The 224,578-nt window shown below is 40.6% G+C and overlaps 16 protein-coding genes and 1 long non-coding RNA gene across 22 annotated transcripts; 10 read left to right on the top strand and 7 right to left on the bottom strand.

Annotated features, from left to right (window-relative positions):
* Positions 1-3,114: 3,114 nt before the first annotated feature.
* Positions 3,115-16,565, top strand: slc12a9 (solute carrier family 12 member 9). The gene is made up of 14 exons (XM_049591689.1): positions 3,115-3,375; positions 6,960-7,193; positions 7,332-7,466; positions 7,571-7,708; positions 8,596-8,898; positions 9,035-9,142; positions 9,373-9,484; positions 9,574-9,731; positions 9,810-9,892; positions 9,983-10,107; positions 12,012-12,204; positions 12,299-12,473; positions 13,760-13,906; positions 13,988-16,565. The coding sequence occupies exons 2-14, from the start codon at positions 6,989-6,991 to the stop codon at positions 14,827-14,829; spliced, it is 2,724 nt and encodes a 907-aa protein (XP_049447646.1). The 5' UTR covers positions 3,115-3,375; positions 6,960-6,988; the 3' UTR covers positions 14,830-16,565.
* On the bottom strand, positions 16,402-27,226 carry hsd20b2 (hydroxysteroid (20-beta) dehydrogenase 2). The gene is made up of 12 exons (XM_049591690.1): positions 27,104-27,226; positions 22,851-23,034; positions 21,293-21,339; positions 21,038-21,113; positions 20,815-20,925; positions 20,144-20,211; positions 19,967-20,011; positions 19,787-19,821; positions 19,611-19,692; positions 19,425-19,490; positions 16,969-17,118; positions 16,402-16,878 (listed from the first exon to the last, which is right to left on the bottom strand). Exons 2-12 carry the CDS (start codon positions 22,999-23,001, stop codon positions 16,735-16,737), a joined length of 975 nt encoding a protein of 324 aa, XP_049447647.1. The 5' UTR covers positions 23,002-23,034; positions 27,104-27,226; the 3' UTR covers positions 16,402-16,734.
* Positions 20,219-45,744, top strand: gucy2d (guanylate cyclase 2D, retinal). The gene is made up of 22 exons (XM_049591688.1): positions 20,219-20,390; positions 28,056-28,215; positions 29,231-29,361; positions 32,430-32,555; positions 34,583-35,594; positions 35,716-36,017; positions 36,165-36,537; positions 36,648-36,732; positions 36,838-36,946; positions 37,113-37,232; positions 37,352-37,432; positions 37,571-37,747; positions 37,836-37,992; positions 38,077-38,226; positions 38,792-38,940; positions 39,056-39,219; positions 40,373-40,565; positions 41,010-41,184; positions 41,768-41,866; positions 44,632-44,726; positions 44,840-44,922; positions 45,054-45,744. The coding sequence occupies exons 5-22, from the start codon at positions 34,748-34,750 to the stop codon at positions 45,136-45,138; spliced, it is 3,444 nt and encodes a 1,147-aa protein (XP_049447645.1). The 5' UTR covers positions 20,219-20,390; positions 28,056-28,215; positions 29,231-29,361; positions 32,430-32,555; positions 34,583-34,747; the 3' UTR covers positions 45,139-45,744.
* A 5,887-nt stretch (positions 45,745-51,631) lies between these two features.
* si:ch211-284e13.4 (insulin receptor substrate 1-B) lies at positions 51,632-62,365 on the top strand. Its single transcript, XM_049592975.1, has 3 exons — positions 51,632-52,337; positions 53,749-56,901; positions 62,150-62,365. Exons 1-3 carry the CDS (start codon positions 51,989-51,991, stop codon positions 62,155-62,157), a joined length of 3,510 nt encoding a protein of 1,169 aa, XP_049448932.1. The 5' UTR covers positions 51,632-51,988; the 3' UTR covers positions 62,158-62,365.
* Positions 62,366-73,045: 10,680 nt separating this feature from the next.
* On the top strand, positions 73,046-82,181 carry slc25a15b (solute carrier family 25 member 15b). The gene is made up of 7 exons (XM_049592303.1): positions 73,046-73,320; positions 75,610-75,710; positions 76,004-76,262; positions 76,364-76,501; positions 78,822-78,997; positions 79,111-79,269; positions 79,355-82,181. The coding sequence occupies exons 2-7, from the start codon at positions 75,656-75,658 to the stop codon at positions 79,474-79,476; spliced, it is 909 nt and encodes a 302-aa protein (XP_049448260.1). The 5' UTR covers positions 73,046-73,320; positions 75,610-75,655; the 3' UTR covers positions 79,477-82,181.
* Positions 82,182-82,329: 148 nt separating this feature from the next.
* On the bottom strand, positions 82,330-84,683 carry tm4sf21a (transmembrane 4 L six family member 21a). The gene is made up of 5 exons (XM_049592304.1): positions 84,312-84,683; positions 83,971-84,036; positions 82,994-83,127; positions 82,728-82,911; positions 82,330-82,587 (listed from the first exon to the last, which is right to left on the bottom strand). Exons 1-5 carry the CDS (start codon positions 84,486-84,488, stop codon positions 82,579-82,581), a joined length of 570 nt encoding a protein of 189 aa, XP_049448261.1. The 5' UTR covers positions 84,489-84,683; the 3' UTR covers positions 82,330-82,578.
* Positions 84,684-87,520: 2,837 nt separating this feature from the next.
* On the top strand, positions 87,521-99,141 carry LOC125898901 (mannose-P-dolichol utilization defect 1 protein-like). Of its 2 annotated transcripts, XM_049592948.1 has the most exons (9): positions 87,521-87,551; positions 88,964-89,006; positions 89,563-89,834; positions 90,133-90,198; positions 92,528-92,660; positions 93,105-93,190; positions 95,892-96,007; positions 96,096-96,206; positions 98,618-99,141. In XM_049592948.1, exons 3-9 carry the CDS (start codon positions 89,744-89,746, stop codon positions 98,735-98,737), a joined length of 723 nt encoding a protein of 240 aa, XP_049448905.1. In that variant the 5' UTR covers positions 87,521-87,551; positions 88,964-89,006; positions 89,563-89,743; the 3' UTR covers positions 98,738-99,141. The 2 variants fall into 2 exon arrangements, with proteins under 2 accessions (XP_049448905.1, XP_049448904.1); XM_049592947.1 differs by lacking the exons at positions 87,521-87,551; positions 88,964-89,006 and having other exon boundaries at positions 89,420-89,834.
* Positions 99,142-103,535: 4,394 nt separating this feature from the next.
* Positions 103,536-114,355, bottom strand: slc25a35 (solute carrier family 25 member 35). The gene is made up of 5 exons (XM_049591378.1): positions 112,112-114,355; positions 111,956-112,021; positions 111,718-111,870; positions 110,384-110,518; positions 103,536-107,452 (listed from the first exon to the last, which is right to left on the bottom strand). The coding sequence occupies exons 1-5, from the start codon at positions 112,481-112,483 to the stop codon at positions 107,282-107,284; spliced, it is 897 nt and encodes a 298-aa protein (XP_049447335.1). The 5' UTR covers positions 112,484-114,355; the 3' UTR covers positions 103,536-107,281.
* A 3-nt stretch (positions 114,356-114,358) lies between these two features.
* On the bottom strand, positions 114,359-120,844 carry LOC125897911 (uncharacterized). The gene is made up of 3 exons (XR_007450534.1): positions 119,804-120,844; positions 115,622-115,677; positions 114,359-115,465 (listed from the first exon to the last, which is right to left on the bottom strand). It is a non-coding gene; the product is annotated as an uncharacterized LOC125897911 (long non-coding RNA).
* On the top strand, positions 116,146-126,961 carry grk1b (G protein-coupled receptor kinase 1 b). The gene is made up of 8 exons (XM_049591371.1): positions 116,146-118,548; positions 120,857-121,569; positions 123,447-123,574; positions 123,894-124,051; positions 125,388-125,471; positions 125,642-125,766; positions 125,867-126,068; positions 126,202-126,961. Exons 2-8 carry the CDS (start codon positions 120,871-120,873, stop codon positions 126,483-126,485), a joined length of 1,680 nt encoding a protein of 559 aa, XP_049447328.1. The 5' UTR covers positions 116,146-118,548; positions 120,857-120,870; the 3' UTR covers positions 126,486-126,961.
* Positions 126,962-135,338: 8,377 nt separating this feature from the next.
* LOC125897905 (claudin-15-like) lies at positions 135,339-141,411 on the top strand. 2 transcript variants are annotated; one of them, XM_049591380.1, is made up of 5 exons: positions 135,339-135,709; positions 138,725-138,889; positions 139,630-139,711; positions 139,837-139,947; positions 140,054-141,382. In XM_049591380.1, the coding sequence occupies exons 1-5, from the start codon at positions 135,493-135,495 to the stop codon at positions 140,151-140,153; spliced, it is 675 nt and encodes a 224-aa protein (XP_049447337.1). In that variant the 5' UTR covers positions 135,339-135,492; the 3' UTR covers positions 140,154-141,382. The 2 variants fall into 2 exon arrangements, with proteins under 2 accessions (XP_049447337.1, XP_049447338.1); XM_049591381.1 differs by lacking the exon at positions 135,339-135,709 and adding an exon at positions 137,084-137,615 and having other exon boundaries at positions 140,054-141,411.
* A 100-nt stretch (positions 141,412-141,511) lies between these two features.
* On the bottom strand, positions 141,512-144,374 carry LOC125897910 (thialysine N-epsilon-acetyltransferase-like). 3 transcript variants are annotated; one of them, XM_049591385.1, is made up of 5 exons: positions 144,193-144,374; positions 143,966-144,017; positions 143,013-143,096; positions 142,272-142,312; positions 141,512-142,172 (listed from the first exon to the last, which is right to left on the bottom strand). In XM_049591385.1, exons 1-5 carry the CDS (start codon positions 144,253-144,255, stop codon positions 141,993-141,995), a joined length of 420 nt encoding a protein of 139 aa, XP_049447342.1. In that variant the 5' UTR covers positions 144,256-144,374; the 3' UTR covers positions 141,512-141,992. The 3 variants fall into 3 exon arrangements, 1 of the variants encoding a protein (XP_049447342.1); XR_007450532.1 differs by lacking the exon at positions 141,512-142,172 and adding an exon at positions 143,380-143,576 and having other exon boundaries at positions 142,265-142,312; positions 144,193-144,277; XR_007450533.1 differs by lacking the exons at positions 141,512-142,172; positions 142,272-142,312 and adding exons at positions 142,634-142,655; positions 143,380-143,576 and having other exon boundaries at positions 144,193-144,277.
* A 1,014-nt stretch (positions 144,375-145,388) lies between these two features.
* Positions 145,389-150,556, bottom strand: sat2b (spermidine/spermine N1-acetyltransferase family member 2b). The gene is made up of 6 exons (XM_049591384.1): positions 150,253-150,556; positions 150,120-150,171; positions 147,592-147,675; positions 147,133-147,234; positions 146,635-146,675; positions 145,389-146,532 (listed from the first exon to the last, which is right to left on the bottom strand). The coding sequence occupies exons 1-6, from the start codon at positions 150,313-150,315 to the stop codon at positions 146,353-146,355; spliced, it is 522 nt and encodes a 173-aa protein (XP_049447341.1). The 5' UTR covers positions 150,316-150,556; the 3' UTR covers positions 145,389-146,352.
* A 1,093-nt stretch (positions 150,557-151,649) lies between these two features.
* taf6 (TAF6 RNA polymerase II, TATA box binding protein (TBP)-associated factor) lies at positions 151,650-157,623 on the bottom strand. Its single transcript, XM_049591366.1, has 15 exons — positions 157,426-157,623; positions 156,201-156,358; positions 155,964-156,050; positions 155,721-155,874; positions 155,572-155,628; positions 155,363-155,482; positions 154,613-154,734; positions 154,384-154,461; positions 154,173-154,274; positions 153,894-154,076; positions 153,523-153,597; positions 153,313-153,438; positions 152,984-153,157; positions 152,586-152,777; positions 151,650-152,208 (listed from the first exon to the last, which is right to left on the bottom strand). The coding sequence occupies exons 2-15, from the start codon at positions 156,354-156,356 to the stop codon at positions 151,918-151,920; spliced, it is 1,917 nt and encodes a 638-aa protein (XP_049447323.1). The 5' UTR covers positions 156,357-156,358; positions 157,426-157,623; the 3' UTR covers positions 151,650-151,917.
* Positions 157,624-157,826: 203 nt separating this feature from the next.
* On the top strand, positions 157,827-161,913 carry mrps31 (mitochondrial ribosomal protein S31). The gene is made up of 7 exons (XM_049591373.1): positions 157,827-158,041; positions 159,548-160,042; positions 160,249-160,401; positions 160,491-160,634; positions 160,708-160,784; positions 160,936-161,076; positions 161,160-161,913. Exons 1-7 carry the CDS (start codon positions 157,842-157,844, stop codon positions 161,393-161,395), a joined length of 1,446 nt encoding a protein of 481 aa, XP_049447330.1. The 5' UTR covers positions 157,827-157,841; the 3' UTR covers positions 161,396-161,913.
* Positions 161,914-164,265: 2,352 nt separating this feature from the next.
* uimc1 (ubiquitin interaction motif containing 1) lies at positions 164,266-183,786 on the top strand. Of its 2 annotated transcripts, none has more exons than XM_049591363.1 (22): positions 164,266-164,307; positions 164,636-164,736; positions 167,032-167,163; positions 167,543-167,621; positions 167,920-168,038; positions 169,064-169,232; positions 169,449-170,356; positions 171,383-171,437; positions 171,616-171,722; positions 172,082-172,194; positions 173,010-173,127; positions 173,477-173,581; positions 174,249-174,304; positions 175,262-175,455; positions 175,818-175,888; positions 176,185-176,308; positions 177,324-177,632; positions 178,562-178,643; positions 178,745-178,847; positions 178,969-179,017; positions 180,368-180,401; positions 180,927-183,786. In XM_049591363.1, the coding sequence occupies exons 2-22, from the start codon at positions 164,689-164,691 to the stop codon at positions 181,114-181,116; spliced, it is 3,165 nt and encodes a 1,054-aa protein (XP_049447320.1). In that variant the 5' UTR covers positions 164,266-164,307; positions 164,636-164,688; the 3' UTR covers positions 181,117-183,786. The 2 variants fall into 2 exon arrangements, with proteins under 2 accessions (XP_049447320.1, XP_049447319.1); XM_049591362.1 differs by having other exon boundaries at positions 164,636-164,740; positions 167,033-167,163.
* A 1,165-nt stretch (positions 183,787-184,951) lies between these two features.
* Positions 184,952-221,341, top strand: LOC125897900 (hexokinase-4-like). Its single transcript, XM_049591372.1, has 12 exons — positions 184,952-185,210; positions 185,868-185,924; positions 191,028-191,141; positions 200,374-200,536; positions 200,933-201,081; positions 204,049-204,168; positions 204,364-204,459; positions 206,513-206,612; positions 212,024-212,207; positions 214,032-214,187; positions 214,533-214,766; positions 218,328-221,341. The coding sequence occupies exons 3-12, from the start codon at positions 191,028-191,030 to the stop codon at positions 218,515-218,517; spliced, it is 1,506 nt and encodes a 501-aa protein (XP_049447329.1). The 5' UTR covers positions 184,952-185,210; positions 185,868-185,924; the 3' UTR covers positions 218,518-221,341.
* The last annotated feature ends 3,237 nt before the right edge of the window (positions 221,342-224,578 follow it).

Below are 224,578 nucleotides of genomic sequence, written 5' to 3'. Positions count from 1 at the left end.
GCTGCTGCCCATACCTGCAGCCCCTTGATGCTGTGTGTCATAGTTCTCTACAGGTGACAGTTTTAGAACCCACTGTTGGTGGTGTGACCATCACTGACCACTCAGGGGGAACGACACTGTGTTTATATTGACAAAGCTATCTTTAATAAGTTGCCACTTTATGAATCTTTGGTTTTAAAACTTAATAATATGGGGCACCATACTCGTCCACAAGTTTTGCATTTCCTTGGAAATCACATATGTGAATACAGAACTGGGGAAAAATTGCAAGCACCTATTTATGCTCCACATAGTGGAATAAGCTTCAGGGACCGGTTGCATGGACATCACATTTGGCTTTACTTCATTCTACCTGACTTTGACCTGTCCCTTGTTCGTGGACACTTTTATGCCATCTAGTGTAGTAAGAGCACAATACACTAATCCATGTAAAAACAAGATGGCAGCCATCCCTGCCAAGTCAGTCTGCAGCCGATCCAAACACAACAGAGGATGAGGTTTGAAACCTGATCACATTTGATGTTTAAAACTCGTTTATTTATGATTAATAAAGTTCAAAATTCGATATGGCAACAAATTTGACCAACCTTAGCAACAGTAACAAGCTAAGACATTGTTAATTAGTAAGTACTTATTTGAAGATGTTGGGACTTTATTGTTGGTTATTTGAGGACATTCCGTCTCTATTATGATTGACAGTTTCTATACTTATTGTGTCCTACTGATTCCAAATAGCTAGGAGAAATTAAAAATGCATACCAAACAAACCTTTTGGGTCTCAAAAGGTTAGTTATGACACTTAAGGCTTAATTTATCTTAGCTTAGGGACTTACACAATTGCACAGAATCCCTTAAAAGGTTTCCTTTGATAAGGAAAAAGTAATTTACTGCGCTGGGAGAGATTTTACAGTGGTTCAAGTTTCCACGGAGACAGTTTGTTTGCTTGGATTCAGGCTTGAAACTCCTGTTATCGTCTCACAAAGCAGGCTTACAGTTAGATAGTGGAAAAAATGAAAACTACATTGGTCAGAAGAGGAAAAGATTTTACTTCTGGAGGAATACAATCATAGAAAGCACAAACTACAAAGTGAACTTAATCCCCAAACTAGAAAACAAAAAACGGTTGTAGGAAGAAATTGCAATGAAAATCAGTTTAATCAAATCTAGAGCGTAAAATCCAAAGCGTATCCACTGTGTCCTCCTGGTCGCAGAACACTGTTCTCAGGGTGTTTTTTCCACCATAAACCCGGTCATGTTGCAGTTAAGATAGAGTCAGATGAGGGGTTTTTTTACCTTGCTTTGGTGCTAAGGTCTTTTGTGGCCCACGGATTCCTTAAGTATAAGATCAAGACAGGGAGAAAACCATAAATACTTAAGCAAACATTTAAGGGTGTTTTGTGCAACCAATTTTATTTTGAGGAAGCCCTAACTAGGACTTTAAGTAAAATCTTAAGGTGTGTTGTACAACTGGCCCCAGCACTTCTTAAACTGGACAAATTTCTGAGCCCACAACAGATGAAGCTTCTGTTGAGCGATGCTTTATATCATGAACGCTCCTGTTTCTCTTTCTGTGCCAGATTTTTCCCTGTGAAGTGTACTTGTTTTACTGTTCCTTTTGTTTGTCTTGCAGTCATGTTTTGTATAGGAGTGTTGATTACACACTTCTTAAAATAACTTATCATGATGGAGTGTTTGCAGGGCACTGTTGCAAAAGAGAGCTTTTCTGTCATTTGGTTTCCCCTGATTAAACAAATAAAGGTTGTAAAGATAATAATGATTTAACAGTCCAGCAGGGTTCATGAAAAAAAAGGCATATCATGCACTAGACCCTCTGTGTTTCTCTATGGGTGGCTGTTTGTGGAGAGAACATTACAATTTTGCATGTTTGTGTAGTGTTGTAATAAGACATGGACAAAGTCTTGGAACCCATTGGTGAAGGAGCATGTTAAGAAAGATTGTGGAGATGCTGCATGTCCAACAATTAACCCTTTGAAACCTGAGCAATTGACTTGGTTTCTTAAAAAACATGGGGGAAAGGCAGTGAGAGAGGAAAGAAGAAATGGCCCCAAAAAATTAGCAAGAAATTAGTAAAAAGAGAAAATTAAAAATAGGATAAAAAAGGAAATAAAGTTAAAAACAAACAAGGAAATGACCTGGAAAAAGAGCTTTAAAATTATAATAATTCTGTAACATAATTTTAAATAAATAGTAATGATAATTATAAAGCTTTTCCACAATTTTTTTTTAAAATAAAATAATAATGTGTTTTTTGCAATTTGTAGAACATTTCTTACAAAGTTGCTCATTGCCTTTTCCCCCATGTTTTTGAAGAAATTGCACCAATTTTCTCAGGGTTCAAAGGTTTTAACATTCAGGTTAGTCCTTCCCATAGACTTCCTTTTTTTTATTTCAAAACTTTATTTAACATATAGGAATTTTACAGAATGCAAAACTTCAACATTACACATTTATGTCATATATCAGATATGCCACGGGGGGTAAGAGTTTACAAGAAAATATTAAAATGATCACAAATATTAATGGTTTTGATTACCTTTTGATTAAGGGAAAATTTAATGGAATCAATGCACTGCTTGACCTCACTGTAGAAAGCAACAAAAGAAGGTTTTCTATGTGTAAACTTACATTTGTGAATGTGAAATCTTGCTAAAAGTATTATGAGATTAATGATAAATGTTTCCTTGGGATTCCTGTTAAAGTCAAAGAGTCCAAACAGCACATCCTTCCAGTTTAAATTTCCCATACACTTCCGCATAAGATCCCCTCTGTGTGTATGGGCGTCATCTCTGTCACAACAGTGACCCCTGGTGGTGAAGACTGGTATTACAGTCCAACTTTACATCCGCGCCTCGTGCCCGTACAGTACAGTATGTTTATGTTTTCTTAGTGCACAGGCAACAACAGATAAACAATTTAAAGCACCACCTCATGCACACTTAGTGTCAGCTCATACATCATTGGGGATGACGTCACGTCTGTTCGCAAATAAGGGGCGTGGTTATTTGAGCCTGGCAGTACCTTTGCTCATATTTGAGTTATGTCTGCCCTCCCCTCCCAGCAGTCACATGGGCGGTTTCTGCTCTCCCGTGACACTTTTGAACAAATAATAAGGGGCCGAGGCGTGCCATGGCTGCTGTGTTGTTATTGGGCAGCACATTTTACACAGCATCCAACTCTCGGGACAGCTCAGTGCCGTCCGCCGGCCTGTGCCGTCATATCTCACTGTCCACTGCGCATCTGACCCGGGACACATCTAGCAGACACACACGGCTGAGACAAGCAGAGGAGACAGCCTCAGTGAGCATCTGGAAGAAGCAGGAAGTGTGTGAAACTGTCTCGGGGAGCTTCGGCGAGGTAAGAGTGTGTGTCCTCGGTGTTTCAGGGGGGGTAGTGAACATCACAGGGTGTGTATAGCCGTAAATATCCTGGATGTTGCTGTGTGAATGGAGCACTTTACACCGGGTGTGTTGCTTTGTGACAGCCGGACCCGGCGAGGACACTTCCTGAATGAGAGCCTCAAAATGTCAACAAACATTTACCCAAGATGCAGCTGCAGATGTGGCGTATTGTTCAACCATGATGTTTTACCTTGTTTGCCCCCAAAAAGACGTAAAGTTTTAATGCCGCAGTTGCTCCACCCTCATGCTACGTATATGTGACGGAAACGGTGATTTATTTTGGTAACCGGCTTGTTTCTGAAGTGAGGTCCGCGGACCCTGAGAGGGCCTCTGTACATAGGCTTAAGCGGTCTGCAGAAACATCACATGTCAGCTGAGTGCGTCACTATCAGCATCCTGCAGAAGATGAACATGGGGCTTCATGCCACCTGCAACACAATAAAGGAACCAACAGAGTAAACCTTACCGATATTGATCAGTGCATGTAGGATGCATACAGTTCTCACTGCATATTATACTTCCCTGTTTAAACCGCTGACAAGTCATCCCCCCATGATGGGGCTGTCAGATGGATTTTACTCAACACTTACAAATGTTGTGCAACTAATTAAAAAATAAGTGTTTTAACAGACTTCCATTCAGCCAGTGGTGAAAAGAAATGCCCATAATTACAGTAGCTCAAACAAATCTGTCAATTCTGGATCAATCGTCAGTCTAAAACTCAAATATATTCAGCTAATCTTCAGGCAGGACAAACAAAAGCAGCAAAGCCACATCCTTTCTGCAAGGATCTGTCAGTGTTTGAGATTTTGCTTGAAAAATGGCTGATACTGATCTGTTATCAAAACACATTCATTTTTTAACAGCTAACTGATTATAATACACTCATTATCTCAGCCCTATAATATCATGTTAAAGTCCTACTGTAGGTAGACAAGAGTGAGTAACTGGGTGTGACCCTGATGATAATTAGGACTTAATGTCTCGTCATGTCCCATCATGTTTTGTTGTGTAAGACATCTGTCCTAGAACAGTCATGTGACTCCTGCAGCTGATTTAATATCTTACAGAGAGGAGTATTGTTGAGGCAACAATGGCAATAGCTTCAGTGATGAAAGCCGCCTCCTCGAGAAAGAATGGGAAAGTTACGCTGGCGTCTGAGAGACAGAAAATACCCAAGGTCACCTGTGCACACAGAGGCACGCTCAGGCTGCTCAGCTGAGGTTTGCACTCTTCTTTGAGCTGCGTGTAAAATCAGACAAGTAGCTGTGAATCAGCTGACTGCAAATACCCGCCTGAGGTGTGAAGCAGCAGCTGTCATTAAGAAAAGTGAAACATAAACTTCTTGTAGGCTCTCTCTGGTGGGATTTCCCTGCTTGATCTCTGTATTGTTTATTTAAGGGATGTTAGGAGGGGAAGTGGCTGACTGGGGGAAAAGGAACAGAACAGGTACTACACTGTAGTATCAGGTGACTTTGTGGCACCTGGGTGCTGGCAAACTTGTTTGACTTCAACTGCATGCTGGTGTTGAGCCACTGAATCTGACTTGTGAATGTTGAGGTTTATCTCGTCAAATCCCAATTTCTTATCAGCTGCTCAAAAGCCTCAAAACTTCTTCTTAAAGGAATATGTCGCCCACAAAACGCCCCATTTGTACTTCAGTTAGCCATGTTACCTTGGATTTGTGAAGACAACAGTTTTTCTTGCAGGCCTCCACAGAAAACTGCAAAAATATTCTCTCAGATGACTCGTGCAGTAAAATTCAAGTCTCATTGATCTAGGCCTATGCTCAGTACTTCCTAAACACGTGCATTTTCACTAAAACAATACTATTTATAACTGAACAGAAAATGAAACTCATCTATACTCTCTTCAAAGCCAGACTCAAATACTTAGTTTTTGTAGTGAACGTACATGTGTGTGGGAAGTACTGAGCATACAGCTGGATAAATGACACTTAGATTACATTACATGAGTTGTTTTAGAGTTTGTGAACGGATGTTTGCTATAGTTTTTGTTAAAGACGGTCCCCAATCAATCAATCAATAAATCAATATGTTGGCCTTTTTTCCATGGAGGATTGTGAGAAAAACAGTTTTCTTTGTGAATGGCACGACTAAATGTTTCGTAAATGGTCATTTTGTTTTTTAAAGTAAACACTGTTTGTATGAGACTGGAAGCATTCACGAGGCAGTGCGTGACATGTTACTGTTCAGTGCACATGACGATCTTCATTAATAGGAAGTGCTAGAAAGGGTAGAAACGTCCCTGTGTGTTTTTGTGGCTTGTTACAACACAATGTAAAACAGAGTTAACAAAAGCCGCTATGTACATCATGACATATTACTGACATAATATTCTGCATTACTAATAAATGCTCTCACTTTGTCCCTCAACATGATTTTTTTTTTTAACAAGACCATATATTGCGTGTAAAAACACAGATAAATGTGGACCCTGTGCAGGACATGTTACATCCTTTACCTCGAAGGCTTTCTCGCAATATTTCAGGGGGAAAAGGAGAACTAGTCATGGGACATACTTAAAGATATCTGTTTGCCTGCTGGCCTAATGATGACAAAGCTGAAAGAAAAAAGAGACTGTGATCTTCATAGTCAATCGCATTCCTCTTTACTGTACTAGCACAGTGCTGTATAACCAGGCAATTAACAATATTTTAAAGGTCCAGTGTGTAGGATTTATGAGGATATATCGACAAAAATAGAAAAAAATATTCATTACTATTTTAGTTTAAGTTAAAGCTTAAGTTAGTTTAGTTTATACTCATCTGAAACTGCTGCTGCCAGAGTTAAAAGATGTGCCAAATCAATTCTAGCCATGTTAGAAAACACATCAACATTGGGCATGACAGCCCTCCGAGATGGAGTCTGGGCTTTTCCGAGGTGCGTTCATAAGCTGTTTATTTCATTGCAGATATTTATAATGATTCCCTGAAAGAACAAAGCAGACACGCCTTATTGCAAGATCCAAATCTTTGTCAAAACTTGCCGTGATTTTTCGGTGTGTAAGTTGTTGGCTCAGAGGTTGGTGTTGTTGTTTCCTGTGGTGAAGGAGATGTGGACACGGCACACACAGATAGCGGAAGGAAGGGATAATGCTGGCCTAAATCAGCAACCCAACGGCAGGTTTATAGCCACAGCGTGCATCCAGTTTCCCCAGAATGAGCCGTTTATATCCACAAACGGAGCAGGTCCTCCTCCACGTAGTCCACCATGTTGTTTCTACAGTAGCCCAGCACGGACAAACAAACACTTGCTCAAACAGGGCTACTTGCGTTTTCACAATTTCACTCTTTTACATCGGCCACTACAAGTCTACTACGTGCTTAGCACCCAGGAGAAGTTACAGAGGGTTGCAATCCGCAACCTCACCGCTAAATGCTGCCAAATGCTACACACTAGACCGTTAAAGATGAGCGGTTAATAAGCATGTTAGATTTCCCTTTAGCAGCTGATTAAATTCTTCAGTTACGTTTATTTCCATTTGAAACCTGCCCTCATTTATTTCTTTTTCTCACAGGGTGAGCAGACTAATCCCTCTCACCAGCCATGTCAAACGAACGCACCCCTCTGATCACCTCGGGGGTATGTGGTCTGGCTGTGACTGCAGCAGCATGCGGCACAGAACCAGACGCCACCCCCGAATCCGGCTCCGAGACCCGAAGTAAAGACCCTCGACAACTGAACACTTTTTTCGGGGTGATGGTGCCGACCATCCTCTCCATGTTCAGCATCATACTGTTCCTGAGAACAGGTGAGCGATGTGTGTATGAAGAGATCAGAGAAGCTGTTTGGGGTTGTAGTCAGTGGGTGTTTGTATGAGTCACTTACAGTATAACTGAGTCATTGTGCTGTACAGTAGAGACTAACAGTGACGCGATCTCTCTTGCAGGGTTCGTGGTTGGTCACGCAGGACTGTTACAGGGTCTTCTAATGGTGATTGTAGCCTACACCATTATATCTCTCACAATACTGTCCATCTGTGCCATTTCAACCAACGGTGCTATACAAGGAGGTGGAGCCTACTGTATCCTTACGGACCAAACCGTTAGGTTCCTTGAGTGTTGTTTGATAATGCTTAAAGTTTCACTCATTTCAGCTGAAACATCAACCTTAATAAAGTGTAAACAGACATGATAAGCAGGTCTCTGGGCCCGGAGTTTGGAGGAAGCATTGGTTTGATGTTCTTCCTGGCCAAAGTCTTTGCGTGTGGAGAGTATGTTCTTGGTCTTGTGGAGGCGATACTTGACGTATTCGGTGCGGATCCTGGTAAGTTTTTGCTTATGTTCTGTTCCAAGCTCTGTCATCGTCTTATTTAGCAAAGGACTCAAGTTACATGACTTCAGTTTAAGCCAGACTTAAGACACAAATTTGGTTACTTTAAACTCGACCTGACAAAATCTAAAAAGACTTGCCACTCGACTTGGAGTCGGCAATGAACTGATTAGGTGTTGGTCAAGGTCACTGTGACCTCATCTGTCTCATTCTTTTGAATGTGATATCTCAAGAAGGCCTTGAGGGCCTTCAAGTGTGGCACAAACATCCACTTAGACTCAACAATGAACTGATTTCAGTTTGGTGGTCAAAGGTCAAGGTCACTGTGACCTTGCCTCTGTGTCATTCTCACAAAAGCTCACAATCTCAAGGATACCTTAAAGACATGTCCTCTAATTTGGCACAAACGGCCACTTGGACATTGATTACAGTTTGGTAGTAGAAGGTATAAAAAGGTCAAACATGTTTTTGCCATACCTCAAGAATTCACATGCTAATTGTGACAGCATTTCACACAAATGTCTGAAAGGATAAAAGGATAAAGGGATGACATTATATATATCCAAAAGGTCAAAGTTCACCTTCACCGTGACATCATAATGTTCTGCAAAAGCACTTGATGTATGAAGATGTGTGTGAAGCATCCATGTTTTCACAGACGTGGATGTAAACTCTAAGTGCAACTTGACTGGTTTGTGGATTTGACTTGTTTAGGACTTTAAACTCAAAGTTTAGGACTTGGAAATTGACTTGCGACTTGACTCAGGACTTGCCTTTCTTGACTTGGGACTTGCAAAGCAATGACTTGTTCCCTTCTGTCATTGAGTACACACTTATTCTTGAAAAGTCTCAGTTTTCTGTTTCCTCTTTCTCTCTTATAGAGTCATCTGTGTCCCAGGGGATACGGGTGCTTCCTCAGAGTTACTGGTACACAGTGCTGTACTCCACTGTCGTCCTTCTGCTGTGTCTGCTCGTGTGTCTGGTCGGCGCCCACATCTACTGCCGTACCGCCTTCGCCATCCTGCTGGTGGTCACTGTATCCTTGCTGTCCATCTTTGTCAGTTCTGTGGCGGTCAAGCCTCGTGATTTCGTCATCACCCACAAGGGATCTGGCAACGAGACCCTCCGTTACAATGCCAGCTACACGGGCTTCAATGCCACCACGCTGAGGAACAACCTGGGCCGTGAGTGTTGGGGCAAGATGTTGGTGTTTGTGAGGATATGAAAGTACATCCACAAGAAAAGCTACATGGCGCTTGTAAATTTAGGGGCATCTATTACAGGTCTCACTGTTGTTCCTCTTTTGTGTCCTCGTTGCAGCTGGTTACTCTTTGGACTACAGCACCAACTCTGTCATGTCTTTTGCCACCGTGTTTGCCGTCATGTTCACCAGCTGCACTGGCATCATGGCCGGAGCCAACATGTCAGGTTAAAGCTTATTGTCTTACTTGTATAATCACATAGCAGTGAAGAGTGTCATTGGAATGTGACTCATTGTGTCATTACTACTTTTACTTCTGAATTATGTTCATGCAATCACACAGAGCAATATCAAACAATAGATATGTTTATACACATATTGCAATTAAAGTAAATCTGCATTATACACACACATATGCACATGCTTATGTTTGCTCTCACTCCACATCTCTCTGAAGGGGAGCTGAAGACTCCGAGTATTTCCATCCCTAAAGGCACCATTGTAGCTGTCTGTTACACTTTCACGGTCTACGTCCTCCTCTTTATCTTGATCAGCGCCACCTGCGACAGGTCTGAAATGCTTCATAATAGTGTTGTAATAAGCAAATAAGCAGTTGAGGTCATGACACAAATTATAAGTAATTTGCTTCTGTTTTTAGGACTCTGTTAATTCAGGATTATGGGTTCCTCCAGAGAATAAACATCTGGTCGCCGTTCATCACCATCGGGATATACTGTGGTGCTCTGTCAGCTGCGATGTGCTCTCTGATCGGAGCGTCGCGTATCCTCCATGCTCTTGCTCTGGATCAGCTCTTTGGTAAGGCTTGATGTTTTTGTTCATCACATCAGTGTCTTCCTCAAAAGTTTTCTAAGAGACTTTTGTTTTCCACCACAGGTTTGCCGTTAGCCCCAGCTGCCATCACATCAAGCTCGGGGAATCCGTGGGTGGCAGTGCTGTACACCTGGGGTCTGGCACAGGTGAGCAGAGTTTCTGCAGTGTGCACTCGCATATTTTTAGAAATACAACTGGTGGCCTGAGCTGTGGTTTGTGGTGTGTTTGTGTTTCAGTGTGTAGTGTTCGCAGGCCAGCTTAATGCCATAGCAAGTTTGGTGACTGTTTTCTACTTGCTTGCCTACGCTGCGGTCGACCTGGCCTGTTTGGCTCTTGAGTGGGCGTCAGCACCAAATTTCAGGTAATAAAAGATCAATTACTATTAAAGGAAGAATAAAAAAAATCAGTAGGCATTGCAGTCATATTTTTCAACAATCTGTAATTCAGTCCAACAGTAAAGTAAAATCAGAATTCAGAATAAAGGTAAAATATTACAATTTAAAGACACACCATGCAAGATTTTTCTTAAAAAGAATGAAATGAAATAAATAAAATGTATAGACTCATACAGAATCAATCCCTCTCAGTCATCGCTTCTGACTCCCTTGGAGTATGTGGCAGTGTACTTATCTGCAGGGACCTTGCCCTCTGCCTGTGTTTGCTTTTCTTATTTTGCTGCTGTCGTGACGTTTATGGACTGCAACCTGCTGCAAATGGGAAGTTTTACAAAAAGGTAGCGACCAGGTGCAGACAAAGAAAATCGCAGACACTGTGCCAAAGAAACACAAAATATAGGGAGCTGAAATCACCAAGCAGACAAAGCTCACTCCAAAACAAGAGTGAATCTGGGGTTGGTTTTTATCCACTGACGAGCGCTGAAGGAACGTATGGGGATGAAGAGCTATCTAGAGTTCACCTGCTTTTTGTTGGACACGTAGATGTCGGCCTTTAGCTTAGTTAGCTTGCTAAAGTACTGGCTTTTCAATCACAACAAATGTCACATTGCTAATAGGGTTGTAAATCAGTTTAAGAGTTTACGATATGATGCATCAATTCGGACAACACTATGTTATTTGATATTACAAAGTCCGCCACAGTTTGACTTCAGGTCAGTTCAGGGGCCTGTGATTGATATGAGATGACATTAGTAAATATCCTCGTCTTGTTTTTTTGGCTGCTAGGTGCTAGCACTTTTTGAATGTTTAGGAAGGAGGTGCACTTGGACGGACATGCCATGTGAATGTTATGTGGAAGGCGATTCCTGAATCAAGCTGGTACAACTCGGAAACCCTTTTGCTCTGAGGTGACAGTGCTAACCGGTGCTGCTCTATGCTGCCCCTAAATATCCTAAATATGACAATATGTATTGATGTTTTCACTTTGCATCAATAAAATCTGCCCCCCTATTGCCCCCGAATTATAAGCTGGAGATGCGTCTCACCTCAGATTCTTCAAGTTGAGCAGTATGTTTTGTGTGTTTTGTTTTTTGTATATATTTTTTGTCAGTCAGTGTGCAGTGTACTTCAGATGATGTTTCGATCCCCAGATGTAGCTGTAGAGTGAGCGCTCCTTGCTTTCACTCTGCTCTCCAGAGTGTTACAGATAGTTGCAGACCCAGAGCCAGGGTGAGTCTGAGCGAGATGGAAGCAGCTACCAGGAGGAAGAGAGGCTTTTCATAACATTTTAATCTGCACTCTGCTTAGAAGTGGTGAATTTACAGCTCACAGCAACTTAATACGATGCAGCTTCTGGCTTTTGTTTGATATCTAGTTTCGGAGAAAAATACTGTTGCACATTTATGACCTGTGGTTAGCATGTATTAGCATGGAGGGCTAACTTGCCTTGAGCCTGTTTGACCTGACAAACCCTGTTCAGACTCTCAAACTATTTGAAAAAAAATAGCTGATAATATAATATAATATAATAAGGTTTAAATGTTTGAACATGTTGCATCATAAGGCCATACGTGTGGCCATAGATTATGGCCCATGATGTAGGAACAAAACTAAAACTGCTCAGGGGCACTAGTAAATAAATATAAAGTGGCTTTTTTTTTAGAGAGTACAGGCTCATAAAGTGAGGTTTGAAAGCCAGAAGTTTTAGCCTCAGGCCTCAACATCACAAAGGTTAACAACCCAATCAGCCTCGCTTGGATTTATTACCGTCATATATTTAATGGGACAATAAAATAATATTTATTGTCTCTCTCTGCTTCTGTTTTTCATGTGACCGTCAGCCACAGTTTTTTGTCTCTGTGTTTCACAGACCGACCTTCCAGCTCTTCTCCTGGCACACCTGCCTGCTGGGCATCCTGAGCTGTTTAGTGATGATGTTCGTCATTAACCCCGTGTACTCCTCAGGCAGCATCGTCCTCCTGTTACTGCTGCTGCTTTTCCTCCACTACAGATCGCCCACCAGCAGCTGGGGCTACATCAGCCAGGCTCTCATTTTCCATCAGGTATCTTGACTCATCCAGACACACACACACACACACACACACACACAGACATGTGCCACAGTTTGTCAACAGTGCTGTTTGTCTTTTGGTTTAGGTGCGCAAGTATCTGTTGATGCTTGATGTGAGGAAGGACCACGTGAAGTTCTGGAGGCCGCAGGTGTTGTTAATGGTGGCCAACCCTCGCTCTTCCTGTCAGCTCATCCTGTTTGTCAACCAGCTGAAGAAGGGAGGACTTTATGTGTTGGGCCACGTGCAGCTGGGAGATCTGGGTAATTCTCTGCGGATGGTCTGTGATGGCCATCTGCACCTAACAGTATTAAATTACTCTTATCTTTGGATCATTGTGGAGGTTAGGTAGTCAAGTGAAAGTAACCTTCTCATGTGCCTGGAAGCCTTTCACTTGTGTGTCAAATCAACATGGCATCATGTGATGCTTTTTTTAGTTCATTCAAAAAGCACATGAACAGGCTGAGCAGGAATTATAACAGAAGGTTACATATCAGTAAAGCTGTGTAACAGCTCTGACCGGCCTACCTGAAGTCCACCGGCACCATCATGGAAGACTACCTCGTGGGCTTTCACTTTCCATCTGCTGCTTCTCTTGCATTATTAATAATAGAATAAATTTCCTCTGTATCACTGTTGTATCACACCTGAGAGTTTAAACCGGCTGTCTTTGAATTCAGCCACATGTCTAGCTCTTTGTTTATTTTGCTAAACAGATATATCCTTTCAAACTGTAAGAAAATGTGTTGCGTGTGCAGCACAAGGGTTCAGAGAGCAATGTGCTGACACTTTCTCTCATTCATTCACTCACTCACAGTTTGCTTGTCTGCCCCCTGGTGACCATTAGGATACACTGCAAAGTGTACAAACAAGACATAACTTGCTTGCAGTGTTGTTAACAAGCAACTGAGCTCAAGTACTGAACTTAAGTGAAAATTTGAGCTACCTTTGTTCCATCCAGTATTTTTTTCCTTCTACTTTATACTCCAGCACATTTTACTGGTTAATATTGCACCTTTTACTTCACCACATTTGTTTGACAGCTGGAGTTAGTAGTTAATTTTCAGACTTTGGGCTCTGGGCTGCTTACAAAGAGGTCAAATTATACAATATTTGGTATAAAAATTTGTTAAGAATAGTCAACCACTGGATCCACTCGACAAAACTTAGTATATATAAAGTCTGCCACAACCAGCTACCACAGTTAAATGCTATTTATGCATTGATGCATCACTGTTAACAATCTAATAATGTTATAAATAATAAATCAGGCCCAGGGGACATTTGACTGCAGAACAAGTACTTTTACTTTCAGTACATTTAACTCATAGCACATACGTTCTTCTACTTAGGTAAGATTTTAGATTCAGGACTTTCACTTGTAATGGAATCACATTATTTTGTGATTACTTAAGTTAAAGACCTGAGTACTTCTTTCACCCCTCCTCTGAAATTCTGCTGAGATCTGCATCTATTAAATAAAGCCCTGTATTGTATTACATTATTCAGTTTTATGCAGTGAATTCATTTCTGCCTTTCCTGTGTTTAGACTCCCTGCCATCAGACCCAGTCCAGCAGCAGTACAACTTCTGGTTGAGCCTAGTTGATAAACTCGATGTGAAGGCCTTTGTAGACCTGACGCTGTCTCCCTCTGTCAGACAGGGAACACAGCATCTCCTGCGCATCACAGGCCTAGGTAAGTTCTGATTTCTCTTATCCCTCTACATTCAGTAGATTTTGATGTTACTTTATCTGAACTTCTGTCTCCTTCTACAAGGTGGCATGAAGCCCAACATGCTGGTTTTGGGTTTCTATGACAGCTGCACTCCCGAGGACTTCTTCTTACAAGATTCTGCATTCTGTAATTCTTCTGTGGGACAAGGGAGTGACGGCGAATATAATTTTGGAGTTGACTTGCCTTCATTACAGGCCCATTTCCCCCCAGTGCGACATGTTGAGAGCCCACGCTGGCTATCACCAGAGGAGTACATAGGGATCATTTCTGACGCCATTAAAATGAACAAGAACGTGTGCCTCGCCCGCTATTTCTTCCAGTTAGAGGGAGAGGATAAAGACAGCAAGGTGGATGGGTCTGAGCGGACAATAGATGTGTGGCCTCTCAACCTGCTCCAGCCAGGCAGCCGTGATTATGAGGACGTTTGCAGCCTCTTTCTGCTGCAGATGGCCTGCGTGCTCAACATGTCCAACAAGTGGCGCCATGCAAGAATGAGAATCTTTCTGAATGTGGAGACTGAGTCCAGCGACCAGGGTTGGGTGGTAAATGAAGAGACGTTCAGAGAGCTGCTGAGGAAGCTGAGGATCAGGGCGTCAATAAAGATTGTGCCGTGGGACTCTGTGGTGCAGCACCACACTCAGCCAGACGGGGAGCCCCCTGCAGGGCCGACACAAGCTCTGTCCGAGGACTTCCTGTCCGCTGTGAACAGTATGTTGATGGAGCACAGCTCGCAAGCTGCTGTTCGCTTCCTGTATTTACCTCGACCCACCGCCCAGCGCAGCCTGGCGCAGCAGTACTTGGCTCAGTTGGAAGCAGTGACCAATAATTTAGGGCCAACGCTGCTGATTCACGGTGTCACCCCAGTCACATACACTGACCTGTGAGCATGTGCAGTCGTGAGTTTTGTCCATTGATCCTGTAGGTGCAGCAAAGTCTCATCTGTATAAATATAAACTCTGGTTACATGTACAAAGTTACACCGTGGATGCTAAGGACAGTGTGCAGCACCGCTTATTATATGTTTACCTAATACAGCTTTTGTCTTGTTTTACTCTTGCTTACATAAGGACTACAGTCAGTGTGAGTGCATTTTTAAAATACGCCACTTGAGGACATTCAAATAGGATATTTTCCTATTGACGTATACTTGAACTGTCTTGGTGAATGAGCCAAGAAATGGGGGAATACTAACTAACTTTGTGGGTATGAGTTACTTTGATATATAACCTCTTGTTTGCATTAGCTTTAGGCACGTATGAGACAGAAATTAGGAATGCGTCAAAACACATATTGTTTGGAACAATACGGGTTGTTTGAGACAATAGAAATGTCTAGATACAGTTTCAGGGATAATATGATGAATTTGTGATACCAACTGACCATAGTAAAAACAAATTATGATAATATGTTACAGGGATAGTTCAGTTTTTTTAAGTCGGTATTTATGGGGTACTCGTCTGGTGGCTAAAATACATTTTGTTGCTAACTCCTATCCACTGTAGTGCATCACTTAGCATCCATGTCGGACCCCAGCCTGCTTCTTCAAACTGGGGGCATGCTGCCTGACGTCTCTTGTATGTAATAAACTAACTATGGATAAGTACCCTGTACAGCCTGACTTCAGAAAGTCTGAACTATCCCTTTAATGCATAGTAATTGGTTTTTTTAACTCCTGTTTTTTCTTCTGTCTTTATCCTACGTTGCCACATCTCTGATGGACCAAATGATCCAAAGACTTTATGTCTCTGAGCTGAATTGAACTCTGACTTCTGTTTTCCATGTTCCTCTGTTGCTCTTGAACATGCATCTCTAGTCTTCACAAAGGGAACTGTTTTATACATTTGACCTCAGAATGATGAACAGCATGTGTTGCTGTTGTATGTGCTAACTTGAAACGTATGTTGGAATCGTGTGCTTCATAATGGCGACTGTCAAAAATACACACCAAAAAAAAAGGGTTATACTGATGGTTACTCTGGAGCTCCATTCTTATCCAGTCTTCATTAGGACCGGGACTAACGATTAATTGGACCAAATCAAGATTGAAACCATAGAAAGTTGTCACTTTTTTAACACAATTAATTTACCTTAATGTAAATGTAACTGTTTTCTTGTCATGTGTTTTTTTGTAGTGCCACAACACTCACACGAAACTTTTCACAAAACACAAATGGCAAGATGCTGAAAAAAGTCATTTGCACATAGTGATGGTTATAAAATAACAGTGTCTTGTAATGGGCCAAAAATGGCATGGCACTTACATAAAAATGCATTTATGAATGAATGCACAACTTTTTGGCATCTTCCATCTCGAGTTGTAGTTAATGGACTGACGCTTGTGTACTAATATCTGTTACTGCGGATGTACTAAACTGCTCATAGGAGTAAATATATGCCAAATGTACTATGTATTTGTATCTTTGTAAATGTAATACTGCAAGATATTAACAGAAAAAAATATTTAAAAGATTTCTTTAATGCAACACAAACACACTGTCTGTACATCGATTCAAATAGTATAAATATTAATGAAACAATGGAGACTTAGTTATACTTGGCTCCATAAAGAAAAACCTCATGCAATAATAAAGGGTGAATAAATGTACAAAATATAACAAAATATACATGTATATTGCAGCCTATTTATTACAGTAACCTTGCTATGATATTACACACATTGTCTGGGAAGCGGACCTAGAGTGGAGATATTAAAAAGCCTCTATACAGCAGTAAAAGTCGTAGTTCATGTCTGTAAGAACTTCAGCTTCTGTGCAGATGCAGGAACATGACTACTCCTCCTTTTCACCAAGCCTCTCCTTCTCCCTGCACACTTTTAGATCATGTTTGCTGTCATTATTGAGGTTTCGTAGCTTTCTTATGAAGAATGATGACATACGTAACCAGTTGGGCACGAGCATTGTTATAGCAGCGTTCTGTAGGATGATGGAAGAGAGAAGGAGAGACAGTAAGACATCATAGCAGCCGAATGTTTTTAAGTGATCACAGTCTCTTAGCCATCTGACCTGGAGTGCATGGGACAGGCAGCCGTTGGTGTAGCAGGTGTGACCCACAGTGTTCAAGGCCTCACGGGCGAAACTGGGAGCACTCTTCACAAAGCAGTTGGTTTTTAGGTTTTGTGTCATGTTGGTGGACACCATGAATGGGGCCACACACTGTGGAAAAATTGACATATTGAACTTTACATCATAGGCCAACATATTACTGACGGACTCTCAACAAAAACACCTCTGACACTGAACAATGCTTAATCCAGTGTAGGGTATTTCCTTCAGTGAGCAGCAGGGGGCGAAGGTTCATTTCTTAAACTGCATGCTTTCCCAGCCAATAAAAGCACACTGATGATTGTAGAAACCTTAAATGTATATCTTTTATACAAGGACACTGCCTTTGTATATGCTCTACCCACTAAGCCACAAACTGCCCAAATTTATTTACTTTTTTTGCATTTTTACAATTTCAGATCAGTGACTGGATACAACAGTTTTAAAACTGTGTTATAATTGCACATGGCTTGAAATGTCACTATGCTTACTATGTCAAGTGCTCAGAGTGTGGAAAGCTCTTTACTTGCAGTTTCCTGCTTGAAAGGAATTCCCTGGTAAAAGCTCGTCGAAGAGTTGCGGTTTGGATTTGCCCTTCAGGCAAGTTTGTAATTTGTACTAAAAGGAATATGTTGGCATGTCATAGTAGGAAAAGCTCAGGTGAAACTGATAACATTAACAATGGCTGAGTAGAAATTAATACACTTGTGCTTTTCCTACTATGACAAGTCAAAATGTCTGCCTTTATAAAAAGTGTATGTATTTTAAAGGCTTGGCTGTTTGAAGTAGTAACATATTTCTTGTAAAGAAGATAGCTGACAAACTTTGGTCACTGAAAGTGGTTTTCCAGGACAACATGGCTAACTGCTAGCTTGTTGAAGAAGACGCTTTTTTTTGTTTTTTTTGTGTGTTACTATCCAGAGGTGATGTACTTGGTCAAGAACAGGCTTTCAGGGTCGAAATAATTTTTCTGAGAGGATTATGAAACATGAAAGCAGTCAGACAACACAGTAAAAGTGAGCTTCTTTGAGTTAGCAGCTAACAGTTAGCAAACAGCTAACAGTTAGCCAACAGCTAACAGTTAGCCAAACTGACAGCGCACACAAATGGGAAATTGAGCAGTTTAAAGGCACATTAAAGAGACCAGGTATGTAACCACTCCGATTATCACCTGTGTTTAACTGTGTGTGACTTATCACATTATGTTCAGTTGTAACATTGTGTTAGCTTATGGTTTTAAATCTGTGTTAAAGTGTTTCCCCACCATTTTCTACCTGGTAACACTGACCCAGGCAAAAAAAACCTCGCAATATCAGGCCACTTGAGTCTGTTATTGAGTCTTTCTTCCTGCATAACAAGCCAGTGCAGTTTGATAAATCCAACATCTTTCCAGTCATTTTCAATCAAGAGTCAATTTGTCTTAATTCCAGAGTGCTCTGCATTGTTTTTATTAAATAGATATAATAGATATATGTAGACTTATCTTGTAGTAAGTTTAGTTTTGGTTGAGATCATATCTTTTTGAAGAAAATAAGACTTTTGAGGCTAAATAATAGATGATTGTAGTATTAACTTAGTAATAACTACATGTGAATGACCTAAGGGACTGTTCTTGACTTAAAAGTGGAGTTTTTTTTTAAGCAGAGTTAATTTTTTTAATGGAAAATATGACGAAAACATGTTTGTCAATTACCTGTGTTTTCACGTCAAAGACAAAACATCCACAGGCTGAAAATAGATCTTTCGTGATAAAAAACTATGAGGAAATGTATAATTTGTTTTCACTGATGAGCTGAGATGGGACCAAAATGTTAGTGAAGAGCAATATGACATTCAAAATGAGAGGCGAGGAGCACAGAATGATAAATTATTCTATGAAATGTATGAGAAAAATGTCTTAAACTGGAAGCTGAGAATGGCTGTGCGCCTAATGACGTACAGTATGAGCAGTATGACATCGCAGCACCAGTTGTAGATGCCAAGGTGTTTTGCTTGACTTCAAAACAGTCACACCAGAGCATCAGTGTTTTGATTGTAATTATGTAGTTAATAAGCAGCGAAGGTGTCTGACTGGGGACAGTGAAGTTGTTGAATGGATTTGTATAGTTTGTTAACTGGTGGAAATTTTAAAATCTGACGATAATTTCTGTTTTTACAGTTCCTGGCTGTGATAGGAGGTGTAGTTTTGGTGATTTTAGAAGAAAGCATGTCTTTTAAACCCACCTGCAGGTTTTGATGTTCAGATAGTATTTAGAATAAATACAAAATACAGCAGTTTAAAGTTGTAGTCCCTCCCTTAAGCCAAAATAAAAACATTCACTTCTCCCTGGTGCTCAAAAGATTGTTTAACATGCCTCCACTGTTTTGCACCACCCCCTCATGAATAACAAACAGCCCCTAAGTGTAACATACTTCACCTGAACAGTGATTCCCTTTGACTTGTACTCAGCGTGCAGACACTGGGAGAAATACGTCACAAAGATCTGAAAAAGAAGAAAGGTAAAGTCAAGAAAAACAAGCTGAGCAGTGATTGTTATGAAATTGTGTGCTTATTAGTGAATATGTCAGTGTATAAGTATAAGAATATCTAGGCAAGATGCTACCTTAGAGGAAGAATAAAGGGTCAGTAAAGGCTGTGGACGGACAGCCACTTGAGAGGAGATGTTGATGATCAGCCCTGTCCCTCTGGGAAAGAGATGGAAAACAAAAATTCACAAATTGATCCTATGTTCTCACTACATTTTATTAAATATCACCTTCTAGATTTTTATGACAATACCTTTCAACCATGGCCGGAAGAATCAGTCTGGTCATCTGAGTGAGGAAAATACAAATCACCATTATCTTTTTTTAATCCAGCGATGGGCATTGACAAAAACCAAAGCTGTGTGTAGATACAGTGGAGAAGTGACTGCATAAACATATAGCAATACAGTAACTAATCAAATAGATGTCCTACCTGAGGGACTGACAGCATGTTACAGTTGATGAGCTGAGTGATTTTCTAGTCAGAATAAACACAGAAGGGAAACAACGTAAGTTATAAAGTAGAGACAAACATGACCTCTAATAGCCTGAATTAGTATTTGATTGTCTTTAAAAAAAAAAAAAAGGACACGCAGGGTGCAAAAGTTACCTGTTCAGCATTTGGTGTTTCCAGGAAATAGGCAAAATTATCAGAGTAGATCATTCCTACATTATTAACTGTGTGGGTGACAGAAACACAAACAACCTTGGTTATTAAGCATTTGTCCTGTCAGTCTATAACTACTGAATCTGTTTCTTTCCCTTTGACTATTTGGCCTGACAGAATGAACACAGTTTGCATCACTCATTCTGGTCCAGCAATGCAGCTCTCAGGCAGCTAAATCAAACTTCGACAGGTAAGAAAAAAAATAATGGATGAGGTGGATCAGCCACAAAAGGAATAGTTGAAATTATACTCTTATTCACTTTCTTTAGTTGGCCAGATGAGAAGATTGATATCACTCTCATGTCTGTATGATAATTATGACAGACTGGAGTGGTTTTCCAAAGGTAACAAATCAACCTCCCAGCTCCTCTAATGCTCATGAGGGTATGCAGGTCTATTTCAGAGCCAGCAGCAAATATGTGAGCTTGCCAGGCGCAGGCGGTCAAGTCAAGGTCAACTTTATTGTCATTTCCACATACAGAGTACATGGGAATGAAATTGTGCTTTTTCAGGGGGTGGGGGTGAACCCATAGGATGTGTGTGTGTGTGCAATATTTATGAATTTATAAAGCATCTGAAAAACTGTCTTGTGCTGTAACTGGTTGTGCTATTACCCAGAATCCCAATCTCCAGTCCTTGTAGTTCTTTGGCTATAGCAGGGTAAATACTTGGGCCGTCTGTGAAGTCCACTTTGATGGTGCGAGTCTTTCGTCCATACCTATCCTCTATTGGAGACAAAGAATATTTTGGATTATTAGTAGCAGATGGACATACAAATGTGTTTAGTGTGGCAGGGAAAGAGCAGTCAGACCACAAGTTTGTTTTCATTTCACTCACCTATCTCCTTGGCAGTCATTCGTAGCTTATCATCAGATCTGCTTACCAAAATAACGTCTAGGCCTCTTCTTGCAAGCTAGAAAGAGACATGCAAGACAGACAGGTTTGGTGGCTCTTTCAACCAGCAACACTATGCACAGGTGAGATCTGAAACACAAGATCTAAAACAGCTCAACCAACTGTTGCAAGCTCCTAACTTGACATTTGGATCCAAAAAGAGTAAGACATTGTTGTAGAAAGGAGTTGGAGACTCACCTCGTTGGCATAAGCTTTACCAATGCCAGATGTGGCACCAGTGACAACTGCATAAAGGAAAAAGCACAGAGATGTAAGAGGAATTAAGTTTACAGTCATTTAAGAATTATTAAAACCTTTGTCCATTTGTTTCACACTGTTACAAAGTCATGGCAGAAGATGTGGGTCTGACTACCAAGACAGTACAATCCACTTTACCCTGAGATTGTGAAAAATGAAGGTTGAAAATTGAATATTACACCAGTGTTGCAATGGTATGAGATTTTCACCAGTCAGAATGACCCTTAAAGGAATGACAACAGAAGGTTTATTGTTGGTTGAACTAACATTTTATCATGGACCTGTATTTGTAAAGCGCCTTCGAGTCATCCGACCACTCAAAACACTGTTTATATCACAAGTCACATTCACACACTGGTGGCCGAGGCTACCATACAAGGTGCCACCTGCTACTCAGTGTTTAACACACTCACACGCCGATGGAAGCATCATCGAAAGCAGTTTGGGGTTCAGTATCTTGCTCAAGGATATTTGACATGCAGACTGGAGGAGCTGGGGATCAAACCGCTGAAACCACTTGTAGTTATTACTGGAAGTACGTGTATCAGAAAACAACTTTTGTTGCATTTTTAAAATATCGTAGATAAGCAAATGTACCCAGTATGATAACTGACAACTTTTACATCACGGCATACCTTGAAACCGTTATATCGCTGCAACCCTATATGACACCTCCCACAAGTAGCTACCTCCCTGTCTGTCTGAAGTATGTTGTTCTTATATCAGGCGATAAAACATAACCATTTGAACTTTTGACACAGTTACCACAGTCAAGTCAGCTTAGTTACTCTTAAACCAGCTCTGTAAAAATTCAAACATATTTTCTGGACCCTGAGATCAAAGCAGCTAAATGAAAACAATTAGTTTAATTATTTACACCAGTGCCTATCCAACCATGACAAGTGAAAATGTCTCTGTGAAAAAGGCTTGCTGTGGACTCCACATGTCAGTGGTAGGATTTTAGAGTGAGGCAATAGGGAGAGGAAGTGGTGGAAAGTGTCCTTAAATACCCCCTGTTGCTTTGCCAGAGAAAACGCTCCCTGCCACTGTTATGTGGGCAAGATTCAGGTCACACAGAAACCCAAGACATAAAGCCCTGTTTCTTTTCATCCTCTTGTGTGTATACTGTTTGGACCCCAGATTATTGTTCTTGTCACCAGAAAAGGTGTCATAAGTGAGAAAAAACTGCACAAACTTTTAAGAAAGATGGAAAATTTACTTGAAGTCATTGCGGGTCTGCAGAGGATTGAAATGTTTGCCCACAGAAAGACGGAAATGAGTTGTTTACAGTATGTAATATGACCTACACCATTCACCTGTTTCACAACTGAACTGATTTAGTCAGTGAAAGGTACATTAGTTATAATTTCCTTTATACATGACCAAGAAAGGACAAAAAAAATGAACCTTAAATGAACCTTAAACCTGACTGTCAGCATTTTGTTCAGACATAAAAAAGATTAGTAGAGAACACAGAGTACATTTTCTTTGACCTTACCTGCCCATTGCCCGTATGTCCTTAAATCCACTTGCCAAAGCTCTGACAGAAAAAACTGTCTGAATCCACACCAACATCCCCAGGCTAGTTTGAGCATGTAGAAAATTACAGTAAATCCTCCAAAGATGGCCAGCACCTCAGTGAATGACATTTTGTCGCAGAGCTCTGGACTGAACAGGATTCCCTTGATGGACAGAGGTTTGAAAGGCTGTTAATCCAAATTTAATATTATAGGAAATGAGAACTTTTTTTATGTACTGTACTCCTCCCTGTTCCCACAGTGCTCCACCCCTCATTGTGTGCTGCTGGTAGACACTATGTGCTTGGCAGACAAATACCCTGGAGCCACACGTTGCGTTCCAACTCCCCGCAGACTGAACTGAAGAACTGTTTCAATTTTTTTAAATTGCCATTCAAAGATGCAACATAATTTTCTGTCCACAAGTCTTGTAACAACAGCCACCTCAGCTGCTCCCAGTGTCTGAATATTATCCCCAGCATCCTGAAGATCATCAGGATCATCTAAGAACTTTGTACTTTATGTATTTTGTTTTCAAGCCTTTAGGTCAGCACAGGTACAGTGTTTGAGTACGTTAGTAGATTGGCTAATAATTGTGCTTTTCTGGTTGCAGGCTATTTCACAACTGGGAGAATATTGAGTAATAAATCAACTAAAACTTCCAGTCATAATGTAAATTTGGATGATACAAGAACAAGCGCGATTTCGCAACAATTGCAACGGCACACGCAAGCAACCGCATGTTCATGCATTCACACATACACAATCGCACACACTTGTCATTAGTCCAATGATGCCTCCCTATGATAACCGGTTCATGAGCTATGAAAGACGTGGCAACAATGGTGTGTGTATTTCTTTGTGTGTGAGAGTGCGTGTTTGTGTGTGTGTCTCTACAAAGTTTGGTCATCTTACATGAATCCATTTTGAGCCAATTGGCATGACCACAAACAAACATCCTCACACACACAAAAGAAAATCAGATAAGGGCATAAGTCTGTTAAAAACCTTTGTGTAGAGTTGGAGTTTGAGAGCTTTTTCTCAGGTGTTCTGAACAGTAGTTGTAACATTCACGACCTGCTTGTCTCCTTCAGCGTATCCTACAAACTTAAAGCAGTGTTATTGAAATTAAATGAGCAGATAAGAGCTTTTTACTGGCATGATGAGCTCCTCCAATATTCTTGAATGCAAACAAGACATTTACTGTGAAGGGATACTCCAGCAATTTATTTCACTTCAGTAAAGTTGGGCAACTCAAAAGATCTCAAAAGAGTTTAAAACAAAAAAGAATGTTGCATTTCATGTTTTAGCTCCTACTCTGGGTTGAACCCCCAAATCACTGGATCCTCCTACACTCCCCATCATGCAACCTGACAGTATCTTTTGTTAAACCTGTCATGCCTGATAAATTCCCCCATCTGTCAAACTGTATGCCCTCACTTTGTCACACAGACCTCTTGTTATACTATACTAATCTCCAAGCCCAAGCTGATACAACTCGGATGACATCACCATGACATCAATATTATTTTCTCAGATTTTGGAGAGCTCCTTCAAGAACCATGGAAGACATTGTAAAACTGTTTCCACATCCTGAGAGAGTGCCGTGGGGCCATTATTTTAGCAGAGCTATTTGCAAATGTGTGTGGAAGGTTGTAACTGCATCTCAGTCCGTGTGTGCATTATCAGATTTGTATGTGTGTAAAAGAAAATCTCTAAATGCTACTGAGATCTGCATCGTCAAATCTGTAAATTTACATGGATATTAATCTCTGAAAATTGTGAGTGTTTTGCTCCAAGAGCTGGAAATACAAACAAGTCATCAGTTACAACTCAGACAGGCCTTCCTACATGTGACTTTTGCTACCCGTGACAGAGATCCACAAATGACACTGCTGGGCTGGGTAGTGGTTATGGCCAGAGACATAAAGGAGGCAAAGTCCAGCCCGGGGGCCAATTTATTGTTCAAAATATACTCTATGTGGGCCGCCCAACACACATTATTGGTTCATCACGCAAGATCACTTTGCATTTTTCTGTTCACCTCATGACGATTACACAGTTTGTAGACATGCACCAAGCAGGAACTACAAGGGCGGAACCAATGTGGTCTCATAAACAGAGCAAACAAGCAAACGCACGGCTACCTAACAGCAGACGTGTCCTGCTAGGTAGCAGACATGGCCGCAGCAGTGTGTTTGTAGTTTATCAGGCCTTTCTTATTGCAGTGACAAACAGATGGTGAGATGATGGTGAAGAAAAAGACTCCGCTGATACAGACTTGTTTCTGATCAAGAGAACTTTATTAGCAAGCCAGTATCAGATCAGGCTTCTGCAGTAGCCTGGGAGAGATTCAGCCAGTCATCGAAACTCTCCGCCGTTGTCCACACATACTCCACGTTTTATAGCCTGCCAGACATCCTCATTCATATTCACAGGGCTGTGCAATATGACAATATATATCGTGTGACGAGAGAAAAATGTCTATCGTTTCATATTTTGCTCTATCATTTATATCATTGTGACACAAATTAAACTTTTTACGGCAATATTTTTCGTCATTTGGAGTCTGTCCATCTTTTGCACGGATCACATTGATAAATTACTCTTCTTGGCTTTTTAATTCGCAAAGCTTTTACGGCACTTACAGTCACATAATGAGTTTATATAACTCCGCTGTCTGTCTCTGCTGCGCTGCACAGGGCAGCCCCGCAGCACTGAGAAAGAGCAGACAAGCGAGACGGCGTCAATAAATGACAATTAAAATGTGCTATATCGTGATATGTATTGTTATCGGGATATGAAATGACCTATATCGTGATATGAGATTTTGGTCATATCGCCCAGCCCTACATATTCATAATATCAGCTCATTCCTGATAGCATAATGAGATACATCCTCCTAACCAAAAGTGGTCATTCCTTTCTCCAGTTTCAGAAGGTTCTTTGTCCGTGCAAAACAGACTGATGTATACATTCCTTTAGTTTCTCCACGTAGCTTTCTAGACATAAATTCTACATACATAAACACAACATGACAGTGGCGCCTTACTGCTTCTTGGCAAGCCACCCATGAATCTATACAACATGAGGCACAAACCCCTCAATGTGCCATGCAGTTACCATATATTTATGTATCCTGTGGATGACCCCTTGTATCCTGACAGACTCATGGATTCCTGTTTGCATCTGTAGAGCTGTAGACTCTACAGCACAGCTAGAATGATGGATTCATCCTTACAGTAAAAACAACGGGAGTCTGGGTGGACAGCAGTCTCTAAAAGCATCCAAAAACAATCAGCGTTAATGTACATCTGATGAGCAGACACCTCATGTTTATTATCTGTGTAAAGTCAGCAGTGAGGGCTGCTGCTTTCAGGAGTGGTGGAAAGTTGAGTACTTTTTCACTGATGCATCAGACAGTTGAGGTTGTCTCATTTGTTTGCCTTTTTTTTAATCAACCCACATGATGTGAGAAGCATCTGCCCCCATATTCTGCATTATCTGATCTGGCTCCCATTCATAAAAGTCTGAACACCCCTGACATAGAGAACATAGTCTACATAGATGTCCCATTGATTGCTTCGGCCCATTGATGCGATACATCAGCATCACCACCATATCGGACCGGAAAAGCCTGGCCTGTGAACAAATACCAGCAAACAGGGTAGCTAGGGCTGTTCTGGATAAAAAGCACTATAAAGTTTGCTTTAATATCTATGTTTGATTACAGGTTTGTTTACGCATTCACAGATCATGTATGCCCTTAAAGATTTGTCCTCTTTTTTACAAATCTCAATACATTTACAAATCTGATTACACCTACACGGATTGAGATGCAGTTGCACAACTCTCCACATGCATTTGCAAATAGTTCTGCTACAGTAATGGCCCCATAGAGTACTTTCTATGCAAAGTACACTGAACTTGGTATGTAAAATAGGTGGAGAGTACATTTTTACACACTATTGGGATATAGCATGAGGTCACTAATCAAAATAATATGACGCAGCACTTGCATCTAATCACAGGAGCGCAAAACAAAGCTATGACTCCTCCTGTGACTGCAGCAGAGATAAAAACAATAACGTACAGCCTGTGACATCAGCAGAAACAGTCCTACCCATCCATGTAAAACCAGTGTCTGTACATAGATAAACTTCAAACACTCTTTGATTACATGTCTGAGTGATAATGTTTCTGGTGATAGTCCACGAATTCCAGTCGTACTTACATGTACAGCTCTGTGATCCAAATGATGAGAAATGAAAAACTGCTTATCAGTTAAGAGACAGATGCTTTATTATGTTTCTCTGACAATCATTGTGGGTCGGTGTTGGTGGAAGGTCAAAAAAAGCTGCACTCAAAAACTCAGAACACTCAGTCCTACCACTCAAGTTAAATATTTATTTTGAAGGTGACATTTTAATTTTTAGTTGTTAACCATGATCTGTGCACAGGGTGAATAAAACAAGAGACACAAGACAATCATCACCTTAGTGAACCCTGTCCCACTTACACAATGACTCCATTAGACGGCACAATATGGTGTTTCAAACATTTTTTAAAAGGACTGGCAGAGAGTCCGTATGACTGAGTGACTCACAGGGCAAAGTCTACAACCTAGGTCTACAAAATATGTGTGATTCATCAAGTTACCACAAAGTATTTAATCATTACCGACGTTTTGTTTTTTTTGTTGTTTTTTTTTCATTTTAGGCCCTGGGGCCTAGTAGAAGGTTAATCCAGGTCCCCAATAAGCCGCTGGCCTTTTTTCTGATTCAGATACAACAGGAAAAAACTAAAGTATCTCATGAGTGTCACTTAAGGTCAGAAGTTAGATATTTAGATGTGCCATACCACAGCCAGCTCCACCCACAAGCTTAGTAGATGGATAAGTGAATATTAAAGGCTGTAAAACTGACACAAACATCTTTCAACCATTTTACACAGTATGCTCTTATGGTCTATTTTCTTATTCACAGTGAAAACAAATTGATTCACACACGTTTTTTCCCACACATTTTTTTTTACTTTGAATGTAAATAAGGTGCCAGAGTGCATAAAAAGAATACAAATTGAGGTTTTTTATAAAACAAAAAGTGCCAGAGAAGGATCCCCTGAACACCCCCTTCTTTATATATTAATTTTAATGATTCTAATTATTTATGTTTGTCATTTTGCAGAAGTGGCCCCCAGTCAAAGCAAGGCGAGTATCCCTGGTGTAACGTCAAAGAGATCCACCAGAGGGTGCTGCAGCTCCCTAACAGGCCACAGCTGGACCAGGATTTGACAGAGAGATACCATCATCTAAAATGGGATACCTGAGTAGACTACCTGACCTCAGTTGAGTTAATGTGCACATATAATTCTTCATCGTTGAAATTCTGTTTGACATTTTCCTTTATCCATATTTTAATTCAAAGAAAAAATACAAAACATATAGTAAAAGGATGTGCATACAGTAGACAATAATAAGTGCAACTTAAATAACTTAAATTCACACGAGATACTATAGATCACCCGCTGCAATAAATCAGAAGTTGCAGTTTATTATCTTCTTTGTTCGATCAGTGTCTCTGATAGTAACATACTTCTGTAAAGGGGTGTGGACTTGAGTAACATGACCTGGACTCAAGCCAGACTCCAGTCACAAATTAAATTACTTTTAGACAAAATCCAAAAAAGACTTGCAACGTGACTTGGACACCAATGACTCTCAGCCCAAAAATTAGACAGTGTGTTGTTGAAAAAGTGCGCCACAAATCAATTCATTTCCTGAATCAACTAACATTAACGTTAATCTTTCTATTTCATTTAGACATACAACATGCCACAACATGAAACATCACTTTAAAGTTACAACAGTCTGAGAATAAATGTCTTACAAATTTGGGAAGAGGAAGTTATAGGTCTTTTTTTTATATGAGACAAGTTAAATACAACAAAACACGACAGAAACATGCAGAAGTTAAAAGTGCAGTGTCAGCACTGCTGTTTTGTAGATTTAATTCAGTCACATTTGTTTTAACAAATAAATACAAATTTTAGGAATTTATGATTTTTTAATATTTAACATATTATTACTCTGACTCTTTTGAGGACTTGAATGCAAAGACTTGAGCCTAAACAGTGACTTGGCCCCGATTCACCTCTCCTTCTGTATGATGGCACTGCTGTTATTTCTCTGGTCAGGTTGGGCATTCATTATAATACGATGTATCAAACTGTTCTGGGTAATTACTTGGTTTAGAAATTGTACAGACATCACTGTCAGCTAATATCTATAATGCCCCAGTTTACAGTTTCATCTTTTAAAACATTTCAAAGCTGTTATTTGTCTTTATTTTGCTCTTCATAGATCGTTCTGGGGGAAACCATCCTTCATTCCCTGCATGCATTTCTCTGAACTCTACGGTGGCAGTGTGCAGCCACGGCTCTGCAGCGACCCACTCTAGTTCCAGTGATGGCAGTGTCCAAGAAGAGTGAAAGGTCTCTCGTTACCTAACGCACATTTTAAATAACATTTGATGTCTTTTCAAGGAAACTCCTGCTCTGAACCTGTGATCCTGCAAAGACTGAGTGATGTCACTGTGGGAGACGGCCAAATGAATTCACCTGATCAATTAAGTGAGGTCACAGAGGAGGCAAATGTCTAAGCTTCCCGATCGCTCCTCCCACAGGTTTTTTTTAAGTATTTGACTAATGAACTTCGACGAAAAGCTTCTCTGGAGAAAAAAGAGTCTTCCAAGAGAGATGTACTCATATATCGGCATTTCACATGACAGCTTTGAGAGTCATGTGACAAAGCACATGCCAGTGTCCCACTATGTGTCATAATAAAATGTAGATAAGAGTGGATAGATCATTTGACAGATCTAGATTTAAAACATAGACACGGGAGACTAATTAACTTTTGATGTTTTGCCAACATGACCGTGGTTGTTGTTCTGGTTTGAGCTACATGTTAATCATATTTATGGCTAAAATAAACGTCAGAAGTGCTGGTGTCCTGCTGTTGGCACTGTGCAGTGCTGCTGTCTCTGCAGTAGGCCAAGTTGGTTTTTTGCTCAGCTGGGATGGCTGTGTGTCTGACCTTGCTTTGAAGTGATCTCTGTCACTGCCGTCAGCCATGTCACTAAGAGGCTTGCGGGCAGCAGATCAGTTTAGCACAGCCTCACCTAACTAATCTGATTACTTCAACAAGGCTGCTATCAATGTGCAAAACAGGACAAACAAGAACAAACACATGGTCACACTTTCATACGCAGGGGGACCAGCTTTATACACATAAAGCTCAGCAGAGGTCACTGAAGCTGTGCTGGATGTGTTCGCCTTATCATTTAGGAGAATCTATGTACCTAAATGGGTTTTTGCCCCTTCCCCCCAAAGGCTTACATTCCAGCTGTAGTGAACTGTAATGGTGCCAGGTCAAAAGAGCAACAGCAGGCTTTCAGTAGCTTACCACAAGATATTTTCAGCTCTCAGCTCCTGCTCACACAGATTTCTTATGCCTTTATTAGCATTGCTCCCCGTATGTAAGATACTCCATTTGACCTTTGCACTGTGGCTGTTATCTTGTCCAGAATGTGAAGCCAAACGTCAGGAAGGGAGGGAGGCTACGAAGATGCCAGCAGGAGCATGAAGGACATCCCTCACATTGAGGACACCCTGCCGAGGGAAGTCCCTATTGGTTGATTTTGCTTTTGATAGCCTGACACCCATTAACCGGTATCTAACTGGTGAATTTTTATGACAAAACAAAAAGCAAAATGACACAAAATAGAAGAGGCACGTCTTCGTAATACGATGCTCCATTGAATCAGTGAAGTTTAGCGCCATATTTCGATGGTATTTTGTGATGTAATTGTCTCGGCTTTTATTTTATTTTCTGTTGGCTTTGCTGACAAACAGCTTTGCTGCGTTGAAGGGGAACAGCACCTAAATTAAGAATTCCAATATATTGTTTCCAAGGCTTAGTAAAGTTCAATCAGTATCTGTGAACATGAGCTTCTCTCTCAAAGGCAGAAACCAGAGAAGTAAACTTGGGATTATTTTGGTTTGCACAATTTCTGGCCATGATAAATGGTGTAAGTTTGACAGTTTTTAAAGAAACATGCCTTCCACACTCGCAGTTTTGTAACTGGTCAAAAATATCCTTGGTAGTTAACGGGTTGATGGTTAACTGCTGACATCCCTGACCATGACGTAGGCTAATTGACCAATCTAACAAAATCCTTTTTTTTAAACATTCTCTGGTATTTTACCCATGGTGAGATCCACATTATTGAGAAAAAACAATCCAAGCTTTAATTCCTAAATTATGAGATCCATCACTGGTGTCTGCGGAGAGATTGACCCAAGCACAATTTTCTGTCGTCCGTTAGCATCTTAAGCTACAGCAGTAAGACGAGGTGAGCAGCAGTGCATGAGCAGAGGTCTCAGAGGGATTTGAAATGGAGCAGCAGGGTTATGTGAGGCTACAGCTACAGGTGCCTTAATCACTGCACCAGTTTCAAGCCCAGGTGATTACATGCGATTCTGTAATTTAAGGCAGCCATCGGTGATACGTTTGCAATTATTATATTAGCATTGCAAAGGTTTTCCTTTTTTTTGTTGCTTTTTTTATTTTCTTTGCTTTAAGAGTTAAAGTATGGAGTTCCTCACAGTGCATTGTACATGATGAACAGTGAGAGAACAACAGTAATAAGGGCTGAAAGTGAACATTTCTTTCCTTCAAGGTAAAGTTCATGGATTTTGATGAGTGTCTCTATTCTGGCACAAAAAGTCCCATAAACTTCGACCCTCACAAAAGCAAGTGAACGACAAGTTCCTCTAGGTCATATCCTTTTTTTATGGTTATACCAACAAATAAGACAGCAGGTTTGTGATCTGAAGAACTTATTTTTTCATTTAATAACAATGTGCCTCATCCCCTTGATTTCAGACAAGTGGAGGTAGAAGGTGGGACAATAAATCAGAACCACTAGCCGCCATTTTCAGCACAGTTCTTCCAAGTTGTGATTGTAGCCATTAAATCCATCAATCAAATCAGTGATACGATGCCCAAGGTTTGAGGATATTTTAAAGCCACATCAGAACCTATGTTTACACACTGTGTAAATGACAGAGAGTGAATATACCTCTACTTTCACCTTCTTTCTCTTGTCCTCCAGCCCTCCCCCCACACACACTCTTCCCACACTTCTGTGGATTAAAGGCTAAAGAGGGCTGAGAAGTCAAAGCTCGCCAGTCCTTCCCACTCTTCCCTTTCTTTTACCTGTTACCACTCCACATCTCTCTGCCAATCTATTTTTTACCAATCCAGACGCTGGATCAGGGTTGCGTCTCTTCTCACGCACCGGCCTTTGCTATGTGGTTTGTGGTGGGTCCTAGTCCCAAACAGGGAGAGCAAGAGACAACGCTAACGACTGGAAATGAGGAGATTTTTCATTTTCAGTACTGTCTTTAAGGAACATGGATACAAGAGGAGATAATTAAGTTTATTTTGTATTTTTCACGCTATTTGGATTACATATGATATTTTTTCCCAATAAAAGGACAAAGATAACTGCTCCTGCTGTCTACTTCTGTGTACCTAATCCCCCTGGAGTCTGGATGGTGCCATTCAACGACAGCCACCAACACCGACATGGCTCCTACAGTATGTAGACGAACTGCTCCAGGTCAGAACTGTCTCTCATTTAAACTTTAATTTAATCGTCTTGTGCTATCAAGGGTGATATAGGTGTAGTTTTTAATGTAAATAATTCATCCATCATACAGTGTCGTTGTAGCCTTGTTCAAATCTGTTTGCAGCAGAGCTCGTCCTGTAAAGGTGCGACTGTTGGAGAACCACAGCTCGTCCACTTTCTTAATAAATTTGTTTTAAAAGTTGCTTCATACCTAAGATGTAAACAGCATTTTGAATTTTGGATTAACATAATTTGACCTATTTTTTATTTAAAGCAGCACTTTAGAACAGGGCTAGCATATTAGTCAGTGCGCCTCTTAACCTATTAAGAACTGATAAGCCAGTGTCAGCATTAGCCCCTTTAGAAGGCTTGCTGGTCACTGCTTGCTTGCTGCATTTCAGCTTGAAGGCAAAGAATCAAATGAGGCCATGTGGCGTTTTGTGCTTTTTAAAAGGAACTGAGTTTGGGATCATTTAGAGAAAGTGTCGCCACTGGAATGATGGATGCTAGTTACAGTAAGGTGTGCAAAATGATGTGAGTGTGAGTTAAATGCACAGTAGATGTGCTGCACTTTGCCAGAGTTACAAAGAGTGTAAATTGTGAATCCAGTTAGAGTAATTGAGTCCAGAGGGACTCAGCACACTCACAGTCATCTGATGTCCGTACTGCGACAGAGTGGGGATGAATTGAAAAGTTTGATGCCCACTGTCAGATAATATCTCCTCTGCTGCTTGGTAAACCTTGGGGGTGCAAGTCTTTGGCTCAAGACATGGTTTGTCCACCGAAGAGCACTGACAAGTTCATCTTTACTGTTTGTTTTCACTACTTATGTGTTCATTAAAAAAATATCCCTTCCGTCAAATTCACAAATATGGATATCGGCCTATAAAATCCAGCATCAGTCAGGCTACAAAAGATTGTCAAAAAATTTTGTCCTCCTCTTTTGCTTCACTAGAGGTAATTCTTTCAGTATTTTAAAAGTACACATATATTTTTAATTGCCTCCATTAACCAGAATTATATAGGTGAAAGATTTTTATGTTTGTTTTTTTTTACTTAAGAAACAGGAAGCTGTAAGTTCCCCATTGGTAGGTTGGTCAGGCCTTTGGCTCAATGCTTTTGTCATGGGCAGCCATTTTTAGTTTCTGAGCACAGAGTACAGTATTGGCTGGGTTTCTTTATCAGTTAAAAACAGTACTTAACAGTAGGATTTCAAAACATTATTGCTAGGGTTACAGTCGATCATGACGATGTCCAATCATGGAGTTGTGTGGTGACAGTACGCAAAGCAAATCCTCTGCTTTGCTTAGTTACAGCAGCCTGGTCTTAATCATTTTTAAAGTCAGTCCAGCTCAGAGTACAGAGTAGTTAGCATTTATTAGCATGCAATAAATACAATGTGAATTTACTCTCAGCAATAAAGTCTCTAAATTTAGTTAATGTTTGATAATTAATAATTAATGTAACCTGAAATGGCAGTGTAAGCTCCATCACACTGTCATTTTAATCCTGAGCTCCTGAGCAAGTACAGATTTAGACGCTGGTTTCAAGAATCTTAGGGGTGACTGGAGTTTAAGACAAACTGTCCTGAAATGGAAGGCAAACTCAGAAGACTGACCTTAAGGGGAAAGGAGATACCAAGACCAAATGGAGACATCGAGGCCAGATTTAGCTCCACGTTACCTGGCACTTGATTTTTTAAACTCTGTAGCCCCCGCTGAGCTAATCAGCTTGCCACACACATGGCATTAATTCTTCGAAGAACAGTGCTGGCACTTCAGGCACCATGTCCTCAGTGAGACAGATGGATGCTGATAAGATTCAACATCACATTCTGTTAAACAAAACAGCTCAACAAGATGCATGTTCAGGTCAGGGATCCTGTCCGTAACCTGGTGAGCCCTCAGCTATCCTTGCTTGTATCCTAGAACTTAGGAAGCAAAAACAGATCACACTGAACTATCAAGCTATACATTTACTAATTGCAGTTTGTTTTTCTTCTTATTCTTCGGAGGCAGTGATGGCTTGGGGTCTTCTCACCGCCTGTCCATTTTTGGACTAAAGGCCTGCTGAGTGCCAAGGGAGACGGTCCTATCCACAGAGACAGTCACTGTCACACTACTCATCATAAACTCCCCACTCTCCTTCTGTGTCTAAAGCATCAGAATAGCTGTGTGAGGAAAATGGCAAGTCACAGAGACCCTCGCTTTCTGCACAACCTGTCCTACCACCCGCGATGGCAGCACGACTCAATAAAAGTGAAGAGGAAAGGACACGTGCGGACAGTGGTTGCAAATAGTTGCAGTGGATATAGTCTGTTTAAATCATTAGCAGCTTCATCATCAAAACCACAGTTGCCATCATTCCCTGTGCAACGCTCCAGGAGCTGTGGGAACTGGCTACTTCTGCCCTTACTCATGCTCTCAATTCTGCCCTGTCAGGCCTGGGCGACCACTTTTAAGGTGGCCCTGGTTGGACCCTGGACGTGTGACCTATTATACTCCAAAGCCCTCCCTGATTTGGCAGCCCGCCTGGCCACTGCTCGCATAAACAAGAACCCCTACCTCAACAAAGGCTACTGGTATGACTACACGCTGATCAATGAGGACTGCAAGTCATCCCGTGCCCTAGCTCGCTTTGCTGAGCTGGAAGGTTATGGTGCTGCTTTCCTGGGCCCCGCCAACCCAGGCTACTGTTCCTCAGCTGCTTTGTATGCAAAAGAGTGGGATGCTGGGATCCTTTCCTGGGGCTGCCTCAAACCCAACATGGATAAAGGAGGGATGTATTCCACCTTCCTGCGACCGCTGCCACTGTCCTCCCGTGTACTCTTCACCGTGTTGCAGTACTTTAGTTGGGCCCATGTGGCCATAATCTCAGAGGAGACAGATGTGTGGGAAGCCACAGGACAGGAACTGGCCTCATCACTGAGGGCCCTCGGCCTGCCTGTCAACCCTGTGGTCACTATGGAGTCGGACAAGGACGGACCTAACAGAGCACTGACAAAAGTGCGGGAAGCAGACCGTGTCAGAGGTGAGTTGTAGATGTAAAGATGACTGAAATAAGACCAATTCATGTATTATAACCTCCACACAGTTTTCTTTCACACGAATCATGTAAATAAACCCGTTTTTAATCCCTCCTCTCTCCATAGTGGTCATCATGTGCATGCCCTCTGTCCTGATTGGTGGCGAAGCCCAGTACCGGCTTCTGACAACAGCCTTGGCCATGCGAATGATCGACCGTGGCTATGTATTCATCCCCTACGACGCCCTCCTCTATGCGCTGCCCTACAAAGATGCGCCATACTATATGCTAGGCAATGACACCAAGCTGCGGAAAGCCTATGATGGGGTCCTCACCATCACTATGGACTCTGGAGAACGCAATTTCTATGAGGCCTTCAGAGACGCTCAAGACAGCTATGAAATCCGCAGCAGCACCCCACCAGAGCAGGTGAGTGTCTTAATTGTATATTGTAGTATTAGAAAATGATAATAGTCAACAGGAAAATGAGACACATCTAAAGGACGGGGAAACAAAAGCACTTAGACAAACATTTTAATTAAATCAAAATGACCACATCACTGTCTTCTCTGCTAGGTTTCCCCATTTTTTGGCTCCATCTACAACATGATATACTACATAGCTATGGCTGCTGAGCAGGCCCGTGCCAAAGGAGGCCGCTGGGTAACTGGTCAGATCCTGGGTAACAGCAAGGGCAGCTTTGATTTCGAAGGCTTCAATCAGCACCTGAGGTCTGGCAGGAACGGTGAAGGCATGCTAGCTCGCTATGTAGTGCTGGACTACAGTGGCATGGGCAGCTCTCTCTACTCCACCCATGTTCTGGAAGCTGCTCATATATATGGCGGGATCGGGGGTTTAAAATACCTCGGTCGTTCGATCCATTTCGCAGGCAGCACGCCCTACACCGACTCAGGCTGCTGGTTTAACCCAAACTTTGCCTGTAGTGGAGGTGAGTGCACCAGTAGTGTCATTACAAGAAATTAATACAAGCTGGTGCGTTGCTGAGTGATTCAGTGTATTCAAACTATCTGTCTTTGTGTTTTTCTTCTCTTCCCAAAGGCCTGGATACAGTCACTCTCTTCTTTCTCTTCCTTCTGTTCGTTGCAATCTTTGCATGTGGACTCTACCTTTTTGTCAATTTCAAGTATGTACAGCAGGATATCAAAGAAAGATTTCATATGCTGGGGTCTTGTGTGATCTTTTGAGAACATTTTGGTTGTTTTTTGATCGTCTTCTTTGTTTCATCAAGGAGAACGGGCAGGGTTGGGTTCAGCCTTGGAGGTGGTAACGGTGGATCAACGAAGGTAATCCTGACCCTTGACGACCTGGTCTTCATCAACACTCAAATCAGCAAACGGGTCAGTTCTGTGCTCAGTCTCTGACAATACTGACCTACCTCACCTTTGCAAGTATGTGATGTATGAAAGCTGTTTACCTCTGAAAGACTCCAACTAACCTGTCCTCTTTGAACTGTGTGTGTGTGTGTGTGTGTGTGTGTGTGTGTGTGTGTGTGTGTGTGAGCAGAAGCTCAATGATGAAAGTATCCTGAAAAGCCAGCTGGATATGAAGACACCTCACCACTCGGTATCTGGTCGCAGCTACTTGGCCTCCTCACCAGACAGCTCCAATGTTGCTGTGTTTGAGGTCAGCCTGGCACAATACCTCAATACTCCTGTTATATAGTCCTGTTTGTCATTTTGCTGCTCACGCCTCTGGGTGTTTTTGGTTTCAGAAAGACTGTTGTTTTTTCTATACATTCGCAGGGTGACTGGGTTTGGCTGAAGAAATCCCCCACTGGATCTGTGTCAAGTATCAGCAGCAATGCTGAGTATATCTTTATCAGGGTAAGTGAATCTGTGAGTCATTAAATCGACTGATATTCCAGTGTTGCCAAAAAACACAAAATACAGAATGCATCAAACGGAGTGACGTTCCTCTTGCAGCATGAAGTTACCTGACATCTCCATTGTCTTCTCAATCAGCTCAGAGACATGAGGCACGAGAACGTCAATCTGTTCCTGGGGCTGTTCTACGACTCTGGGATCTTTGGTGTTGTGACCGAGCACTGCTCCCGTGGCAGCTTGGAGGACCTGCTCAGCAATGAGGACGTGCGTCTTGACTGGATGTTCAAGTCTTCCCTTTTAATGGATCTGATTCGGGTAAGAGAGACAGAATGACCAACGTGTTTCATTTCCCATCTTGCCACGTTTCCTCATCGCTCACAAGTTTTCGTCAAACTGTTCTCAGGGAATGAAGTACCTGCACAATCGCGACATCGTCCACGGACGGCTGAAATCCCGTAACTGTGTGGTAGACGGGCGCTTTGTGTTGAAGGTGACAGATTATGGGTTCAATGAAATTTTGATTGCCCAGAGCATTGACTCCGACGGGGAAAAGCCAGAGGGTGAGTTATATGCATTAGTGACTTTTCTCTCACATATCAATACTCACTGTTTATTTATCATCGTGCATTTTCTTTTTATTGAAGACCTACTTTGGACAGCACCTGAGCTGCTGAGAAGCGCCAGTCTGAGAAGGAGGGGAACTTTCGCCGGAGATGTCTACAGTTTCTCCATCGTAGGGCAGGAAGTCATCGCTCGCTCTGCACCTTTCTGCATGCTGGACATGCCTCCCAAGGGTGAGTGATATGGAATTAGTGACCCCAAAGGATGGTCACATGAAAAAAAACGTAAAGTAGTAGGAGGTGATGGGGAAATGTGCAAAAGATTTACTCGTATTTTAAATATTTTTGGCAAATTTGTGAAGGTGCTACGTAAAATGTCCGTCCTGTCCTTTGTGCTCCCACCCTGTGGAGATAACTTATCGTTGCCCTCTGCTCTCGTTATACATAATCGTGCCCACTGAGCTAAAAAGAAAATGACAAGTGTTAGTATTGTTGTTGAAAATGCTGCCCAATCCCAAAAAAGATTTTCTGGGGGCGTTTTGCCTTTAATTGAAAGGACAGTTAAGTGTGAAGAGGGAGAGTAAGAGGGAACGACATGCAGCAAAGGGCTGCAGGCTGGAGTCGAGTCGAGTCGAGTCGACGCCTCTGCTTTGTTTAATCACCAACGACATTAATATTTCTTTGACAAAATTGTTTGTGCAAAAACCACATTGGAGGCAATTGCACTGCATTTACCTTGTCTGTTTTTGTTCATATCTGTGTGTGCCTAACATCTGTGTGTTCTTCACTGTGTTGACAGAGATTATCAGCAAGGTCAAAGAGCCTCCTCCCTTGTGTCGGCCTGTCGTGTCAGTCGATGAGGCCCCGCTGGAGGTGATACAGGTGTTGAAACAGGCCTGGAGCGAAGAGCCAGAGAAGAGGCCGACCTTTGAGGAGGTCTTCAAACAAGTAAATACACTGAAAACACACGTTGATTCACATCTACTCCTCCTTAAATGTTGTTGTTTTAGTGAAAGTAGCAAGTTGGAGATGACATTCCTTTTCCCTCCTTTTCATGTGACAGTTCAAGAACATCACCAAGGGGAAGAAGACCAACATCATCGACTCTATGCTTCGCATGTTGGAACAGTACTCCTCCAACTTGGAGGATCTGATCAGAGAGAGGACGGAGGAGCTGGAGGTGGAGAGACAGAAGACTGACAGGCTGGTGGCTCAGATGTTGCCCAAGTGAGTGTCCAGAAACTGGGATGTCATGCTCTAAGTCATAGCCACTGGAGGCCTGTAGAGCATCAGTCTGAGTATTATGCTTGAATGACGCTCCTTTTACTTCCTTAGTGAGGTCAAAGGTCAGAGACAGCCTCGCTGAAGCTGGCAGGGATTCAGTGCTCATCCAGCAGGATAGCTGCTCATTGACACACTGGTGTGAGGTTATCTGCAGAGATTGAAGTTGATATTTCTCACGAACTTTGGAGACCAAAAATGCAGCTGAATCAAGATAAAACAGAAAACATTGTGAGATTCTGATCATTTGTTGTTGTTGTCTCATTAGCTGGAAAACAAAGTTAAAAAGTCAAATTATTATAAAAAAAATGACACACATTTGTTTATTTTTTATTAACATCTTTCTTTCTTTTGTTTGTCATGTCTCAAAAAATTTTTGCCAAAATATGGCTTTAGTTTTGATGCATTTAACAACTGTGGGAATATTTGGTGCGACAACCAGTGATGTGGATGTGATCAGACAATCAATCCTCATCATTGAAGCCTGCTTTTGGGTTTTTCTTGTAACCATGTTCTATCACTGAAATTAGTCACGGTCTGTTTCCATCAGAGGGTGTTTAAAAACAAGATATCAGTAATGGGTCAATTTGTCACCCGGCGTCCAAAGAATATAAATGTACAGTGTTGCATGATATGTCTCAGTATGTGTAACACGACAGCCTCCTCAGTTTTGTTTCCTTTTATGATTTATAGTGCATCTGATCACCAAAAATGCTTCTGTCTCAGAGCTTTTCATAGTGTTGACATCACTTTAATCATATCTTTCTGAATCAAATTTGATCAGATAGAAATAAATGCATTTTAAATCACTGATCTGCCAAGTAGAGGGAGTTTTCCTTTATCAACCACCTGCCTGTTGAGAGGAGAGAGTCACACCGTGCTGCCATTGTGTTTCTTCAGTTGTGATTTTAGACATGTCCCTGTGCCTGTTTGCAATCAATAATAATCAATAATAATTTGGGAGGAAATCCTGAAATCATCTAATTCATGGGATTAGAAATTGACTGTGGTTGAATGTCTGTAAAAGTTAAAAAGTTGAATCTAAGAAACATGTAAGACAGCAGTCTCAGATTGTCCTCTCATCATCTTCCCCCTTCAGGTCTGTGGCCCAGGCACTGAAGACGGGCAAGCCTGTCAAACCCGAGCATTTCAACGAGGCCACGCTGTACTTCAGTGACATCGTGGGCTTCACCACCATCTCAGCTCTCAGCGAACCCATCGAGGTGGTCGATTTACTCAACGACCTCTACACACTCTTTGATGCTATCATTGGACTGCATGATGTCTACAAGGTGAGCGTTGCAGGCGCACACAGTGATGAGCACCTCGTTTTTGTATTATTTATTAGTTTTCAGTATTTAAAGTAAAGCAACAGACACTCAATCTTTTGTAGGCTTTATAAATCAGCTTTGGTAGTAATACACCAAGGAGATTTTTCAAATATTATAAATAACTTTTTGTTTTATTCTTAATGAAACTTTGTTTTCTGTATTTTCTGTGAAATTTTTTACAAGAATTAGATCTGTGATTTTCTGTATTGTTAATGTTGCTCAAACATTTCCATTTATTCTAGCAAAGCATTTCCCGCCTCATTTTAACATGTTAAATCTGCTGTTTATCAAGAGAACTCTTTATTTTGGTGGTGGCCAGTTCTTTCAAAGTTAGCAGTGTTGAACTAGTGAGAGAAACACTGTGTATGTGCGTGTGTGCCGAACTCCTATTTTTACATAATTTAGGTGGAAACTATCGGAGATGCCTACATGGTAGCCTCGGGAGTCCCCTCTAGGAACGGCAACCGCCATGCAGCTGAGATGGCCAACATGTCTCTTGACATCCTCCACTGCATCGGTACCTTCAAGATGAGGCACATGCCTGAACTGAAGGTCAGGATCCGTATCGGCCTGCACTCTGGTGAGCAATATGTTCGTGCTTTCTGTGCTGTGCTGCTCTAATCATTATAATGTCCAGTAGTAACGTTGCATGTGGAAAGTTCTTTACCATGAGAGATTACCTTAAGAGTCACATACATGTGTAATGAGTAATACGGCATGAAATGAACCCAAACTCCAGAGTGAGTAATAGTCAATGTGTTGCAGTGGAATACAGGAGCCCAAGCTGCTAAGGCAAGGAGGTATTTTTACCTCCTTTATCCTCGTCTGGAACTTATTCCTGGAACAGTGAAACGCTATCCACTTAGAGCGCTGTCATCCAATTAACACACTGCATACTTTGGATTTCTATTCTATTAATTTCTTTATATACACAGAAGTGCTTCGATGTCATAGTTTTGGGAGACAAAAATCATTTTGAAAACTTCTTCAAAGTCACATCCTACAATGTTTCATTTGACACATGATGTAAGAGATTGCTTGTGAAGGAGAAGCGACATTGTCAACCCAACTTGTGTGTGTGTGTGTGTGTGTGTGTGTGTGTGTGTGTGTGTGTGTGTGTGTGTGTGTGTGTGTGTGTGTGTTCTTTCATGCTATGTTTGCAGGCCCAGTGGTAGCGGGAGTAGTGGGTCTCACAATGCCTCGGTACTGTCTGTTTGGAGACACTGTCAACACAGCATCTCGAATGGAGTCCACGGGGTTGCGTGAGTGTCTCATACATCATTGAATAGGCCAGACAGATCTCCTCTTTCTTAGCTTTTAAATATTTTTTTTTTAAATGGACATGATGGATGAGAGAACAGGTGTAGCTAGTGTGCCTGCTGCCTGAGGCTAAACAGGGCTTTAAGTGAGCAGTCCTTACTAATCCTTTAAGACTATCAACAGATTTAGAGGCCAATTTGAAGTTTCAGTTTAAATGTCAACATCAATGATAAGTTTGCTTCAGCTGCCCTCTGCATGCGTATAAATGAAGTATGAAATATGAAATGCTAAGTCCACTTTACTGATGTCCAGAGGATCACACTATCATAAATGAAACTATTAACACTTAAACTGTTTAGAGGAAGTACAGTGAAATACAGTGGTGGAATATAACTAAACACATTTACTCAAGTACTGTATTTAAGTACACATTTGAGATACTCGTACTTTACTGAAGTATTTCCATTTTATGCAGCTCTATACTTCTGCTCCACTTCATCTAACATACAAATCATGTTTTCATACTCTCCCTGTGAAAACACATCACATTTTGTGATTTTAAAAGTGATTTTTGTTCTGATAAATTGAAGGATGAAGTGTTCCTTTATTAATTGAGAAATTTCCCCTCCTTCTTAAGCTAAATAAAATCTTTAAAAACCCTCTTGGATCAGCTGGAAAATGCTTCATCACAAAGCTGAAATCAGGACTGGTTTTCTGACATCACGAAAAGTGGACTTTTTTAGATAAATGGTTCTTACAAGACAGCAATGCTGGAAACTTGTGATGATCTTAAAGGATATGTTCATTGCTGCAGTTTAAACCATCCAACAATGATAATAAAAATCTTTGTTTATAGAGCGCTTTTCAGAAAACAGCATTACAAAGTGCTTCACAGGCATCAAAATAAAACATACAGGTCATAAAATCATCAGGTTTAGAAAGAAATTCAGTGTGTAGAAAATGAGTAAATAGACAGTTCAAAGTAAAGTAGAGCTCAAGAAGAATCAGGAAAGGCTCTCCAGTAAAAGTATGTTTTAAGAGATCCCTGACTCGGCTGACCTGATTTCTTCGGGCAGATTGTTCCAGAGCCTTCAGGCCCTAACGTCAAACGCTCTGTCCCCTTATAGGTAGCATTTAAAGGGCTTAAAATTAGTACAGCCTACATATCTGCAGCAGTAACGTGCAACGTACATATCGATGCAGCAGCAATGTTAATTCAAAAACATCATATATGATAATAAAACACATTTTACTGCACAGGGAATACTTTTAGTACAATGTGCTGATAATACTCACTTTTGTTCAAGTTTTAAATGTAAGACTTAAAACTTAAATGTTTTTAAGTAGAGGATCTGAATGTTTCTTCCACCACTGCTAGAATTAAAATTATGCATTCATGCTTGACTATATTGTGTTTTTGCAATGAGCAGCAAAGCATAAATGTGTAGTCTACTGCCACCAAGTGGCCTAATAACAAAACAACAGTCTGACTTTGTAAATTTCTGAGATGCAATCTGAGGGCATAGGTTCAATTTCAACATTGGTGGGGATATATATTACATGGGGGAAATTTTGGGTGGCAGACACTTCATTTCCTACATTCTGGTGAATGTTTATGCACCGATTTATGGTGGAAATGTCTTTTTACATGTGAAGTAAATCGGAAAGTCAGAGCAATAAGTGATAATTCCAAATATAAATAGGTTATGATATCTAATGTAAATAAAAATCACGTTTATTCTCGTGTAGATCAGTTTTTTTTTTAAAGATATTTTTTGGGGGGCATTTTTTGCCTTTAATGGACAGGACAGTTAAGTGTGAAAGAGGGGGGGGGGAGAGAGAGGGGATGACATGCAGCAAAGGGCCACAGGCTGGACTCGAACCCGGACCGCTGCGGCAACAGCCTTGTACATGGGGCGCCTGCTCTACCACTAAACCACCGACGCCCCGTGTAGATCAGCTTATGTCATTTAATGTTGTCCCTGCTGAGTCGGCACACATGTAGGCATAGTTTACCTTTCAATCCTCCTTTGTGTCTATTGTTTGGAGAAGTAGCATCTTTAGATGTGCATCTATTCACATCAATGACGCATAAATTCATTGTGATCAATTTATAAACCCCTGGACTTTAGCTCATGCGTGTTTCAGCAATATTTCTGTTCATGTTCAAAACTTTACACACATTCAGTACATATCCTACATATCTTTGGTCTCTGAGAGGTCCAGAATAAAGTTATAATATTTTGAGAAAGGAGTTGTGATGATAATAAAGAATTAAGAAAGTAAACTGTTAATTTAACGGGAATAAAGTCCTAATGTTTAAAAAAAAATCGACCCGCTCCTGAAGTCTGCTGTGCATTAAGATGTTGCTCTGCTGATATGGTCGTTTCCCCTTCAGACCATCTGACAGACACTGAATCCCGTGTGACTCTCTCTGGATGAGGCAGATGTGTCCTGCTCGTCATCGAAAGTAGAAAACCAATCTAACTGAAAACACTTCTCATCAAGCACCATATGTGATCGGCCTGTATTGGAAATAAAAGCACTGTCCCTTACTGAATCAATACGGGACACAGTTTGTCCTGTGTTTTCGTGCACAGAACTTATAGAATAAAGATAATTCAAACAAGTTTGCTCAAATATTTGTAGGGAAAATTCTGTACTCTTAAAAAGTTCCAGGGGGATTGGAGATTTTACATGTAGCTACTGACATTAAAGAAGTTGCAGTGTGCAAATATTTTAGATTTCTCTGTGTTTTCTATCATAGCTTACAGAATCCATGTCAACCAAAGCACAGTTGATGTCCTGAACAGCTTGAAGCTGGGATACAAAATTGATGTCCGAGGCATGACAGAGTTAAAGGTAAAATAAATGTAAAACACGTTCATAATATACACAGAAGATATGCAGTGTAGCCACTGCAGCACTGACCTGGTGGTGATAGCTAATGAACGCTGATGATGATTTATTTTTAGGGAAAAGGGATTGAGAACACATACTGGTTGGTAGGAAGAGAGGATTTCAGCAAGGCACTGCCTATTCCTCCAGACCTTCAAGGGTAAGAGAACATTTTGGTTACTCCACATACGTGTGATTTAATCTTTGCACTACTTTTTAACCGTAGCACAGCACGGTATGAATGTGATGTGTCCGAGTCACACTGCATAATAACTGTATTTCCTACTACAGGGGGAGCAATCATGGTATCTCTTTAGAGGAGATTCCTCCTGATAGAAGACAAAAATTCCTGGATCGTCAGAAGAAGATGGGCTAGGCTGATTTTTCTTTCTTTTTTTTTTTTTTTTTTACTGATGTCCCAGAATGGAAAGTGATATTTTCTCGCTCAACGTTTGTCAGAGAATACCCTACACATACAGAGATGTGTAGGGGAAAAGCTGAACATGCAACATCCAACCACCATCATTCGTGCCACGCTCAGTATGAAATCCAGCACCAGCGACAAGGGGATTCACACTTTCTGGAAATCATTTCTATACTAAAATAATCTTTACTGTAGATGAGGCAACTGTCCGTATTGTATTTGTTCAGCAGAAAGCAAAACATGCATACCGAGGTGTAGAGGACAGCAATCGCCTGACAAGAGGGACTGTGGATGTGTGTACAGAAACGATCACAGTATCATGTGTGATACCGCTGTACTTCATGTACTGTATGTATTTGTACTGATCTTTGTGCTTTGTAGAAACATGGGAGAGATTCTGTCATGAGCATCCCAAGGGTGGAAGCTATTACCGCTCGACTATTCATCTCGGGTATAATGGAGCACTCACTTTAGGAGCAGTAGCCTTTTACAACAATTTAGAATTAATACATTAAAACGTTTTCACAGTAATTTAAGCTTGAAAGCAGCGCAGAGGTCAGTCAGGGTTGAGAGCTCAGGTCACGGAGGGCTCTGATTTTGCTTTTGTGGTAGCGTTACTGTGCTTAGTCATTTGATGAATGAAGCCATACAATCCAAAAATGGTCCAAATACGTCAAACAAAGCGTCCAGTTTGTTTGTTTAGTATTAGAGTTATAGAAATGTAAAAAGCACAATATCCTTTTGACTACTGGCTCTGCCAACATTTTATCCCATTACTGCGATAGGCCTGTTTGAGGTGATTTAACTGATATTCCTGTTTTCATTCCAACTTATCACTCCCTTTAAGTATATCTAAAGACAATAATGTGCTTTAAGTTTTATTTCAGATGATTTGTTCCAATGGTAATGACAAAGGTACACACTGGGAATGATCTTGGGGCCAAAACATCTGCAGAGCTGGAAATAATGAATAAATTCCAACATGTAATGACACACAATTTTCAGAAACATGCGACGGGACCCACATGATATTGTTCTTTGAAAGACTGACTTATGATGTGCATCTACAGTACGTTTCTCTCCCTAATAACCTCATGATACTACACACAGTTTGTACTGCTTTTAATGATGTGTGTATTGCTTTTAACATTATGTCGACATTTTCCACCAAATCATAGAAGACGTACACAACATGCAAACAAGACCCAAACTATCGCTCACTCTGGGTTTCACTGTAGCTTTACCTACAGTACATGTAGCCCATTACTGAAACACGCTGGCTGATTGTATTGTACAACTGTGTGTTTAATAGGACAGCAATAGGAAGACCTGATTTCTGTGACATACAGTATATCTGCTCCGCACTGATATGCACAATGTCTGAGTCAATTGACTGAAATTATTATCTCTTATAATGTGCTTCAGCAGATTGAGCCTTTTCATGTGTATCGCAGTCTTCTAGAGGAAGCCATTATTTTCTTTTTGGGCTCTCCAGGACCCCAAACTGTGGCTGTATCTGAAGGTCCTCTGAGAACAAATGTTCACTAAGTCGCTCCCGTACCCAACCCCAGGGGATTTAACAGAACATATGGGGGAAGCATGCATGGGAAAAAAGGGGAAGACAGAATCCTCTGAGTCATTTCTCCATGTATATACTGTAAATTTGTACATAGATAGTTTGTCTTTGTGTCCTGCAGGGTTAGGGGCTTTTTAGTGGAGTGTTTCTTTCTGCTTGGGTTCCCTAAACCTCTGATACAAAAGGAGATATCAACAAAACATAAGGGTTTAATCACAGTGCATTCAAGAAGCAAGTAACCGCATTGTTCGCTCACTCTCTGTCGGGCTGCTAATTGTCTGCTGCAGCACTGATACTGAAGCAACAATAGGCAGGCAATGTCAGGATGTGATTTTTCCTCCAACAGCTGTTTCAGTCTGCGGACATTTCTTCCTTCAGAGCTCCCTGGCTGACCATTTCCAACATGCTGTCACAGTGGCTCAGCATATGGACCAAAAAATGGACATCTGACGACTTGATTATCAGGTGGCTCGTGGTGTGGGTCTTTGACACCAGTGTTTAGCACTGGCTCTTCAGGCACGATTAAACCCTGGACAAAGAGGAAACGCAGAATTCTGAATCAAGACGAAGATCGCAAAAAAGAAAGCTGTCTGAATGTTTCTTTGATGGATGTCTAAAGAACAAAATGAAGTTATTCTGTTGAGTAGGTAGGACCTACTTTTGCTAGATTTTTAATCAATTTGCCAAATAGATTGATCTCATCAAAACTGAATGGACTGTATTGTTCATTCTGAAAGTGTTCTCAATGTGTTTCTGTAAATAAATTATGGTTTTAGTGAAGATTGTGTCATCATATGTGTGCTTCATTGCCAACTCTTGGGTCAAGTCTTGATGTGTTGACATGGATGGATTACTGAACGGGCCTACCAGGCATAGGCCCCTGAGTTTCACCTGCAAAATGTCACTCAATTTAACACACACCAGCCAGGAAGAGACTCAAAAAGACCACAAAGAGACACGAAGGAACTACTAAGACACACAGAATTGCTTTGAAGAGACACAAAATGACTGCAAAAAGGAGGGAAACACCCACAGAGAGGAGCAAAGCTGTCAAAAAGGACACAAAATTACACAAAATAACTATAAATGAGGCCAAACGATCACAAAGACACAAAAAAAATGACTTTAAATAGGCACAAAATGACCTCAAAGAGACAAAGAATGACCACAACACATTAAAAAAAAAGAAATGAAAACCATCACAAAGTCTGTGTGTTTTGCTCCTACGTAGGAGCGGTGGTGGGGCCCTTTGCACGTCTGTGCTCAGGGGCCCATTGTCTCATAATCCGCCCATGTGTTAAGACTGTTTTCCCAAATGGTGCCCTGACAGTACATTAAGTTATAATTCCAAACAAGTACAACAGTAAATCATAAGTTCAATTACGGCCAGTAAATCACGCTTTAAATGTCAGGCATGTTATTTACAGCCTGATTTTTTTGTGAGTTAGTGTGTTTTATCTGTCAAAACTGATTCATATTTTTACAATTATAACAAGCTTTAAGCTTTGAAATAGCAGTGTTGTGAATTGGCTAAGGATTTGGGAAAAAAAGGGGGTGACGTTTAAAGTATCGGCAACACTGAAGCGCCACATACTCATGAAGAAGAGACAGTAACTCAGTGGAAGTCTGACCATTTCACTGTAAATCACCAGGCAAGTTACAGTGATGCTAACAAGCTTTGGACTGCTTTTACTCTGTTTTCTTCTGTAGTGGAATAATCCTATAAAAATGTAAGGATGGCTTTACATAATGTAACATCTGTGCAATACACTGCACACCATAAACACACTGTGTGCTTTTGTCATAAATTTCATTCTGAATATTGCAAATATTAAATGATTCATGATGCTGACTGAGTGTCTGCTGAAGCACAAAACCCATGGAGCACATGTTAAGTTACACCGTGCATCCTACAACAGACAACAGCTTAAATTAATCATGGATCAAATCACAAGTTTAAAAATAAAGAAAAACAGAACCCTTTTGTGAAAGACAACATTTGCGTCTTTAGGTCTTGAGATCTTAAAATAATCCTTAAATGCTATCATGGAATAACACAAGACAATACATTTAAAGGTGATTTTGTGAAAGGATTAAAATGTTATTGTCCAGATCCTACACATCATGTCTGCACTGCTAGCAGGAATATCTAAAAGTGATAACAGTGCCCTGAGGACAATGTCTGCTCAGAAGCAATTCGTATTTCTGCCACTAACAGGGGTTGCTATGAGGACAATTTGATCAGTTTGACAGGTTGCTATGCCAAACCTTTTTTGGCACTTTGGTGGCGTAATCACACCCCTGGGATTTAACCACAGACTGTGCTGTCGACAGTATGAGACACTTTCCTTCTAGACTCATATGTTGTGTGGCTTTTTCTTGCGTAGGGTATAAATGAGTTTATGTTATAGACATGTGCATTATTCAGTAATATTCTTGGTCCTTTAAGTGCCACTGATGCTCCAAACCCTCCAGGTGAGCCTATAAACTACAAGAGGCCAATTAACTCAATGTATATTAGAATATAGCCGACTGCTGTGTAAGTTTTACTCATGTTTTTTTTTTTCACAAATTTAATTGGATTAATGCCACACTGTATGTTATCTTCAGCTCAGACTGGAATTTCTTTCAAGGGATGGTCAAGACAATCAATTTGCAGCTGCCCAAGGGGTTGCTGAAATATCTTTACATTAATTTAAACACCTGGAACTGAGTAGGAATAATCAGCTAAGTGGACACTGATAAACCCAAACACAGCAACACAATTTCCTGTCACTATAACAGGCCTATTAGACTAAATCTCTCTAATAGTGTCTCTGTAGGGAGTTACTTTATCATCATGTGCCCCTTGTGTCTTCTGTACAGGCTTGAGTTCTGCAATATATGCATGCATTTAATGTTTGCATGACATTCAACAGTGCTACATCGAGGCCTATAGCTGCATAAGCCCTGACCTCTCAAACAGTTCTGCAGATGTTTTCCTCCTCCTCAGTCAGTGGGCTAAAATCCCCCCCAAAAAATAAATGCCGAATCAAACAACATAAATTATCCGATCGTCCACGTGATCATGCACGAAGCCTTCCCCGGCTGAACACCGTGTTCCTCCGTGCACCCCATCAGTCCCGAAGCCCCCCTGGCATTTGACTGGCACCGGCTTGGAGGTGCCAGTCTAGCAGAGGCTGAGTAAAGACAGCCAGCGAGAGCCAGGCGGGACCGGAAGTAGGATAGATTGGCTTTCACAATTAAAGCATATTGGGTTGTAGGACCCACTTCCACTGATGTGACAACAACATGAGAAATCACCTAAATACTGCAGTGACCCAGTGTGTGTGTGAATTGTATCAGAGCTCATTTATAGCCAATGTACAGAGTTAAGTGCAGCATATTTATTATCATAACTCTCAGCTGACCAATGGAAAGGTGACATAAAATTGTGTTTTTATCTCAGGACTGCTGACTTTTACTCACTGTCTGAGGTGAGCTACAGAGGAAGCTGCAGGTGAGGGAACAGTATGCCTGCACCTGTGTTGTGCTTGTCCCACACGCATGGGTGGATTATGAGATGATGGGCCCCCTTGCAAAGACACACAGAGGGCTCCACCACGTCTTCTCCAGAGGAGCAAGACACACAGATTTAACAGCTGTTTATCCTCTTTTTGTTGTTGTTTTGCACCTTATCATAGTGGTAATGCATCTCTTTGTGGTTTGGGTTGTTTTACGAGTTACGAGTCTTTTTTTTTGTCTCTTTTTGCAGCTGTTTTGCATCTCTCTGTGGTCACTTTTGTGGTCATTTTTAGCTGTTAGATTTTAAAAACCTACCCTTTGATGTTTGAACGTTAAAAGTTGAAGATAAAATCTTTGTGCATGGTTAATGCAAACAGTTTATATATGGCAAAATTTTAAATGAGACATGTAGAATGAAGTGATTTTGATGAGATATCGCTATTTTAAGCTTAGATTTAGTTGTGTTTTTCTCCTAATGGAAGCATTTGTCCCACATAATGTGTTCAAGGACCATCGGAAATTTGAAAACCCAACAATAATTTCTGTTTTTACAGTTTCTAGCTGTGATAAATGGTGATTTTTAAAGAAAACACTTCTTTCAAACCAGGTTTGGAACGCATGTTTTCCTCTAAAAATTGATGGTAAAATAAATACAATTTTTTAAATTTAATATACTTTATTAATCCCTGAGAGGAAATTCAATTTTTTCACTCTATTGTCAATTACACACAGGTCTGAAAGACACACACGTGCACAAACAGGACCTATACATGCACTAAGTTCAGTGCCTTGCTCAAGGGCACCTCGGCAGTGCCCAGGAGGTGAACTGGCACCGCTCCAGCTACCAGTCCACGCTCCATATTTTGGTCTGGACGGGGACTTGAACAGACGACCCTCTGGTTCCCAACCCAAGTCCCTATGGACTGAGCTACTGCCGCCCTAATACAGCCATTTAAATTTGTATGCCTGTTTACTAAAACAGACACACACACACACACACACACACACACACACACGCAACAACAACAACACAAGTCCCTTCCCAGTGCTTAAAAAATTATTTGACATGCCTCACCCTTTTTGCACCCCTCCCCTCCCCTCTCATAAATAACGAACAGTCCCTAAGTGTTCATTCTAGTGATTCTGGACTCCACTTTGGACCCCTGGGCCTGGGAGGCATGTTCAGTACACCATCCATGCCTACATGCCATTTCGACCTTTGACCCTGACCAGGGTAAGTGATGAAAAAACTGATAAGCAGATGGTTAGTAGGCCTTAATGAATTCGGTGCTGATTTTATTTTGAAAATCTCCACCGGAAGTTCAATTTCTATTCCTCGTATCTTGACGGTGTAGGGTATCGACAGACTGTGGGCAACCTCAGACAGGTGGAGGAGATGTCCTTAAGCAGCTGAACTGCACCGTGGTTGGACCTGATCGGGCAGGACTGGGCTGGGCTGCAGGACGAGCAGCGGCGGACGCTGCTGTGCACGCTCGCTGCGCGGATCCTCCTGCAGCTGCTGGATTCACACTATGATGCCACATCCAAAACATGCTTTGGCTGATTCTCCCATCCTGAGCCTTCGCACACATGCTGGACACTTCAATGTGGACGCGGGGAGGACGAGTGATGTAGTTGCAATGGATTAATGAGGAGTACACATGGGCTTCGGTTTTTTCCCTGAGATTATTGGCGTCTAGTATTCATCACCCTGCCTTGGCCATGGAGAACCAAGCAGCCGAGCCGCAGAACTATGAAGATGTACAGAAAAGCGGCTATCTCCGCAAGCATAAATCAATGCACCGGCGATTCTTCGTGCTGAGAGCGGCCTCGGAGCATGGTCCTGCTCGACTTGAGTATTACGAGAACGAGAAGAAATTCCGCAGTAAATCACCTGTGCCCAAAAAAGTCCTGAACCTGGAGACTTGCTTCAACATCAACAAGCGGGCAGATTCCAAGAACAAGCACATGATAGTCCTTTATACCCGCAGCGAGAGCTTTGCCATCGCTGCAGACAGCGAGGAGGTCCAAAACGAGTGGTACCAAGCGATGCTGGACCTCCAGTGCAACTGTAAGATATGAAAAGTGTGATGTGATTCCTCCTGTCTGTTTCTGCATCAGGCCCTATCCTGCCCTAGGCTGTTTGTTCTCCATACACTATTTGGCTCGGCCATTCCTGATTGTTCACTGCATATCACTGGCTCGGGTGGTGTGAATATTTTTGCTGCGGCTCCAGTTTGGCCATTTAATCAGAATAAATCAGTCCAAGTTATGCAGTTTGGACGGTGTGTTTTCAACCAAGAGGCAGGTGGATCCGACTGAACTGAACGGGGTAGACCAACACGCTATGGGCGGCATGTGCTGTGTTTGTGCTGCACAATCTCAATACGCGTTAATACAGTTGTAACCTGCGGATCATTTTCTGTCAGCAAAATGATGCATTTCAATAGCATCTGCATGTAATATGGAGATAGGGTCGCCTTTGCTGACTGAAATACAGCCCGTTTTTCCACGACGGTGTATTTTTGCATGGCGCAGTGGGCATATAGCAACCATCCAAGGGATGCATCATATAGTAGTAGCCTATCGTGGTGCACTCCGCTGGAGCCTGTGTTTTTGTTTTTCTGCACAGCTCTGACTGCCGCTCGCCTAACCTACATTTGTGTTACACGGTGCTGCTGGTAGGGAGGAGATGGCATCGTCAGTGCGCTCTCACTGGAAAATGTGTTTCTGTTGGTTATCCTCGTGTTTACGTTGCTATCCTTATGCTGGAGCCGAACACCACCACCACCCTCACCCTCCCTGTTATCCTTTGCATTTCAGGCAGTTTGAGACTGATGGGCTTGCCCAGCTTTAATTTTGTCATGCTGTGGAACCCTGAATGGATAGACCCCCATTTTGTTGGGATTATGTCTCAGTGACAGACACAATAAAACACTGTCTTTAATTAATTTAATTTTACTGTATGCTTGTTTGTTATGTGCAGAGGGCTGCACAGAGGGAGCCTGAAACACCTAAACATATCAGGTTGTAATTCTCGGGGTGACCATGTCTAATCAATTATTTTCCTTGAGGAGGAGAGAACACCAGGTGTCATTTGTTCAGTGACAAAAAAAGGCAAAATTATATTGCTGTGATTTGTCATGTGATTGGCAATGAACTGAGCTGGGATGCATTATTTCACAATGGAGCACACAGCATTTCAGTAGATGTATTCTATACCTCCAAAGACTTAATTAATTAATTAATTATGAAGCTGTAGCTTAAAAGTGATTGTGACAAAATTAGCTGCAGCACTGTTGCTTGGCAGATGCAGTAGAGATTCTTGTATGTAGCAATTTAATTATCATAAATATTACTTTTTAGTGTCACCACACTGGTTTGTCATTTTTGCTTTGATCAGTATTTCAACAGGTCATGTTTTATGTAAATTTAGGTTGTTTCAAGATTGTTCATTTATTTATTTTTTATTGTTTCCCTAGGTAAAACTCCTGAAGACTATGGCAGTAGTGGAGAGTGTAGCTCTCCGTCTCCTATTCCAACCTTCAAGGAAGTATGGCAGGTCAAGGTTTGGCCTAAAGGTCTTGGACATGCCAGGAACTTGGTGGGCATCTACCGGCTGTGCCTCACTGACAAGACAGTCAACTTTGTCAAACTCAATTCTGATGTGGCAGCTGTGGTGTTGCAGCTGATGAATGTTCGCAGGTGTGGCCATTCAGAGAATTTTTTCTTCATTGAGGTGGGTCGCTCGGCGATCACCGGCCCCGGAGAGTTCTGGATGCAGGTGGATGACTCTGTGGTGGCTCAGAACATGCACGAGACCCTGCTGGAGGCCATGAAGGCCCTGAGTGAGGAGTTCCGTCAGCGCAGTAAATCTCAGTCTGTGGGGACGTCGTGCGGAGGCGGTACCGCTTCAAACCCCATCAGCGTCCCGAGCCGTCGGCATCATCCAAATCTGCCACCAAGTCAGGTGGGCTTCTCCAGACGAGCCCGTACGGAGACACCTGGAACTGGAGGCAGCAGCACTAGCACTTCACCTACATCGCGCCATGGATTCCCAAGGGCACGGACTGCCAGCATTGGAGCCAGGTCGGAGGAGGGCGGAGCAAGTGCCAAAGGGACATGGGCCAGCTCCAGCCCGAGTCTTAATGGTTCCTGCTCAACTACGCCAACGCTGAGACCCAAGCCCACCAGGGCCCCAACCCCTGCTAAGATTACCCTCAGCCTTGCACGTTACACGCCTAACCCTGCTCCCTCTCCTGCACCGAGTCTATCCTCCAGCTCTGGTCATGGCTCAGAGTGTGGCCTGGTGGGGGCAGCAGTGGGAGGCATGACGATCTGCTCCTACCCTCGTGTTTCTCAGAGAGTCTCTGTTTCAGGTTCACCGAGCGACTACGGCTCCTCAGATGAATATGGCTCCAGTCCTGGGGAGCACTCTCTCCTTGTACCCAGTCTGTCTGGACATCACGTGCATGGAGAGGGCTCCTCCAGCTATATAGTGATGGGACAGCGAGAGGGTCTCCTTGGTTCTCATCATCGCTCAAAAGGCCGACGGATTTTGCGGCGTTCATCTAGTAGGGAATCTGAGGCGGAACGGCGACTACTGAGTAAGAGGGCTTCCCTGCCTTTGGCAGCCCATGAACGGCTGACCCCGCATAGAAAAGATGAAGACGATGAAGATGATGAAGAATATGCCATCATGTCGCAGAGTGCTAACAGAGAGAGAGCTGATTTGCACCATGGCTCAGAGGGCCTGGCAGCTGGGGGCGGGCAGCTTGATGCAGTCGGGAAAAATAGGAAGAGGGCTGACAAAAGCAGGCGAGAAGTGGAAGGTGGAGCAGCTGTGGATAGCGGCTATATGTCAATGTTGCCTGGAGTGACGTCTCCTCCTGTTTCACTCTCTCTCTCAATAGGTATGTCTGACACCAGTGCTAAACCTGGGGCAGATGACGAGTATATGGCCATGACCCCCAACAACAGTGTGTCCCCCCCTCAGCACATCCGCCAGCCCAGCACAGAAGGCTACATGGTCATGTCTCCTAACAGCAGCAGCTCCACAGACCTGCACGGATTGGGCATGTGGGATAGCAGGGCCAGCATGGAGAGCCGGGCTGCCAGTGACTACATGAACATCTCACCTGTCTGCAGCCGCTCTGCCTGCAGCACACCGCCTTCCCACCCAGAACAGCACCAACTGCAACCAAAAATGTTCAATTCCTACTTCTCTCTGCCAAGAGCTTATCAACATACTCTCTACACTCGCTTTGAGGAGGACTTAAACAAAGGGGAAGGAAAAAAGGACAGCAGTGGGCATGATAGTGCAGGAAGGGGAGGGGGAGTGGGATACAGCAAGAGAAACAAAATTGCAGCGGGCTCTGCAGGAGGCTGTCAGCTCTCCATGTCTTCCTCTTCCTTCTCCTCCAGCTCAGCCAGCAGCGAGAGCCTGGAAGACAAGTCCATATCGGCAGGGAGAGGGTTAAGTTTATTAAGAACTGGAGGAGAGTATAAGTTTGCGGGGACATGTGCAAAGGATGGGCGTCATCATCAAAAACGTGGATCAAGTAGTAAGAGCCCGAAACAACAAAGGAGGGGTCGTCCCCTCAGCGTGTCTTCAGACATCACTAAGGCAAACACCCTGCCCAGGGTGAAGGAGAATCTGCAGCCATCAGTTTCTCAAAACGTCGGTGAGTATGTCAGTATTGTGTACAAGGAGGACAATAAGTATGGTGGAGGAAGACGTTTGGGGTCTGAACGTGGACAGCCTGTGATCCACGGAACCCTTCGGCCTGTGAATCAACCATTTCTCTGCCATGATAATCCCGCTAACCTTCCCCGCAGCTTCTCTGCTCCATTGTCCACCTCTGCAGAATACGTCAGCATGGATTTAGGGAAGTCCTCAACGCCCCTGACTCCTGTTAGATCCACATTCAGCACCCCACAGGGCCCACCAGCTGTTGCCCCCAAGGCCCGACATGAACACAGCACGTCCTCTCCTCTGGCAGCAGAGGGCAACACCGGGTACAGAACAAAGGTAAAGTCGGCAGCAATGCCAACAGACGCCTCCACTCCATTTATGGACAGCAAAGGTTCCGATCCCAGCATTTCAGCAAGACCTGCCATCCACTCTGGTCAGCCCTTATCCATTGAGCAGGAGACAGGCTTGGGCTTTTCCCCAGTCAAGTCCTTCCAGTCTCCTGAGCGGAGCAGCAGGTCGGTCCGAGGTGACCCACAGGGACGGCCGAGCCACCGTTCAGAGACATTTAACTCACCTCCCTCCCTGCCACGCCACACATCCTCTTCTACCTCCATCTTCCCGGAGGGCAGCCAGGCGGCGAGCCATCGGCATGGTTTGGATTGCTCACTGTGGGAAAACAGGCAGGCAGCTAGTTTATCTGCCACACCTCCACCACAAGCCTCCACCTCATCTGCTGAACAAGGCCTTAACTATATTGACCTTGACCTGGCCATTAAGGAGAGCCCTCAAGCCGGAGTGGAGCGTACCTCTGCCGCCTACAACATCGGAGGAAGCGCTATGGGCAGCAGCACTGGCTCCAGCCTCAACACTTATGCCAGTATTGATTTCTATAAGTCAGAAGAACTGAGAGCACACCAGAGCAGTAGAAAGGATGGTCAAGGTAAGTGCTGCTTGGAGCAAACCCATCTCATCCTAAAATATCTATTTCACCAAACAGAAGTTGAAGATTTTGTGTTCAGGAAATGTTCAGACATCCTACAACATTCTTAAATATCGCCTTTTATAATATTGTAGTTTGTGTCCTCTTAGATAAGGTTACAGTGCCCTAAGTGACACCTTCATTCTTCTTGTAGACCATCATGTTATCGGTGTCAGTTCTGGCCTACAGCAAACAATGGAGGGGGCACGTTTGATCAGCCCAGCTATTAATGCAATAATTAAATTCATATGGAAAATATTTCAAAACTATAAAAGAATGGTCTCTATTCTGAGATCTAAATTTGAACGGTTATATCAGGAGGAAAACAACCAAATGCGATTCAGGTGTCTTATATTCCTCCTCTTCGTTCGGTACAATAAAGGGTTGATTAACTCTTGAATGTTCGACTCTTTATAACCTTAAAACGAGTTGTTTGCATCTTTATTTTGTATGGAAGGAGCACATTTTGGTAGAGCTGCAGCGATTAGTCAATAGGGAGGAAACTGATCTCTAACAGTTTTTAAGCGTGTAAGTTTTAGGGACATCTGTTGGCAGATATTGTATGCAATAATTGTTGTGTTTTTGTTACCTTTGAATAAGCAGTTTATATCTTTATACAGAGCAGGTCGTCTTTCACGGAGTCCGCCATGTTGTTCTACAGTAGCCTAGAATGAACAAACCAAACACTGGCTCTAGTTAAGGCCATTCATGTTTTCCCATTGGCCACCGTGATTCTCCTACACGCTTGCCACAAGAGAGAAGTTTCAGTTTTGCAACCTCAGTGCTAAATATGATCATATTTTGAATATAAATCAATATACATATTCAATATATTTGTATTGAAGATAAATATAAATCTTCTCCAATGCTTGAAATTATTAGTTGATTAATGGATCAGTCAATGGACAGTAAATCAGTTTGAGTAATCAATCCAAAACTAACTGGTCCCAGATTTTCATTTCCAAATATTTGCTGCTTTTCTGAGTCCTATGTGATAGTGACAGTATGTGTGATGGTGTGCTGAGTATCTCTGGGTTATAGGCTGTTGCTCCGACAAAACAAGCTGCTTGATTTTCTTAACTTTAATAGACATTTTTACTATTTTCTGGCTTTTTAAAGATCAATACAATTAAAAGCAGAATTAATAATATAATAGTCTGATGGATTGAGACTGGAAATGTTTCGTAGTTGCCGCCCTAATTGTCGGTAACTTTCAAAAACAATTGGATGTGAAAAAAATATTTGAAAATAGGTGAAAGGGGAAAAAACCCGACATAATTCCTGGTAATGTTTGTCTAGCTGGATGTAAGCGTTTTATGTGATGTGCATAATCCACAGACAAAACTCATGTCTGGGTCTTAGTCACTCCTTCCCCTTTCATCCCTTCCTGATGTGTACCTTTGCTTCAAGCTGGAGGGCAGCACTGCGTTTCCCGGCCGTGGGTTGCCTGTAGAGTCTCTTATTATCACAAGTGGGTGTTCAGAGAGCAAAGCCAATTGATTTGTCTGCTGGTAATGAGCCATTTCACATAAATGGAGGTAGAGGGGAGAGAACACGGGCCAGGTGTTTATGTTTATGTGTGGGTGTGTTATCGGCTGCAGGGTTTCATATGGCTGCTGTGAGGTTTCCCTCACTGCACACATGACAAATGCTTAATGTAAAGTGCCTGATTGAGGGATGAATGAGAAAGTTCATAAGAGATTCATTGTTTTAACCATGAACAGATTATAAAGACAATGGGCCCCAGGGCACAGACATGTAGAAGGCCCCCTACACGTCTTTTTGTAGTTGTTTTGAGTCTTTTATGGTACTTTTGTGTCTCTTTGTAGTTCTTTTGAATCTTTTTGTGGTTGTTTTGTGTCTTTTTGTGGTTGTTTTGTGTGTATTTGTAGTCATTTTGACTCACTTTGTGGTTTTTTGATGTCTCTTTGAAGTCTTTTTGAGTCTTTTTATGGTTGTTTTTTGTCTGTAGTTATTTTGACTCTCTTTGTGGTCATTTTGTGTCTCCTTGTAGTATTTTTGAATCTTTTTGTGGACATTATGTGTCTCTCTTTGTAGTCTTTTTGCTGCCACTCATTTTGTTTCTCTTTGTAGTCGTTTTGTGTATCATTGTGGTTGTTATGCAACACTTTGTAATACTCTGTAGTTTTTTGCACCCCTTTTTGGCCATTGTGAGTCTCTTTGTAGATGTTGTGTTTCTTTGCGCCTCTTTTGCGTCTCTTTGTGGGTTTTTTTTTTGCTATTTGTGTCTCTTTGTGGTCTTTTTGAGTCATTTTATGATTGTGTTTTGTCTGTAGTCTTTTTGACTCTCTTTGTGGTCATCTTGTGTCTTTTTGAGTCTTTTTGTGGTTGTTTTGTGTGTCTTTGTAGTCATTTTGACTCTCTTTGTAGTTGTTTTTTGTCTCTTTGTAGTCTTTTTGAGTCATTTTATGATTGTGTTTTTGTCTGTAGTCTTTTTGACTCTCCTTGTGGTCATTTTGTGTCTCTTTGTAGTTGTTTTGTGTCTCTTTGTAGTTGTTTTGTGTATCTTTGTGGTTGTTGTGCAACATTTTGTAATGCTTTGTAGTTTTTTGCACCCCTTTTTGCCCATTGTGAGTGTCTTTGTAGCTTCTTTGTGCCTCTTTTGCGTGTCTTTGTGGTCGTTTTGTGTCTCCTTGTAGTCATTTTGTGTCTCTTTGTAGTCATTTGATTGACTTTCTGACAAGGAATTTTAAAAATGGAGGCTGGCCTTTTACATGTCAAGAAATAAAACCTGCAAGAGGCAGTATGTTAACATGTACTGTAACTATACAGGTAAATATAAATACTAATCAGAGGACTAAATGGAACAAACAACGTGTGCAGCTTATTTATTTGGAGCAGCTACGACATTTGCATGATTGATTCATCTAATGCTATTCAGTCTCTACGTGTACATGTATAATCATAATAATTGCCTAATTATTTAAATTGTGGATAGTTTATTTATGCATTTAACATGCATAGCAAGGAAAAGAAGGCCCTGTTAATATTCTGTAAATGACTCTTTCATGTAATTTTTCACACTGCGATTAATGATTGGATGTGCCTCCCCTTCTATAAGCTTCAAACCGTGCATTTTCATTAACTGCAGCCATATTCTAATAATGGAATTCAATATAAGAAGGCTGTACATGTGGAGGATGGCTGCTGTGCTGCAGCATATAAACCCCCAAATAAACAGGCTTCTCAACACTCAAATCATTTTGCTAATATCACATTACTCCACCTGTTTTAATTACATTTTAATTAGACGCCCAAATAAAAATGTTTATTAAAATACCAGATTTAGATTAAGATGTTTATTTGTGCCCTGTGTTTTAATTTCTGTATTGTCACATCTGCATTATGAGCGAAGTGTTCATGTGAACGCGGCTCTGGGCTCTACTGACGCAGTTTATTGTCTGGGCAAGATGCAAACTCTGATTCAGTGATGTAACTTAAATCCTCCAGGCTCTCTGGTGTTTGTGAATAGTTAATTATCTTTATTTGATCCACTTACAGCAATATGAGTAGTTATTAGTGAACAACACCGCAGCCTAGCCATGTTCCAACACTGATGAGCTTCATACAGTCCAAATATGAACCAGACTGCCTGAATCTTTGCGTCCTTTAAAACAGCGTGCAGCTCTAATCAGGCGATTCTTAAACTTGACAGAAATAAGAAAAAAATTATGTATAAATTTCTTAAATTTTTATTTTTGTCACACTTACCTGATACCAAAAGGAGCATACAAGAGTTAAATGATGGAGCAGCCATTATTTATATTACATAAAAAGTGGCCCTTTATGTGTTTTTTTTTCCTTTGTCGCCAGATTGTAGACGTTCAGCCCTGCTTCATTTTGAATTTAATACTGATCTAATATTAACTTCAAGTACAAATGACAGATAAATACCCATTTTAATAAAATTTATCATATTTTATGTCTTTTTCATAAAAAATAACACCTGTCCTTTGGTATTACATTTCCATCACACTGCACAGAGTGTACGCTCAGGGAGGTTTCTTTTTTGGTGAAATTGGTGACCACAGCAATAGTCATGTGACAGGGCAGCACATGGAGGGAACATAAATAAGAAAATCAAGGTCAATTTTTGTGAAATCAAGAATATGTTTATAGCGTGCTGCAGGATGACGTGTTTTTGTAGGCCGACGCGGAAGTGAGAATCGCCCTGGTTCCCTCGTCAAAAAGATTTTTGGAATTTTTCTATTGGGTTTTGGAGTATTGCAAAAAAAAAAAAACGCAAACAAAATCCATGATGCATATTTCTTTTAAATGTTCAAATAATTAGAAACACAACATTTTGTTTTGTTTAGTTTGTGTATATTTAATGTCAATGCTATAACAGACATTAGCGAGCTTAAATATCATTAGATTCTTTTTTTGAAATGTGACAAAATGCCATTTCCACAACCTTCTCTCCATCACTTTGCTTACTGCGATGGAAAGGATATATGGTAATGGAAATGACAAGGCCACATTAGTGAGAAAATTCTATCAATATATTTCTCCAGACTAAATATGGACTGCACTCAAAAACAAAGAAAACAAATGCAGTGAAATGCTGAGATTGCAAACAATCATTTGACTGTGATGGATGGAGTAACTGGTTAGATCAAACCACAGGTAGATTTACAAGCACTTGTGTCTGCGCTTCTCTTGATGTGCAAACTATACTTTAATAAAGTTATTTTATATGGCAACTGTAGACCTCGAGAGAGAGAAAGAATCATTTGATTCCAAGCTGATAATCATAACCCGATGTTTGTTTGCTGCCTCTGACTTTTTTTCTGCTGACATGATCAGAAACCAGAGGACTTGTTTGTTTAGGTGGCTCATTAAAAAGAAGAAACAGTTGAAAATACCTGGAACAGATAAGTCTGATGCAAAGACACATAATATTGACATCTGCAACAGTGTGCGTGAGACTCCAATCAGAAAATCCCTTTTGAAAGATATCACGCGTCATGTGATATTTACCCAAGCAGCCAGCAGGAGCTCAAAAGCAATATGCTTCGGAGAATATATAATCTGGTCTAAACTGCCTCAGCTCCTGTAATTCACTGTGAATCATTATGTAAACCATGATAAAGGATAAAACACAAATGAATGTAACCAGTGGAAAACCCTTTTGTTTCTGAAAATGTGTGGCTTTAATTCCTCCCTGCTTTTGATTCTTTTCTTCCAGATTGTTGATCTCCATCTTGGATGTGAGCGTGACGCCGGTGTGACAGCTCCACAGTCAGTCTGTGAGGGGACGACCTGTTGCCACAACAGAACTGTACACTGGAGTCTGAACACTTAAAAACCTGGAAAACTCATCCCCATCCCGTCGGCTGTTTTATGTCAACCAAATGTGTGCCAAACACACACACACACACACTCTCACACACACACACACACACACACACAAACAGGGTAAAGAAAACAAAGGTTTGTCTTGTTTTGAACGAAAATGATATTTGATCATCATTTAACTTCAGGAAAATGTGACGTGTGATGGTGTGTGTGTTCTCAGGTGGCCACTATGACAAAAAAGTCCATCTGAGCATCTTAATTTAAAACACATTGTGATTGATGTATCAGCCAATCACAGCTCAGACCTTATTATTGGGTCAAACTTAAATCCTCAAAGTTTATGTTTCTACGTATCACCCTTTATCCAAAAGTTAAATGATCGTCATGTGTCATTTCTGACTCAAAATAAGAGGGAAATACAGTTTGGCAGAGGTTTCATACACTCATACACGCTGTCACTGTAAACATATTTAATTTATAATATACAGTTGCCCAACAAAGCGTTTATACTTCCTCACCACTTTTCTTGTGCTACGGTCAGACTTCAAAATGTGCTTAATCTCTGAGGTATAATGAAGTACAGTTCACTGAGTTACACAAATGAAATTTAGATCTCATCGTTATATTTTCTGTCAGTTTTTCACACAAGAATAAAATGGCTGTGTGAAAATCCCACACATCTTATGCAACGTTTATGAAATTCACAGGAGTGTAAAAGTGTATTAAATGGATATGATTCCATTTTCACACTGCAGTCAACATCACATTGTTGCACTCGTGCTCAGAGTTGATCTTTAAGTTGTAGTCGAGCAACGAGAACAATCGCTTTCTTTTTTGTGCTCTCCAAACTGTCAAAGTGTAACTCTGTGTTTTTCCACACAGAGTTGAGCATTATCCCTGAAGCTTTAGCTGTGTACTCACACAGTATACATGTTTATACAGCCCCGGCTTTGATTACGCACAAACCAAACATGTCCTGTCATGTCCTGTGACTGATAATCAAATGGTGCCAGTATGAAAGTCCACTCAGTGCATCTCAGTGCTTTGAATGGAAAGTTAAGTGGTCACTTGTCTGCCCAGTATGCAAACACCCAGTGTGTATTTAAAATCATTTCTTTATTGTGGTGCATCGTGACAAAGAGAAAACTGTAATTACTTTTTATCCCAAAATACAAGTGAGCATATTTACACATACGACACTTAAACCTTCAGTAACTGCAACTAACAAAGAAAAAAATCACTGGACTCACATGTGCTTTATTTGTGCTGCAGCTAAAACGCTGCAGGAAAAGTCGCAACATGACGGCACTTTAAGGGAGTGATGGATGTCACAGAGATCCTGCAGAAAGGCAGGTGCGTAGATAAACAACAATGCATTTATTCGATAATCACAGTACGCAGCATTGCATAAAAATGGCCAAATTAACATAACATTCTTCTGCTGTGCATGTAAACAGCTTAATCAAATTGGCTTCAAACACGCAGTAGAGACAATAATGAGATTGTATGTATGTAAATGTCCTCAGTGAGATGTGTTGAGAGGGCCTGATGACAGACTTGTTAGTGAGGGAAGCTGAATAGTTTTGAAATCAATGGGATGAGGAAAAAATTAAAGGAGGCTCCCCCCGCCAAAAAGAAAAAAAAATGATAATAATAATCACACAACCCTCCCTCTTTTCTGACCCTTTCTACCCCACGTCCCAAGACCAATTGAAGCTAATTCTATATAGTGGCCAAACATGGAATTACAGCGTCTGGGTCCGACACATGATGCCATGGCACCCAAAACCACTTTTTTCCATAGACTTACAGTCAGTACGTTTACATGGACAGTTTAATTCCACTTTCATTCGGAAGGAAAGGCCATTCTGATTAAAAGTGGTCATGTAAACGGTCATTCCGATTGAAAATTAAATCCGATTAAAGGGGGTGGTTTATTCCGTTTGTCATTCCCAATGAAAGAATTTCTCGCACTTGTATACACTCATTCCTCTTTAAGTTCATTCCGGTCTTTCTGCACATGCTTGTTTCCTTGCCCTTCTGGCGCACATAGCAACGGGCTGAGATAGAGCAGTCGGACTCGTTGCACTCACCGGTTTCCATATGCCAAAGCACGGTCTTCTATCTCCCTTCTTCGACCTTCTACCTCCCTTCTCCTCCTCAACAGACGAAGCATTAGCAGAACAAGGTTGTTGTCGTACTGCTGCTTCAAGAATATAAGCAAAACAAGCCTGAAAAAGGCACTAAGACCGGCGTCGTCAAGCATCTTGTTATCCGGAACGAGGACTACGTAAACACGTAACATCCGCCCCGCCCACTATCCAATCAGAAACCTTCCCTGCCCCAAACCTTGCGCAGACCCGAATAAAGGTGATTAAACTGATCTCCTGTGTAAACCCTCATTCAGAATGAATATTTCTCATGTAAAGACTTTAATTCCGAATGATTTCATTCAGATTTATTTCATTCTGAATGAGAAGCCATCATGTAACCGCACCCAGTGTGAAAGAGATGTTTGTTAATCAGTGGACACATTTTCTTGAGTGTCACAACCCCAGCAAAATGACTCGTTGCACTGTTGGGATCCATTTCATCTGATAACATTTTGAAAGTTTAGAAGACACGCACAATTAAATCATTTTTATCCTGATTGAAGTTAGTGGAGGGCTAAACCGGAAGTTAGCCATTAGGCTGCAGTAAGCTAGCCGCTCAGCTTGCACTATGGGCCCCACGGTGCGGCACATCCAAGGAATTTCACATTACGGGAATGGAGTCTTTTTGGCTTCATGTGCTATTGAGTAGCTGTTTCTGAACATGGCCCCGCCTCCAGAGCTGTATCCAGTTCTCTTTATACATCCTTGCTCTACCCCACCTAGCAATTTTCATACAATCCCTAACTACAGCTCACATAGGAAGCCATACGTATTTGTTAGTAAGATTATACGATACAAATGAGACTGGACTACAAATAATAATATTTATGAAAACTGTACAAACAACAGTATAAAATTATTTAGCACTTTTAGTCGATTATTACCAAATAAGACCTCATGTTAATGCGTTTTGAGCCTCTGTAGCACAAAAAAGTGAAAAAAGTCAAAGTGCAAATACTTTTTTTGGCAACTGTGCTTTTCTATGATAACTGTATATTATACTATAGTATATACTACAGTATACAAGTAGAATGACAGAAACTATAGTACATACTGTAGTCTGTTTTCTTCATTTGCATAACAGTTAACACAATTCTAATATAAAGTGACACATTACAATGGTATATAAAATATACAGTATACATATAATGATTAATACTATATAGCCTAGATATCTATATACTCTTTTATAAAGTGCCTCATTTTTGATTGTAGCTGTTTTTACACAGGTAATCTTAAAATGGGTTGTGAAAATGGACATAAAACAGTGTTGTTTCTCTCCTGAGTCTAAATTGTGAATATGCCGAACTTTACAGACGACAGACCGGACACTTATATCACTATCAGTCAGCCATAATCAAATTGCCTTACTGTGTTTTATCAGAAACATGAAAAAAAAAATCTCATTTTATGTGTTTTTTTGCAGTGCCTAACACTTCAGCCACAATGTAAGCACTCCCTCGCTCTTTTGTTTGGCTTCGTCAAGCTGAGGTTTGGCCAAAAAAGAAAAGAAAAGACCATCTCTTTCTCTCGTAGTTTCACACCCTGGGACGCATCCACTTCAGGCCCCCCCTCCCTCTTTTTCTGTTTGTCCGCAAAACTGACGGCCTGTTGCAGATGGGACGTCCTCCATCTGAAGATTATTAGCGGACACTGCTGCTAATAGCTTGCAGAAAAAATAAATTAAGAATCACATCTTGTACATGATAATTCTACACTGTATAGACTGTATTGTCAGATCAGATTTTTAATCTTACCCTGTTTTACACCAAGAAGATGAACACAGTTGACAGTGTCTTGTATATAAAATAAGTTGTCCACTGATAAAGCAGGCTCGTACTCAGTATTTGAAGGAAAATGAAATATGTATATTTTGAACCCCTAAACAGTCATGAAAGGAGTTGATTTTACCTCCACAGAGCAGCCAGTAGTGGCGTGTGACCGCTTATCTGGGCTCAAAACAGTGTTAACATGCTTGTGTGTTGCTCTTATTATTTGGACGTGGATTATCTGGACGTGGATTCAGTTCCCAGAAGGTGTGAATAGTACTACTTCTCTCTCTTTTCCTCTCTACACTCAAACGCAGGACTTGGTCGAATACCATGAGACCATGAGCCGTTCCTCATTTACTTTCTCATTTATTCCATTCATGACATTCTGCTGCTGTCAAACCAATTGCCAAAAAAGAGTCTGACAACAATTCAAATGTCTACCATGAAGATAATTTGCAAAGAGTAGACACGCATAATCAGTGGCAGAGCTGATTCACATGGACAGCCACTGGGCCAAAAAATAAGTCGTTAAAATTTCAATGGAGTCAAACTTTTTTTAAGCAGTGTTTTTCTTAAGGTAGTGTGACTTATAGTTTATGACAGGTTGCGTACTGTATCCAGAGCCGCTGACGGAGAGTTTGGCCATGTTGTGACATTAGTGATACTGTATATTCAATCAGGGTGTGTAGGTATACAAAAAATAGTCTGCTGGGTATGGCGTTGCAGTTTCAAACACTAATTGCAGTGACCAAACTCTTTGGATCCAGGGCTCTGGCTGTGTGTATACAGGGTACAAACGAAGAAGGCTTTCTTGATGTATTTTTGACACTGGTAGCTTTTCCCACATTTAGATTGAGTTTTTATTTCACTTACCAAATTAATTTTGACCCTGTGGCAGATATTAAATGCTTAAAGGGATAGTTCGGATTTTTTTGAAGTGGGGCTGTATGGGGTACTTACCGATAGTCAGTGTATTAAATACAGTAGATGTCATTCGACAAGCCCCCAGTTTGGAGAAGCAGGCTGGAGTCGGACACAGAAGCTAAGCAATGTACTGCTGTGGGTGGGAGTCAGCAACAAAATGTATTTTAACCACCTAAAGGAAGCCCCACCCAAAAAAGCAATATCAGTTTAAGTGTGTAATGCAAGCTCATAATGACGGGAAAGCCGTTAACATCTTCAATTCCCCATCTATGCTCTCGCCAGAGCTACCAGACTCCATTGACAAAAACAGCAATTTAAAAATCGCTGAACACGGGAGCTGCTGGTGTACAGCTGCCTCAGTCAGTTTGTTAGTTTGTCTTATTGTGTGACTGTCATTAATCCAAACCAACCCTTTTAAACACCGAAGTCACACAATAACACAAACAAACAAACTGTGTGAGGCAGCAGTAGACCAGCAGCTCCTGTGTTCAGCAATCTTAAATTGCTGTTTTTCTCAATGGAGTCTGGCTTTGAAGAGAGCGATATCACAGCTTTATTTTCCAGTTGGAAATCGCTCTCTGACAGCAAGGTAAAGCAGTGAAAATATTCTAAATATACACCCACTTATAGTGACATTGATTTTTTTCAGGTTGACCACTTTTTTTTTAGGTTTTTTTTGGGGGGGGCATTTTTTGCCTTTAATGGACAGGGCAGTTAAGTGTGAAAGGGGGAGAGAGAGGGGGGATGACATGCAGCAAAGGGCCACAGGCTGGACTCGTACATGGGGCACCTGCTCTACCACTAAGCCACTGATGCCCCAGGTTGACCTTTTTTTTAGGTGGCTAAAATATATTTTGTCGCGGACCCCTCCACAGCAGTACATTGCTTAGCTTCCATGTCAGACTCAAACCTGCTTCTCCTAACTGGCGGCATGCTGACTAACATCTACTGTATTGTATACTGTCTATGGAAAAGTACCCCGTACAACCCCGCCTAAAAATATCTGAACTATCCCTTTAACTGCACACGCACGCTGATACACATAAAAAACCAAATCTGAGTGTTTTCATCCTGGAGGAGAAAAGGTTTAGATATTTACTCTGACCCAGCCCTCAGCCCACATCTGAGAGGACACTCAAGTGCCTGGCTGTGGTGTCTGGTCTTTAATCACTTATGTTTAAGTTAATCTCAGTGCAAAGACAGAAATTCAAACCAGCTTCAGGAAGTCTTCCACGCATTTCTTAAGTATTCAGTTGGAGATGTGCGCAACAACTGGCCCACATTTCCTTTGCAAATGACGCGTTCCTCGTGCCAAAGTTTTACGGTGATCTCTGAGCACTTGAGACCTGTGACACCACACTAACACAAAGTTTGATTTGGGTTTTTACAAATTTGTCAGGCACTTGTCGGTCACTGTTTTTAATCCTATGAAGTGAAAAATGTATGATTGAGCACAGCCCACTACTGCCAACAGTTTGTGCTCACTGCTGAGAACTTTATTGCCAAACTCTTGGATAACAAATCCATACAACTACATGGACTAGTTCCACTTTTATAACTTGTGTTACTCTTTCGTTGAAGTGATCTTTTATAATCTCTTTGTTATTCCTTCAGTGTAACTCTTCTAATTGGGGATTACCAAGATTCTCTGACTGTACCTCATAATCTCAAGTTCGGGCAGACGTAACAGTTGGTAGTAAAGCCCCTTGGAGAGTCTGAGAAGGGTTCAGAATATTACTGACGTCAAATACAAGGAACGCATGGATTTGGGTAAATATCATTTAATGTATTGTGCATTCAAAACTTCTTAAACAGCGTGAAGCGCTCTGCAGTGTTTCCATTCTCATGACATGCGGCTGTCATACGGAAACGCCTCTCATCTGCCAATCATCAGAATTCTGCCAAGTGTTTGGGTTTAATCAAACGCAGAGACTCGTGTCGTCTCTTGAGAACATCTCGTGATGATGCGTTGAATACGAGGCACATAAGTTGCTCATCAGACTCTAACTGTGGGAAATGATACTGTATGTACAATCAGGAAAGCGATTATAATTACAATGGAAAGAGCATTGTATGTATTTTAAAGCTATTGATACTACTTTGATAATGATGTAAAATGCAAAAAGACTGAACAGGAACTATAGGTATGTAAAGTATACTGTGTATAGAGGAGTTTGCTCCAGGGGAGGGATGGGCATGGGGTTCATTCTGTTCATGGCAAAATTGTTTAAAACAGAATATTGATGATTCTTGTCTGTGATGTAGACAACGTCAATGTTTGTTTTGGTTTTTTTGATAAAAGGCAAAGTGATATGAAAATGGAAAACTGTGTCCTTTTTTTTTTTTTTTTTTTGACCGCATGCCTGTTGAACTCAAAAGTCTACACTGAGGACGTGTTGAAATATGTAGTCAGGTGAGTCTTGACCAGGGATACTTAGCCTGCTTTGCCCAGGGGCCACTTTGGCTAAATGACAGCTTTCAGCCTTTCAGCATTTGCTCTTCTTACTCATCTTTGCCAAGAGGGAACTCCAGTTGCAGCAGCAACACACTGGTCAGGTGTTAGTGTGCAGCAGCTGCTCTTCTAGGATTTGGGGACAGTCAGGGCTTAGACGGGACCTCTGTCGGGGTGTCGTACCTTCAGTCAGTTAACAAGCTCTTTTATGATGCTGTGTTAAACACTCTGGCACCTTATTTACATTCAAGGTAAGAAAAAATTGGGGGGTTTGGGGACCTTCAGGCATCCTTGAAGGAGTTTCAGAGGGTCCCTAGAAATATGGGGAGCAGTTTATTTTCATAGATAAATTAATTTAAAAAGTTAGCACAACTGGAGCAAGAGCCACAAAAGTGACTACTCTGATCATACGTTTAACTTTATCTACAGTTATCTCCTCAACTGTGGACTATAGAATTTAACACCCAGAATTCTTTCAGATGGAGATACCTAAAGCAAAATCTTATCAGATGGAGCTGTGTGACCTAATGTGTATCAATTTAGGGGTCCTTGGCGAGCCACCTGGCACCCAATCACAGGCCACATTTAGCCCGCGCGCTCTAAGTTGACCATCACTGGTCTAGACTGCTGTAAGCCATCGCTGGAGTTTTTAAGGATTAGCCTGTGAACAGAGGGAACATGTATTTAATCCCAGGCTACTTTGTTTAAACAGATGGTATTTTGGCAGCATTTAAGTTCAGAGGTGAAAAACAACAATGTGACTTTGTGGTTATTTGGTTGTTTGACCAGCATATTTTTCCATTAAATCACCAATCTATAAGAAAACACTACACCAGGAGGTAAACTCGCCATCACTCATCAAGTCATTGCAATTAGTCATATTCAAAACATATATACTGAATTAAAATGTGAGGGAATGAGTACTGGTTTTGTAAAGCTCAACACCTCTAGTGACTTTTGCTACAAGCACAGAAACAAAAGACTCAGTTTAATTTCCTTCCAACTTATTTAATACTGATACTGAGCCAGATAAAGAAAATTACATTCAAACATTTTAGGTGTCTTGTGGGAATTAATAGAGCAAATTAAATAAGGTGTGAAAAGCCATAAAAGTCGGCAAAGTGCAACTTCTTAAACCCTCTTACACTGACTCATACTGTACAGTTAACAAGACAAATATATTTCGGTTGCACTGGAGTTTCCATCAGGACTCTGAGAGTTGTTCATGTCAATATTGTGGGAGTTAAACAACCAGCTGAGAAAAAGAGCTTGAATTGATCGGCTGTCTTGACCTTTGTCAGCAACATCGTTCACATTGCACACGTTCAGCTGTTTTGTTTTTTAATTCTGCGTTGGACAATTCTCTCTCTAAATTTAGAGCATCATTAAACTGTCGACATGTTAAAATACAGACAGATAAGACAAAGAATCATTTTCCTATTACGACAAGTCAAAATGTCAAATGCGGTGAAGCTTATCGCCAACACTTTTGAGTAACCTGGCTCATGGTTTTCGACCCCATCTTCGATAACCTCTGATAGTAGGCTGACAGCATCCATATTGGATTATCAGCGAATGCACACGGATAGATAGTTTTTATCTACTGGCTTGGAAAACATGACACACACACAGAAAGTCTGTACCTTACATGTAACATTGCAAAAAGTGCAGGGGGTGTTGTGTCCACCTTTAAAGCACTGAGCTTTTAATAAATGTTTTCCATGAGAACCGTGATTCATTTGAGAAAATACATTTGTAAGGTAAACTATTTAACTTTATGAAAACAATCACTCATTTCTTTTTTGCTAAGAACAAAAAGGCAAAGATAAAAAACAATGAGTGGCACATACTGTGAGCAGAAAATAATTCTTCTAGTTAAAAAAACTATAATACCTGTATTCACATGTGCAGCTGTAACTTGTGTTTTCTATAAGTATTAAACAGGGCTTTGTGACCTTTTGGCCTTTTTGTGAAAGAAAAACTGCATCACATCTGCACAGTGACCTTTAGTCAGCGCGTATGAGTTGGAACAGACTGACCTGAAGGAACTGAATTAACCAAGATTAGGGTTTTGTTTTGAGGTTTATGGGGTGCCGTTTGTAAAGTGGCTCACGCTGAAAATAACATCAACATTTTGCAACATTTAGCTTCAAACAATGTTTAAGAAAGTGTTGTGAATTTTTTAACGTCACCTTTTACCACATTTACAGCAATATTTGTTAACTTAGAAATATATTAAATAGTTAAATCTAAATATTAAATGTGGCACCTAAATGTTAAATGTTAAATCTAAAGATTAAATCTAAATCTAAATGTTAAATGTGGCACCTAAATATTAAATGTTAAATCTAAATATTAAATCTAATCTAAATGTTAAATTTTAACATTTTAAATGTTAAATTTTAACATTTAGATTTAGCATTTAGATTTAGATTTAACATTTAGATTTAGATTTAGCATTTAGATTTAGATTTAACATTTAGATTTAGATTTCATATTTTGATTTAACATTTAGATTTAGATTTAGCACTTAGATTTAGATTTAACATTTAGATTTAGATTTAATGTTTAGATTTAGATTTAATATTTAGATTTAATATTTATATTTATATTTATAGTTAGCATTTAGATTTAGATTTAGATTTAATACTTAGATTTAACATTTAACATTTAGGTGCCACATTTAATATTTAGATTTAACTATTTAATATATTTCTAAGTTAACAAATATTGCTGTAAATGTGGTAAAAGGTGACATTAAAAAATTCACAACAAAAAAATGTGTCATTTTAGTAAGAGAAACTGGGTTAAACTTTTCACCTTTGTGTGAATCTACAACACATGAATGATAGACAATCATGCTAACCCAGATAGCCTGTAGTTATGTATGTACCACAGATTGGATTGATAAAGATTGTTGTAGCAGGCAACATTAAAATTCACAAAAACCAAAAAGCAACAAACCAACATACATTGACTGAGAGGGACGAATGGAGGTTGGAAACAAACCCAACCAGCAGGGGGCATGGTAACACCGTCTGAGGAGTTTATTTTGAAAAGCAAAAAAGAATGTGAGCCGGAAGCTTTTACGTTTACGCTCCATATCAAAGATCGTAAATTAGGATCATCACTCAGTGGCTATATCTCTATATTACTGTATCTGAACATCCTGTAACGTTACATTTAACGAATCACACACTATTATTTTACTAATCAGTATAAAACGGGGATAAAAAAGATATTGACTGCGACGGTTTCCGAATTCTTTCTAATGTTGTACACATTTTTGTAAGTGTGTAGCTTCATGTGAAAACTTATGAATTCGAGATTTTTATTTGTGTTCACTGGCAGTATTGTTATTAATAACACTGGGCACACATTATAAAAGTTAACACTCACAGCAGAGTGACTCAAAGCAGATTCGGTTTTGGTACCTGAAATTCGGATCAGAGTGGGACCTCCTCATCCGGGCATCATGATGAAACAACCTCTAGCTTCTCCTCCTCTCCATTATCACTGATGGACGACCCATTCATACTCTGCGCTGAGTGACCACGGGGCTGCACATATGAAATAACAAGAATAACTCGAGTGTTTGATCTGGTGGCGAGAGTTAGTGGGTAATATGCTGTCACCCGTGGACGATGCTAGTGTCGGACAGCAGCTCACTCGGTCAGCGTTTCTCATATGTTACACACAGACTCTAACGTTAACCTCACCACTTTGATGCCCCGAGTTCAACACGTCGCTCTCCTGTAAGGTTTGTATTTTGACACTATTCACCCACAACCTGTTTATCTGTGTAGCTTTTTACACTCACCGTCACAAAGTTAACAGCACCATGTAGGAAACATTTAACCCTAATCCTGCTGTAACTTTCGCCCGGCTTTTGATGCTAAACGTGTTAGCAACGTGTGTTAGCATTGCCTCTCAAAGGGAAACGTTGCTCGACATTTTACTCTGTTTTTTGTTCTCTAAGCGGCGGTGAACGCCTGCACGTGTCCTCTAACCGGTTTGGTATTTTAAAGATGTTTAAGTTCTGTACGAAGAGTAGCATTTTGTCACCCACTGGTGGTCACCTTGTGTGACGCACCTCGAAAGTAGCAAAGTAGCTACACGATGTTACAGCAGCAGTGGACGGATCGCTGCTCACTGTCACTGAAAGTGGAAACACTGATATTTGAGTTTATAGACGAGAAGACACTTTAAATTATCATAATTGTTCATACATTGCCAACTTAAAGAGCCCCCGGTTTAAGCCCTGAGAGAATTGTGTCATATTTACCACCTCAAATAGCTCAGAGGACACAGTTAAGCCAAGGGCGTAGGTTCATTTTAGGTTAACTTTTTTTGGGAGACTGTGGGGGGATGGGGTGGCCTTCACCAAAAAAATCTGAGCATTAAACACTTAATATTCTCCATTCTGGTGATTTCTGCATCTATTTATGTTGCAAATTTCCTCACATTTGTCAAAAGTAAAGTCCTCCATTAGTTAAAGTTCTAAATATTGAGGGTGACATGTCTCCTGTGTCTCCCCAAAATCTATAGCCAAGCTTAAAGGGATAGTTTGCATCTCTTGAAGTGGTTGCATGAGGTTATTTTCCATAGCTAGTAGGGGTGTAACGATACATCGATCCACATCGATTCATTGATTAACGATCCGATGCAAAATGAAAACATCGATCCATATCGTCATCTTAAAGATACACCTTTATTTTGAAATTCACATAGCACGTCTGTGTCACCATTTCTGGGCAAGCACGCCTCCGCTCAAACAACAAACAGAGCTCAGAAATAAAATGGTCAAATCATATTCTAGTTGTTTTTGTGAGTTGATGTAAATGATTGTGTTAGATGGGCATATGATATCGCGTCATATCGATCGCAGGCTCCTGAATCGAATCAAAATCGTATCGTGACAAACTTTGTGATATCGGCAAACATCGTATCGTCATCTAAAGAAATCGATATAACATTGTATCGTGATGAAGCTGGTGATTTACACCCCTAATAGCTAATAGCTATGTTCCATCAGCCTGTTTAGATGCGCATCTAGAAGTATTACATCGGAAAATTATGATGGAAATGCCAAAATTCGAATTAAAATCCCCTGATTCGCACAAACTAAAATACGGCTCACTTTAGCCGGGTTTTGGTTGATCTGAAAAAATGTGTGTTAAAACAGTTAGTCTGTATTCACCAGAGTCAGTCAATATCACAACTAACTGAACGATGCAGCAGTTAAGTAGCAGCTCCTGTGCTCAGCAAGTTAAAAATTACAGGTTTGGTCAATGCAGTCTGGTAGCTTTGGTGATAGCTGGGGAGCTGAAGCAGTAAACCGCTTACTAGTCAGAAAGGGCTGTCTGCGGCAAGGTAAAGCAGTGATGATAGTCCTACTACAGCATACACTCATACATATATTTTTGTTATGGGACATTTTTAGGTGGCTAAAATATGTTTTGCTGCTGCCCCCCTTCCACCGCAGTATATTGGCTAGCTTTCATGACGATAATCCTGTCGCTTCTCCAAACTGTGGGTGTGCCGACTGACATCTACTCCAGGTTATACACTGCCAATGGCCCATACAATCCGACTTTAAAAAATCTGAGCTATCTTTTTAAGACTGTTTAAGTTTAGAAAAAAGTTGAAATGACCAAATAAATTGCAAGAAAATATGATTTTAATTAAAAAAAACTCCACTGTCAGTTTCAGTAAATGCAAACTTTTCATTTGGTTGGGGTGAAGTCATGCACATGATAGGTATTCTATTACCACTCCTATACTTAGCTTGCTGTAAATAATTACCGTTGCCACAAATGAGGGTGGTTTTATTGTAGTGAACTTTAAAACCCAGCTGCTGTTGTTGCCTGTTATGGGCCTTGAGCCCTGTGGTGAAACACGCACCACTGCCTCAGAGAGTGTTTAAAGAAAGAAATGGCTGATTATGTTCAGTTTGTGTTTCTAGTTAGTATATGCTCAAATAAGATGTCGCAGTGTTTGTGTCAAGCGGAGTTTGGAGGTAAGGTTTCATCCATGTGATCTGTACCAGGTAGCTGAGAGAAAGAGACATCTCTTCTTACAACTGCTTGGACGTCATGGCTCCACACCCGGTGGTCCAGGCCGTCATTGACCTCTCTGCGGGAGCCATAGGTAACTACAGTGCTGTGTCTCACAGTTTGTTTTCACCTGCTTCACCAAACCACTCCCTTGCTCTGTCTGACGTTGCAGGAGATTCTGATGACTCCTGTGTTTTTCCGGCTCGTTTCTCTCTGTTTCCATTGACTCTTTTAATGCTCAGTGGAGTGTACCCTTGTCAAGCCCTGTCCCTCTTCACAGCATGCTGTGCACAAACTTTTGACTTTCCTGTAGTTTATACGCAGCCATTCTCTGTTCTTGTTGGACGACTTCTGTTGTTGACAGTTGTCTCACTGTCTTCCTCTAAGGGGGAGCAGCATGTGTCTTCAGTGGGCAGCCTCTAGACACCGCAAAGGTCAAGATGCAGACCTTTCCTACGATGTACCGGGGTTTCATCCACTGCATAACGTCCACCTACAAACAAGTGGGCATGCGTGGTCTCTACCAGGGCACCACGCCGGCGCTGATGGCCAATATTGCAGAGAACTCCGTGCTCTTCATGAGCTACGGCTTCTGCCAGCAGCTCATCCGCATCACGGCTGGACTGCACAGTGAGGCTGTGCTGAGGTAGGGGGATGTTAACCAGCCTGTCCATCTTGCTAATAAGAAGCCAACTTTATCCTGAGAATACATGTAAGATCTCCTGTTAATCTTTCCCTCTGTGTTAGTGACATGCAGAAAGCCTGTGCTGGCTCTGTAGCATCCATCTTCTCCTCGCTAGTACTCTGTCCGACTGAGCTTGTCAAGTGTCGGCTGCAAGCCATGTACGAAATGGAGGCATCAGGCAAGATTACGAAGAGCCAGAAGTAAGTGGCCATCTTTACTTGTTTCTTTATTTATTTTATTAGTGAAATAAATGGGAACAAAAGTATGTGGTACTTAAAATAGTCACACGTTTTGGATAATAATGTATGTGCCGTTTAGTCTGACAATACTCAGACTTTTTGATTGTATATTGGCTAATATGTAGTTGATTAAGTTTATGAAAGTTGCTGAAAAATTGCCTTCTCTCACAGTTAATTGATAAAGTTAAACTACCATTATGGACATTCAAGGATTTAAATAAAAACAGTACCTTATATGTTCGTTTTCAAACACAAATTAAAGGATAACTTTGGTATTTTTCAACCTGGGCCCTATTTCCCCATGTGTATGTGTGCGTATGATTCATAGGTACAACTCGTTTTAAAATTGGTTCAGTATTGAGGGAGGCGGATGCAGCCGGGAGCCGCGAAACGAGCTAAAACGGTAATGGGGGCAAATGCATCCCGTATATATATTTGTGCATTAAAAGTGCTTTTTTTCACCACTGACCGGTTCAGATCGCCAGTGCTATCTCTGTAAATAGCATAGTATATGTTTCCCTTACCTCTGGGCTGTGACGTCATCTCCCGAGAGCTTTGCTCCACTGTGTCTGTAGCTCTCTCTACTCGTGTGACAGCCGTTTTCTTGAGGAAGAGGTGTTTCGGGATTGGATGTCTTCTCTTCTTCGGCTGGCAGTAGTCATCTTGGGAGAAGTGAGCACTGCAGACCCGATGGTCTGCAAGGCGCAGTGTCTGGACAGGAGTGTTAGCATCCATTTGTAGCACAACTAGCCACAACTTCAGCATCTCGCCGTCCGACAAAGGCAGCCTATGAAAGCTGTACGGGGTGTTGCGCCACATCCTGTTCTTGCAATTCAGATAAGCACAAACACAAACCATTGTTTTCAATCGATGCAGTAAAACTCTCAGCTGTACTCCGGGACAACCAGCGCCACTCTGAGCGGCGCTCTGCATGGCTCCTCTGTTTTCTTCCGGCAACAAGCAAAGCTCTCGCGAGATGACGTCACAGCCCAGAGCAAGTGAAGGGTCAGGGAAACACTTAGTATGCTATTTACAGAGATAGCACTGGCGATCTGAACCGGTCAGTGGCGAAAAAAAGCACTTTTAATGCGCAAACTTATACGGGACGCATTTGCCCCCGTTACCGTTTTAGCTCGTTTCGCGGCTCCCGGCTGCATCCACCTCCCTCAATACTGAACCAATTTTAAAACGAGTTGTACCTATGAACCATACGCACACATACACATGGGGAAATAGGGCCCAGGTTGAAAAATACCAAAGTTATCCTTTAATGACAAATATATTGTTTAAAGGAGAAATATGTAGAATTTAATGACACCCATCTAATAGTGAGGATTGTGGATTGCAAACAGCTAAATCTTCTCCCACTAATCGTGAACTCCTGGTTAGAATTCCTCAGAAGGAGAATAGAATATATCTTTATTGTCCATCAGGGGGTGAACATTTGTTCTCAGCTCTACCAGTCACAAAAGACAACATTGTAAAAAGCAGACAAATGGTCAGTAAAAAAAAGCATACAACGTCATTACAGAACACTTGAACATATTAAATCAGCTCCTTCAGTGGTCATTGTTCAGGAAGTTTTTACAGGGAGCCGCATTATCTGCAGAGGTCTCGTCCTCTCCAAACAATCAGACCAGGTGATTAAAATCAGTAAAAACACTCAGTAAAGCAGTCTCATGTTAAAGATTCATGTTTTTCCAACCATGATTGGCCTATTCTGGAACGGGTAACTACAGCAGCCGACGTGAAAATATAAATGGCCTTCTCTAGCGCATTCCATTCTGGGCTGATGTAGAAACATGGCGGACTCTGTGGACATGGACCCACTAACATGTAGATATAAACAGCTCATTCTAGGGTAATGAAAACACAATGATTCTTATTTTCAGGTGATTGCATACAAAAGAAAACACACTTCTGTTTCATTTCTGCCAATATATTTCCCTACAGTTACCCCCTGGTTAACACTGTTAGCTTTGTCAGCACTGTTGTTTAATACTGTTTATAGAGTTAGCATCATTAGCTGCTAAGGGCTGGCTCAGCCACCTCCATGTTGAGAACCATGTCCTCAGCCATGCTCTGAATTATGCATAGAGTCCCTTAAATGTAGCTGTGCATGAAAAGATTTTATTCTGGACATATTATCTACTATTATGGATTGATAGATCGAGTTCTTCTTTTCATCCCAGCTTCAAGTTGTACCAGTGCAGCAGTTTAGCAAAATAGATAGTATTATGTGTGTGCAACCAAGTCATATGTCCCTCTGCTCTGTCTGAAGCACAGTGTGGTCTGTGGTGAAATCCATCATGAGGAACGAGGGACCGCAGGGCTTCTTCCAGGGCCTCACCACCACCATAGCCAGAGAAGTCCCCGGATACTTCTGCTTCTTCGGCGCCTACGAGCTCTCCCGCACCACCTTTGCAAACTACATGAAGTGTGACAAAGACGACATAGGTACTGGCAAAACGTTCTGCCTGCACCACCTACATTCTAATGTTACGATTATCAGACTTTAACTTTGAAATATGGCTCAGCAGTTATGAATGAAGATTTTTATTTTGTTAAAGGTGTTGCTCCAATCGTGTTCAGCGGTGGTTTCGGGGGGGCATGCCTGTGGCTGGTGGTCTATCCCATGGACTGCGTCAAGTCTCGTATCCAAGTCATGTCTATGCTGGGCAAACAGGCCGGGTTTTTCAAAACCTTCATGGCCATCGCTCGTGCTGAAGGTAGGTATCAGCGGAGTTTGATGTTTGCTTTATCATTTTACCAGAGATGTTTGTGTCAGAGTGTAACCTTTGCTGTTTCTTTCAGGTGTGAGGGCACTCTACTCTGGCCTTACCCCCACCATGGTGCGCACCTTCCCTGCTAACGGAGCGCTGTTCCTGGGTTATGAAGCCAGCCGGAAGCTCATGATGAAGCAGTTTGACAGCTAAAATATGCATAGCAGATGCATACAAAATATGCAAAGTACAAATGAAGGAACGGTGAACAGGAAATGAAGTATGACAGCCATATAACCTCATCAAGACTCCAGTTGAAACGTTGAAGCTCATTATGTGCAGGACCTGGTTTTTGCCACTTCCTGCTTTTGTTTAGATAACCTAAAAACTGCTACACTCCATCTCTTTTAAACGTAAAAAAACACCTCTGACATAGTGTTTCATAGTTTAAATCCTTACATTATTTTATTCATTAGATTTAGATACAGTTTATTTATAACTCTTTAAAAAAGCTATTGCCAACATACATACGTATATGAGAGAAATATACAGTATGTGCAGCACAGTATTGACCAACCTAAACTAACCTCTTCATGAGGAATTGTGAACACTCCAGTTTATTATTTTGTGTCTACCTCAGCAAAGACGTATCTGCACAGAAACAGTCATTTCAAATCATTCTTTACTTGCTCTGTATGAAGGTACAGGGGTAAGAAAAACACTCCATTATCTTTAATGCACAAAATTTTAAAACTTTACTTGAGCTCATTGCATGAAGATTTTATTTAGACTTGTGAAGTGGCATATACTAATTCATTCAAAGGTCCAGTGTGTAGGACGTAGGGTAGGAAGGGTATTAATAATCATGTTTTCATTACTGAACACTTCCTGAAACTAAGAATCGTTGTTTTCGTTGCTTTAGAATGAGCCGTTTGATTTGAAGTTCTTTATTGTCAGTCGACACAATCAGGCATTTGGCGGTAGAAACGTACCTCTTCGTGTTTCCCTCTTTTATATACACATGCATTAAACATGTTCATATCCACACAGATGTTGTTCTACAGTAACCCAGAAAGGACAAACCAAACACAGTTTTTAGATTTGTGGGTTTTTTGTTGGGTTTTTGGCATTGGCCACCATGGTTTTTCCACACGCTTTTGGGAAAAGTTTCAGTTGGTTGCCATCTGCAGCCCTTATCACTAGATGCTGCTAAATCCTACACCAGCAACATTAAGTGGCGGCCTGCGGGTCACATCTGAGGAGGAAAAGAAATGCGTTACAGTATTTAGGATAACAAGTATTTTTTCCTCCTATATTGAAGCAGCTCGTATCAACAATAATTTTAATATTTTGGGCAACTGACAAAAACAAGTAGGCCTAATGATAATAATATTGAGAATACATTTTTGGATGATCCTGATCGATGGAGCAGAGCAGACTGACAGAGCTCCTCACAGCGCCAAAGTGCCTGAATGTACAAAAAGAGTCAGCAAGTGAAAAGAGACTTTCAGTTTTATTCAAACTTTGGATGGAATTATTAATAGAAAGGAGGATGCACTGCTCCGTGTCTGCGCTGTGCACTCATCATTATTGTTATTATTATTATTAACAGGAGCACATTCCCTGTTATGGGGGCCTGGGGCCCCGGGCAAACATACCTGCTTTATTTCACCTTTTCTCTTACGGGAATGTTGGCAGGCTTCATTCTTAAGTAAAACCACTAATAGCACACAGTGAAAGTTAAAGTCCTGACATCAGGACAGGTATTATTAGCACAATGTATTTAAATTTACTTAAAGTTTGTTCCAGATGGAGCTTTTAATTCTTATATAACGCTGAATGGTTTGTTAATAATAATGCATTGTATTTTAATTGTTATAATTTGTGAGTGAAAATGCAGCATAACCAGTAACATTTATCTGTCAGGGACAGTGTTTGCCTCTGAAGTACAAGTATGTAGTTGCTTTATTTTTTGTTTTATTTTTAAAGGGAGCTTTAGGGGCCTTTTGTAAAATATTCCGGGGTAAAATCAAGCTAGAACAGTAACATAATTCAGTATTTTTAATATCTAAACATCATAATGGATCTTTTTCTGTTTGGGCCTTGTAGGTGAGGGCCTTAATAATGAAGTCCACCGCTGATCATTAATATTGTTTTTTAATTTTCCTCATACAGGATCCACCCAGTTGTACAGTTCTTGGTGTATTCTTGTTTTTCATAACACCCTCAGTTTGACTGGTGCGGATGGTGTAGAACAGCAGGTGTCCATGTATGGATGTATGTAATTCGACAGTCCGGCCCCACAGTGTTGGCTTAGAAACATCCCGGCCCTCGGACAAATCTAGTTCATGACCTCTGTCCTACACACTAGACTTTTAAGTTTCTAAAACATGTTGTGATGACTTTTGTTCTTAATTATGGAATCATTGTCAGTTTAATTTAATAACTTTTGATAACAGTTTTACTTTGCAAACAGCTCTGACTGAAGTCGTACAGGTTTCATCAGTCTCAGTAGAAACAAACGCGGCCAGCAGGTGTTCGAAACTTGAGCCGAACCTTTTTGTCATCATACTGACTGTTTATGTATTCTCGTGTTATATTCCACTCCTGCTGCGATTAAGTTTCCACTCATATGGGACCCAGAGTTTGCCTTTTAAATCACTACATTTTGCCTTTTTTTGTTTGTTTGTTGAGGGGGCAAGTTGTGTAACCTTTTATAGTTGTATACAAGTCGATGAGAAGATATCAACTGCCACATCAAATGTGCCATTTGCGCACTGCATTCCATATGCAGGGTTTTTCCAGTAATAAGTTGTTAGCAGTTCAGAAATCTCAGTCATATTCCTTTAATGTAAATTAAAAAATGTAGGTATTTTAAAATGCTAACTGTGAGATGACACTAAAATGTTTGTATAAATATCTATTGCAGTAAAACAACTTGCATTAAAGGTGTCATTGAAGCTTTACTTTGTCCTGTATTTTATTTTACCGGTATTTCAAGCAAAATGTTAATATTACTGTGTCATGCAGAATATAATGTAAACGACATAGAACTGGTTGAGCGGCTTATTTTAAAATCCATTTTATTTCAAATGAACCATTTAATTAGCATGAATTATTTCTAATACTGTACCATGTCTACATCATACATTGCAAACATTTCAGATTTCTGTTTCATTATTATACAGCATTAAGCGTCATGAGAGACACAGAAAGTATAAAAATCTACAATGTTCTAGAGAGTACTCTATGCAGGTGCAGCTGGAACTTTACTCTCAGTCTTCCAGCAGAGGGCGTCAGTCAACAGTCAAGAACTCACAGCGGCTGTAAGTGGAAAAAAAAAAACAGGTAAGGAAAGATGAAGTTAAGATTCTCTAAAATAACACACCTTATCTGAGAAGTGTCTGAGTTAGTATATCCTGACTACGCAAGAAACTACTAAATCTTTTTATGACTGCTCTCACCCCTTTGTTGCAGGTTCCACACAGGCAGCCAACGAGCCCGTTGATCATCTGAATGGCACAGAGAATCAGCTGCAGACTGCTTGTGACCAGCAGAGTAGCAAACAAACCAATGTTGAACTGTACAATGTCCTTTGGCTCCGTGCACATTCCCCACCGTGTGTCGTCAGTCAGGTAACTGTGGTCACTGTGCAAAAGAATTGGTTTGTGAGTAATCGGGACCTTAAAAGGTTAACAAATGCCATTAGAAAGTTACTCCATCATGTCACCTGTCTTTAAAAGGTGTCCGCCAAATCAGAATAACTTTGCAGAGGGGCCCATTCTGCAAACCCAGCACTGCCACAATGAAACTGTACAGGGCACCAGCCACACCCACTGCAGCAAATGCAATTGATAAGAACATCTGCAGGAGGTAAATGATAAGCAGAGGTCAGAGACATTCATACTGAGTTCCTTCCCCATGCTCACCCTCCTCCTCCTCCACATTTTTATCTTGCTGTTGATAAATGAAATACTTATGAGTTTAAGAAGGAACAGGCTCAATGTTTGTGTCGCCCCACATTCCTCACATTTCATCCATCCCTCTGTTTTTCCCAACACTAACAAGATAAACTACAGACTAAACCAAACCTGCTGGGGCATGTTTCTCATCAGCCTGCCTGGTGATATTGTTTATACGCAGATCCACACTTTATTTACCGCACTATTGATACACTGCACCCACTTGCATCATAGGATAATGTCACTGTCAACAACCTTAGAAAAACTCATTAACAGGAAACAGAATTTTTATCAGTAAATATTGACAGTTTAACACATTTCAATAAGCTCTTTGCACGTCTTGAACGTTTCAATATTCTCTTTGGCTCAAGGTGAGAGATAGGATGTTCTTATGGTTTCATAATGTGCATCTTATCTGTCTAAAGATGAACTGGGTGTTGTGCAATGGTTTAGTGATGCACAATGCGGCATAATAAGCTTTTTTATTTAGTAATTCATTAACTCAGTTAAAAGCTTGAGTGACATTTTTTTCAGTCTTCATTTAATGTGTTACTAACTATGAGACTGTTGTGGCTTTACCATCAGTTTTTTTTTTTAATGATTTCTACTGATTTATCAAGTGTTTAACTGTTGCAACTGGATAATTTAGACATGGATAATTTAGCGTGTAAATGTTATTGTTAAGCCAGCCCTTATCTTCCACTGAGCACCGGAAACATTTCATTTGTAATCATGACTGACTCACCCCACAGCGATTCCCACAGCACCCCTGTTTTCCAGTCATGTGGATATAGAGTGCTGGGACCAACACCTGTGTCGGGCAACATGAGTTGACATTCTTCAATATTCAGGTCAATTTAATTAAAAGAATTCCACATTTTCACGTAACCTTGATAACTCAAAGCTTGTAGAATATGTTAAAAGACAGGAAACACTTCAGGGGTCAGTCTTAAGTCAGAAAAGCTCTACCTAACATATCTAACTTACATTTCTCTGAGGCTACACACATTTTTAGAAAGGAATTTACAGCAGTGTGTAGTTCAGAGTCACACCCTTCTGTAACAGGCTAGAGGAAAAACTACTCACCATTAAACCCCCTCCAACAAGTCCCCCCATGTATTTCACCTCCTCGGTAATGTGTCCATCTTTGGCATACTTGATGTCCCCACCAGGAAAGAACAGCACTATGTTACAGATGATGGATATGAGCGCTAACGGGTACAGAGTAACGGCAATGCAACGGGAGCATTTTCCAGTACACATGTTGTCAGAGTCAAAACTAACTGCTACACAGCCTCTTGTTCAGAAAGCTCAAGCTCAAGTGCTTCCTGTTCTCGTCGAGACGTTCTTTCTGAAACTAACCCTCAGAGGGAAATGTATTTGGACTGGTGGCAGAAACTAAACAGTCAGTGATGTTAAGGTGTGGGAGGTGTAGTAACAAGCCGATAGCTTGGACAAACAGAGGCTGGGATAGGCCGTAGACCTTTATATGACTCATTCCATGGTTACTTTGAGAGACAACGCTGGTTTTTATTGAGTTAGGTAATTAGTAGATGCACATATTTTAGTTGAGGATGTGAAAGCATTCAGGTCATCTGAGTCAGAGGAAGTATTGATGGTCACACCACTGTTGCGTACTATAAGTGGTGAAAGACGTACTGAGATCCTTTACTTAAGTAAAAGCAAAAATATCATACCATTGCAAGTACAAGTCCTGAATTCAACATTTTTACTTAAGTAAAAGAGACTAAATGTACTTAAGTATCAAAAGTAAAAGTAGTCATTATGCAGACTGGCTCCTGTCACAGTGTGGTATTATAATAGAATATTATATTACACTAAAGAATCCTGAAAAAGGTGGTACAATGATTAGCTCTGAGACATATTTCTGTTCACAATCAGGCCTTCTAAATGTTTATTGTAGCTAAATCTTAATTTCTTGTTTGTTGCTGTAATATTTTTAAAGCTTCTGGGGTTTCCTGTGAGGGTTGTGAGCGAGCAGAGGTCTACTGCGAGAGACATGCTTCAGCTCCACTATTTGCATGCAGCATTTAGGTGATGTATTGACATTGTGCCTTCAGGATCGCAGCGCGGTTGGACTTTAGACCTGTAGCGGCATGCTTAGCAAAGTAAGAACAATATGTCATTGACATCGCCTGCAAAACACTGATAAATGACCACACTGTGGGCGGTTAAACACAGGCAGGACAGGCGACATTTTACAGTTCCTCTAGTGAGCTGCTGACTGCGGTTGTTTCCACATTTTATCAGTGTATTGAAAGAAAATGTGAAATTATGACGAGAGAGACAGAGAGAAGAGGAGGCCATGTTTTCCAAAACACGCTGTCTCCGAGCAACAGTCATGTGAGGCAGTGCTCCTCCTTAATGATAACGGTTGTAAATGTTGATCAGAGTTTCCCTCCTCACAGGAAGTACTGTTTACATCTGTTATTTAATATAGTACGCAACTGCCATCACTTACAGTGATGCAATGCTTGGAAAAGGTCTCATCTGGGAGTGGATTTCCTTTTATTCACAAGCAAATAAATGAGTAACAGATAAATAGATACTGAGTTCTGCATCGACCTGTGTGGGGATTAAACAAAGACGTAAATGACATTACACTTTTATTAATAAAAGGAGGAACTAGCAGAGTAAATGATTGCTGTTTATGAATATATGACCACGCTTGCTTTTCTCACATACTTCCACAGAGACAAACAGAGGCTGGCGGATCTCTGGGTGCTGCATCATGAGAGAAAGTCTGTTATACGCTGTAGCGTCTGCACTTTCTTAATGCCAGGGCATTCTGTAGCAGTAAGCATCCTACAATTGTCCCCATTGTTAAAGGGTAACTGAGGTATTTTTCAACCTGGACCCTATTTTCCTATGTGTTTTGTGTCTAAGTGACTCATAGGAACAACATTTTTTTAAACTGATCCAATATTGAGTGAGACTGCAGCAGACAGCAGCGGCAAAAAGGGCTGCAATGTCACCATTTGGGGCAATTGAGCATTGTCAATGTTCGTCCATTAAAAGTGTTTTTGCCACTGACAGGCTCAGATTGTTATTATAAGTGTCTGACAACATTTTAGAAAGGATTTCTACAGAGACTGGAACCAGAAACAGCCATGAAATTGATATCACCAAACCAACCAGAGTTTGTTTAAATGAACATTACTTTAATCATTATAAAACACACCTCATGCAAAGGCAAGAGAAGCAAAATAAAACTCACAGAAGCCCTCCTGCTCCATCTGTTCACTGTTCAAACAATCACCAACTTTGGTTCGGTGAAAATAAACCTTTAATTCACTCAGATTTAAAAATATGCTGGCTCTGTACACACTGAAATTACAGTGTATTTAAATGGAGTCTGGTGGGTTTGGTGAATGCGATGTCGGGGCTGTTTCTGGTTAAACAAAAAGTCTTTAGCCCCTTTTACACTGCCAGATTTTCAGTGAATATTGGGCTGTTTTGCCGGCAAGCTATGAGCGTTTAGACACACAGAGCCGGATTGGCGAGTGAATCTGAGGTGCCCAATTTTCCGCACTTGCAGGGTAGACATATTGGTGGAGCCTTTTTGGTTTAAAGAGAACAAGGCGCCCTTCCACAACAGGAGGGGCTGTTGATGACGCTGCACGTGCAACCCACTGGCGGTGGATAAACAGGAAACAGCTGATGGCAGGAATTAGCGAGCAGCTAGTAGCAAGAGGGAAACACAAACCTGACAGACACTGTAAAGATGAGCAACTGGGGAGACAAGGAATTGTGCGCCCTCCTTGTCCTCGCAAACGCAGAGCCCATTAACCGTCAGATGACAGGGACGGTGAAGAACGGGCCGACTTATGAGAGAATCGCCGAAGGACTGACCAGCCGCGGCTTCCCTCCCACGTCACTGTTTACGTCACACGCTGAGCTACACATTTTGTTACTTGCTCACGCCCCCCGTTGCCCCGAAAAAGGCGCATTCTGTATAAATAAAAGTAGGCAGGCGGCATTTTGCTGCACTCCCTGATTTTGTTTTTATACTGCCAATGCTGAAAAAAGACTGACTGGGGTTTCCTGCAAATTTGCACAATTCCTGTTTAAAAAGGGCTTCAGTCACCTCCTCAGTGATGTGTCCATCTCTGGCATACTGACGTCCCATCCAGGAAAGAGCAACACTACGTCACAGATGATAGATACAAGCACCAATTTGTACAGAGTAACAGCAGTACAACGGGAGTGTTTTCCAGTACACATGTTGTCAGAGTGATAACTACTGTACAACCTCTTATTTCTGCTCAAATCCTTCCTGTTTTCAGTGAAGACCCATCAGTAGAGGTGAAGTGGTGTGGGAGGTGTAATTAAAGGGCCAGTGTGTAAAATGGGTTGAAAACAGTGACATCAGTGGTCAAATTCTAGATTGCAGGGCTCACTCGCTCACCCCTCCCGTCGGGTAAATGACGGTGGCCTCGTAGGGACAAAAAGCCTTGCGCAGACATGAGTTTTTCAGGAGTAGGTCTATCTAGCGACGAGGTGAATGTTTATTTAGAAATCTAAACCATGTTACGATATTGTAATGAATCCCTCACGAGCAGGAGACCAGAGGAGCGTTCGGGAAAAAGGCCAGTTTATTTGAGCACTCCAAAAACTCCAGTAACACTCCACTCCGTCCCAAACTCTGACTCTTCTAGCGTAACAGACACACTTCATACACACATACTCGTTTACCATGCTGAGTGGGGACCCCTCTCCCCTCTCTGCTCCACCAATCTGCAGCCCGCACACTGACTGACAGCGTAGCCTGTAAACAGAGCTCAGCTGTTTATTTAGCCTAGCAATATCTCCGGACTATAGGAGCTGCAATGGACGACTTTGAATGCGATTTTGAAGAGTTTCTTGTAGCGGACACAGACCCAGAGCCATACCTGTTTGAGCCGGAGCATACAGATGAGGAACTCCATGTGTTTGATGCTTAACGGGCGAGAAGAGAGGCTGAATGCACAGAATGGGATTCGGTGCTACTGCTACCATCGTTGGGGAGATATATCATCAGGAGGAAAAGCGCCGCAGAGAGTGCATCACAAGGAGTGAAGTTGCGTCTTCTTTTCCTCGCAGATGACGGTTCGGGTTCATTCTCTCCTGTTGCGTGGTAAGTGTGGTCCATTCGCAAACTTTATAACTAAAAAACTTTTCACTACTCTCTATCGATGAACTACTAACACTCTCTGCTGTTTCCTCCTCCTTCTTCCTTCCTTCCGCTGTCTTCGTTGGTTCACTTATACACGCAAAACGCGTTCTCTGGCTGGCTGAATTGTCTGCTCGGTCTGCCGTACATACGTGACGGTGCAAGATGGCGACCTCTCTAAAGCAAGGCCCTCTCTCTCTCTCTCTCTCTATATATATATATATATATATATATATATATATATATATATATATATAAAAGCATAATTATAAGGCTACGAAAACCAAACGAATTTTATTTTATAGCGATTATACACTTATAAACACATATTAATGGGTAGAATATTCAGATTCAGATTCAGACTGACAATAAACCATGTCAAATATTACACACTGGCCCTTTAATAAGACTTACATGTGCTTGGTCACATGTACTTAAAGTCTTGCTTTTGTGTAAATTGCAGCTGTTGAAGTAGTTTTAATCCGGCTTTATTTGAGTAGGAAGAAAAATCTGTAGACTGTAGTCCTGTACCTTATTAACCATGCATTTTCTGTTTGCGTTACAGAGACAGCAGCTTCACCATTTAACAGCAGACACATGTAACTATAGTAAGTATTACATTTTGAACACACTGACTTAAAAGAGCACCGAGGTAAACAGAGAGACATCAAAACTGTTCCAACCATCCCCGGTCTCCCCTACTATTAATCTGTATGCTGTATACTGCAGGCCTATGCCTCATTTAACTCACTGTAAGTGTCTAAATATTTTAACACATCTCTTCTGAATTTAGATATTACTTTTAGAGGTGATCAAGGACTAAAAAAAACTTTTTATTTAACTTGTCTCCACACCTGTCAAGATAAAACCTCATGACAACATGGAAACCTCGACCTCTGTGTGTGTGTGTGTGTGTGTGTGTGTGTGTGTGTGTGTGTGTATTTCTCATTTTCTCCTATAAAGAGTCCCTGTTTGCTTAATCAATGCCAGATAAAAATGTTAGTCATCAACTTAACTTAACGCATGGTGAGAGAACAGTAGAACTACTGAGAAGTTTGAGTGTCAAAATAGTTGGGAAATATCTCCAGATGTAGAGGCTGCGGGTGTTATGTAATGGAAGATGTTAAAAAAACAGAGCGAAATAGTTTTGTTTTTTAATAACAGAACTCAAGAGGCTAGGTTGTCTCCTTCTGTGATGAAACCGTGGACTTCCGGCCCACATGTATCCACGGTGACCCGAGATAACAGCGTCCGGGCTCCGTGTCCTCTCCGGCTGCAAGTATCGGGGCACCTTTGAACCACTCCCCCTGTAACTGAGTTGCACTCCGGCTGCAGCTGACCCACCATGGCCACGTCTCCCGTCAAAGACTTCCTGGTTACCTATTTAATGCCAGAGAAATGTTACGAGAGAATTTTCGTCAGCTTCCAGTTTAACGGTGAGGCCCGTCGTGGTGACGTTTCTGGTGAAGTTAGCGCGTCAGATGTTTTCGGTAAATCCTTCCAGATGTGGAGGAGGAGGGGGCGTTGTGTTGCCTCTCCCACGTATTGCTCAACGTTGTTAACTTTTTTACTTTGTAACCTAGATCTATGATATTATATGTTACATTCGGGTTATTCTTTCTGTTCACAAAATCATGTTTTAAATACGCAAATGTCCTCTCACTGTGTTATCAGCCGGCAGCCCGGAGCATCTGCTCTATCTGCTTGTTTTAATGTGTGTCTCCTCTGTCGCAGCACCTTGCCTAAAGTTTATACTGAACAGAATTGCTGGATTTTGGATCATACTGGACACTTTCCTGGGTAAGACTTCTCCTCTGCATAAACCTGGTGAATCTGATTTAATCACGTGACAAACAGCTGATTGGATCTCAGTACAACACAATGATCAAATTGATCACATTAGGATTCAGATTCCCTTGACAAGCTTCAAGAGCTCTGGTAAACTGCTGTAGCACTCACTGTTGTACCAGTGTAGATAACCATGACATCAGGCCTTGAGATGATGTCACAAAACTGCCAACATACACTGAAGAAGACAGTGCAGTTTTATGGATATTAAAGGTCCCATATTGTGCTTATTTTCAGGTTCATATTTGTATTTTGGTTTTCTACTACAACATGTTTACATGCTTAAATGTTTAAAAAACACTTTATTTTTCCCATACCGTCTGGAATGCTCTGTTTTATCGCCTGTCTCTTTGAGCCCCACTCCTGAAAAAGCCCAGTCTGCTCTGATTGGCCAGTGTTTCCGGGTCTTTTAAGCCTAGTTCACATTACACGATATTCACCCTGATTTTGCATCACGGAGACTACCATAATCTTTTGAGCGTTCATACCTGGTGACGTGCGTTTCTGTCAGCGGGAGTCTCGTCAACTGTGTTACGACCTGTGTGTGCACACCACAAGATTTCTCCACCGAGCCCTCGCCAACAGAGCCCCAGGTAATGCGGTGACGTCACCAAACTACGTTTTTTAACTTGGAGACGACACATCATAAAGGGATGGATATTCTTTATTATCCTGGGTCCAAACACAACTCGCTCCCCGTGATCCTGTGGACGCCGCCATTGTTGTTGTTGCTTGCCGGCTTGTCAGTGTTGCCAGATCTTGGGAGAGAAACAAGCAACCAGGGCTATGGAAACAAGCCCAGAAGAAGCGACTATCATGCGTTTAAATAACTTATTAGTCGGATATGTATAGAGGAAGGTGACGTTTAGAGAGCAAGCCCACATAAGCAACTCCACTTTAGAAACAAGCCCAAAGTCGCAGCTAATAAGCGGACCTGGCAACCCTGCAGCTTGTCCTCCTCACATTTGTTCCGTCCTCCTGCGTGCTGACGTGGGACGTATCCCGCCTCTCATTGGCTGATGCTCTTTGTCAGTCGTGTCACACTTCTCCAGTTTTCTAGCATGCCAGATATCCAGTCCCAGTCACAGACGAGGGGGCGACTTGCTCGTAGACTTGTTCACACATGAGGACTCGTCGTGGCAGACTACCTGCCGACTCAGCTCCGACTCAAGGTGGCTCTCTAGATCCTCTGCGACGTCAAAATCACGGTGAAAATCGTGTAATGTGAACTAGGCTTTACATCTGTTGCATCCGGGGACATGACGCTGTAGCAACACTTCTTATCTTCATAAACTGAATCACAATGTTTTTTACAATAACTTGTGGGCAGAAAACCTGCACGTCGTGTACATTAAAGCAAACTGCTGCCTCAGTTAGCCAGTTTATAGCCACCTAAAAAAAAAAGCCCCACTAAAAATTATATATTAGTTTAAGTATACGCTATATTTAGAATATTTTCTGCCTTATCTTGTTGTTAGACAGAAGCAGAGCAAATATTCAAATAAATCGTACACTTACACAGATTAATAGGTGGCTAAAATACATTTTTCTGCAGTCCTCTCCACAGCAGTACATTGTTAAGTTTCCATGCTTTTAGATTTGGTTTATCAACGATTATAGCAAAGCAACAAGGTAGATAAAATAAGCACAGCAGACATGTCACACAGGTCGGACCAACATGTTTAACTATATGTCTTTGAACGTTACAGTTACACCTGAAAATGACAGCAGAAATCAACAAGTTTGGCAATTTCACATATCTCTACAATTGCCAGTCATCTAACCCAGAAGTGACTGTTGCAGTTAGCACAACGTCACAGGGGTTCAGTCTGTACACAGTTTCACTGGAATTGCATTGCTAGGAAACAGCTTGGGTCCATGCTTACTTCCTGTCAGCTGATGTCATTCACTTACACTGCAAAACAGACCAACAGGAAATACAAAGGGATCCATGTAGAGTGTTTATCAAGTTTTAAACAATCTATACAGTAAAGTTGTGACATCACAACTTCACATAAGTCCTGACGACTTGTTTAAAGACAGTTTTTGAATATGGACTGTGTGCATTTCTCTGTATTTTGATACTCACACAGTTTTTATGTAGCACCTATACCTGCTTTATATAAAAAAGACATGGGAATCTGGCCTTGTATAAAATGGGACCTTTAAGAAGTTTTGTTTCCTCAGTGTTTAACTCTTTATTGTGCAGGCTACATATTGATTGCTAATCTGTTCAAACCACCAAAACACATTACTTGTATTTCTTCAATCCTCCCTGCAGCACAGCTCCCTCAGCTGTTGAAGATCCTATGGAGAGGAAGTGCAGAAGGCCTGAGTCTGACCTCCGCTCTCCTGCAGCTTTATGCCTTTTCATGTCCTGTTGTGTACGCTGTGGCCAACCACTTCCCACCCTTGTACGTATTGAATGACGACAAATAAGTTCCCTAATCATGTTGCAAACCTCCCAGCACTTCTTGATGTGTGATATAGAAAATGACTGCCTTGTTTATACACCAGTCTGAACTCTAGACACCCCAGTGTCCTGAACAGAAGTTGTTGGAAACCAATACCGCTCCTGATAACATGTTCAAGCTTACAACACATTTTTCCCAGGGAATGTGTGACTCATTGGCTGTTTGGTCGAGCCCCTGGGTGTGCACTGGTGACATCAACTCAATCAACGTCTAAAAATGTAACCCACACACCTCAGAGCAAGTTCTGTCAAGTTTAACTGTGGTCATTGATGGGCATACTCTGCACAGAATTATGTCTCTCTGAGTAGAGAGTATTTTTCAGTTTTGCAGCCCAGTATATGTTTCTGTTATCACAGATGTGTGCTATGTTTTCCTGCTCCACAGTGCCTGGGGTGAGAGGCTCATCACGTTGGTCCAGACCGCAGCCATCGTCTTCCTCATCCTGCATTATCGTGGTGAAACCCTCAAAGGTCAGCACACATACCTGCATATTTTCCAAAGTCACATTCCAAGTTATATACATACTTTAGGGATAATCCTGGCGTTATTTTATACTTTTCTTATTGTTAGCGAGACCCAAAGAATCAATGTGTTAATCTAGCTCTAATGATTTTGACATTCATCCTCCTTTCTGTGGCTCTCAGAACCAAGCCCTTTCATTCCTGCTGAGGATGTAAATCATTAAAAACAGTTACAATGCACCAGCGTTTAAGTGAACACTTCACCTGCCAAAAAAATGTCTGGTGCATGTCAGTACTGTAATTATATTTAGAAAGCATTAAAGGTCCAGTGTGCAGGATTTAATGGGATATGTTGGCAGAAATGGAATATGATAAGTATGTGTTCTTTAGTGTGTAAGAATTTTTGTGTTTTCGTTACCTAAAAAGGAGCCATTTATATCTACAGAGGGAGCAGGTCCTTGTCCATGGAGTCCACCATGTTGCACCACAGTGTTTCTACAGTAGCCTAGAACAGACAAACCAACACTGGCTTATGTTCTACTAGAACTCTAGCTGCATGTCTGAATCGGCCACCCCTCCGTGACAAGCCAAACAGCATTGGAAAAACACAGATATCTTCCAAAGCTGCTCCTAAAACTTCTATCTTACTATATAATGACGAAAACTGTCTGTGTGTGTGTGTGTGTCTGTTCCTCGTTTTTCTCCTCACTGACTTGGTCAATCCATGTGAAATTTGGCACAGTGGTAGAGGGTCATGGGAGGATGCCAATGAAGCAATATTACATCAATTGGCCAAAGGGGGGCGCTATAGCAACCGACTGAAATGTCAAACTTTGAATGGGCATATCTCATGCCCCGTATGTGGTAGAGACATGAAGCTTTGCACAGAGATGCCTCTCCTCATGAGGAACACATTTGCCTCAAGAACCCATAACTTCAGCTTATATAGATTTTCCACCATTTTGAATGTTTTGAAAAACACTTCAAATGGATCTCTTCCCAGGAAGTTTGAGCGATCTGCATGAAACTGGGTGAACATAATCTAGGGACCAATATCTAAAGTTCCCTCTTGGCAAAAGTTGGAAAACTTCCTAAAACTGAGCTTCTATAAGGCAATGAATATTGCGGAGGGCGTGGCTCATCACATAAAGGTGTAGAACATCTCAAGGGTTTCACCCATCACCACGCAACTTTGTAGGCATATGACCACACATAATCTGAGGGGACCCCTCCATTATTGAGCCCATCAAACAAAATGGGGGCGCTAGAGAGCTCATTTCTTATCTAGGCCTAACCGCCATATGGATTTTTACTAAACTTGGTAGATATGTAGAACAGGACGCCTCAAGGTGACTGGAGAAATTTAACTCTAATTGGCAACTGGGTGGCGCTATAACAACAGAAAAATGCTTCAAAATGGCTAAAATGCGACCGATCGCTGTGGCTCCCCCTGTAAGCCGAATGTTTCTACCTCAACTACTAATGTACAGTTTTAGCCCACTAACTATCCCACTATTGGCAATGGTACTACTGTACTTTCAATAAAGCAGTCGTACTATCAAATTCACAAACGCTCTGTCTGAATACATTGCTCTTCTTAATGGGTTCAGTTGACTATTTAATCTGCAATTTCCTATGACCTGTATCCCAAACACACACCATGTGAAACTGTGTACGTGGGCAACTGTGCACTCAATGGGTATGGACTAGTTTTCAGTGATTTTACAATTTAGATCACCAGGTTTGTTTGTTTCGGAGGAGGAGACCTCTGTGGATAATTCAGCTCCCAGTAGAAACCACCTGAATGTCTGGATCTTAAGTTATCAGAGAAAAAGTGAGCTCACATTAGCAGGTGCTGGGCTAATGGCTGGTCTGCGACAAGTGGAACAGCATCAGAGAAACACTGATTTGCAACATGAAACTGCTTTTTTCAGTGTTTTTACCAGTTTGAATCACGAGGTCCGTTTGTAATGGAGAGGAAGACACCTCTGTGGGGTAAAAACCTCCTGAGCAATGAATGCTGAAGAAATCCTAACCAGGAGTTCACACCTGGCACATAAGGAGAAATTCAGCTGGTTGCAGTCTGCAATCCTCACTGCAGGGTGCCACTAAATCCTACACACTGCTCCTTTATGTTTTGAAGTAGGTTTTGATATCTAGATAAAGCTACAAAAGGTTTCAACCTGTTTTGTTCAAAATAAACAGATGTACAAAGCACAAATGAAGAAACAGTGTAGTAATTAAATAAGAATTAACATTGCAAATTTATGACATCAGCTTTTGCACACCAGCCTTTTGAGGTCTGAGTATGACTAATCACCTTCTTAACATTCGAGAAGTACTTTGGAAAGACCCAGAATATCCTGTATGGAGCAAATCATATCTGAGTAACCAAAAAACATCACAGATAATTCAGAGGTCTGCAAACAGACCAATTTAAAGCTTGTGTGTGGCTCTGGTATTAAAACCCTCTCACAGAGACCTTACGTTGGAACATCCCTACTGAAACACATTGATGGAGAGCTGTTAACATTTGCAATGTTACATCTTTTTTAAATAGTCAGTTATGAATTTTGTTACATAACTATTAAATTAATGAATGACATCAGCATGAAAATTCTTGGTAACAATTGTTTTCTCATGAGGTGTTTTTCCTTGTGCAGTAAGTCTCTCCCATCCTATATCACACTGTTTTATGTGTATGTGGCAGGAGCGCTGTTCCTCTTGGCTTATGGGGCCGTCATGTTCCTTTTGGGCTCCTACGCAGCTGCAGCAGTTGCCTCAGTGATGCAGGCCTCCAGTCTGGCAGCTTTAATTGCAAGCAAGGTAGAATCTCAGTGGCTAATCTTGTCTTATGCACAGTGCAGATTTATCAGAAGAGAGTGGATTTATTTGCTGGATTTGTTGTTTCCAGGGTCTCCAGGCTGGAACCAACTACAAAAACGGCCACACAGGACAGCTGTCCACTCTGTCTGTGTTACTGTCGTTGGCAGGATCGCTGGGAGTTTTCTTTGTGTCTCTACAGGTACGCAGTTTCATACATATCTTATCAATGTTTCTAAAGTGATGTAGTATATGAGCTGACTTTGTCATCGGGAGGGGTAGGGGATAGTGGATGGTGTGACACCAAGGCGAGACGCCTGCCAAGCTGCAGACCACTGTTCGAGACCAACAAATGACAAAACTGGTTGTGATTTAGCAAGTCATTGCTGTGTTTCTAGCAGCTTTTTAGGCAACAAACATGGGTGTTTTGTAGTGACCCATTGTTGTTTTTCCAGCAGGGATAGTGCCATGTAAAGCGGTTGTTTTATAGTGAGACATTTCTGTGTTTCCAGTGGGGATCGTGCCCCCAAATCAGGGTATGTAAGCCAAAAAAATGACTGTTTCCAACCATAACCAAGTGGTGTTTGTACCCAAATGTAACATGTTAACCACAGCAATGTTGAAACATAACAAATCCTCTACATAATAACATGCAAATATAGTGTTTAAAGAGGCAACAGATAGGTTTTGTTTTTTCAGTTTGGCGCCATCTAGCGTCAGTGGTGTTGCATCGCACTGTTGCAACGACCAAATTGAGTGTGGGGATCAGAGATAATCAATAAAATGTAGGCTGTAAAGCCACCAGTATACCTCTATGTATATGTAGAATGAGAAGGTGTGTGCACACTCTACTAAATAAATGAGTCAAGAGACTGAGCAACGATTATCAGATTTATCTGAAGAAAAAACAAATAGTAATGCAAATAATTATAGCAGAATGCACAGTACCAGTACAAACAGCTCACAGTAAATGATACCAATATGTACAGTATCAGTACAAACAGCTCACAGTAAATGATACCAATATGTACAGTACCAGTACAAACAGCTCACAGTAAATGACACCAATATGTACAGTACCAGTACAAACAGCTCACAGTAAATGATACCAATATGTACAGTACCAGTACAAACAGCTCACAGTAAATGATACCAATATGTACAGTACCAGTACAAACAGCTCACAGTAAATGACACCAATATGTACAGTACCAGTACAAACAGCTCACAGTAAATGATACCAATATGTACAGTACCAGTACAAACAGCTCACAGTAAATGACACCAATATGTACAGTACCAGTACAAACAGCTCACAGTAAATGATACCAATATGTACAGTACCAGTACAAACAGCTCACAGTAAATGATACCAATATGTACAGTATCAGTACAAACAACAGTAGACACAGTGGAATTATACCAATATGCACATGTAAACAGTCCCCATTCTAGAATAAATGCTACCGTATGGAAACCATGCGGCCGGTTGAGCTCAAATTGAATGGGAAACAAAGTCCAGTGTTCACTTAGCTGGGCGTAACTTAGCTGGGCGATGTCCGTGGATAGCTGCCTCCGTGAGAAGAGAACAGAAGGAAGGGAGGGGGGTATCACTGTCCGAGGGCTGCCGTAGAATGGCAACCAGGATGTCAGCCGACCAACACTCGCTACCCGCTCCCTGGTTGCAGCTAGGAATGAACTAGCAGCCAGTACAGTCCAGTCCTCTCTGGTCTAGCTAACATTTAGCCGTGTTACTTACTGATCCATTAGAAAGAAAGCTAGCTGGACATGGGTTTTGAAGCCTCTTTGGTCACGGAGCTCCCTCCATCTCTTGAACGCCTGACTGAGGTTTACTCTTGTTTTTCCTCTTCTTTTATCACTCTCCTTTTTGCTCTTCTTTGCCTCCTCACACAGAGGAGCTCCTTTTCTTTTGCTAGGCCGTTTTTCACTTGTCTCCAAACTTTGTCCGTCTGCCATTGTGCTCGTGACTCAACTATCTCATGCCCAACTCCTCATAAGGACCAGCTCCAGTCCCTGATTGGCTGACCGACCAGTTTCACAATACATGACGTGTTTCCTGCCGTAAAGCAGATTTTTCTGCGAAATTTCGGCACCGTTGGCAGAAGCTCATTACAAAGATTGCAAAGCCTCTAAGTAACCTATGTAAACACTGATAGTCTGATTTTACTGTGGCCACTACCCTGTGCAACCCACATTATTTTCATCATGATATATTTAGGAAACGATGCGCTCTGTTGCCTCTTTAAGTGGTTTGCAGAAATGTACAGTGCCAATATTGTTTTATGTGTTTATTTTACATTATTTAGGGTTCTTAAACTAAACATAAAGTAAAATTATGGTATTCTGGAACTTTTGTGGTTTAGTATTATCTCTTTGATAAATTTAAGTCATATATGTGCACACATACTAGACATAGGTCAAAACATGGCTTAATTTGGCTGAACTATAAGAGCCAAAAGTGCTATTAAATGAAGAGACATTATTTCTGAGCTGAGCTAAATGATAAGGCTCACTAAAAGAGTCATAATCCCCATCACTTACTCTTATCTGTCATTGTTGCCTTTACTAACTGCTTGAAACTTTGTCTTGTAGGAGGCAGGAAGCTCATTTGACACTCTGTCACACACACTGTCAACCGGTCTCAGCTGCGTCCTTCTGGCCCAGGTCCTCTGTTACAGGAGCAGCGCCACCACTAAGAAGAAGAGTGAGTAGGGGTGGAGGACAATGACAAATTAAGACTCATATCAGACGTGAACCCTTCCTGTCATTCAGGAAATGTTTGTGACTCAAGAACTCAAATACAGCACAGAAGTAGCAGTAAATGTTTACAATGTCCTTTTGTATAAAGACGCCCATGTGCGACACTCAGATCTACTTTAAAAGGAGTCATGAGAACTCTCATTGTCATGCTATGTAATCATTTTATACAATAAAAATGTATTTCTGCAGTACGTTTCCTCAGTTATTATTATTAAAGAGTCCATTCTTAGGTGTTGCAAATTTGGGTTCACTAAAATGTTCAGTTGCAGCTCTTAATCAAAAAGGTTCAAACTGACTGGCCATCTATGTCTAGGTTCAGAGTAAGGCAAGTAAGTCTTCACACATTATCACAAGAACTTCATTGTAACGTTTTGAACTTTATAATCTGACTGTTGCTGCCCCCAAGTGGCCAAAGAATCAGTTCTTGCAGGTTTCAAATCTGCTCAATGTACATACTAATACTTTGAGTTTTTGCACTATCCAAGCAAACATCTTAGCAATGTGCTGCGTATCTTTTTTGTTTTCAGGGAAATCTGCTCTACAGGGTTATGAGTTAATGCTGTATTAAATTATGATCCAGCTATTTCTATAATACTGCTCATATTGTATATATTATCGAGAGGATCATGTGTTTCGTATGCTGAGTCTTGAGACTATGGTGTCTTAAATCAAAAGGTATGCATAACCTGACAAACTGTATTAATCCCACAAAATTACACTAAATAAAAAACATAAAAAGGTTCAAAAATTGCTACAAATTGTTCACTGGTTGGGTCACGGTCACACTCAAAGCCCACACTTCATAAGGCTTGAGGAGTCAGTGTACAGCTTGTATAGTAGTATAGATTTACCTTCCTCTGAAAATTACTCAAAACACAGCCATCAACATCTAAACAGCTGGCAACATAAGTGAGTACACCCCACAGTGAACGTGTCCAAATTGTGCCTGAAGTGTCAATATGTTGTGTGCCAGCCATTATTATCTAGCACTGCCTTAACCCTTTTGGGCATGGAATTCACCAGAGCTCACAGGTTGCTTCAGGAATCCTCTCCCACTCCTCCATGATGACGTCATGGAGCAGATGGATGTGAAGACACCCTGTGCTCCTCCACCTTCAGCTTGAGGATGCCCCACAGGTGCACAGGTGAGTTTAGGGCTGGATACATACTTGGCCAGTCCATCACCTTCACCTTCAGCTTCCTCAGCAAGGCAGTTGCCATCTACTAGGTGTGTTTTGGGTCATTATATAATTACTCCCAGAGCTCCTGTTATGTATCAAATATATGAATGGACTTTAATCTGTGTGTTGTTCTTACAGTCTAACTTTTGCTGTCCCCAAGGAATCAATTCTTGCTGAGTCTACAGACTTTCAGCATACTTAACTGCAGAGACGCTTGGGTTATAACACACACACACACACACACACACACACACAGAGGAAGCTTGACGCCAGTGTCTGCTCTGGATGACGTTACTCCACTGTATCTTTACACAGCAAATATTGGTTTTCTGCTCTATTAATGCTGTGAGTGTCACATCTAAGAGACCATCTAGTAAGATCAGATTTGGCCCCAACTTTGGAGTCTAGCCAAAGATTACTTACACCTGTCCCAGATGGTAACAGACGCTGTGGGTCTTGTGCTCAGTGCAATTATACTTACCGCTGTAGTACTTATAGACATCCACATTCTGGTAAATCTATCCCCATTAGAGGGGTCATCACTTGGTCATCACAAAATCTGTGATGTATCTGATTACCTGTCCTTGTGGTAAGGCCTACATAGGCAAAACAAGCAGGGAATTAAAAACCCGCATCGCGGAGCATCGTAGTACCATCAGATGCAAAAATCTTAATTATCCCGTGGCTGCTCATTTTGTGGAAGCGAATCATCCTATTGCTTCATTGAAATACACAGGTACTGAGGAGGTTCCTCCCCAGAAGAGCTGGTCATTTAGAAAATCTCTCATCTAGGAGGGAACATTTCTACATACATTATTTGAACACTCTGGCACCAAATGGTCTGAATGTTGATGACGATTTGAAATGTTTTCTTTAACTTTTTGCTCTAGATAAATAGTGTCAGCTCTAGTGACAGAGACCAGGTGCAGCTTACGTTGCTAACGATGCCTTTTTAGAGGTTGATGTGCAGCTGATCTGTTCTTCTTCTTTTCTGTAAATATTGTGTATTGTGATGTTTGATCTCTGATGTGAATTTTGCAATCAGCTGATTTATTCACTTCTCTGCTGTCAAACATGCAGGTGATTAGTGTCAAATGCAGACCAGGTGTGTACACCAGGTGAGCAGATTGCTCACAGAAGGCTTTATCAGCCACTCCTTTTGGTGTCTCGTGTGTGTTAAGACTTGGCAAAGGCCCTGTGCCAAAATGTTGTCCTAAAGAAAATTCCTTTTTTACTTGGAGCTAAGTGTGCAGTGTTCCCTCCTTTTTCAAGTTTTCTACTCCATCGCCAGCACCTCAACAAGACAATGTGCGGTGTGCGTTACTCTTCTCCTACCAGTGTCACATACTGAACCTTTAAACTGGGGAAGAGTTGCAGTTGTGCAGCACATGTGCAAATCTCGATTCTGCCAGATGACTATTTTAATGATTAGTTTCTCTTCCTTGGTTAAAGGAACACCCCGATGATGTCAGATTTAAGTGTTTGCACTGCTGGCTGGGAACATTTTGTGTCAGCCCCTGAATGGTAATGATTATTGGTTAACTGGAATTTTTGTGGTGGTGGAGAGTTTTTCTTTTAGGCATCATGTGGTTCATTGCATAAGACTGAAAAATATTTGTGACAACATTTTGTAAGAAAAACAATCACTGTTGAGTTTTAAAAACTTTCTTTCTTCACTTTCAGTTACCACTCTGCCACTTTTTCATTTTAAACATTATTTATCAAGGCTCATGGAGCATCTTTCTTACTCACCCAGTACTGGTAATGGTTGTACTGTCAGCTGCTGAGCTGAAAGACAAGTGTTTTGCTTGGCGCTCCAGTAAATAATGTCAAAGACAATGACCTACATATAAGACTGAAAATATACTGGAACATGTTGTTTCCTTAGCACTAGTTTTGTTTGTAAGAACCCTTTCATGAAAGCCTCTGACTGGCCTCCGAGCTTCAAGTAATGACACCTGCTATGAACAAAAGGTTCACTGTTACTCAGCAACACTTCAGATATTTGCAGGAGTTCAGCCAAGACACACTGAAGTGACTGTGGCAGCACATGTTCACCAGTGACACATTAACCTTGTTTGTTTCCTTCTGACTTAACAAAAAGTACAGTGACTGCTCACATGAATTATCAGTTTCTTTACGGATTTTCTTACTTTCATAACTGTTGACCTGTACTGTGGACTGAATTTAATGATTCTTTGTCTCTGAACATCCAGTAATGAATAATTAACAGAGCTGTCACCTTCAGTTAAACATCTGTGCCAGATTAAAAACCTGCTCTCCTAGATTTCCCTCTGGAAGTGGTGTGACAACTTCAGGCTATTATGCTGGCATGTTTGCATCTCCCCACTGCTGACCTTCTGAAAGACACGCTTAATTTTCCAAAGCACAGCTCTGGCTATGACCTCACTGCAGTGGCTACTGTGAGATGCATGTGCCATCCCATAATGGCCCAGGTAGGAGACATGCCTGCTGTCATGTAGAAAAGGCTGTAAGTGATTCTTTGAGAATAGATGATGGAATGCTTTCACATATTTTGTACCTTCTCTATTTAGGTTCTTTCAAGTCACTGTGTACGCTGAACACAATGTGCCCTGTTTAAAGATCTGTAACACATGGTCTGAAGCGCATGACGCAAATGCAATCTGGGTGCAAAGTAAGGCGCAAGGGACAAAGAGATTGTATTTAGTCCCTCAGTTAATCATAGGTGTGTTTTTGGAGTAACATAAATTCAACCAATTAGAGTACTGTCTCCCATTCCCTTTCAAAACAAGGTGCGCCTGCTGCTCTCACTGCTTTTTGGCGGATTTGGCAAATTGGAGAAGCGAGCAGGTTTCTGCTGGGATCAATGCAGCAAGAGCAGTAATGTCACTGCAGCAAATATTGTGGGACATTTAAGCAGCGAAACTAGAAATTGTAATAAATTTGAAAGAGTTACCGGAGCTAAACTTTTAGTGTCTGAGATCATCAGTGAAGTTACGCTGCTCCTCGTGCGTAATAAGAATGAGATAATGTAATTCATATTTTCCTCATTAATGATGTATAAGTTCACCCACCCGCGGCCCATCCATGTGATTGAGGCGCACCGTACTATATAAATAATACGCCCTTTGAATAGCAGGAAAATACTACACTGTTTACACTAGACCAGGTTTTTATTGGTCAATGGCGCAGTTGCTTTCTCCTGTCTCAAAATAGCAGTACGCCAACAATGCACCTGATCACACAATGCGTGCCAGAGAGAACACCTGTGACCCGCTTTGAACCGGGTATAAAGCAGGGCCCAATCTGTCTGTGGTAATGGTGCACATGGTAAAGGCATTAGACATGTGAAGTGTTGCACTTTCGGTTCTCTTATAAGTCAGTCAGTGGGAAAATTCATCAGTTGGTCAAGATTGAATGCAGTGGTCAGAACATTACTCCAGTTGAGGAAATAAACCTCAAATTTGAGGAAATGAACCTCAAGTCAACATACCAAAAAGATGGAAGTGTTGGTTATAGTATGACAGAAGATCAACATTTTTTTTGTCTCATATTCAACTCGCATATGAAAGCAGGTAACGCCACAATGTCTGCCAATAAAAAATCTTTTATTTGCACTTCAAGTCCATGGCACAGAAATATTGGCTGCCCATATCAGGAAGTCTATTCTGTAACACATTCATAAAAAATTCTCAAGCTGCTGCAGGCAACATTCATTAATGTGACTCAGAACAGCTGTCGTGAAGTTTCATGACACACAAGTACTCAGAGACTTAACATTGGAACCATCTGCAAATAAAGTGACCAATTTTCAAATAAAAAGTATCAAAAATACATTTAGCATTTTGCATGTTTTTGACATCATCATCATCATGTCTTTCACAAACCTCCCTTTAATTTCAGAATGTTTACTTCCTCAGGCTCCTTCATCATATAAACTAACTAACCAGTAACATTTCTGTTTGTAGTCACAGCACCATTTACCTTAACAAAAATGGAGTTATCATAATGGCATGGCTATGGAAATGGCAGTATACCATGTTAAGAATCAGGTGTAATTGTTAATGTTTTTCACGCCTGGTTAAAACCTGACTGAGGGGTCCTTCTGGCCAGTAAACGTTCTCACAGTCTGGTTTCTAATCTGGTTTTTCTTTTAAGGAGTCATCAGCCAGTTTGGTACTTTCAGTACTTTTTGGTGTCTGAAACATCAGAAGTTGTGGCTGGCTTGATGTGAACGAAACAAATGGCACAGGATTTGGCACAAAGTTGATTTGACAGGAATCATTTCTGGTTCGACGTGCGTGAACTATCATTTCAAGGATTTTATAAAGGTATTGGAAAGACTATTAAAGTCTGCTTGATCCATCTTACTTATGATACTTGTTCTGAAAGTGTATAAAATATACTGTACAGCTAATACTGCTGCTAAGTACCATGTCCTAGCCCACTGGACTACTCATGATATATCGCACGCATTGTTCACGGTACAAACAAGCGTCATTGCAAGTTGCTTGTCAAGTATAAAAATGGCAGCGGCAGGAGAGAAAAAACTTCACTATCATAATACAAAATAAACTCCAGTAACATTTGTCTCCTGTGTTATCCTACGCAAGTTAAGAGGACGAATCTGTGTTCTTAAAGCTACTGTACATTTATCACAAGTGTCATGACAAGCACTGCTCGCATGTTGAAAGCTGTTCAGTCATTACTGAAATCACTAACTAATAATGTATTATTAAAGTCTCACCAGTCTGCAGAGTGTCCTGCACTTTATGAAGAAAGCATCAAATCTGGCTCACACCTTAGAGAGCAGCGTATTCTAAAGTGTCTTTGCAGAGCTCTGCTGTCTGCATCTGTACAACCAGATTGAACTAAATTTGTGGCTTCAACAAGTGTGTTCAACATGCAGCCAGAACAAAAAGCAATTGTTCCTGTAACCTGAGGTTCAGTTGACCTGAGACATAATAAAAGCAGTATTGTATTAGAAGCTGCAGAAGAGGCTGACAACTGGGATGACAGGTCTGTAACTCAACATCAGTACATGATGTTCCTGAATTTCCCCGTCTGACTGCATTCTCAAGCTACATTGGAAAATTTCCTGTTATAAAAAATGAACCCAGCAGCACACCTTGAATTGTGTGTTCACATCAGTCATCCAGGCTGAGAACGTGTCACTGATTTTCCATACTTATGTCATATCATATAACTACTACTAATACTTTATATAACTGCTGTCTGCTACTAAATTCAACATCATGTCTCACTCAGTAAAACTCCAATAAAAATGTTTAAGGCAGACAAGCGGAGCATCAGCTGGGAAACATCATGACTTTAAATGAAGCTAAAATTACAAGAGAATTATGTTAAATGTTTGCTGAATGTGTTACTGCCTGTTTACGAGTCATCATAAATCATAAATCATCTTTTAAAGGGAGTAAATGTTTACTGCACACTGGCTCAGGCACTGTTAAACTAACAATATGTAAATGGAGCAAGACAAGCTAATCTCTAACACGCTTGGTTAAAAAGGAACACACAGACGCTTTGAGAGGTATGATCACATTATCCAGTCTGAGGTGAGGTGTTTTGGTTCTCAATCGCTCGAGGAAAACAGGTACGTGTACTGTTAGTTAACTGTTACCACTGGAAAACGTTGCCTGTAGCTACACCCATAATTCACCCAAGTTATCATATCAATAACATGGATGACTTTAAAGCTTAAAATGTTCATTTCATGGTGCTATTCAGCTAAACTGTACAGTCTTCAAAGAACCATGACTCATCATTTACTACTACAACTAGGTAAAACACTGAGGAAGCTCATGCTGGCCTGGAGAATGTAAAATTACAATATGTACATGATGTTAATGTGAACTCCTCTGCTCCCAGCCCCAATAACCTGCTGGACATCATATCATCACTTACATCAATGACTTCATACTTTAAGATTTTTTTTTTTAATTTATTTTAAAAAAAAAACAAAACCCTTTATCTTGGATTTAAGTACTTTTCAAAGGCCATGAAAACACACTGATATATGATCAATAAGGGGTTAAAGTTAGTGTCAATAAAAGAACAATCAATACTAATAACGTAATTGTTAGAAAATATATTACTACTCAGACAGGAAGGACGTTTCTCAAAACACACACTGTAAGAATTTATATTACACACAGATGGTAATAATGAACTTAAAGTCAACTAACTTTACTTTTTCAGTTTAAAAAGGTTTATACTTCAATCATAATATATAATATAGACAGAGAAAGATTAGCAGAAACAGGTCAATTAACCACCACCTATATGAAAGACATTTTTTTTGTACCTATGTGATGCAAACATGTAACTTATCTCCTTAAGGTGCTCAGAGAGGTGAATCCTCCTCAGTGTTTCTGGCTCTATTATCGAGGTGCATTCACAGGTAGATGTAAAACTCAGTTTTATTACAGTTCAGGTCGTTCCTTATCTTAATAATAATATGCAGAAAAAAATAAAGAACATGGAGGTAGTCTTATCAAGTGGACACGGAGAGTTATTTTACTGTCACCATGTTAAAATGACATGTTCTCATTTTTGCCATAGAGAAGAAGACCAGATTACCTATGCTGCATTATTTATTAGTCATCAAGGACTTAACGTAAAAAGGTAAGACAGGTTCATATTGTGTTGCCATTTCTCTCCCTGTCATGGGAGTAGTCTCACTTTATGCTCATCACTGCAATAACTCATTTTGTTGGTCATTACTACACCCCACGGGTGTAACACAGTAAACATTCATGAAAACGTTGCCTATAACTCCTGTTTTGACACTTTGACTGGACAAACTTTATGCTTTGTTCCCCTACCTCATCACATACGTGTTAACCTGTGTTAACTACACGGAGCAGCTGCCACAATTTGCACCAATCATTTCACATTGGAGTTCCTCATTTTCTAAAACTGTGAGCCACACTTGATGCTTTCTCCGGAGAGTTCATAGTTGTGTCGAGTGCAGTTTTTAAAAATCTTTTGGAATGACATAACTGAGGTGTTTAAGAGCTATATAAGAGCCATGATGTTTGACATATACTATACGGTATATGAGGTCTATTGTGTAATCTGTTAAGTTCCTATGTGGGTTTTCATATATGCAGTGTTGACATTTTTGCCTTCTTCCTGACACATTTTGACTGCAATGATGAGTTCTCTTATTGGATTGTAAAATGCTACCTTTGCCCCTTCTGTTCCCACCATCCTTTAACCTCATATCAGTATCCTCATTGGATGAGGATTAATTTCACCTGCGCACTCAGAGCTTAATGAGTTACCCATTCCAGATTCCTTGTCCCTGGTGTTATCTGATCTTCTGGTACACTTTGCGTAGTTCATCCCAGAAGAACAGAGACAGAATGGTGTGTGGGCCCAGCCGGAAATAAGAGGCTCCCAAGCCTTTGTAAAGTCCCAACAGGCCCTCCTTCCTCAGCGTCTTTGTAAAGCAGTCGGGGAATCCTTTGTAAAGCTGACCCTAAATGAGACATGAAAGTCACATGAATGTCTCAGCCGGATGTGATGAGTGTTTGAGCTCTAAAAATCAATTGAACAGATACCAGAGATATGACGAAATCTGGCAACTACATTACCCACAATTCTACTCGACTGCCAACAGTTCGTTCAGAGATTCAGGTGTGTTATGCTAGTAGCAGCTAGCCTTACGAACGTAGCAATGAGGAGTGAGATTTAGAGGTCTGTAAGCTTCTGTCTTCAAAGCCCCAGAGATTTTCCTTTTAAACTTGTAGTCTTCAGCGCCAACTGAGGGTGACTCAAGTGACATCACTCGAGGCAACCTGAACCCCTTCTGGAGCCAACAAGCTTTTATGCAACTTTTTGTCACATATTTCAGTCCTGACTGAGTGACACCGCTGGTTACCGGTGGTAACCGCAAGTAGGGCTGAGTGATAAAACGATAAAACAAAACACACAATATAATTACTCATTCTTATTTCATTTATAACGTTCATTTATACAACCATTTCATTGTATATTGTATATATTTCAGATTGTCTACTTTACTATTTTATTATTTATTTTATTCTATTGTCTACTTTAATATTTTATTTTATTTTATTTTAATGTCTACTTTAATATTTTATTTTATTTTATTTTATTTTAATGTCTACTTTAATATTTCATTTTATTTTATTTTAATGTCTACTTTAATATTTTATTTTATTTTATTTTATTTTATTTTAATGTCTACTTTAATATTTTATTTTATTTATTTCATTGTCTATATTGGTATTTTATTTATATCTTCATCTTTATCTCTTGTTTCCATTCATGCTGTATTTCTATTTCTACTTTGCACGGAGCATTGGAACAAAAACAATTTCCCCCCGGGGATTAATAAAGTATTCTGAATATGAATCTGAATCTGAATGGATAACGATAATTATCACGATTATAATTTTCCTACAGATGTTTGATAAATGTTCAAAATAACAAACCACGCAAACACCAGATGAGAAGGGCGCAAATGCAGCTTAAACACTGGTTGCCAGCTGCAGTTAAACAGCAGAAGAAGACGAGACCAGCCACCAAGGCTTACTGTCACCAAGGGAATTTGGACAGTGATGTAATAACGTTACAACATCACTCACCTGTTGAATTAAGGGTGTATTATGACCAAACCAGAGCTGGTGATTGTTGGAACAGCGGGCCAACGATTTGGGTGAGTTTTATTTTGCCTCTGCTGAGTTTGAATGAAGTGTATTTTACAGTGAGTTCACGAGGCAATCAAGCAAACATTCTTAGCTCAGTTAAACAGAGAAACTTGAAAACAGGTGTAAGAATCATACCTTTCTTGACATTTTGTGACTCTACATTGATATCTGTTTGGACATAAAAAGCCAAGAGAACTTGTGGAATGTCGCAAACTCACAGGTTTTTGGGGGAAGGGGTGGGGGAGGGTTAGCACTGCATACAAATACCATCATATCGTAAACCTCGCTGACATTTCAGGAAGGTGTAAAGGTATGAAAAAGTACATACTGCCCAAGTGCTGGTCCTCTGTTTGACAAGTGTTTGTCATGTTCTAACAATAAAGATAAGTTCAAACCACAGTTAAAGGTATGGTTTATTGAACTTTCACTCAGGAGCAAAAAACAGCCTTTTAACTTGAAAGAAATAATGATTTGACTTTGTTCAGATTAATTATCAGAATTGTCTGATAACAAAATTCTTAACGTGATAATATTTCTGGCCTTATCACCCAACCCTAACAGAAGGTACGTTTTAACATCACAGGTTAGAGATTTGTTTGACATTACTGGTGTATCAACCTCTGAGGAAAGCAAACACACCATGAGCGACCACTGTTTCAGAAATCCAACACAATAGGCCCGTTTCCACTGAAGAAGTTCCTGGTACTATTTGGGGGCAGGAACTACTACAGGAACGTCCTCTCACTCGGCCCTCTCAACCGCCGTGTCTCCACTGAGAGAGCGGAGTAGGAGGAAGGTTCCTGTAAAGTTACCGGGCTCTGGATGTGACGTAATCATTGCGCAACCATTTTGACCGGGGCGACGTAGGGACGTAGTTAGCTGTTAGCCGTTAGCGGTGTCTGTATTAACTCAATAACTCAATAAACGGTCCGTGATAAAATATTTTTTCCAGCGGATGTCTTAGTTACAACATGATTGAGCTAACTGGAGTAGTTTCATGTCGTATCCGACAATGGGAGGCTTTTAATAGATGACGTCCTGATGTTAGCTTTGCTAAGTGTCCCTGTCAGCTGATGCTTTCTAGACATCGTGATTTCCCAAAACTGAATAAATACCACACATAGCAACACAAAACTGCGTTGCTAGCTCAATCATGTTGTAACTAAGATACCCGCTGGAAAAAATATTTTTTTTACGGACCGTATATTGAGTTAATGAGTTAATACAGACACCGCCAACGGCTAACAGCTAACGGTTAGCCCAGCTAATCTACGATAACCATAGTAATTACAAAACGTCACATCCCTTCTTGAGTATATCCAATCAGTACCAAGTAATCCCCAAGCCCCAGCCAGGAGTCTTTCGGGGCCGTTCTGAGTACCTACCCCGAGGCAGGGACTTGTTTAGCCCCCGTAAAAGTTCCGTAACTCTGTCCTTCGGGGGTGGCTCCTGCGGTGGAGACACGCACCAACGGCCCCGGCCCCGTAAAATTACCCTGAAGTTCCTGCGGTGGAAACGGGCCTAAGTGCAACTTGTGAATTTGTTTTTAGTGCAGCCAGGAATCTCGGGCAGGAGTGGCGGACCCCGCCAGTTACAATAAACTACCATACAGAGAGACAATTTCAGAATACGAGTACACTGAAAAACTACTGCTGGGAAAAAAAGTCAACTGTACAGAGTATCAAAAAATGGGATTTGATAAGATGAAACTTATAGGAATGAAACTCTCTCCTCACCTTGCCCAAATGATCCACAGGCTGGTTGTAGAGCCGCGTGCTCACGACATCAAAAGGTGTCATAGCCGCCACCACCACCACGCTGCTGATCATGCCGGCACTCAAAGCCACCAACCAGCTGTCCTTTGGGAACACCTTGGGAAGAAGAAAATAATGTGGTGAGGTTATCAGACCATAAGGATGTGTGAGGCGCAGTACGACAGAAGTGAAAAATGACTGAATGTAGCACACTCTCGACACCAGCACAGGGACATTAGATAAGTATGCTCTATCATCATCAGGGTACCACCATGTGCGCTGCCACTCCTAATTTTACCTGATCTCCTGAGGAACAGAAGCTCTAATATTAGAAGTTACACACACACACACTCTCCAGCAGCTACAGTTAAGGCTGTTTTCTATGGGAACGTGATGTTTTACAGCATTAAAGTATCTATAAAACACAACTTCATTACATGTCAAGCTTCATACAGATGGCCAAAAAATACTACACACAACACAGTGTCAGTTAAACACTTTTTCCCTCTTTGGAGGACTTATACTTGCACCCTGACTCACCCACCAACCAACCAATGTATCACAGCTCAAGGAAGTGATACGAGGAAACTATAAACCAGAACATCTGGATTGTTTTCTTAACTGGAAATGAAATGAATACTGCTCAGTGACTGTCATCGCTCTGGCTTTTAGTATGAAAGAGCTTCAGACTGAAGCAGCAACTGACACCCAGTTAACTGGTGCTCCGGTTGTGTAAGCTCCACAGCCAGTGGGGCCAGTAAAAGGTGTCAGATTTCTATTCCAGAGGGGGGCTATGCCTGGAGCTTTGTCCCTGCCTCAATGACTGCTTATGTAATGTGTGCATAGCTACTGACTACAAATTATCTCCTCTCACGCTTGTGACTAATGCTTGTTTTCAAGATCAGTGAATCTGCTATTTTCTCAATTAAGTCAAGACTCTAGATAACAACAGCCAATAGTTCCCATGACAGGTTTCCAGAGCCTGATGTGACGTCTTTGCGCTGCTTGTTCTATCCGTCCAACAGTCCTCAACCCAAAGATGGAATTTACTATCATTTGACTCAAAGAAAAGCAGTAAATCTCAACATTTAGAAGCAGGAACCAGCTAATGATAGCAGCTCTGCGTGAGTTATGCCAGACCCCACAAAGAGATGTTCATTCTTGAACTGTACGGTCACAAGAAGGAGACGCAAACATGCTGATAGAATGAGGAAACAACACCCCCCCCTCGTCAGCCTGTTTCCCCTCACCACCTCTGATGTTTACATGATTTCAATGTTGAGATTTCTCCTCAGCGAGCGGCAAAATATTCTAACCTGTAGGTCAATCACAAGCTCCTTGGAGGAGGAGAAGGTGGAGAGTTGTGCAGCGGACCCCACGCTGACCCTCGGCACAGCAGCACTGGAGCCCCTCCACAGTCCCAGAATGCCATGCTGTCTGTAGATGGCTGACAGAGCGTGCACCATCCCCTGACAGGAAGAGGAAGAACACGTGAGGACAATGTTGATGCCTGTGACTCACACTGAACACCACCTGTTTGGGCTGTCTGGGTACCTCATGTTGATACTGATGCCCAACTGCAATAGAGGAGGTAGCCTGGCTCTGCAGATGAGTCTTCACCTGTCAGTGGAGACAATTTGTGTTTACTTCAGGTGACAGCTCGCCTTGAAACGTCACAGTACACATTACATGAAGTGTGCAGCTACTGACCAAGTACACAGGACTTCCCATCACGGCTCCCACCACTCCAGCCAGGGCCCCTGCTATGGTGGTTTTGGCCGCGCTGACCCTTCCATTAGTGTGGATGTAACCAGAGGACTCAATGATGGCGTACGAGCCGAGCCTGACTCCATTCATACAAAACTGATAGACCAGCCCGGGTACCAGTCCCTTCTGTAAGCCGGCCAGTCCGTCCACTTTCCCGATGGTGTAGAAAGCGTGGAACACGTTGCGGTAGTAAACCTGGTAGGAGCCCCGGCTCTTGAGCTCTCCCTGAAGCTGCATCCGCGTCTTGACCACCTCCAGCGGGTTGGTGAACAGACAGGCTCCGCAGGCCGCCGCTCCGCTCAGCACGAAATCCATGGTGACCGTCCAGACGGAGGGAGGGAGGATGTGTTCAGGCCGGCTGCTGACAGTCCGACCTGTCCTTCATGGCAGAGGAGGTTTCAGCGGCGTTTCCTCCTCCCCCACGAACACACACTCACACACTCACACACTCACCACACACCAGCTGAGTCGCCCACGCGCAGACATTGGAGTAGTTCAAGAGCTCCTCGTAAAGTCGTAATTCCCAATTCCAGTAGTAAACATTACTTTTTTTTAATCTTTATTAAGAAATACAAAAATGCAATGACACCCGCCGGTACATTCAGAGGCAACATTTCAGAATATCATATTACACAAATACATTAAAAAGAGCAAATAAATCCAAAGTCTTAACGGCTTCCATATTAGTGGTGGTTTTTGATAAGTGTATTGACATTTGTGGATATGCCATTTGGCTAACAGTATAATAAGATCAATGATATGAAATTGTTTGTTTTTTTCCGCAGATGGATAGTCAGTGGAGCCAAACAATATATGTTCAAAGCAAAAAGAAAAATGTGGTTCAGTACAAGTAGAAATCAAGTTGCAAATATCTTCCCATAATTTGGTAGAGAAAGGGCAAGAGCAAAATAAATGAAAAACATCTTCAGAGTCTCCTTCACAGAAAGAGCAACTGACACCTATAAAAAACTTTTAGATGGGTAAAATCTGTGAATCATTTTAAAAGATACTTCTTTTACTTTATTATTTCCTCTCTGCACCTTATGTACGTACCCTTTTCAATCTGTGCTTTTTGGACTGTGCCTACTTATTGTCATTTTATCTTGTCTTTTTGTGTTTTTATTTTCACAAAGTTTTATATATTTGCTTTGGTTTTTTTTTTTGCACTGAAATGGCCTGCACCTTACCTTTCGTTGCACTTGTTGCAATGACAATAAAGAAACTCTGAATCTGAATCTGATCTGATTTATCATATATCTATTCCAAATCTTTTTCCAGTCAAGGTTATTAACAAAGTTGTTCCAATAAGCTACCACATATGGAACTGATACGACTTCTTTCTGAAATAATGAACGTATATGAAGATTACTACTGCGTGTTGAAGATAAACAAATTTGACTCATTTCAAGTTTGGTTGGATCAATGGATAATACTGTTGGATTCTGTCCTGCTGTACTTTTAAATAACATAATTACTCTAGCAGGGATTGCACTTATAACAATATTAAATTCACTAATAGGAATTACGATACTATATTTTAACATGAAGTCTTGATGTGTCATTAGTGATCCATTTGAATTAAACAACTGATGAACCAAAAGTATGTTGTGAGTAAACCAATAAGGGTAAAATAAGGATTTGTTTCTATATGTGATGTCTTTAGTCAGCATTACTTGTCTGTGAGTCAGTCAGTTTCTTTATGTAGCCTATAAATTTATTTTAATTTCTAATTCTGTCATTTTACTGTAACTTTACTGTAACTTTGCGTTGTGGGTATTATTGTCTTTAGAAATCAAAATACATCTCCCTTTAAATTTCAATTAGTCTTTGAGGAGGAAAAAATCGAATTAATTAGTTGACTATATTTATATGCACACACCGAGAAAAATACAAGCACTAGACATTTTTTAAGTCACAGAGGACAATCCTCATCTTCATGTTTAGAGATCAGAGTGTCTAATTTTATCAGTGACACTGTATCACCATTTTAACTATTTTATCCTGACTCTGTTTCCACTCAGTTTTGGACACGAGAAGAAAAGTTACACTGACCAACAACGGTTGCTTTTAAACCTCCCAGAAACCAACACTGCATGTTCTTTAAGTGTGGCATGCTTATTGAATTTAGCTAAAAACCTACCACACACACACACACATATAAACCTACTATAGATAGATAGATAGATAGATAGATAGATAGATAGATAGATAGATAGATATGTTTTTAAATTAAAAAATCATGTCTCCCCACAGGTAGCACACAAATAGGCACATATCATATCATAGGCCATTGGTCGTACATTCTGTGCGTTCCCTAAACGTCTCATCGTTGAGACTGGTACCACGGTGCATAGACGTACATGTCTATGCCACGGCGTATTGCGTATGTTTCACGCCCGTCTCTTCAGCCAATGAAAAGTAGCCTGTGAAGGAATGGGCGACCCTGATTGGCGCAACATGACCAGTTGTCCTTGTCGGGACCAGTAGATCTGTGAGAGAATTTGTTATCATGCTCAGATAACCTCAGGCTGCTGCTGTATCCGTCACACCCACATGAGATCAGTCTGATCAACACTATAATTAGATAATGAATAAAATGATAAATTGCGTTTGGAATAAAAAGCAAAGCAATAAAAAGCCATGAGACTTGGTGAAGTGAGTTAATAGTAGGTCAGCAGGGAAGCACCATCACTCTCAATTAGAGATTATAGTTGAAGGAGAACAGTGAATTCTTGCTCTGTTTTAATCAGCTGAAGAGCACTTTCAGCTCAGCTGCACGAGGATCACAGGTATTTTAACAGCTCCAATGAGTGTGTGCAAATGTAATGGGATTTTGACTTTACGCTGAATGAATTAAGCCCAGACAATGTTTATACTGATGTCTTTTGAGATGGTTAACGGAGCGGTGCTCTCACCTGTGATTTGAAGGGTTGATCTATGCAGGTATCAGTGTCTTGACCTGCAGGTGGAACTCCCTGTCTGGGTGGGTGGGTTTGTTCTTCGTCACTGAGCTGGATTAGACCTGAACTTAAAATCTGTTTCACCTCTACCCCTTTTTAAATAGGATTTGGGCTCAGGGTCTTTTGAGCCCCACCCTGATGCACAGCTCAGGAAGTGGGTTTATACTGGATAATAGAATATATTTTATGTTTTATGACAAGTGTTTCTTCTAATAAGCCCTCTATTTGTTTGTTTTTCTCCCCAAAAATCTGCCTTCATTTGCATAAAATAGCACACAGTCCTGTCTGGCCAAAAATACCAGTTTGCTGACAGTCTGGGATGGTGGCACCACAGCAGCTGTAAACAGATTAGCACTTTAAGGTTAATTCAGCCACACATTGTGGATGTAGGTCAGATCATGAACTGTAACATTCCTTAAAGTGTCAAAACAAAATGACAAATGTAAGTGGGATTTTAAATGAAATTATATTCTTACTTTACCAAAAAACTAACCTCTTGTCGGACGTGTCAGTCAGAATAGTCCATTACTTTCTTTGCCTTTGTAAAACCTGCACACATCAACACATTTTATGACTTGAGTTTTATTATTTTATAATAGGCCTATACAAATCAGTGGCATCACATACAATACAAAATGCATTCTGTTGCAACACAGAACACTCCCACCCCCCCATAACAAGGAGGGGTCATCTGAGCAATATGGTGACTATGTATATCTCAAGCAAAAATAAATAAGTAAATAAATAAATAATAATTAAAACATATATAAATATTACAGAAGCGTATTGCATTCACTTGACAAATAAAATCAGGGTATTTTTTTTCTGGGTTTTTTTTTTTTTTTTCGTGGTAATTTTTTTTTCCTGAACGAGGAGACGAGATACTTCAAAATCTCGCGAGAAGCTCCCACCTGGCACCTGCACGTGAGCGGTGCCTGCGTAAAGTCGACAAACTAATGATAACACCATCTATATGACTTAAAGACAGGAGTATCTCCCAGTGTCTCAAACCCAGAACAAAGTGATACTGGATTAAACTAAACAAGCGGGTCATGTTTGCTTCCATTACATCGAGCTCTCAAGAAAGGAATGAAAGCGTCTGTTGTTCTGTTGCTCTCTTAACTCAGAAAATACTCAGAAAAAATTACTCAATAAAACAGATTTTTTTTAAAAATTTGTCAAGTGAATGCAATACGCGTCCATAAAAATATATATACATATAAATAAATTAAAAAATAAAAAATAAAAATAAATAAATAAAAATTTTAAAAAAGTAGTAAATAAATAATAATCACTTCTATTCATGACAAATATTGAGCGTTCAGTTATTCTTTACTTTGGTACGAATATAGTGTCAAGGTACATGCCCCACCTCAGGAAATACTTTTCCGCTCTGTCCTGCATCCTATATGACATCCTTTCATATGCAGCTACTTTACCTAATTCAGTAACCCTGCAGTCCTGGAAAGGAGGTTCTCCATGTTTCTTCCAGTTCCTGAGAATGATATGTTGCCCAATCATAATAGCAGTTTGTGTCCAGGATTTTAGTGGATAGGGAAAAGCAAACAGCACTTTACAGTCTCCTAACATATATATAACTTGGAGCAGAGGACAAACTGTCCTTTTACGACACTGACAATATAACAGTGAATCTTCATCTTAGGGCATGACCACATCACATGCATCATTGTACCTTCATCCACACAACACTTCCAACAAGTAGCTGAATCTTTTAAACCAAGTCTGAAGAGTCTACTCGGGGTCCAATAAAATCGATGTAGAATCTTAAATTGAGTAAGTCTAACCCTCAAGTCCCTTGACATTGTTCGGGCGTTACCACAAACCTTAGCCCATTCCTGTTCATCAGTCTCCTTCCCAGGAAAGTCCCAGGGCTGAGATCCCTTTCTCCCCCTCACATTCCATCAGCATCCTATAATATTTAGCTGCTTCCTGGCCTTTACCCAGTGTCTGGAGGATTTTATCTAACTTTTCTGCTGGCTTTGGGGGGTGCAACCTCGGCCCATAAGTCACATCAACACACTTTAGTGTTTTCTGATTGCTTTGCCTCAGTGCAATGTGCAAATCTCCATGCAAAGAGTCAAACTGACTTTCCATATTCTTACCTTTAAATACAAAATGCTAAACTTGCATACAAAAGTCCAAACATGCTCAGTCCTCAGAACACAGACACCTCATATTAGCAAATGTTTCAATGTGCTGAGTTTGTGGTCGCTACAGAACAGAAAAGGTAAACTGATGCAGTGAAGTACTGTCGCAATCATCTTTTTACCTGCAGTGTATTTAGATTTTGATGGCAGTACTAACATTATACCATTCTGTGTCAAGTGTTACGCAAAGCTGGCTCACTATGTGTCAATCTGCCTGTGCAAACCATAATGTGACTGCGCAGCTGCTTCTGTGCATTTCCTCTCCCTTCCAGCCATTGCTTTGCATTTGCAATCATGAATAACCAGTTATTTAATCTTCAACAGGTGCTCTGATCTGCTGTTTGACACGTCTTTCCTCTTTGGCTTCATGATCTAAATCCCTCTTCTCCATTTCCTCAACCATCCACTTAATCCTCTTACCTGAAACATACCCACATCTTTTCTTTCACACCCACTCGTGCATGTATGAACGCTTTTGTAAACGTCTGGAGTCATGTGCAGCATCTACAGTTAACAGAAACTCTCATGCAGTGCAGCTCACACAGACGTAGAGTAGTTCAAAGATTATGTTATGTTGGTTGAAAGATTACAGACTTGCAGCAGTTGTGCTCTTAGACACCAGCAGGAGACAATCCACTTTCAATCTGCAGGCTGCGTCTGAGCCGGGCTGTCACTCAACATATTATTTGGCAAAATGAAGTCAAAATTGAGGTGATTTGACTTTATTTATCAATAAACATAGATTGGACAAGGATAGCAGGACAATTACCAATCAATTATAGCAACAAATTGATGCTTTTTGCCATATTTTATAAGAAAACTCATTGAAACGGAGCATGAACACTGTACTGAACAGCTGAAAGACGCGCACTGAGTTAGCACCTCATCAATAATCACCCCTGCAGAGTTACACTAATAGCTTGTGCAGAGTCGCTCCCTCCAATAATGTCAGGGTGTAATCCTCACCAGCTAATGAACAACCAAGTAGGATTTCAGGTGCAGGGTAAACCTCGACCTGTTGCCCCACCACACTACACTGTAGCAACAAGAACCAGGAGGGGAGAGTCGGACACTTTGAAGAAAGGAAGTGTCTTCAAGACCCTGATAGGACAGAAATGATCTCTGTTTGTTCTGGTTGATGGACGAACACAGAGCAAAGAAGAGAGAAAGATACATGCTGGATGCTGGATGTTGGATTTAATTTACAGTTCTCAAGTCCTCATTTGATTCCCGTCTACAGCAAGAAAGAGCGGTGAGTGCTATACCTGTATGATATCTATATATGCTGTTAAGATTTTCTTCCCATGATCATTATGTCATAATTCAAAATTAAAACCTAAATCCTGACATCAACTGGTTTGGCAAAATTTCCTTTGACCCAGAGTCTAATCAGTGTTGGAGTGTAACTAAATACATTAACTCAAAAACTGCTATGTGCAAATTCAACGTACTTGTCACTTCACATACTTTTCACAGGCAAGTATTGTTCTTTTTGTTACTTGTCTGTTTATAATTTTTGACACCCTTCCTGTCCAGTGACAATTATGTGTCTCTTGATTAGGTGAATTTGAATGTTTGTGATAAACTGAAGGATATGAGGTTGCTTTAAGCTATGTGTTTGTTAAATTCTCCTACTTATTAAAGAAAATATATATTTAAAACCTGCTTGGATAAGCTGGAGAATGCATTGTGAAAACAGCTGTGTTTCTAAGCGCTTTTTGAGATATGTAATCCTAACAGGACAGCAATGCAAACCATAATCTTATAGAAAATGATGCGTTGCTGCAGATATAAACTACACACCAGTATATAAAGGAGTTAAAGTTGACACAATCTTGAATGTCTACAGCAGTAAAATACAGCATACACATAAACTCTGTGATGAGAGCCTCACTTTTGTTTAAATCTTCCAACCCTTTAAACGCATTTAGACACCAGTCTAAAAATGTGGGTTAATTAACAAGGAGGTCAATTATCTATATTGTAAATCCCTGGTGTCAACAGTCAGTGTTAATTGGATTACATAGAGTCAGGAAAGCACCTACCCAGCCAAGAGAATCACTTTCGGTACTACATGTACCAGGTCAAGACAGAGCGGCTTATTCATATGAAATATACACCAAGAAAGACTTAACACAGCGATCCAGTGATGCATCTCCTGTCTCTTTTTGTTGCAGGGAGATGTAATTTTGCACATGTTGCAGAGCACATAAAGGGCCCAGCATGCAGTATGATATTAGCAGAGATTAAATAATGTTTAATTGCAGATAGGGTCTTTTGGACAATGTAACACATGCATGATGAGTGTTCTTGGTAACTGTCCTCAGGGTTAACAGGCAAAAAGTCCTTTCTTGATTTGTCTTTTTGCACCAAAGCTCAATAACACAGGAAGAAATCTAATGCAAAAGATGCAGAGAATATCTCAAATTATGCGTTAAATAAAAGGATCCAAAGCAGGCCGAGGAAAGAATATTTCCTCTGTTTTATGATATATATAATGAAATTACCTTAATGATGTTGTAGTGCAAACATAAGGGAAGTAATCAGCAGCATGAGCTAATGCTTTTCTTCCTCACAGCTTCACAAATCCCTTGCACTGCGTGATTGTGTGCACAAACTGGTGCACGCAAGCTTTTAATTTCCTGTCCTGGCATCTGTAATCAAATGCACCCTTTAGTGACTGTTGTCTTTTGAACAGCAGGGGGCAGCATATAACTACATTTTCCCTCTGCGCCTCCAAAATGAAACAGACCCCAAAGAAATGAGTGTACTGAAAAAGTACCATGGCATGCACCCAATATTGATGATTGATTTCATACATTATAATAATGCCATATAAAGTTATATTCAACTGTCACAAGAGGAAAAAACCCCTCTCTCTCATATATAACATTTTGTACAAAAATGTGTTTGAATGGCTATATAAAAATGGAATCAGATCAGACCAATGTGCTGGTGCAATAGAAGCACAGATGGACTGCTGAACTGGCTTACAGGGCACAGGCCCAGGAGCCCAAAGTGTCAGGGGGCCCCCTGGCCTTCACCTGCCAAATGTCACACAAATTAACACACACTGACCAAGAAGAGACTCAAAATGACCACAAAGAGATGAAAAATAACTACAAAGAGACACAAAATAAATTAAAAAACAGCCAAATCAACCTCAAGGAGACACCAGCTGAATACAAAGTGACACTAAACAACCAAAAAACACAAAGTCATCTCAAAGAGACACAAAACCACGACAAAGTCTGAGACATGGTGCATATGCTTTTGCATATGAAACCATTGTTTCATAATCCGCCCATGAATAAAAGTCATAACTGTTACTTAAAATAATGGAAACAGGACAAAAAGCTTTTATCTTTAAATGGGAGATAATGTAAAAGCAAAGCAGTAACATTAAGAATAGAATATGACAGCAGATTTAATCAAAATGCATCCCCCATTTAACTCTGCTGCCATCACAGTACCCAGGGTCATACTGATTTTCAAAGGCTCATTAAGTAGATATTTCTCAGCGCTCTCATTAACTTCCTTAATGGTGTTTTGTGTGTTAGACCAAGGTGCAGCCATGGACATCGGTGGCTTGGAGACAGTGGTGGCAAACTCTGCCTACGTTTCAGCCCGTGGCAGCGTGGATGGAGCTGCAGCAGCTGCCATGCGCGACAAGAAGATGCGTGCCAGGCTGAAGCTCCCACACATCAGAGACTGTGAACACATGAAAACATCCATAGACTCGACCTTTGACAGCATGTGTGTCAAACAGCCCATCGGCAAGCGCCTGTTCCAACAGTTTCTGGTGGGTGACGCCACCCATAAAAATGCTGGAGAGCTGTGGAAAGACATTGAAGACTACACCGTCAGCCAAGAGAAGGACAGAGTGCAGAAGGCCCAGAAAATTGTCAATAAATACTACAAGTCAGCTTCAAAGAATTTTTGCAGCTTCCTGGAGGAGAAGGCCGTCACCCGGGTTGTCGAAGACTTCAAGAACGTCCGTGGTGACCTGTTTAAAGAGAGCGAGCAGCAGCTGCTCAAACACCTGGAGAAGAATGCCATAGATGGCTTCAAGAACAGCATGTACTTCCTGCGCTTTGTTCAGTTTAAATGGATGGAGAGCCAACCTTATGATGAGGAGTGGTTCATGGACTTCAGGGTCCTGGGTAAAGGAGGTTTTGGGGAAGTGTTTGCTTGTCATGCTAAAGCAACAGGCAAAATGTATGCCAACAAGAAGCTGGACAAGAAGAGGCTGAAGAAACGCAAAGGCTACGAGGTAAAGCACCTGATGCCAGCATCTGATGCCCCGCCCACGGCCATTCATGACGTGTCTATCAAAGAGTAACACGCACAGTGATATCAGTGTAATGGTGACCTCATGCTGACGTACAGCAGCCATAAGATAGAACAGGTGGCGAGAGAACATAACCCAGTGAGCGCGGAGGTTTAGTTTTTACCACAACGGCTCAATGCAAAGAAGCTTGTGTCTCTAATCTTAAAGACCTCACAAAGCAGCTCAGAGACAGTACACTGAAGCCCACTGCTTCTAAAAGCATCTGTGGATAATGAACTTTTCACTTTGTTGTCTGCTGTTAGAGCAGCACTGTGACAACAAGGCGTCACTTTCGTTGTTGACTGATAAAGACTGGTAAAGCCAGGTGGGCCTTACCACAAGAGAAATAAAAACTTAACCATGCCACACCCACAAGATCCATGTACAGCATTTGCTTATATGCATAACGTCTTTCTACATCATTATGTACAAACACGATATTCACCAAATATAAGACTGATTTGTGGAGGTAAGTATTAGGTTCAGTGGTAGCTTTAAATATTTGTAACAGAACAATCAGAAATGTGGACTTTGACACAGAAGAGTTTGACCCAGTTTGACAAAAGAAATTCAGAGATGGATAAATTAAATTAGAAAAAATGTTTGTACCAATTGAAACCCCTCAAATTCAAATTTGAGACTATTTAATTCATTTAAAGCCTAACATTTAGAAAATTTAAATTAAGACATTTTAAGACTTTTTAGGGACCTGCAGACACCCTGGCAGGACCTGGCTGTTCTTTATAAGCACACTTAAAGTTCTTCAAGTTAAATTTAACATGTCACATTTGTGTATACAGTATGATAAAGTCCACCCAATCAGGTGTTTTTAGTCATGGCTGATTAGACTTCTGCTCAGGTTGCACTTGCACATACCTCTATGCAGCTAACAATGTAACTAACAGCATTAATCATGGCTCTATTTCCTTTAGATGCATCAGTAAGACTGCATGTGCAACTATTATTTAAAAAGAAAAAGACATTTTGACAAAATAAACCTTAGTTGTAACCAATAACATTAACAACTCATCTCCATCTTACCAGCAAGGGTTTTCATGTATCGTGGGAAGTCAACAGTCTGCAGGTTTCAACTAATCTGCAGACTGATGGTTTATAATGGCACACGGGTAGTCAGCCCTTGAGCAGCCTAATCCCATAGATGTATAAAGGGAACTGGATATGACGTTGGAAGCCAGGCCTCATTCATTCCTATGACAGTTGCTGAGTGGCGCATGTTTGAAGCCAAAAAAGTTCGACTTCCTGGGTATAAGATTACAAAGAAAGAGCAGGCACACTACAGAGTTTTGCGAGCCAAGCGCTTAACTCCTGGTTTGGCGTTCAGCCACCTTGAATTGAACGATTCAGTCTTGCAGCTCCTCTAGACTTTCCAAATGTTACTGGACCAAATGGATCAAATCCTGATAGGGAAATTAATAATTATGTAGGGGCTGTGACACTAAAACAAATGTTTCCACTGATTTAAAGAAGTCTATTTACAATGTAAGTATATGGGAAAAAGTCTTTTGACTGCAAAGGCATCACTTGATGGACCTGGAAATTGTAACACCACTGTGTGGCCACTACAAAATTTGGTGTCAAAGCCTAGTGCACTTCCTGACTAACTGCTGATAGACAGCATTCAAAATACCAGGCCCCAAGAACTTTAACCCTAGACATGTCACACCTAACTTGAACACAACTATAATGAATGCTAATATCCTCATAACTTGTTTATTCAGGCATTTATTTTCTAATAGCTGATGTTGTACACTCTTGCTTTAGCTGCATTAATCATGTTCTGATGTTTGATTTGTTTTCAGGGAGCAATTGTGGAGAAGCGCATCCTTGCAAAAGTTCACAGCCGCTTCATTGTGACGCTGGCTTACGCCTTCCAGACCAAGACTGACCTCTGCCTAGTTATGACCATCATGAATGGTGGAGACCTCAGGTGCTCTATAAACATCAAATACTGCCACACACACACTCTGATATCCATAGACTGACCGAAGCACTATGCCTTTTAAACACGTTTCAAGCTGGTATCTGTACTTAACATCATGAGAACAGTGTTTCACAGCTCTCACATCTACTTATCAGCCTACGTAAAGTAGTTAAACCTCACGGCTGACGTACAGACTTGGCCCACAGGTGCATCATGCTTTAAGTCACAGACTAACAAAAGGAGTCTGGCGTATCTTCTCCTCTCTCCTCTACACTTCTTGATTTCACAGAGGCTTCAGAAAATAACATCCCGCCCTCTCTTGCAGGTTTCATATGTATAATGTGAATGAAAAGAATCCTGGCTTTGATGAAAAGAGAGCGTGTTTCTATACAGCTCAGATCATCTGTGGGTTGGAGCACCTTCACCAGCACAGAATCATCTACAGAGACCTCAAACCAGAGAACGTACTGCTGGATGATGCAGGTCAGCCATTTTCTTTGTAGCATTTCACGTCCCTGCATGTATGTACTGATACCAAAGCTCCAAAGACACTCCGTCCGTCCCAACCAAACCATCTCTACTCTACAACCATTTGAATGTGGCTTTCATTTTTGAGCCAACCACTAAAGCAGTATAAACACTGATTTAGTCTGTCTCTCAGGGCTTAGTCTACAAAGCAATATTGGTGGGCTAAGCAGTTAACTAGCTTGAGCCAAGACAGGGTCAGGGTTAACTAGAGTAAATCCCCACAGTAACCTATGTCTCGCCACTAATAAGCTCTGGTACAGGTTCAGTTCAGAGTTATGGATTAAAACAGGCATCAGCCCACACACCTAAGAGACAAATCACTAGACAAAATTTACACAATCTAAGGCCGCATTCACACCAGGATAGTCCGGGGGACTCAGTTCGATTGGGCGGGGAATGCCAAAAAATGTCACACCTTCATTTGGTTCGGTTCACTTTCACACTGCACTTTTTAAAGCGGACTAAACAGTCTTGACAACATCACGCAGTTACAACAGCTGCTAGTTTGGGGGCGGTATTGCCCGAAGCGACCACTGACCAGGAAGAAAAAAAGCATGATAAAGAAGAAAACCCAGATCACTGATTGGCCAGGACCGAAAACAGAAATTCATCCCCTTCAGCCGGCTTGGTCACCACAAAAACACCAAACACCAAAATGCAATGCGCTTTACGTCACTTCCTCTCTTTAGTTCGCTGGATAGTCCGTTTGCATTTCCCACTGTAAGTGAACCGCACCACTTGCAAGTGAACTGAGACCTCCAGTTTCCAAGCGGAGCAGGGTTCACTCATTTGGGCCACACCAGAGTTCGAATGAGCGTTCACACCACTCCAAACGAAACAAACTATCCGTGGAAGTGGACCAGGGTTCGTTTAAAGTGGACCAAACAGCGCCAATATGAATGCGTCTTAAATCTAATAATGTGAAAAAGAATTTAAAAAATACTTCTTTACACTGAAGTAAGATGCTGTAAAGAGCACAGAGTGACAAGATCACAGATCAGAAAACCTAGCTGAGAGTAGTTTTCAGCAATAAATAGCACTCACCGTTATTACTGTGCTGACACACTACCAAAAGGATTCTCCTCAAGGCAACAAATGCAGAAAATGAATAAATAACGAATGTCTTTCTGTAATATCTGAACATGAGCTCCCAAGATAATATACAGTAATTTCAGCCAGACTTCATGATGCATTAATCAATCATTCTTTTAGTGTTAGTTTGGAGTGAATACTGGCTGTACATAACAGTTTGTTGTCATGAAACTGTTGTAATCAAAGCCTTTTCATTCAGGACACGTCCGCCTGTCAGATTTGGGTCTGGCTGTTGAACTTCCACCAGGAAAAGACACAACTACTGGATATGCAGGAACTCCAGGTGAGTGAACGAATACAGTATTTTTAAGTGAAGTTTAACGACACTGGCCCAGTGGAGAGGAAACGCTATCACCCACATTAATGTTACTGTGTTAACAAAATCTGTACCATCACATAGACCATGTCTCTCAAAGCAGTCTATTCTATGGGAAATGTTGTCTATGAATATAGGTTTCATGGCTCCAGAGCTGCTCCAGAAGAAGCAATACGATTACTCTGTGGATTATTTTACGCTGGGAGTCACCCTGTTTGAGATGATTGCCGCCAAAGGGCCCTTTAGAGTACGAGGAGAGAAGGTACTGAACATGCATAAACGCATCAGGGGACTTTTCCGCTCTTGTCCAGCGCCAATTCTTTGTTGCCAAATCATACCTACATGATTTTCTCTCTCTTCAGGTGGAGAATGACGAGGTAGCTCGCAGAATCTTAAATGATCCTGCTTCATATACACCAGCTTTCAGCAAAGACTGCAAGGACTTCTGTGAAGGCCTGCTGATGAAGGATCCAGCAAAGCGCCTCGGGTTTAAAGATAATAATTGCGATGAGCTTAGGAATCAGCCCTTCTTCAAAGAGATTAACTGGGGCCGAATGGAGGCAGGTGGGTGACGTCTACAAAATCAGGCACATTCTCAAGATGTGGATGGCACAAGCAGGAGTAAAAATACAAAATGAAAGGTAGCTGCCATATGCCATGCTTACATTTCTGTATGTCCTCTGTGTTCCATATAAAGGTATGCTACCTCCACCATTTGTACCGAGTGCTACGATGGTCTATGCCAAAGATATTGACGATGTGGGCGCCTTCAGCACGATCAAAGGTGTGGTCCTGGATAACAAGGACACTGAGTTCTACAATGACTTTGCTTCTGGCAACATCCCAATCCCCTGGCAGGAGGAGATGATCGACACAGGTGTGTTTGGAGAGTTGAACATCTGGGGAGAAAACGGCAAGCTGCCCAATGACCTCGACCCAAACTTTGTGGAAGCCAAAGGTGGAGGCTGTGTGCTGCTTTAAGTTGCAACAGATGGAATATTTATTGAAATCATACACATTTAGGTTCAGTATGTATTCAATTGGTGCCACTTCATTCTAATCTGTATTATCTGTAATTTGTACAATACACTGTTATTGTTGTAATGATTGAAGATAATTTGTGTATTTCTATACCAAGATATAATTATTATGTTCCCCTATTGTGCTATTTATAGTGTTAATGTTAAAGTGGCAGCATGGTAAAACATATTTGAAATATTATGTAATAAAAAATGTAAATATGGTTAAGTTATTAAGTTATATAAGTTATTTTGTATAGAAACTCCATGCAATATTTATATAAATTATTTTGACTAAAGAAAAGCAACTGTATTATCTTTATTATTTATTTATGTACATATTTATTTATTCATCATATAAGAAATGGCATTTTAGTTATTATTAAGGCAAACATTGTAGGCAGAGGACTTGAAAGCAATCAATAAAATCTTCCAAAGCGGAAATATATGAGTTGGGTTTCCTTTCGACTGTACACATCAGTGTGTTTATATGAGGCTGTCGACAAATGAAGAAAAGACAAGAAAACAGAAGAGAGGACAAAAATGGAAACGGTAAATTTGTATGACTCACAAAAAATGCTGAAATTAAAATAACAATATTTGAACATGTTTGGTGCGGCTTCTGCAGCGATGCGGCGCCGCGCTGGTCCATCATGGTGAAGAGGGAGCTGAGCCTGAAGGCGAAGCTTTCGATGTACTGGTCCATCTACGTCCCAACCCTCACCTATGGTCATGAGCTCTGGGTAGTGACTGAAAGAATGAGATCGCAGATACAAGCGGCCGAAATGAGTTTCCTTCATTGGGTGGCTGGGCTCAGCCTTAGAGATAGCGTAAGGAGCATCCGGAGGGAGCTCGGAGTAGAGCCGCTGCTCCTTGGTGTTGAAAGCGGTCAGTTGAGGTGGTTTGGGCATCTGATCAGGATCCTCCTGGGCGCCTCCTGTTGGAGGTGTTGCGGGCACGTCCCACTGGTAGGAGGCCCCGGGGCAGACCCAGAACACACTGGAGGGATTATATATCTCATCTGGCCTGGGAACGCCTTGGGGTCCCTCAGGAGGAGCTGGAAGGCGTTGCTGGGGAGAGGGACGTCTGGGGTGCTTTGCTCGGCCTGCTGCCCCACAAACCAGCCCCGGATAAGCGGATGAAAATGGATGGATGTTTGAACATTTGACTACAACATTAGAAGCAGTAGTCATAGTAGTAGTACTAGTATATAACAATTGTAAATGTTACTTCTCTTTGACTTCTCTGATTTTGCAAGGCCAATATTTCGTCCATCAACAAGTATTTGTTTGGCACTTATTCGTCTTGAGTTTGCAATGTTTTCTTGTGTCCAGCTCCTTCTTGAAAAATAGATTCTGATCTCAGTGAGACTGATCTGTTTATCAAATATAAACCCATAACCTGCTCTTACAATAGGAAGAATCTGACTAAACATAATACAGTGGAGTTTCCAGAACAGGAAGAACGGTGACACCATTGATGTGGTTATGACCCCTGCCGACTTACTCTCTAGTTCTTTTCTTCTTTTCTAAACAAAATCAACCATGTCACAGACTGTCTCCTCTTTCTTGTCCACACAGGTCATTTGAGGTCTATCAAGAATCAGGTTTTCATCTTCATTTAAGTTGATCAAACTAATCCAGTGTTAGACAATGATAGTGGACTGTCCATCACATCCAGTCTTCCATCCAACTTTCAATGAACTCCCATTGATATAATTAACTGTTCAAGTAAAAGTAATTTTCTGTTTGAGGAAGTGATCAGTAATGGTTTTAAGGGAGTGGTGATACACTGTACCAGTGGGTTTCAAAGGGCGTTACGCATTTCCAGTGAACAATTCTGCCTCATTTGGAGCTTATGACACCACACAGGAAAATGTCCCATAGTTTCCAGTAACTACGTTATCACTTATGTACGAGGAATCTTTGAAGTGGGAAATATGCAGTTAAAAATGCAAACAGAGAGTGGTACTAACCTATATATCAAGATCAAGATTAACTTTATTGTCCCACTGAGTTAGAAATTTGTCTTGAGCCCTACTTATATAGTGTACAAAAACAACAATAGGTAACATGAGTGCAAATGAAACCTCTTAAAGACGACAGCAAGGATCTTAAACACATCATGTCTTGTTACAGTTGTTTTATTGTTTCCAAATCTCTCAGTTAGGGCTGGGCAATATATTATTGCATCGTTAACGTGATATGACACTATATAATTTAAGATTTGGGATATTGTATATTGGTAAGTGTCTTTTCCTGGTTTTAAAGGCTGCTTTACAGTAAATTGATGTCATTTTCTGGCTGTTCAATTATTTGCCTTCACCCACTCAGTCTTTATATCCACATCACTGCTGGTTTCTTTTTTAATCTCATTGTGTAAATCTTTTGTGAAAGCGCCAACAGTTTTCTCCGTATCACCTAGCTCTACTCTTACTCTGACTTGAGAGTGCTATGCAAATAAAGTTACGTTTAAAAAGCTGTCATGAATCTTGTTGAGATCTTGCTGAATACCACCTTAGATACACCTTAGGTTCTATAAATAATTGGATAGCAGTGGGAGGAAATTTTATGTGATTAAAAAGTTATCCTACATTGAAAATGACAAAAATGTGAATAGGACATTTTTTGTTCTTAATATCAACCATCATCGTCACTATCATGTTAGTTTGACCACTGCAAACTATTGAGCAAACCACAGTGATGACTTTTGCAAACAGTATAACTTACTGCACACCACAACTTTTTACATCATACTGTATATAAAAGGTGATAGGATGATTTTGTTTATGATGCTCTATGTCAGATAACAATACAACAAAGTTTCTCTTTTGGTCAAACAATAACTGAAATCACCAGCAGACTGGTTTATGTAAATTGGCTCAGTCTTTGGGGTTACCGCTGGGGTAAATGATTAAACGTCAGACCATTTCAGGTCTAACTTTAAAAGTTAACCTTAAATTAACACCGAGAGCAATTCAGCAGTAAAAGTGGATGACACTGTGGGATTGTATTTTATTACATACCATTGTGAGGTATACTGTCTCACTGCCAAATGATGTAGTGAATCCAAAAATCATCAGTCATTTTACTTCAAGGCCATTTGAACTGACTTCACAAAATGTTGTGCTCCAGTTACTGCTGGAAGTTATTTTTCACCTCATAGTTTACCGGTAAAAAAATAAATAAATAAATAAATAAAAATAAAAAATCATTCATCACATTATTATTAACTGTGACTTCAGACTTTATGCATCAAAACAGCTGCAAAAAGAAATAGCTGTTGAACAAGACTAAACCTTTTGGTTGAATTTTGGTTGTGGCGTCAGGTGACCAACATTCAATGACAGGACAGAGTCTAATGCCAACGTCAATTTAACATTTAACGACTACTGACGGCAGATGACACTGATATTTTGCTGGTTTTAAACCAGGTATTAAAGGGCCAGTGTGTAATATTTGGCATGGTTTATTGTCAAATCTGAATCTGAATCTGAATATTCTACCCATTAATATGTTTATATAAGTGTATAATCGCTGTAAAATAAAATTCATTTGGTTTTCGTAACCCTATAATTATGCTTTTATATATATATATATATATATATATATATATATATATATATATATATAGCAAGGGCCTTGCTTTAGAGAGGTCGCCATCTTGTGCCGCCATGTATGTACGGCAGACCGAGTGGACAATCCAGCCAGCCAGAGAACGCGTTTCGCGTGTATAAATGAACCAACGAAGACAGCGGAAGGAAGGAAGAAGGAGGAGGAAACAGCAGAGAGTGTTAGTAGTTCGTCAATAGAGAGTAGTGAAAAGTTTTTTTAGTTATAAAGTTTGCGAATGGACCACACTTACCACGCAACAGGAGAGAATGAACCCGAACCGTCATCTGCGAGGAAAAGAAGACGTAACTTCACTCCTTGTGATGCACTCTCTGTGGCGCTTTTCTCCTGATGATATATCTCCCCAACGATGGTAGCACCAAATCCCATTCTGTGCAGCCAAATGGGAGCGAAGGATTCAGCCTCTCTTCTCGCCCGCTCAATTCAATTCAATTCAATTCAGTTTTATTTATAAAGCCCAATATCACAAATCACAATTTGCCTCACAAGGCTTTACAGCATACGACATCCCTCTGTCCTTATGACCCTCACAGCTGATCAGGAAAAACTCCACAAAAAAACCCTTTAACGGGGAAAAAAAACGGTAGAAACCTCAGGAAGAGCAACTGAGGAGGGATCCCTCTTCCAGGACGGACAGACGTGCAATAGATGTCGTACAGAACAGATCAGCATAATAAATTAACAGTAATCCACATGACACAATGAGACAGAGAAAGAGAGAGAGAGAGAGAGAGAGAGAGAGAGAGAGAGATGCAGGTAATGACAGTAGCTTACAACAACATTATTGAAAGTAATAATATTATCAGACAGCTCAGCATCAAACACATGGAGTTCCTCATCTGTGTGCTCCGGCTCAAACAGGTATGGCTCTGGGTCTGTGTCCGCTACAAGAAACTCTTCAAAATCGCGTTCAAAGTCGTCCATTGCAGCTACTATAGTCCGGAGATATTGCTAGGCTAAATAAACAGCTGAGCTCTGTTTACAGGCTACGCTGTCAGTCAGTGTGCGGGCTGGAGATTGGTGGAGCAGAGAGGGGAGGGGGGTCCCCACTCGGAATGGTAAACGAGTATGTGTGTATGAAGTGTGTCTGTTACGCTAGAAGAGTCAGAGTTTGGGACGGAGTGGAGTGTTACTGGAGTTTTTGGAGTGCTCAAATAAACGGGCCTTTTTCCCGAACGCTCCTCTGGTCTCCTGCTCGTGAGGGATTCATTACAATATTGTAACATGGTTTAGATTTCTAAATAAACATTCACCTCGTCGCTAGATAGACCTACTCCTGAAAAACTTGTGTCTGCGCAAGGCTTTTTGTCCCTATGAGGCCACCGTCATTTACCCGACGGGAGGGGTGAGCGAGTGAGCCCTGCAATCTAGAATTTGACCACTGATGCCACTGTTTTCAACCCATTTTACACACTGGCCCTTTAAGAAACCAAATTCCAACGTCCTCCAAATGTCTTATGCCAACGTCACCTTGGTGTAGAATAATAACATTTAGTCGTAAGGTACGGAGAACAAACCCCATCATCTGCATTGTCTAATATTATTAGACATCTAAAATATTAATACCCAATTTTAATTCCAACCAGAATTTAACATCTGCCCAGGTGCAATGTCTTTCTGACATTATATTGATGTCTGGTGCGGAGAGTCTTAAGCCAGTGCTTTGAGCTAAATGCTAACGTCAGCATGCTGACATGCTCACAATGACAATGCTAACATGCTAATGCAAGTATATTGTTTTTTGTTTGCTGCGTGGTCACCACATTAGTTGAGCATGCTAACACTTGCATTAAACACAGAGCAAAGCTGAGGCTGTTTGTTCTTAAGGCCCTGACACACCAAGCCGACGGTCGGCTGTCGACCAAAGTCGAGCTGTCGGTGAGCGTCTGTCGGCCTAGTTTTTGCGGTGTGTCCTGCACCGTCGGCAGCTTTTCGGCCAATTGAGCATGTTGAATCGGCGGCTAAGCTTGTCGGTGAGAGAGATCACTCTGATTGGCTGTTCAGGTTTTATTTCCTCGCCCCTGTCGCGAGTGAATCTGCCTGTAGTGAAACCGGGGCTAACCGGTGCTTCCTCCTCAGGCTCCACTTCACTCAGCTGCCTGACAGACCCGCTGCCTCTCCCACTTTAACCTGAATAACAAACCGGAGCTAGCTGGGAGCAGCTAGCGGAGCGTTAGCCGCAGCATGACCGGAGGGAAGCACAGCCAGTTAGCCTCCGCTAGTCTCTGAGCTAGCCCCGGCTCTCCATTTGGATCCAACCAGAGCACCGAGCCCTGGTTTGTTATTCAGGTTAAAGTGGGAAGAAGCAGCAGGTTTATCAGGCAGCTGAGTGAAGTGGAGCCTGCGGAGGAAACACCGGGACCGTCTGGATGTAATAGTCCGTGGAGGTGCTGCAGTGCTCGGCTGCACAGATAGGAAACCCCTCGGCTGACAGGATGTACCACTCTCTCACTCCGCTCTCTCTCACGCAGGCGCAGAACGTACGTGCTACTTGGCCGTCGGATGTAGTCCGTGCAGTGTGTTCAAATGCAACTGACACAGGGCGACGTGAGGCAACATAGACGACGCAACAGTTGGCTTTCGTCGCCGCTAGTTCTTTGGTGTCGGTTTGGTGTGTCTGCACCTTTAAACACACAAAAACCAAATGTAAACCTCATGGTGGTGCTCGGGAAAAAGTCAGGGGATCATGACAATCACTTGGATTCACCCTCTGGGCACTATGAATGTCTGTTCACAATTTCATGTCAATCCTTTCAAAAGCTGTTGAAATATTTCAATCTGAATTAAAGTGGACTGACCAACAGGCCGCCATTCACAGTGTCAAGGTGTGGCTAAAAACTGTTCTTGTAAATCAGATTAAATGTTGCGTTTCACAAGCCCAGCAACTTTGTAGTTTGTCATCCAAATCAATAGTTTTTCAAGCTTCTGGGTGTGTGTGTGTGTGTGTGTGTGTGTGTACGTGCGAGTTTGAGAGAGAGAGAGAGCCGCAGAGAGTTGCGATCTTAGCTTAGCTATCGATCACATTAATTAATAAGACCAGGTATTGAAACAGTGTGACTTAACCGAAACTCTTTTACATTGTGTACACAAATTCTGACTGTGCAAAGTTATGCAAACGGAACATTATTTAAACAGCTTTTACTGAGAAAACATTACCGAAGCCACACATGACTCATAATCTAAATTTAGCTCAATGGAGAAGTGCATTTTTTTTTAGTTACATTATATTCTGAGCCATTAAAGTCATCTCGATAGCCACAGAGATCACCCCACCCACTGATCAATATCATTTCGAATCAGACTGCAGATATTGTTGCTGTCACTTCTTCCGTATGAGATTTGATATGAATGTATTTAAAAAGAATTCAAGTAATTCAAGTAAAAACGTAAGATTTAAAATGTTTAATTATAGCACAAGTGTTTCTTTGCTTGAATGAGTCTCTCTTCCTGCATCACACACACGCCATATTTTTTAAAAGTAACGAAACATAATTTTACTTGACTATTTTGTGGGAACTCACCTTTAAACACTGATCTCTCAAACCACACTGAAATGTCAATAGAATTAAATAAATAAATTAATAAATAAATAAATAAATAAAGAGTATACATCACAGTTTCCTGTTCAATGGGACAGAATGAAACTCTCAAGACCAAACACCTCTGTGAGAATACAGCTGATATTTACGCCCAGGAAAAAGCAAGTAAAGATAATTAAAGTTAAAAAATGTCATTACAAATAATACTTTGAGGCATCTTTCCACTGAACAGTCTGTAACAATTACTGTCTGCTGGAGTATATGGTCACAAATCAGCTTAATGTTTAAAATCAAATCACTGAAAGATTAGAAATCGTCCTAACTAGATAGATAGAAACTAGATAGAAACACGTTTTTGCTCTTGGTTGAGCAGTTAATGTGACCGTAACGCACGTGCTGACTCCTGGTCGCAACCGAAAACCTCCACGTTTGAGCGAACTTTCCCTTTAAGCAGGGAGGTCAATGCGGACACAACTAAATAAATCTTCCAGCTGACTGAGGGAAGGGCAGGGAAATAAAATATTAACAGGCAAAAGATTATGAGTTAAAGCCTGAATGTCTATTCAATACTGTAAGTATATGACAGTACTTTGAACTGTGCTTCTGATTACTGGTCAGCAGAAGAGAATTCACGTTTGATAAGATACAGACTGTGAACGGTGAAGTTTCTCATAAACAAAGAATAGCTTAACTCAAACAAAAGAAAACATCTGTTTTCTTTCAATAGTCATCTATAGTTATTAGTGCAGGTGTGAAGACTGAATAAAAATGAGTTCTGTGTATGCATCAGTACTGAGAGATCTTGCACGTTTGCATACTCCAATATGTTTAATGTATGGAGACAACCAATATATAAAGGTGTGTTAAACCAGGTGTGTTGTCTTTTACATGACAGCACTGCACTATGTCAACACAGCATTTCATCACGTTTAAATCTATATGCTGCAGTACTAAAAAGTGTACCTACAAAGAGCAAGAATTTCATCTTTTGTCTGGCTGCAGACTCGTTAATGCTTAACCAGTGCTAAAATAGCCACTTTCTGCCTTCAATAAATCACCCACCATGCCCAGCTTTCAGTGTTTGCTCTGCCCTCTATTCAGTGTTTCAGTATTCAGTATTTGCTTATGGAACTTTAAATGACCTCCCTGAAATTACAAGCTACCAATTCCTCAAAAGGGGATACAGACACGAGGACAAGATGATGTGAGCAACCAAAAAAAGAAGAGCGATACCCTCTGAGAAATCCTACAGCACAATAAGAACATCACTTGATAAGATCACACCTTTTAACCGTCTTTCTTTGACTCATTTTATCCTGCATATAATACATTTTTGACTACACTGCCTGTTAAAACACTTCTCCTGAATAAAACAATGAACTGTTCTGTCCTGAAGAAGCTTCAAAAGCACATCAAAGCAATCAGTGTTAAATGATTCCAGCCTTTTGGCTCGGGAGTTTAAAGCCGTGATAACTCTTTTACAGGATTATCTCAACCTCCCCTGCCAATCAAAAGGGAGGAAAAAAAGCTCATTGTATAGTACTTACATTTCTATGGTAACGTGCCAGGCACGTGAAATGTCATCAATTTTGGGCGGGAATAGCAGACTTATAATGTAGCTACAGCCGACAAATCAATGTTCAAATTAGTCCAGGTTTGAGTGCATGAGGAAAAAAAAATCCTGAGCCAGCTCTCACACTCCCAAAATGTATATCAGATACAGGAGTTGCGTATAGAGCTCCTCACAGAGGTATTATCTATCACTGCTGCTAATTATTAATCAAAAATTAGGTTCAAGATGAAAGAGATCATCGAGGTTATAGCACTTTTCCTTGGATTCTCGAGCTGGATATTGATTTTCATATCACTACATGATCAGTATTGGAAAGAATCCACGACCGAAGGCAGCGTAATTACAACCTCCACAATCTACGAGAACCTCTGGATGTCTTGTGCAAGTGACTCAACAGGGATCTATAACTGTCGAGACTTTCCATCCCTTTTTGCTCTCCCAGGTAAGTTAAAGAAGTATTTATTGTCTAACAGCTGGATCTTAAAGTTTTACATTACAAGATGTTAGAAAAGTCACTAAATTTGTATCTGCTGTTAAAACAATTCAAAATATGACTGTTACTGGTGATTACAACAATTTGCTTTGGCCTCTTTAAGTAATTTTCACATTTTCACACATGCTTTCAGTTTTTTTTTTTCTGTTGATCCAGCTTTGTGTAATAGCTGACTATGCATTTTCTAATCTACGTCACTCTGACAGAAACACGGCTTTATATTCTTTGATTGATTGAGACACGTAGAGTCTAAATTATTATGAACAATACACACAGAATCAGCTTAAAAAGACAGAAATAATTAACATATATTAGTGTATTGCTTGAACTGTCATCTACAACACTAACTGAGCAATCTAACAGAGTAGCTCAGTAAAGGTTGTGAAGCTTATAAGTTTATTTTTGATGAGGTTTTATGAGAGGGATTTATATCCACTTCACTTCTAAAGACATAGATTTTACTGGATAACATTATGTTGGAGCTGAATACACAATATTCTGTTTTATATTGCTATAAGATAAGGTAAGGTACGGTAAGGTAGGGTAAGGTAAACTTATTGTGAAATGCATCTTGGGCACAGTGCTACATTTCATTGCTTCACAGGACAAGATAAAAAACATCATCACAGGGACAGTTCTAACATTGTACAGGTGCTTCTCTGTATCTTTAATTATATCCATTGTATTCAATACAATGCATAGGTCAGACATTTGACATGTGTTAACTCCAAACTGTATCTAATAACTCGAGCTGTTCTAAGATCTTGTGAAACAGCAGCTTACTTCGTCCTTGTTGAGAATGTGAACTCCTATAAATATGATGTAATCCAGTAGAAGTCCACTAAAACCATGTCTTATGAAATGTCCATAAGTCCAACGTTGACCTAAAGCACTTAAGTCAAAAGGTTTTTAGTTCTTGTGTTAAGGGTTTGAAACATTTGGAATAGAGTCAAATAAAAGTAAAATGGTTTTCGTGTGTGTGGCCAGAAGGCTGCTTTGGTACTTCATCACCGTGATGATAAAGGCCTGATAACAAACAACGCTACATTGGTCAAACCAGTGAAGAGAAGTCATTCAGGCTCAGTTGTCAGACAAGCAAACGGGTTTATCTGCGGGGCAACAAACGTGGCTATCTGCGCGTCAGTATGTGGTGATGCACCCTCACCCCTCAATGCCACTACCCATCATCCCTCGGACACAGGGTTTAAGTGAGGAGTCAAAATGTGACTTGAGTCCCATCAATAACGGTTAGATATTATTGACACAGTGTTCAAAGCAAACGTCAAAAGGTGACAAATAGCTTCAGGTCTATAGACGTTAGTGAGCAGGCTTGAAGGTTGGACTTCACCTCCCTGTTGACCCTTGAGTTGGGTCAACATTTGGCGTCTTTGAAAAGGTTCAATGGAGTCGAGAATAATAGGGATAATCATAAGTGGGCTATTTGGAATGAATCATTGATTTGTGGTTTTCTGGGGCATCTTAGTGCTGGGGTTGTTGGGAACTGGTCTGGCACACAAACACTTTGGGGTCGACAAATCCACACGTTTGCGCAGCAAGATAGCGCGGAGAGTCAACGTTTGTAAAGTGTTTCTCTCTCTGGATAATTTTACATTGGTTGGATAGAGGAAACAAGGGAGTATGAATGCGATAGTGGAAGCTTTGGCCTTCTTCCTGGGGTTTCTGGCCTGGCTGATGGTTGGGATCGCCCTTCCAAATCGATACTGGAGGGTCTCTACGGTGGACGGTAACGTTATCACCACATCGACCATCTATGAAAACCTGTGGATGTCCTGCGCAACCGACTCTACGGGAGTACACAACTGTCGGGATTTTCCATCTTTGCTCGCACTTAGTGGTATGTTGCCAACGCAGCAATAGTTTTATCAGTGTTGATGACTACTTTATCTGGTCTAATTTTTAATCCACCCACTCAAGGAATCAGCATTTGGAAGATTGTGACATACCAAACGAGACTTTAAGCAGTATAAAAGTTTGGGAGCTTTTCTAACAGAGCGCTTACCAAAAAAACAAACTTTTATCCATCCATGTGTAAAGGGGTGAGAATGTTTCACTGAATTCAGTTTTAAACTACTGGATCGAACCCAACAGTACAGAAATTGCTGCTCTTTTTGGGCATCGTTTTCAGGATGTTAGTGTACCTTTAAAAGCCTTTAAGGAGCAATCTACTGTACGGGTTATAAGCTGTAGTAAAGGAAGGTAATATAAGATACGATAAGATGTTAGAAGATAAGCAAGCACAAACACACTCAGCTCAGACAAACAGATACTCCCAGAATAATAAAAACATTAAGGACTAATATCAACGTCAATTTGTTGGAGGCTGCTAATTACTTTGGCCAAAGCTACCCATTTCAGTATCAATTCAAATATGTAAATGTAAACATGTACTATATACATTTGATAAAGTGCACTTGGATGCCCAGCCCTAGTCTTGAGCTCTGAGGTAACATTTTTGTCAGACCCTTATCTCGCCACGGAAAGAAACATACTTTCCAGTTCACACTTGCAATTCTAATTTGTTGAGGTGGAGGACAGATAAGGTTGTCATATGAATCAAGTTTGTGGGTTCCCTTTGGAAAGTGGTTATTGTTTGGATAGACTGACGAAAATATTTTTTGGCTTCGTGTCGTGGCTGAAGTTGTATTTTGTACAGGCTTTGCTCTCTATGTCAACAGAGCCTCGCAGAGGGCGCCGCCTGTGTCACAGAACTAGGGTTACGATCAGTGACCCTCTAGAGGGCTCATACTTGCATCAACAATAGTTTTGTCCTGTTGTAACAGTGAACGCCATCTCTGTGGCAAAAATGTTATGCTTGCTTTTACTAATGCAGCTATGCTTGTTTCTGTGCTTATATAAGACACACAGTATATTGACTAATGTGTATATGGAACACAGATTATTACAAGTACATATGAAACTGTATTATCTTATGTCTGTACACAGGGTACATTCAGGCCTCTCGGGCCCTTATGATCGCTTCCATTGTGTTTGGGACGTTCGGGCTCGTGGCCACTCTCGTTGGAATGAAGTGCTCAAAAATAGGAGGAGAAAACTACGTCCTGAAGGGGAGGATCGCTGCCATTGGAGGAGTGTTCTTTCTGCTACAGGGTAAGGGGATGTATGAGGCGTTCATGTAACAAACAAAAGCGTGACAAAATGTTTGGTCAGAAGTCCCTTCAAATGAAGACAGGCCTCCGTGTTTACAGCACTTTAAAATGACTGGGGGAAATGTCCAGTCACAGGGAGGACACACACAATCACAGTACACAAAACACCTAGAAAGGTAAATCATGTCTGGCACTCCAGTCTCTGTGTACAGAAGACAAGTTATCAGAAAATGGGTCAGCAGTTCAAAAGGTTATCACTACTCTAACAGACCTGCTGATGCACAAAGGCCTACCAATACCAAAGGTATTTGGATTGCGAGAAGAGGTCACACTGTGTTAAATAGGAAAAGTGACGCAGTGAGCAGACGCTGGTAATCTCAGGGACCCAACAAAATACTCTCAGTATAATTTATGTTTAATCCAAATGACTTCTATATGTAAGAACAGTAATAATACTCATAAGACATAACTTGTAGAGCAGACTTAAAGGAGAAGTTAGTCTTTGCAACATGCAGATATCTCTGCTTCATATGACTGGCCTCATAAATAATCTTATAATGTTGCATTAAATGGTTTTAGGTCCATAAGGGCTGACATTCCAAACATGGCTGACATCACTTTATTATCTAAAAACTCTATTTATGACCTTGTTCGTGTTATCTTTGGTTGTAGCTGTGTGTGCTGTTTGCATTGACAAAACATCCCACTTGTCTAAAGTCAACAATATTCTGTGTTTTGCAGGGCTTTGCACCATGATTGCTATATCTTGGTATGCAGCCAACATCACCCAGGAGTTCTTTGACCAGTTTTATCCAGGGACAAAGTGAGTCAATACAATGTGCATCAGTGTGTACATGAGCTGAAAAGAAGCAGAACAATAGCTGTTGTTTACAGTGGATTCAATAATGGTACACAGAAAACTGTATGTTCAATGTGATTGTGTCACAGGTATGAGATCGGAGAGGGCTTGTACATTGGCTGGTCTTCAGCCACGCTTGCCCTTTGTGGAGGTTCGTGCCTTTTGTGTGCTTGCAAAGTCAACAAAACCGATGAAAAAATGTGAGTACGCATTGCTGAAACATTTGATATAAATTCAATGGGTAAAACACAAATTGTGCTTATTCCAACTCAACTGAAACGGGGTGGGTTGTGTTTTATGCTTTAGACCGTATCCATACCAGCCATCCTCCAGAGGACATGTGCTGTCGACTGCGGGAACGTCTCAGTCTGTCCCAAGCCATTATGGGAGAAATGCTTATGTCTGAGAGGTAACTGTGTCGATGGAAAAGCCTGCTAGGCTGAAGCCAAGTGAATCCTCAGGGAGAGGGCCGCATTTATAATGGGAAACACCACTGTAAAGCCGTATGATCACTGTATAGTTCAAGATCAGTATCCTTGATTTGGAGATTTATTGGCTTTATCCAATCTCAACCTTTTAGTGATACATATTTGCTGTATATTAATCATGTTAATGTATTGTGAAAATGACATGCACCCATACCCTCCTTGCTTGGTGTAGGCTCACCAAGAGAAACTGCAACAAAAGCTGTGGCAGTGCAAATAGAAAGCACTTGTAACAGAACAGGATACAATAAACATATAACATACTCACATTTAACACATCCGGAATATGGTGGTAATCGCAGTATAGGACCATTTCTATCCCGGCAGCCTTCAATAATCACACATTTACCACCTCTTTCCTTATTTTAATGATTGCTGCAGGATGACTTGATCATAAGAAAAATATGATCCTCTCTCCTTAGAGGACGACCTACTTAAAAGGTTTTAAGATAAAAAAACAACAAACCTCCTGTTTATCACTTTTACAAGGACTAGGAATACACGACAATCAGAAACATTTAATCCTCACATTACTGTTAAACTGTTTTACAATTTTGTTCAAGTCTATGACTTTTGTGTCAGTATATACAGTGTTGTAATCCTTTGTTATATATATATCCTCAAACCTGCCTCAGGTTTCCTGGTCAAGAAAGATGAGAGTCGCACCCCTTCTATAAAACCTAGGTTGTGTGGCTGTGCTACATATTCGGATTAATTTGCCTGCAAACATTTTAAAAGCTCAACAAGCTCTCCTCTCTGGGAAATTGTTAGTTCCAGAAAAACTGCAACGCATGATAAATGATCTGGCTGGTTTTAAAGTAAATGAAGCTCTTCAGAAGAATGATCTACAATCTATCAACATAGATCTCTAACAGGAAGTTAATCTGATTCTGTGCAAACGTCATGGACATGCGTAACTTCAACCTGCAACTGTAGTTAATCAGCTGGTGTACTTTATTATATCAATTTTAATCGCAGGGGTTTCACACAGTGTGATTTTGACTCCCACCTCTGAACCAGAACACTTGAGTAACAGGGTTGAAACAAACGTAAAAAAAAAAAAAAGTCTTTGTAACTTTTGTGCATGTTAATCATTTTATAGCACCCGTGTTTATTTCAGATGTATTGTCACACTGTTTATTGTCCTTTTGGGTGATTTTACATGTGTTCCTGTAGATTTCAGTTTGTTTTGTACACAAATAAATATCATTTTCAGTGACTGATTGCACAAAACCAAGGAGACATTATGATTTCCAACAAAGAGGGATGAAGAGAGCAGTTGAGCAGTGGCACTTTATTTTAGAAATTACAAAAAATTCCAGCTCACATGTTCAGATGAAAGAAGTTTTGGGGTTACAGAGCTTGTTTGCAGATTATAATCTCCTTCGATTCCTTTAACCAAAGCAAAAAATGCTCACAGCTGGGCCTGTTGTCATGACGTATAAGTGGAGGTATGGTCCATGTAGCTACAGCATTACCTGAATGTCCACTGAGAGAGTGACAAATCATATAATTTTCAGTTGCCTTAGTACGCCACCTAGTGAGATCATATGGTATCACAGCTGGGATTGCCTTTATTCAAGTCCTATCACATTGCGCTGCTGGGACACTGGCCAAAATCTTCCCCCCTGTTTTTTATTTATACAGACACAAATATATGATGACACACAGCTCAGGGCTGCAGGCCAGAATCAAACCCAGGCCGCTGCAAAAGACTCAGCCCACCAGGTGAGCTAGAGGTCGCCCCAAGTTGCAGACTTTTAATCTTTTGCGGCTTCATTTGCTAAATTGTCCATGCTTTGTTTGTCAAAGCGTAAAAAGTGCCAGCCTTCGCTTTCGGTAAGGTCCTGAGCTCCTTTAGCAGCATAGAATTTTCTAGAGGGTGTATTCCAGTCGAACACAGTCAACTCTAGTCGGGCACACTGCTTATTCTTCCCCACCTAAGAGAAAAATGCACTGTTATATCTTCATCACACAGGACACATGAACAATTCCTTCTAGAAAACTGAGCTTTTGTGGTCAACGAAAAACATTCTTACCTCTGCAACTTTGCACAGTAAACCCTTGCCTATGCCTCTTCCTGTTGAGGAAATCAATCAAAATAAAATATTTTTTTCTACTTGTGGAAAAAACATTTACAGACTAGAAAAACTGTAATTTCCCATTAGACATTTACGTGATATTTTGAGGTTGGTCCAAAAGATGTTTTGTGAGGTCACAGTGACCTTTGACCACCAAAATCTGATCAGTTCATCTTGAGTCCAAGTGGACGTTTGTGCCAAATTTGAGGAAACTCCCTCAAGGCTTTCTTCAGATATCTAATTCCCGAGAATAGGACCTATTTGGATCCTCCAAATATATGGTCCGCCCCTTCCATGTACTGTACGTGTAAAAGTAAAAGGCGTATCCAACAATTGTGAATCCTACATGGACAAAAACAAACAAGCAATCAAAAAGACAAACAGGAAGAAAAACCTACAAATAAAGTGGAATAAATCCTTGTGTCTTGCATTAAAAAAAAACAGTGAACTGATATCAAGTCTGTGGATGCTCAGTCACTGTGCAACACCGCTGCCTTCAGTTTTATCTCCGAACAAAACATTAGATGAACATCTGACACTGTTGATTTATGAGGCGGCACTTGAGTAATCAGCATGATTTGTTGGACACTAGATAGAAATATCTAAACAGCAAAGGCACAGGTCTTTCGTTATCTGAGCGAGATGCTGACAAGTTCAAAGGAGAGACTACAACAGAAAAGGCCTTGATCCAAACTTTACCTTCTTTAGATTTATGCTCCTCGGGCACTTCTGCGACGAGGCATTCAAAGAAGGGATTCTGACAGAAGCCGTCCCGCTCCAGCTCTAAACTCCAACAACACAGATCATTTAAATTTGCCCAAACACAAACAGACACAGCAAATACATCAATGCTCAAAACATTAGAAGATTAATTACTTTTGTTTACAACTCTGTTAGTATTTAATGATAACAGCTGAGATCCAAACACACGGTGACATTGCTACAAAACAGTCCATTAAGCAGGAAACAAGTTGTAGACATTAATCATTTCAGCTGTGGATCACAACCTGTCACATCTAAATCTGCAGGTTTGTTTACTCATAAATATGTTGAAAGCATTTCCTACCTCATAAAACATTTGCAAAGTGAATGTTTCAATCCTGCATGCAGTCTTCTTCTATTCCTCTTTTATTGGTGCATGATTCCCGTACGGAGTATATTACCACCACCACATGTTGATATGTGTTATCTTCAGTCAGCAGAGATGTCAATCACGACATCCATGTGCTCGTGGTGTGTGGCGTACTCGTGCTGGTACAACACCTGATACAAACAATTCAAAAACGTAACCAGGTACCTTTAAAAGTACTTGAAAGTAAAAGTATTGTACACATCATTATCATAATGTCTGGCTTTTGAATTTATGTTCATGTTCGTTTATGTAAACCTATGATACAGTTATAAGGGAGACAGCATGCATTAAGAGTAACTCATACATACAAGAGAGCAGAAATAACTTCCATGGACCAAACACATACATTCAGCCACAATTATTTCCAAGACATCAGCACCAACCCAATAAGTGACCAGTTTTTGTGCATGCTGGCTCACAGGTTTGGCTTCCTGTGACACATAACATGTAACTACAACATTGGTAAGTTTAACCTGAGCTTGTTCTCAGCATTGTTTCTATAGTTTGAGTGCAGAATTACCTTCAGGAGATGTCTTCACTTGCTCAGGCATTTTTACATAAACCGCCAGGTCCTGTGAAAAGAGGGATTTCATAACATTTCAGTGTGAATGCACTCTCGACCATTTGGCAATTTACCAAATGTAACAAACGCAACATAACGTTAAAGTCAGGTGTATTAAATTCAGCATTGTGAAGCAAAGCACTATTTTTAGGTTAGCTTGGTTACAACCCTGTACTGAGCCTCACCAGTATCAGTCTCGATATGTCTTTGCAGTCTTCTTTAGTTGCAGCCCGGAATTTAAAGTTCATGTTTGTTTAATCTATCACTATCCACATTCACCCTGTCAAACTGTCTTCTTCCTCAGAGAAGTAAAAAAGACTACAAATCCGACCAGCGGAAACCGCCGGAATCACTTCCGGTGTTGATTTCGTCTTCAAAATTAAAGACAAACGAGTTAAAACGTTCACATTTAAAAAAAAAAAAAAAAAAGAAAGAAAGAAAGAAAGAAAAAGAGATGGCCTACGTCGCACTGTTATTCATTTGAGAATTCGTTATTCTAGTCAATATTAGGAAATGACTTTTTTCATAGAAATACAAACTCCAACAAACAAATGTACAAGAGAAGCTTTTGATATTGGTGTTTCTGACCTTAGGGCTCAGTGGGATCCTGGTTGGTATTAGTTTGTATCAAATCACCCCTAGTCTCTATATTTATACCTGCATATGCATATATATATATATATATATATATATATATATATATAAATAGATATAGATAACACTGTGACTCTTTACACAAGACAGTTGTCAGTTTCTTAAAGCACTTTCACTTAAATGTTCATTGCATGTAATATGTAATCTCAGTTTCAATCATAGAAATAAAATTATTTGAAAAAAGATATCTAGGTTTAAATAGTAAAAACAAGTAGGCCTATGCATCAATAACTATCTCTATCACTCAAAATGTGATTGGTCCCATTAAAGGAACATAATTCCTGTAATACTGGAGACTATATGTCTCTAATTATGATGAGCAGGATTGCGGTGCAGCTGCAAAATGAAACTGAGTCTTTTTTTAATAGGCTGCGGAAGTCTAAACTGATATTAACAGCTTTCATTGTCTGCTTTTAAATTTACATGTGTTAAAGTAGCTGACGTAAAGCCACTAAACACTGTTGGGCCAAAGATTCAAAGAGATGTCTCCAATTCAAAATCTGCTGTATTCAAACCCATTATTACTGGATCAGATTGTGAGCTTACAATCACGTCTCTGACTTTGATATAAATACATCTATTTTAAATCTGCGACTGTATCTTTCATCTTCATTTACTAGCCCGTGTGTTTTGTCCCTCTCAGATTAAAGCTGTACAAATATATTTAAAATGTAAAGCAGGCTATGACCTAATGATGAATTAATGGGTAACACTGAATAACACTTTATTATATTAATTTATTGACACTTTGCCCGCTCAGATTCAGAGTCTTTGTTTTTTTAGATAAATGTTTGCAGTCAGCATATTCATGCAGATATCACCGGATTGAAAATGGAGGTTTTGCCTTTTATTTACCTATTGTCATGGTGAATTGTAATACTGGCACTCCATTGATGACCGCTTTTTTCATTCCCCGTGCATGACCTTAACTCAGAGAGAACATACTCAGAGTTGAGTGAACTGACTCAGATCAGCTGTGCTGAAACTGAAAACTCAAAGAGTTTTCCATCTCAGGGGAAGTTATCTCAGAGCTCAAGGATAGACTCAGAGTTTGTTAACTCTGCTTTCTGAAATAGGCCCCTGGTCTGATACAATCATCCAAACTAAGAAACAGTAACTGTTGCTTTGATACATGTATTTAACCACAGCATTCACTGACTGTACACTAAGAGAGTTGACAAATTATATCATTTTCAGTTGGTTAAGTTCGCCGCCCACTGGAATGATATGGTGTCACAGCTGAGATTAGATTTACTTGTGTCAAGTCACATTGTGCTGCTGGGACACCAGCCAGCATCACCAGATCCTTCAAAGATTTAAATCATCTCAACCAATGTATTTTATATACATTCACAAATATATGATATGCAACATGCAAACACTTTTAGGAAATCATGTCTGCAAACTAAATTTACACTCTGCACTTGAAAGGCAACAACACATAACCATATACAACCTTGTCTGTAAAATGAAGGAAGGTCAAAGGTAGAGTATTTAAAATCGTATTTATAAATCACAGGTAGGTCCTTGTAAATATGAAAAGTTTAAATCAGGACATGATTTTTATAAAAACAGGAGAAAGACAAGGTAGTGAGAAACCAGGTACAGTACAGCTTATTTTGTCTCATGCAGGGTGAATGTTTACCAGCCACAGTCTTTCACAGAAAGTTACACAGTTAATTTGCAGAGTTTTAATCTTTTGGAGCTTCACTTGCTAAATTGTCCATGCTTTGTTTGTCAAAACGTATAAAGTGCCAGCCTTCGCTGTCGGTTAGGTCCTGAGCTCCTTTAGCAGCGTAGAAGTCCCGAGAGGGCATATTCCAGTCCAACACAGACAACTGCAGCCGCACACACTGCTTATTCTTCCCCACCTGAGAACACAGCACAGTCATGTGCTGTTACCTCTTCATCACACATGAACAATTCTTTGTAGAAAACTGCGCTTTAACAGTCTAGAAAAAAAACATTCTTACCTCAGCGACTTTGCACAGTAAACCCTTGCCTATGCCTCTTCCTGTTGAGGAAATGAATAAAAATAAAAACAGGAAAACATTTACAAACTAGAGTAACTCTCATCACTTCATCATTTTATCCTAAAAGACGTTTGTGTAAACTCTTGTCATAATTAGCGTATGAATTCTTGAGTTATCCTAAAAGATGTTTTGTGAGGTCACAGTGACCTCTGACCACCAAAATCGGATCGATTCATCATGAGTCCAAGTGGACGTTTGTGCCAAATTTGAGGAAACTCCCTCAAGGCTTTCTTCAGATATCTAATTCCCGAGAACAGGACAGACAGACAGACAACTCAAGAACATAATGTCACGGCTATCACTGGCATGGAGACATAAAAAGATGTAACAGACACATGAATAAATTATGATTCACACAACTAATCAAGTAAACACAACACATTTTACACAGTACTTTTCTTCCAGGCTTTGTTGGCAACAATTCAACACAGACATTACCTCTGAATTCTGGCATCACGTACAGATCCTCCAAATATATGGTCCGCCCCTTCCATGTACTGTACGTGTAAAAGTAAAAGGCGTATCCAACAATTGTGAATCCTACATGGACAAAAACAAACAAGCAATCAAAAAGACAAACAGGAAGAAAAACCTACAAATAAAGTGGAATAAATCCTTGTGTCTTGCATTAAAAAAAAACAGTGAACTGATATCAAGTCTGTGGATGCTCAGTCACTGTGCAACACCGCTGCCTTCAGTTTTATCTCCGAACAAAACATTAGATGAACATCTGACACTGTTGATTTATGAGGCGGCACTTGAGTAATCAGCATGATTTGTTGGACACTAGATAGAAATATCTAAACAGCAAAGGCACAGGTCTTTTGTTATCTGAGCGAGATGCTGACAAGCTCAAAGGAGAGACTACAACAGAAAAGGCCTTGATCCAAACTTTACCTTCTTTAGATTTATGCTCCTCGGGCACTTCTGCGACGAGGCATTCAAAGAAGGGATTCTGACAGAAGCCGTCCCGCTCCAGCTCTAAACTCCAACACAGATCATTTGCCCAGATAGAAACATTTCATATTTACATTTAAAAGTCATTTTAGCATTCATCAGCACAGAAGTGAGAAGAAACAGCAAAGCAGTCAAGCAGTCAGTTAAACTTCAGCATTATCAATCTGTCCATTTAGGAAGCACAAGTGATTGTGAATCAGTTTCACCTCCTTTGGTGCAAATAAAGGTGACAACAGGTGCAATGGAGAGGCAAAAGCAAGACAAAAAGGGAATGGTTTCACATGTGGTGTCCACAGACCGTTGCTCTCTCCTTATCCTTCCTGACTGAGTCTTCTCTAGGTTTGTGTTCTGCTAGTGTCCTTGGCACTGCTGATAGCATGAGGCCGTACCTGCAGCTAAATCAGGGTGCACAGGTAGTCCAGCTCCTCCAGAATGGCACATTCACATGTGCAGTCACAAGAAGGTTTGCTGTCTTCCAGCACAGTCTCAAGAGCATGGAGGAGATACCAGGAGACCAGCTGTTACACGAGGAGAGCTGGACAGGGTCGTAGAAGGGCATCAACCCAGCAGCAGCAGGACCAGTATCTGCTCCTTTGTGTGAGGAGGAACAGGAGGAGCACTGCCAGAGCCCTACAAAATGACCTCCAGCAGGCAACTGGTGTGCATGTTTCTGACCACACTGTCAGAAACAGAGTCCATGAGGGTGGCATGAGGGCCTGATGTCCTGTGGTGGAGCCTGTGCTCACAGCCCAGCACCGTGCAGCTTGATTGGCCAGAGAACACTGGAATTGGCAGATTTGCCATTGGCACTCCGTTCTCTTCACAGATAAGAGCAGGTTGGCACTGAGCACATGTGTAAGGCGTGAAAGAGTCTGGAGACGCCGTGGTGAACGTTATGCTGCCTGTAATATCATCAGCATGACGAGTTTGGTGGTGGGTCAGTGATAGTCTGGGGAGGCAGATCCTTCGAGGGTCACACAGACCTCCATGTCATCCATGTAAACCTCCATGGATTGTCAGACCTTATGTTGGTACAGTGGACCCTGGGTTCCTCCTGGTGCAGGACAATGCACGGCCTCATGTGGCCAGAGTGTGTAGGCAGTTCCTGGATGATGAAGGCACTGATGCCATTGACTGCCCCCCTCGTTCCCCTGACCTAGTCTGAGTGGGCGGAAGTTCGCTGCATAGATCAGCCTCTCATTGGGCGGAACGAGCCACCCAGTTGTGTAGCAGTTTTCAACCGTTTTCAACACGTCCTTTACTAACTTTTGCAGTGTTTGATCTTGCAGGGATGTAGCCATTTTTCTGCCATGGTTCGTGTCCTGTAGGCGATATTTTTGTGGGCGTGTTACACCAAAACCTGTTTCCCCCCGGCAATATTTTTGCAAGCGCATCATTGCTGTGGCACCGCCCAGAACGATTGTGATTGGTTGAAAGAAATACAAGCAGCCGGGCGTTTTTTTCTCCAATCTTAAAGTGAGAGTCGGCCCAGCCAGACCTTTCTTTTCTTGAGAAAGGTCTGGTGAGCGAGACTACTCCTGACCTAAATCCAATCAAGCACCTATAGGACATTGTGTATCGGTGCATCCGACGTCACCAAGTGCTGCCACAGACTGTCCCAGATCTCCCTGGTGCCTTAATCCAGGTCTGGGAGGAGATCCCCCTGGACACCACTCTCTGACTCATCAGGAGCAAGCCCAGAAATTGTGGGTTGATGAATTTAGTTTCCATAGACCATTTGTTCTCAACAAGTTTTCCAATGTACACATCAGCAAAGATTTTCAACTTGAAGAACTTGTTCACCAAGATCTGATGTGTGATTTAAGTCTTCCTTAATTTTTTTTGTTCACTGCTGCTTTCTAAATGGACAACTTTGAACCTGTGATACAGACATAAGGGAGACAGCATGCATTAAGAGTAACTTGTACAGAAATTCATAATGCACGACAAGTTACAAAGAAAAGAGCAGAAATAACTGAAGTGGACTGTGCACACACACACACACATACAACCACATTTTGTCCCAAGAGATCTGGTCCTATCTAATATTCAAACTGACTGCAGTCTCATTATAGTTAATGATAAGTGCACAGCATTTATCATTTATTTGTGAGTGGTTGCAAAGTCTTGCACTGCTCACTACATAATAACTAACACACACTGCACATGCACATGCAGTCAGAACGTTAGGTTAAAGTGTGGACAGAGATGCAAATCCACAACCACTTCTAGTGTTATGGTGGCACTGAAGGTATTTTAATGGCAGACGTTCATCTGCCATGACAGGAAGAACATAGGTGTAATTACTTGCATTAATGTTGGCACCAACCCAATAAGTTGAACTAGTTTCTGTGCATGTTGTCTCACAGGTATGGCTTCCTGTGACACATACAATGTAACAACGACACTGATACGTTTAACCTGGGTTTGCTCTCAGCATTGTTTCTATAGTTTAAGTGCACAATTACCTTCATGAGATATCTTCACTTGGTCAGGCATTTTTTCATACACCGCCAGCTCCTGTGAAGAGGGGAGCATAAAGTCAGGTGTGAAAGAGAGCACAGTTTGTGGCTTGGTTACAACCCTGTACTGTAGCCTCACCATTATCAGTCTCGATATGTCTTTGCAGTCTTCTTTAGTTGCAGCCCGGACTTTAAAATTCATGTTTGTCAAGTGTCTCAGTCCACACTTCACCCTGTACTACTGTCTTCTTCTTCAGGTCAATGCAATGACTACAAATCACAACAGCGGAAAACCCATCGTACACAGGAAGTCATTCCGAGTTCTGGTGTTGTAATTTTGCCTTCAAAATAAAAGACAAATCACTTAAATTGTGTACATTTTAAAAAAAGAGACATGACTCTACTTCGCCCTGTTATTATTATTTTTTTTGATAATTGTTTATTCACATCAATATCAGGGAAGGACTTCTGTCATGAAAATACAAACTACAACGAATAAATCTACAAAAGACGCTTTTAAACTTGGTCTACCATCACGTTAATGTTTCGAACCGCAATGCTCAGTGGGAGTTGTAGTTGACTTAAGTGTTAAACGTGGTCTTACACTTTTGCATTGCTTTCATGTGCATTAGGGCGTGTCTGCGAGACTGTTGTCTGGGGTGAATAAAACTTAGAGTGTAATTTAAATGTGTATGTGTAAATACATGTTTTCAGGTCACTTTTGCAAAGAGGTCTTGATCTGAATGAGACATCCTAATTAAATAAATAAAGAAAGTAAGTAAGTTTTGGGACTCTGGGCTCCCAAGTGACACAAGTACTTGTGAAATGTAATCACTTACACTTACTCAAATACTTGTACACCTTGTTCTTTACTTAAGTCTTTCCATTTTAACTTACTTTATACTTTATACTCCACTACATCAGTCTAAAAGCCATTGCTACTGATCACTCTGTTCACAGGTCCACACATATGCTTGTACGAATGAAGGACTGCAACTAACAATTATTTTCATTGTCATTTAATCTGTAGATTATTTTCTGGATTAATCAGTTGTTAGGTTTATAAAATGTCAGAAAATTGTGAAAAACATTGATCAGTGTTTCCTGAAGATATTCAGTTTACAGAGAAACCAAAAGTTACTCACATTTAAGAAGCTGGAGTCAAAGAATATTGACCTTTTCTATAAGGAAAAAAAGACTGCAACTGATTAATCGATTCTCAATTTAGCTGGAAATTAACAGACAGCAAATTATTAATGATCAAAATAATGTTTTAAATGCAGGACTTATACCTGAATTGAAGTATTTTTACAATCAAGTATTTGCTGCTTTAACTCAAGTAAAAGTCGTGTGTACTCCTTCCACCAATTATAGGAAGTTAGTAGGAGGGTTTTTTCTGTTTCCCTTTTTGCAGGCTTGAACACACCTGCTGGTCTTGTGATCAGTGCTGACAGTGATACTTAAACAGCAAAATGTGCCGATGGCAAGCTGTACAGAGTAAATAAAAATGTATAAAAAACACATCCAGATAAAGGATTTCATACAAAATCTGATTTATTTTAGAGTAAAAAAAAAGAACATGAAATCAATTAGAATATAAGCTGAAACATTACAGATCTCACAGCTGGACCTCAGTTTTCATTGGGCATTAACATATTTACAATGTCTAGTCATATTTGCTCTTCATCAGTTAAGAGTTCAGATATTCCCCTTCATACCACTCCAAGGTGTACCCCTTTAAGTTCAGCCTAAACAGCCCTCCTTGTGTTCAGCTGCACCAGCATCTCCACTACCCATACAAGTCTCAGTGTGGCGACTGTGTGCTTGCTCCCGGAGACTCGGACCGGTCTAGCTTCATCCCCGCTTCTAGCTGGGTTGAGGAAATTGAGGTTGGTAGCACAGAACTCTTAGTCTCCAGAGAGGAAGAGGCCGACGAGGGCAGAGATACAACTATGTACTTCTGCAGAGGTCGTGAACCTGTCAGTCCGGGGCCACTGCCAGACTCCAGTTTTACCAAAGGCTGCAAGGTCGAAGTGGCACTGGGAACAGTGCTGGTGACTGGTGAGGCCGACTGAGAAGAGCTGAGGGTGATTACCTACAGGGGAGACAGAAAGATGGATGTAAACTCATAAACAGAGGAGTTGTGGGACTTGTTTAGTTTCACACCAATCACATTATTAACTAATAAAAATATAAATGTTTCACATCTGAATTCAATCATGTTTATATCCGTTAGTGCTTTTTTGTTTCTTTTCATATTGTCATACATTAGATATATATAATTCAATTCAAAAAAGTCATCACTTATTATGCTTACATTGTTTTTGCAGCTGCAACTAAAATGTATATTTTATAAAATAATATATTATTGATCATATCATCTTATCAATATAGCCATGAGAACATTACCTTTGAAGCTTGGTGGTAGAGCAACACTGCGATGAGTGTGCGACTGAATCAAAATCAAAGTACCTGCTGAGTTGAGGCAGCTCCCGCACTGGTTGCCATGACGATGTACTTTGTTGCCGGGGGAGATGGCTGTGATGGGGTCCCTGGTCGAGGGGACATCAGGGTGAGGGAGCTTGGAACCTTAATAATGCTGGGAGTGCGCGGCCCTGTCGATCCACTTAACCCGCTCTGCGAGACGGTGAGGGTCGGACGAGGCTGCGAGAAAAGGATCCATCGTTAATTAAACAGCTTTGTGATAGTTTGCTTACACGTCATTCTGCGTTAACTCTGGACTCTGGAGTGATACAAACTATGTCCGTGTTTTCATGGCATCTTTTTTACCCCAAAACCTTCCTTCCGGCTTTTTCACGTTGATTTATACTTCACTGAAAACATTACATGAATATAAGTATGAAACATACCTGTGTGATTGTTAATGTGGTTCTGTTGACCTGCTGAGCTTGCAGTGCTGCTTGAGTCCTGGCCTTCATTACATGGGAGCAGAGCATGGGTCCGAGGTAACCGTAGTCTATCCGATACTGCTCCACATTGTCGGGCTGTGGTCGGATCTTGGCGATAACACTTGCACAGTGTTTCTTTGAAAACAAATCACATTGTGTGAATATGAAACATACATACTGTGCTGATACAATAACTGATGTGAAGTGCTTTGACAATTATCATATACAAAACGAATCAATCTGTCAGAAGTCGTCTACCTTTAAATGTAAAATAATCACAAACTTATTACCAGTAAGAGGCTTTGAACGTGGTCTGCTCCTATCTTATCAATATTAGACACCACTGGTCCTTCCATCACTGCTTTGATGCGAGCACCCTCTACAGTAAGCCGAGGAAGGATCAACGTCTTTATCACCTGCAGGGGACAAAATCAGGAGGTTGGTACCTTTCAAAAAGAGTGGAAATGATAAAGACAGGAGGAAAACAGAATCGCACTCACATCAGGTCCGAGTTCAGCAAGTCCAGCAATGCAGCCGTAACGTGTCGTCCACTGGGTTTTGTCATCCAACCAACTCTGAGGAAACATGTCAGTCTGGTTTAGTTTGTGAAGTGTTTTAACAGTGGTGAAAACGTGTAATTTAAGGAGCTTAGCTTATATCTATAACAAGGGATCACTCCAAACATACTGTATCTGTGGCTAGATTTTTTTAAACTGTCTGTCAGGGTTCCCACAAACGTGTTTTCCAATGAAATTTCAAAACTTTACCATAACTTTTCCATAATATTTTACCCTGTTTCCATGACTCTATTTAAGTAGTTTAAAAAAGGCAGACTTAAACAGCGATACAGCCATATATTATTAACACCCACCTTGGTAAAAGTCTTGGTAATACGGGACTGGATGTTGTTGGTCGTAGTACTGAAGGTCTTACAACTTTGGGCCATGAGGCGAGCGGCAAAGTCTCGTAAAGCCCAGTGGTTGTCGACATCTGGCCGCAAACACAGCTGCTTACTCACAATGCATGTCACCACAGCTGGAATGAGCTCATGCAGCTGCAAATACAGATAGAAATAACATAACATTAGAATTAAAGTATTTGTTAAGATTATACCCTTCTAGAAATAACATAATTTGTGTTTTTCACTCACGTATTTCTCCAAATACAGGGTGGGGTTGTCCATTAGAGCTTTGACCATCCGCATTAGATAAATCAGGAGAGCCAAGTTGTTTTGCACCACGTTCACACGAACCTTAAAGGAGAGCGTACGGTCAGTACTTTCAGCATAGTTAATGCTTGGGGATTTTACAAGAGGGGAGTAACATTTTAGAACATCAAGAGAAGCTGAAAAAGATGCTTACTCCTTCAGAAATAAATGTGCTGAATCTTGGAAGCATCTGATACAGTCCAGGATCTGTAGCAATACTCTGCAGAGCTTCCTGAATGAGACAAAAGGAAACAGTTATCAAACAAATGTGACATGACAACCCATACAAGTAATTTCTTGTTTGAAAAAACATCAACAAGGAAATGCAATGACATGTATAAAATACACCTCTATATAAACAGGGGCAGACAAGCAGGACTTACAGCTCTCTTAGCTTCACAGGAGCCAACACACGCTTCTGTGATTTCCTTGTAGTAGAGCTGCTGTTCCACAGACAGCTCATGAGTGCTACGTGGCTTCAACTTTATTGGACCCTTTTCCTTTCCTGAAAGAGACAGATATAAACATGGGATGAAGGAGAAAAACGTAACCATAAAGGATCAGGGAAGGAAGAGGGAAGCATGGTAGTGGAACAAGAGAAGACAATGGAGAAAGGTTTAATTTTAAAGGCCCCATATTGTTTTCTTTTATTTCTTATCATACAGCAAGTATAGGTGCTATAAAAATACAGATAAAGTATCAAAACACTCAATCCACAGAGAAATTCACACGGTCCATATTGAGGAACTGTGCCTTTAAATGAGCTGTGAGGACTTCAGTGAAGTTGTGATGTCACAACTATAATACATAAAGCTAGAAAGTGCCGCTGCAGTGCCTTACAGTCATTCCCCCAGCTGCAATGATGATACATAAATGCCTAGAGGGCATATATGGAAGACCGGGAAACACTGACCAATCAGAGCAGACTGGGCTCTTTTAGGAGGGGGCCTTAAAGAGACAGGCGCTAAAACGAAGCTTTGCAGACAGAGTGAATACACGTATATTTAGGCAGACAGTGTGAGAAAAATAAAATACTTTTCAACATTACAACATGTCACCATGTCAACGATGTCACTATGTCAACCTGAAAATCAGCACAACAGGGGAACTTTATTATAACACAAGATACTGACCTTTGCCATCAGCAGCCGTTGCCCCCTGACCCTTGCCTTGAATCGCACCTTCCTCCTCCTGACCAGGTTTGACCACTTTGAGGGGCTCTGTCGATTCAATCTTTTGTTGCTCTTTTGGTGCTAAAATGCAGTAAACAAAACCCCAAATTAATGTTTCCTTCAGACATATTTTTTGTCTTTCAAGAGAAGAGATTCTGGACAGGGCTCACCTGGGGGTGGATTTTCTGGAATAGAAGGCTGCACTCCCTCAATGCTTAACCAGTGGGCTGTGGGTTAACAAATAAGCATGGTGAATGAGCTGTCAAAACTAGACTGTGTCCAAGAATATAACAGCATGCATGACTGGTTATTTGGGTACCTTTGAGAGACACATCTAGTGGAACTCTGGGAAGCGGTGTGTTGATAATGTCGCTGAGGTCGACTTCCTTTTCCTCATAGAAATGAAGCTCTCTTCCACCGCCACTTGCAAAGCGAAAAGGGATAAACTCTTGCGACTGGAACCCATACAGGGGCTGTAATGACAAGAATTTACTTACAATACAGAAATTCAAAAGAAACCACAGCAAAGGACCAAAGTTAAAGTATGCAAGTTCTCCCTTACCTCCACATTTTTTAGTTTGAGAGCATTGTCTATGTCGCTGGTGGTCAATTTACGTCTCTTCCCGTGATGCATGAATTTGAGAGCATCCTATGTAAAAGGGAGAAAAGAAAGAGACAAAACAGCATTAAAATACAAAGCTCATACTTCAGATATGACAGAAAGACATTCAAAAATGTGGTTTAAGAGAAACGGAGAGACCCACAAACAAAAAACCTGCTCTGATCATATGAACTTTACCTGTGCTATTTCTTTTATTCTGTAGCTGACTTCTTCACTTAGGGCTGCACAGCTTTCCTCCTGTAACTGCCCCACTCCCACAGACTCTGCCATGGCCTTCATGGACTCTGTGGGCAGGGAGACTGAGCACGGCTTCTGCCGACGTTCCTCCGCCATAGCTAAAAAAGCATACAGGACTGTGAATAACACCACATACAGCCTGCAATGTACTTCCATCGACAAAATTCTGATAGAAGTACATTAGCTGCGTGTATTTAGTCCCATTCCCCATATGTAAATATAAGAAATGTCATATTGCAACTGGTCATTAAATATTTTTCAACAATACAACAGCCTTGTATCATTAAAAACACTGTTCATGTGTGGGGGCACTACTGAGGGAACATCATTAAATAGGATGATCACAGATGTGCATGTAACTGAGTGCTTCACTGCAGCTTCATGGGATGTTGACAGAAAAAGTGAAGTCAAAGTCGAAAAGGCCTTATAACACGTCACAGCTCAGCTAGTGTTTGACAGAGTGCATGTGGGAAAAGCAATGCACACAGTGCAATAAGGATCTATGGTCTAATGAGCCCAAAATTAAAATTTTAAAAACAAATGTTACATTTGCTAAAAGCCAGACAACTCTCTATCACGCCCTGAGTCAAGACCTTTATGTAATTGGTTTTGACAGTCTAGTTGTATTTGTGGCAGACACTGCAAAGTCATGCATGCACATATCTGACACGGTCCCATCCTCACAGACAGAAAGCAGTAATTTCCACAAGCTGATGCCTTTAATGAATATAGACCTGACAGATTTATACTTCACATAGAGCTCGGTAATAATAAGTATTTTCCGCCATGTGTGCCAGAAACCCCGATAACTTCCACATCGATTTAATGTTGTATCTTGTTTATAATGCAACATGAAAAAGCCCAAGCGCCTAATGCTTGTTTACAGCTTGTAAATACACTATACGTGTAAACAAACACTGAACTCCACAGAAAGCGGGTTAACCACTTTGACGGAATAACAACCAACTTGAAACACAAAACACACAAGCCACATCTACATTCACGTAAATGCAGCAACTTCATATCAACATAATAACTTCGTATCAAACAGAGTTAATTTTAAGTCATTTAACGACTGTGTGTTTCTTTAATATTAACTTACAGTGAGCTAAATATAATCTGTTAGCTTGTATGCTACTAACTTAGCTTCCGTTGACATTTTTACCTGTATGAAGTTGTCTTCTCCTTTCCGAGTTAAAGCAGGAACCTACACGGGTAAAAACGGTCAATGTTGAGATTTGCAAAAATAATTATTTCGCAAAGCTAATTCCTCTCTATGAATATCCATCTCTTGATATAAATAACAAACTAATTCACGGATTGCAGCTGGGACCTCCGCGCTTATGTTCCATCGCCATTTTGAGTCGAGTTCCGGTTGTGATATCGCGAGACTATAATCGAGCGTCTTACAGATAGAGCGGCAGTTTATTAAAAAGTCACTTATTATAAATCAATCTGGGGAATTTATTTTCAAAAGTTAAAATAAAAATACCATTATTAAATACCATCACAATACGACTGAATTAAAGGCCCTATCGCTTTCTTACACACGGATTCTAGCTACCCTGCTGCCCGGAACCAATGTTCCCGAATTTTCGAGGGGTGACTTTATGTTGTTGCAACGGAGACAAACGTCAGGAGCGTGGAAGGACATTGCAAGCAGCAGTCATGTATAGATTATTATTCCGGACTGTGTTAACGGCTCGAAAGTCTTCAGTCAGTGTGTGTGAGTCGTGTGTGTTTCCAGCAAGATGTGACAGAGCTGCAGCTCCAGTGTTCAGGTGAGTGTGGGTGTGAGTGACCGTGACATGTGATGAAACACAGAGTGACTAACCTCAGCTACTAACGACTAACAATCAGCTAATTGCTGTGATGTTAGGGATGTCTTTTTTATTATTATTAATTATTAGTTTTGCTATATTTTCCCATAAAGCAGTGAAGGGAACAGCTGATATTAGCTATCACCTTACTTAACCTGCACTCATGGGGGCGGGACATGTTTGATTGACTCTTTTTCGAGAGGATCTCTTGCATGATTGACAGGTCGTTTCCTTGGTAACGTGCATATGATGTTACTACTATAAAATAATATGAATGTAGAGAAGATGATCTCATCCACCACTGTGTTACAGGAGAACTTAACATCTCACTGACAGACAGTGTCACAGTTTCATTCATATAAAAACACAATATTATATTATATATACATAATAATATAATGTTTGAGATGCTGCTTTATCCTGGAGTACACATATAGACTATATCTGTAGCAAGGTACAACAATGCATTTACCTTTCTTAGGAGACTGAGGTCATACGAAGCAAATGAAAAGATAGTTTTACGGTTTTCCAGTCCATATAAGCATGCAGTATGAAGTCAGTGCCAGGGTGCAGTTGTCTCTTTTTCACCTTGAAGCTAGACTGGCAAGACTACCACATATCTGCTCAAAGACTGTGGGTGATAGCTTGAGTCAAGCTTTCAAACTACATATACTGAAATAATTCTGTTTCTAGCTGATAATATTACATCTAATCCCTCTCACATTATTTAAAGAATATCAACTTTTGCCATCACACAGAAAGATTTAGGCTCCCACAGGCTCGATTGAACAGGTTTAGGGACTCTTTTATTCCCCAATCTGTCAAACTACTGAATCAGAGCTTAGAGTCTAAGTAGGCTTCAGTGTACCAGGGACGAACACTGAATGTAAACGGGAGTGATTAAATTGTTTGCACTGGATCCACTTTGTTGTTTGGTGAAGCGTTTTGTATTTTTGTGTTTATACGAAACACTGCATCCTATGACACGACAAATTTCTGAGAATATTCTGATCATAAATCGAATATCAAATTAAAAAGCCACCGTGGTCTCATCTGTATACACTGTCTGTTTGCTCAGTATTTCACTGGGTAAGAACATACAGTGTAAACATCACAGTTAGAAGCAACATTTCTACTGTAGTTGCACAAGAGATCAGTATATTGACCTTCTCAGCTGTTTTTACCACTGTCATTATGTGACGTGAGGACCAAAGAGCCGAACAATGCCGTTTATGTTGCTGCAGTCAGCAGTGAAGTGTTTTTCAGTGTTTCCCTGCATCATTGAGAATAGCATATTGCAAAAGTCTCTGCTGCATTATGTTATTATTTTAAGACAGTGTCACCCACCCTAAAAATAATTGTAATGTTTTAATATTGAATTTTGTTAAAATGTCATATTATTCAGACTTTGAGTTTCCTCACGATCATGACCTCTATGATGATGAATTTTGTTTGCTCCTAACACAGGGTTGCAAATGGAGGTGGAGTCAAAGCCCTAAGCACAAGTTCGGTCAGGCTCTGTGAGAAGAAAAGTGATGTTGCCCCCTCTAATCAAGATGAGAAAACACATGCAGATGAAGAGGCTGACCCCACAGAAACTCCAACTTTGGTTACACAGAAAGCTGAAGATGACAGCCAAGTCATTAAGATGGCCGAACAAAAGGAGGAGGAGCCAGTGGTGTTAAAGACAGATGATGGAGGCACCACGCAGCAGCAGGTGGATGTTAAAATTGAGCAGGTCGTGGCACCGCCAGAAGAAATGAAGACTGCTGCAGTTAAGAGCGGGAAAGAGGCTCTCCTCGACCTCCTTGGAGGCATGAAGGTGGAAGTAACTACTAAGAGGAAGCTCAAAAACGTGAAAGCAAAGCCAAGTTACGAGTCCACACCCAAGTCAAAGCCAGCAGCCATGGAGAGCACCATCAGCATGTTTCAGAAGGCCACAGAGGACGCTTCATCACAGAGGTGAGAGTGGGTTTGAAGGTTTTCATCATGGTCTTGTTAAGGTTCTTTCAGTTTTCTGCTTTGTCACATCTCAAGTCTGATTGTTTCACCTGCAGTTTGTGCCTCTACACTTGTTACTTACTTTGCGCCCTAGTCTTGGGAGGGCATCTGAAGCCCTGGTCGCTCTTCATTCGCTGATTCCAACGTCTCCACATTGTGTTTTTTAGTGAGACACTAGATCCCAAACTGGTTGCAGCTGCGTCTGCTGCTGCCTCCACTCTGCCTGACAGCAGCCAGGCTGAGTCTGAGCTGCTCAGGCAGCTGAGGCAGCACGAGACCATCGCTGAGGCCCAGAAGAAAGGGGACATGAACAACCTCGGGTACGTCTCCAGGATAGGAATGTTGCTAACGTGAGTAGTCAAATGAGATTTTTCAGCTAATAATCATGAATCTAACAATATTTTCTCAGACAAATCATTGCTGAAATGAAAGTGGGGAGGAATCCCAACAGACAGGGCACTAACCCGGCCAATCAGATCCGGTTTGATGAAGACGGGTGGGGATACACAAGCGACAGAGGAATCACTGCTGAGCTGGATGGTGTTCGGAGAAGGTGAACAATGTCACACCTTTACTCAGATTGGTTTGGAGATGGACTGTGTGTTGAACCTGTGTTTTATTTTTAGGAAGAACTTGTTCTCAGGGAAAAGGCTCAACATCTTCTCCCCCTTTCCTGATGAAGATAAAGTTGAATCAGCAATTGGTAATAAGGATTTTTGTATTAAGGCTACTGTTATTGAATGACTGTTTTTGCATACAGTGGATGAGTCAGTCTAGATTATTTTTAGTCCTTAGAAATAACTTGTACTGAGAAGAGAGCTTCATTAATGCCTGTGCTGCGGTCATATTTTCAGTACGACCAACTCTATGGGACATGGACTTTGCTCATCAGTTGTCTCTTTCGGCCGACCAAACGCACCGCAATGGGTTTGAGGAAATGATCCAGTGGACCAAAGAGGGAAAAATGTGGCAGTACCCAATCAGCAATGAAGCTGGTGAGTAATAAATGGCTGTATTCTAGCTAGATGCACAGAGGAGGAGAACATGACACACTGACTGTCTTATTGCTCTACTTTAGGCCTGGAGGAGGAAGCCTGTGTCCCATTCCATGAGCACATCTTCTTAGAGAAACACCTGGAGGAGGGTTTTCCCCGTCAGGGACCAGTGCGTCACTTCATGGAGCTCGTGGTGGCCGGTCTGTCCAGAAACCCTTACCTGACAGTCCAACAGAAGAAAGAACACATTTCATGGTTCAGAGACTACTTCCACCAAAAACAGGAAGTCCTCGAGGAGGCCGATGTTCACCTCAACTGAGCTTTAGACAACTGCATACGTTTTCAACATTTGTTGAATGTGGACACATAAAAGTAAGACCTGTTTACTCAGCAGGGCTTTGCAACTATCATCGTCTTCACTGACGCAGTTTGGATTTGCTCCAGGATGCCTGTTAGAGTGAACTGTCATCGAGTCTGTGTCGTGGTATTTAACATTGTACAGTTTCTAAAGTGCTGATCAGACTGTGGAACCACTGTTAAAATGTTGCTCATACAAGCACTTGCACAAAGTGTACAAACGATATAAAGCAGCAAATGTACAGTCATGGTTTTTTGTTTATTTAATTTTCTACCAGTTATCCAGATCTGCTGTTCCTCTGATCATTTTCACTCTTTGTTTCCGTAATCCAGAGCCAGTGCTGCTAATTAACTGACTGTAATGTGTCAGTGGTGATGACACAGTTCATGAAAAGACATTTGGATTTTCAGTGTCTGGGTCGTCAAATTAATTGTCCTTATTAAAAGACCTTCATGTTAAAAGAAAACAGGTTTGACGAATATTTATATATATTTTCGCGTGTAAGTGTGTGTGTGTTTGTGTGTCAGGGGCCATACAAACACAGTGATTGTGAGGTTTGCCGTGTGGTAAGACCTTGAACCTTTTGTCCTTTGTAAGGGAAGGGCTTTTAAAATTAAAAAAACAAGTTAATGAACCACACAGATTCCATCTGGCCTAAAAACATCCTCAGCAATCTATTGTCTGAGAAAGTGTGGAAGATGAGAGCTTGACACTTTAGAGCACCTCATTTCCACATTTTGTTCACACTTCCTTAAACACGTGATGGGCACGATAAGATTTTGGCAATACTTCCTTTTTTCTTCATGTATAAAGCTTAGAAAAGTGTTCCTGTGGAAGGACCTGGTTCTGCTCAGAAATGTCTTGTATGCAGCCAGCCCACTAGATGGCAGTACTGACTAGTTTTTACAATTTCACAACAAGGCTGGAACTTCAATATTTCGACAAAAAAGCTACTCCTGCAGTGCAGTAAAATATGTTGGAGCGACTGTATTAACCACTATAATATAAAAAGGATATGACTGACAAAAGTATAATTTAAGTGTCAAAACATTTCATGAGGAAATGGCATTGTAAAGTAAAGGGCCAAGAATGTCAACTGATGGCTGGACTGTTTATGAAAATAAGTGCATTTGTGGAAAACATCCAACGACACAGTATAAACATGTCCCTTAGCCCAAAAAAAAATGTATAAAGAGATTTTACGATGATGCTACTCAGAAAAGAAAAAACATTTTTAAAGAAGCATTTATTGGGGTCCCAGCTGAATACAAGCATTTGTTTCTTTTTTAACTGACAAGAAACAAAACTCTTGATGTTCTTTAAAATTATTCATTGTTATCTGAAGCTCTGTTGACGTACAGTATATAAATTACTTTCAGAAACATTTGTAGCTTATGGCCTTCTGTGAAAACATGTTTCACATGACTACATTTGTATTGAACTTTTACTTTGTTCAACATCTAGAATGTATCCAATATCTGTTAATTTACACACAAATAGTGCTACTATAAGATAAGATAAGATAAGATAAGATAAGATAAGATAAGATAAGATACACCTTTATTGATCCCACAATTGAGAAATTCCAGTGTTACAGCAGTCAAGAGGAAAGAGTCAGATTAAAGATTTCAAAATTTAAAAACTTGAAAAACTAGGCATACAGAAAAAGTAAAAAGAAAATCCAAGAAACAGCAATAAATAAAAATAAATAATAATAATAATAATACTAATAATGAGTAGTGGATAAAAAGTGAGCAATGGATTAAAGTGAACATATTTAGTGCAAAGTGAAAATTGTATGTGCAAATAATAGTGCATAGTTTATTGTGTGCAGTGGTGGTTATGTAGCCTGACAGCAGCAGGCAGGAAGGACCTGTGATAGCGTTCCTTCACACACTTTGGATGAAGCAGTCTGTCGCTGAAGGGTACTATGTTAAAAGTGTCAAAAGTTATCCAGGAATATGCAGTGATTCACACCATGTGCAGGATAGCAAAAGCAGGATTTGAACTGTTTTGCATTACAACCACCTTACCAATGAGCAAACCACCTCACAATTGTTTATCTACAAGCTTGAAAATACCTGTGGACATGCATAGCAAGTTTTGACAGGATGAATTTTGAAATTAATGTAGATCTTTTGTCAATCTGCAGTTGTGGATTGTTTTGGTGTGAACTGCTGAATGTTGGAGATATTGGTTGCCGAGATATGTGCCTTTTCTCAAATGTAATGGAACTAGATGGCACTTAAAAAAAATCAGGGAACCAGAAATGATATCCACTTACTCAGGGTAACCCACAGACCTTGTTGTAAGCAGTTTCATGTACAAGGTATTTTTTTTCTACAAAACTAGGCCTGTCCACTGTGTCACCACCATAGATTGTAAATATATTAGGTATTAGGCATATAACCTCTGTAGTGTGTCGTGAAGATCTGACAGATTTCAAAGCAGTTGGGTTTAGTAATGATATTGCATGTCCTTGTGTAATGTCCTCACTCCAAGGAGACTTCCCAAATGTCAGTGTGCAGCTCATGTACATTAGTTTTATTCAAAAGGGACAGGGGAAAATAGCCTCTGGGCTGATTCTGGCATTTTTATGCATTTTTATTTATTAATTTGGATCTGGATTTATTAATTTATCTCTTATTCAATAAACTAAACTGAAACTGAATACTTATTGTATTTTTTCCACTACATTTGTAATAAAATGTTGCCGCACAACAAACAAGATATTAGCGACAAAACAGGAAGCAACAAAGCGACATCGACCGACAGCCCCTGAAGGCATCGCAAATGACGCGCCTTACGTGGACGTCACGTGACTGCGTGAACAGAAACAAACATGGCGCCGCGAAAGTGAGGAAAAGTCTTCTGTGAGTGTTTCTGTTGCTATATTGTTCGGTTTGTCATTGTTTAAGGTAGCTGTTTAACAAATAAACACACAGGGAGTTAATGTGTACTTTAACCACTCGGTTAATAAAACAAAAAATCGAATATACGAACTTTATTTGTAGTTTCTAGGGTCTCGTGTGGTCAGTTTGTTTTCCTACCAACCGCTGTTCTCGCGCTGTGCAAGCTAGTGGAATTTTAAGTGAGGAAACTAGCTGTGAGTCAGCCTGTAAACATCCGTGTTTGAATTATTCTGCTTCCAGTCGCTTCAGGCTTCTCACTCGGCCCTTTTGTTTCAATTTTGACACACAGGTTAGTTTGGGGTCCACGCTCGTGCCATCCTGTCACACCGACCCGCAGGACAGATGAGAGGAAGAAGAGGACAATTATCATCATCATCATCATCATCATCATCAGGTAAATCAGGTTAGCAACGACTGATGGGGCTGGATGAGAAGGGTGCTCCGCTCTGTAGTTAGCTTTACTACTGTTTAAGGGTTATGTTTACTATGTATAGTCTGAAATCACTGTTATTGTTACTGAAGCTGTGATTTAATCTGCTGCCCACAGGGTTTAACAGATAAAACAAAAGGGATTTCCACTGATTTACACTTTGAGATCTATAGACAGCAGTGGGTTGTCTTAGCTTGGACTTGGGGACTACAAATGGGGAACAGAAAGCTTCTGTTACAAACTAGTGGGGGTTGGGGGAAATCACTTCACATAAGGATTGCAGTTTTTATCTTCTATGATCCTGAATCAGTTCACAGATCCCCAAAATTATGTTGTTTATAACCTTATGAGGACAGAACGAACAAAAAAGCGAAATTCACAGTGTTATTTTGTAGTTCACCTTGAGATAAGGTAAGCATTTTGATGCATATTGTGTCTAATTACCTCTTATTTACTTTACTGAATAACTATACATGAACTTTCAAATGAGAAAATTAAATAGTAAACAAAACTCCCTCTGCACAGCCGATATAGGGGATCAGGTGCTGGTCGATCGCAGGAACGTCTTAAGTAACATATCAAAAATAGACGGCCGCACACTGAATAGACTTTACTGTGAATTTATTGAGAGCACCGAACAACGCGTTTCACCTGTGGCTTCTTTAGGTTCACTCAGCGTTTGAAGAAGCCACAGGCGAAACGCGTTGTTTGCTCTCAATAAATTCACAGTAAAGTCTATTCAGTCTGTGGTCGTCTATTTTTGATATGTTACCTGTGAAAATTAAATATTTTGATAAAACACCATACAGAGAAGAGCACTGAGCTCCAGTGATAACAAACAAGTCTACCAAATAACACACGCTGCAACTTGTAGCAAAAACTCAGGCAGGAGTTGTAGATAAAGACGGATTGCACTGGTACTGTATTGTGGCAGCTGTTCTCCGCTGCTGGAAACAAAATGTTATTAAGACCTCTAAATGACAGATTTGTTTCAATATCCTCATACACACACAAAAGTGTAAAATGCCATTCTTGCTTTTTCCTGTGCTGTAGACTTACCAAGAGCAGATAGCTTTTTACATTTCATTTTGCAATTCAGTGGACTAAAGGCACAAGTGATTGGCTTAAGCTTGTTTCCTTGGCCCCCTGAACCCCAACATTCGTTCCTCTGTAAAGAATCTCGTGGTGGTTTTTGATAGCCAATTCAAATTTGACAAACAGATCAGTGCTGTTGTCAAAACTACCTTTTTCCAGCTGCGTCTTCTAGCCAAAACCAAGCCCTATTTCTCAGCTGCAGACTTTGAAAGGGTGATCCATGCCTTCATAACCAGCAGATTAGACTATTGTAACTCCCTTTATGTTGGCCTGGATCAGTCCTCCCTCAGCCGTCTACAGCTCGTCCAGAACGCTGCTGCTCGCCTCCTCACGGGCAAGAAAAAGCGCGACCACATCTCGCCAGTCTTAGCCTCCCTCGACTGGCTCCCGGTACGTTTTCGTATTGATTTTAAACTTCTCTTAATTGTTTTTAAAGCCCTCAATGGTCCGGCCTCTTTGTACCTCTCTGAGCTCCTTTTGTGCCACACCCCAACCAGAACCTTAAGGTCTTCGGACCAGCTACTGTTGGTGGTGCCAAAAACCAGACTAAAGTCTCGAGGTGACAGAGCCTTCGCAGCGGCTGCCCCCAGGCTCTGGAACAGCCTCCCCCTTCACATTCGATCTTCCCAGTCCCTAGAGACTTTTAAATCCTCCCTAAAAACCTTTCTCTTCCACCTGGCGTATCATTCAGCCTGAGCACAATGATCTCAAGTTGTTGTTGTTTTGTTTTGGTTTTGTTTTTTTTAATGTTTGCGCTGTTTGCTCCGTCTTTTTATCGTTGTTTTCTACATCTATTTTATTTTTGTTATAGATGTTGTTTTAACTCTGTACCCCCAATGTGCAGCACTTTGGTCGAGTGCCGTCGTTTTAAACGTGCTCTAGAAATAAATCCTGACTTGACTTGACTTGACTTGTAAGAGACCAGACCCTGGGTTAATCTTTGTATGTGTGAACAAACTGAAACTTAAAGAGATTTTTCCCCTTCTTTTTCAAACTGTAGAGGTATAAACCAGAACAAGCACAACAGCCACAAATTGCCCAGTACCCCACAAATCCATCCTGCAGGAGCTGCTGTGTGAAGAAGCTGGATTGAAAACTGCTGTATGATGTGGTTTTAATATTTAATTCCTGAAGTTTTTTTTTGTGTGTCTCTGGTCAAAGTTTCTCAGGAGCAGCCCAGAATGGCTCGGAGGAAGCAAGTACTCAAGGATGCCAGCGACATTCCCACTGGAAGCCAACAGATTGACGAAAACTCACAGGAGGACGAAGCTCTCGATAACCAAGATGAGACTGTAAATACATGTGAACATTAGTTAGAATCAGATGAGATAAATATAGGTTTATGGATCTAAACCCAAAAGTACAACATCACTGAAGCTGTGTCTTGTTCTGAGGCATGTCAGCACGTGCAGCTCAGGGATTAGTCAGTGTTTTCATCAAATTAGTAGTTAAAAGAAGCTTCAAATATACTTTTAAACATCAGATCTGATGATTCAGCTGTGGCTTGATGTAAAATCTGTGAGAGATAACTGAATGATAATTTGAACGTACTTTGTTGAATTCTTCAGCTAAAAAAGGTGTTTAAAAAAGGACCAAAAGTCACTCCGGAGGCTTCCATGAACTCGGGGAACTACCGGCACTAAAACTTTGACTTTTTGTTTGTTCCTCCAGGACGAGCTCTCACTATCACTTCTGACGTCAACAAGAGAAAAACGCAAGAAAGAGAGGGCAAACAAATCCAAACCCAAAGGTACATGACATGGAGGGAACCAAAATAATCACCAAACATTGACATTTATTTTGTTTGTTTGTTTGTAGTTTGTGTAGCATGAACACTGTTTAAGATGAAGAAAGAAATATAACTACAAATAATTCTGAAAAAATGAAACACCAGTATCCTTAGAGTCACTGTGTTGATGTTGAGGCTAGTTTTATGTGTCACACCATCACTATGCATGATATCCGATGTTGGATGTTTTATTGTGATGATTTTGTGATGATAAGTCACTGACTTTTGACTTATTAACACAGTGTCTATTTATTTTCAGAGATGACAGAAGAGGAGATGATGGACTTGGCTCTGCGTCTGAGTGAACAGGAAGCCAGCGTTACTGCGCTCAGACTGCAGCAAGAGGAAGAGGCCATGATGAAAGCCATACAAGAGAGTGTGAGCACAGAGGAGTTTTTTTTTATCCTCCCATTATAAATTTCGTAATGTTTCGTTTTTGTTGACATTGCTCTAGGGAGGAGTCTCTTTTGAGGCTGCAGAATTGTATTGTGTTTTATAAGGGTAGACTAAGTAACAGAAACATGTCTCTGTTTAACAGTAGTGTTGTTTTTTCTTGCACGATGTCATAGCTAGTCTTAGCTGAGCGATGGTGCAGCAGAGGCAGTGTAGAGTGTCAGTTTGCCACAAACAGTATAACACTAATCAACAATGTAAACTACTATCTTAAAAGTGGTTGAGCCTGTATTACTATTACTGCAGCATTTGTACAACTTCTGTTCCCAGTTGCACGCTCACATACCATTCAGTCTACACAATGGAGTGGATTATGTCTGGAAAAAGCAAAAAAAAACCTTATGTAGCAATAAACCCTAAAAAATGGGACATGGATCAATAGATAGAATGGTAAAGTGATATGTAATTTACTAAGTCAAAAAGTGGAACTTACTCTTAAGGTTAAGTGGTTTGAATTTGTGGCCAATTTTATTTGGCTGTATGTCCACAGGTTTTTAACACAGCGCAAATATCTCTTCCAGAGATATAAGAACTGTGTTGATGGGACGTTCTGAGTCTCAGTAATGTAATAAATATAGCATCACTTCAATAACTTTTTTTTACTAAGGTTACAGGTTAAGATTACAGTACCCATAATGCTTTGGGGGATGTTAGCAGGGAGTATAATGTTGCCATGGAGTTGGTGAGTTAGCTGTGGGCTGTTGTTTCTTTGCCTATATTTCTTTACATTTTTGGCTAATTTGCTGAATTAACTATTAGCTGTTCCTGTTTGCAAAGAACTGTGGATGTACAGACAACTGTCACTGTTTTTTTTATTGGTGCCTCTGTGTTATGACTCTGAAAAGAGGGTGTGATTTTTGTTCCAAATTGCACCAATCTGGTTGAAATAGTTAATACAGTCTCCAGCTAAACTGCTAATACAGAAACCATTTGTGGTTTTTCTCTCATAGATGGTCAGCCAGACACAACTGTGCCCACAGAACTTGCTTGTCGATGCTGAAGCTTCTCTCAGGATCAACTCTCGACGGAAACTCTTGTACTCAAGCGGGAAGACATCGTCTGTCGTCGATCAAGGAACATCAGACGATGTCTGCACACCAGACATTGACCTGGACAGAGGTGAGTCACTCTCACTGAAGACTGCTGAGTTAGTCATATTGTTGAATATCATACAATGCTTAGTTTCTTTAGCACCAACACTGACAAGTAAAATTAGATTATGCTGAAGTAACACAACAGGATAGTAAAAATATATCACTGGCATTCAATCAGACAACAAATCAAATCAAGCTGCTGACACTCCCTTGAATCTGAAAACATGTTTTGTATTCCCAGGAGCAAAAAGAACTGGAGATGAAAGTAATGACAGGAATAAAAAGCGGAAAAGGAAAGAAGGAAGTCCTCTGCTGGAGATGCCGGACTTGTCACAGACTCAGAAAATCTACTCTCAGGCCTCACCCTGCAGCTCCGAGTGTGTCTTGGTGCCTCCGGACTCACCGCAGAGCTGTGACTCAACCCAGATCGACGACTGTCAGCTCCGTAAGTCTCCCGTCTTCCCCTCCGCTGGCTGCAAAGCTGAGGTTCTCATCCCCCGGCTAAACCCGGACCTACTGGACACCTGCAAGACCTTGGGGTTTGTGTTGTGCTCTCAGGACAGTTTGACCACGTCTCAAAAGTCTCCACCTGCTCAACCCAAGAGCCCAACATTTCCCAAAAGTCCCAAATGCTCCAGTAACCACACTTTGTCTAAGAGTCCCGTCTTCTCAGAGACTGATCAGGGAGATGATGGAGAGACGCAGCTGAGTCCTGAGTATTTTAAAAGTCCGGTATTTGGCAAAAATACTCAGCATGAGAAGTCCTCAAGTGCCTGCAAAGCCCAAGACAGTGTCTGTAACTCAGGGTTCATGTTCTCTTCTCAGGAGAGTTTAACCCCCTCTGTGAGGTCCACGTCCTGTCGGCCCAAGAGTCCAGTGTTCCCAAGAAGCACCGGCAATTGCAAAAACCTCCCTCTCTCTGAAAAGTCAGCCACCTGCAACAGTCCTGTATTCTCAGAGACTGATGTAGAACAGACTGAGCAGAGTAGTGACCGTTGTACAAGCCCCGTGTTCGACGGGACTCCACAACAACAACAAAAGAATCATCTTGATGAGCAGCAACACTGTGTAAGTCCCTCAGCATGTCTCGGTTCAGCCAGCAAAGGGAATTCAACCACTACCAGTGATTCTTCTCAGAGTCTGAGGCAGGTGAGTTCAGGTGTCAGACAGAGTACTTGTCATTAAAATATCAGCCCAAAAAATTTGGATTTTTTACTTTAAAACCAACAGTGTTGAAAAGGTGCCCTGAAATGCCCTGCTTTTTAAAAGACTGAGTCAGAGACGTGCTGAGCAGGAGAATAAACTTGTCAGTGCTGTCAGTGTATGTATTTAGACAAAAGTATAAATAAATAAATATGGGAATAAGTAAATGCTGTAATAAAGACAGCAATAAATGCATGTGTAAATAAATTCAGGAATATTAATGAATAGATATGGAAATAAAATAAATGCAGAAATAAAAATGGAAGTAAATTAATGTGTAAATAATTACAGGAATAAATAAATAGAAAAATAAATAAATACATAAATAAAGAACTTAATGCAAACAGTTAGGACCTTCTACCACATTACCATACAGACAGAAATACATAAAAAAAAAAAAATGAAGTTATACAGAAATGTAAAAAAATAAATTTAAGATGCTTAGTTGTATCAACTTTTATTTTTTACTGCATTTATCTACTTATTTCCATATTTATTTGTTCATTTACTTTTATTTATTTACAAATTCATGCACTTATTTCTTTCTGTATTTATTCCTGTATTTATTTATACATTAATTTATTTATTGATACTTATTCATCCTGCTTACTTAGGTGGACTGTTTAGATGGGATGCTGTTTCTAAATGACTTAAAATATTTCTTTGACGTTTCTTTTCTGCAACTTTTTATGATTTATCGGCTGATAGATTTGGCTTTACCCATATTTTGGTTGATATAACCGCCTAGTTGATTTAATAGTGTAGCTCTAATACTGTCTAATCTAGTCTAACCTTGAACTTCAGTACAAAGAATCACACTCATCTGCAGCATTATTATTATCCAGTATTTTGTTCAACGCCCAAAATGAAGAAAAGTTTTTTTGCCTCATTCTCAGCATGTCAGCAGCAAGCAGTCTGATATAATTTAAATTTGATTAAAGCCTTTTTTCTCTCTGCTTTTGAAAAATATAGGACAGCAAGACTGCTCACAATCAAGATGTCGGGTTTACCAAGTCATCTCAGTCAGGTACTGTGTAGCATGACACACTCTTATCTCTGTGGGTGTATTATCTCTAATTTGATGTCAGTGATCATCATGATGCTGTCCAGAGCTCACATGATAATGCTTACAGTGCTGATCTACCAGGAATAGTGTGATCAGAGCCTGTTGGTTTCTGGGTTTCTGGGTGTTGTGTGGTTTTTAGATGGTGCAGAGGAGCCAAATGAAGAACACAAATACACAAACTCAGCTGAGATGGAGCTGACCAGCGATATGACGCTACACTGGTCAGAAGACGATGATGATGTCACGGTACAGGCTTTCTCACTGTTGCAAGACCAGAATTCATTTAAAGCAAAAATGGTCATTTTCAATCATTTATTTTTTTAAAAAAACTACAGTACTTAACATTTCCAGGTTTGATATTTTGTCCATATAATCCAGCCGTAGTTATTATTTTATTTACAGTTCAACTGTTAAAGTTTAAACATGCTTTGGCAGTACTTTCTAAATAAGTCTTTACTTCCACTTCTCTCACTTTTATTTTTTATGCTATTTCCTTTTTTGCACCATCAGTTAAGTTAATTCACTAGGTCTGAAATGTAAGAATGAAAAGGAAAATCAACATATTTGATTCCTGTCTTCACCGCTTCTCCCTCCTTCTGTTGCAGCCGGTGGGCTCACCCAGCCCAGTCTTCCCAGAGGAAAGACCCGTTCATCGGGCAGAGAGCCAGGCTGCCTCCCTGAACCATGTGACTGCAGCTTCTCCAGGGACGAACTGCAGGTACAGAAAACACACAAAAGCATAAGATCTAAGTTTCTGTATTTTTGTCTGAGTAATAACACCCTACAAGTTGTTAGTTCAATGAATGAAATGGATAACTTAAATTATTTCAGAAGTCCTCTCTAGATCTCGTATTAATATAAAAGCAGGATTTTACTGTTGTAGTTGGAGGTGGAGTTCATTTTGACTGTATTAACCAAGTATTTTCATTATGGCTTAATCTGCTGATTATTTTCTTCAATAATTGATTGATTGTTTGGTTTGTAATAAATCTGAAAATATTGAGTGATGTCATCACCGTGACCCAGAGCCTAAAGAGACACCTTCATGATGTTTGTTTTGTCCAACCAACCACCCAGACCCCAACATTATTACAAATATGTTACAATTATTAAAACATTTTCAGAGGAAAAGCAGCAAATATTCACATTTGTGAAGCAGGAACTGTGTGATATATACAATTATTTGAACGTTTATCAAAATAGTTGCCAATGAATTTTCTGTTGATTGATTAATTGACTGCCAGTTTAAGCTGTACTTCTATAAAACTGTTGGGTTTTCGAGCAAAAATTTTAAATTGTAAAGCAATTAAAGCTGTCAGATAGATGTAGTGAAGTAAAAAGTACAATAACTCCCTCTGAGATGTATTGGAGAAGAAGTATAAAGTAGCATCAGGAAAAGACTCAAAGTACACGCACTTAAATTTGTATTTAAGCAAAATACTTGAGTAAATGTACTTGGTTACACTCCATCACTGCAGTCAGTTGAATGGTGTCTTTTGCTCACCGTAACTCTCTGTATGTTTCCACACTCAGACCTTCCTCCTCTTCCATGTCTGCCCCGTCTGGGGAGCCTGCAGGCGGGTCAACGGTGCACTACTACTGGGGGGTTCCCTTCTGTCCACAAGGCCTTGACCCAGATAAATACACGCAGGTGAGGATATGTTTCATCCAGTTGTAAATAATGAATATGTTTTTTAGTTACAGAGTGTTCTAAAGACTAGATCCACTTATGAATTGATTGGAACATTGACTGAAGAGTTTTTGATGATTGATTCAGTAAAAATTCCTGGTTAATCATCGTTGGTTGCAGCTTCTCAAATGTGAGGATTTACTGCCTCTCTCTGTTTTAACTGTTGAAATGTTGCAATATCTCTTTTAAGCATGTAGATTACTCAGTAATACAAACAACAAAAATCCAGTGAAATAAAAAAAAAAAAATAGATTTTTAATTTCTGAATTTTCATATGTTTGTCTTTGTCTTTATCTGTCTGTCATGTCAGGTGATCCTGGCTCAGATGGAAGTGTATGAGAAGAGTCTAAAGCAGGCTCAGAGGTGTCTGCTGAGGAAGGCTGAGTGGGGGGAGGCCGTCATGCCACAGCCGGAGGTACCATAATGATTTTATTTATTCATTATTATATCGTTAACTAATGTATTCATGGACTTAATAGTTTGTTTATTTATTTATTAGCTGGACAGGATCTTGATGCAATCAGGTCTGACGTTGCATACTTCTTAAATTTACTGTTGCAGCTGTTGGAGGTTGAGCTAGTTTTAACTATTTCATTTACAGTTTTAGTAGATTTGACATGTTTCAAGTCTAGATTTGAACTCTCTCTAACTGTGTATTGTATTTTAGAAACAGATCCTATTGTTTTTCACATACGATCCTGATCTGTAAAGTAACATATCTGTCAGATAGATGTAATGATGGAAAAAGTACAACAATAAATTGTAGTGGAGAAGAAGTACAAGCGGAGTAACTGTACTTAGTTACTCTGTCATCGCTTCACCAGCAACCAGTGAAGAGAAGTCTGATTGTATTATTCGTAGTTGGACTAACTTAAAATCCTTAACCACAAACATCGTCACAAAATTCTACATTGTTGAAAAAATTTTTTCCGATCCTAGAAGGTGAAATACTTGTATGTTGTTCCTTCATGCTGTGAGCTAAAGACAAAGGGCATAACACTAACAAATAGAAAAGCTGTTGTATCTGATTTTAAATGAAATTAATTGTTAGAGATTCAACAAGCATTATTGTTCTTTAATAGAAATCTCCTTCACCTGAGTCGCCTGCTGAAGAATCTCAACTCCTCATTCCTCGAAGGTAAAACATGCCAGAACTTTAACAGCTCCTCTTGGACGATGGATAAATGTGTTGTCTGTTAGCCTTCATGGTCACACAGGATCAAACACTGAAACATTAAATAAAAGTGAGATAGCATTTCAGTCTCAAACCAGAAGGGTTTGTACTCAACAAATAAATTGAAAAATCTGCAGTGAAGGTCTCATACCTAAGATTATCCTGATGATTGACTTGAAACTACCTCAACTAATGCTATGATTAAACAGTATGTGCTGATTTTGGATGTCATGAAATAGAACACTTTTAAAATAATCTTGAAATATTGTTATCAGCCCTGAGAAGCTGCAGTATTTCTGCTTTTGCATTCTGGGTATTTCCTGACCACATCAACAAATTGAGTGATTTTATTTTGCATGCTTGCAGTTTAATAGCTCTTACTCTTAACACTAAACAGTATACTTTCTGTACAGCAGAGAAACAGTGATGTCTTTTTGCCACTAGATGTCACCAGTTTATAACGGTTATAAAATCAGTAAACAGGGCTGAAGCACAAACTTAAATACTGAGTTGTTGGTTAGATTTGAAGCAGCAGTTTAATTTTCAGAAATGAAAAAAATACTGATAAATATGTTAAATAAAAAATCATACAATTGAGGAGCTGGATATTTGGCATTTTGCTTAATAAATATAATAAAACATATCAAGATAGTTGCTGATTTAATTTTGTGTTAAGTAGCTTGATCTGTGCAGAGAAACACAAAATGATGATCCAAGTGCACAACTTGTAAAACGGCACAAGTCATGATGAAAATATTCACGTGTAACACAAATGAGTAGTTAAATTAGTGAGGTCTGTAGACGTGTGATGAATTTAGATTTCTCAGTTTGCCTTTTATGTTTTATTTAAACATTTATCCTCCCTTGATTCATGCTGCGTCCAAACTGACGACTACTGTTTATGTATTTGAACATTTTCAGGCGAGGTCTCAAACTGAGAGGCAGAAAACTGTGTGACGCAGCAGATAGTCCTGCAGCTGAGGCAGAGGAAGAGGAAGAAGACAAGAAGGATGAAGAGGAAGTGGAGGAAAGAGAGAGCAAAGAGGAAGAGCAGAAGGAGGAGGAGAAGAGGGGAGAAGGGCAGGTGGATACTGATGACTGTGAGGTTTGTCCAGGTACTGAAGCTCCACATTTTCTTTGGACTGTTATTTAGTTCAAGTTCTTAATTGTCATATGCACAGCAACTACAGTCAAGACATTGCTGGCAGTTAAATTAATAGTTCTGAGGTTCCCTCCAACAATGCTAATACAAATATGTTCATACTGTGATGTTTAACAGCTTAGTATAAGTGTACAGTGACAAGTTCTGCGTGTACAGTAGGTGTATTTCATGACAAGAGAAAGTTTTCTGAACGTGGTGCTTTATCTGAACGTTTCAGTAGTACCAGGCGGGGAAACTTGCGTCTACTATGAGACCTATTTTCATTGGAAGCCAAACTGCTAACAGTCAGTGTGTCTCTGTGGTTTGCAACAACAGAAACCCAACTGAGTGACAACGATGACGACAGGACGCAAGATCTGATGATAGACACGGACACTGGAGCAAAGGTGAGTTTGAATAATCTGTAGTCAGTGCTCTAAAACATCATTAAGTTCCTGAATTTTATGAGATCGTCTTGTGGTCAAAAGTCAGAGGACATTAAAATCTGTCTTTGACCTGAAGAAACTGATCAAATCACGAGTTATAAAACACTTTATATTGCTGTAAAGAGTCAACTCAGGAGTGAAACAGTTCTTTATAATATCTAGTGTGTCAGCAGTACAGAGATCCACATAAAATAAAGCTGCCATTATATTCAATTATTTCACCACTTGTTCCTCTTTCATTTTGACATTCTCTCCAGTTGGGATTTCAGACTGACTGTAAAAAGAGTCCAGAGCTGCCGGAGGTCGAGATGATTCTTCAAGATGATTCTCCAGCCGGGAATCAGCTGCAGGAGGAGGAGGAGATGGAGGTGGAGGTGGATGGTAAGGCTGCATGCTTAACCCTATGGGCCCGAACAACACAAAGTGCGTCCAAATTCACACCTGTTCTTCTCTGTGGATTTTCTCCGCAACTGTTTGTCATAGCGAGAAACCACTCATATCACGTGAAACAGCGGAACCGCAGCTTTCCAGCTTTATAAAGTTACACTTAAATTATGTATAACAAAGCTTTCATACAGCTTTGCACACACATTACTCTTGGATGGATGAAGGGTCTCACATGAAAGCGCAGGAGCAGAGCTTTCATGTGATACCACACACATCATTGTGCTGTCATCCCATCACGCTACAAATACAGATCAATTGTCTACAAAATAAAAACCTGACGAATTTCTTTACGATCCATTACACAGATCTTGTTAACGTCACTTCATATAGTGAGGAATAATATTATTACTATTTTTCTATGATCTTAGATGTAAATATTGCATGTTTCTGTCAGATAAAACACATTTTTGACTTGTGAATGAATCAATGGAATTTCTTGCAATAATGAAAAAATACTGGCATACATGTCCGCCTGGCACAAACCACATGTTTTGGACAGCTGTGAAGTGACAGAATGTCCCACCATCATGGTTCTTATATTGCCAGATTCCAGAGAGTCTCCCCTCTTCATATATGGCATAATACTTCCAACTTGCTATGGTGAGATAAAATGTTAGAATTTACTAAACCAGATTTTTTTTTTCATTGATATAAAAATTAATATAAAACACAGGCACATAGAATGACATGTGGTGACGGCAAATCTGGATAGCCCAGATTGTCCTGAAAAAAAAACAAGATATAGCATGTGTATGTAGCCTTTATAATGACTGTGATATGAGCTTAAAAGTAAAGGCAGGAAAAATACCCCTAAAAACGCCTAGGGCCCATAGGGTTAACAAATAGATCAGAAAACTGCATTTGTAGTTTGTTCTGACACATTTATCACCGGTGTGGTTGTGTGATGGTCGAATGATCTTAAAAAATGAGTTTGCTTGACTGTTTTCAGCCCCAGAGGACAGAAAGATGAAAGGAAACATCCCCATTAGCAGCAGCGATGCTGGAGAGCAACATGCTAGAGAAGAGGAGGTCGAGGAGGAGGATCTAGACGTGGAGGAGATAAAGGATCGAGTGCTTCCAAGGTCGACTTCTCCTGAACTGGAACCAGCCACTGTCCCTCAGAGCCCTGAAACCAAAGTGGACTGTCCCATCTGTCAGGGGTCCTTCCCTGTGATGGAGATCGAGATGCACGCTGCGTACTGCGATGGCGAGGTGGCCGTTGTTGATGAGAGGAGGCCCGAGAACAACTGCTTCCAAGGTGACAGAAAATTTATTTTGTTTAACACCTGTGAGACATTAGAAGACACTTGGTCCTCTGGTTTCACGGCTGTTGGTCGGATGACGGACGCAACAATAAAAAACCGAAAGTGTCTGCTCCGTACAGCAGCAGGGCTCAGATTTCACTTCACTGTCTCATGACATAGAGTTGACCGACAGGACAAGTAGGGTACAGCTGCAGCGCAGGAATGGAGAGGACGATTCTGGACAATTTGGTGTCAAAGCGAAAGGCAAAAGCGCCTGTTTAGCAACATTTCTTATTAAATTCCAAAGCTAACAGGGTTGGTTAGGTCACTTAGAAGTGTCCAGCCTGTCGCCTGCAGCTCTTTATCTGACAGCTCACTGTCTGCTCTGACTGTTCAATTATTTCAAACTGAGTGGCTGTCAACAAATGCTGAAAATGCCCATTCTACACCAAAAATTCAGTATTGGTTGGGCCATAGTTACAATAACACACAAGAATGTTTAATAATCAGTCAGTAATAAATTTCATGTTGAGTCCAGTGTTGTTTTGCGTGCAAATGGAATGACCGACTAATTACGAATTTAATGGTGTAGGAGGTGAAGGAGACTTTCTGTCTGGAGTCATTGGAAAAATATGTTCTTCTGGAGCCTGGTCAACTAAAATTTGAAAACAAAGGCTCAGGAAACGCATTGAATCAGGAGGAATCTTGTGATTTGTTATTTTTTTCTTATATTTTTCATGAAGTATTGCAAGATATCTGCAACAAACAAACTTAACAGTACCACTTACTTTTCAGCCGTCTGAATGTTTTTAGCTTCTTCGAGTTAGTAGAGTCGAACTGTCTCTGTGGTGTTGATATTTTTTAGAGTTGATGTAAACTGCAGTTTTTAATGAAAAAGAAAAAATGTTGCTGGTTTGAAATGACACCTCTCTCTTCTTTTCAGCGTCACTGAAGCCTCGTAGGAAGAGAACAAGGAGAGCAGAGGCGACCGCTGAAGAGACTGAAGAACCCCCCAACACTGGCAAGTAAGTAGGTATGACCTGTCGTATGTAACGGGAACAGCCCGATGTTTTCAAACTTCTTTTTAATTCATTTATTTTTTTAAATTTTGTGATGTTTTCCACAGGAACCCGGAGAAATGTTACGTCTGTCAGAAAGCTGTTCCTCTGAGAGAGTACAGCCGCCACACAGAACTCTGCATCCAGCGGCGGGCATCAAAGACTGCAGCAGTAAGACTTGTTACACACTGAACCCAATCAACCCTTTTTATTTTTGTTTTTTCTGTGTATCAGATGTCATCTGTTTTGTTGATGATATAGAGTGTTTATTTCTATATTTCTGACCTTCCAGAGGGGAAATCTGCTGACGGCTCTTGAGCAAACTGAGAGCAGAGATTCAGGTGAGTTTGGAAGTCTTTCAAGCCCCTGACACACCAAGCCGATGGCTGGCTATTGGTCAGTGTTTGGTGGCCATCGGTGAGCCTCTGTTACTCGTGTTCATGTCATATCCCGCACCATTGACCCTCAATGGCGACTTTTTTTTAGCCAATTCAAAATGTTGAATCGGCATCAGAGCCGGTTGAGCCTGACGATAAATATAATCACTTACTGACAATTGAGCTCAGCGCACGAGAAGAGAAACAGAATTTAGGAAAGCAGAGCTTAAGTGAAGACGGAGTGAGACCTAACCTTGTTACATAAGGTAAGATTATTTTTCTTTAGCCAGGAGCTCTTTAGCAGAAACGTTTGAGATTATTGTGTTCTTGTTCACTGGAGCACAGTAAATATGCTCTGTTCTTTCAAAATTGGATTGTGTTGTTAATGCGCCAACCGGCAACCCAGCGTCAAGACGGTCGTCCAGTTTCACTTTTTGAATGATGAATACTCACCACAGCTGTCTGCTGGCCTCACATGCAGGCGCAGACCGTGTGTGCTGGTTGGCTGTAGTCTTAGTGGTGTGTTCTCACGTGCAAGTTTTTGGCCGAGACGTGGGCAACATGAGGTGACAACAGTTGGCTTTCCTCACCACTAGTTCTTTGATGTTGGTTTGGTGTTTCTGGGCCTTTACATTATAACAACACACGCTGCTCTGTGAAGCTTAGACACAATGATGCTTTGAGCCAAATACGAACGCCAGCAAGCTAACATGCAGGTATAATGCTAACCATGATTACCATCTCAGCGTAGCATATTAGCATCCCAGTTTCGTTCCTCCTGTTTCATGGTAAAAGTGCTACGTGTTAGCTGAAAGAGTCAGGCGTGAACAACTGACTCACCTGAAGCTAAGAGTTAATTTCCAGTGTAACACTGATCAGACTCTTGAGTGAAACCCTCACATTCGGGTAATTGCATGAAACGGTATCTGTGCGAGAGCTGAAACTATTACTACTATTACTAATCAGTTTGTCCATTGACAAGAATGTTATCTGTAACATGATTCTTGATAAGTGATCAGTCATTTCAATAATAGATTATGCAACTAAATTGAAGATTCTCTATTTTTTTCCCTCTAAAATTTGAAAACTTGATTGCCCTCCTCCCTTACTTTTCCCTTACTTAAGATTTTGTTGGTTAATGTTGCTTGTTAAAAACAAGCAATTTGAAGACCTCAACTTTTCTGTCGTTTTATAGAAACGGCTTAAAAAAACCCATAAATATCAGCGTTAAAAACTCATCAGCGTTAAAAAATCATCAGTCAAACTTTAGTTGATTCATTTTTCTATGACTGACTTGTTGTTCTGTGTTCACAGAGGCCGGGCCGTCTGGATCCAAACTCCAACCAGGGTAAAGACGTCTTAGAAAAGTTGTGACGTTGTGATTTGAGTTACAATACTCCAATAAAGAAGTATTTTTGCTATGTTAATACATTTTTATGTTTGAGTCCAAATGTCATGACTTCTTAGGGTTTACTGTAGAAACGCACAAAGCAACACACATTTCCCCTTTATCAAGTTTTACTAAAGCTATCATAAAATGTGCTTTGTCCATGAAACATTTTAAAATGACTTTGAAGTCTGAAAGTTCATAATATGTAAATCTAGCTGCAGGAGAAGTAGAGTGAGTACATTTTGGCAGCGTTAGCGAATTGCAGATGTCATCATCACAACTTCAGGTTTTACAGTTAAGGCTTAAAATAAAAGGACATTTATTGTGAAAAACTTGCATGAAGTTGCCAAGTATTAGTAGAAGCTTTATGCACGTTAGCCTATTGCTGCAGATGGAGAGCAGAGAAAGAAAACTGTATCTAAAATGCATTAAGACGTCTGACTGATACTAGATTTGTGTTCTCGCTTGTTTGCTTTCTGTCAGAGATGTCATTGATCTGCGGGATGATGATGACGATGAAGAGGAGGACAAGACGGAGGAGGGCGGGGTTTCAGCGTTCAGGATCAGTAACTCTCCCATAAGATCCTTTACTCCGATCTCGGAGGCCACCGACTGCCTTATTGACTTCAAAAAACAGCAGCGAGTCAAGAAGCTGCGCCAAAGACGAAGATGAGGCCGACCTCCTGCAGACTGGTGGTGCTGACTGAAAATACTGGAAACCAGAGCCTTAACTAAAGACCCACTGAATCGTCAGGTTGAAGGTGACATTACATTTAGAAAAGACTTGTTTTAAACTCAACAGCACCTTCCTGATGTCATATTTATGCAGGTCACATTTACAAATGGAGCACTTGAATGTTCATTCTGACTGTTTTTCTGCCACTAAATGTTTGTTTGTTTATGTTGATGTTTCAGACTACCTCTTTATGTATTGAAACGTTTCCTTTTTGTTTCTTTGTTTTAATGTCTGTTGAACAGTATGATTACAACACCGTGTCAAGCAACAAACAACATTTTACTGGCCTTTAACTTGAAATAAGAGAAGTCAAGTTATTGTTTGTATTCATGCCAACAGTGAGTCACTCCGCTCACCACCTAGGTCTGAAATATTTCAACAACGTTTGGATGGATTGCAAAGAAATCTTGTAAAAACATTCATGTCCTCCACAAGATCAATTCTACTGACTTGGGTGATTGTCTGATGTTTCATCTCGTGCCCCCTGCTGAAGTCCAACAACTGCAACATTCTGCACATTAGCATGCAAGTGTTAGCATGTGTTATACGAGGCATGCTAGCAGTAACAGTTAGTTGCATTATCATGTCATCTGCTGAAAAAAGTTGTCATTTCCTAGAGGCCTAAGTGACATTTCAAAACCCACTTTTACCCAACAAGTCCCCAACCCAAAGATTAATAAAACATAACAATCATATGACGAAGAACAGCAGAAAACTCTCACATTTGAGTATCTAGAACCAGTGAAAGTGTCACATCTTTGCTTAAAAAATTACAAGCAATTATAAAAAAGAAGTACCAACTGATTTTCTGCTAGTAATCTGATTATTTAGCTGACAAATTGTTTCAGCTTTATAAATGAGCAGGACACAGCTGCGCAGGTTGTACGTCCGTTTACAGAAATGATTTCATCAGTTGACATCAGACTGAATTAAATCTGATATCAGGCTAGCTAAATGTAAACATGCTAACATACAAAAGTCAGATCTTCACACACCTTAACATGTTACCTGTAGCTGTGATAGCATGTGTTAGCTAACATGCCACCATTAAGTATTCAACTCAAAGCACAGCTGACAAACTGATACCAAAATGGCCACCGTACAGAGGACATGCCTGTTTTTTTAGGTGACAACATGGCCTTTCTTCTGGCCCCACCCTTTGGACAAACATTACATTTTTTCTACCATACAGTTTTTAGTTTTTGGTCTGCTTGTGAGCTTTTAAAAACTACAATTAGATTCCCGTATTACTAAGATCAAACGCGAACAACCGTGGAAAGATGGAGAGCCCACAAAGTGCTGACAGTATCCTGTTGAGAAGAAATGAAATTGGTCTGTTCTCTGATCAGTGCACAGCTCTAGTTGGATCAGAGAAAAATCTAAAAGCTTAAAATGTAAAATCTTAAGATCTGATACAGTCAGAACGTCAATTTTCATCCTTTGTCTTGTTTCCTGTCAAAAGCTAACCTTTCTTAACACATTGAACAGGACTGAAAACCATTTCCTGTAAGACCCTACGTCACCTGTTCTCACTCCGACTCCAGCCAGTAGGATATTGAAGGAAGTGCAGTGCAGTGAAGGTCTGAAAACACTTTCTCCTTTAAGATCAGACACAGATTTGTCCCACTGAAATGTTTTTGGGGAACCAGTTTCTAACTGCGACGATCAAATTTGCGCTTGAGCAGCTCAAAAATGTTAAATAATTTTGTGTCAGTTCAGATCAGCTTTCTTTCTCTTGTGGACCGTTCTTATCACCCAAAAATATTTCCTGTAAAGTTGATAGAGATACAATTGACATACTGTTCTATCAGAGTGTCGGCCTTGGATACTGTATCAGCCCTTTAGAATTAAATTTGCAAGTTGTTTGACTTGGTGTGACAAAGCAGAAGTAAACTGACTGTAACACACTGAACACATAGATACAAGATATACAGGTGATGTGGCATGATATGTTTGCAACAGGTGAAACAATTCTCTTTTTTCAAAATTCGTCCTTGACAAAATCTTTTTTCAAACAGTTGCAGTGTTCGTCGACTCCTTTGTGTCAGTGTGTGACGGGCTGCCATCGTTACATTTTATTTGTATTTCCTGTGAGGGTTTGATGCAACGCAGCAACGTGGAGACTGTTTTGTAAGACTCTGTCACAATGTTCAGTTGCACCAACCGGGCCGAAGTTTAGGAGGCAAAAACTATTACTTAAGTTCAAGTGAAGGATGAAAACATGTGAAGTAAAAACTGTATTTCTACATAACAAGGCCAAAAGTACATGCACACTGTATGTGCAAGTTAAACATGTCACTCTGACACCATGGGCATTAATGTGCTGCTGTAACATCAGTGGCGGAGGAAGTATTCAGATCCTTAAGTAGTACAAAACTGTAAAAATTACTCATGCATTAACGTAAAGGCAGGATTTTACTGTTGTAGCTGGCTGAAGTGGAGCTGATTTTGAAGTATTAACTTGTAATTACTTTGATTTTATATTAATCTGCTGATTGTTTTATACAATAATTGAATGTTTGGTTTGTAAAAACTCACAAAATAGTGAGACATGCTGTCACCCAGAGCCCATAGTGACACCTTCACAAAGTTGTTGTCGGAGCACCAGACCATACCTCGAAATTATTAAAGATAAATTGAAATTAGTAAATTGATGGACACAAGCATTCGTTCACATTCTCGTTTGCATTTCATTTCTGGAAAACTGCTTAAAATTTGCACCAAATTTGGTTTGAAATTTGGCTGTGGTGTTAATATTTAGCCTGCACTGAAACTGTCAAAAAGCAGGTTGCCAGACAGTAAAAAATATAACTAAATACAATAAGTAATACAGATATTTAAATAATTAAAATGGAGTGTTAAAGAAAATATGAAGCGCTGAGCAGGTGGAGTTGGTGTTCAAATTTGGGCACTTAAAGGACTTCATCCATGTCGACTTGTTTTAAGTATTATAAGCTGCATGTACTCAAAGTATCAATAGTAAAAGTACAGAAGTATCATGAGCGTGTAGTTAAAGTAGGAGCAGTAAAAGCCTAAGAGACATTGCTCTAATCCCTGAACAGGAAAAACTGCCACAACCTCTCAGTTTCAGGCTAAGATCAGATCCACTGAGTACTCCGTGTACTGCAGCACTTGAATACTGGGCCATTGAACTATACTAGAGTTTGTTAGCACAAGGTTTAAAATGACAAATTAAGTGTTTGCACCTCCACTTCACACAAAGAAATGGCATTGGTAGGAGAAATACTCAGGTCTTTCTGAGATAATTGTACAATGTAGAAATACTGTTACAGGTTAAAGTCCTGCATTTAAAATTCTACTTGTGCGCAAGTCACACTGGGGATTCAAAGGGTTTAATCTGCACCTGCAATAATACATCATAATTCATTTGTTGATATATATATATCTATATAATCTACATTATAACAATGACTCTAGAAATGCGGTCAAAAACAGAATATTTGCCTCTGAAATATTGTGAAGTAGAAGTATAAAGTGGCACGCAAAGGAAAGCCTTAAGCACCCTTAAAATTTGTACTTGAGTAAATATACTTAATTACATTACACCACTGTAGTTTTGTGAAGAAAGTCGCAGCTCTAACTGAATTTTAAAGCAGCGATATTGACACCGAATTTAAGTGGGATGTATTTTGGGGTGAAGTGATCCCTCTCATGCGCCTTTACGCGCAGGGAGACACCTGCTGCTGCAAACTGCACGAGCTCTCCCTCAGCTTCATTTGGACTAAATCACAACAACAACACGGTGTCCTCTCGGTGAAGCTCGGCTGTGGATGTTAGAGTCGGTTCGATCAGTTGTTCGGATCTGTGCCGCCGCGCGTAAAACATGAGTGCCGCACCCCGACATCCACCATCTGTCAGCTTGGACTACAAGACGCGCGCCTCACCGGTGTTGCGACACGAATCCTTCAGATGGAGTGGGTGTAAACACAAACTGAGCTCTCACACTCTCTTCTTATTCACTAAGGAAGTTGACTCGTGTCAGGTCGAGCGGAGCAGCGCGGTACGCAAAGGTGAGTTAGTCTACTTCACTGCTTGTGCTTCTTCGGTGTGCAAAGATAACAACTTGTCTTTACATGTGAGATGAGCTGTTAAGAGAGAGGTAAAAGGGAGGAAGGCAGCTGTTTGATCAGCAAACAGGTCCATGTAAATACAGCCTAAGCTCATGAAATCACCAGAGGTGTGGAGGATTTACTGTCCTGTCTTTAGTTTTCAAAGTTGAGTTGTTGCTCATTGAAAACTCTCATTACTTTCTGTAAATGTTGAACAGCAGCTCTGCAAATCAGCTCCATCTCACCTGAGACCCTTTGCTGCCTTTTTAAATTACCCTCCTGAGCCTCAGTTTTGAAACCGTTAGCTGTATTTCCTTCTGTATGATTCTATCTTTTATTGGCCTTTTATTAACAGCTCATGATCAAACTGTCTCTGATGTGTGTTTCTGGTGCCTTCAGAAACCTGAAATGCTCCTTCAAAGTTTATTAAAGTGGCTCAGTTTTTTGGCTGCTCTCCCAGTGACCAGCTACACTGTGTGTCAGGTTACAGATGAGATTTTGGATAAACTTTACATGTGATAATCTCGTCAATTCAAGTTATTTTAAAGTTGAAATTTCACCTCTCAGCTGTGGAAGAAAAGAAAAAGCTAAGCTGTCTAATGTTCTGTTCCTGCTCAGGTGAAACTGTGACAGGGCGTGTTCGACCTTCATAAACTGCATCCTGTTGGAAGAAAAGTGAGTGTTACAGATGTTTAATTATGCTGGCAGGGGCTGTGGCAGATACTCAAGTGTGACATGAACTTCTGTCTTTAAGAGGCAGAGACAAAGGTCCACTGTGTTTCCTGTTCTATGAGCTGAAGGAGACACTCCGCCCAAAACACAACATAAACTTAATCCAGAGTGTTGTCATCTGATGGAGCTTCCCCTGATGTTGCAGATGTCACAACATTTGTGGCTTGTGTTCAGGGTGTCTTCAGTGGTTTAGTGACCTGAGTGATGCTGAAACAAGTACAGTCATTATAGGTGTAGTAGGACTAGTAGAAGTACTTTAACTTTTACTTTAGTAAAAAGAATGTAGAAGTAATAGCAACGAAATGAGCTTAAAGTAAGTTAAACTGCCCATTATGCAGAATGGCTCCTGTCAATTTTATATTATTGGATAATTATCATTAATGTCTAGATTTTGGATTAAACACAGGTGAAAGATCCGCCTCAACATTTAGAACATGTGCGTTTGTCCTTCCCAATAAACCCAAGTAACAGAGGACTTCGACTAAGTTAAAGACATTCACACCATAAATTGACACAGAAAAAAAACTCATATTGGAGCATAAAAATTCACCTGAATGCTGGAAATTAAGTGTTTAATGCTTAAAATTTTCTGGCCCAGGACTCCCAAACCTCACAGTTTATAATATACCAATACTTATTTACCTAAAAGTTGATTAAACGTGTATCTGACACATTGAAAAACAGCTGTGGCAACTAAATCTGGATCATAGTGGAGTTTGTGGTCGATAAAACCAAACGAACACGCTGAGCAAAGCAGAATCAACACCTTTGACACACTGTCAACACTGTGAAGAATTTGTATTAGTGTGGCTTTAAAGCTGTCAGCAGAGGTTAGAGGATGTTTTCTATTTGACAGATGGTAGATATATATTCTAACACAGGCCCCTTATAGTCATGGTGGCTGAAATGACTGATAAATTTCCTTATTTGAAAGACACCAGTGTCCTCACATAAGCTTGTAAAAAGTGAAGGAATGGTTCTGCACATGAAAACAATATAAAAGAGTGACCGGATCACCATCTCTGTGGGCCTGTTGGATGATCAGTGTCCTCAACCAAATGTAAAAGACACCAATTATCAACTGCATGTGTTTGCTAAGCAGCTGTTGGCTAGACAAATATTTATTTTTTGATGCGACTAGCAGCACTATAGCTCGCTTGCTCGTTCTGCAAAAACTCCCCTACACTTTAGGTTTTGCCCTGAGACTGAAATTTGGCATGGAGGTCAAAGCTGTTGCCAATTTACAATTTTTGTTATTCAGTTTTAGATAATTTCCACTGATTTATGTGAGTAAAACTCTGTTTCTCAAAGCCCACTGAATGAATTTTAAATTTTTACTTACTTACGTAGTTGTAGTCTTAAAGGGATAGTGCACCCAAAAATGAAACTTCAGCCATTATCTACTCACCCATATGCCGAGGGAGGCCTAATCCACCTAATGGAGGCTGACGGCGCCCCAGATTCAAACGCCTCCATTAGGTGGAGTTGTGTTGCTACCTCCTCTCCCCTTGGATCTCTGCAAGTGATGTGAGGACTCTAAAACTTCACCTGAGCCTCCCTCGGCATATGGGTGAGTAGATAATGGCTGAATTTTCATTTTTGGGTGCACTATCCCTTTAATTCAGACTCTCTATTCAACTAATTCCATGTTGATTAGATTATTAAAGTTCAGGAGTTCAACGGCCGAAGGTGGAAGTAGTTGCCGTCAGTCAACAAGTGCACTCTCCAATGTGACTCCAAAGATTGAGGTCAGATGACAGTGCAGTTCCCACAATAGTACCTCATGTAAAATACATACATTAGCATGATGATATTCTCTGGTCACAGCTCCCTCTCTTTTCATGCCTAACCACCGTGTTATGTTGACACACTAGTTGGATGCACTAATGTGTGAACTTGATTTTGGCTTGTATTTGTATTTGTTAGATATATGACAGTGTCCTGGGATCAGTCAGATGATGAACAGCAGGTGGAAGTGAAATAAGAAATTGTTCCCCTTTTATATGTAACTTATTACTGTTTGTTCACTTTATACTGTGAAGCCACATGATCTTGACAAAAAAGGATTCTGGGATATTTGTTTACTGCAACTTGTGATTAGGGATTGATGAGGAAATATGACGGCATGTAAGTGCACCATTTCAGCTGACTTTTAAACTCCCATGCATCTAAAACAACAAAACAAGTCTTAAATTCTCAAAGACAAAGAAATGTATCCAGGTGGCCTTAAGGGTGTCATTTTTATAGTTTCAGTTTGATTTATTCACAGAAAGATCCCCAAACAGTGTCCTCTTACTTCCTCTTACTATCCAGCTGCCAAGTAAGTCCTCTAAAAAGATGCCAGAACCAATCATACAGTACAGGCCAAAAGTTTGGACACACCTTCTCATTCGATGCTTTTTCTTTATTTTCATGACTATTTACATTGTAGATTCTCACTGAAGGCATCAAAACTATGAATGAACACGTGGAGTTATGTACTTAACAAAAAAAGGTGAAATAACTGAAAACATGTTTTATATTCTAGTTTCTTCAAAATAGCCACCCTTTGCTCTGATTACTGCTTTGCACACTCTTGGCATTCTCTCCATGAGCTTCAAGAGGTAGTCACCTGAAATGGTTTTCCAACAGTCTTGAAGGAGTTCCCAGAGGTGTTTAGCACTTGTTGGCCCCTTTGCCTTCACTCTGCGGTCCAGCTCACCCCAAACCATCTCGATTGGGTTCAGGTCCGGTGATTGTGGAGGCCAGGTCATCTGCCGCAGCACTCCATCACTCTCCTTCTTGGTCAAATAGCCCTTACACAGCCTGGAGGTGTGTTTGGGGTCATTGTCCTGTTGAAAAATAAATGATCGTCCAACTAAACGCAAACGGGATGGGATGGCATGTCGCTGCAGGATGCTGTGGTAGCCATGCTGGTTCAGTGTGCCTTCAATTTTGAATAAATCCCCAACAGTGTCACCAGCAAAACACCCCCACACCATCACACCTCCTCCTCCATGCTTCACAGTGGGAACCAGGCATGTGGAATCCATCCGTTCACCTTTTCTGCGTCTCACAAAGACACGGCGGTTGGAACCAAAGATCTCAAATTTGAACTCATCAGACCAAAGCACAGATTTCCACTGGTCTAATGTCCATTCCTTGTGTTTCTTGGCCCAAACAAATCTCTTCTGCTTGTTGCCTCTCCTTAGCAGTGGTTTCCTAGCAGCTATTTGACCATGAAGGCCTGATTCGCGCAGTCTCCTCTTAACAGTTGTTCTAGAGATGGGTCTGCTGCTAGAACTCTGTGTGGCATTCATCTGGTCTCTGATCTGAGCTGCTGTTAACTTGCCATTTCTGAGGCTGGTGACTCGGATGAACTTATCCTCAGAAGCAGAGGTGACTCTTGGTCTTCCTTTCCTGGGTCGGTCCTCATGTGTGCCAGTTTCGTTGTAGCGCTTGATGGTTTTTGCGACTCCACTTGGGGACACATTTAAAGTTTTTGCAATTTTCCAGACTGACTGACCTTCATTTCTTAAAGTAATGATAGCCACTCGTTTTTCTTTAGTTAGCTGATTGGTTCTTGCCATAATATGAATTTTAACAGTTGTCCAATAGGGCTGTCGGCTGTGTATTAACCTGACTTCTGCACAACACAACTGATGGTCCCAACCCCATTGATAAAGCAAGAAATTCCACTAATTAACCCTGATAAGGCACACCTGTGAAGTGGAAACCATTTCAGGTGACTACCTCTTGAAGCTCATGGAGAGAATGCCAAGAGTGTGCAAAGCAGTAATCAGAGCAAAGGGTGGCTATTTTGAAGAAACTAGAATATAAAACATGTTTTCAGTTATTTCACCTTTTTTTTGTTAAGTACATAACTCCACATGTGTTCATTCATAGTTTTGATGCCTTCAGTGAGAATCTACAATGTAAATAGTCATGAAAATAAAGAAAACACATTGAATGAGAAGGTGTGTCCAAACTTTTGGCCTGTACTGTATATTAAAGTAATGCAGTACAAGACTTCTAGTGAAAATAGAAATAAAACAAATTGACGTCGTGATGCACTAGAGGAAATGTCAGAGGATCACCAAAGTAAGTAGGATTCATCGTCTTGGAATCATGACTGTTTGTTGCAAATTTCGCCAATCACCAGAAGTGAAATGCTAACATTAAACGAACTGCATTATAGTCACATGAATTAAAATCCCCACCACAACGAGGCTGTAAAGCCATGGTCGGTGTGACGACATTTTGTAGTCTCATTTAGCCACTTGTTAGCAACCGCCTTTTTTAAGACACAGAAAAGCTTCACAAGTCATGGGTGGCGTATTTGCTGACATGTTCTATATCGTGGAACAAAACGTGAAAATAATGTATAGTTTAATAATTTATTGTCTCCTTGCTTTCTCTCAAGTCAGTTGGCTAATATTTAGCAGAAAGGTTACATCTCCTGTTAGCCGTCGGCTAACCGTTGAATGCTAACAAAATATATTTTAAATTTTGCCAGCAATTTATCACACAGGATCGAATATCAGTTTGAACATCAACACAAAACTCTGTCATGTTTCACTTTTAAAGTGAAACTCTCATCGAGTGCGAGGCATCATACTCTCAAAAGCCACGCCCACCAGAGGGGAAAACTGTCTGCGCCACAATGTGAAACTGAGCTCACTAAAAACATTAGATACCAGCATGTCAAATGTGCTTTAGTGTTTAGTGCTGATTAGCAGCATACATGTTAGCATGCTAACACTAACGTAACATGGTGAACATGGTAAACAGTATTCCTGATAAACATCAGCATGTTTGCATTGCCACTGTGACTGTGTTAGCATGCTGATTTAGCATTTAGTTCATTTAGTAGGCTACGTCTTACATAGCAGCGAGCATGGCTGCAGACTTAGTCTTGTTCGAATGTGATTATTAAACTCCCACCAAAATTACCTCACCTGTAATGCATTAAGGTGGTGACTATTCACATGGCTTTATGCTACTACATTAGACTATAGCTGTGTTTTGCAATATGCGTGAACTTACCCTTTAACTTTTTCTGTCCAGATGAGCACCACAGAGGCAAACGGCAAGTACAACACGCAGATTTCCAAGAAGGCCAAAATGGGCAGAGACAATTCTACGCTGCACCACGGCATCCCTCCAGAGACGCTCAGTAAGGTACGTGTCACCTGAGGAGAAAACATGTTTGTCGTTTGTTTGAATTCTGCCAACTAGCAGCACAGACGACAATATTAGCTCAGACACCACAGCATGAAGTGTCACTGCAGCGATGCAAACCGGCCCTTTGATTCATGAGTTTTTAAATTGGGCAACATATGCCAAACACAAAAACAAAAAGTAAGAATACTTCTTCTTCTTTATTTATTTTTTTTTATACAATAAACAACAACATAAACAAATCCAGGCTTTACTGGGGAAAAAAATCATATAAACATACATAAAAATAAAATTCAAAAAGAAAAGTAAAGATGTAAAAAAAAAAAACGGAGAGCGATGTCACAAGGCAGTGAAGCAAAGCAACTACATTCTACATTTACTCATGTTTGTACTTAAGTATAATTTTGAGGTACTTGTACTCTACTTTAGTATTTCCATGTTATGATAATTTATACTTCTACTTCACTACATTTATCTGACAGCTACAGTTACTTTAAAGAGCAGGTTTTACATATAAAGAATAATGATAATGAATTGTAGTAGATGAAACAATAACCGTATAAAAAGTAGTCAAAATTAGCTTCACATTAATGCTGCATGTGTACTTATAATCCAATGATATGATGTCACAGTGTCATTATGCTGCCTAATAAGTACTTTTACTTACATACATTTTGTTGATAGTTGTTTTGTACTTTTACTAAAGTAAGATTTTGATTGCAAAACTTTTACTTAGTGGAGCACCTTTACCCTGAGGTACTGCTACATTACTTTAGTACACTGAATACCTCTTTTATTGCTGACCAAAGGTTATGCACAAAAACTATAATTCAAATACAGACAGCTGTTGGCATACAGCCTTTATACACAGCCACATATGAAGACGTGATTTTACCCACGTTGACTGAGAAGAAACAAAAATAAAAATGCGTTGCCTACAAAGAACTGTGTCACCAACTCGTGGAAATCTGGCTGTCAAAGTGACTGCATCAGTGTGATTGTGTATAAAGTCAATCGTAACGTCATTCATAACATTCCGGCTCTGTCTTGTTACTCACGGTGGGAGGAAACAGTCGGCTGTAGTAAGTCAGTGCTGCTGCTGGGAGGATACTGAGATTAGGAAATCCCGGTGTTTATATCAGTGTGATTCAGACGGGAGGTTCAGTCACAGGATCATTCAGTGACAGATGAACAGTAGCAAAGACATTTTATACCTTCATTTTGCAATAGAGGACTTCCAGTTTTCAGATTTATGATCGCAAGTTCACAAATTTTTGGACAAGTGCAAGAGTCACACTAAACACTCCTCTTTATTCCTAGAAAACCTCCTGCAGATTTTTCTGAGTCAACCATGAACCCTGAAGTACATTTACTCAACTACTGCACTCAAATACAATGTTGGTGTACTTGCACTTTACTCTATTATTTTTATTTTCTGCTACCCTATGAAATGAAATATGATTAGTTTTACTTCATTACATTTATTTCAGAACCCTGAAGTACATTTACTCAACTACTGCACTCAAATACAATGTTGGTGTACTTGCACTTTACTCTATTATTTTTATTTTCTGCTACCCTATAGATATACTCCACTACAACTCAGAGGCAAATATGATTAGTTTTACTTCACTACATTTATTTCAGATGATAATGCAAAGTATAATCAACAAATACATGATGATATTATGCGTGTAAATAGATTTAACTTAGCCCCGTATTTACCAGCTGCAATATCAGAATGATGTTCACACTGACACATCAGTACTCATTATCCAATATTTTAATATTACTTTCTACTTTTACTCCGCTACATTTTGGAGGCAAATACAGTACTTTATACTCCACTACATTTATCTGACAGCTGTAGTTACTTTGAAGATAAGAATATCAGTTTACAGAATATTAAGCATTATTGACTGATTGTATTGTAGATGAACTATTGTGAAGTAACTCTACTTACACACTGTAAAGACATCATACTTCATACATTTTGCTGCTAGTCAAATTTTAAATGCAGAGCTTTTACTTTTAATAGTATTTCTGCACTGTTGTATTGCTACCTTCACATAAGTAAAAGATCTGAGTACTTCCTCTACCACTGGTTTATAATTACTGTGCATGTTTGTACAGTGATTTACTGTATATAACAGGTTGGCCCAAGCCACTACAATGTATGCATTTTTAAAGCTCAGCCCTTTAGAGTCATGGTGAAGGAATGAAGTTAGTCACGGCTTCGTTTAGGTAACGACTGCAACAAGCATGTATGGACATGAGACAAAGAATAAGAGATGATCATGTGAGAGACGGGGGTGAAGAAAGAGTTTAATGCTACAGAGTAAGAGCGAGACGAGGCCTGAACAAACACGCCCCTGGAAAATTACTGTAAGTCATTGAAAGAAGAAAAGCAAACAGCGTGGAGTAATGTGCACTATGCTTTATTTACACTTATTGTTAGTTTCTGCAGAGAGGCTCCTGGTCCTGGTCCTGGTGCTGGTGCTGGTGCTGGAACTAGGTTCAGTTTAAAGAGCATCACACAAACCATATGGGGCTGCTACATCTGTGCTAATAGAAGGCTAATAACAATAAGAAGGATAAGATAACTTTATTTATATAGTGCATTTCATATACTGTAGGTGACAGATGCACAAAACTAGATGCACAAAGTAGCAAAATCAAAAACAAGGGATGACAAATAAAATATGTATTTAAAAGGAACAAAAAAGATGAATGAATTAAATAAAAGAACGTGCTGAAGTTGAACTTTTATGTAAAAGTAAAGCTGACGTGTATTTTTAAGTGGCTTTTACTTTTTTGTATTTTGTAAGATGGTGGGTTTTAATATGTAGCGTGTGTCTTTAGTTAGCATCCGAACAAAGTTAGAAAAAAATTCACTGGTGTTTTAATAATACTGTGTGACCAGCTCTCCCCTGGAATACATGCTGTCTGTTTATTTTCGCGTTTTCTCCATGATTCACTGAGGACTTTTAACCTGGGGCCCATTAGCTTTAGCTTCAGTCTGTTAGCATTATAGCCATCATGTCTAGGCTCTTATATAGATAGGATGCTTTTTACAGTTAGTTGGATTCATTAAAGTCCTCTGGATGAGGAGCTTTCAACCACATACTGTATAGAATAATGCACGTATCTACTGCGATGTCACCCATTGGTTTTGGACTTCCGTTTTGAATCCTCTAGTTCAGCATTTTAGCTGTCGCCATCTTGTTTTTTTGGAGCCAGAAGTGACCGTATTTGGACGAGGGTGGAGGTGTGAAGGAGCAAGGGGTGGATCCGTCGGAGACAGCCTATCGCTCAAACCACCCTGCCCTTAAATATGCATAAATTTTTTTTTTTTAAGATATTTTTTTGAGCATTTTGCCTTTAATGGACAGGACAGGTAAGCGTGAAAGGGGGAGAGAGAGAAGGGGGGATGACATGCAGCAAAGGGCCACAGGCTGGATTCGAACCCGGGCCGCTGCGGCAACAGCCTTGTACATGGGGCGCCTGCTCCACCACTAAGCCACCGACGCCCCAAATATGCATAACTTTAAGCTTTAATAAAATGAAAACAGTGTAAATGGTGAATTCTCATACTCGTAATCGTTGTCCTCCGCTTATCCGGGTCTGGGTCGCAGGGGCAGCAGCCTCAGCAAAGAAGCCCAGACAGTCCTCTCCCCAGCCACTTCTGTCAGCTCTTCCGAGGGAACCCTGAGGCGTTCCCAGGCCAGCCGGATCGAGTCCCTCCAGGCCCAGCCCTCCAGCGTGTCCTGGGAGGAAACTCATGCCCGGAACCACCTCAACTGGCTCCTCTCGATTCTTTCGGTCACCACCCAGAGCTCGTGACCATAGGTGAGGGTTGGAACGTAGATCGACCGGTAAATCGAGTGCTCCGCTTTCTGGCTAAGCTCCTTCTTCACCACAACGGACCGGTTCAGCGCCTGCATCACTGCTGACACCGCCCCAATCCACCTGTCAATCTCCCGCTCCATCCTACCCTCACTCGTGAACAAGACCCCAAGATACTTAAACTCCTCCACCTGAGGCAGGACCTCCTCCCCGACCTGGAGCGGGCAATCCACCCTTTTCCAGCTGAGGACCATGGCCTCAGACTTAGAGGTGCTGATTCTCATCCCAGCCGCTTCACACTCAGGTGCAAACCGTCCTAGCAAGAACTGGAGGTCACTGTTCGATAGAGCTAGGAGGACCATGTCATCCGCAAAAAGCAGGGACAAGATTCTCCCGTCACCGAACCTGACTCCCTCCACCACTCGGCTGCGCCTAGAAATTCTGTCCATGAAAGTTATGAACAGAACCGGTGACAAAGGGCAGCCATGGCGGAGTCCAACTCTCACTGGGAACAGGTCCGACTTACTGCTGGCCACGCGAACCAGACTCATGCTCCTTCGGTACAGGGACTGGATGGCGTTTAGCAAGGGGCCACCAACCCCATACTCCCGGAGCAACCCCCACAGGATGCTCTAAATGGTGAATTATGTAAAAATTTACTCCCTGTGCATCAATGTCAAAATTAGAGATGGAGACTAACACCGTTTTTCGATCCAGGCTGTAAACATGTTTGTTTCTGCTGAAAAGTTGGGCAGTTTAACATGGGGGTCTATGAGGATTGACTCGCTTCTGGAGCAAGCCTCAAGTGGCCATTAGGAGACCTGTTAGCCAAGATGCTAGCTATAGCAGATACATCTGCCAGCCAAAGATAATATTTCAGCTGATTATATTGATGGTTGTCGGCTAGAAATGAGAAGCCTGCAAGACCCAAATTTTGATGGTAAATAAACACCATAAAACCATAGACTAAACGACAACAGTAACTAAGGGGAGCTGGGTTTAACAAAGGTTTAATTAATTAGGAGTGTGCCGATCAGATTAGCTGAAGCTTGCTACCCAAAATGCTTAGTTTACCCATGTGACATGCCAATAACTGACCCAATCACTAGATGAAATGATACCTTTTAACAAGAATTCCAGCTAACATTAATTTCCCACAGCTCCTGCCCCACTCTGCCAGGGAATCAGATTTTTCGTGGGTATCAGCAGCAGCAGGACTGTTGAAACTTGTCTGAGGTATTTCAGACGCTGACAGTAAAGAACACGTGAGAAAAAGCCAGCCAGCCTGCCAAGGGGAAATATTCAGCATGATACCATCACACCACTGATAGACTGTGGTGAAACTGGTTCTGTTTGTGATCTGCTCTGAGCCTCCATGTTGAAACTTGGATGTATAGCAACACACAAACACACATCCTGCCCAGACACATTTTACAAACACACCCACACAGTTTTTAGGGTGTTTTTATTTACCTACAGCACAAAGTAAACTTACCTTAAATTGGATTAAGGAGGGTTTAGTTTGGTTCATTTGACCTGATGAGGACACAGATACAAAAAACTACTGTGGAAAACAAAGCATACCAGTACGTCACTGTGAGAACAGAATCTGAACCAGCAACAGGAAAAATCAATCAGTCCAGTTTGTTGCTGTTTTACAATACATCTCTGTGTAGGGCAGAATAAGAGAGTGTTTTTCTGGGATCAAGGTGTAACACACATCACAAAATATAAAAGAATACAACATTTATGTGGCACGACACAGCCCCTGAGTCTATACACCTGAAGGCCCAGACACACCAAACCAACATCAAAGAACTAGCTGGCTGTTGTGACGGATTCAAGACGCCAATTAACCAGTGAGCACACTGGCATCACAACCTGATGTTGAAAGAACAAAGCCGACAATGACACAAATTACAAAGTGTTTATGCTAAAGAGCCCAGTGGCTAAAAAAATCTTACCTAATATAATTAGTTTGTTTCAAGCTAACGCCCTCTTGACTTTAGCCTTTTGTTTACTTTCCTCACTTCCTTCTCTCTTCTCGCGTGCTGAGCTAGACTGCCAGTAACGGTGATTTCATTAACTGGCTCAGAAGGCGCAGACACCGATTCAACATGCTGATTTGTCTGACAAGGGCCGACAAGGGCTGACTAGTGCAATGGTGCAGGATACACTGCAAAAACTAGGATGATATACGCTTACCAACAGCCAACTATAGGCTTGGTGTGTCAGAGCTGTAAAATGTTGTTAGCATTTAGCTCAATTCTCAGCTGCGCCTAAGCACAGCCACTGTCGTGTTTTTTCTTACCTCTGTTTACTGTTCTTGAACTTAAAATAAATAGCCATCAATAGATAGAAGTTTTTTATTCTTCGGATTTGCAGAGCAGCATAACACAGATCTGGAAGTGTGGATTGAGAGTGCAGACCAGGAACATTTCTCCTGGCATCCTTTTTAAAACTTTCAAGCTACACTCCTCCTGATTGGTTGGGATGCACCGTGGTGCCAGGCTCCCCATTATACAGAGACTCTCTCTAATCTTCCTTCACTATTGAGCCTCATACACTCTGGTATGCACAGGTCAAGATGATCTTCCTCGTTTGTATGCTAACTTTCTGATCCTCTGAGCTTCATTTTTTCTGTGATTGAAATGAACACAAATAAGTTATACATGTAATATGTATCACATAGTTTTTGTATTGATCATCTAAATAACTCAATTCCCTTTTTTAAAAAAACAAACAAAAAACAGATCACCCTGTTAAAGCAATTTTCCCTCCATGCGCCCTCCCAGCCCAGTCACCAGAAGAAGATGTTGGCACTGTACGTTTCTGCAAACCACAGATACATTGTAAAGTGACATAATATTCAGGCATGACGCCTGCCAAGCCACAAACCACCATTCAAGACCAACAATGCATTTTCAGCTCCTTTTTAGCCTCCAAACGTGGTTGTTTTTTAAAGATCCGTTGCTGTGTTTCCACCGGGGATGGTGACATGGGAAGTGGCTGTTTTTTACATAGACACTGAGGTGTTTCCAGCCGGGTAGGGCCACGAAAAGCCGTGGTTTTTTTACCAATTGGTCCCTGCTTTTCCAGCGGCCTTTGTGCCAACCAATGTGGGTATTTTAAGCCAAACGTATGGTCTTTTCCAACCATAACTGAGTGTTATTTATGTCTAAACCTAACCACACATTAACCAGCACTGTTGAAACATAGTTTCTCTATATCTGGTTCATAATAACGTACAAATGTCAAGTGTTCGTGATATGACACCATCATTTATTCTAGGAATTGGGTTGCAGCCACCCCTCACATCACATGTCACATTTGACATTTAAAAACTAATATCATTATTAATATTTCACACACAGAAAAGAGCATTTTACGGTTACCAAGGCACCTGTGCAAAAAGTTAAGAAGATATGTTTGTTCCTCTGAAAGCATGTGAGCAGTTTTTTTACCCAGAATTGCATTCTCTGTGGCCTTAATCAAAATGCAATTATGAATCATTTTTCTCCATAACTCTTTATATAACAGAGCTGCTCTTGTGCTCAAGTTCAAAGTTGACTTTATTATCCAGAAAGGAAGTTCACTTTGTTGGGAGTGCCAAAACAGCCAACACAACAGAGGCCCTCCATAGAAACGGTACAGGAAGCTGCACATCATATCTGGATGATGTGTCCTATACTCCTCTTCCTCCTTATGTCTGCTACATGTTACCCGAACAAAAAACACAACAAAACAAAACACAACAAAAACAAGAAAACAAGTCTTAAACCTTAGATTTGATCGTTTACTTTTGGTTTAAATAGGAGGTTACAGATGTGAAATAAATGCCACACTGTGGAGCGCTATGTGTCCATGTACAAATACAAAAGCAGTTTGGTACATTACATTTTCCCAGCTTTTAAAATGTGTGCAGTCCAGCCAAAGGAAGCGGAAAACAGGAAGAGAAATGAGAATTGTTGTTGGCATCTCTAGGGGACCAAAACATGTTGTGCCAGCCAGGCCTCTTCCTGCGGAGCCTCAAACATTTCATGTAACAGAGACACAAACATATCTTTTTATTACTGTGTTTTTATTCCTATCTGGTGTAACGTGATGTTACTGCAGGACGTACGTTATAACAGACCACCATATGAACTGCCATTGAATATCCAAACATAAAGTGAGAATATGTAGAATTTGTGAAATAAAATTCCTCATATTTTGTATGATTTCTGACTGATGTTAAGTCAACCAGGCGATGTCAGAGGATTACTCAGTGGGTGAATGACTTCTAATGTACAGTAAAATAATTTGCACAAATGCTTTGAGTCAGAAATCACACTCCTTCTCAAAGTCATGACTCAGTCACTTCTAAACACATAATGACATCATTCAGTGTGACTTGAGTATTTCATCATCTCTGATGTCTATCGAGAATCCATAAATACACTCATAAATCATAGAAGAAAGATGCCTCACAGGAGCCGGTAATATCTAGTTCGACGTACTTTTAAACAAGAATAGGCTAAAACAAACTGGGCTCAAAAGAGAATAGCAGTGCCTAGGCCTTCCTGTAGCTGACATTACAGCAGCAACATATCTGTCCATCTCCGTTCATTCATATCTGCTGATGAATCACACATTCCACCTGTCAACAAATCACTTCAGACATAATGAGGAAGTCCATTGACAAAACGTGATGTCATCCCAAGTGACAACTGTGTCAAATCTGCCGCTTCTTTCAGCTCAGGAATTCCCTCTGTTTTAAGGATCCTCAGGTGTGATTTAGCACTCCTGGTAGTGACATAAGATCGTCATCAGCTTTATTTAAGTGGCCACAGAGTTCTTAAAAAGCATGTGCTGTGTAATAAGTGGAAGGACGACATCGTTCTGATTTAACTGGGAATCACATTGCACAGGTGTGACCTGAAGTGCAGCGTAGTAAAAATGACAATGAACCCAACAGAGGAAGATAACACTGCAGGATACATGAGGAAACTTTTTGAAGGCAATCAGACACCAGCACACTGTTTTATTCCACTTCAAACGCTGTGTCAAGTTTTTCAGGGTGACTCTGGTTTGATGCTTTAGATTTTGAGGAAACACTGCCATCTTATGGATAAATGATGTGAAACCTGTTTTGTCTTTTAAATATATATAAAATATATATACTGCACTGCATCCACATTTTGTAATGTCTTATTTAATGTTTGTAATTTTTTATTTATTCTTATTTATCTTGTATTTATGTGAAACAGTCTACCTCCTGAGACACAAGACAACTGTCAGATTTTTTTTTCTGACAATAAAGCAATATCAAATAAAATAAAATCAAACACATTCATGTCAGAAAAGTCCATTTTATACATTACAATGTTTGCTTCTCTCTCTGCAGGTGCAGGGCTACCTGGATCAATTCCATCTGTCTATGGAGAAGCTGCAGGAGGTTTCCGCTCGCCTGAGGAAAGATCTGATTCGAGGGTTGGGGAAACACACTCACCACAGGGCGGCCGTCAAGATGCTGCCCACTTTCGTCAGGGCCATTCCAGATGGGACAGGTAAGTTTATATTACTGATCATATTTTAACAATCATTTAATGTAACGTCACTTTGTGAAAATTTGCACATTCCCTCCTCTTTGTTTTAAAACACTGTGCAGCTTTGTCTTTTCTTTTTTAGAGATTTCACATTTTTATTTGTAGATTTATATTTTATATTTAGCATTAGCATTAGCATTTCAACATTAGCAGACACAAAGAGAAGACAGTAGAGCGCAATAGCTTTTTGTATTGAAGACACAAAAACATTATTGATTTGAAATTAGTGTTTTATAATTAGTATTTCTATTTTTCAACCACCACAATACCCAGTTTTATTAGATTTCTAACTGCAGAATAAAAGCACATACTACCTTTGCCTCTTGATCAATCAGTCCGTTGTTTCCTCTCCGGCAGAGAAAGGCGACTTCCTTGCGCTGGATCTCGGTGGAACAAACTTCCGGGTGCTTCACGTCCGTGTGATGGAGGAGGAGCAGAAAGTGCTGAAGATAGACAGTCAGATCTGTGCCATCCCGAAGGAAATGATGATGGGGACTGGAGAACAGGTGACCAGGCAAACAGTATTTAAGAAAACAGAAATAAATGCATGTGGGCGTCACATATACATAGAATATTAAAGTAAGTGTAATCTTGGACACCTCTGTCCTCATGAAACATTTGTAAAGCCAATTCTTTAAAAGTATTTTACATCCTGGTTTGTTTGCATCCGTGTTTACTCTAAACAAACAAAGAAAAGTCCGCACACTTCAGCTCCCCTTTTAGGTCCATTTATTCCATCATCATGGAGTGACGTACAGCTGAGGACGCCATTTTTAAAGCTCCACACAGGTTCCTGTGTGGAGCTTTAAAAATGGCGTCCTGGCGGACCTTTCTTTGTTTAGTTTAATTCTTTTAGTCCAGCACCTTCTTCATTTTTCGGATGTGTGCGACGGCTCTTTTTATATTCATCCGTGTTTACTCGCCACCAGTCTTCTTCCTCCCCGCCTTTGTTGGCACATTGCTGCAAATCTCAGTGTGTTACCATCACCTGTAGATACGTGGAATAGTGTGAAACCATTAGCAGGTATCACATCACAAGATAAACAAAACAGGAACCCGCACACAGAAAATCAGCTCCATAAACCTGTTAGAGGTCTAACACTGCCTGGGGAACCTTCACATCTTTTTGTGTATGTTTTTAAACGGTGTAACATCCTCACGGCAGCTTGAGTGCAAAGAGCAAAAACAAGCTCTTCAAGATTGTCAACATTGCAGGGAAGGTGACTGGCGAGTCACAGACACAACTCAGCAATATGTCTGACACTATATATAGAATTTTCTAAACATGTATGTATGAACTGTAAGTATATGCCTTAGATCCATTACACTCAGTTTGAGCTGTATCAGGGAACACTGCTGTATTTATAAGATGACCCTTCTTTTACTATTTATGTAACTTACTGATCCTATTTGCACTTTTGTATCATATATATTGTTAAATGTACGTTTTTAATGGTGCATTGTGTCATGTGTCTGTATGTACCTCTGACGTTTTGAGAGAAGGCAAATACAGGTGCTGGTCATATAATTAGAATATCATGAAAAAGTTGATTTATTTCAGTAATAAACTTGTATAATGTATACATTCATTCCACACAGACTGATATATTTCAAGTGTTTCTTTCTTTTAATTGTGATGATTATAACTGACAACTAATGAAAACCCCAAATTCAGTATCTCAGAAAATTAGAATATTACTGAAGACCAATACAAAAAAAGGATTTTTAGAAATGTTGGCCAACTGAAAAGTATGAACATGAAAAGTATGAGCATGTACAGCACTCAATACTTAGTTGGGGCTCCTTTTGCCTGAATTACTGCAGCAATGCAGTGTGGCATGGAGTCGATCAGTCTGTGGCACTGCTCAGGTGGTATGAGAGCCCAGGTTGCTCTGATAGTGGCCTTCAGCTCTTCTGCGTTGTTGGGTCTGGCATGTCGCATCTTCCTCTTCACAATACCCCATAGATTTTCTATGGGGTTAAGGTCAGGCGAGTTTGCTGGCCAATCAAGAACAGGGATACCATGGTCCTTAAACCAGGTACTGGTAGCTTTGGCACTGTGTGCAGGTGCCAAGTCCTGTTGGAAAATGAAATCTGCATCTCCATAAAGTTGGTCAGCAGCAGGAAGCATGAAGTGCTCTAAAACTTCCTGGTAGATGGCTGCATTGACCTTGGACCTCAGAAAACACAGTGGACCAACACCAGCAGATGACATGGCACCCCAAACCATCACTGACTGTGGAAATTTTACACTAGACCTCAAGCAACATGGATTCTGTGCCTCTCCTCTCTTCCTCCAGACTCTGGGACCTTGATTTCCAAAGGAAATGCAAAATTTACTTTCATCAGAGAACATAACTTTGGACCACTCAGCAGCAGTCCAGTGCTTTTTGTCTTCAGCCCAGGCAAGACGCTTCTGACGCTGTCTCTTGTTCAAGAGTGGCTTGACACAAGGAATGCGACAGCTGAAACCCATGTCTTGCATACGTCGGTGCGTGGTGGTTCTTGAAGCACTGACTCCAGCTGCAGTCCATTCTTTGTGAATGTCCCCCACATTTTTGAATGGGTTTTGTTTCACAATCCTCTCCAGGGTGCGGTTATCCCTATTGCTTGTACACTTTTTTCTACCACATCTTTTCCTTCCCTTCGCCTCTCTATTAATGTGCTTGGACACAGAGCTCTGTGAACAGCCAGCCTCTTTAGCAATGACCTTTTGTGTCTTGCCCTCTTTGTGCAAGGTGTCAATGGTCGTCTTTTGGACAACTGTCAATTCAGCAGTCTTCCCCAAGATTGTGTAGCCTACAGAACTAGACTGAGAGACCATTTAAAGGCCTTTGCAGGTGTTTTGAGTTAATTAGCTGATTAGAGTGTGGCACCAGGTGTCTTCAATATTGCACCTTTTCACAATATTCTAATTTTCTGAGATACTGAATTTGGGGTTTTCATTAGTTGTCAGTTATAATCATCAAAATTAAAAGAAATAAACACTTGAAATATATCAGTCTGTGTGGAATGAATGTATACATTATACAAGTTTCACTTTTTGAATGGAATTACTGAAATAAATCAACTTTTTCATGATATTCTAATTATATGACCAGCACCTGTAAATATCTGATCCGACTCGATCAGATAGAAGAGGAAGAAGATATACTTCATTAATCCCAGAGGATGTTGTCATATACACACAGGCCTGAAATACACACACATGCACAAACAGGAACTATACATGCATTAAATGGAGAGATGTCAGAGTGAGGGGGCTTGGCAGAGCTCGGAAGCAAACTGGCACCTTTCCAGCTACTGGGCCACGCTCCATACTTGGGCCAGACGGGGACTTGAAGGAGCTAACTAGATAGCCAACATCAAAGTCCTTGGACCCAGAAAGATATCCTTACTATCCATGTTTGTATATTTTTTAAGATGTTTAAGATATTTGAGTTAAAGATGTGTCTGTCTATTTGTCTCTCCAGCTGTTCGACCACATCGCCGCCTGTCTTGGTGATTTTCTCGTCTCTCAGGATCTGAAGGGACTAACTCTTCCTCTGGGCTTCACCTTCTCTTTCCCCTGCGAACAGAAAGAAATTGACAAGGTCTCACACACACACTCACACGAGAAAACACACACACACACTACATGTTTCAGTCGGGGTAAGGGTTAACCAAACCTCACAGAAAAAAATTGTTCAAAAAGATTTAGGATGAAAAAGTTCTTGCATGACGCTCAGTGTGAACTTTTAGTGATTTTTGAAAGAAACCCATTTTCACATCAAATGTTCTCCACACAGAGCATCCTGATCCGCTGGACTAAAGGCTTCAACTGCTCCGGAGTGGAGGGCGAAGACGTGGTGAAGTTACTGAAAGACGCCATCCACAGGAGAGGGGTCAGTCTAAAATACTCATATGATGATTTAAAAGAAAAAGAGATGTGAAGCAACACGAGGGGTGCAGGAGTGAAATGTCATGATGAGAGCTGCCACAATAAGTCAAGTAATCAGAAAATTAATTTGCAGTTATTTTGATAACGTATTAATTGTCATTTTTCAAACTTTATGTCGTCTGGTTTCAGCTTCTCAAATGTGAACATTTGATGCTACTAATGCTACTAATACTTGATGCTAAGTACTGCACTTAAGTACAATTTGTATGGGGTCAGATCAGTCTCATAATGAGTGAACTCACACAGGGTTTTTCACGAATACACATGCTCTGGTTTGCAGTTGTATTTCGGACTCAGTAATGCACACGATCTGTTTTGCAAATGCACACGCTCTGGTTCACAAATAAAAAAATTCATGCAAACCTGTAATATAACTTCGGAAATGCACACGCTCTGCTTCACAAATACTATTTTGAGGCACACTTGGAATATAAATTCACAGATCATGCGAATCGCTGAATGCATTTACAAACTGCTTCTCATTTGTGAACCTCTCAACATTTGTGAGAGAAATCTGTGTGGTGAATTTTGAGACTACCCTGATGTCACAGGTCAACGAACGTCACCATTGGCTGATAAATCTGTCAATCAAATTTATGATTCTGATTGACAGATTCATCAGTTAATCAGGTGTGGCCGCTTTCAGCCAATCGTATGGCTCCTTACATAGGGTGTATTCATAGATTATGTTCATTCAAACGTGTTACTTGGCTAAGCAGAATGCTTCAACTCATTATAATTAAATAACATTGCATGATTTACAACGAGGGGATAATAAGATAAATGTGTTACTTACAGATTGAGACTGATCCATGTCTCTTCCAGCGTTTGAACACTGCAAACAGTAGCTCAGTAGCTCTGCGATTGGTTTAAAAGTGTGGAGAAAATGTAAGGAGCCATACGATTGGCTGAAACCGAACACCTGATTAACTGATGAACCTGTCAGTCAGAATCATAAAATTGATATTATCAGCCAATGGTGACGTTCGTTGACCTGCGACGTCAGGGTAGTCTCAAAATTCACCGCACAGATTTCTCTCACAAATGTCGAGAGGTTCACAAATGAGAAGCAGTTTGTAAATGCACATTCAGTGATTCGCATGATCTGTGAATTTATATTCCAAGTGTTCCTCAAAATAATATTTGTGAAGCAGAGCGTGTGCATTTCCGAATTTATATATCAAGTTTGCATTAAACATTGTATTTGTGAACCAGATCGTGTGCATTAGTGAGTCCGAAATGCAACTGCGAACCAGAGCATGTGCATTCGTGAAAAACCCTGCGTGAGTTCATTCATTATGAGACTGATCTGACCCCATAATTTTGAGGTACTTATACTTTGCTTGTGTCCTTTTTTTTCCATGCCCCTTTCTACATCCACTCCACTTCATCTCAGAGGGACAAATTGCACTCTTTTCACTAATTATGCGACAGCATTAATTACTTTACAAATTAAGATTTTATATTCGAAACATATGAAGAGCTTATGAATACATATGCTTTCTAAAGCTGAAATTTAAGTTATTTTTCAAGCTAAACATCGCCTTTTTGCTCCTTCACAAATATGACAATTTGCTGCTTTTCCTTTATAATTATTTAAATAAATAAATTGTATTTGTAATAATGTCGAGGTTTAGACTGTTGGTTGGATTAAACAAATATTGTGAGGGTGTTTCTTTGGGCTCTGGGTAATTGTGACGGCATTGCTCACTATTTTTAGATTTGTAGCACACCAAACGATCATTAATTAATGGATAAAACAATTAGTAGATTAATCCATAATAAAGCTAATTCCTTGTTGTTTGTTTGTTGTTTCTTTGCTCAGACTCTGATTGAAAGTAATGTGTAACTGCAGTTTCTCTTTGAGAGATGGATGTAGCACTGTGTGTGTGTGTGTGTGTGTGTGTGTAGGCAGGTTATTTGGTATACAGATTATAAATAGGAAGCACATAAACACACCTGTCTATCGCTCTCTCTCTCTCTCTCGCTCTCTGCAGGACTATGATATAGGCTCAGTTGCCATGGTGAACGACACAGTGGGCACAATGATGAGCTGCGGCTACAGAGACCAGAACTGTGAGATCGGCATGATCATCGGTAACCATTTATTTTAATGAGTAAACAACTTAAGCATGTCCTCAGACAAACCTGACATGAATCTGTAGGAAAAGAAGAAGCAGTCAGATCTTTTACGTGAAGGTGGAGTCTGTGACTCTGGAGAACGATTGGTGATATTTATACTCAACACCCCAACAAATACACCCCTCCTGTCAGTGCTCCTTCACCAGCTCCGTTTTAGCACCTGAAACTTTCTCTTTATACACCCATGGTCTTTCCTCTGTCCTGTGCACATGTGAAGCAGCATAGTGTTGTGTGGCTCACTCCAAGCCACCTATATGTTTCCCATTTGCAAAGCCCCAGCTGTATGAACACAGGATTTATTGTCAGTGTACACACAGAATGGACAGCTGGCGGATCGTGAGGAGATATTTGCTGAATTTGACATAATGTGTATTGAATTAGAGTCACAGTGCACCTTTAAGTAAAAGTAGCCAAACTACAGTGCAGAGGTTCAATGTTAAAAGTAAAAGTTTTGCTTTTGAAATCTTCCTTCAGTCAAACTACATAAAAGTTAGCATAAGAGTACCAAGAGCAAAAGTGCACCTTAAACTGAACGTGACAAGATTTTTGTTTTGCTTTTTGAAAGTCATTGTCACTCCTGGGCCACACTGCCTGCACGAGCAATTTGTGAGGTTACGTTGCTGAACTGCTGCAGCTCGCATGTGCACGGTGTTCACACAGACAGCGTTGCTGCTGCGGCACTGCTGCAGAGCTGCCTGCAACTATGAGAACTGTATTTCCCAATTACAAATATGTCATAATAAAAAGCCTCGTATTAACAAATCAAGAGGATTCTACAGAAATTTGTCAGAGGGTTTTTATTTTGCAACAAAAATGAGAGGTGTTGAAATTATAAGTAAATATATTTTATCATGCCTCCGACAGATAAACATTGAATCTATAGTGATGGTATTATGTCAGTATGATTATCAGAGGACCATTTTCACAAAAAAAGGCAAGACTCCTTTTCTCTAGATGTTCTGCAGCAGAGCACCAGCAACTCTGCTTACCTGGGCAGTGTGGCTGCTCTAACCTGTTAACATGGATGCTGAAAAAAAGTCAAAAGGGTTCTGTGACACATACACCCTGCTTTCACAGACAGTGTGGCCCAGGCGTTACAGAAAGCACTCACAAATTACAGGAGGGTTTTCTTTAATAGGCAAGGATCATTGGTGTAAAAAATATATGACTAGAAATTTAATAAGATTAACATCTGCATTACTGAAGCGATAGTTAATCCAAAAACTATGTAGTACTCACCTCCTGACAACGTTTATACGGTCCCAGAAAAAGTTCTCAATTATAAAGAGAGCAGAGTGCCCGAGAAATGAACGCATATTTGTGCAAACAGACTTTGACAAAGGCCAAATAAAGGACAACCAAAAAAGGTTGTAAGACGTCTGAAAAACCTTCTGAATCCCAGTGTCTTGTATCCATTCGTGGGTTGATGGAAATCCAAACACATTATTTTCGCTAGACTTTAAGCCAAACAAGTTCCACAGAAAGATAATCTGAAAATGATTTGTTTAGCAATACTTTACCAAATATGATATGCCTTTGATTTTGAGTCTGCTCTCCTTAACACCATTAGATAGAAAACTCTTCTGGGACCATAGAGAGCCCAGGGAAGCGAGTACTAGATGCTGTTTATATTGTTTTTGGGTGAATTTATTTCTTCAGACCAGCTGTAGAGCAGAGCCGTTTTCAACAGCATGCTGTGTGGCTTGCTTTGGGTGTTTCGCTCTGGATGATAGCTGTAGAAAATCTGTCATTTATTCAGTTTAAAACACCATTTCCCATAATCCCATAGGTTCTTGCAGGCTAAACGTTGCAGTATACTGGCAAGTTGAGCGTCTCTGGTTAACGCAGACACGTCTGTGATAACAACAGGACAGAGTGCAACTAGCTGTAGTATTTGTTTGTTTTAATTTTCAAGTAATCTGTATTTTGAAACCAAAACCGTTTCAGCAGCTACAGTGGAGCCAGTGTATCTGCAAATATAGAAAATAAACTTCAGGAACACGCTCAATTGTTTCAGACAGACCGATGAAAGATAAGCTGAATGAGAGATTTCACCGAGTTATGCAAGCTAGACAGGAAGTGATGTTTGGCTCTCACTGTAGACTGATCATAGAAGGACTGAGAAGAGGAGGTATGTGAGAGGACACTATGGTCACCATGATGTTTGGGATAATACTTTAATATACCGCAGATACCTGTTTCTTGCAGGTACAGTATCTGGTGGACCCATGAGGCTGTTACTCTAACAACATGGGAAACAGAATCCTCTCAGGTGGTATGGAGCCGCACAGAACATGTGATTTCTTACATAACGGACATTATGTGCTTTACCTGGTGAACAGCAGTGGCTCCATGACATCATGATCACATTAGACATGATGAGGGTCATGTTGTAGCAGTGAAAGGTCTCCTTTCTTCTGCTCTAATTAGGTTGGTTTAAGAGCTCGCTGGAATATGAAGCAAATGGTTGTCTCAAAGGAAATGATTACGCCACCCCTCTATGTGTGTGTGTGTGTGTGTGTGTGTGTGTGTGTGTGTGTGTGTGTGTGTGTGTGTGTGTGTGTGTTGGAGAGACTGAAATAATAGATGGTGGAAAACAAGCACGAAGGTTTGATTACTGTGTATTTGTTTCTAAGGAACATACAAGCAGCTGTCATAACTCTGCAGCAGAGCCAGATGTATGTCAGGTGTTATTACCATGTTTTATCAAGCACAAATAATGTTTTTCAAAGTCTTTGTCATCATGTTTATTTTTAGGCCTCCTAGCTGGCGTTAGCTGTGGCTGGAGGCATCATGTTTTTGGGTTGTTTGTTCATGCCATTCTTGCAAATGCGATATCTCACGAACGTCTTGATGGAATCTTATTAAACTTGGAACAAACCATCACTTAGACATAAGAATGAACTGATTAGAAGTTGGTGATCAACGGACCCAAGGTCACTGTGACCTTGGGTCCGTCTAATTTTGTGAAGTTGATGTCTCAAGAAGACCTTGAGGCAATTTCCTCAAATTTTGCACCAACATTCACCCGAACTCAAGAATGAACTGATTAGAATTTGGTGGTTGAAGTTCATGACCTCACAAGACATGCTTTTGGCCATAACTCAGGAATTCAAACACTAATTATTGTTTATTGTTTATTGTTTATTGTTTAATGGATCCCTATTAGTTGTCAAAAACAGAAGAAAGGACGCGCACATCCCCAAAAGCCCGTTTGGGTTGGGTGCTGGATCTAAAAAATCAACAATGAACAGAAAAATGATGAATCCACACACCAAAATGAGCTCTACGCAAGAGCGTAGAGCTCGAAACGTCACGCTATTAAAATGCACGGGAGCTCATTTTGGTGTGCGGATTCATCATTTTTCTCTCCCTATTAGTTGTCACCATGGTGACGACTATTCTTCCTGGGGTCCCTAAAAAGCAAGACAAATAACAGTTCCTATACAGTGTTCCCAAAATAGAGATCACAAATAAAAAAAATTTTTAAAAAATTAAAAAAAAACAAACAAAAAGCAATGAAATTATTCCCATAAAGAAACTAAGATCATAAAATAAAAAAATACTTAGATGAACAGACAAATCTGAATATATGTGTACATAACCTGTGCATACACACACATACACCCATATACACCCAAATTCCTACAAGCACATATAGTATATACATACATACATATGATGCACCATGCATACACACACATAGCGCATGTATATACATACATAGTAGAAGCACATACATACGCATGTATATGCCCACATATACACAAACGCATATTCAGAGACCAGCTCATTCAGAGCTGTCTCTACAAGTTAAAACTAAAAACACAAAATAAGACACTCTGCAGCTTTACAGACATCAGTCAAACTGAATTTAACCTAATTTCTTTACTCAAAACAGCTTTTTTCAATTCCCTTTTAAATCCTGATTTCTTACCCTTGAGTATGAGATAGTACGGAAGTCCATTCCAGTATACAATAGCTCTGTATAATACAGTTCTTTTCAGTGCATTTGTTCTAGGTCGAGGTCGTCTAAAACGGCAGCTTAAGGCCTGTCTGGTATTATAATCATGTGTGAACTTGGTAGGTACTAGTAGAGAAAACAGGCTACTGGGTTTACGTGAATTACAAATATTATTTAAATACAAAATAAGGCTGCATGCTAATCTCTCCTCCACTTTCATCCAGGAGAGTTTATCATGCATAGCATTTACATTATTCTTAATAGAACAGTGAAATGAAGTGAACACAACTTCACACAAATGTCTAATAGGATAAAATGATGAAGTGATGACATTATATATCCAAAAGGTCAAAGGTCAACATCACTGTGACATCATAATGTTCTGCAAAAACACTTTTCTGGCCATGATTCAGCTTCATATCTCAGGAACAGAAGGGGAGACATTTTGGTGTCCACCTTGAAGCTGTGCTGATTGTAAAGATCGTATTTGCTGCTGGGGGAAGATGTGTGTGAAGCATCCATGTTTTCATGGACATGGATGTAAACTGTAAGTGCGACTTGATGGGTTTTCAGAGGCATACAACCAGGAGGCGGTGATTCTAGTTCTAGCTTGTAGCTTTCATTGTTCAATTTGTGTTTGTCATTACAAAATAGGATGTACAGTATTTTGTAACAACTGGGGTTGGACAATACCAGATGTTGTTTGCATAAGTAAAACTTTAAGTAGCTGCGTGTATCTTTGCATGACAACTTGACATTAACCAGGATGACATCACCAGAAGTTGTCTTTATGTTAATATCAAGTTGTCATTATAAGGACACCCCAAACAAATTTAATGTCAACTTGTCACGACAAAGGCAACTTCTGGTAATGTCACTTTGATTAATGTCAAGTTGTCATAATCAAGACAACCCAAACAATGTCAGCTTGTCATGACAAAAAACGAATGGCACTTAATGACAGCAGTCATACACGTTTATGACATGTACATAATGTTCATGACAGGTTCATGACCGTGTCATGTCATAGTTATGACAGTGTCATGTCACTCTTATGTAGACACCTTCAAGTAAAGTGTAACCATTATATTCAATATACATTATTTTGAAACGAGCCATTCTTCATGAGTATGTTTAGTTTTTATATTAAGGTAGTAATATCACAGTGTAGAGATACTCTTTAACAAGACCTGCATTCAGAAGTTACTTTAGTTAAAGATATGAGTACTTCCTCCAGCCCTGTTGAAATCCCTTGCAGATATATCAGGAGTTGCCACATGCTTAGATAACATTACTTTGTTTCAAGTGGCGTAGACAGCAGCTGAGTCCTCCTCAAAAACAACTCATGTACAAACCTGATTTAATAAGCTTGACCCTATATCGTGCGTCTATCTCTCTGCAGGTACGGGAACCAATGCCTGCTACATGGAGGAGATGAAGAACGTGAAGCGTGCTGAGGGCGAGGACGGGAGGATGTGCATCAACACAGAGTGGGGCGGCTTCGGGGACGATGGCTCCCTGAAAGACATCCTGACAGAGTTTGACCTGGTGGTGGATGAGACATCCATCAACCCCGGCATCCACACGTACGTACGACAAGTCATTAGGAAATGTTTTCAGTGTTTAAACGACTGATCCAAATCAAATTTACAGATTGTTTTAAAGGGCCAGTGTGTAATATTTGGCATGGTTTATTGTCAAATCTGAATCTGAATCTGAATATTTTACCCATTAATATGTTTATACAAGTGTATAATCGCTATAAAATAAAATTTGTTTGGTTTTCGTAGCCTTATAATTGTGCTTTTTTATATATATATATATATGTATAGAGCAAGGGCCTTGCTTTAGAGAGGTTGCCATCTTGTGCCGCCATGTATGTACGGCAGACCGAGTGGACAATCCAGCCAGCCAGAGAACGTGTTTCGCGTGTATAAATAAACCAACGAAGACAGCGGAAGGAAGGAAGAAGGAGGAGGAAACAGCAGAGTGTGTTAGTAGTTCGTCGATAGAGAGTAGTGAAAAGTTTTTTAGTTATAAAGTTTGCGAATGGACCACACTTACCACGCAACAGGAGAGAATGAACCCAAACCGTCATCTGCGAGGAAAAGACGACGCAGCTTCACTCCTTGTGATGCACTCTCTGCGGCGCTTTTCCTCCTGATGATATATCTCCTCAACAATGGTAGCAGTAGCACCGAATCCCATTCTGTGCATTCAGCGTCTCTTCTCGCCCGCTCAGCATCAAACACATGGAGTTCCTCATCTGTACGCTCCGGCTCAAACAGGTATGGCTCTGGGTCTGTGTCCGCTACAAGAAACTCTTCAAAATCGTGTTCAAAGTCGTCCATTGCAGCTACTATAGTCCGGAGATGTTGCTAGGCTAAATAAACAGCTGAGCTCTGTTTACAGGCTACGCTGTCAGTCAGTGTGCGGGCTGGAGATTGGCGGAGCAGAGAGGGAAGGGGGTGCCTGCTTGGTATGGTAAACAAGTATGTGTGTTTTGGAGTGCTCAAATAAACTGGCCTTTTTCCCGAACGCTCCTCTGGTCTCCTGCTCGTGAGGGATTCATTACAATATCGTAACATGGCTTAGATTTCTAAATAAATATTCACCTCGTCGCTAGATAAACATACTCCTGAAAAACTCATGTCTGCGTAAGGCTTTTTGTCCCTACGAGGCCACCGTCATTTACCCGACGGGAGGGGTGAGCGAGTGAGCCCTGCAATCTAGAATTTGACCACTGATGTCACTGTTTTCAACCCATTTTACACACTGGCCCTTTAATAATATATTGACTATAATTTGTCAAAGCTTTTCCCCAAATATTTTCTGCTTCCAGCTGCTCACATGTGAAGATGAGCTCCTTTTCTCAGGGTTTTTTAAGTGTTGGCTTTACAAAAGAAAACAAACCACAACATCTTACAGACTAAACAATCAAGTAACAAAAAAAAAGATTAGTCAATTGTGAAAATAATTGTAAGTGAGAGCTGATCGGTTGGTTTTTGAAACATGACAAATGTTGCAAAAGACGCACATCCCCGTGTCTGCTGGAGTGGGTGCTGGACCAAAGAAACATCTGGCAAAGTAGAAAACAAACAAGTCTGCACACCAGGCAGCTCCTGTTAGAAAGATTTTAATGCTGAGTGATGTTTCGAGCCTTCAGCTCTTCCTTAGACTTCAAACATGTCTAGTTTCAAACATGACACATTTTAGTGATTATTCATTATGACTTAAAAAATGGTATTGCTAATGCTTATTAATTCCATTTTTCCTGGTGTATGTCTCCCAGATTTTGTCTTCCCACAGTCAGGGTCGTCAAGGTCGAGTCCCACTGAAACTAACAGCCAAACAACGTGTTTGTGCTGTTTTTAAAATCAGATTGTATTTCCCTTTGTTTTCTCCCGTAGCTTTGAGAAGATGATCAGCGGCATGTATATGGGAGAAATCGTTCGGCTGCTGCTGGTGAGGCTGACGGAGGAGAAGGTGCTGTTTAAGGGACAGACATCAGAGGCGCTGCTGACTCCTGAAGCATTTGAGACAAAGTTCATGTCTGAGATTGAGGAGTAAGTGTCTGAAAGATCTTCTTGATTTGCCTGTTGTTTCAATACTGAACTCTGGAGCCGTAAACTCTCTGATCTGACCCTGAAATGTGATCCAATCTGTATTTCTTTAAATAGGAAACTCATTATTATAAACTTTTATCATTTATATTGGTTCTTGTAACATTATTGGGCACTCATTTTTATAAATTATATCATAAATTATAAAAAAAAGAGGACAAGGCCTTTCTTTACCTCACTTGAGGACAGAACTACGCCTTTATTTGAGACTGGCTTTTGTACAGCGGACAGCAAACATGATCACCAACATATATTTGTCTTCACTTCCTGTCTGTGTCTCTGTTTCAGCCAGGACAGCGGTCTGGAAAACACCCAGAATATTCTGACCAAGATGGGTTTGAAATTTGATTCCGTCGACTCCCATGTGGTGCGTCTGATCTGCGACACCATCTCCACGCGCTCCGCCGCACTCTGCGCCGCTGCCCTGGCAACCCTTGCCACCCGTATCCGTGTCAACCGCGGGTTGGACCACCTGAAGACCACCGTGGGAGTGGACGGGACGGTCTACAGAAAACATCCCACGTAAGAGAATAAACAATATACAGATGCCATGAGAAGGATGATGAGGGTTCCGGGTTTGAACCTGGGGTTGGGGTTCGAAGCTCGGGATGGGGGAGCCCTTCTGTGAGGAGTCTGCATGTTCTCCCCGTGTCAGTGTGGGTTTTCTCCATGTACTCCGGCTTCTTCCCACAGTTCAAAGACATGCAGGTTACCCTGCCTCTTGTTCATTGTCAGTTTGGATAGGCTCCAACCCCCCCCGCGCTACCTCTAACAGGATAAGTGGGTACAGAAAATGAATGAACTGTACTTTATCTCCCACAATCTATCATTCATAATAATAACAAACTTTATTTTTGCAGTACTTTTCAAAGGAAAGCTACAGAGTGCTTTAAATGGTTACAGAAGTGACAAAACATTTCAGGACTGCAATGAGTCAAATAAAATGAGACAATTAAAAATAATACAAAAATAAAGTGGATTAAAATACAATGGTCCTTCTTTAATCGTATATAAACCTACAAGAGTGCACCCAAAAATGAAAATTCAGCCATTATCTACTCACCCATATGCCGAGGGAGGCTCAGGTGAAGTTTTAGAGTCCTCACATCACTTGCAGAGATCCAAGGGGAGAGGAGGTAGCAACACAACTCCACCTAATGGAGGCTGACGGCGCCCCAGATTCAAACGTCCAAAAACACATAATTGAAACCACAAAATATCTCCATACTGCTCGTCCGTAGTGATCCAAGTGTCCTGAAGCCCCGACATAAAAAGTTGTTTGGAAAACGTCATTTAAACTCTGTTTTTAGCCTCATTGTAGCCTGTAGCTCTGACTGCCTCTCTGTGCACCGCGCTCACATGTGCATGCTTGCGCTAGACCGTGAGACATGGGCACCGCCTTCATATGTGTTCATGTGCTTTTGCTGGTCTCGCGCGCACACATGAGCGCAGTGTACGCAGAAGCAGTCAGAGCTACAGGCTACAATGAGGCTAAAAACAGAGTTCAGATGCAGTTTTTCCTAACAATTTTTTATGTCAGGGCTTCAGGACACTTGGATCACTACGGACGAGCAGTATGGAGATATTTTGTGGATGTTTGAATCTGGGGTGCCGTCAGCCTCCATTAGGTGGAGTTGTGTTGCTACCTCCTCTCCCCTTGGATCTCTGCAAGTGATGTGAGGACTCTAAAACTTCACCTGAGCCTCCCTCGGCATATGGGTGAGTAGATTCATTTCATTTCATTTATTTATTCCTTTTGACCCCTCCCTGAGATATAAGGGGCAAACAACAAAAAATAACATTAACAAATCAGGACAGGCGGCAGCCAATGCACAGCAAAATAAATAAAACAGAATTTGTGTACATACATACAAGTCAAAGCAAATCAAGAGAAACTATTCAAGATTTTCTTTAAAAGTTTCAACAAATTTGACAAGACCTTTACTTTTCGAGATGACATTAACTTTTGAAACTTATAAATATTTGGATTTGCTCTATAGAACTGTCCGACCAACTCTCTTCTCTCTTTATCAAAAAAAGAACACACAAGTACATAATGATATTCGTCTCCTCGATTGCCAGTCAAACAAAGAGTACATTTCCGGGGGACATTTTCACGATCATACCTGCGCTCAGAGATCGGTAACATATGATTTCCACACCGAAACTTAGACAAACAAACTCTTTCGACAGGTCTTAACATAATCAGATAAGGTTCAAAAGTGAAATTAGTTTTAAACAATGTATAACTATCACATAAAGGGTTACTTTGCAATTTCTCATGCCATCTCTGTAGTTCCATGTCAGATAATCTACGTTCAATCATTAATTTTAAATACTTAGGGTTCATCCGTCCAGCGTCATGCCGTAAGTACGATAAACCACAATCATCAAGAATATTTTTAACTTTGGAAATCCATTTACACTGAAAAATACTGTCATCATACAAAGTCTTGAAAACAATAAACACAGACAAAGAGATTTTTGCTGTATCATGACTAATTAAATGAACCCAAAAGTTAATCATTCTCATGTTTACCTTTAAATCTAAACTATTTCGACCAAACTCTCCATAAATAATACAATTTGCTGTGCGTTTATTAACATTAAGTGAACGTTTCAAGAAAGATCTGTGAAGCATTTCAGTTTGGTCAAGTTTATGAAATCCCCAGACTTCACTTCCACATAAAAGAATAGGCACTATAAGCTGGTCAAATAACTCACATTGTATATCAACAGGTATCAACAGATAATGGCTGAATTTTCATTTTTGGGTGCACTATCCCTTTAAATTCAATTTTATAATTATTAGGCCTTAAATCATTGAATAGTCTTTAATTTGAATGTGTGAGGTTTTAATTGCCACAAACATTTTATCAAATTTAATTTGTTCATCTTTTAATTTATTTTGTGAGTTTATGTGAAAGTCCACATTTCTAATGTTAAAACCTACCACTGAACCTAATGCTGTCTTTAATCTGTGTACTTGCACTTACCTGGCAAAATGTAGATTAATTCAACTCACTCTAATAACTGTATTTCTACCTAGAACCTTCCTCTGCATGGGACCACACAGTATATACTACTTAACCTTAAGGTTAAAAAAGAAAAAGATGATTTGTGCAAAAATCAGTTAAAAATTATCTTAAAAACTGTCTTATAAAGTATTAAATTTAAGTAACCATTGCCTGTAGACACCTTGGTTAGCGGGTGTTCTAGACCATTTAATAAATGTTTATATGCGGCTGAGGGGGTTTAAAATTAGGTGTTACCAGCTTAAGATGAAGGAATATTAAGATATCTAAACTCTGGTATGTTATTAGTTTAGAAGTTAGATTAGATAAAGAGGTGGAGGGGAGTAGTTTTCCAGTATGTGGTTTTGTTTTGACTTTTGGTTATACAGAACTCTCTCTGTTGGTGCGTTCATGGACCCTCCGTCTCCTGATGAACAGCTGTCCAGCATTATTTAAAACAACAAATCACATTTTTACAGAAGAATGACATCGGGTCTCGTTGAGAAACTCTCCTGTAACTGAAAAATTAAGATGCATAAACTAAAGCAGGGATGTTCACACATTTATAAGTAAAACAAGCTCATTTTTTACTTTGTGGGTTTCTACAGCATCATTGAGTCACTGGTGAGAGAAAAACAGCAGCGATGCAAATAAACCAAAAGGAGGAAGTCCGTGTTGTTTTTTCCTCTTTTTTCTTTCTTTCTCAGTTTTATAGAGACATGAAATCATATTTATATGTGTGTGTGTGTGTGTATGAACAGATAGGAGGTGGTGCTCAGTGTTGACACATTAACACACTTCCTGTCTTTGTGAGAAGAACAGCATGCTAAAGGAAAATACCATGAATCACTATTTAAAGTCACTTCTCTATCCTTCGGTATTATTTCCTTTCATGTCTTTAACGACACATTTCTGCAGCTTATGTTGCATTTAAAACATTTTCTCCTGATGACAGTGTGCGATGTATTCTATTGTCAAATATTTATTTTTCCTTCTGTCTCTTTCTTTTTTTTTTTTTGTCCTCACTGAATATTCTCTCTTGTCTCTCCTCTCTGCTCTCCTCCTGTAGTTTCAGTGATAAGCTCCAGGCGACGGTGCGCCTCCTCGCCCCCGAGTGTGACATCACCTTCCTCGTCTCGGAGGATGGCAGTGGGAAGGGCGCTGCCATGGTAACAGCTGTGGCGCAGCGGCTGGCTCTACAGTCCCGACTATTAGAGGACAGTGATGGTGACGATGAAGAGGATGAGGAGGAAGACTAATAAAGAGTAGAGAGGATGCAGATGAAACAAGACTTTTTCTGTTTTTAAAGTCTGCAGTTTTCTCATCCAGCCAAATTTTTTAATATAATAAGAATATATATTTCAGTTTTTCTGCTATGCAACTCAGCAGTGAGTCAAACTTCACTGACCTTTTTCATTTTCTTTTACCAACTCTGTCATATTTTTGAATCATTAAAGGTTCCCTGTGGAGTCTAGACCTGTTGTAGTGCCACAGAGCTGTTTTCCTTGAGTGCCATTAAAGGCAGAGAAGAAGAAAACTGAAGCCCTGAAACATGCATTCAGACCATGCAGGATTTAAAATACTTGGAAATGTTTTATGAGGACAGAAATACGTTCAATATGTTTGTTGACCCAAGCAGCAAACTCTGGGGCTGGAAGATGAAGTTAACACAGAAGTGCCAAAAACTGCAGTTATGTGAATGGCCACTTGAGGCTGGCTCTAGAAACGAGTCAATCCCGATTAGCCTCGCGTCACCAGGTTCTTCACGTACGGCAAAGAGCCTGGTTTCCATTCACTTTGAATTTTGTCTGGATTCTGGTTCCGGTCTAGAGAGCGGATCCGGAATTCACCAAATTCACCAAAGTAAAACTTTAAATTCTGACGCACCATCGATTTCCGTCTCCGGTTTAGTACCATATTGTTGTTGTTGTGGTTGATAGAGCATGCTGCATGGCGAGCATCACACAGTTTTCCTCTCTCTTCCGCCCCCACCGCCCCAAACTTTACTGAAAAAATGCATCTACAAACTACAGGTATAATGAACAAAACTAGGATCAAGTGCCTATTAAATAAAAGAGACAACTGAAATAGACAGTAACTTGTAATACAATTAAATACAATAAAAGAAAAAGTTAACTTAATGGCTTGGGGCTTTTCTTGTAAATTATATTCTTTAAATTAAAAAGTTTCACCGCATTTTTATTAGCTTAGTGCTTTTATTTTGACGGAAAGGCGCATCCATCGAATTCCACATCCTGTCTCTCTCGCCCTGGTTCTGGTCCCTTAGCAAAACGGCCACTAAACGGCCCCAGACTAATCCCGATAGCCCCCCCGTCTTAAAGTGCCCAGCTTTACAGCTGAAATAAACATGTTTACAGCCTGGTACAAAAACAGTTTGGATTCTATAGCTAATTTACCCGTCGTGACAACTGTACAGGGGGTGAATTTTTCTATAACAGACCCATTTACATTTTATCAAGGCTTAAAGTTTCACATAATTAAGGGCGGGCAGCTTTGACTGACAGGCTGTCCGCCAATAGTATCTTCGACTTCTCAGTCAGATCCACCCCTCGTTCTTCACAGTGCTAGCCTCTCGTCCAGATATTGTCACCTCTGCCTCCAAAAGTCCAAGATGGCGATGTCCAAAGTGCTAAACGTGAGGCTTCAAAACGGGAGTCCACAAACCAATGGGCGACGTCACGGGAACTACATGTATTATCTTTTCAGTCTATGGTTAGACCTCAAGGATTCAGAGTGTGTTTTGGTGACAATTACTGACTTTAAACATGACTTTTACTTGTTTACAGGAAAACTCCACAGGGCACCTTTGAGCCAATTAAAAAGACATGCTCGTTCAAAGTGTTTGATTGACAGGTGATTTCAGGGAAATGCAGCGTGGACTTAATTTCCAACAATAATGATAATAACATGATTTGATCAGAAATAGAAGTGATTGATTGTCAAATAATTATATAAATTAAAATAGAGGTAATTATACTTGTATTAAATTATGTTTTGTTATCATTTCTGTGTCATTTATTAGTTTTTCCATTATCCATATTTACCATTTCTCATTGAGGGTGACAAATGCAGATTTCTTTTTTTTTTTTGGATCTAACACTCAGTGTTCAGTTGAAATTTTGTCACCTGTTTACTCGACTCAGTTTTTCTTTTGATCGTGTGGTTGAGTCTAGGCCCCAGACAGATTTAAAATGCTAAAGAAAAATAAATATGCACTGAAGCAGAGTAAAACAAAGTTGATATACTTTTGGAAAGCAGAAATTTTTATCATGCAAATTTAAACTCGAAGTTCTTTGTCATCTGTTTTGTTACGACACACAGAAAATCAGATTTAATGAGCAGCTGTGGTGACAGAGACAGTCGATGGCATTAAAAACAGAAAATATGTATATAAGCAGATTATATTTACAGAATTATAGATTTATGGGTAACTGGAAACTTAATATTGTTTTTTTTGTGTTTGCACTCTTTGATGAATATGCACCTTTTGAAAGAAAGAAAGATTATTTCAAACGGGCCAATCAGAGCAGGGACGTATTGTTACTCAAAGGCAGCAGCGACCAGTCGTCTTCTATTTTGGAGGAAGAGGAAGCAGCTTTTTCTGTCAGCTGTAACTGCACAGTGCAGTCGAGCTTTAAGTGCTTTTATGTGCATTAAGTGGTTTTGTTTTCTCAGCTGCAGTGAAGTTCTGGAACTTGCTGGTGCTCCGTTCACCGTCCTGCTGCAGTGAGAACAGGGAAACTTTTTGTGCAGCAAAACTCACATCATTGCCTGAGGTGCTGATGCAACACTGCAGCTTTAATTTCATTTTGTTGCTACAAGCTTTGACCGTTACAGTTATCCTAAAAATCTACTTGTTGTAAAACAAAGATAAGAAAGAGTCAGACAGAGGTGGACAATATCAGAGGAAGATGAGAGGAGTGGTGAGATCATGAATTTTATTACTTGAACCTGCTAACCAGAGTTATGTTTTGGTCTTCTTTAAAATTGTTTTTCTTTAGGTGCTAAAAATCTCACTGCTGTTTGTTTCAAATGGGAAATAAAAGGACATTTTTCTAATAATAGGTGGTGTGAGTTATTTGTCTGTAGTGAATCTAATGCATGGACATGAACATCAGTGTTGTAAAAGTTATATTATGAGAGATTAGACAATGTTGAATCAACCATAAAACAGTCAAAGAGAAAAAAAAATCATTTTAATTTGTAAAAAGAGAGAGAAATATAGAATACAGAATAAAGAAACCACCAAGAGGAAAAAATTTGTGCAGTTATACCAAAACTATATGAACAGTTATTTGATTTTTGAATCAGTGCAATAAAGTACTTTGATTTGTTTGGTATTAAATTCACTGAAATAACAATTTCTTAATTTATTTTCCAGAAAATATTATATTCTGGGCGGCACGGTGGTGTGGTGGTTAGCACTCTCGCCTCACAGCAAGAGGGTTGCCAGTTCGATCCCGGGCGTGGGAGCCCTTCTGTGTGGAGTTTGCATGTTCTCCCCATGTCAGCGTGGGTTCTCTCCGGGCACTCCGGCTTCCTCCCACAGTCCAAAGACATGCAGGTTAATTGGTAACTCTAAATTGTCCGTAGGTGTGAATGTGAGCGTGAATGGTTGTTTGTCTCTATGTGTCAGCCCTGTGATAGTCTGGCGACCTGTCCAGGGTGAACCCTGCCTCTCGCCCGATGTAGCTGGGATAGGCTCCAGCCCCCCCGCGACCCTCAAGAGGATGAAGCGGTTAGAAGATGAATGAATGAATGAATAATATATTCTGCCTGCCACACATTAGAAGATGTGACATTGCCTTCATTCATATTACATTTTAAATCAGTTAATTAAATAAGTTATGAAAATTGTTCACTGTGTGTCCCATAATAACTGTAAATAAAAATGCCATGTTAACATCTGTAATGTAACCTTACTTTCTCATGTCTCATTTTGTGCCTTTTTAGAACATTAGGTCTGACTGTAAATAAATATATAGATGAAATTAATTTAACCCAAAATACGTAACACGCAGTACCTGTGAAGTGTCTGCATGTTTTTTTAGGATGCATACATTCCCAATAACCTCCATTCTCCACACAGACGGAGAGTAACGTTCAAAGAGACTTTCGTATGAAAATCAACCTGAAACAATAAAACAGAGCAGGACGAAAGTTTAGTCTATTCTGCAGCTCTGAAAGGAATACTTCACCCACAAAAATTATCATTTGCATATTAATTACTCACTCCATGTTGCATCGAATTTGTGGGGTAAAAAAAAAGTTTCTCCTCACATGCCTCCATGTTGAACGAAGAATCTAAAAACAGGGAAAATACTTGATGAATTAAAGTAAAGGGGACGTTTAACAACAGCACAACGATATCACAACATCCATTCAACCCTCACACAATCCATGCAGTAGAATCCAAGTCATTTATCCAGTCGTATGCTCAGTACTTCCCAAACACAAGCATTTTTGCTAAAATCTTATTATTTAAAACACTTTTTCTTGCAGAGACAAGTAGCGCACCTACGCAAGTGTATGCATTTGAACCCTGCTCAGTGAAATACACCAGCAGAGTTCAAACACATGCGCTTGGCTCATACATGGAAGTGATTTACACGGTAATGTTTTGGTGAAAATATATGTGTTTGGAAAGTAGTGAGCATAAAACTGGATAAATGAGGCTTGGATTATACTGCATGATTTGTGTGAGAGTTGTAAATTGATGTTTTGACATCATTTTGCTGCCCCCCCTTTTACTCCAGTTTTCCAAGAACCAGTTTTTGGATTTTTCCTTCAGCCAGGAAGCATGCAAGAAAAACAAAGATTTCTTCACGTATTCAACTTAACACTTTGTGAATAATTTATAGACAGATGATCAGTGTGTGGGTGAAGTATTCCTTTAAGTCATAATTAAGTTGTTATCAGTACAGTCATGTTTAATTTGCTTTTAAAAGCATGATTTGTTGAGAGAATAAAATCATTTTCCTATAAACTGTTAGCAGTCATTATTGATTTTTGGAGCTGCCTCCTGGTGGCTGTTAGTGGAACTGCAGCTGAATCCACATTAACGTCATATTCAGACTTCAGTCTGGTTGCTGATTTGAAACAGTGGCCATCAACCTTTCTTATTAAACTTTAACATTTCCCAAAGATCAAAGATGCATCACAGTGTTTCCTAACCTGGCTATCAGTATTTGCACTTCATTTTATTCCTGGGTGAGAATATACTCAGGGTGCCTCACTGCAGTATGCCTCCTTTCATCAGCAGTGAAGCCTCCTCTGTCGTGTTGCTGCAGCTCTCACTGACATGCAGAGGACAAAGTGGAGCTGCAGCCTGATGTGTTGCTGCAGCCTGCTCCTGCCACACGGGTGGTGATTTGGGTACGGAAGTCACTCCAGCTGCTCGTCTCCGTACTGCAGCACTACAAAGCTGTAGCATTTAGATATTCATGCACACAAACCATTTAATGTAGAAGAAGAAATTCTGAAAGTACTGACTATACTTGTACTCCACTACATCTCAGAGGTCAGTGTTGTACTTTTTACTGCACTACTGTCTGACAGCTTTAGTTACTTTACACATTACAGTTATTGACACCATTCCCGTCCAGTGAAAACCATGTATCTCCAGATGGTGATTTTGAATGTTTGTGCCTAACACCATAATTATGTTACCGACTTATCAAGGTCTGCAAAAATCATTGCATGTCAATATATTGTATGATATTGCTCTTGTGTTTACAGTACATACATGTTTGTTTACAAAGGAATGTCTCTAACATTTTAGCTAACTTGATGCCAGAATAAACCGCAGGGTTTTCCGACCATTGCAACACTTGTGTGCAGCATTTTTTTTCATAGCGCCCAAGCCAAATAAGCACCAAAAAACAAAACCAACAAACAAAAAACAACTGCTGTGACACATTTTGCTGTAAATTCTGTTTTTTTATGTTAGTTTTCTATTATATAGTACGGATATTTTGATATTTATTTCACATTTTAATTCCAGTGTCTGAATATTCTTAAGAATTAAAAACTCATTGATCCGTGACAGGATGTGCCTGCGTTATTATGCTATTATATCATCACTATGTCAGTGGCATTAAATGATCTTAAATGACTATGGTGCTGTTTATTACAGTCATTTCCGGGAGCATTAGATAAGCCTAAACTACATAAATAAAGTGTTCCCTTATGTGTAGAGAAAGTTCTCCTCCTTCTTAATCTAATTAAACTCTTCGTCACAAAACTGGAAACAGAGCTGTTTTTTTCTGACACCATGAATAGCTGACGTTTCAGAGCTGT

Source organism: Epinephelus fuscoguttatus, linkage group LG12 (assembly GCF_011397635.1).
Source record: "Epinephelus fuscoguttatus linkage group LG12, E.fuscoguttatus.final_Chr_v1".
NCBI lineage: Eukaryota > Metazoa > Chordata > Actinopteri > Perciformes > Serranidae > Epinephelus > Epinephelus fuscoguttatus.
The sequence above is the reverse complement of the archived record's forward strand: the minus strand, read 5'-3'. Positions and strand labels throughout refer to the sequence as shown.

Bases quoted from the DNA above. Each gene is read 5' to 3' on its own strand.
- slc12a9 (XM_049591689.1), top strand. From the start codon at position 6,989: ATGTCAAACGAACGCACCCCTCTGATCACCTCGGGGGTATGTGGTCTG. The intron at 9,732-9,809 runs GTAAGGCTTGAT...TTTCCACCACAG, and splicing joins TGCTCTGGATCAGCTCTTTG to GTTTGCCGTTAGCCCCAGCT. The intron at 12,205-12,298 runs GTATCTTGACTC...CTTTTGGTTTAG, and splicing joins AGGCTCTCATTTTCCATCAG to GTGCGCAAGTATCTGTTGAT.
- tm4sf21a (XM_049592304.1), bottom strand. From the start codon at position 84,488: ATGTGTACTGGAAAATGCTCCCGTTGCATTGCCGTTACTCTGTACCCG. The intron at 84,037-84,311 runs GTGAGTAGTTTT...TGCCCGACACAG, and splicing joins TTGTTGGAGGGGGTTTAATG to GTGTTGGTCCCAGCACTCTA. The intron at 83,128-83,970 runs GTGAGTCAGTCA...TACCTCCTGCAG, and splicing joins GCTGTGGGAATCGCTGTGGG to ATGTTCTTATCAATTGCATT.
- slc25a35 (XM_049591378.1), bottom strand. From the start codon at position 112,483: ATGGATTTCGTGCTGAGCGGAGCGGCGGCCTGCGGAGCCTGTCTGTTC. The intron at 111,871-111,955 runs GTACCCAGACAG...TCTTCCTGTCAG, and splicing joins GGCATCAGTATCAACATGAG to GGGATGGTGCACGCTCTGTC. The intron at 110,519-111,717 runs GTTAGAATATTT...CTTCTTCCCAAG, and splicing joins AGCTTGTGATTGACCTACAG to GTGTTCCCAAAGGACAGCTG.
- sat2b (XM_049591384.1), bottom strand. From the start codon at position 150,315: ATGAATTTTAAAGTCCGGGCTGCAACTAAAGAAGACTGCAAAGACATA. The intron at 150,172-150,252 runs GTGAGGCTACAG...CCCTCTTCACAG, and splicing joins ACATATCGAGACTGATAATG to GAGCTGGCGGTGTATGAAAA. The intron at 147,676-150,119 runs GTAATTGTGCAC...GTTGGAGTTTAG, and splicing joins AGTGAAGATATCTCATGAAG to AGCTGGAGCGGGACGGCTTC.
- LOC125897910 (XM_049591385.1), bottom strand. From the start codon at position 144,255: ATGAACTTTAAATTCCGGGCTGCAACTAAAGAAGACTGCAAAGACATA. The intron at 144,018-144,192 runs GTGAGGCTCAGT...CTCTTTTCACAG, and splicing joins ACATATCGAGACTGATACTG to GACCTGGCGGTTTATGTAAA. The intron at 142,173-142,271 runs GTAAGAATGTTT...TTTTTCTCTTAG, and splicing joins TACTGTGCAAAGTTGCAGAG to GTGGGGAAGAATAAGCAGTG.
- slc25a15b (XM_049592303.1), top strand. From the start codon at position 75,656: ATGGCTCCACACCCGGTGGTCCAGGCCGTCATTGACCTCTCTGCGGGA. The intron at 78,998-79,110 runs GTACTGGCAAAA...ATTTTGTTAAAG, and splicing joins GTGTGACAAAGACGACATAG to GTGTTGCTCCAATCGTGTTC. The intron at 79,270-79,354 runs GTAGGTATCAGC...TGTTTCTTTCAG, and splicing joins GGCCATCGCTCGTGCTGAAG to GTGTGAGGGCACTCTACTCT.
- si:ch211-284e13.4 (XM_049592975.1), top strand. From the start codon at position 51,989: ATGGAGAACCAAGCAGCCGAGCCGCAGAACTATGAAGATGTACAGAAA. The intron at 52,338-53,748 runs GTAAGATATGAA...TTGTTTCCCTAG, and splicing joins GCTGGACCTCCAGTGCAACT to GTAAAACTCCTGAAGACTAT.
- grk1b (XM_049591371.1), top strand. From the start codon at position 120,871: ATGGACATCGGTGGCTTGGAGACAGTGGTGGCAAACTCTGCCTACGTT. The intron at 123,575-123,893 runs GTGCTCTATAAA...CCTCTCTTGCAG, and splicing joins ATGAATGGTGGAGACCTCAG to GTTTCATATGTATAATGTGA. The intron at 124,052-125,387 runs GTCAGCCATTTT...CTTTTCATTCAG, and splicing joins CGTACTGCTGGATGATGCAG to GACACGTCCGCCTGTCAGAT.
- LOC125897900 (XM_049591372.1), top strand. From the start codon at position 191,028: ATGAGCACCACAGAGGCAAACGGCAAGTACAACACGCAGATTTCCAAG. The intron at 201,082-204,048 runs GTGACCAGGCAA...TTGTCTCTCCAG, and splicing joins TGATGGGGACTGGAGAACAG to CTGTTCGACCACATCGCCGC. The intron at 214,767-218,327 runs GTAAGAGAATAA...CTCCTCCTGTAG, and splicing joins GTCTACAGAAAACATCCCAC to TTTCAGTGATAAGCTCCAGG.
- hsd20b2 (XM_049591690.1), bottom strand. From the start codon at position 23,001: ATGTCATTCACTGAGGTGCTGGCCATCTTTGGAGGATTTACTGTAATT. The intron at 21,114-21,292 runs GTGAGTCTCCAA...GTCTCTTTCTAG, and splicing joins GTAAAGCTTATGCCAACGAG to CTTGCAAGAAGAGGCCTAGA. The intron at 20,012-20,143 runs GTAACTTTTGCA...TATTCTGACTAG, and splicing joins AAACACCAAATGCTGAACAG to AAAATCACTCAGCTCATCAA.
- mrps31 (XM_049591373.1), top strand. From the start codon at position 157,842: ATGTTCCCGAATTTTCGAGGGGTGACTTTATGTTGTTGCAACGGAGAC. The intron at 160,635-160,707 runs GTGAACAATGTC...TTTTATTTTTAG, and splicing joins CTGGATGGTGTTCGGAGAAG to GAAGAACTTGTTCTCAGGGA. The intron at 160,785-160,935 runs GTAATAAGGATT...TCATATTTTCAG, and splicing joins TAAAGTTGAATCAGCAATTG to TACGACCAACTCTATGGGAC.
- taf6 (XM_049591366.1), bottom strand. From the start codon at position 156,356: ATGGCGGAGGAACGTCGGCAGAAGCCGTGCTCAGTCTCCCTGCCCACA. The intron at 155,875-155,963 runs GTAAGGGAGAAC...TTGTCATTACAG, and splicing joins TCAAACTAAAAAATGTGGAG to CCCCTGTATGGGTTCCAGTC. The intron at 155,629-155,720 runs GTACCCAAATAA...GTTAACCCACAG, and splicing joins ACTAGATGTGTCTCTCAAAG to CCCACTGGTTAAGCATTGAG.
- gucy2d (XM_049591688.1), top strand. From the start codon at position 34,748: ATGGCAAGTCACAGAGACCCTCGCTTTCTGCACAACCTGTCCTACCAC. The intron at 38,227-38,791 runs GTGAGTGATATG...CTGTGTTGACAG, and splicing joins GCTGGACATGCCTCCCAAGG to AGATTATCAGCAAGGTCAAA. The intron at 40,566-41,009 runs GTGAGCGTTGCA...TACATAATTTAG, and splicing joins GACTGCATGATGTCTACAAG to GTGGAAACTATCGGAGATGC.
- uimc1 (XM_049591362.1), top strand. From the start codon at position 164,689: ATGAGAGGAAGAAGAGGACAATTATCATCATCATCATCATCATCATCA. The intron at 167,622-167,919 runs GTACATGACATG...ATTTATTTTCAG, and splicing joins AAACAAATCCAAACCCAAAG to AGATGACAGAAGAGGAGATG. The intron at 173,128-173,476 runs GTGAGGATATGT...CTGTCATGTCAG, and splicing joins ACCCAGATAAATACACGCAG to GTGATCCTGGCTCAGATGGA.
- LOC125898901 (XM_049592948.1), top strand. From the start codon at position 89,744: ATGGCCACGTCTCCCGTCAAAGACTTCCTGGTTACCTATTTAATGCCA. The intron at 92,661-93,104 runs GTACGTATTGAA...CCTGCTCCACAG, and splicing joins GCCAACCACTTCCCACCCTT to TGCCTGGGGTGAGAGGCTCA. The intron at 96,207-98,617 runs GTACGCAGTTTC...TTTGTCTTGTAG, and splicing joins TTTTCTTTGTGTCTCTACAG to GAGGCAGGAAGCTCATTTGA.
- LOC125897905 (XM_049591381.1), top strand. From the start codon at position 137,399: ATGAATGCGATAGTGGAAGCTTTGGCCTTCTTCCTGGGGTTTCTGGCC. The intron at 137,616-138,724 runs GTATGTTGCCAA...GTCTGTACACAG, and splicing joins ATCTTTGCTCGCACTTAGTG to GGTACATTCAGGCCTCTCGG. The intron at 139,948-140,053 runs GTGAGTACGCAT...TTTATGCTTTAG, and splicing joins AACAAAACCGATGAAAAAAT to ACCGTATCCATACCAGCCAT.